This window comes from Cetorhinus maximus, chromosome 3 (genome assembly GCF_964194155.1).
Source record: "Cetorhinus maximus chromosome 3, sCetMax3.hap1.1, whole genome shotgun sequence".
In the NCBI taxonomy this organism is placed as follows: domain Eukaryota; kingdom Metazoa; phylum Chordata; class Chondrichthyes; order Lamniformes; family Cetorhinidae; genus Cetorhinus; species Cetorhinus maximus.
The window spans coordinates 34,539,805-34,828,162 of NC_135881.1; the positions used below are offsets into that span (position 1 = coordinate 34,539,805).

Consider the following 288,358-nt stretch of genomic DNA (forward strand, 5'->3'; position numbering starts at 1 on the left):
ATTGGGTGCGGTTCAAGACAGTTTCCACAGCCCATCCAAAGTGAGACAATTTGTAAGCACTATGGGTATGCAGAAGCAGACCAAAGGACTGGAACTCTCAAAGGCAACAGCTTTGGTAAGCGACAAAAAGCTTTAAAAATGGGGATATGTATCTGTTAACGGGCATGGCATGAAATCTACTATGTGATATGTTGTGGTCTTGGAATACCGTTCCAAGCTGACCTGCTGTTTCTGCAGGAGTGAAACCGCACCTCAGCTCCTACAGGCAATGATCACGATGGTGGCCCCATGGGCCATCAATCTGGTCGGGAGGAAATGACTCACATTCCTCCGACCTGGGTATTCTGCTGTGGGGAGGCAACTTCACCATCTTCGAGGTTAAGGAAGTGGTGGGCGGACACCTCCTTGTAGCAGACACATTATACAAGAATGCTCCACTCCGGATAATTAGCACGTATGCCCCGACTCAAAACAGCGAGCGGCTGGTGGTCCTTCAGCAGCTCCCACTGTTGCTGTTGACTTCCAGGATGGTCATTCTGGGCGGTGACTTCAACTGCATCATTGATGCAGTCTTCTTCCTTTCAGGCTGCTGATCACAGAGCTCTCTGTGTACCTTTTGGAAGAAGAAATGTGAGCACAACAGCAGACTGGACGCCACATCCAGACTCCTGATGGAAATAGTAAAGGATGTCAAGCTGCATGATGTCTTCAGCAGCCCTGTAGATGGAGCGCAGCGTAGAATCACCTGGTCATGGCCGGACGGGTCCAGCCATTCCAGGATAGACTTCCTGTTTGTGTCCTGTGCGTTCACAGATCCAAAGACGTCAAGCCAGTGTTCTTCTCTGACCGCTGCCTCCTACTGGCTGACTGTCACTTACAGGAAAATCAGAGGGTTGACAGGGGGACAAAGAAGCTGAATGCGCAACTGCTGACCCCAGAGAACACTGAGGAATTCAAAAGGGATTACAAAGATTGGAGAACCGTGTAACCCCTCTTTGAGTTCCTGACACACTGGTGGGATGCGATCACGGAGAACATCAAGAACTTTTTCATCCTCAAAGGTGTCTAGAAGGCTAGAAAGGAACAGAGGGAAATGTCCCAACTCCAGAAAAACATGCAGAGCCTGCTCCGGCTGCAGTCGATGGGGGTCGATGTTAAGGAGGAACTCCAAGAGATGAAGAGCCAGCAGGCCTCGTTCTTTGCCTCAGAGGCCTCCAAGATCGTCTCCCAGTTCAGAGTTCGCTCGGTGGAGCAGGATGAGACGTGCTCACATTTCTTCTTCCAAAAGGTACACAGAGAGCTCTGTGATCAGCAGCCTGAAGGAAGAAGACGGCTCAGTAAAGTTATCACAGTCCGACATTTTGAGGATCAGCAAATCCTTTTATACCAGACTGTATGGCGTGAAGCCCACAGACAGCATGGCCTCCCAGTCCTTCCTGTCCTCTATGGAGGTTTTAGACGACAGTTCACAGGAGGTCTGGGCAAACCGCTAACTCCTGATGAGCTGACTATTGCCTTTGAGTCCTTCAAGAAGAGTAAAACTCCCGGAAGCGACGGCTTACCAGCTGAGTTGCATTTGGCTCTGTATGACTGGATTGGCCCAGACCTGCTAGAAGTGTACGAGAGTATGCTCCTGGCCAGCAGCATGTCAGAATCCATGAGGAAAGGCATCATCACCCTCATCCACAAGCAGAAGGGGGAAAGGGAGGAAATTAGAAATTGGCGACCCATCTCACTGTTGAATGTGGACTATAAGACTCTGTCCGAGGTCATCACCAATCGGGTCAGGTCTGCTCTGGAGTTGGTGATCCACCCTGATCGGGCTTGCGCTGGTACCCAGCAGGAAGGTCTCGACAGCCTCACACTACTCAGGCATACTATTGCCTATGTACGGGGCAGGGGTGTGGACACCTGCCTCTTCAGGCTGGACCAGGAGAAGGCCTTTGAAAGAGTATCGCACACCTACATGGTGGATGTGCTCTACAAAATGGGGTTTGGGGAGGAAATCCACAACTGGATCCAACTGCTCTACACTAACATCAGTAGTGCAATTTCAATCAATGGGTGGGAATTAGATAGCTTTCCTATTAAATCTGGAGTCAGGCAGGGCTGCCCTCTCTCCCCTGTCCTGTTTGTGTGTTGCATAGAACCCTTTGCTGAGTCTATCAGGAAGGATCCGGGCATAAGAGAAGTGATGATCCCAGGCAGTGGAGGCACTCAGGTCAAAGCCTCCCTGTACATGGACGATGTCGCTGTCTTCCACTTGGATCTGCTGTCGGTGCGCAGGCTAATCAACATCTGCAACCAGTCTGAACTGGCCTCAGGAGCCAAGAAACCATAAATCATGGCAAGGGTGAGACCATGTTCTTTGGGAACTGGGCTGACTGATCCTTTGTCCCCCTCAAATCAGTTTGTCAAGTCAGATGGCCTGAAGGTGCTGGGGATATGGTTTGGAGGGACCAGGGCATGCATTCGAAGCTGAAAGGAGCAAGTGGCTATGGTGAAAAGAAAACTGGGCATGTGGGAGCGACGCTCCCTCTCCATTGCGGGTAAGGACCTGGTCATCAGGTGTGAGGCACTCTTGGTGTTGCTGTACATGGCACAGGTCTGGCCCATTCCTCGCTCCTGCGCACTGGTGATCACCCGAGCTATCTTTCGCTTTAGCTGGAGGTCGAAAATGGATCATGTTCGCAGGGACACGATGTACAAGCTTCTAGATAAAAGGGGAAAAAACGTGCCCAGCATCGCCCTCATCCTGATGGCCACTTTTGTGTGTGGCTGCAGCAAGCTGTGCGTAGACCCTCGGTACGCAAACACCACGTGTCACTACGTGCTGAGGTTCTACCTGTCCCCGGTGTTTTGGTGACTTCTGCACATTTTTGTAAAGTCTTACCATCGTGACAAAGTGACTGGAAAAACCAGTAACATGAGATTCTGAATCCCTTATCAGTCATCAGGGACATTTAAAAGTGAAATGTTTACTTTCACACATCTTCTTTGTATAGAACCCTCAACTCTATTACTCACGCTGGATGCATACTGTCAATATTACATGTATCACAATTGTATTGAAATACTTCAGAGTGCAACATGATCTATGTAGAAAATTTGAATATCATTGCACTTTCTATAATGAGGATTTTGAAATGTTTTGTAACGTTCTTTTAGGTACTTTATGAACAAAGTATATTTTGCAATTTCTCTCTAACAATGCGGGCAAGATATTGTCAGGAAGTATTGCAGTTTTTCTTTTGCATAGAATCATACATTTGTTACGGCATTGAAGGAGGCCACAGAGCCTGTAGTGTCCATGCTGGTCTCTGCAACAGCAAATCACCTAGTCCCACTTGCTTATCTTTTTCGTATAGCCCTGTATTTAGTTTTCTTCAGATAATTGTCCAATTCTCTTTTGAAAGCCACATTCAAACCTGCCTCCGCTGCACTCTCAGGCAGTGCATTCGAAGGGCAGAATCTTGTTGAGGCGTCGGGGGTTTTGTCTGCTGGCTGGGGAATAGGCAAGAGATCTGCACTGCCTCTTTTAAGACCATAAGATGTAGGAGCAGAAGTAGACCATTCGGCCCATCAAGTCTGCTCTGCCATTCAATGAGACCATGGCTGACCTGATAACCGTCAACTCCACTTTCTAGGTCTTTAATGCCCACTGAACAACAAGCCAATTGGGCACTGGCAAAGCCAGCGGCAGGTCTTCCCCCAGAATCAAGACCCGGGAGGGTGGAGGGACAGGGTGGCAGATGCGGAAGTCTCACCTACAGACAGATGCCAGCCAATCAGCAGCTTTGGAACTCACCAGCACCACAGGGGAGGCCAAAGCTGCTGCTAGAAAGGTAGTTACTCAAGTCCCAGGAGGTCGTAGATAAGTAGTGGGAGGTAGGGTTGGGATTCGCAGGGTGGGGGTCGCTGGGAGAGGGGTGGCTGGCTCTCCGCGGACCCTCCCCTTCTCGTCCAGTCCTTCCATCATGCATGCAGTGCCTTTGATCAAGGGACCCCCTCCTCCCAAGGAGGTGACAAGCATGATTTGAGCTGTCGTGCATGTCGCATGGCAACAGACCAACCTGCAGCTGGGTTAATACCAGCGGCAGCGAGATGAAGCCTTTAACTAGTCATTAATTGGCCATTTAAGGCCTCAATTAACAGCAGGCCGGTAAGGTTGACCATGGGCCTTCCTGCCCAGAACTTATTTTTTGCAGAGGTAGGAAGGCGGTGGGGTCCAGTACAGCACCACCCCACCTAATTAAATACCCTGCCTGCCTCCAAGCTCACCACCAGAAAGATCAGAAGATTCTGCCCCAAATCCTAACCACTCACTGTGTAGAAATGTTTTTCCTCATGTCGCCATTGCTTCTTTTGCCAATCATCTTAAATCAATGCCCTTTGCTTCTTGATCCTTCCACTAACGGGAACAGTTTCTCTGTCCAGACTCCACATTATTTTGAACACCCCAATCAAATCCCTTAAACTTCCTTTTCCCAAGGAGAACAGTCCCAGCTTTTCCAATCTATCCATGTAACTGAAGTTCCTCATCCAAAAGCAAAATAGTGCAGATGCTGGAAATCTGAGATAAAAAAGAAATGCTGAAAATGTTCATCAGCTCGGGCAACATCCGTGGAGAGAAACAGGGTTAACATTTCAGGTCGATAACCCTTCGTCAGAACTGAGGAAAGATAGAAATATAACAGATTTTGAGCACGTGAAGGTGGGGTGTGGGGACGTCGGGGAGAGGGAGGAAGAACAAAAGGGAAGGACTGTGATAGGGTGGGGGTCAGGAGAGATTAAATGACAAAAGGTTTCATGTTACAAGAGCCAAAGGGAGTAGTAATGGGAAAGGTAAAGAAACAAAGGATGTGTTCAGGTTTTTATTTTTGAAGTTCCTTATCCTTGGAACCATTCTTCTGGAAGTTTTCTCCACCTTCTCTGACGCCTTCACTTCCTCCCTAAAGTGTGGTACCCAGAATTGGTCTGGATTTTATGGGAGGGAGAGGGGGTGTGGGGCACACTGCTCGCCCCCACCATCCATCTCCTCCACCCCCTTCTCTAGGAGAAAAGTCGGTTCCAAACCATCCGACTTTAAATAAAGCTGCCCCGCAATGATAACATGCTCCAGGTGGTCTAAACAAGCTGAGGTCGGACTTCTGCACCCCAATGGGAGGAAGTCCCACCCTCGAGAGCTGGCAGCCAATCTCATTGGCCAGCAGGTCTAGCAGTTCCAGCAGCACCAGAACTGAGTCATGGACATTGCTGGAAATGCAAGGAGGCCCCAGGGTGAAGAGGGCCATGGCCACTGGAGAGAGCGAAGTCCGAGATTTTGGATGGGGAGGGATCAGGAAGCCTAGGGAGTAGTGGGGGCTGGTGAGGGGAGTGTGGGGGAGGGAGGTCACTCTTGCTCACTTGCCTGCCCAGTCTATTATGGCAATGAAGGCGGGTTGAGGGCCTTAAGTGGGCAATAATTGGCCACCTAAGGACCTGAATAGGCCTAAAGGTGGATGGGCTAGTGGGCACCTTACCCACCCACAGTATTGTGTGGACCAGATTGGGGAGGGGAGGGGCGGGGAGGCAGTAGGTTGGCCACCCATCATATTTTATGCACTCTCTACCAAAAGAATGGCCAGCTGGGGGAGGTGGGGGCAGACGTTAAAGTGTAGCTCAATACTCCAGTTGAGGCTACACTGGTGTTTTATATAGGTTTATCATAACTTCCATGCTTTTGTACTCTACGCCCCTACTTCTAAAGCCCAGGGTCCCAGTTACTTTATTAACTGTTTTCTCAACTGGCCCTGCCACCTTCAATGATTGGGCACATATATCCCCAGATTTCTCTGCTCCCGCACCTCATTTAGAATTGTAACCTTTATTTCATATTGTCTCTTTTGTTCTTCCTACCAAAATGAATCGCATAACACTTTGCTGCATTAAATTCCATTTGCCCATTATGCCAGCCTGTGTACGTCCACTTGAAGTTTATCACGACACTCCTCACAGTTCACAATATTCCCAAGCTTAGCGTGATCATTCGCCCACAACACCGCCATCAACTGCCCACCCTGCCTCAACCCAGGGGGAATCCCACTATAAACCTTCCTTCAGTCTGAGAAACAATTGCCCACCAGCTGTGACTCAGCCAATTTTGTATCCATGCTGCTGCTGTTCTTTTTATTCCATGGGCTCCAACTTTACTGACAAGTTTGTTATGTGGCATTTTATCAAATGCCTTTTCTCCCCACTTGTTCCAAAAGTATTGACTCTTGCTAGTCTACAATTTGTGGCATGGGTTGCTCTCTGAGACATTATTCAAATGATCATTATTCATGCATAAGTGAGGTCACGACTGTGGTGTAGAGGATCCTGTCATAAAATGTCCTCGTTCATGGTCCCCATGTGCACAGTTCAAGCAGGAATCATTGGATGATGTGTTTAAAAATGTGTGGTGCTGTTGTAATGCTTGCAGTGCAACTAAGCATTAAACATATGCATGGCTCTGTGGATAAATGCACCACCAGCTATATCACTGGGACATAGAGATCAGGAAAGTCACAAGCTTGATCTATTGGGGCGGAAGCAATCTTGCATGGTTCCCCTTTCCAATTATTATTCTGTGAACCTTGTTGGAAAATATGTAGTGGACAGCATTAAATCTAGTTCTCCCTAACCAAATACATTGTGGACACTCATGTCAGGTGCGACACTTAAAGAATGGGTGTTTGAGTGGGGGCTATAAGATTGCAACTCTGGCCGATTTTGGACTTGAAAGAAAAGTATCATAGAGTTATGTAAGATGCAGGGCCATAGGTTTTTTTTTACAGTTTAAGTGTCAGTTTGTTTCAATGGCCTTTGACAAAGTTGATCACACCTATTCTTCCAGGGCCCCTTCACCATCTTCCAGCTGGGAGGGACTGCACTCACCTAGTTCCATTCTTATCTATCCAATCATAGCCAGAGAATCACCTGCATTGGCTTTTCTTCCCTCTCCTGCACAGTTTCCTGTGGAATCCATCCCGAGGATCTATTCTTGTCCCCCTCCTATTTCTCATCTATGTGCTGTCCCCTGGCAACACCATTCGAAAACACAATGTCAGTTTCCACATGAATGCTGATGACACACAGCTCCACCTCACAATCAACTCTCTTGACCTGTCCAGTGTCTCTGAATTATCAGGCTGTTTGTTAGTACTGGGTAAGCAAAATTTTACTAAAACTAAGTGTTGGAAAGACCAAAGCAATTGTTTTTAGTCCCCACCAGAAGCTTTGCTTCCTAGCCCTTGACTCTATCTCTCTCTGAGGGTTAAACAGATGGTTCACAACCTTGGTGTCATGTTTGACACTGAGTTGTGATTCTGACTAGATATCACTGGCATCACCTAGACCGCCTATTTCTACCTCTTTAACATCAGACAACTCTGCCCCGGCCCAAAACAAAAACAGAATTACCTGGAAAAACTCAGCAGGTCTGGCAGCATCGGCGGAGAAGAACAAAGTTGACGTTTTGAGTCCTCATGACCCTTCAACAGAACTGAGTAAAATTAGGAAAGGGGTGAAATATAAGCTGGTTTAAGGTGGGTGGGGGGGGGGGGAGGAGGGGGGGGGGGGGGGTGGGGGGAGAGAAGTGGTGGGGTGGTTGTACGGACAAGCAAGCAGTGATAGGGGCAGATAATCAAAAGATGTCACAGACAAAAGGCCAAAGACGTGTTGAAGGTGGCGATATTATCTAAGAGAATGTGCTAATTAAGAATGGATGGCAGGACACACAAGGTACAGCTCTAGTGGGGGTGGGGTATTTCAGATAATATCACCACCTTCAACACCTCTTTGACCTTTTGTCTGTGACATCTTTTGATTATCTGTTCCTATCACTGCTTGCTTGTCCCTGTAACCACCCCCCTCTCTCTCCAACCCCCCCCCCCCCCCCCCACACACACACACACACCTTAAACCAGCTTATATTTCACCCCTCTCCTAATTTTACTCAGTTCTGTTGAAGGGTCATGAGGACTCGAAACGTCAACTTTGTTCTTCTCCGCCGATGCTGCCAGACCTGCTGAGTTTTTCCAGGTAACTCTGTTTTTGTTTTGGATTTCCAGCATCCGCAGTTGTTTTTAGCTCTGCCCCGGCCCAATTCATTTACTGCCGAAACCCTTATCCATGCCTCTGTTACCTTTAGACTTCAATATTCCAGCACACTCCTGGAAGACCTCCCACATTTTACCCTCTGTAACATTGAGCTCATCCAAAACTCTGCTGCCCGTGTCCTAGTTCACACAAAATTTAATTTATCCTTCACTCCTGTGCTACACTGGTTTCCAGTTAGACAATGCCTCCTTTTAAAAACTGTCATCCTTCTTTTCAAATCCCTCCAAAATATTGAGCCTCCCTACTTCATTTCCTTCAGCCCCACTGCATTTCTCTAATTCTGGCCTCTTACTGACCCCAGATTTTACTTACTCCGCCATCGGAGATGGTCATGCCTTCAGTTGCCTGGACCGTAAGCTCTGGAATTCCCTCCATAAACCTCTGTGCTTTTCTCTCTCAGTCCCCTCCTTTAAGACACCCCTTACTTCTTTGATCAAGCTTTTAGTCATCTCCCCTGAAGTTTCCTTATGCGGCTCATTGTCATTTTGTTTATAACTCTGTGAAGTGCCTCGGAACCCAGAATGTAAATATATTGTTACCACAGCAGTAAAACCCCTCTCCTGGGCTTTGAGAAATTCATTGACAAAAGAGAAAGCAGCTTGGGGTGGATATACCACCTACACCATCCCTATTGTATCAGTTCAGTTTGCATCTCAGCAGCACGATGCTCCCCTCTGTGCACTGAGCCGAAATCATAGTCCGCCTGGGCGAGAGCAACCAGAGAAAGACAAAGCTGCGCCCCGCTGGGTCTCATCCTAACCTGGAAAGCACTCTCAGCCCGCCCCCTTTTCTCCTGCGGCGCCTCTTGATTGGTGCACCTCGGGGAGCGGCTGCTCACCCATAGGCTTAACACGGCTGTCACGCTCCGCGCGGCCTGACGGCACAATGGGCGGGCTGACAAGGTTAGGTTGAGAGGTGTGGGCTGAAGCGGAGTGGAGCGTGAGAACCAGGGTCTTAGCAGCAGCGGCAGGAACAACAACATCTGGGCTCTGAACACACACAACCCCTGTCCTACAGGTATACCACCCTTCACCCTCGTCCCAGGCACTTTTAAAACAAAATCGAAACATTTCCCTTTTCAAATTTTATTTTGTCATTTCAAAATAAATGCAAGGATGGACCCCTCCTCTGAAGACGTGTCGCAGACCGACAAGAAATTCTTGGAGAATCTCTCGGGAAGCGGTAAAGCCATCGGCGTCCTAACCAGCGGAGGGGATGCACAAGGTAAAAAAAAATACATAGAGGCATTGTAGCTGAGGTGTGTGAGACAGCCGCCTGGCTTTTCACATCCCGGCAGGAAACATCATTGGGCTCGGAAATGTTTTATATATATATATATATATAATTTTAAAAAAATGTTTATAATCTTATGAAACCAGTGGGAAAGCCAGCCCACCCCATCCGGTGAATATAAAAGAGAGCTGAATTTCCGCATCTTGCCTACTCCGGACCGCATTGCGTTACTTTCGATTCTGTAGTCTTTTACATCGACTTTTTGTATGTTAAATCAGTCTGAAAACTCTCCCATTTTGCTGGATTTTTATTTTTAAAAATAAAATGCCTTTCGACATTTTGTTTTTTTTTTAAGAAAGAACATTGCAGCCAGGTATATGAATCCCTTCCGTTAGCCAGCATCTTTTTTTTTATAAAACAGAAGTTACTCGGCTGATTGGATTTTTTTTTCCAAAGAAACTTTGGTCGTAAGTGATGTTTTTTTTTTGGCTGTGTGTTTTGCGAGTTTGGATGATTCCCATGTTGGGTATTTTTTTTTAACAAGCCGTTGGTTTGAAGATGCTGTGACACGGAAGAGCAGTGTACGTGCTCCACACCGAGGCATTGCGGTTTGGAGTTAATGCGTCAATGTACAGGGGAGGGGTTGCCGCCGAGTATTGGCGTGAAGGACGGTCAGTCGTGATCGCCTTATCCCATTCAGATCTTAAATGTCAACTAAACTTATTCAGCCAACTTCCTAATGGACCTCGGCTAAGTGGTTTCAGTGGAAGAATCATCCCAGGCTCCTGCCTGCATGTTCCGGATGCGTTGTACCAGCATCCTTTTTTTTTGGCATATATGGGATTGTTCCCCCACCCCCGCATCATTGGCTTAGTCGCCCATGTCCAAACACTCATTCATCAGTCTCGCGCGCCTCGACTGCAGAGGAGATTTGTCGCTGTCATCGGTGGTGAGAATATTGTAACCATTATCTGAACGCCTTGCAAGGCTCCCATTTCTCCACAAACCGTCCGTGGATAATTTAATTAAAGGTTTCCTTCTCGAGTGTCTTGTGAAAATCAATTATTTAAAAGCAGCAAATATGTGTTTAGGCAATTAACAGTTGGTCTATGTTGACTTCTTAAAGGCCAATGCATTTATGAATATTTTCGAAGCAAAAAACACCCCTGTACCATTTTCGCTAAGATCAACTTTGGTGCCCTAGAATAAGGAAGGGAGAAAGTTTGCCAAGTTCCCCATTTCTGATTATATCCATGGAAAGATTGTATGTGCATGATTGCTGGGTAAGTCAGAATCTGGAATGGCTGCCAAATTGTCTGTTGACATGGAGGGCAGGGTTTTGCCCTTTGAGTCCGGGCCCCTGACATTGGGGTCAAATGGGTGTCACACTGTTGGAGGACACTTGCCCAATGGTGATTTTCCCCGAATTGGCCAATTTGTAGCTGGACAGTGGATGGGTTCGTGAAGCATGAGGGCAGCAGCTTACAGTTCAGGTAAAAGGTGGGGACGTCTCCAATTTTGAGGTGCCCTCTCTTCACCTTTTTTAAATTATTGAATTTGAAAGTGCCCAACTGCTGGGCCATCTTTATGGAGCCCCACTGAGGGTGACGTGCAGCTGTGGCCAGGCAGGTGCAGAGGGCTGGCTGCCTGCCAGGAGACTGCCATCAAGCAGCTGGCCTAGTCCTTTACACCTCAGCATCTCGGGGTGGGGGGGGGGGGGGGGGGGGGGAGATACTTGAAGGCTGATTGGAAAATGTCCAGTTGACCTCTGATCATATGTCTTAATAACTGGTGAAAGACTCTTAATTGGTCATTTTCCACTGGCAAGAGGGTAACCCCACTGGCCCCCATTCCACCTCCAAGAAAATGGCTCAGGATAGAATAGCAAGGTAAATTTTCACACCTGCCTGCCTTTGTGCTTGCCCCCATCAGGGCCTGAAAATCCTGGCTTGGCCTAATTGTCTGGACTTTATACATAGAGTGGTGAAAGGGGTCAAACTACAGTCAAATTATCTTCTTCAGGAGAGGAGATTCACAGGCGTATTGGAGTACTCTACTTTTCTGATTGTTGGGTTGAAGCAATATTGTGAATGTAATAGTTTAAGTTTGTACAACTAAATTTAGTGGGCGTAAGTCGGAGAGTTAACAAATTTTACTCTTGTCTCCGAGGTCATTTTTTTTGGAAAAAATACTTCATTCATAAAATATCTGGAAGAACATTTTAAAATATTTCTAAATCGCCATCACAGAAAGTGCAATCAGCTTCAACTTTTACACATGGATCACGAGGTGCTTCAATACAATCAATGAATATGACAATCATTTCAATATGGTCATTACAGGCAATCAGACAGTGCAATGGTATTGGAGTTATCAATCATACATCATTTTGCACTCTGAGGTGTTTCAGTACAACTATAATAGAATTAGTATCCAATGCATACATTCATTGTGAGCTGTACAGCCCGAGGGGCTCGAAACAATTGCCAGCCCTTCGGTGCACTATAGCAGAAAGGTCTTAGACAGCGACCGAGGTCAAATGTGATGGGTTCAAGCTGCAGCCCAGGGCTTGTCAGCCAAGATTTTGTGCTCTGTAATGCTTAACCGAGGGAATGGTGCACCATCTTTTAGATATGATATTAAACTGAAGCCCCCATCTGCTCTGTAAGCTAGGCATAAAAGATTAATTGATGATTTTCTCATGGGTGTTTGCGGAACTTTGCTGTGCACAAATTGACTACAGCTCCATTACAACAGAGACTGTACTTCCAATGTAAATTAATGATTATGAAGCACTTAGAGATGTGAAAGGTCCTTTCAACTCTGAGATTGGGGTATATATAACTACACATTAATGGGATGCAGGACTCATCCCTGCTAGTTCTAAGAGTCCTATGTGACGTTAGTTTTGACAGTGTTGATTACATGGACACTGGAACACAGGACTGCCTTTATTTGTTACCAAATCACTATTCTCTCATATATATGCTCCAAATTAGGCTGCTTTGAGAAATGGAAATGCAATGCTACTGTAGTAGGTTGTTTACTTTTGAAGTTGGAACTGAGTCATATTGTTTGGGAGAGGCTTTGCACTGTGTACTTTAACAGATTTAATCAAATAAATAAGGCATGTATGGCCAATGCAGTATTCAATTACAAGACTAGGACCCGAGGGTACAGCCTCAGAGTAAAGGGAAGACCTTTTAGAACAGAGATGAGGAGAAACTTCTTTAGCCAGAGAGTGGTGAATCTATGGAATTCATTGCCACAGAAGGCTGTGGAGGCCAGGTCATTGAGTGTATTTAAGACCGAGATAGATAGGTTCTTGATTGGTAAGGGGATCAAAGGTTATGGGGAGAAGACAGGAGAATGGGGTTGAGAAACTTATCAGCCATGATTGAATGGTGGAGCAGACTCGATGGGCCAAAAGGCCTAATTTCTGCTCCTATGTCTTATGGTCTTAAGTGAAATACTATAGTTACTGCAGTTGCAATCAGAACACTTTAAAACTCAAGAGTATTTCATTTACAGTAAAGCTCTGATCATTGATTCCTGTTGGCATGGTTCACTAAATACTTTTGAAGTTTTAAGTCAAGCATATTTATTCTTAAAGAAAGTAAAATGAGGTATTACTGTATTCCAACATAATGACATGATTAAACTTTAAAGCAGAAATCTTGATTCCTAAAAAATTGCTACCTTGGTAAAACTCTTAATGTGTGCACATTCTATTGGTCCATAATTATACTAGATTTCTTTTCTCTCAGCAGTGAAATATGGTCTTTTTGGATCATATTGTCATCACTACAGTGAACATATTGCTTTGATGTGCATATCTGAAATGCATTTGTTTCCAGGCCCCTCTGGAAGAGCCACTTCTGAATCAGTAATTAGGAGGTGCAGAGTACATGTCTAAATTTGGACACATTCTATACTGGTGAAAGTATGCTGAATGTGCCAACATTCATGTGCACTAAAAGGAAAATCAGTCTTTGGGTTATTCAGCTATTGATTGCACTTTAATATATATATATGGATATTTTTATTTCTTTTGAAGGGAGAGGGAAAGCTTACCTGCATCCAACAGCTTTCCTTAGATGAGGAAGATGGTCCTGGCATCTTGTTTCTGGGTCTCTGCCAGAGTAGCTATTGAATCAGTCTAAGAAGGGTATATGTGCAGCATGGGTTGACTCACAGTATTAAAGTATGTGACAAGGCCACTTGGCTGATCAAGCTCATCCCCTCTATAACTGAATATGATTTTCCCCATTCTCGGACTCTTTCCCATGCATCTCACTACTGACTCAGTCAGATAAGCTTTCCCTCTCCCTTCAAAAGAAATAAAAATATCCATATATATATTAAAGTGCAATCAATAGTGTTAGTCAACCAACCACAGGGAAAGTTAAAAATTCTGTATTCTCTCTGAATGCAGGGAGACTGAGGCAAGCTGTAGAATATTAAGCTCTGCAATTTATGCATAACTCTGACTAGTTGCATTCCACAGGGACTTATCCTTAGTTCCAAAATACATTAGAAACCTTGATACCAAGAGTGCTTAATATTTTATGTCTATCTTTATAACTTTCATTTCCATCCTTAAGCCAATATTTAACCATATTTTTCAACAATTGAATAATGAAAATAACCTTTCTGGAAATTTGTTCTATAAATCTATGGGAAGAAAATACTTTCTAGTCTTGCTCAAGATACTTTTGTATTTATGTCCTTTTATTATTGTGGTCCATGTTAGCTAATGTTCTTGTTTGTGCATCTTAGTTTGAACTGTACCTCCAATTTTCAATGAAAATGAGGTCAGTTCTTAAGAGCTCTACAATGAACAAAGAACAAAGAAAAGTACAGCACAGGAACAGGCCCTTCGGCCCTCCAAGCCTGCGCCGATCATATTGCCCGTCAACTAAAACATTTTGCACTTCCATGGTCCGTATCCCTCGATTCCCATCCTGTTCATGTATTTGTCAAGCTGCCTCTTAAACACCACTATCGTACCTGCTTCCACCACCTCATCTGGCAGCGAATTCCAGACACTCACTACCCTCTGCGTAAAAATCTTGCCCCGCACATCTCCTCTATAGTTTTCTCCAATCATCTTAAATCTATGTCCCCTAGTAATTGACTCTTCCACCCTGGGAAAAAGCTTCTGACTTTCTACTCTGTCCATGCCACTCATAATTTTGTAAACTTCTATCAAGTCGCCCCTCAATCTCCGTCACTCTAGTGAGAACAATCCGAGCTTCTCCAACCTCTCCTCATAGCTAGTAACCTCCAGACCAGGCAGCATCCAGGTAAACCTCCTCTGCACCCTCTCCAACGCCTCCATATCCTTCTGGTAATGCGGCGACCAGAATTGCACGCAATATTCCAAGTGTGGCCTAACCAAGGTTCTATACAGCTGCAGCATGACCTCCCAGCTTTTATACTCAATACCCCTGCCAATGAAGGCAAGCATGCCATATGCCTTCCTGACTACCTTATCCACCTGTGTTAGCACTTTCAGTGACCTGTGGACCTGTACACCCAGATGCCTCTGCCCGTTGATGCACTTAATGCCATTTACTGTATAATTCCTGCCTTTATTAGACCTTCCAAAATGCATTACCTCGCATTTGTCCGGATTAAACTCCATCTGCCATTTCTCCGCCCAAGTCTCCAACCGATCTATATCTCGTTGTATCCTTTGACAATCCTCTTCACTATCTGCAACTCCTCCAACCTTAGTGTCGTCTGCAAACTTACTAATAGCCCTGTTACATTTTCCTCCAAATCATTTATGTATACTACAAACAGCAAAGGTCCCAGCACTGATCTCTGCGGAACTCCACTAGTCACAGCTCTCCAGCCTGAATAACCTGGCTCTGACTTTAAGATTGTTTCCTTGTCCTAGACTCCTTCCGCAGCAGAAAGCCTTTCTTGCTATTGTTACGCTCCCCATAAAGAGCAATAACTTATACAAAGAGATATGAATTTCCCAGCGATCGACAGAAGGATTTTACATGAAAAGATCTCACATTTTACATCTTTTGCTGTAACAAACAAGCTAAAATAAACACCAACTAAACATTAAGATAAAAACAAAATACTGCAGATGCTGGAAATCTGAAAGAAAAACAAAAATTGCTGGAAAAACTCAACAGGTCTGACAGCATCTGTAGAGAGAAAGACAGAGTTAACATTTCGAGTCCATATAACTCTTCAGAATGAAGAAGAATCAAATGGACTCGAAATGTTAACTCTGTCTTTCTCTCCACAGATGCTGTCAGACCAACTAAACATTATTTAGGAGGCAACTAATACACTAAACTGCAGAAAAGGTATTTTCCTCATTAACTAATTAACACAATTGAAAGCCCCACACCACATTTATACATTATGCCAGAGTGTCAGCATATGTGTAGCCTGTAGATGAAGTCCAAATCTCCCCTGGCACTCCAACAGGCCACCTTTGCCTAGCCATTTTGGGATGAGTCTGCCAGTGTCCTTTTGAAAGTTGCTTCACTCAATCGTCCAAAAGCAAGGCATCTTCTGGTGATTCCTTGGTTCCTAAATTTCCATAGGTTCTGTCTTTTTGAACAAAGAACCATTTCCAGCCAGCATTCTGCTTGGGCTAACACAACAATTTATTTTCCCCTCTGCTTCTCCCAGTAGCATCTTTGTCTCTCTGTCTCTCCAACATCTCTGAGTGCTAGATTTTCACGGAGTCGGGCCAAAAATGGCAGGCGGCCCAAATGCAGAAATCCCACCTGTATATCTGACAAATCCATTTTTGCCAGCAGGGGGAAAGGAGTGGGGCGTGGATCACAAGGCGGGAAACCTGAACTCAGCAGGATCATTTGAAATTGGTGCTGAGTTCAAACAGATTGCATTTTCCATGTTCCAGTGCCTTGATCCACAGTGTGGGAGTCATGAATTTATTGAGTGATGTAAATGCTCTTGGAAGGTCAGATAATGTCTATTTAAGTGTCATGACCTGAAGTTATTTAAATTCCCAGCCCTTTAAAAAGCATTAAAAATCAGGCTGAAGTGTCATGAGAGTTTTTAAAAAAAAGCACTGGCTGCAGGACTACTTCAATTGACAGGCCATCTGGTGTAGGTTAGAAAAATCATTACCATCTGTTCCTGTAGTTTAGACTCAGAGTTTTAAACTCATAGTTTCAGTAGAGTTCATTGTTAAGATTTCCCAAGGCTGTATTACAGCTGATGTCATTATGAATGCTTGGCTGAGTTTAAAAAGCTACAAAATACTTATCTCAGTGGGAAGGGGGCTGAGTTCTCTCTTTGATTGACAGTTTAAAGAGGCTATTAAAGGATTGGTGTCTTTGTGGTTACCAAATAGAAGTTTATTTAATTTTATAACCAATCGAACAGTTGAAGGGATTTAAAATCTTTGGGTTTTATGAATGAGAGTTTATTTTTTCTGTATCAAATGTTGATAACTGAGAAATCTACTAGATTGTTTGAAGTTTACTTTTTGCACCTCCACATGGCTCCTGAGGTCTTCCAATAGTGGATACTGGGTGATTGGCTATGGAGGTGGCATGTGTGGGCATGAGTTGGCATGAGGGCAGCATGGAGACATGGAGATTTTGCATGGAAGGGACCCGGGGTGGGTGGGTTGGACGCGGATGGGTTGGGGCTATATGTTTGCATTGACGGGGCATGGGGAGTGGGTGGGTGTGAGGGGATGAAGGCTAGAGGCCCTAATGAGTTCTGACTTAGGCCTTTGTCCCCATGGCAACCAAATCATATGGGTCTGTCCCTGGGCAGAGTTCTGGCTGAATATCAGCCCCTCTTCAGGACACCCTGTTTTAACTTAAGTTAAAGGAGCCACTTTAAATCATAACCACCTTATAAAGCCTTGCATTCGTAGCACTATCTATTTCGCTAATTCTTTTCAAAATTTAAAAAAGCTCAATCAAATAACCCTTTAACTTTATACATTCCAGAGAATACAAGCCTAATTCATGTAATTACTCCTCATAATGTAACCCATACAGTTCTGGTAACATTCTGGAGAACTTGCACTGCTCTTCTTCCAAGACCAATAAAGTTTTTTTTAAAGTGCTCAGAAATGTACACAGTGCTGCAGGGTGTATAACTTGATACTAAAATTCCTCCCTTGTGCATTCTAGCCTCAAAGATATAAAGGCTAACATTCCTTTAGCCTTTGTGTTTATTTTTTTTTGTACCTGACTGCTACATTTGACGGATCTGATGTCTTTTTGAACTTCTGCTGGCCCCAGCTTCTCACTATTTAAAAAAAATAACTTGGATGTATCCTTTATGCCCAACTTGGATGAGTTCACACATACTTGTGTTAAACCCAGCTGAGTGTTAAATTTCTCTTCAATGTTGGCTTGGAATGAAACATGCTGCAGCTCCATCCTTGGACAACAGCTTCACATTGAATATTGTTTTCAGTGTGGTGAATAGCTACATCCAAATGTTTCTCTTTTTTTCCACTTATCTGCCCATATTCAATGTTTTCTTTTTCCCTATTCCTTGATTTCCCTACTGACCTATTAAAGAAACTGTGCTTGAGATCAGAATGTTAGTTGTCATCGCACTTAAATATTGCTGAGCTCTGCTACCTATGTTTCTTTTTCCCAAATTTGTTTTGTGATTTTGTTGTATTTAGCATATTTTGTTTCCCTTAAAGGAACCAGAAAATGGATTTGGACCAACTTACTTTTCACTGATGGATTGAGTACTGAGAGATTCATTTTTAAGAACTATTTCGTTAAATGCTTTATACTTTCCAGCAGAAAGAGCGCTACTTCCACCTCTTTAATATCACCTGTCTTTGCCCTGCCTCAGCTCACCTGCTGCTGAAAGTCTCCATCATGCCTTTGTTACCTCAAGACTCGACTATTCCAGTGTTCCTCAGTTGACCTCCACTTTCCAACCTCCGTAATCTTGAGCTCAGACAAAACTGCTCCCTTGATCTTGCTGACCTCTATTAGCCCCCGATTCATCAATGTCTTGATTTTAACATTTTTGTCCTTGTGTTCAAATCCCTCTAATGCTTGCCTTTCTCTATTTCCATAACCACCTCTGACCCTACAACCTTTTGGGATCTTGGCATTCTCCAGTTCTGGCACCGATTTCCATCCCTCCACTATCAATGGTCATATCTTCAGCAGCCTAGCCCATAAGATCTGGAATGCTACCTGACATGCTGAGTTTTTCCAACAATTTTTTGCTTTTTAATCCTTAAAACTAATTAATTTAATTAAGTTTTTGGCATTCCATCCACATAAATGATTAGCCCAGTGTCAAATTTTGACTGATAATGTTTCTGCGAAATGCCTTGGGGTGTTCTGCATCTATTCAAACCAGAACGTTGAAAGCCAAAGTGGAGCAAGGTCCCATGTTGACGTTAGTTGAATATGGGGTCAGTTTGCCCTTAGAGAATCATACATTGCAATTTGTCATGTTAATGAAATTTTCTGTTAATGTACTACAAACTATTTCCAAAAAAATCAGCCAGTCCGGATTACGTACAGAAGGAAAGTAATTTGTGTTTGAGAACCTCTTTAGGTCCCCTATCCCATGAGCCTTTTGAACTTGCCCTCCCTGTTCCCATGCTCATTAAAATAGATACATAATAATGGTTATTGCTGAACAGCTTCCATGAACACAGACCCTTCTTTGGGGTCCATATTCTTTTTAGGCTCTTGAAATATGTTAGGAGAGAAGCAAAGGAACTTGAATTCTCACTAAAACTATCGGGTTTTTTCATTCGTGGGATGTGGGCGTCGCTAGCTAGGCCAGCATTTATTCCTAATTGCCCTTGAGAAGATGGTGCTGAGTTGCCACCTTGAACCGCTACAGTTCCTGTGGTGTGGGTACATGCTGTTGGGAAGGGAGTTCCAGGATTTTGACCCAGCGACAGTGAAAGAACGGTGATATATTTCCAAGTCAGGATGGTGAGTGGCTTGGAGGGGAGTTTCTAGATGGTAGTGTTCCCATGTGCCTATTGCCATTTGTCCTTCTAGGTGGTAGCAGCCATTGGTTTGGAGGGTGCTGTATAAGGAGCCATCGTGAGTTCCTGCAGTGCATCTTGTAGATGGTACACACTGTTGCCACTGTGCATCGGTGGTGGAAGGAGTGAATGTTTGTTGATATGGTGCCAATCAAGCGGGCTGCATTGTCCTGGATGGTGTTGAGCTTCTTCAGTGTTGTTGGAGCTGCACTCATCCAGGCAAATGGAGAGCGTTCCATCACACTCCTGACTTGTGCCTTGTAGATGGTGGGCAGTCTGTGGGGAGTCAGGAGGTGGCTTACTTGCTGCAGGATTCCTAGCCTCTGAAACTAACCGCAACTTGAAGATGTCAGGTATGTGCAGATTAGCACAGAAATTCTGAAGTTGCACTCTGTCACTCAGGGCTCCGACACAGGCTGCACTGTGGACCCTATTCTGCCGCACACTAGGCAAGCATTGAGATCAGCAAGAATTTCAACTTCCCACCTCCACATAATGTTTGAAACCTTTTGGACAAGGCATGACTTTTTAATCAGGGTGCAACTGGGATTTTAACAGTGTTGTGATTAATGAAATTTGGTAAACAACTGAACTGGCCCTGAAAAGATAAATTTATAATCGTGGAGTGCTGTTAAATGATTAAATAAGTATTTTTAAGCAACATTTATAAAATAATTTTTAAAAATGTTTTTCACCCCAAGTCCATGTCCCAATCTTTAATTTGCCTATGCAAAATGTTTAAAGTGATTTCATTTTGGTGCTTTTTGTTTCCTGCTTGGGTACCTGTGGAAATCCTTTAATGTGCTTGGTTCGTTGGACAGCCTGGTGACATCACTCCAGCTCCACACTGAACCTCCACTGTGAACCTCCACTACAATCATTGGCAGTACCATCACCCAATGATAAAGGTTAAATTCTCGCCAGAGAGATCACTCGGATCTCTCAGCAAGACTTATTTCATGGTCAGCGATGAGTGCCCTCACTTCGCTGCTCAGTGTAAAGTTCAGACTATAAGTACAGTTTTATTCCATTGATCTATCTATATTGATGATCTCAGCCACTTGTGGAACTCGCAAGTCCTTTTGTTAAGGATAAATTGCAAACAGAAGAAGGCTTATCACATACCGGCCGACCCGTTAGCCTGAGTCATAGAGCCATTGAAACTCATTGTTCTATGCATGAAAGCTATTCAAAGGGTAATTTGAATTGAATGGATCACTCAATTGAGATGATTGTAGCTGTCATAAAAGCTCTCAACGTGTGAAAGGCTGAAACACAGGATGTGAAGAAAAACAACCCCCTACCCGTTTTTTGGAAGAAGGACTTTGAACTCATAAAAAAAAAAACAAAAATACCTGGAAAAACTCAGCATCTGCGGAGAGGATTACAGCTGACGTTTCGAGTCCATATGACTCTTCATCAGAACTAAGGAAATAGAGAAATGAGGTGAAATATAAGCTGGTAGAGGTGGGTGGGACAGGTAGAGCTGGATAGGGGGCCAGTGATAGGTGGAGGCAAAGAAGAATTTGCCAAAGATATCATAGACAAAAGGACAAAGGGGTGTTGACGGTGGTGATATTATCTAAGGAATGTGCTAATGGGGACATTAAGGGTAGCAAGCAGGACAAGCTACTGGCAGATGGCCCTAGTGGGGGTGGGGTGAGGGGAAAGGGATCGAAATGGGCTAAAAGGTGGAGATAAAACAATAGATCGAAATAAATTTAAAAATAGGTGGGAAAAGAAAAAAAAATATTTTTTTAAATTATAAATTATTGGAAAAAGGGGGATCGGAAAGGGGGTGGGGATGGAGGAGAGAGTTCATGATCTGAAATTATTGAACTCAATATTAAGTCCGGAAGACTGTAAAGTGCCTAGTCGGAAAATGAGGTGCTGTTCCTCCAGTTTGCGTTGAGCTTCACTGGAACATTGCAGCAGGCCAAGGATGGGCATGTGGGCATGAGAGCAGGGTGGTGTATTGAAATGGCAAGCGACAGGGAGGTCTGGGTCATGCTTGCGGACAGATCAAAGGTATTCCACAAAGCGGTCACCCAGTCTGCGTTTGGTCTCTCCAATGTAGAGGAAACTGCATTGGGAGCAGCGAATGCAGTAGACTAAATTGAGGGAACTGCAAGTGAAATGCTGCCTCACTTGAAAGGAGTGTTTGGGCCCTTGGATGGTGAGGAGAGGGGAAGTAAAGGGACAGGTGTTGCACCTTCTGCGGTTGCATGGGAAGGTGCCATGGGAGGGGGTTGAGGTGTAGGGGGTGATGGAGGAGTGGAGCAGGGTGTCCCGGAGGGAACGATTCCTACGGAATGCCGCCGGGGGGGTGAAGGGAAGGTGTGTTTGGTGGTGTCATCATGCTGGAGTTGGCAGAAATGGCGGAGGATGATCCTTTGAACGCGGAGGCTGGTGGGATGATAAGTGAGGGCAAGGGGGACCCTATCATGGTTCTGGGAGGTAGAGGAAGGTGTGAGGGCGGGTGCACGGGAGATGGGCCGGACACGGTTGAGGGCCCATGGGTGGAAAACCACGGTTAAAGAAGAAGGAAGACATGTCAGAGGAACTGTTTTTGAAAGTGGCATCATCAGAACAGATGCGATGGAGGCGAAGGAACTGAGAGAATGGGATGGAGTCCTTTCAGGGAGCGAGGTGTGAGGAACTGTAGTTGAGGTAACTGTGGGAGTCGGTAGGCTTGTAATGAATAACGGTGGACAGTCTATCACCAGAAATTGAGACTGAGAGGTCAAGGAACGGAAGGGAAGTGTCAGTGATGGACCGCGTGAAAATGCTGGAGGGGTGGAAATTGGAAGCAAAATTAATAAATTTTTCCAGGTCCAAACGAGAGCATGAAGCAGCACCAAAGCAGTCATCGATGTACCGGAGAAAGAGTTGTGGGAGGGGGCCTGAGTAGGGCTGGAACAAGGAATGTTCCACATACCCCATAAAGAGACAGGCGTAACTGGGGCCCATGCGGGTACCCACAGCCACACCTTTTATTTGAAGGAAGTGAGAGGAGTTTAAGGAGAAATTGTTCAGTGAGAGAACAAGTTCAGCGTTTGAACTCATAATTGGTCACATGATTTAATGCAGCCATGTTTATTACCTGTTCTTTTTAAAAATAAACAACAGAAGCTGTTCAGATCAGAAACATTAGAAATATCATCTGAAAAGCCATGGAACCAGCTGCAAGACAGCACAACCAAGGTAAAACAGCTTTATCTTGTAAGAGGGAGAAGGAATCCACCCCCCACCCCACCCATCCATAAACCTGTTGCGATTTCAAGTTCATCTGAGAACCAGCACCCAGGAAATTCAGTTACAAGATGCATCACAGCTTACTGAGATCCTCTGCTTTTCAAGACCTCCACTCCAACTGAAGTATCAACTCAACCATGAAACTATAGGCCTGATACAAAGAGACTGAAATCATTGCAACCTGTAATTCTTTTGTTTTCTTTATTTGTATCTCATATTTTTGTGTGTGTGATAGTGTGTGTGAGATGTTGTGTTTAAACCTCTGGGGCACGTGTGTGGCAATATATAATCTTTACTTTTAAAATTCACAGAGGCCTGAATTTTACTTTTGGCGGGTGGATGCGATCAGTGGGCCCGGGAGCGGCCGGGAAACGGACTACTGACCACGATCTGCCCCCGACTGCGATTTCATGATGGCTGGCCAATTAATAGCCAGCTAGCGTGAAACGTGCGCTGAAAAGCACAGCGCTACCTGGGTGGGGACAGGAAGAGGGCAGGTGATGGCATCGGCGTGGGTGAGCGCTGCAAGACTGCTCCCTGAAGGCAGACAGCTGCCTCAGGGAGCTGCAGACCTTCAAATGATCAAATGAAGGTTTAAATAAGCTGTAAAAAAAAAATGTCCATGCATCACAATCAAGCACCTGAAAATACACCTCACAAAAGTGCTGTCCGCAGATATTTACATTTATTTTATTTCATGATCAAGATTTCATCCCACCCTTGGATGAGGTTTGATGAAAAATGTAAAGATCTCCTGGCTGATTCATCCATCCGCCCACCGTAAGGTTGGATGGTCCGCAAAAAACCGGGGACAATTGCGCTGTTAATGGGCTTAATTACCCTCCTAATTGCTGGCGGGTACGTTTTTGACTTATGCACGCGCCCGATGAGCAGAATATCGCACGAGTGCGTGATAACATCGGGACACTCGCCTTCTCGGGGTGGGCAGGGGGGGTGGCGGTGGAAGAAATACATACCAACCTCCCACATTAAAACACTTTATTCACAGACAATAATAAATCACACACATTCTGTGTGCGTGACATGTTTACATCCTTAACATATAAGCATTGATGTGAAACAATTTATAACTCACTAGGAGGTGTCCATTCTCGAGGGTGTTTTGTCCGGGACCATATAATCTGCTGATAAAAGCAAAATACTGCGGATGCTGGAAATTCGAAACAAAAACAAAAATACCTGGAAAAACTCAGCAGGTCTGACAGCATCTGCGGAGAGAAACACAGTTAACGTTTCGAGTTCTGGTGAAGAGTCATACACACTCAAAACATTAACTGTATTCCTCTCCGCAGATATCATCTGCTGATTCTGTTATTCTAATGAATGGGGTGGGGAGGTAGAGAATAGATAAAATAAAGCTGTGGCATTATCTGAATTTCTGTCACTTCTTTATTTTTCATGCTTTTTTAATATAATGCACCTTTTTCATTTTCATTCCTTTTCTAATTCTTCAGGTTGGAAATTTTCCATAAACACAGACAAAAATAATGGGCTATTTTTAACTTGCCACACACAATCAATGAGCCTCAGACCATGCATTCCTTAGCCCTCTTGCCTTTTAGAGAACAGTTTTGTTGGCCTCAAACTAAATATAGTAGTGGCAGGAATTCATGCTAATGGAAAAAAATGTGACCCCAAGTTGTCATCTGCCTGTAGTCATTCATTTGTTAACAGCTGAAGCAGCTCTACTCTAATTAAACCCTAATGGATAAAGAAGGTTGCATGCAAGATAAGCTTTTCTGTGATTATAATTATTTTTACATGAGGGAAACCAAGAGTTAAATAGTCACTAACACTTAAACAAAAGCACTGGCAAGTGAACAGATTTGAAATTATTGCCATTGCATTACCTCACATGCATTTCTTCTTACCAGGTGCATGAAGTGTGCAGCATTGCCACTGTGAAGCAAGTTTGGGCAGACTACACTCACCAAACTGAGCATGGACAGTGTCTAGAGCTGAGAAAGTACTAAGCCAGTTTCTCCTCCATCTCCGCAATCGATCGCCTTGTTCCCATATATTTATTGCAAGAAAGAAAGATGACCAAAAGAGCATAGAAATTCTCCATCCTTCCCCCTACCTTATCAATGCTTTTAGCTGCAAAAGTTTGTTTCCATGTCAGTATAAATAAATATTTTCTTGGACTTAATTATTTCAAACCCTCTTGTTAACAGCTACAACTTTCAGGAATGAACCAGGTGCCTATATCGATGCAGCTTTTTAAATTCTTTAGTTGTTCATGTCAACATCTGTGATGCAATTTACAATATATTCAGCGTATGAACAGGTTGTAGTATCTAAGTCATCATTGTAGGTGCTCAACAACGAAAGTGAAAAATCAATTAAAAGAGCAAATCCAAAAGCATACCACTAACTGTTCATGAGTATTTCATTCATTATTAAATTAAGCATACTTTGAATGTCAAGTGCTACAGTGACAGGCTCACTAACATCAGAAAATAGTGGAACAGAAAATTCTAAATTCAGTATTTTGCGGTGAATTTAGCAGCAATCTTGCCATTTTCTTTTAACCAGTTAGTGCTAAGACCACTTTTCCTGTAAATCTCTGCAGTAATCTCACTCAACTTTCAGCTTGATTGGCCAGACATTACAACAATGACTAAAAGTACTTATTTGACTGTTAAGCACTTTGGGTTGTCTTGACGTCATGAAAGCACTATATATATGTTTTGTCAAACATCTTAGACTTAAGTGCTATTCTTTCTGTAGTGTTACCGATAAAACATCCCTTAATTACTTAGAACTGTGATACCTGGAGATCGTAATTCAAAGTTTCTAAAGCCTTGAAAGGTTCTAAAAATGGTAAATGCAAGCCCTTTCTTTCTCTTCTATAACTGTCCTGCATGCCTCACATTGATCTTTGCTCAAAAACAAAATTGCTGTCAGTTTGTAGATGTATACCTGCACATTTTTGCATGTGACCTATGAGTTAAACTTACAACATTTACTGTCAAGACTTGTGCATGAGGAATGGCCATTTGGATGTGGCACAGGGAGTCAGTTAGTGCCCTTGGAACAGAATTATGAGTCCGTGCCTTTTCTCTATTAAGAAGCATTCGGACGTGCACTTGCGATGCCATGGCATACAAGGCTATGGGCCTAGTATTGGAAAATGAGAGTGGAATAGTTAGGTACTTTTTTGACTGGCGCAGACTCGATAGGCCGAAGGGCCCTTTTCTGTGCTGTGGATGGAAATTAAACCAAGAGTTTTGGAGAACCCTCATGGAAATGCACTAAATCATCAAGGAGACAAACTCAGGTCTGCCTGCCCTCGAATGATTAGAGAACATAAAACAATATGATGACTCCTGGATGCTTCCCAGATAATTGTTGCTGGAATAATACATGGATTTGTTTGATTCTATGTTTTAAGTGTAAAGCAGATAAATACTTCTTCTTCCATTTAGATTTCTACAAAGAATATTAAAGGATTTAATAAAATAAGTTCTGTTTCATATGTGTGAGCAACATAACCAGAAGTTAAAGTTGTGTCTATCCTTTTGGTATTGTGTCGATCAAGGACTACATTAGGTTACAATGCTGGATAATTTCAGTGCGGCTGTCTTTGCAATTTCGTACATTGAAGAATTAGTTTTGGATGTTTGTAATTAGTATCTACCATAGAAAGGATTATTTAGTCCACCCACTATGTGTGTACTGTATGTATCCCGGAGTAAGAGGATTATTGCTTAACCTACTTGTATTTTTTTTAAAGTAGCAGACTGCCTATCTTTAATTTTGCAACAAGTAAGGCAGAGCAGATGAAGTAGAGTTGAAAAATGAGATGAGTTGTATTTTTATGTGGAGAATTCTAAACCTTCCTTAGAAATATGAAATTCTGATGGTCCTTAATGACAAGCTTGAAATTGAGCACTGGCCTGGCAGTGAATTCTCATGACAGATTAGCCAGTTGGATCTGAGGCTGTTCCCTGAGGAAAGATGAGGACTTTACTGGATTATGTCATGGGTTTATCACTTTAGAATTCATTTGCTGTGGCATACAATAATTTGAGCTGTAGCAATCAGAACCTACTTAGTAAAAGCATATAATAATTTAAACAAAGCACTGAGTTCCTAAATTATGTTGGGGTGGGGCAAAGGTGCAGGATAATGAAATCTGCTCCTAAAAGTGCTTTTACTAAAATTCAGAATACTGTAGGTAGTGTAGTACTGGACTAATAATCCAGAAAACGGGTCCAAATCTCCCAATGACAATATTTTTAAAAATCTAAATATAGGGAAGCTGGTGTTAGTAATCATGGCCATGCAGTTGTTGTAAAACCCTAAGCTGTTCACCAATGCCCTTTTAAGGAAAGAAGCCGGATTGGCTTATCCGTGGTCACTAGCAATTCTGCAGTTGTTGAATTGTGTGTCAGCTGCAGAACTTGTGTTTGTTCAGAGTCTGGTGTAAAATGTAATTATTTCTATACAAGAACAGCAGACCTGAGTTGTAAATTCAATTGTGAGAGACACGGAGGGAGAGGAGAAAGAAAAGACATTTCAGAAATTTCAAGGAGGAGGGCCCTTCATTGTACTCGTAAAATGAGTCATGCCAGAGGAATGAGGATGGGGGAAGCAGGTGATTAAGTAAAAAGCAAAATACTGCGGATGCTGGAAATCTGAAACAAAAACAAAAATACCTGGAAAAACTCAGCAGGTCTGACAGCATCTGCAGAGAGGAATACAGTTGACATTTCGAGTCCATATGACTCTTCATCTTATTCAGTATGTGTTTAATTTGAGGTTTGCTATTGAAGTTTCAATTCGAAACAACAGACCTGAATAGAATGGCATTTGATTATTAATTATATATATTTTATGAAGATACTGGAGAGGTGGATTCAAATATTAGTTTAATAAGGAGCCTTCCTGTTTTCCAATGCTAATATTCCCAGCTAATAATAGTGTTCATCCCGTAAAATTAATTAATTTGAAGTGTAGGAGCTACTGTCATTTAGGTACATATGATGGTGATTTTACACACAGCAATATCCTTCAAACAGCAATAAAATGAATATCCAGTTCTTGTTGGTGTTGGCTGAAGGAAGGAAGTTGACCAGGAGAGGGGAATAATGTTTACTTTTGCACTTTAGCTGTGAATCGTTGAAAAGAAAAAAAAAATGAGCAGGGTGTATAATGACAGCCAATCCACAATTGCCAATTCTGCCTGCAACCAAAGTAAAATTAAGCCCTATGCAGCACTCTGCACTCTTTCCTGTCCTTAATGTGGTGCTGTGGGATCCTTCACACTACCTGTGCCAGCATTTTACAGATGCATAAACCAGTGAAGAATTACCACTAGCTTGACACATAGGCTCCTTGCTTGGGACTGGCACACGTGCAAACAATTTTCTTCCAGTGAATTCTGAGCATTCATTTGATGCTTCTCACCCAACTCGTATCTCTCCCCGAGACACCAGAAACTGCACTCCAAACTCACCGTTGCTCCAGCTGCAGAGCAAACACACAAGTTTCCTAAACTCAGCCTCCTAGTAGCCTTGTAGTATTTTTTATTGCAGCTGACAAACACGGAACCTCCCTGCCTTTCTGTGTCTCTGTGTCACTCGACCACTGTTGCCAGGCAACAGCCGTTTTTTCTTTCATTTAAAAAAACACACACTTCTAATCTCTTTTTACCATATTTCTTTTAATACACAAATATAGATATTCAACTTAAAAATTATGCGTTGTTCCTAACAACTGGGAATTAAATCCACAGCCACTTGGCTTTAAGGCAGGAGTACTACAACTAAGTTAAGCTAACAGTCAATATTGTGGAAGAAAATGGAGACTTGTGTACTTTGAGATGGTTTGTTAGGAAATACAAGAGATATCATAAGGTTAGGAAACCTTTATCACATATAATTTAAATTTGCCTGCAGAATCCCAGGGAAGATGAGTGTGGCTGTGTGCGTACTTATGTGATCCGAGGTGGTTATTGACCACTATATGCACATAAAACTTGGTAATTTCAAGGAAATGAAGAATAAGTTTCTTATAGCTCTATGCACCACTGTTATGGAACAAAGTGAATAAATAATTTGATGTCTCGATCAGTTTTCTAAATGTTACTGTTAAAGTAAGTATTACAAATTTTCATTTTGTTACTGATTATATATTTTTACTAAGCTAAAATCTTGATTGGCAGGTTTCCAGTTTATAATCATGGGCAGAATATTTCCATCGGCGTGCCGGGATGGGCCCGACACGCCAACGCATAAAATGACGCGCGATGACATTGGGCGTGCGTCCCGATGTCATCACGCGTCATTTCGGTATTTCGTTCGGCAGGCGCACGCCAGAGGTGGCTGTGCGCAAACTGAAATGTGAACGGCCTATTGAAGCCATTAAAAAAGTAATTAAACCTGTTTAGAACGCTGCCCGGCCAATCTTAAGGTTGGCGGGCAGGCGAAGAGCCCAAGCGGCCTTCGCGTTTTTCAGCAAACCTCATCCACGGGCGGGATGAGGTTTCCCTGAAGTTTGTATAAAATAATTAAGTAAATTTTCCAAACAGCACAAATATGTCCCAGCTCATGAGACGCTGACACGTGAGGGGGCATGTTTAAATAAATTTTCACTTTATTTATCGAAAGTTTTATACTCCATTCAATCTCCCTGAGGCAGCTCCATGCCCCAGGGAGATTGCTGCGCTCTTTTGTGCGCCTACAGGCCCCGACTCTCTCTCCCTCCCCCCGCCTGCACAGCGCTGAGCGCTACTGGCTGTGCGTTACACTGGGTGGGCCTTAATTGGCCTGCCCGCGTAAAATGGCGGTGCGCAGCCAATCGCGGGTGGCATTTGGCTCCCGCCCAGCCCGCCCGCCATAGGAAAAATTTTCCCCCATGTTTGCTATTGAAGTGTTTGAGCATTTCATGGATGCGCATTTGTTCAATAAAGATGTAGATGCGTTTTTGAGTTAATATGCTAAATCTTAGAGATGAACACCACAGAATCTCTTCCAGTTTTTATTTTCTCAGATTTTGATGGAACCCTGCCAGAGTTATCTGCCTTTAAATAAGCATTTGCTCAACAAGCCCATACAATCAGTGAATACCTTAAATCTTAAACTTGAGCAAAAACTGCCACTGGCGTTTCAAAATTATTATTTCTGCGATGAGAATAATTACTTCCCGTGCTCCTTTTCAATTCGATCCAATTTATTCCAATAATCTTGCTGTCCTCTATAGACCAACCTGCAGTAATGTCTCCATGTATCATATACTTTTGACTTTGAAAAAGTGGGTACAATGTTAATGGTAACCCTGGGTAAGATATCTACATGTCAAGTTAAACAAGGGAACGATTTTAAACCAAGAGCTACTGCATTTCTATTTATTTAGGCTGTTTTTGTTGGGACTGAAAGCACGTTCATGGTGATGCTGATGTCTGATTTCACTTTTATCATAGGTATGAATGCTGCTGTCCGTGCTGTGGTGCGTATGGGGATTTATGTCGGGACCAAAGTCTATTTCATCCATGAGGTTTGTCTATACTTTTTAAATTGCTTTGTATCATTTATTTTGGATTATAACAAACACAAAACAAAGTAATACGTGATGACTTCACTTTTTAAAAATTCTATTTTTTTTAATGGGAAGTTGCTGTCACAAAATGGTTGACAGAAAGTGCCAGAAATTGTCAGCATTCGTGCAACACATTGATCCACGTCTTCTGAAAAGAATAATGGTGAGGCTATTGGAGCTGAAATGCTATTATGGAGTAAATTGGACAGCAGCTTTCAGAGTCTGTACATATGCAGTTAGACGAAGAAATCTGAAGTTGCTGCTCAATTTATCTTGGTCCACCTGAACTACACTGTTACATCACTGGTAGACTGGCATTAAAATCCATGTATTGGTGTGAAATTGCTATACAGTACTTGTCCACTAAACAAGGCAGAAAAGGTTAGGGTTGGTGCATTCAGGTGTGAGTGAATTTTTAATGACATGACAAATCTTGATTAATGCCAAAAACCTGTCTGCTATTGGGGGCCAGATTTTGCCATCTCATCGCTGGGCAAACCCACACTGGGTGGCCAAAATGGAAGTGGGAGGACTCTAAATTTAAATTTCTGAACTGATTCCCACTGGCAGGCATTTTGACTGGCATGGGAATCTTGGCTGGCCATGACTTGGCGTGCACTGAAAAGTGATGTCGGGTTCAGCCTTTAAAATGCCTGCCTCAATTTTGAATTTCCCTGAGATTGTTATCTTCAGCAAGGTGAGTGGGTTCCTGAAGGCCGTGAGAAACATGTCAGATCCGTCAGCATGTGAACCTTGGGGGGAACTTGTTGTGGAGGTGGGGACCATTTGTCAAGTAAGGTTAAACGGTCTTACCTACTTCAAATGTCATAATTAGATGCTGTGTAATAAGTTAGTTATGTTTTTAACGCAGGGACTGATCATAGGATGGTGTCCTTAAGAGGTAGATGATCATTAAATTGACCAGCATTGTGTAAATGTTCACATGAATTAGAGTACTTTCTCCAGTGGATAAAGTGCTCTTCTACATGCAACAGTATTGGTAGTCTGATATTAGTGTGTCACCTGGAACTCTGTGCTTTGATTTTTACATTTAGGCAAAGTTCAGATATCTTTTTGAGCCTTTGAAATAGCTGAACAGATTGAAAGTCTACCGGTTGATACCTTGAAAAAAGTGAATAGATAGCCATCTGCTCAGACAACTTCAAAGGCACCATTGAACTCTAGAGGGTTTGTAAATACATATATGCAGTGGAACCCCATTCTGAATGCTTGGCTGAGTTCTAAACCCCAATAATGGATTTTGCTCATCATGAGTTGTATACACAGCTGTGTAAATTATAGAATGTGAGCTTTTTTGACAGTTTTGTGAGCTTTGTTTGACAGTTTTGTGAGCTTTGTTTGACAGTTTTGTTAGCTGTTAAGTTTAAAGTGTTTTGAAGAGGTTTTTGAGATGACTGGTTATTTTGATAGAATAATGATCAATTAAAAGGAGTGTTTTTTTTTTCAAATTGAGTTTCAGTGGTTGTGTGCTTGACAATCTTGAGTTCCCAAGGGATTAAAATCTTTGGAGAGGTTTTTGAATGATTGTTTGCATTTTTTTTAAATTCATGATCATTTCAAAGACTTCCCAGTATCATTGTTGGGCTCATGAGTTCTGTCCATTGTGGATAGTGGGTGAGTGGGCAGCAAGAGGACGTGGGTGTATGGGTGTATGAAGGGGCCATGGGAGATATGATGGGGAATGGAATGGCATAGGGAGCTTGGAAGATATGAGGGGATATGGAGAGGGCATGGGAAATATAAGGGGGTAAGGGCTGCAAGACCTAACAGTCATCCACAGAACTGGGCCCATGGCCCTGTGAATGGAGGTGGGCCTTGTAACCTGTTGGCGTGAGCAGCTGCCTGCCTGTGTTCCCATCTTAGGCCTACTTCGGGAGGCGGCAGCCCTCACTCCTGCCCGCCCCTGACACCGTGGTAAAAGTTACATTTGCATGCAGGTTCATTCAGAACTCAGAATGTGATATCAGGAAATGGCCTGACTCATGATTCCTGAGCTAATGATGAAAATCTGACTCTAAAAATTTAACTTGCATGTGCGGAGCGTCATTCCTTCAGAATTTAATTATTGTTGGAGATGTTAAAAGAAGTTGAACTTATTTTTACTTTGTCGCTTTTATCTATGTCCTTATTTTCTCTTACTTCATTTCACTTTCTGAATATGATTTTGCATTGAATTAAATATTCTAACTTGCGCTCCATAGTTTAGACTCCATTTTCAGTGAGGACTGAAAAACTGAAAAATTTTGATTGACTCTCTTGTCAATCAAAAATGTCTAACTCAACCTTGAATACATTCAATGACCCAGCTTCCACTGCTTGCTGGGGAAAAGAATTCCAAACACTAATGACCTTTTGAGAGAAGAAATTCCTCCTCATCTCTGTTTTAAAAAGGAGACCCTGCTTGCTCTGACCTTATTCATTTGTCTATTTTGCATGGTATCCTATCAAATGCCTTTTAGAAAGATAGATGTAGTGTATCTACTACATTAGCTCAAGAGCCACACTGTTGCTTGCCCTATTCATACATACCATTGATTCCCAGTAGACGGAGCTGTGCTGGATCAGGTGCCTGATGGCATTAAGTTGCTGATTAAAAGCCTACTTGGATGACTTTATGTACTGAATGGTGAACACTGTTCATTTGCTGTTGACCACAAAATTTGGTCCATTTTATAATTATGGACATTTAAAAAACCTCCCTAAGAATTTATACTTTTTTTATTTTAAAATTGAGAAACTCCCATCTAACTCATGTAAGACTAACAGCATAACACTCTACTCCCTTCTTCCTCATGCTTATTTAGCTTTCCCTCCCTGCATCTATACTATTTACCCCAATTACTCCTTACCATAATAAGCTCCACAATCTCACCACCCCCTGGGCAAAGAAGTTCCTTCTGAATTCCCTATTTGATTTCTTGGTGCAAACCTTATCTTGATGGCCTTTAGTTTTGCTGTTCTCTCAAGTGGGAACACTTTTTCTGTGTTTGCTCCTTTTAAAACCATCCTTAATTTTAATGACCTCTATTAGGTCACCCCTCAGCTTTGAGAAAAAGAGATCAGCCTGTTCCATCCTTTCCTGATCAGTATAACATTGCAGCATTGGTATCATCCCTGTAAATCTATAAATCTGTTTCTCATCCTCGACTGAACCTCGATGTCCCTTTTTAAAGTACGGCAACTGGAACTTTACTCCAGATGGGTCTGACCAAGGTTTGATGCAAGGTTAGCTCTCTACTTCTCAATTCTATCCTTCCAGAAATAAACCCTAGAACATAATTTGCTTTTGTAATGGCCTGCACTGCAACTTTTGGTGATTTGTATATTGATACTGCTAGTTCCCTTTGCTCCTTTATACCACTTAGATCCATATTTTGCAAGTAATGTGTGATTTCAATTTTCTTACCAAAAAAACCCCTCACAGTTAGCAATTAAAAGTTCATTTGCCAATTATACATCTATTCTACAAGTTTATTAATGTCTTCTAATTTGTTGCAGTCCTCCTCGGGGGTTACAATTTTCTCCCAATTTGGTGTCGCCTGCAAACTCAGAAATGGTGTTTTTGATTCCAAAGTCTAAATGGTTAAATTGTGAACAGTGGTGCCCCTATAGTCTCCTTCCTGTCTTACAGCTAGCTAGTTACCTGTTACTTGTCTGCAGACATAAGAACAAGAAATAGGAGTAGGCCATTCAGCCCTTCAATCCTGCTCTGCCATTCAGTAAGGTCATGGCTGATCTGCCCCAGGCCTCAACTCCTCTCGTGCCAGTTCTTCATAACCCTCAACTCCCCGATATTTCAAAAATCTATCTACCTCTTTAAATACTTTCGGTGATCTAGCCTCCACAGCTCTCTGGGGTAGAGAATTCCAGGCGTTCACTACCCTCCGAGAGAAGACATTTCTTTGTATCTCAGTTTTAAATGAGTGTCCCCTTATTCTGTAACTATGTCCCCTAGTTCGAGATTCCCCCACTAGTAGAAACATCTTCTCAACATCTATCCTGCCAATCCCCCTCAGAATCTTGTACGTTACAATAAGGTCACCTCTCGTTATTCTAAACTCTAATGAATAAAGGCCTAACCTGTTTAGTCATTCTGAAAAGTCAATCCATTCATTCCAGGAATCAGCCTAGTGAATCTCTTTTGAACTGCCTGCAATGCTAGTATATCCTTTCTTAAATACGGGGACCAAAACCGTACACAGCACTCCAGGTGCAGCCTCACCAACAACCTGTACAGTTGTAACGAGACTTCTCTATTTTTAAACTCCAACCCCCTAGCAATACAGGCCAAAATTCCATTTTCCTTCTTAGTTACTTGCTGCATCTGCATGCTAACTTTTTGTGTTTCATGCACAAGAACACCCAGATCCCTCTGTGCTGCACTTTTTTTGCAGTGTCTCTCCATTTAATTAATATTCTTCCTACCAAAGTGCATGGCCTTACACTTTCCTACATTAAACTCCATCTGCCAAGTTTTTGCCCACTCACTCAACCTGTCTATATCCCTTTGCAGATTCCTTATGTCCTCATCACAACATGGCCCTCCCACCTATTTTTGTATCGTCAGCAAATTTGGATACATTACACTCTGCCCCCACCTCCAAGTCATTAATATAGATAATAAATAATTGAGGCCCTAGGACTGATACTTGTGGCACTCCACTAGTTACGTTTTTCCAACCTGAAAATGGCGCATTAATCCTGACTCTCTGTCTTCTGTGTGTTAAGGGATCCTCAATCCATGGTAATACATTATCTCCAAAACCGTGAGCTCCTATCTTGTGCAATAACCTTTTATGTGGCACCTTATCGAATGCCTTCTGGAAACCCAACATTACATCTACCGGTTCTCCTTGATCAACTCTGCTTGTTATATCCTCAAATAACTAGCAAATTTGTCAAACATGATTTCCCTTTCACAAAACCATGTTGACTTTGCTTGATTGCATTAAGCTTTTCTAAATGTCCTTCTATTTCTTCCTTAATAATGGACTCTGGCATTTTCCCAACGACAGATGTTAGGCTGACTTGGCCTATAGTTTCCTTTTTGTCTCCCTCCCTTCTTGAACAGGGGCGTTACATTAGCAGTTTTCTAATCCGCGGGGATCCTCCCAGAATCCAGTGAGTTCTGGAATATTTTGACCAATGCCTCCACTATTTCTGCAGCCGCTTCCTTTAAAACCCTTGGATGCAGGCCATCAGGTCCAGGCGACTTGTTTGCCTTTAGTCCCATTAGCTTGTCAAGTACTTTGTCCCTCGTGATAGAGACTGTTGCAAGATCTTTCCCCCCATTAGCTCCTTGCTTATTTGATATCTTTGGAATGTTTATAGTGTCCTCCACCGTGAAGACCGATGCAAAATATTGGTTTAAATTATTTGCCATTTCCCTGTTCCCCATTATCAATTCTCCAGTTGCATCTTCCAAGAGTTTCATGCTCACTTTAGCTACTCTCTTTCCTTTTATATACCTGTAGAAGCTCTTGCTGTTTGTTTTTATATTTCTTGCCAATTTATTGTCATAATCAATTTTCTCCCTCTTTATTAGCTTTTTAGTCATCCGCTGCTGGTTCCTAAAAAAAAATTCCCAATCCTCTGGCCTACCACTAGTTTTCACCACTTTGTATGCCTTAGTTTTTGATTGGATACTCTCCTTGACTGCTTTTGTTAACCATGGGTGGTTCATCCTTCTCATCAAGTCCTTCTTTTTGACTGGGATAAATTTTTGCTGAGTGTTATGAAATATCTGCTTAAATGCCTGCCACTGCTTATCCACTGACCTTCCCCTTAGCCTATTTTCCCAGCCCGCTTAGGCAACTCTTTCTTCATACCTCTGTAAGTGCCCTTATTTAAGTTGAGGACGCTGGTTTGAGTTCCGAGTTGCTTACCCTCAAACTGAATTTGAAATTCTACCATGTTGTGATTGCTAGCCCCTAGAGGATCCTGAACTACGAGATCCCTTATTAATCCTACCTCATTACACATTACATTTGGGGTAGGTGGTGCCGTAGTGGTATTGTTGCTGTACTAGTAATCTAGACACCCAGGGTAATACTCTGGGTACCTGGGTTCAAATCCCACCATGGCAGATGGTGGAATTTGAATTCAATAAAAATCTGGAATTAAAAGTCCAATGACATTGTGGATTGTTGTAAAAACCCATCTGGTTTGCTAATGTCCTTTAGGGAAGGAAATCTGCTGTCCTTACCTGGTCTGGCCTACATGTGACTCCAGGCCCACAGCAATGTGGTTGACTCTTAAAATGTCCCCTGAACAAGGGATGGGCAATAAATGCTGACCCAGCCAGTGACATCCACATCCCATGAATAAAGAAAAAAAATTACTAGATCTAAAGTAGCCTGTTCCCAGGTAGGTTTTGCAATGTATTGCTCTAAGAAACAATCTCTGATGCACTTTACAAACTTGTCTTCCATGTTAACCCTGCCATTCTGATTTTTCCAGCCAATATGCCGACTAAAATTACCCATGACTATTGTTGCGCCCTTCTTACATGCCTCCATTATTTCCCAATTTATACTTTGTCCTGCAATGAGGCAACTCTTCAGGGGCCTATACCCGTGACTTCTTCCCCTTGCTATTCTTTATTTCTACTCAAACTGAGTCCACATCACGATCTCTGCCACCTATATCACTACTCACCACCGCACTGATACCTTCCTTTATTAACAAAGCTACCTCACCGCCTTTTTCCTTTTTGCCTATTTTCCCAGAACGTCGAATACCTTTGAATATTGAGTTCTCAGTCTTAGTCATCTTGCAACCACGTCTTTGTAATATCCATTTATTTCTATTTGTCCCGTCAACTCATCTATCTTGTTACAAATGCTGTGTGCATTCAGTTAAAGAGCCTTAAGCTTTGACTCTTTACCACTATTACTTATTCTGGCTTTAATTTCTGCTGCACTTCTCTGTTTCAATTTCCTGCACCTCTGCTCTCTCGTTTCTTTTTGGTTTTTTAAACTTCCCTTCAATTGAGCCCTCGACACCCCTCCCAACTAATTAGCTTAAAGTCCTATCTACAACCCTAGTTATACGATTGGCCAGGGCACTGTTCCCAGCATGGCTCAAGTGAAGCCTGTTCCAATGGAGCAGCTCTCTTCTTCCCCAGTACAGTTCAACCTTCCTTCTTGTAATGAGTACAACATTAGCTATCTGACAGGTCTCTTGCATTGCGTATTTTCTAATGAATTATTAAATTTGTGTAATAATGCCTCTGCTATCTCTTTCCTAGATTCTTGTAGGATGTGGGGATGCAATCTGTCTGGGCTAGAGGTTTTATCGGCTTTGAGTTTGATTAGTTTATTTAATGCTTCTCCTCCATTATTTTAAATACTGTTACATCATTTCTAATCTTCAAATCTCTTCCAATATGTGTGTCTCTGTTGAATACTGGAGCAAACTAATTGTTTCATATTTCTGCCATTTCATTATTACTGTCTGTGATTTTATGTTTCCTTTAATCTGGAAGAAAACCATTCATCACTCCTCTATTTTGTGTTCCTTAGTCAGTTCTGTCTTCATGCTGATACTGCCCCTGCTATCCCACGGGACTTAGTTTTGCTAAGATGACCTTCACTGCACAGATTGCAGTGATGCAAGAAAGGCTACCAGCACATCCTCAGGGGGCTTCATTTTTGTCAATGACATGGGACTTTGATTAGATCTTGGCAGAAGAAGCATGTACAATTCTGGATATCCCCGTTATGCCCATTATGGGAAAGACCATTCAGTGTGAATCCTTCTTACATTTACCTTCTCCTTGGGCTATATGTTTTCAACGGCACAAGTTATTGAATCGGCATCTGCTACATGGATTGAAGGTCATGCAGATTCAAGCAGACTGCAGTGAATCTGTCAATGTATCAATTGATGTGAAAAACAGGTTGCTGTAGTGTGCTATATTGTCTTTCTGGCACAATATTTGTTCTAAGAGCGAGTAATGTCAAATTTTGTTCTTTGGGTTTTTGAGTTTTGAATCTTAGAAATATGAGTGCATTGCTTTATCAAAGCTATTTGAATTATTATGCAGAATAGAATGTATGCAAATGAGGTTGAAATAATAACATGTTTCTATAGCGTTGTATCCTATATTCTAATTTCTCCCTTCATCATTCCAATGACAACCGTGGAATGGTGGACGCACAGTCCTATTCAAGCAAGGTATTGTCAGTTGCAGTGTAGGCATTGTAGGTCGTCCTTCATTGATGCAGGGCTCCTGTCACATGCACCTTCCTGTGATGGTGCTTTTCTGTGGCAATCTGAAGATTCAAATTTCCACATTCCAGTATGGAGAATATGGCATGAAGTGCTTTAGTCACATGCAGTCTGTTTCCAGTTGAAGTCAATCTGACAAAAAAACGATGTCTTATTTAAATGAGTCTTTGTATCTTAGTTTTGGCTGCCCAACGGTCTACTGGCTCCATCAAACTTTCCATACAGTGCATCGTTTTGTAGGTGACTATCATCCATTCTAACAACATGCCCCAGCCACCATAGTTGTTTGAGTGTTGCTGTGATGCATTTGAGTTAGAAAACTGCATCATTGCTGTGCTGCAATGGATCTCAAGGATCTTTCTCAAGCAAAGTGTGGGAAATGAATACAACCTACGTTTCTGATATGTAGTTCAAGGACCAGGTTTCGTTTAGAGGTGGGAAAACGCGAGCCGGGCCCTTTTTGCTGGTTCTGAAACGCGAATCCTGTAAGATCTGGTGTTTGCCTTAATTTACTTGTAAGACTTAAGTTAATTACAGTTGCAGATTAAGTTGGGAGAGCAAATCAAAAAGGGACTTCCAGCTCAGACCAGCTACAAAACCACACCGTTACGAAGGTGTTTTCAAAAGCTTCACAGATTTTATTACGTTTTCTACAGTAAACACAAAGTTATGATACTTAGCAATTGGCAGTGGTCAGCAGTTACATTCATGATGGATCTCCGCTCCTCAACTTCTTCTGGTTGACTGGGCGCCTTGTCTCTTGATTGAAGTCTATCTTCTATCTTTTCTTCTTGATGATGATGCATGCTTAGTATCTTTCAAATCCTTATTTTATACACTGTTCCCAGTTTGGGTCTGTGCCATATCAGGTAAAACCCTGGCCACTGTCGGGATGAAGTTTCATGTCTGTTTTTAAAAGCTTTAATAAATTTTATGTGATATTTATTAACATGTCCCATCTCGTGTGATATTGTCACATGAGGGGGACATGTTAATAATTTTTTAATTTTTCTATTTTTAAAGTTTTTTAGACTGTCACTAATCTCCCTGAGACAGCACTTAGTCTCAGGGAGCAGTGCGCTCTTTCGCGAGCATGTGCGAAAGAGTGCACTTTGACAGATGGGGAATCCCTCCACCCCCTGCACAGGAAGTGCATAGTGCTTCCTGTCGGGAAGGCCACTGGGCGGGCCTTAATTGGCCCGTCCACTCAAAATGGCGGCGGGCCCTGTTTCGGTGGCGGAGTTTGGCTGCCCGCTCGCTGCCGAGCCGGTGGGGCCCGCCCGCCAACCGAGGGCAAAATTCTGCCCCCTGTATTCTGACACAGCAGATGGTAAATACTGAGCTGTTCAAATCCCAGAGGGAAATTTGAAACAACTGTCATAACCAATGTTTGTAATGTGTATGTTTTGAGATTTAGGTTATAATAAGACCACAGAGTCTCAAGAGATTTTTTATAAAACCAAATTAAGCATTTATTAATTAAAAGATACATATGTCTACTACTATCACAACTTCTAAAAATCCCCTAATTAACCTGACTCCCAGTTATACCTCCATTAAGGGAACAGTGAAACAAACAGATTTAAGCATTTTCTTTCAGCCCTGGGTCCTTGCAGACAGCGGCTTGAAGCTTACAGGCTGGAGGCTTTAGATCTTAGAATCCCTCTTTTGCCAACAACCATCTCTTCCTTTATACATATTTTCCTATTTGAATGCAAATTCTCATTGTATCACTAGGTTTTTTGAGCTTTACCTCTTCTAACAATAAAACCATTTCTTTGCACCAATTTTATTAGTAAGCTTTGGAAAAAGTAAACACATTGTTTGGCTTGTTCTGGCTAGGTGTAATATTTCACCCATTCTTTTGAATGGTTTATTTTAAAAATGCAAATTGCCCCCTTTACACTTCACTTTCTGACTTCCCTTTGTTTATCTAATTGGCATTTCAAATGTACTTCTCTTCCATACATCAAAACCCCTACACCAGCTGGCTTTAATCCAATCTACACATAGACACAGACACCACTTGAACTCTATTTTAAAATAACTTCCAATAACATTATAGACATTATTACATCTTCTTGACATCCCCCTCCTTATCAAAAAATGAACAGTCATAATTCTAACAGATGGCTTCATTTTTATTAATCATCTTGCACTATTTCCTATACCTATCCATATACTTACTCTGTTACATTACCAGATGCATGCATTAACTTAATATATATACTAATCCTTGGTATCAACAGAAATCATTCAAGTTCAGTGTCCAGGCTTTAAATGTCCAATTTTCCCTTTAAGCTTCAAACTCTTGATAATGCACTTGCAAACAGATTTTCTCGACCAGTACATGTATTATCTGTAGATTAGATCATTGCACTAATAGGCTCCATCTGAATAGCCTTGTACTTATGTCTTGAAATTTGTCCAGAAACTTTAAAGGATTGTGGTCTGTATAAACAATTCTTTCTGACGAATTATTTGCCACATAGATTTCAAAATGCTGCAGTGCTAACACCAAATGCAACGTCTCATTTTCAATAGTTGAAGATCCTTATCTGTTGTGCAGTCAATTTCAGTGACAAACATCCTGTCGGTTTTCAATTCCAGCATCGTTATCTTGTAACAGTACAGCCCCAATGCCTATATCATTTGTGGTCAATGGCCAACTTAGAACTATAGAACCATAGAAAAGTTACTGCACAGAAGGAGGCCATTCGGCCCATCTTGTCCATTTTTAGCCTGAGGATACCCAGGTGCCCTTTCTAATCCCACCTTCCTGCACCCGGCCCATAGCCCTGCAGCTTACAGCACTTTAGATGCAGATCCAGGTACTTTTTAAAAGAGTTTAAAGTTTCTGCCTCTACCACCAACTTGGGCAGCGAATTCCAGACACTCACTACCCTCTGCGTAAAAAAGTTCTTCCTCATGTCCCCCCTACACCTTCTGCCACTTATCTTGAATCTATGTCCCCTGGTTCTAGAATTCTCCATCAAGGGAAACAATTTTATCCTGTCCACTCTATCTATTCCCCTCATAATTTTGTACACCTCAATCAAGTCACCTCTCAGCCTTCTTTGTTCCAGGGAAAATAACCCCAACCTATCCAATCTCTCCTCGTAGCTACACTTTTCTAACCCTAGCAACATTCTTGTAAACCTCCTCTGCACTCTCTCCAGAGCTATTACGTCCTTCCTGTAATGTGGTGACCAGAACTGCGCACAATACTCCAGTTGTGACCTCGCCAGTGTTTTATACAATTCAAACATTATATCCTTACTTTTATATTCTATACCTCTACCCATGAAGGAGAGCATTCCATATGCCTTCTTTACAACTTTGTCTACTTGAACTGCTGTCTTCAGGGACCTGTGTACTTGTACAACAAGATCTCTCACTTCATCTACCCCTCTTAGTATATTCCCATTTATTTTGTAATTCCTGTAACTGTTTGACCTCCCTAACTGTATGACCTCACACTTCTCTATGTTAAAATCCGTCTGTCACTTTACCGCCCACTCCACCAACCCATCTATATTGTTTTGGAGATTATGGCTATCCTCTACACTATCCACTACTCAGCCAATCTTTGTGTCATCTGCACATTTCCCAATCATGCCCCCCATGTTCACATCCAAATCGTTAATATATAACACAAACAGCAAGGGTCCCAACACCGAGCCCTGTGGAACACCACTTGAGACAACTTTCCATTCGCAAGGGCGTCCATCGACCATTACCCTTTGTTTCCTGTTACAAAGCCAATTATTTATCCAGTTTGCCACATTACCCTGAATCCCATGGGCTTTTACTTTCCTGACCAATCTGCCATGTGGGACCTTGTCAAATGCCTTGTTAAAATCCATGTACACAACATCCACTGCACTACCTTCATCAACCCTTCTTGTCACTTCCTCAAAGAATTCAATCAAATTTGTGAGGCAAGACCTTCCTTTAACAAATCCATGCTGACCATCCCTGACTAGTCCATGCCTTTCCACGTGACAGTTAATCCTATCTCTCAGGATTGATTCTACTAATTTGCTCACCACCGATGTAAGACTAACTGGCCTATAATTGTTTGGCATTTCCTTTGATCACTTTTTAAACAATGGAACTACGTTTGCATTTCTCCAGTCCTACGGTACCTGCCCTGTATCTAGTGAAGATTGGAAAATCATCCTCAGAGCATCTGCTATCTCCTCCCTGACTTCCTTCAGCAGCCTCGGAAACAATCCATCTGGCCCTGGCGACTTATCAACTTTCAAGGATTTCAACCCTTAAAGTACTTCCTCTCTCTTTATGACTATCCCGTCCAATATCTCGCAGTGTTCCTCCTGGACTACTATATCTACATCCTCCCTTTCCTTTGTAAACACGGGGACAAAATATTCATTCAAAACCCTTCCCACAGCCTCTGCATCTACACACAAGTTTCCATCTTCATCTCTGATAGGTCCCACTTTTTCCTTAACTAACCTTTTAGCATTAATGTATTGGTAAAGCATCTTTGGGTTATCTTTAACTTTACTTGCTAATCTTTTTTCATGCCCTCTCTTTGATTTCCTTATTTCCTTTTTTAATTCGTCCCTGCACTTCCTATATTCGTCTAAGTTATCAGCAGTGCTTAGCTCTTTGTGCCTATCGTACGCTTTCTTTTTCTATTTGATCTTCCACTGTATTCCTCTAGACAACCAGGGAGGTCGAGATTTGGCAGTACCACTCTTATTTTTGTAGGGGGCATGTCTACTTTGTACAATTAGGATCTTGCTTTTTAGTGCTTCCCACTGGTTTTCCACTGTTTTATCCTCCAGCAGTGCTGTCCAGTCCACCTTAGCCAAGTCCCTTCTCATTTCTGCAAAATTTGCCTTCCCCCAGTTCAAGACTTTTACTTCAGCCTTATCTCTGTCCTTTTCCATGGTAATGCTAAATCTGACTGAATTGTGATCACTGTCTCCGATATGGTCGTCAACTGTCACTGCACCCACTTGCCCTTCTTCATTCCCCAAGACTAGGTCTAGAATTGCATCTCCTCTCGTTGGGTTTGTCACTAATTGGTTGAATTTTCCTGGACACACTACATGAATTTTTCTCCCCCTTATATTGTTTGAATCCCAGTTGATATTAGGTTGGCGTGATTGGGTACTGCCAAAACTGGTGTCGTAGTTAATACAGTTTTCAAACTGTCAAATGCCTTTTGACACTCCAGTGTCCATTGGAACTTCTTGCTCTTTTTTAATAGTTCAGTCAGTGGAGCAACCATACTGCTAAAATTTGGTACAAATTTCCAGTAAAAGTCACTCATGCCCAGAAATTTCTCAACTTCTCATTTTGTTGTATGCACTGGGAAATCCACAATAGCTTTGACTTTCACATCTCTCGGAGCCACCTTACCATGTCCAATGGTGTGTCCTAGATACGTAACTTGCGCTTTCGCAAATTCACTTTTAGCCAAGTTCATCACCAAATGGCTTCTTGTAGTCAAGTAAATAATTCCTCCAGATGTTGTAAATACTCATCCCATATCTGACTGAAAACAATTAGATCAGCACAATTGCTTAGACCTGCAATTACTTTGTCAGTTTTTGAAATGTCGCAGGTGCATTCTTCATATCAAATAGCATGACTTTAAACTGATATAGTCCATTTGGCATCACTAAAGCCGATATCTCCTTTGCCCTCTCTGATAACAGTACTTCTCAATATCCTTTTAGCAAGTCAATCTTTGTGATAAATTTAGATTGTCCCACTTTCTCAATACAATCCTCCAACTGTGGTAGAGGATATGAATCCGCTTTTGTCAGCGCATTCACCTTTCAATAGTCCACACACAGTCTTTGTGATCCATCCGTTTTCGGTGCCAGTACAATAGGCGAACTCCAGTTACTGCAACTAGGCTCATTGATATCATTTTTGAAGCATGAAACCAATTTCTTTCTGTACTTGTGATGACTTTGCCAGATTTAATCTATAAGGATACAGCCTTATCGAAGATGAAACTTCTACAGACACATCATGTATAGCTAAATCTGTCCTCCTCAGCTTATTTCCACAGTGTGACGGCAATAACTTTTCCAATCACTTTGACACTTGTCTGGAAGGTAACTCAATATTACATTTAAGTGTTCAAGTACCCCTTTATTATCCAATTTGATTAACGGAAATAAATTTCAGAATCCTGCATTCCTACCTCTTGTTATCTACCACCACTAATACCTCTTTTTGGTCCTCTTCCTTGTCAAAGTACTTTTTAAGCATATTTACATGATATACCTCTGCTTCTTTCTTCCATCTGGAGTATTTATTAAATAATTTACTTCATTCAATTTATTTTCAATCCTGTAAGGCCCACTAAACTTTGCCTTTAATGTGTCACCCAGTACTGGGGACAGAGCTAGCACTTTCTCGCCAGCAACAAAATTCCCAGCTATAGCCTTTCTGCCTGCTTTCACTTTCATCACTTGCCGTAATATATTTAAATGTTCCCTGGCCAACTCACATGCTCTCTCTGAAGTTTGATATGTAATCCAGGAGAGTGGTTTCTGAATTTTGACCCACCAATTTCTCATGAATCAATTTTAGTTGTTCCCTTACTTCATGACCATAAACTAGTTCGAAAGGACGAAAAGCAGTCACTGCATTTTGAGCGTCTCTAATAGCGAATAACAAGAATGGAATTCCCCTATCCCAATCCTATGAATAATTCTGACAGTACGCTGTTGTCATAGTTCTTAGCGTTTGATGCCATCTTTCCAAAGCCCCTTGTGTCTCAGGATTATAAGCTGTTGACTTAAATTGTTTTATCCCAAGATCCTCAGAATCTCATTTCTATACTCAACTGGGATAACAATCAAATGTACCGCCCTCCAGTTTTCATTTGCTGAGACATGGTCCGGCCTCTACTTTCTCATTAAAATATCATCCTTAAGGTAATAACATTCTGGAATACATTTTGCCTCTGTTTCTGAGTAAGCTGTCTGATATAATTGTTTTAATTGCAAATCCTTTTGCTGTAACTCAATTAACTGCTTTGAGCTAAACATCTCAACTGTCTTCTCCTCTGTTGTGTCCTTCTGAACAATGTTATCAAACACAGTGCCTGCTAATTGGATTTCAATACCTTCTTCCTGCCTTTGAACTATCTGTCCTTCCTGTTTTTCTTGTTTCAATCTATGACCCTGTGATCTCATTATCACACAATCTGGAAACAATCCAGGATGCTCTCTCAGTGATACTTCTGTTGAAAACACCTCTACAGGCTGCTCAACTACCATAGGCATCACCCACATCTGTGATCCAGCTATATCTTTACCCAGAATAAATTGAACCCCTGCAATGGGCAATTTTTCTACCAGCCCAATAGTCACTTCGCCTGTTTTCTGGTTACTCATTAAATTTACCTTCCATAATGGAATAGGTTTAGCATCTCCATGAACCCCACTTATTATCACCTGTTCCTGCAATACTCCCTCTGAACAACAGATATAACTATCCCACAACATTAAGGATTGACTAGCCCCTGTGTCTCTTGAAATTTTAACATCTTTACATACTCCACCCTGTACATATGGAAAAACTTTCCCTTCACATACAAAATTTCTAAACATTTCTGCAACCTGCTCTTCCAAATTCTCTTGGGTAAATTGTGAAAATATTTCCACCTCTTTACCTATCACTGCTTTACCTGCATTCAAACCACTGATTTTTTTCCTGTTCCTGAACCTCAGAGCCCACAGTACTCTTCATTTCCAGAACGTTTCTGCACTCCTATAATTCCAACAGATTTTCCATGCAATTTCCAGCATGCTGACTTTGTCTCCAATTTTATTACAATGAAAACACCTCAAGTTTCGAATGTCACTTCTACCCTCAGCACCTTCCTTTTATTCTGTGAAAAATCTTCCTGGGAATTTCCACACACCTCCTCTTCCCCGAATACTCACCTTCCTTTCACCTCCCACTTTCTATCCTTTTCTGATTTGAAAGGCTGATGAAAAAAAGGTTTAGCTCTATGAACTAACTCATGATCATCAGCTATCTCTGCTGCTTGTCTTACCATTTGAACCTTCTCTTCCTCCACATGAGCTCTCACTAACAAAGGAATTGATTCTTTAAATTCTTCCAAAAGAATTACTTCTCTAAGAGCTGCATGTGTTGGCTCTATTTTTAATGCCTGTATCCTCCAGTCAAAATTACTTTGTTTTACTCTTTCAAACTCAGTATAAGCTTGCCCAAGCTGTTTCTCGCATTCCTAAATTTCTGCCTGTATGCCTCAGGAACCAATTCATATACAGTCAAATTAGTCTTTTTTACCGCATCATAATTCACTGACATTTCTTCTGACAGCAAAACATGTACCTCATGCTCTACCCACCAACCTGGATTGTAACAACAATGTCTAGTTTTCCTGTGGCCATTTCATCTGTTTAGCTATCTTCTCAAATGAAATAAAGAATGCTTCAACATCTTTCTCCTCACGCTTTGGAAGAGCTTGCACAAATTTCCACTGGGTTTTAGGTTAAAGGTTTTTTCATCATCAGAACTTTCCTCTGAATCTGAGATCTATCTTTTAACCTCCAGCCTTTTAAGCTGGTATGCCCTTTCCCTTTCCTTCATTCTTCCCATTGCCGCTCTTTCTTTACCCTTCTCTCTTGCCTGGGATTCTAGTTCCAGCTTCCTTCCTTCTTCCTGCCTTTCCACTTGCTCTCTTTGAAATGCCCTTTCTTTTTCTTTTTTTTGCCCTTCCTTTTTGGCAGCCTCTAGCCGAAGTTTTTTTCATTTCCTTTGCTATTTCACGTTCAATCTTGTTAAGCTGTGCCTCACTAGTGTAGGTATCACCTCCAACTTCAAGTGCTGTGCTATCACTTCAATCATATCTGCTTTCCTAGCCCCCGCAGGTAACCCCAGCTGCCACTTATCCACCAACTTTGTTAACTTATTCTTGGATACGTTCTGTAACCTGACCAGAGTTATGTGTTCTACCGCCAATAAAGATTTAGCCATGGATGCAACCAATTTTGCAGTTGCGCCACACCAAAAATAACTCTCACCCACTCCTGAATTCAAAGTGCTTCTCGTACTCGTAACCTTAAGGTTCATCAATTCCAAACCAATCAAGGAATTATAAATGTATCCCGCAAAGATATCCTCCAATTATTTTGACACAGCAGATGATAAATGCTGAGCTGTTCAAATCCCAGAGGGAACCTTGCAAAAATTGGTTATGATAGTTGTTTCAATTTGTATGTTTCGAGATGCAGGCTTTGAATTCAGTTATAAGACCACGGAGTCTCAAGAGGTTTTTATAAAACTAAATTAAACATTTATTAATTAAAAGATGGTAAACCCATAAATATATCTACAAATTACTACTATAATAACCTCTAAAAGTCCTCTGATTAACCTGACTCCCAGTTACACCTCCGTAAGGCAACAGTAAAACACAAAGATTTAAACAGACCCCTGGCAAAGCACACACTGGCCAGTTGCATTCAAAATTAATTTCTTTCAGTTCTGGGTTCTTGCAGATAGCGGCTTGAGGCTTACAGGCTGGAGGCTTTAGATCTTAGAATCCCTCTTTTGCCAACAGCCTTCTCTTCCTTTATGCATATTTTCCTATTTGAATGCAAATTCTCATTGTATCACTAGGTTTTTTGAACTTTACCTCTTCTAACAATAAAACCCTTACGTAGCACCAATTTTATTAGCAAACTTTGGAAAAAATAAACACATTGTTTGGCTTGTTCTGGCTAGGTGTAATATTTCACCCATCCTTTTTGAATGGTTTATTTAAAAATGCAAATTGGCCCCTTTACACTTCACTTCTCAAGGTTTACCTAATTGATATTTCAAACACACACACACCACTCAAACTTTTTTAAAATAACTCCCAATAGCATTAATTGCATTATATCTTATTGACACCCTGTTTCTGTCCTTCTGATTGATCAGTCATCACATAACTGCCCTTGAATGATGGTACCTTGAGCCTGGTTTAGGTCATTGTCATTCAGGGAGGCTCCAGATTTGTACTTTCCTGCTGTTTATTTACCAACAGTAACCACAACGAGATTACTATGCACATGTCCCATTTCACAGCTATTTGGCATTATAGATATTATAGATTCTTAGTCCTGAGGCAGTTGAGAGTTTGGGGTTTTTCTAGGTTCTTCCAGAAGCTTTCCAAATGCCACATCGGCATTATTACTGTGCTGCTTTAGCCTTATTGATTCCAAAATGATTGCAGGACTTTTGCTTTCATTACTTAATTTGGACATGCATTCTAGATGTTGATTATTCTGTGTGAAGAACTTAATGATATGCATCCTAACTAGTTTAACTATTAACTAGTTTGAGCCTGTGGCAGCTTGTCTTTTTCTCCTGCACTTGAATTTAATTGTCCAAATTTTTGTTTTCTGTACAGTTTATAATTTGTATACCTCTCAGATTGCCTCTCAGTTGCTTTCTTATGAGGCTGAAAAGTCCAAGATTCTGCGGCCTTGCGTCATAGCTCAGACCGCCAAGTCTAGGGATTACAATCTTTTGGATCCTCCCTGTATTGTTTGCAACACTTGAATATCTCACTTACATCGCAAGCAGAATTGAACACAGAGTCCAGGGTTCATTTTGGTCACAGCTTCTTCTGAATTTTATTCCATTGTTGTATTGTTCAACATTCTAGCAGCTTTGCATTGATTTGCCAGGATTCCTAGACATCTCTTTCAACTGCTTCTCCAGGAATTTCAGTAGCATTTGTGGATTGTGCACCATAACCATTTTTCCTTCCTATGTGCAGTACTTTATACTTGTCTGCGTTGAATTTCATCTCCCAGTGAGCTGCGCACTTACCTATTTTGTCCAACCCCTGCATGTCTGAGCTCTGATTTTATTTCCTTTCCTAGCTTGGTATCATTTGATTTGCATTGGGTTTCTGAATCTATAGCTCTAATTTGTATGGGAAGATGCAGTAGAAAACGATGGCCGGGGAATGCATCAAGCCAGAGATCCTGCTGAACGAAAGAGCAGGACCCATAGTCTTTCTCCATTTCTTGCTGACAGCCAGCCAACTTGACCTAAATTAACTGGCTGGCGGGCAGGAAAGCCCCAATGGCAGGAGGCCACAGTGGAATTCTTTGGGGATGGTCTTTGGCCATTTTTCAGAGGGTAGGCCGGAGATCGGTGCTTCTTGGGGTGGGAGGAGTTCGTTCGTGGGATGGTGAGGGTGTGGGGGGTGGGGGTGGCGGGCAAGAGAGTTTGGCAGTGTTTGTGGAAGAGGGAGGTCATGAATGGTGGGGGAGAGGCTTAAGGTTTCTTGGAGGGATGGAGGAGCTTTCCTGCTGCTCCTGGCACAGAATGAGTGCTGTAAAAGGCACTGAACCAACAGCTCCTGTCCCCTTTGTAATGTCAGTTTCCCAAGCCCTGGGAAACTTGCATAGCAGTAGTTAAATTTATATCAGGCTCCCAATTGCACTGAGGCTGATTTAAGTATGTCAAATCTTCCACTGCTAACAAAATACCGTGAAATGCCTTTGAAGTTGGCAGCAGTTGTGTACTTGGTGGGTTGTGTTGTGCTGTTCATGCGTTTTTTTCATTTTTAATCAGTCCCATCTGTTGTAGGGGGCTAATATCAAGGCCCATGATTTTGGTGCAAATTAGAAACAGTAGTGGTCTCAACACAGTCGGCACGTAGCTTCCTGTAAATTCATTTTTCATCTGAATTGATTCATTGGCATGGGAAAACAACTGCACAGTTTTGGGGGTGTGGTAGTGCAGAGAGCAAGGAGGAATTAAAGACAAAGCAAGAAGTACCGTGATAAGCCTTGAAAATCAAACCTGAAATACTGGGGGGGTGGATTTAATGCCGTCCCCCCAGGTGCGTTTGCTGGAGGAGAGGGTGGGAGGGTGGCAGGTGGGTACTGCTTCCACCAAAATTAAGTCCAAGGTGGGAAGGCTTATGGATGGTCCTGCTGACCTTTCCCAACCTGCTGCTAATTGAGGCCCTTAAGTAGGCAATGTAATTTCCACTTAAGGGCCTCATCCCTCCACTGCTGGCACTAATCCAGCAGTGGGCGGGCTGTTGCACTCAGTGCCTTATTGAGGGACCTGGCATTGGGAAAGGATGGGGGTTGCCCACGGAGAGCCACACCCCTGCCCTTTTTGTTAGCCATCCCTTCGCCCGTGGCCCCCTTCCCACCATCACTCACTTGTTGCCTTGGGGTCCAGTGTTAATCCCAGCCCTCTCCAATGCAGCGCCACCAACAGTCACTACACCTCCTTGACACTGATGAGCACTGGGAACTGCCAGCCTCTGATTGGCTGGCAGCTCACGGAGGGCAGGACTTCTGCTCCCGGGGCTCTTGAGCCCAAGGTAGGCTGATGCTGGCGACTTAAGTGCCTGAGTGGCATGTATTTAGTAGGCCTTCATTAAAGGAGGTGACACAGAGCTCTTGCTGGCTCTGCAGCCAGCGGTTGAGAGCCTGTAGCTTCCATTTAATACCGCCTACTGTCTGCATACTGAATGTAGCTGTGGATACTAAACAGTATACTGCTACTATTGTATTGAACTGCCACCTGAAAGCAGTTTAACCAAATGAGTTCTTTCAGTGGAGAAAATATATTTAGTGAATAGTGGAAAGTGAATACTGTGTTGGCTGTCCATACTTCACAATAGAATAAACATCATATCTTGGTAGATCTGCCTTTAAGGGATAAATTGAATGTTGATTATTTATTTGGTTGCTGCGCGCAAGCTAAACGTAACTGGCTTTACTTCAGGCATGTTCCAAACCCTCAGGCTATCCCTTGTCCAATTCGAAAGTAATTTAAAAGTAAAGTTGACTTTGAAAGATTGTTTCCAAATGTAAACTCAAAATGCTTACTCGCAGTTCAAGAATACATTCAGATTTACATCACTTTTGATAAAGTAGATCTCTAGTTCACAGACCAGAAGTATATTTTTAGTTGTCAAGCTGCCAGGCTTGACGCTAATTAACCTCAACTGTTGAAGCTTCCGAAATTAATCCAGAGACTGCTGGTGTCCCGAAATGACTTGAATAATTGTGACCAATTTATTCATCATGGCATGATTGCAGTGGCTGATACTTTTGGTATAAAGCAAAATATTTTTTAAATAAATGTTTTCAGCCTCAATTTTGTTTTTCTTGACCTTTTAAGCAGGTGGCATTATGGTGAATCTTAATAAACTCCAGAGCAGGGGTCAGCAACCTTAATAGCAAGAAGAATCATTTTTATAAATTTAGTCAAAAAACAGAGTATCAGAAGGGCTGCATTGCTGTGACTCAAACGCTGATAATGAAAAACAAAATGGATATGGACGCTAATAAGAAGATGGATACAAAAATTAGGAAACAAAATAATAACTTCATTGCATTATCTGCTGGTCGATTTCCTTAGAGCATCGTTCCATATCTGAGAGTAAGATGCCATTTTCACTCTCAAGCAGGATTTATGATTAAATTGGCTTTTCAACTTGTTGTTCATGAAATTCATACTTGAAAAACACTTGCTCACATAAATAAGTAGATGTGAAGATGGGAAGATGGGGATGCATGCACACCTTCACTTCTAAAAGGGTTTAAAAATGCTTTCCATTTCATCAAGGTTGAGAGCCGCATTTTCTTAAACATCCTTTCACAGGATGTGAGCATTGCTGGCTAGGCTGGCATTCTTATTGCCCACCCCTAATTGCCCTTGATGATGAGCCCTCTTCTTGAACTATTACAGTCCATGCAGTGTAAATACATCCACAGCGCTGTTAAGAGGGAGTTCCAGGATTTTAACCCAGCGACTGTGAAGGAACGGCGATATATTTGAGTCAAGATGGTGAGTGGCTTGGAGGGGAACTTGCAGGTGGTGGTGTTCCCATGTCCTTCTAGATAGTAGAGGCCTCTGGTTTTTAAGGTGCAGCTGAAGGAGTCTTGATGAGTTGTGGCAGTTCACCTTGTAAGCGGGCCACACTGCTGCCACTATGTGTCGGTGGTAGAGGGAGTTGATGTTGAAAGTAGTGGATGGGGTGCCAGTCAAGCAGCTGCTTTTTCCTAGATGGTGTCAACCTGCTTGAGTGTTGTAGCTGTAGTAGAACATCTTGGTTAAGGCACAGCTAGTCCTGGAGCACAAATCTTCAGTACTATTACCGGAATGTTGTCAGGGCCCATAGCCTTTGCAATATCCAGTGCCTTCAGCTGTTTCTTGATATCGCATGGAGTGAATTGAATTGGTTGAAGACTGGCATCTGTGATGCTGGGGACCTCCGGAGGATGGATTATCCACTCGGCAATTCTGGCTGAAGATTGTTGTAAATGCTTTGGCCTTGTCTTTTGCACTGATGTGCTGGGTTCCCTCATCATTGAGGATGGGGATTTTTGTGCAGCTTCCTCCTCCAGTGAGTTGTTTAATTGCCCACCACCGTTCACATTAGGATGTGGCAGGACTGCAGAGCTTAGACCTGATCCTTTGCTTATTGGATCGCTTAGCTCTGCCTTTTGCATGCTGCTTTCACTGTTTGGCACACAAGTAGTCCTGTGTTGTAGCTTCACCAGGTTGACACTCATTTTTAGGAATGCCTGGTGCTGCTTCTGGCATGCCCACCTGCACTCTTCATTGAACCAGGGCTAATCCCCTGCATTGATGGTAATGGTAGAGTGGGGGATATGCCAGGCATGAGATTACTAACTGTGGTTGTGTACAATTCTGCTGTTGCTAATGCCCCACAACGATTCATGGGTGTCCAGTTTTCACTTGCTAGACCTGTTCGAAATCTGTCTTGTTACCATGGTGGTAGTGCCACTCAACACAATGGAGGGTATCCTCAATGTGAAAACATGACTTGGTCTCCAAAAGGACTGTGCATTGTTCACTCCTACCAATACTGTTATGGACAGATGCATCTGTGACAGGTAGATTGGTGAGGACGAGGTCTTACTGGTTTTCTCACTACCTGCCACAGACCCAGTCTAGCAGCTATCTCCTTTAGGACTTGGCCATCTAGGTTAGTAGTGGTGCTACCAAGCCACTCTTGGTGATGGACATTGAAGACCTCCCAACTGGTGTACATTCTGTGCCCTAGCCAACCTCAGTGCTTTCTTCAAGTGGTGTTCAACATGGAGGAGTACTGATTCATCAGCTGAGAGGGGGCCGTGGTAGGTCGTAACCAGCAGGAGGTTACCTTGTCCATCTTTGGCCTGATGCCATGAGACTTCAATGGGTTCAAAGTTGATGTTGAGAACTCCCAGGGCAACTCCCTCCCAACTGTATGCCACTGTGCTGCCACCTCTGCTGGGCCTGTCTTGTTGGTAGGGCAGGACATACCCAGGGATGGTGATGCCTGGGACATAGACATATCCGTGGAATCATATCTTACAGACTATGCCAGGCTGTTGCTTGATTAGTCTGTGGGACTGCTGTCCTAATTTTGCCATAGCAGTTAGCTAGGAGGTCTTTGCAAGGTCGACAGGGCTGGGATTAGCTCTTAATTCCAGATTTATTAGTTGAATTAAATTTCTGTCAGCTGTTATAATATGATTTGAACCCATGTCCCCAGAACGTTAGCCTGAGCCTCTGGATTGCTAGTCTGGTGAAACTACCACTGCACCACCACCTGCCCTCATGAACCCTTAGTGAGACACAGGTTGCTGAGATAAAAGCAAAAAACTGCGGATGCTGGAAATCCAAAACAAAAACAACAACAAAAACAAAAATACCTGGAAAAACTCAGCAGGTCTGGCAGAATCTACAGAGAGGAACACGGTTAATGTTTCGAATCCGAATGACCCTTCAACAGAACTAAGTAAAAATAGAAGAGAGGTGAAATATAAGCTGGTTTAAGGTTGGGGGGTGGGGTGGGGGGGCTATCTGTACCTCGCTCGTCCTGCTTTCTACCCTTAATTAGCACATTCCTTAGATAATATCACCACCTTCAACACCTCTTTGTCCTTTTGTCTGTGACATCTTTTGGTTATCTCCACCTATCACTGGCCCTCTATCCAGCTCTACTTGTCCCAGCCCCCCTTAAACCAGCTTATATTTCACCTCTCTTCTATTTTTACTTAGTTCTGTTGAAGGGTCATTCGGACTCGAAACGTTAACTGTGTTCCTCTCCGCAGATGCTGCCAGACCTGCTGAGTTTTTCCAGGTATTTTTGTTTTTGCAGGTTGCTGACCCCGGTGTAGAACATAAGCTCATTCTCAGTTTTGGTTGTGAAACTGCAATGGGTAGAGAAAGAGAACCTGGTGCTCCGATGCCAAAGGGTGAATTGTTGCCAGATTCTACCATGCTTCATACCCATGTGATTCTCTGCACCTATGGTGTAGGCCTGGGAGGAAGTGACCCACAGCCCTTCTAGACAACATATAAAAAAAAGGTGACAGCAGCGCATGAGAAATAAATTTTTATGATTCCTTTTCTGATTGATTTTTAAAGTGTTCATGTGTACAAGGCTCCCTCTTCCACAGTTTTGTAAACCCTGATTATTATTATCTGGCAAAGGGTATGTGACAGCAGTAGGCTGAAGGATAGATGATTGGGCTAAATAAAGACATCAAATGAAAGCAGGATTCAGATGTAGCAACTATGGTTCCTCTGATTACTACTTGCAAATAGCGTTCACGGCAAAAGGTTATGTCTGTTCTGGCATTATTAAAAGTATTCCAGAATGCTTTCAATATGACATTGGGAACTGCTTGGGTTAATTAAACTGATTTTGCTTATCATTCTCTTACAGGGTTACCAGGGGATGGTGGATGGTGGGAAACATATCGTAGAAGCAAACTGGCAAGATGTTTCCAGTATCTTGCAAGTGGTAAGCAAATATAGCGTAGTAATGTGAAGTGGAAGGCAAGACTCCTTTCATGGAAACACTGACTTACGGGGAGAGTTTCCAAAGCTTTAATCAAATAAAGTAAAAATGTATTCAGAATTGCACCAGAAAAATGTGTACTTGGATGGTACTCAAAAACTAAAGGCTAAGCTATTATTCATCACCATATATTGGCAATTTTATGATTCATTAATCTGACATGTACAGTTGATGCATGATGTTTTACAGCTTTTCAATGAGCAGCATTTCAGTGTCTCCTGGGGCCTAAGTTTACCATCAGTGTGACATTTATGCTACTTGAAGGGGCTAATCATTATTATTCACTTTTAATTATATGGATTCTTATTAAGAAAATTATCAGTGTATACTATATATCTGATAATAAAAGCAAATTAGAGATGGTTCAAATCATGCCATATTTAAGTATACCCCATATGATCAGTTTGAAAGAAATACTCTTTTTTTTGTTTATTTATATAAAGAAAATAGTAGAAAAGTTAATCAGCAACCAAAAGAGAAATATAACTTCAGGTTTTGGGTGTGACCCTTCATCAAACCCTTGTGATTCCCATCTGTGAAGGTGATGTGAGAGATTTCTTTCCATTTCAGTGTTCCCATGAAAATGGAGCTTGAGTGAACTTTAATGGTAGAATCAAACATTTGATGTGCAACTTCCTTATATCATAGAATTGTAGAATGATAGCACAGAAGGAGGCCATTCATCCTATTATGTCTGTGCTGGCTCCTTGGTAGAACTATCCAAAATTCTTTCATGGGATGTGAGCATTGCTGGCAATGTCAGAATTTTTGCCCATATCTAATTGCCCTTGAGAAGGCAGAGGTGAGCTGTCTTCTTGAACCGCTGCAGTCCGTGTGGTGTAGGTATACCTACAGTGATGTTACGGAGGGAGTTCCAGCATTTTAACACAGTGATGATGAAGGAGTGATTATTATAGTTCCAAGTCAGGACGGTGTGTGACTTAATACAACTCGCTTGCTTTTCTCCCCTAGCCCTGTAATTTTTTTTTACCCCTTCAAGTATTTATCCAATTCCCTTTTGAATATTACTATTGAATCTGCTCCCTCCAGGCAATTCATTCCAGATCACAAGAAGTTCTTTTGCCATTCACCTTAAATCTATGTCCTCTGGTTTACAATACTAATGCCAATTGAAATAGTTCCTAAGATGTAAGCAAAATACTGCAGATGCTGAAAATCTGAGACAAAAACAGAAAATGCTGGAAAAACTCAGCAGGTCTGACAGCATCTGTGGAGAGAGGAAAACAAAGTTAATGTTTCAGAGCTTCAGATTTCCTTCCCTAAAGGAAAAAAAAGCTGGATTTTTCCGACAATCAGCAATGGCGTCATGGTCATCGTCAGACTTCTAATTCCAGATTTTTATTGAATTCAAATTTCACCATCTGCCGTGGTGGGATTTGAACCCGGGCCCCCAGAGGTTTACACTTGGTTTCCAGGATACCAGTCCAGTGACAATACCACTATGAAATATTTCCTCCTTTTTTTACTGTATCAAAACTATTCATGAATTTGAATACCTCTATCAAACCTTCTCTGCTTTAAGGAGAACAACCACAGCTTCTCCAGCCTCTCCAGATAACTGAAGTTCATCATGCCTGCTACCATTCTAGTAAATCACTTCTACATCCTCTACAAATCCCAGGATTGATCACAATACTTCAGCTGAGGCCTAACCCCTCACCCCTCCCCAGGTCTCTGTGTTTCCTTTTAAAATGGCACCATTTAGTTCAAATTGTCTTTCCTCATTCTTTCTACCAAAATGTTTCACTCAACAAATCTCTACATTAAACTTAATCTGCCATGTGTTGCCCATTTTATCAGTCGTCGTGAATGTTACAATCCTCCTCAATCTTTGTTATAATGCAGAGTTTTGTATCATCTGCAAACCTATTACAAATTTTGCTCTGTATACCTGTGCCCAGGCCATTAACATGTATCAAAGGACCAGTAATTGTAGTGCTGACCCCTGGAGAACAGCTTATATACTTCCTCCAGCCTGAAAAAACGCTTCACTAATATTTCTGCTTTTTGTCTCTTAGCAAATTTTGTACCTATGCTGCCTTTAATCTCATGGGTTTTAATTTTGCCAACAAGTCTGCTCTTTGGTAATTTGTCAAACCCCATGTGGAAGTCATATACGCAACATTAACTGCACCACCCTCACCAACTCCCTCTGTATTTTATCAAAGAACTCAATAAAGTTAGTCAAATATGATTTGCCTTTAACAAATCTACGCTGACTTCAACTTATTAGCCAATACTTTCTCAAATGCCAATTAATGCTGTCATGGAATTGTGTCTCAAACTTTCCCTACCACTGACATTAGGCTGACTGGTCTATAGTTGCTGGGTTTATGCTTTCTTTTAAAGCAGGATGTAACACTTGCAAGCCTCCAGTCCTCTGGAACTGTCCCCCTTGTCCAAGGAACCTCTGCACTTCCCACTCATACGGCCTTCAGCAAACCAGGATGCCACCCATTTGGACCAGGTGACATTTCCGCTTTGGGGACGGACAGCCTTTGAAATACCTCTTTATTTTTATCCTGTCCAATATTTCTACTACCTCCCTCCTTTGCTGCTATATTGGCAGCATCCTCTTCATTAGTGAAGACAGATGCAAAGTAAAGATTTAGCCTCTCAGCAATGCCCACTGCCTCCACAAAAATATCTCCTCTTTGATACCTAATAAGCCCCACTCTTCCTTTGACACCCCTTGACTATTTTTGTATATAAGATTTTTGGGTTCCTTTTTATTTTAGCCTCTAATGGATTCTGATACTCTCTTGTTGCCTTTCTTATTCCTTTTTCTTTGATTTCTTCCGTAATATGTGACTCACAGTAGGAAAAGGCAATTAAATTCATGATGATTTGACGCGCTTTGTACATTTTCAACATAGTGGCTGCTCTGAACTCTCACTATAACACCTGACGAAGATTACCAGACAATTTGTGCTTTGTTTTCAGGGTGGGACAGTTATCGGAAGTGCACGCTGTCAAGAATTCCGCACCCGTGAGGGTCGTAAGCAGGCTGCCCATAATCTCACAAAGCATGGAATATCAAATCTGTGTGTGATTGGTGGAGATGGTAGCTTAACCGGTGCAAACCTCTTCCGTGAAGAGTGGAAAGGACTACTACAGGAACTTGTCGAAGAAGGTAGGCCTTGTATGGAGGTTCTGTGGATTTTCCCTTTGCTTGTCTGACATGTATGATGTACATTAGTATTCTGTTGAAATTGTCGTCTTTTGCCTTCAGTGCCAGTTTTACTTTTGTGTAAAGGTGACTGAGTATTGATGTGGACTAGAAGCAATATGAATAGTGTTTATAATGGTAAATTTAAAGAATAATCCTTAGAAAATACTAGGTAGTAACTATTGGTAGTAACTATTGGCTTGCTGCTGTAGAAGATAAATAAATTTGAGATTATTGCATATTCTGTGATATTTATGGTTTGCTGTATGTTGGTTCACAAATTAACAGAAGTGTTGATACCCATTTGACCCACAAGCTTTTAATAATGAGATTTCAGATTCATCGAGAGCCTTTAATTTCAATAAGCTTTAGAAAAAAAATGTCAACCAACAGTAGCCCCATCAATGAAGTAGCCAACTGTTGGAAGTGATTATTGAGTTCGGGGAAGTACTGACCTAATTTAGTATGGTAAAAATTTAATTGTGTTTCCATATCTATATTAACTTGGTACACTCATTTTGAACTCTGCCTGCAGCATCCCACACGACTTGATTTTTAAAAAATATTGGGCCAGTTTATAGTGAAATCAGTTTGTATCAGTCTCTGCTCTTAGTGATCATGTAGATGTATTGATCAATTTTTAGATGCCCAAACCACATGGCCATACTTTTGCATTCACTTATATTGATTAGTACAGTGGACTTCAGTATCAGTCCCAATTATTTTCCTAAGAAGATACTAAAGAAAGTATGATGAGATGATTTCTGAAGGTAACTGTGCAGTTGTCAAATCAAACCCTGGCAGCTTGAACAAATTGCTAATCACTATTTCATGTGCCACTGAACATTTAAGTTGTCTGTTTATGTCAGTTTATAGTGCACCCAGTTCTGAGTCAAGTTCTCAAATCGTGCTGTGGAATTTGACCATTAAGATTACAGTTCAGCACAGTAATATTGGATTAATTCAGGTGAGAAATTGGTCCTGACATGGAGAACAACAATAATAAAATATCCCAAGGAGCTTCCCAGGAGCATTACGAAACAAAATTCGGCACTAAGCCACATTAGATTTAAGAACAGGTAAACAAAAGTGTGGTCAAAAAGGTGGGTTTTAAGGAGCATCTTAAAGGAGGAAAGAAAGGCAGAGAGGTTTAGAGAGAGAGTTCCAGAACTTAGGGCCTAGGCAGCTGAAGGCATAACCACCAATGGTGAGGCAAGTATAATTGGGGACACTCGAGAGGCTAGCATTAGAGGAGCGCAGATATTTCGGAGGGTTGTGTGGCTGGAGGAGGTTAGAGAGAGGGGCCAGGCCATGGAGGAATTTGAAAACGTTGTTGAGAATTTAAAAATAAATGGAGAACTGCGTGAGTGATCAGAGGAACTTGGAAACTTGAGGAACATGGAGATCTGGCCAAAATCAATTGGAGGACCTCATTTCCCCTAGCGAATGAGCCTGGAATCTGTAATTTGATCATGTCTTTAGAGTGTAATTCAAGGTCTCTTGTGTAATTTGACCCAGTCAATGTCACTCACAACTTCAGGCAAGACACAGAGCTAACATTATTTTCATAGACAGCTCTGGCACTCTCGGGTTAGGAGCATGTGCACACTTGCATTGGCGAGTCGGGCAGCACTCGCACCGCCCACTTCAGATAGGGATGGATTGGACTATAGGGCGCCTTGAACATGCGGATGGGAATTTTAGAATCAAGGTGCTGTTGGCTCTTGGTCCATGTAGGCCTATGAGCACTGGCATTATGGGTGAATGGGCCTTGTTGGGAGAGTATACTAGGTAAAAAAAATTTTTTATTCGTTCTTTGGTCTAGTCATGGCCGGCATTTAATACCCACCTTTAGCTGTCCTTGAAAATGTGCTGCAGGCCATATGGTGCTCTCACAGTGCTATTAGATGGGCAGTTCCATGGTTCTGTTCAAGTGATGATGAATGCACAGCAATATATTTCCAAGGGGATATGCGCTAGAAGGTAGTGTTCGCATTCCCCTAGAGCCCTCATCCTTGTAGGTGGGAGAAGTTGCAAGTTTGGGTGGTGCTGATGAAGCCTTGGTGAGTTGCCAATAATGAACTACTTCATTATTTGAGGGGTTGTGAATGGAACTGAGCACTGTGTGATCATCAGACGTCCCCACTCCTGACTTTGATGGAGAGAATGTCATTGAAGAAGCAGCTGAAGATGATTGGGTTTCGGACACCAGCCTGAGGAACTCCTGTAGCAATGTTCTGAGGCTAAGAGGATTGGCCTCCACCAACCACAACAATGTTCCTTTGTGTTGAATATGGTTCCAGCCAGAATTTTCCATCCTGATACCCACTCACTTCAGTTTTACAAAGATTCCTTGGTGACAGTTGCTTAAAATGTAGCTCCTGATGTCTAGGGCAGTCACACTCACCCCTGGAATTCAGACCATTTGTCCATATTTGGGCCAAGACTGCAATGGGATCGAGAGCTGGCTGTACCTATCAGTGCATAAATTGAACATTTTTAAAGTTATTGATGAGTAAATACTGCTTGATACACTGTTGGTACGGAAGGGGAGAGGACTATGGGGGTTGGTGGTTCATTGAGTGGTTGGTTGGGCCTGCTCCTCCGGGCCCACAAGCAATGCTATAAGGGCAGTTACCTAATGGCTTCAGTCCTTCTCGCTGCCTTTAAGCTGTTGAGCTTTCTGAGGCCTGGGCAACCTGCTGGCTGTGCTTAAAAATAGCAGGACTATGAAAATGAAGTCCCATTACAGTATTTAAATGATCAGCCTGGTTTCCACAATTCCTGTTCAAATTTTTTTTGCATTTTAACCTTGGATATGACCCCAACCCAACTGGTTTAGGGATTTAAGATTTAGCCCAAAAATACCAGGCTTAAAAAAATATATATTTTTACAATGTGTGTAATCCATCTGTTGTTGTGTACGTGTGTTATTATGACTCACCGGATGAAAATTACTCTGAATTACTACTTGCATCTTGGATTTATTGTCCTGACTGTTGAGGTGTTCAAATGGTTTCTTGTAATGCATTTTTCCTTCTTGCCTACTCAGGTAAAATTGATGAGGCAACAGCTCATAAGTACAGCCACTTAAACATTGTAGGCATGGTTGGGTCTATCGACAATGATTTCTGCGGGACAGATATGACCATTGGTACAGACTCTGCTTTGCATCGCATTATTGAAGTGGTGGATGCCATCATGACCACTGCTCAGAGGTAAATCTAGGAGAGAAAAGGAACTGTCCAGTTAGAACTGGCTGTTTGTTCATCAGTTAATAATATAGAATTAAATTGAAAACACAGCATACAAACAGGCCATTTGGCTCAATCAGTCCATACCAGAGCTTATTCTCCACTTGAAACATCTCCCACTTTTCCTCATCTATCAACATAACCACCTATTTCCTTCTCCTGCATGTGCTTATCTAGCTTCCTCTTAAATGCATCAATATTATTCACTTCAACTACTTCCTGTGGTGAAGTTCCAGATTCTCACCACCCTGGGTAAAGAAATTTCTTCTGAATTCCTTATTTGATTTTTTTTTTTTGGTGACTATCATGTGTTAATGGTCTCTCTTTTTGCTCTTCCCCATAATGGAAACAACAGTCTAAACTGTCTAATGGTTTAGAACTGAAATTCATTATAGGTCCCCAACTTCCACAAGGGAGTCACCTGCTGTAACTCCAGTGGGTGACCTACAGAAGCCCCTCAAAAAAAGATGTGGATGCCCAGCATAACCATGTCATGCCAAATGTTTGCTTTTTTCTTTTTTGCAGAGTTCTGCTGGTCTTCCATTAGAGTTACAGTTGGAGACCTTGAGAACCACTATGCAATTTCATGGCCAATTTATTCATTGTAAAAAATGTGTTGATTGTTCTGTTGCAAAAAGCACCAACGATTTGTGTGGTAAGATTTCTTACTGTGATGCATAAGTTCCATCCAGTGGATTATACACAAGAATATTGTTTGATTGGACTCAATTGTATATACAGTATAAGATTCTTCCTCCAGTATGATGCTTTGAAATGCATAATGTCAATATGTATTGTTATTGGCTACTTAATGGTTCGGTGCCAAGTATTCTTACAAAGGGTTGTTCTGATCTCCTGCATAATTTTAAGTTTCATAGAATCCTCAGGCAAACAGCACTAATAATGCTCATTTACACCAGCTTTCCTGATGGTCTGAAGTTATGGTGGGAGATCAGAACAACCTCCATGGAAATTGAAGAACTTCATCTCAATTATACTAGGAGAGGAGTTACTATAATCAGTGCTCTCCTCCTGCCTTAAGGCCCATGAGCAAAGATAATTCACTGCCAGTTGACTCCATAAACCTCATTCCCCTCTACTATTCACCTTCGCCTCCAACAAGTGCAGGGAGCTTCTGTGCCATTATGATAGAGATCATTTGTTCAATTGCCTCTGCTGCTTTTTGCCCCCAAACTCCCTTCCCATACCATTCCTTCGTCCTCCAAGCCAAATCCCCCTCTTTTCTTTGAACAGTGCCGTGACATATTTTATATCCACTGAGAGGGCAGGCTAGGTTTCATGCCTCACCCAAAGGGCAGCAACTCCCTCAGTACCGCACAGGAGTTTCAGTCTAAATTCTGTACTGAAGTCTCCAGAGTGGGATTTGAACCCACAATCTTCTGACTTGTCAGAATGCCATCACTTAACTATGGCTGACTCTTTATGTAATAGAAAATGATGTAGAAATTATAGATTATAATAGCTTGAGGGAAAACATGATTAATTACACGTTCCATTTCAGAGGCTACATTAATTTAGTTTGGTTTCAAGGCAACATTGAATTGGCTGGCATCGAAGGTAGCTTCCTTAAAGCTCATATATTTGTTTGTAGATAATCCTCCCGTTATCTGGGGTGTCTCAGTCTTCCACAGGAGTCTAGCAGACTGTTGTTTTACGGCATCTTTCAGGCCTATTGAGCACATTTCTTTTAATCTCAGTCTAAGAGGACTTTATTCCTTTATGCAGCAACCATCTGAGAATTACCACTTATAAGTTGAAAAAGGGTAGAATGTTCTCCTTTTTCTAGGTATTGCCAAAGTGATCAATAATTCCACCTGCAAGGTTGTTCAGGTACTGTACTGAATTGTCCATTGATTCAAGGGTGTTAATAAGTGTAATAAAAATATTAAGTGTAACTAGAGGCACCTTGCTGTGGGTACAGGTGTTTTCATGTGATCATCAATAATATTTGTGATCACAAGTTTTACTGTTCAACTTAACCCCATTGTACATTGCTTGAAAAACACACCCAAATTGTTCCATAACAAGTAGTGATTATTGCCACAATATTACTGTGACCTTAAGACCTTTTGTAATCCTGAAGGCATTTATTAAGTTTCCTTTTAATCTTCTCAATGCTAGTGGAACTATTCCTTGCTTCATAAGATACACCCTTCATAATTGTGACCCCTCAGCCTTACTGATGTTCATGTGAATCTATGCTCAACCTTGTCCATTCCTTTTTTATTGCACCAAAATGAGTTACAATATTCCAGTTGTGGGCTCAGGCCTTGTACACTTACTGTGGATTTTACAATGACTGCACATTTTGCAATACCACTTTGAACGTGGTAATATCCTTCTCTTCTTGTTCAGTCCTGCTAGGTGGCACTGCACATTGTTGAAGTTCCTGCTGAAGTTTTCCAGTATAACTCATTCAAGTACAGAGAGAAGGATTATAAGTGTTCAAATTCTGATGCAAGGTCACAGACCTGAGAAATTAGACTGGATTTTCAATCGGGAGTCAGGAACTGGAAATGCGGGCTGGCTCTGGGTCCCAACCCTGCATGGCATGCTTTAGGCATGACCACTGGGATTTTGAAAGTTGTAGCAAATTAAAGTCCATGGATTGGGCTTGCTGTCCAATTAGGGATGGTGGGCGGGCTCCCAACACTGGAGCCACAGTGGGAAGCCTTCCAAAACTCTGACAGGCAGCCCCACTGGGCAAGGTGGGAGCTACCGAGATGAAGATGAAAATTGTGAGCAGCAAGGACAGTAAAGTTTTTTTCCTGTCTGGTTTAAAAAAAGAGCCACTGCTGTCTGGCCATGATCCTGAAGGGCCAATCCTTGCAGAAGACAGCCAATACCTGCAGCTGAGGCCCAGCAGCTGCTATGGGTTGGGGGCGGGGGAGGGCCCTCACATGATCCATTATGCCTCCCCATCTGCCCCATCTCACTTCCTGCTCTGAATCGACTATGTTGGCTGAGACTGGATCCTCTGCATTGCTGACTGAAAGCCCCAGTCCATTAAGCCCATTGATGAAAATAATTGCCCTCAATTGGCTGCCTGCCTCCAATACAGACCCTGTACTCATTTAAAAATCTATCCCATTGGCTCTATTTCCTTCTCCACCGATGTGGCCAGACCTGCTGAGTGTTTCCAGCATTTTCTGCTTTTATTATAATCTAGTGGCCACGATTTCCCGATCATTGAGCAGAAGCAGCTGCGAAATGGGCCGCTGCCGGCGATTAGGCCCCAACTGCGATTTCATGCTGGCTGGCCAATTAACGGCCAGCCAGCATGAAACATGCGCTCAGCGCTGGGGGCAGGAGGAGCGCAAGAGCTGAAGTTTGCGGGTGAGCGCATTAAAAGCTCCCTGAGGCACAGAGCTGCCTCGGGGAGCTGACGATTTTTATCAATAAAAATAAAGAATTTTTAAATAATGAAAACATGTCCCCTCACGTGACTATCACAAGAGCAGGGACATGCAAAATATGAGTGCAAAAAGTATTTATTTTTTTTGAATCACTGGATGAAACCTCATCCCTCCTGTGGATGAGGTTTCGCCCAAAATGGAAAGGCCGCCTGGCCTTTTCACCCGCCCGCTAACCGAACGGTTGGACCATCAATAAAAAATTCCTGTCAATTAGTTGATGAAGGGCCTTAATAGGCTGCTTAATTGTCAGCAGCGCGCTGCCAACTTCCACACTCGCCTGCCGACCGAAATATCACGCGAGTACGCGGTGATGTCGGGACAGTCACCCAACATTATCATGCGTCATTTTGCACTCGTCCGGGTCAGGCGCACAGCCGTCCGACGAGCCAAAAATTCTGCCCATTGTGTTGTTTGTCAATACCAATACAATCTAAAATGATCTATAGCTATCCAGTGCTCTTTCTGAAACTCAATAGTTATGAATAAGATTGTTTTCACATATTGCTAGTCTCTACCACCTCTCTCCCACTCCATCTCCTGATTTCACCCCCCTGCTCACCGCACCCCCCCCAATTGCTGGCCAGAATCTTCCTATGTATCAGCGAAAATGGCTCAAGAGCACTGCAAAACCAAGGAAAAGCAGTTTTTGCTCCTGCAACCCTTATCCAGCAATACATAATAATTGTACTTTAATGGTTAGAAGAGCAATTTTATATTAAAGAAAATATATCTATAAGCTTTGGGAATATATTAAATAATTGCTTACAGCAAAAGAACTCCTGTTCCTCGATCAAATGCACTTCACTTGATAGTGTCGCATTTCATGTGATGGTTGGAAACAAGTACATCACATATAATGTGTAAAAATGCTAGAGGCAGTAACATTTTAGGCACAACATTTGTAGGGCCTGTGCCCTATTTCTTTCCCCTCCCTCCATTTCTTTTGTAGACAAAATAAATGTTCCTGTATTGCAGCTGTTGGTTGGTGCAAAATATGATATTTCACATGTATGGTGTAGAAAACTCTACCACATGTGCCTTATCTTTTTTGCAAGTGTAATTTTTTTTAAGTGAAAGAATATCCAGTGCTGTCTTTACAAGGTATATTTGTGATGTATGTATAATTTGAAAGATCAGCCTAGTTGATTCCTACTGACAGCTCAGGAATAGGTCTGTCACTGTTTATGAATTCCAACTTGGAACAAAACTTTTCATATGCTGCCTAATAATGGCGAAAGAACCAAAACTGGAAAAGTGCTTAGAAATTGCAGACACTTGATTCTTTTACATCAGAGGCTACTCAGCCTACATCTGCTGAGCTTGAAGGTGTGTTCAGGGGCCAGCGTTCTGTAATTGTAGGCTGAGAAGAAAAGCGGTACCAATGTATCAGAAGTCAGCACCTTAAACACTCCATGGGCTGAAATTTCAATTGCCTGCAGGGGCGAGCAGGTTGAGGGCGGCCCAGAAAATCATGCATTTGGAAGGTGTCGCTAGTTTAGATTTTCAATTATATTTCTGTACCGATAGCATCAGTGTGCAAGACCCTAAATCAATCTCGCCCATTTTTCAAAGGGAAGCGGAACATCACATTTCTTTTGATTTGTGTGCTTTTTGCTGGTGGATGAGAGAACACAAACCCCCACCAGACGTGCTTGCCTGAAAAATAGAACATTATATTTATGACAATGGCCATACAATTTTTTTTAAATATAGAAAATGATTTTTAGGATTATTTTGAAATCTTGCAAAATATTTAATAATCTTCAAGCTTTTTCTCCAGTTTGTAAATTGTGGAAGTAGATATGAGAGAGAAGATATAAAGTAGTTCACTCTGTAACTCTTTCAACATTCTTTTGCAGCCATCAGAGGACATTTGTGCTGGAGGTGATGGGTAGACACTGTGGGTGAGCAAATGAACTTGTTTATGACATTTGACCGATAGTTTTAGGATCAACATGTTGCTGTTATTGGAAAACTTTAATGAAATTTAATCAAGCATGTCTTGCTTTTAGGTACCTAGCTCTAGTAAGTGCCTTGGCCTGTGGTGCAGACTGGGTATTCATCCCTGAAAGTCCTCCAGGAGATGGCTGGGAGGATCAGATGTGCCAGAAACTCTCGGAGGTAAAACACCATAGAGCAAGGCATGACCTTGCTGAAAATTTTCAGTAAAGCATTTCAGATGTTCTAGACCTTGTAGAAACACTGAATTTGAAATTGGTGTACATGCCAAACTATATAGGATAGCCACTACACAGGCAATATCTTACAGTGTATGATGCCAATGAGTAGCACGGGCAACATAGACCACCGGGTCAGAATGTGAGCATTTAGAATTCACTTTTGTTTTTATGATTGAAACTCTGCTTTTTCTGTTATTGACAAAAGATTTCGGTTGCAGATGAATGAGCATTGGGGTGTGAAATTCTTCTTGTAGAAAAGCCAGTCTAACTACGAAACAACGAAATAGTGTCATTTTGTTACACCAACCTTTTTGCTAAAATTACTGGAGGACTCTTCCCTTTTAGCAGAGATCTTAATTCTGCTACACAATGTAACTTATTGTCAGACTAAGAAGTACATTGACAATTATCTTTATTCAGTATTATATGGCACTACTTCATACAGCACTGCAAAGTTTCCATCAGGCATTGTGACGTTATGTTGATAAGAAAAGTAATTCCAAAATTCCTATGAATATCTATCCTAAAGCTACCAACATTTTACATAAATATTTTACAGCTGCAGATCAATATAAATTAGAAGCGCAATTTGTTTAGATTATATATGATAAAACCAGCAAGAGATAGACATCTAAAGCTATGGAGTTAATCTCAAAGCTGACTGCAGTGGTTGGATTTTGGCTATAGAGGTAAGTAGCTCGAGCCAGGAAACTTCCCGACTGCAGACCTGCCTCGGTAAAAAGTTCCCCAAATCATGAGATTTTCACTCCGGGGGAGGGAGAGAATAGGGTTAGATGTGCCAACCCCGGGAGCAAATGTTTTGAGGACACTGGGGAAGGCAGCTGCCCAAGCAGGTTAGTTAGAAGGCCCATTGTGGTTCTCTGGGACTTGTTTCCAGTTGTTTTAGAAGATTTGAAGCCCTCCAGTTCACACCCCTTACATCCTCTCTCTTTCCACCCCCCCTCAAACCCAAGATCCCTCATATCTCACATGTCAACTCGATGCCAACTAATGGCCCCTCATATGATGACTCAATGCCCAGTATCCACCATGGGCAGACCTCAGGAGCCATGTGGAGATGAGAAAAAATTCTTTTAAAAATTTAATACAACTCTCACTATATAGTCTTGATAGCGTAAAAAAAACCTCCCATTCATGAAAGCATCAAAGCTTTTAAATTTCCTTGAGTAGTTAGTCTCTTATAAAAACAAATACATTTCTGTTCATACCTTCAATCTTTTAATAGCCTCTTCAAATTTCCAATAAAATGTGAACTCAGAGCCCCCAACTGTGATAATTGTAGCTTTTGAAACCAGCCAAGCATTCATAATGGCCAGAATTTTGACCTTGATGGGCGGGCCCCACCGGCTCGGCAGCAGGCGGGTAGCCGAACTCTGCCGCCGAAACGGGGCCGGCTGCCATTTTACGTGCGCGGGCCAATTAAGGCCCACCCAGCGGCCTGCCCGACAGGAAGTGCTATGTGCTTCCTGTGCAGGGGGTGGAGGGATTCCCCATCTGTCAAAGGGCGCACTATCACACATGCGCGCGAAAGAGCACACTGCTCCCTGAGACTAAGTGCTGTCTCAGAGAGAGCGCTGAATGTTTAAAAACTTTTAAAAATAGAGAAAGAAAAACACTATTAACATGTCCCCCTCATGTGACACTGTCACACGAGATGGAACATATTTATAAATATGAGTGAAACTTTAATAAACTTTTTAAAAACTGAGATGAAACCTCATCCCGCCAGTGGATGAGGTTTTATCTTTTTTCAGAAGCCCGCTGGGGCTCCTGGCCTGCCCGCCAGCCTTAAAGTTGGACGGGCAGGTTTTTCAATGAGCTTAATGATCCTGTCAATGGCCTCAATTGGCCATTGACAGGTCGGCGGGCGAACAGCTGATTTTGCTGTCCGCCCGCCTTCCTAAAAATTTAAATGGACCGGGATGACGTCGGGCGTTCCTCCCAACGTCATCCCGCGTCATTTTCCCGTCTGTGAGCGGGTCCCGCCCCCAGATCGCAGACGGGAAAATTCTGGCCAATGAATAGCCCTTGGGAAAATGTCAACAAATATCTATTGAAACTTCTCAAACAGATTCTACGCCAGCTGGCCTGCCAGTCAAAACAGTCCAGCAGAGTTTTTTTTTTCTAACAATCATTGACAGTTGCAGCTAGTTCTTTTTAAAACCCCCCCTCTTTAGTTTGAAGAGTGGGGGATTTAAACTTGTGATCATGACAGTTAAACAGACCTCATTGGCCCTTCAAAAGCATTTGCGTATACTCCACAAATTCACGACTCCCACACTGCGTTTAGACCGTTGTAACGGACAAAATGGGGCCTGCTTGAACTCAACTCTAGGTTCAAATGGCCCTGCTGAGTTTGTATTTCCCTCTTGTATGATTCATGCTGTGCCCCCTTTCCGCTACTGGCAAAAATGGGATTTGTTGTAAATGGGGACAGGACTTTCACATCCTGGTCTTGGTCATTTTTAAAGGTACATGGAGCCGTCTTGACTTTGCGAAAATCCAGCCCTAGATGTTTTTTGTAATTGATTGAGTTACTCTCATGATCTGGGAGGCCATCTGGATCTCTGAAATGAACATGTCCTCAGAACATATTTTACCCACTATTGATTCATCTCAAACAGTTCATTTTTTTAATAGATATTCATTATTGTCCATCATCATTTTTTAATTCTGTTGATTGTTATGAAGTCACTTGTGCCATTCAATTGTTGCCCATCTCTCTTTGGAACTCTCCTCTCCCTTCTGGTGACATCACGACATCATAATAATTACAAATGAGGAAGCTTATATGGTCCATCATAGTCCATTAATCCAAAGAGATCATAATGTGCCCCTGCTTCTGTATCTGGAAGATTGTTCTACACATGTATGTGTATTGGAGGTGTGTGGGTGTGTCTGTGGTTTTTGTGTCTTTTTCAGTCCTAAAGTTGTATTAGCTTTGAACATGTGTCCCTGCTCGGGCATGGTGTTGACTCCCATGTCCAGCTGGATGACTTCCAGCTATACCTCTCCACAACTTCCTTTATCCTCACAACCACCTTTTTTGTGATTTTACACTCCAGCTGAACAATAGAAAGTCCACTGCTATCACTTTCAGACACTGCAATAAACTCTGCTCCCATGCCATTGATTCCTGCCCATTCTCCTTCACCAGTAGTTTGCATAGACTGGATAAGAAACCTTGCTTCTCCTTCCACGCATTCAAAAATCTTCTCAAAATATGTTTTCTTTCTGACCAAATTTTTCCATACCTTCTAACTCTCCCACTATGATAACTTAACCTTTTTAGCCTAACTTGTCAAAACATTTTTTGTTTAGGCTTTCTTATGCTTCCTTGTATTCTTCTGCAGTGCCTCATTGAATAAAAGTGTTAAGTTGCTACAAGGTCCTTTGCTAAGGTATTTTGCCAATATCCATTGGGTTCACAAGATATTTGAGGAACTTCCCGAGATACCGCTCTGTAGTTTAATTGTTTATCTTGCTGTTGTTTCCCTATCCTCCCATATAGCGAGAAAAGCCTATTTTTTTTCCGCACTTTGTCATTGCCCAGTCAAGATGGCAATTCCCATATTGAGCCCTTGAGGTGCCAACTTGAGCTGTACTGTTAAATATAGGGTTACTTCTGTTTTTGGTTATTTACTGATTATGAATTTTACAGAATCCCAAAAGCAGTCAACCTATTTCTCCACCTTGTTCCTTAACAAATTCTGATCTTAATAGAAGTTTCTAACTCTTTCCAACTGCTTGTAGAATGCAAGAAGATGTACTTACATTGTAAATTGATCAACATTTCTTCAAAACTGGTATCTTTACTGCAAGACCATCATATTTAGTATTCCTGTAAAAAAAAATATTTTAGTTGTTGATCAAGAAATGATAGTGAACGATGGTTATGGTGAAATTGATATATTTGTGTGAAATTCCTACCTTTGCTATCATTTAAAATAAATCAGTTAAACTCTCATTAAACTATCTGAACAAAGGAATAATGTTGCATGTGCAATTTCAAACCATATGGAGTCTAATTAAATGTTATGATGGATCAGCCTTTGGAAAAGAAAATGGTGGTTGTCCTCTTAAAATAAGTGTTCATTTTTCCAGTGTTCCTTTCTATGTTCTTTAGAACCGTTCTCGGGGCACCAGGTTGAACATTATCATAGTTGCAGAAGGTGCCATTGACAGACAAGGAAAAGCAATTTCTTCCAGTGTTGTTAAGGATGTGAGTACCTGGAGGAAAAAAAGTCAGGCAGAGGTGGAGCACATAAGCTGCCAATAGTTTCACTCCTGGTGCATTCTTCTGCTCTGCTGAGTGCAGTTACCACTTTCAGATGATGAGTTTTAAAAAGATTTCTTCTATTTATTTATAAGAAGGTCATTAAATGGAGAGAGTGCAGCAATTTCGATCCTACAAGAAGACTCCTGGGAAGGAAACTATAATGGCTGAATGTGCTCTGCTGCCTGAATTTTGATGTAGTGTCCTATATTCTTTATTTTTCCCCTCAGAATCGTGCCCGAAAGAAACGGCTGAATATCATAATTATATCGGAAGGGGCGATAGATTGTTACAACAAACCTATAACATCTGACATGATTAAGGATGTGAGTACTGACCTCCTAGTGGTACAACTCCTGCTCTGACCAATTGCTGCAATGCCACTTTTTTTTCCTCCTTGCATTTGGAAAGCATTTGTGTGTAATTGCAACATTACTGCCGCATGCGCTAATCCTTCCCTACGTTTTAATGAAGAGTTTGACCCGTAGCGTTCCCATTTGTATTTGTTGTGTTTTTTTTTTAGCTTTTCGTCGAGTGATGTGATATTTGTACATTGTTTTGTCATGGAGAAACTTATGGGCAAGGTTATGAGCAGTACAGATTGAATCAGCTAAATACTGCATGTGCATGTAAATAAAAGCAAAATACTGTGAATGCTGGAGATCTGAAATAAAAACAAAGAGCTGGAAAAACTCAGCAGGTCTGGCAGCATCTGTAGGGAGAGAAACAGAGTTCTGAAGAAGAGTCATATTGGACTCGAAATGTTAACCCTGTTTCACTTTCCACACATGCTGCCAGACCTGCTGAGTTTTTCCATCACTTTCTGTTTTTATTGCATGTGCATGTATCTTGAATCGAAATTGAGAAATTTAGCCTTTCAAAACAAAATACTGCATGTGATAAATAGGTAAAAAAAACTCATTAGGCTGTGCCAGGATGTAATTGTGTCTTCTGTTCCACTCTCTTCCTCCCTCCAGCACACATCCTGTGCATCATGAAGGAAGGGGCAGAGACTGCATGTATTACATTGGTAGATTTTTTTTTTGCCTGGAAGGTTGGGGAAGGAGCTTCTGCACCTGTTACAGCTACTGAATCCTGATATCCCATTCCTCTGGGACTATTGGTAGTGCACAACATCTAAAGCATAATTTTAAAAAAAACTTATTTTGAAAAATTGAAATTCTACAGGTGAAATTGCAGCAATAATTTATAATGCACAGTGGCAAGTATTTCACTCCCAATAATCTTTTTGGAATTTCTAGGTAATGGGATATTTTGTTCCTCGGTACTATAATCGAGGCATAATGTGGTCCTGCAGGAGTTGAACTCCAGAGATGTGTACTTCTGTGTGGTAGCTTTCCTGTTATTGGTGCTACAAGATATCTATTTTAGAGATTGAGATTATACTGAACTTTATTGCATATATGTTCATTTTAAATAATTTGAAATATAAAACATTTCTTGGGTATTTCACCCCTTAACCTGTCAGATCTCATGGCAGATGCAATTAAAAATGTCTTATTTCATCTGTCCCTGTGTCCATCAAAAGGCAACCATATAAACTGGAGGGTACTTAGGAAGGATAACTTTCCTTGGGTTACAGATCTTAAGAAGGTGGCTTTAGTTGAATAACAACAATATTATTACAACTTGCCTTAAAAAGGATTAAATGTTTGGGATTTCCCAAAAAATAAAAATTGGTTAATGAAACTGACAAGATTCCTATTCCTGCCAGTTAATTAGACCTTTAAACATATGTAATTAAACATGCCTATAATATATATGTTTCTGTCCTGTGATACTACTTTTGACTAAGCAATTGTAAGTTTTTTTAACCAGGCCGGTGATGGTGTTGCTTGTATCTTTACTACTATATTAACAAATGCACGAATCAGCTTGCCTGCTTTGTATTTTTCTCACTAGCTTATGAATGAGTCACGTAATGTTCACTTTCCCTTTTCTATTGTAATGTATTGATTTGATAATGTAAAATAAGAACATTATTAAATGCAAGTCAACTTTGAGATTCATCGCATTGCTCAAAAGAAGGTTATGAAAAGTAGGTAAGGAAGTAGTGAAGCTCTTTTTGTGGGTTAAGATTGAAACCAATTGGCATCTCACTCACTGCCAGCTCAAGGGACATCACCACCCACTCTCTCTCACATACACGCATCACCTCTGGAGACTACCGCCTCAGCCCTCACCTTCTTGAGGCTACTTGCACAAATCAACATGTGCCCTCACACACACCCTGGGATACCCTCCACCTTCCCCAGTAATGCCCTAACCCTGCAGCCTCTCCCCTTGCCTGAGTTCACTTCTTCCCCTTTCCCAAGCAAGCCCTAGCCCTGCATCCATTGAAAAACCACCTCAGCCTTACGGCTGCTCTGGTAGGTAGAGACCTGCCTGTGAAACCCCCTAAAACTGATGAGGTACTGCCTGGTGCTGATGATCATGAGTGCTGTCCGAAGCAAGGTAGACAAATAAGTCTCAAAGTCCCGAGCGAAGTGCAGCTCACCGGGTGCACATCGCTTATGTTCAGTTGTGAAACGTGTTGGTGTGCAATCATGCCGGCGTGCTCGGATGATTCAGCGTGGGGGGATGATTCTGGCAAACTGTGTTATAATGATATGCATATGTATTATAATGAGGTTCACAATGTCATGAGACCAATTTTTGGCCTTATTATCTGCTCATGCCACCAAACACGCCCGACGCCAGTGGGCACGGAAAATTCCACCCATAGTCTTCAATATTATTTGTGATTCCACATGATTCCTGATGAGTGCAAGATCAAGAGCTTTGACAGTATGTCTCTTTTGTTCAGCAGTACTCAAATTCTGTACTAGCAAACGACAACTATCTTCTTTTGTGCTAGGTACGACTTCAGCCAGTGGAAGGCCCTATTCACATTGACTTCAATTTAACTAGGGCTCCTTGATGACACAGAGTAAAATGCTGCCTTCATGTTGAGGGTAGTTATTTTTGCTGTTAGAATTCAGCTCTTTGTCCATGCTTGTACCATGGCTGTAATGAGTTCTGGAGTTGAGTGACCCTGACTGAGTATTGGTGGTAAATGCCATGTGATACCACTGTCAGCGACACCTTCCATCACTTTGAGAGTGGAAGTAATTGGCCAGATGGGATTTGTCATGCTTTTTGTCGACGGGACATACCTAGACAATTCTCCACATTGCCAGGTAGATGTCAATGTTGTAGCTGTACTGGACCTGCTTGGCTAGAGGCGTTCTCAAGCTCAAGTCTTCAGAACTGCAGCCGGGATGTTATCGGGGCCGATAGCCTTTGCTGTGTCCAGTGCGCTCAGCTGCTTCTTGATATCATGTGGATCATGTGGAGTGAATTGAATTAGCTGAACGCTGGCATCTGCAATATTGGGGACCTCAGGAGGAGACTGAGATGGATCATCCACTTGGCACTTATGTCTGAAGATGATTGCAAAAGGATTACCAAGTGGATGGATCTTATCTTAGGCTTTGTCAAACATTCCCAAGTGACAATGACAGATTGTCACTGGTTTGGCATTATAGCCCAAAAATGCAGCCGCATTGGCTCATAAATCTGTCTTTTTTAAGACCCCCACCAACAACCCCCCTCCCCCCCTCCCAAATCCTTGTAAGAGTGGATGTCACTGGATTTATGGAGATTAAAATAGGTAAGCTAACTTTGACAGCAAACTGAAGAAAAGATAACATTATTAATGTGATGACAGGAGCGTTTCATGTTTCATCCAATGTCACCTCCCTTGGCAATGTGATATCTCCACTTTCAAGTGAAGTTTGACTTTTAGGCTATGATCATTTAGTCCTATTTATATAAATCCAATAGATCGACCTTCAGACTTTTGTTCTGTAACTTCAAAAGTTTTAGATTATTTTGGTTATTAGGGGATTACCAAACTTAAGTCAAACAGAATATGGTTCTATAATGGGCAAACTGTAAACATATGGCCAACATGTACAAGTGTGAAATACAAGCATGCAAATTGATTCTGTTGGGCTTCCCTTCTCTTGTGCTAGCTCTCTTAACAGGTTTTGTCAGTTTCATCTTTTAAGTCTACTGCAGATAATTTTACATTTACAACAATTTCTGACAGCTCGTAGTCAAACGGCTAGGCTTTGACACACGTGTGACTATCTTGGGGCATGTACAACGAGGAGGTACGCCTTCTGCATTCGATCGAATCCTGGTAAGTAAACATATCCATCTTTCTTGTACCAACTTGGGTAGTTTGACAGAGAGAATACTGATCCTCCAAAAAGTACTTAGGAACAGCTCCTCAAACCTGTTCTTCCATTAAATTATTTTATGCTCAATTTGCATTTTAACTCCATCTATCATTCCATCCATGGTCCTGTAACCTTTGCGTCCTGTAATCTTGCGTAACAAAAATTAATCTTAATTTTGATGTGCTCATTTGACCTAGCCCCAACAACCTTTTTGGGGGGTGAGTTACAGATTTCCGCTATCCTTTGTGTGAAGATGCTTTTCCTGACACGGCTGCAATCTCTTATTTACTGACCAGAGGAAACAGTTTATCTCTATCCACCCTATTACTATATCTTGTTTTATTAATCTTGAAGCACTTCAATTGGATCAGCCTTTGATCTCCCTTTCATAAGGGGATGTGATCCCAGCCTAGTACTGCTGACCTAGATTGTTTTTTTTAGCACAATGCTTCTGACATTGTAAAAGAATGTGTCCTCCAAATCAACCACAGTGTTCCATTTAAAAGTTGAGGAGCTCAAACCACCAAATTGTTTCTTGACTGAATCATCTCTTTTCAGCCTTCCTGGTGTCCTGCACAAGTTGGTTTTTCAAAAATATCATTTATGTCTCCTCTAACAACATCAAAACAGGCTGCTAGACCTCTATCTCATCTATTTGTGCATCTTTGCTATTCACAAATTTCTGACTCACGATGATGCAACACAGAAGGAAGCCATTCAGCCCATGATGCTTATGGTGGCTCTTTGAAAGAACTATCCAACTAGCCCAATTACTCTGCCTTTTTCCCCACCAGACTCCTGCAGATTCCTCCCTTCAAAAGTAATCTATCAACTGTTACGTACTTCAGACTCCCTGAGGATGTAAAAAGTGTCTTTTTACTGCAAGTTCATTTTTGGAAAAAAAATTGCCTTAATGTTGCTTTTGTGTTTGTCCTGTGACATAGGCCAGTAGAATGGGAGTAGAGGCTGTGCTTGCCTTGCTAGAAGCTTCACCAGAGACTCCAGCCTGTGTTGTGTCGCTGTCTGGGAACCAGGCCATCCGAGTTCCCCTAATGGAGTGTGTACAGATGGTAAGTAGTGAACATGAACCAATAGCATTGTCTGCAAGCAGGATAAGGCCATGCAAGGTGATCTTGTTTGGCAATATTTCAAGAAAAGCTCAGGCTGTGAGGCAAAGTTTGTTTTTAAAGCTTGCGTTTCAAAAAAGTTTTTATGCTTAGATTATTTCATCAACAGGTGTTTGCTATCTTGACCTCAATGAAACATGAATACTTTTTGAGTATTTTATAGATGGTAGAATGAATTCCAGGAATCATTTGTAGGCAATTGCTCACACTTGCAGCAGTGATGCCTTAATCATTAATCATTTGTGTGAATATCATTGCATACACTAATCTCAAGTCTAAAATGAGAACATTGTTGAGACAAAAAATGACCAAACAGAATGCATACCTCCATGTTAAAATCTATCATCATGTACTTTTATAAAGAGGCAACTAATGGATTTGATATTCTGTGCCATCTAATTATGAGTACTTCCATCTAGCTGATCTACCATATCACAGCTGTTCAGAAGCCAGCATTTATTGCCCATCCCTAATTGCCCTTGGGAAGGTGGTGTGTGGCGCACTATCTTCTTGAATTGCTGCTGTCTGTGTGGTATAGGTACAGCAGTGCTGTTAGGAAGTGCCAGAGATTCGACCCAGTGACAGTGAAGGAACAGCAATATAGTTCTAAGTCAGGATGGCGTGACTTGGAGGGGAATTTGCAGGTGGTGGTTTTTCCATGAACCTGTGGTCCTTGTCATTCTAGAATTGAAAATTTGACTTCTGAGATAATTCATACATTCTCAGCAGAGGGAGGATGGGTTGGAGAGGACAATGATTGACTGAAATGAGTACTTATCTAATATTTAACTGATATTGACTGAAATGGGAATGAAGTAAGTTCTGTTGGTAGGTAGCATTAAGAAAATAATGAGCAGAACACTTAGCATTTATGATATTTTATTCTAAATTGACTATTCCGAATGGAAAATAGTTAAATTATTTAAAGAATTTATTCACATTTATTTCCCTCATTTCATTGTACAAATAGAAATGACATTAAATATTTACCACACAAATTAGACAGAAAAATGCAGAAATAAATCACTAAAATGGCCCATAAAATTGATTACTCAATGTTTGAAAAGCTTTGCTGGCTGAAGATATTGTTCCAGTCTCAGTCAGCCAGCCTGTTGAGACTATCATGCAGGGAATTGAAGCCTTAGCAGTGTGAAGAATATTGCTCGGAAGCAGTGGATAACCTGGTATTGTACTGTGGTACAGTGCTTATGGTACTCAACCAGCAATCCCAGGGTTACCATGGGAAATTGAGCTCATCTGGTGAGCTGGATTGGGTTGTTAAAGGCAGTCACTCTCAGCTCACCTCTGGAATTCAATTATTGTGTTCATGTTCTTCTTCCACTCCCCCTCTCCCCACCCCCTCACTCCCTCCCCACACACACACACACACACACACCCCACCCACCAACCTTTTTGGAAAAAATCTTGATGCCATGGGAAATTTGTGACTTTGTAACTTAATGTATTTTTTAAAAAGAAAACCTATCCTTTGATTCAGTACAGGAAAATATTTCAATTGTGTTTCCTGAGTGAGCAATTTAATTAATTAAATCAAAGTAATATTCCCTGAAATTTTTTAAAGCATGTTTCAACTTGAAAAGGAGAAATTATAGCTTATTGTGGATCATCTCATTGACTTTGTGGTCATGATGGTGACATGGCTGTGGTGTGATGACACCTTTCTCCTTCATGAAACTTTTCCGCCTGGCTATGCCTTCCACTGCTTGCTCTGCTTAAACCGCTGCGGGATTGGTGTAGTCTTTATCCCTAAATCACACATTGATCTCCTGACTCTTCTGACAACTTCTCCTTTAAGCATCTCATCCTCTCAATTAAAATTCTTATTCTGTACTGTTCACCAGTGTATCATACCAAGTTTCTCACTCAGATATCATCTGAACTCTTATTGCTCTCTCTCCCCTGAGTACTCTGCTCTCCTTGCCTCCCTAAATCTTTCCCTCCATATAACCTTTCCTACCAATATTCACGGTCACCCTCTCGATCTTGCGTGCTCTCACTACTCCCATTGTAATTAGCACTGATAAAGCAACCTCTGGTCATTTTTTTGTATTACTCCCTACCCATGTTTCACTTTCCCCCTTCCAACCAACCTCCTATGTTTAAAACAAAAATAAAAATACCTGGAAAAACTCAGCAGGTCTGGCAGCATCTGCGGAGAGGAACACAGTTAACGTTTTGAGTCCGTATGACTCTTCAACAGAACCTGTTTATTTTTGTTTTGGATTTCCAGCATCCGCAGTTTTTTGCTTTTACCCCTATGTTTAACCTTGGGGAATAAAGCTCTTTCTCAAGCTACTTCTCCATTTTCAACAACTCTCAACTATCTAGCATTGGGCCATAATTAATATTTCTACAGGTACTGATTTGACAAATTGCACCCTTTCCAACACTTTTGGTATCCTTATCCCCATTTAAACCATTACAGTCTCTCTCCCTTCTCAGTCCTCTTGGTATCTATTCCCTTAAGCCCAAGGAAAGCAGATTTGAAAATCATTGGCGGGCACTTGGTTTAACTGCCCATTTCCAGATCTGGCTGGACCACATAAAGTATTATGTGGATTATTATTGGGTCCTGCTCTCTATCACTAAAACTATTTACCATTGAAATGTCACCCAGTGACCCACAAATTGTTTTTTTAAACGATCCTCTCCTCTTCTACCTCCTCCACTCTTGGCTCCAACAGCAAGTATAAGAAGCTCATGGACTTTTCTGTCGCAAAGATCGAGACCATTCACTCATTCAACTGCATCTGCTACTTCCCGTCCTTCCCCTTGCTTGCCTGGTCAGACTTGCCCTAATGTTCACTGCTGCCCTAGCCCTGAATTCATCTATTTCCTATATTCTATCTCCAACCTTTCTCTCTCTGAGCTCATCTTGTCCATGAGCTCCACCTCTTCGCTGGTGCTGTTCCAATCAAAGGGTTGACCTCCAAACTTCCCTTTCTGTGTCTAATGTTAGCTCGTAATGATTGTTCCTTCTCCTCAGGTACTGCCCTCCTCTTTCCCTTTCAAATCTTCTGTCATCACCCTTATCCTCAAAAAATTCACTCTGACCCCTAAATCCTTGCAAACTACTGCTTCAACTTCAAATTCCCTTACCCCTCAAGGCCTTGAATTTGTTGTTACCTCCAAATCTCCAGTTCTCCTGCAATTTCATGTTTGAGTTCCTCTAATTCTTTGTGACTGTGACTATGACTATGATAAACTGTCCCTCCTCAATTTTCTCAGCCATTCTTCAGACTTCGACACAGTTGACCACACCAGTCTCCTGCAGTGTTCTTCCCCTGTCATCCAGCTGGGTGGGAATGCCTTTGCATGGTTTCATCCTTGTGTTTTGAATTGTAGCCAAGGAGTGCAATAGTTTCTCTTCCCACTTCTACGCTGTTAAGTTTTGGAGCCCTGAAAGATCTACTCTTGGTGCCTTTCCTATTTCTTCCATGCCCCTCAGCAACATCATTTGAAAACACCATCAAATTCCACATATATGCTGATTACTCAGTTCTACCTCACCACTATCTCTCTCGACCCCTTCATTGTCTCTAAATTGTAAGACTGCTTGTCTAATTTCCAGTACTGGAAGCTAGACAAGCAGTCCTACAATTTAGAGACAATGAAGGGGTCGAGAGAGGTAGTGGCGAGGTAGAACTGGGTAATGGAAGTTAGAAATGTTCTTCAACTAAAGACGAAAACCAATGTTTTTAGTCCCTGCCACAAACTCTGTTCCCTAGTCACTGACTCCATCCCTCCCTCAGCTCATCTGCAACTGAAACACACCATCCATGTCTTTGTTACATCTAGGTTATTGCAACAGACTCTTGGTTGGCCTCCCATGTTCTACCCTTTATAAACTCAAGGTCATCCAAAACACTGTGGCACATGTCCTAACTTGTACCAAGTCCGGATCACCTGTCACCCCTATATGCTCGTCGACCTACATTGGCTCCCAGTTGAGCAAAGTCTCAATTCTAAAATTTTTATTCTCCTCCATAGCCTTGCCCCTCTCTAACTCTTTAATCTCTTCTGCCCTACAACCCTCTTAGATATCAACCTGCATTCCTCTAATGCTGACCTCTTAAGCATCCCCAATTTTAATTCCTCCACCATTGGCGGCTGTGCCTTCAGCTGCCAAGGTACAAGGTCTGGAGTTTCTTTTCACCCAGAGGGTGGTTGGAATCTGGAACAAACTTCCTGAAAGGGTGGTGAAGGCAGGTCCGATCAAGGTATTCAAAAGGGAATTGTATTGCTACCTGAAAAGAGAGAATGTGCAAGGTTACAGGAATAAGGCAGGGGAGTGGGACTATGTGGGACGCTCTTTCAGAGAGCCAGTGCAGGCTTAATGGGCTGGATGGTCTCCTCCTTCACTGTAAAGATACTGTGATACCTCCCCAAACCCCTCTGCCCCTAACGGTTTCCTCTAAGACACTTCTTAAAACACAGGCTTTTGGTCATCTCAGATAAAAGCAAGATACTGCAGATGCTGGAAATCTGAAATAAAAACAGAAAATGCTGGGAAACCTCAGCAGGTCTGACAGCGTCTGTGGAGGGAGAAACAGAGTTAACGTTTCGAGTCCATGTGAAGAAGGGTCCACTCTGAAGAAGGGCCAAATGGACTCGAAACGTTAACTGCATTTCTCCCTCCACAGACGGTGTCAGACCTGCTGAGTGTTTCCTGCATTTTCTGTTTTCATTTCGGTCATCTAACACCACCTTATGCGGCTCTGTGTAAAATTTGTTTTATTATGCATATGTCAAATGCGTTGGAAAGTTTTGCTAGATTAAAGATGCTATATAAATGCAAATTCTAGTTGTAAATGGTGATTATAATATTAATAGCTTGGATTTAGTAATTTTTACATTTTATTTATTTAAAATGCTATTTTAGACTCAGGAGGTACAAAAAGCCATGGATGAAAGGAAGTTTGCTGAAGCAGTGAAACTGCGGGGCAGGTAAGAAGACTGCAGTGAGAAACTGGGATCTTAGCATCCATTTTTGGATACTGAAAAATGGCATCCATTGTGCCCCTGTACATCTCTGCGGAGAATTTTGCCGGATGCCATATAGGGAAGGATGTTGTTATACATGCAGTGAATACTTGCTGGAAGTATGCAGAGCAGGCAGACCATGACACCAATCACTGTGAAACTCATATGGCGCCGGCATTGCCATTTTGAAGTTCAACACTCTAGCTAACCTCTTCTCTTAATCTCACGCAGCTGAGCATGTGTTCAGCAGCAGGAAGAGCCCCTGCGCAAGTGCTGTTTTAAATGGATCATCAGCTATGTTCATCTTATTTGCTGGTTGATTTCTTTTGGTTGTTGCTATGATACTACAAGCGTTTGGCGCTTTCTATTGTTTCAAGTTGCAGAAGTCTACAGGGAGTGGTGTGGCAGGTGCTCAAGGAGTTTGCGTTGAGTTCATAGCTTCTGCGCAAACTGTTGCCCCCAGACACTGATATACTGTTAGGTGCTGTCCTTGGAACACAACGTGATTTGTAGAATGAACAGTCAGACTATGCAGAGGAGGGCAAGCTCTGGAAGAGGACGGGGAGAAGGGTGCTCTGAGAACACTTCTAATTAAACCTACATGAGGAACAATGTAGGCGATGTCAGTGCTTCAGATTTTGCATCCTCACTGCCACCCGCTCCAGCCACAGCTGAAACCTCAAAACTAGGCCAGGACCACATTGTCAGTGGCTGTGAGGGAGACCTTTACACATCTGTCTCTTTCTAGGCTGGAACTGGAGGTATTTGCAACATTTTCCACCCATTGTATCGTAAGGAGTTCATTGACGCTCTATTTAAATAGGGCTAACTACATTTCATTCTCTCTCGCCAGAGACTAGCAGGCGGAGAGCGCATGTAACGTTTTTACAGTTGCTATCCCATGGAGCAGGGTGCCATTGGCACATTGCTTTGCTGCTCTATATTGCCAAAACTGGAAGGAATTCCACTCCCTCAGTATACTGCTGGTGTGTGGTTGTAGGCAAAGAATATTGCAGATCAGTGCTGTGTACCCTATGGCAGTCCACTGTCAGTTGCATTTGGACCACCACGCCAAAGAATCCACTGACATGGTTCATGACTCTGATGTGCAGCCCTTGCATACATGCACAGCGTGCATACAATGAGAGCCATGCTACCACGTGAAATGTGATAGAGCAGACCATTGGCTTGCCAAAACAACATGTTAGCTGCCTGAGCTGCTCTGGAGGAGCCCTGCAGAGCAGATGTCAAGATTCATGGTGGTTTTCTACATGCCCCACAATCCTGCTATCCTGAGGGGACAGCACTCGTCACCAGCTATATGATGAGCAGTTGAGGAGGAGGAGGAGAGAAGGCAACCTAGTCAGCTCTTTTCCATCCAGTTTGTCCCTGAAGGACTCATTCCAGTGAGCTACCCGTAACTGTAACTTCAATTGCCTATTCACCAAGGATCCCGCACCTTAACATCCCTCTGTTAATTGTCTGCGTGTCCATAATATAAAAATAAAAGCCAATACAAAAACGATTCTGAACCAAATTTATAAGTAGAATCATTCCATTTTGCACACAAGAGCCAACTAATGGCCGCTGTGCATTCTTAGTGCCTGTGTTCTATGTTTCTTTGCCTGTCCTGGTCCTTGTACACAGTGCATCCGTATTGCTGCTGGAAGGCTGCTGTCTTTCAGCAAAAGAGACTGTCGATGGCCTTGGAGGACAACCTCATGCAGCTCTGGATCTAGGTGGCCTGGATGAAGACTGCACCATTTCACCATGGGTGGCAGCAGCCTGAGCTGGCTGGCTGACTGGCAACAGCAAGGGCACTGCTAGAGTGTCAGGAATGGGAGCACGAATGCTGCCTTCCTGAGAGATAACAGCAGGTTAATGCTCTCACTGCCACTCCCCTGGAGCAGTGCCTCAACAATCCTGGTAATCTGTTGGAGAACAGATTGCTGAATTGTCCTGACATCCTACAAGCCCCTTTGCACTCTGTAATCCACAGCTATGGTAGCAGCTGTCTGAGCTTGCATGACTGCAGTCTGAGCTTCCACTGCTGCACTCAGACTTTGGGAGGGTGCTGCTTGTGCTGCAGTGGAAGCTGATACATTGGCTATTAGATATATGGTTTGTTCCAAACTGTGCGAATGGAGTTGGCCACCACACTCACACTGGAAATGATGGGCTCCAAGCTCTGCACAAAGCCTTGTGTTGAGTTGACGCCAGACACTCGATGTTCTTTGACATTGACTTCAGGCTTACCAATACACCAAGCATTTCAATGTGTATTTGCATCAACCTTCTTCTGTAGCCTACCTCATTGGAGTCGTCATTGGAGTCCTCTGCAACAGAGGTCATCTGCAGTCTTGCCAAACAGCGAGTTGGTATCTATGCAGCCCTTGCAACCGCCCAGGTTGCAAGATGCTCAGGCACAGTCTCACCACATGCAGATCCCACCTCTGTACTGTCTTCTAAATTATGCGCAACGTTAGTATCTGAGCTACTGGTCGCAACTGTGATACCAATCCATCTTCTTATTCACTGTCTTCTTGCTGTTCCTTCATTGCTTGAAAGATTGAAGCTCTTGCATATCAGGAAGGAGCAAGACACAAGATAAGGACACGATATGGGAAAAGAAGTAAGAGGTGCATGTTTACACTATCTGCAGCTTGCAAATCAGAAGAGAGTGTGGAATGAGGAGGAGGATTAGATAGGAAGGTGCTATCATCTATGATTTTTTCAGCCATGGCTCCAGTAGTGGCCACCTCAACAATGACCAGCTCCATCTCCTGCCTGGAGGTAAAAACATGCTGGCATGCCTGTCCGCTCCGGTTAGCTTCAGCTACATCTGGTCGTGGGCCACCTTGTCCTGCAAGAGACAGAGAAGTGTGTTAGTGAATATTGTGCAGTCTGTTTTGGAGATGCGGCTGTCACAGTTGAATAGTGTGTGTAAGTTGAGATATTGGTATAGACGCATTGCCGAGCGTGTTGTGCATGTGCACGCATACGTGAAGCTGTGGTAGAGCATAAGAATGAGTACTGATTGATAGAGATTGTTGGTGGGTGAGTGGTAAATTGAAGAGTAGCTGAACTTAGTGGTGCAGTCAGTAGAATATGGAAATTAAAGATGCAATCACTGACCAGGATGTGGCACTGCATCCATATCCTCAGGATTTGATTCCTGCATGGCATTGATCTCCACAGCTCTGTACTGCCATTGTTTTTTGAGCATGTATCTGGAGGGCCTCCTGGTCCCTTGTGAATAGAACACATCTCTCCTCCCTTCCACATCTTCCACCAAGGCCTCCAGTGCAGCGCCCAAATATTTTAGAGTCCACTCTCCCATGTTGTGCCATTCTACACTGTATCCCAGGTCAGATTCACTTCCTGCATGACTGCTAGCACCTGCTCCAGCTGCAGTGCACCTCCCTTTTGAGGTGTAGGCCAGCTTTAGGCATTTCAGCTTAGCCACTCACAATATTGGTCCCTGCTGATGTGTCAGCCAATCAACAGTACTGTAGTGTTGGCTGGTGCTAAAATCACTGAAATGAGCAGGTAGTATTCAAAGATCGTGGGATAATTGTGTATTGTGATTTTTGCGACTGTCTCAGGGGATATTGAATTTACCCCTGCATCTTTTGATTTGTGCTTAGAGATATTATCTAGTGACCTTCAGTTCTGCAACCAATTGATGCAGGTTGTCAAAACTGCAGCACAACTGTAATAATTCTAAGTTTATTGGCACGCATGGTCTTGCAGTAGAAGTACTTGATCTGTGCAGAATAAATTTCATTAATATTTAGATTACATTTTCCTGGAAGATTTAGTTTGGCAGGCTTAATCATAAAACACTGTTTGCTATGTGTACCAAGAAAAATTAGATTTTCAGTGACTAATCTCAAGGTAAAAAATAAAAGCAGAACACTGTGGATGCTGGAAATGTGAAATAAAAGCAGGAAATGCTGGCAGTACACTGATCTTCTGAGTATTTCGTGCATTTTCTGTATTTATTAAAAAGCTGTACATTGGAACATATAAAATCAAATGTTATCATTGTTGGATGTCGAACAGGTTCTCTTTATTTCCTCTTTCAAACCCTTGTCTGTTTTTTCCTCTCTCTTTGGTTGTGTGGAGACACAAATTGCTGGGTTATATGCTGAGACACTGAGCGAGGTTTTCCGCTGGTTTTGCTCCATGGGAGGTTTCTGTCCTCCCTGAACTCACCTTAGCCATCTGTAAAACAGTGCCACAGATCACATAAATTGTTTCTTAATGAAGATTTTTGTGAGTTTACTATTTGATAACAGTTTTTATTTAACCCTGGTACTGAAGAGAATATTTCATATGCCAGTTCATTTTGTGTGTTATAATGTGTGTCAACATAGATGCAGTTAAAATGATAAAAGCAATATACTTTGGGGGGTACTGGAAATCTGAAATAAAAACAGAAAATGCAAGAAAAACTCAGCAGATCCCACAGCATCTGTGGAGCGAGAAACAGAGTTAATGGACAGAATTTTCCTGTTGGCGTGTGGGGGCGGGCCCCGCACGCCGACGCGTCAGATGACACGCAGTGACGTCTAGCATGTGTCCCGACGTCACAGCGCGCCATCGCGATAATTCGGAAGGCAGGCGCGCTATGAGTTCGGAGGCACGCGCACCATTAATTAATAGGACAGTTAAGACCCTTGAGGCAGCAATTGAATACAATTTTTCGTGGCCCGTGTGATCTTCAAGACGTCGCACGGGTGCAACGGGCAGGCGGATAGGAGACATTTGTATAAACCTCATCCACAGGTGGGATAAGAGGGGTGAGTGGGGTGGCGAATGTGATCTTTCAGTATTTAAGTGTGAAAGTTACTTATACTTGCCTGTGTGAGCAGGAATACTTCAAAACTCATACCAGCTGCTTGGACAGGAGTAAAAGCATTGGTCAGGACTCTACAATAAAGATCGTTTTTGGGGCCTGCAGCTTTCAGGAAGCCTTCCCTTAGCCTGGGAATGGGAGTTGTGCTCTCCACTGGAGGCACCTCCTCTGAGGAGGAAGGGAGGGCCAGAAGAGGTAGGAGACCAGGAGTCCACATTCAGCCTCCAGGGGAGCCACCTTTAGGAGGAGAGGCACAGGCACAAGGGGCGCAGGGCCAACAGGAAGTGCAAGGTGGAAGGGGCTGCAGAAGACGCCACTATCCTGCTGACAGGGTTTACAGGCACGAAGCAGCTACCTCAATATGTCTGAGGTCCAGTGCCGAAGGAGGCTCTGCCTCTCAAGGGAGACAGTCACCTCCATTTGTCAGGTGATAGGCCCTGAGATCTCCGCAAACTGTGTGGGTGGGCACCCCATGCCTCTAAAGGTCACAGCTGCCATCAACTTCTATGCCTCCGGCTCTTTCCAGGGGTGGGTGGGTGATCTTTGCGGAGTCTCCCAATCAGCTGTCCACACTTGTGTCAAGCAGGCGACAGACACTCTATTCAGGTGCGCATTGACTTTCATCCACTACCGCTGGGACGGGGCCAGCCAGATAGAGCGAACCAAAGGCTTTGCAGTGATTGCTGGCTTCCCCCACATCCAGTGTGGACTGCACACATGTGGCCATCAAGGTGCCAGCAGGTGAGCCGGGTGCCTTCGACAACAGGAAGGGATTCCACTCCATGAACGTGCAGATAGTGTGTGATCACAAGCTGCAGATTCTGCAAGTCTGTGCAAGGTACCAGGCAGCTCCCATGACGCTTACATACTCAGACACTACTAGGTGCCAAGGCTCTTCAGTGCTCCAGCTCGGCTTGATGGATGGCTGCTGGGTGACGAGGGCTATCCCCTCAGAAGGTGGTTCATGACGCCTCTCTGCCAACCAAGAACAGAGGCTGAGCAGCGGTACAATAGGAGTGGTGCCTCCACAAGGGCTGTGGTGGAGAGAACCATCAGTCTTTTCAAGATGCGCTTCCAGTGCCTGGACCACTCTGGGGGCGCACTCCAATACCCCCCAGATCGTGTGTCACTGATAGTGGTTGCATGCTGCGCTCTCCACAATCTGGTGCTGGAAAGGGGCAAAGCAGTGCCAAAGAAAGACATATACGTAGTTCCTCCAGCTGCACACGATGAGTCCAGCAGTGAGTCTGAGGATGAGCAAGCACAGGAGAACGCTGAGATGGTAGACGCTGACCCGGGCATACTCCAGGGAGGCAGGGTCACCCGGGAGGCTTTAATCCAAAGAACCTTCAGCTAGCACACCACAGATGGACCTTCAACACACGCCAGGGCTGCAGGCTCCATACTCAATACCTGAGTGCTAAATTAGCCTGGATACTAACACTAACTAAGGCCCTTGTCAATAAAGCTCAATGTCAGACAACTCACTCATAACATCATGGGCTCCCATCCACTTGCAGAAGTAAGGAATCACCCTGAGGCATGGCAACATGTCAAAATCTATTGAGGGAACAAATGTAATTTCATAAAGCAAACAAAAGGTGTTGCACATGACACCAAGTCTTCAATAAACTACTGTGGGCCAACATAAAAGCACCAGTAAGAAATACGCAGTGTGCCTAAGGTGCCTTAAATTTACGCTTACAGGTGCTACATCTAGGTGCTGTTCCCTCGCTGGCACTGGTGTCTGAGACAGCCTGTTCACTGTGCTGTCCTGTTGACTTCGATGATCTTGGTGGCCGTCCTCTGGCACGTGGAGCCTTTGATGGTCCCGCCTGGGAGGGAGCAGCCAGTTCCACAGTTGGCATCTCCCCAGCCACCGCAGCCTCATTGGATGCCACGGTCATTGGCAGAGGGACGGAGGAGCTGCTGCCCTCATCCGGAATGCCCTGAGAGGAGCTCGCAGAGGCGACAGGCAGCAGCAGCGCCAATGTGAGGTCGCTTCAGACCTCCCTGCTCAGCGTGGATGGATGGGCACCGAGCTGGGATACTTGGTGCCCAAACCATGTCCCACACTGGCACTGACCAGCTGAGGTCAGTGCCGCTGTGACGGCTTGCATGTCCGAGTGCAACCCTAGGAGGCCCTGATTGGTCTCCTGGAGGAGCATCTCCATGAGAGCCACCACTCTCTCCATAGAAGAAGCATGGCACTCAGCCATGAGGCTCATTGCATCGGTGATGCTCCACGTGGACTCCTCCAGCACGGCTACCATGCCACGCACAGCCTCATATATCTCCGCCAGATCCTCCTGCAAATCCTGTTGCACTTCCAGCATTTGCTGCCTCACGGATGACTCCAGAGGCACATCATCAGCCACCGACCGAGCACGTACCTGATCCCCAGCAGTCCTCCGACTGCTGGCACCCTAGGCATCCTCTGCCCACACCTCAAGCGAGTGTGAAGTGCCCTCACCGCTGTGCTCCGGGACACTAGCCAAAGATCTAATTCCTACCGAGGTGCTTGTATTGTATCTGTGCTGGTGCCTGCCTGGCTGAGATGGTGTGGTGCTGGTGAGTGGATTTCCTCTGGGGTCTCAGTGGTGAGAGGAGGGCCCTCTGCCGCCTCCTCCTGGCCCAGCTCCGGTGACGCTGAAAGAAAGAAAAAAGACATTTGATTGTCTGCACTGTAACTAATGTCAACTTGCATGCTGCTCCCCCGGATCATTACGTGCTCATCCTTCCATAATCAATGGTCAACCCACTTCAATCACTGAACATTCAGCAGTGCCATGGCTTCTGGGACACACAAGGTGTCCTGAGTGCTCGCCCTGTGGCACCCCAGCCTCACCACCATGGGTGAATCTGGGGGCATGGTGCCTCTCCAGATTCATGACCTACTACTTGTAAGGTGTTAGGATCGCCAACTGGGCCTGGCCTCCGCCAGTCCATATCCGCTCTGCAGAATTGTGCGCAGCCTTCCCCTGAAAAGGAGAGAAGAGCATTGATTAGTCCAGCTTGCACCTGAATTCCCATCGCATCCCTGCCAACCCAGCCAGAGTGGGACATTGCAGGACTCCAGTTCTTCATCACCCCACAGCTGCCGTACACTCACGCAAAGAAGCCAGAGCTGACCACCCCCCCTGCCCTTGCCCAGATGCTGCCTCCTTCACATTTGGTACCACAAGGTGTTACTTTGCGTTCCACGTGCTTGTGTCTCCTTGCTTAGCAAAGACCAGCAGATGGATTGGTGCCCCGCCAACCGGAAGCTCCCCTCCCAGCATGTTAGCACTCTGACTTCGACAGGCTTCCCAGTTCCTGCATTCTGCCTAGGTGTAGATCCTTGACTTTCAACCCCATTCTATACTCTGGGTTTCAGTGTCACACATGCTGCGGATGCAGAACACATCCTAGCTCAACCCTCTCAGGGTGAACTAGGCATGGGCAATATCTGCTGGCACACCCATCGAGGGATACAGGCTGTGAGGGATTCAATGCTGTTACTGTACTCAGAGTTACGGGGGTGGGGGGGGGTTTGCAGGGAAAGGGTGACGGCTGCATTAAATGACCTGAGGCAACATGGTACTCACCATTCCCGAGCGCAGGAGGTCGTTGAACCTTTTGCGGCACTGGAGCCATGTGCGCCGCACCACATCATGGGAGCTGACACTCTCGGCCACGTCCTCCCACGCACGTTTGGTCAGGTGGGGAGGCCTCCGCCTCCCGTCCCTCTGGAAAAGGACCTCCCGCCGCACTGCCACCTCCTCCAGGAGGGCAGCTAAGCACTCGTCAGAGAAACGAGGGGCACACTGCCCCTTTGCCCTACCCTCCGGCCTGGCCTTTCCCCAATGATTTACTCTCTGGCCTAGCCTGCCCTGATGGCCTACCCTCCGGACTTGCGTGATGCACATTGCCCCTCTGATGTGCCCTTACCCCGGCCATTGTGAGCAGCCTTGCAATGGCTGCCAGGCCTTTATTTAAACAGGCCGCCGGGTCGCCATAGGATCCGGCGGTCGGTGCATGCCCGCTGCCATTCGCCCACTCCCGCTATCCTCGGGAGTCATGAACTATGCTGGATGGGTCTTAATTGGACCCACGGTGTAAAATGGCGGTGTGGACCCAATTGCAGGTGGCGATCAGGCCCGCAACCACACGGCCCACCCAACATGGGGAAAATCTCCCCAATGTTTTGAGTCTATGACTTCTTCAGAGCAGAGGTTTGAGCTCTGAAGAAGTCATATGGACTTGTAACATTAACCCTGTTTCCCTCTCCACAGATGCTGTCAGACCTGCTGATTTTTTTCTAACATTTTCTGCAATTAAAATGGATTGATGATGACCTCCTACAATTATCACTGAACTAATTTGTGCTGCATTTGGCTCCATTGGATTTTAATTTTCTGCTAGGTTAACGTATGATATCCAGTGAGAAGCTTGTTGAAATTTTTCACATTTCTAGCATTTATCAAAGAAAATGAGCCTCTTTGACCTATGCCAGATTGCAACTTCTTGGAATCAGTTAGAGAAAAATGGGAACTGAGTCTAAATGCTCTCAGCTACACTTGCCTGGAATGGATCTCTCTTGTACCATGATGTGAAAAAAGATAAGGAGTGTGTTTTTAAGAAATCAAACCAGGCCATCGGTGTTGGCCACTAGATAGAGGACCGCTTGTACAAACCTGCAGAGAACTATTGCAAAAATAAAATGCAGAATTTGAGACTGAAATTTGCAAAAGAATGAGGGCAGAGAAAGGCGTGCTGATCCACCAAACAAATGAAAATAAATCTAACCAGGAAGAATGATGCGAATTTCTTATTGGAGCCTGCTGCTGAATTAGGTAAGGAGAACATGTTAGCTAGCTGTATTTTTGTAATTATACATTTTTAAAAGGTTTTAATACGCTTGCCAATCTTTAATTGTAAATTCGCCACAGCAAAAGTCCTTTTTGTGCTCTAAACAAATGAAGCAATGACTATCGTCTTTAATATTGTGGCTATCTTGCAATATCATATATATCCAAATATGAACATTGTAACAATTTTATACCCCTATAGGTGATCTGCTGAATTGTTGCATGAGGCAGAACCATTTCTACAAACAAGCAAGATATAGAAACAGTGACGAGTAACTCGGCTCCTGACTCACCAAAGCCTGCCCAATATCTACAAGGCACAAGTCAGGAGTGTAATGGAATACTCTCCACTTGCTTGGATGAATGTGGCTCCAACCACACCCACGAAGCTTGACACAGTCAGGACAAAGCAGCCAGCTTGATAGGCACCTCATTCACCAAGACAAGTACCAGCTGCGAGAATGTCTATCATAGAAGATCTAGGGACACATTAGCCACAGTTGACACATAAGCCCAATTTCTCTAGCACAATTTCTCTGCTGTGAGAGGCAGTGCAAAACTGCCTAGTTGCAGTTTACCTAGAGACTAATAATATGGTACACATCAATGTTGTGATTAAATATTGTCATATGCAGTTGGATTGGCATTCAGTTGACAGTTCAATAGCCTAGTGGATAAGGTACTGGACTAGCAAACCAGGGGACTGGAATTTATATCCCAATATCTCAAAAATTGATTTGCTGGATTGTCATAAAATCCCAATTGGCTCATGTTTATTAATGTGCTTCAGGGAATATAACCTGGCATCCGTACCTGGTCTGTCTCCATTATGTGATTGACAAGGTTGAGCAATAAATGCTGCCTTGATAGTGTTGCACAAGTCATACAACCAATTTAACCTAATTGCTTAATCAACTTCAGCATATTCTGATAGTCCATCATATTTCCCCCAGAGTTTAACTGCACTATCTTTCAGAGGTCTTTTGAACCCTTCGAAGGCCAACTAATGAGGTGTGGCTCTAGCAGCAATTTAATGAGTAGAATTTTTAGGTCGGTGGGTGGGCGCGTGCCTGACCCAATTGGACGCGAGATGACGTTGTGCAAGCGTCCCAACATCATCCCCCATTTGTGCGCTATTTCCATCAGTGGGAGCGCTTCCGACTTTTGCACTAGGCGGCCTTTGCATTTTTTTTCAAACCTCATCCACACGTGATGAAACAAAATATAAATAAATTTCTGTGCACAGCATTTTCAGTAGCTAAATTTTCAGGTGATTTATAACAATGCATGGACACTTTCTTTCAGCTTCTGAAACTTTCATGTTTGGTTTTCCAGGTCTTCAGCTCCCTGAGGCAGCTCTCTGCCTTCAGGGAGCTTTCATTCAGAGCTTGCCTGCACTGACATAAGCGCCCCTCCTCCTCCCACCCCCACACTGGTCTTCAGACTTTTGAGCTTGCCTATGTATTAAATTTATCTTAAAGCAATGTGACATCAAGCCAGCTATCATTTATATTTATGTTTGGAAATAAGAGAGGAATTTTATGCCCATCCTTGTGGCAGGGGACTTTAATCAGGTGAGAGGGTGGTGGGTGGGGAACCCGCTACCTTACCGCTTCTACCACAATTAAGTTTGTGCCGGGAAGGCTGATGGATGGCTTCCCTTCCCCACTGCCAATTAAGGCCCTTAAGTGAGCAATTAATACTCATTTAAGGGCCTAAGTCTTCGGGGTGAAGGACTTGCCATGTGGGGAGCCCAAAATAGCAAGCCCTTTTGGTCTTGGCTGTGGGTTTCTGGGGGTGTCAGGTGGATCCCTAGTTCTAAGGCACTCAATGCCGGATTGAGGGACCCAGCATTGGGAAGGATGGTGCCCAATGAGATAGCCTCTGCCCTTGCTGACAACACCCCCTCCCCAATGACCTCCATTCTGTGACCCTTCACCTTTCATCGCTCACCCCTGCCGGGGTCCACCCATGTTCCTAGGCTTGGATGAATGTAGTACTGGCAGCAACCACTGCCTTCTTGGTGACATTACCAATTTGTGAAGAGCCTCCAATTAGCTGACAGCTCTCAGTGGGTGGGACTTCTGCACCAAGGGAACTTGATCCCAGGATAGGCCTACCACTATCCAGTTAAGTGCTTGAGTGACACTTAATTCAACGGGCCTTCCCTGAAAGAGGTGATGCAAGGGTTCTCATCGGCTCTCCAGCTGTCAGGCAAGACCCCCGTCGCCTCTATTAAATACTGTCCAATATAAATGAACCTGCACCAGTTTGCCTGATTTAGTTAAATGTGTGTCATGTTGTTTATTTTCCCCTCTGACAGTCTTATTTCCTGATTACATGACATGGCAGCAATACTTCTTTCCACAGTTAAAGAATCTCTCACTCTTCATCCTGTAGGCTCGCTGCGTCTTGTCTTTCATCAATATATTCATGGAGAAAGATAGCTTGCATTTATCACGTCAATTTTAATATACACAATTATTATCAATAAAAATGTTCATTTGGGTCTGTTGAAAGCTTTGCAGGGGTGCAATGTTCATATAAGTTTACTCTAATGGGATTAATAAGTAACTTTTCTTTAGTGTTTATTGGTTAATTATACAATAAAATATATTAAGAAGGTGCACATACACAATGTTACACAGAATAGAAGTCATGACTTCAGGTTCCACATGTATGCTGACAATACTTCACCAAATCCTCACTCAGCTCCTCTGCTGCCTGTATGCTGTCAGATTGCTTGTTCAAAACCCAGTCCTGGATGCACCAGAGTTTCTTTCCGTTAAACATTGGGAAGATCTAGCCAGTTGTTTTCTCGCACCACAGCCACCCACTATTGCTTTGCCATGAATTCGCTCGCCACAAATTCCATCACTCTCCCCAGTCAGACACTTAGGTTGAACCAGACTGCTCGCAATCCTGGCATCCTGTTTGACACTGAGATTAGCTTCCTGACCTATATCCCCTCCATCATCCAGACCAGCAGCTTACACCCCTGGACCATTCACAGAATCTGACATAGTATACACATTCTTAAGACTGGACTGTAAAGTCTGGGCTGCAGTGAACAGTGCAAAGCTAAATAATAGCAAAATAGCAACATAACTAAATTCGACAGATCTGACAGCTCATAGTTGACCTAGCTTTTGGTTTTATCCTATTCATGGAGGTGCTTGTAGCCAAATTAAATCTATATTGGAAAATGTGGCTTCTATTTTTCAATTAGTTCAGGCATTATCAATTATCAGAAAAAGCATTTTTTTCTCATTCCTTTAGTATATTGCATTCTTTTAAATTTACAACGCAATGGATGTAGTTACCATTTGGCTGACACCAATAATGTTGACTTATCTTTCATTACCTAGTCTTGAAATGAGTCTAGTCTATGCTTATTTATTTTTGTTTGTCATTTCTGTCTGCAGGAGTTTTGAGAACAATTTAAACACTTATAAGTCGTTGGCGCACAAGAAACCAGAAGGAGAGCAGCTTCCTGTAAGTCCATTGTATTGAGAATCACAGTGACACAAGAATACTATTTCTAAAAGGCAGTAAGGTCATGACTTTATGCTATAGTGTAAAACAGGTAAAGCAGCGACCCATTTTATGTCTCTACCAATTTTCATTTCCAGTGAGCTCAGTGGAAATATGAGTCGGGACTGATGTGAAATTAACTGATTACTTGCTCATCCATTTTACACTTCGCACAATGTCAAAATCTACCCCCACCCCCCTGCTTTTTCCACCTGCAATGTTGTGATTTCCGGCGGGAACCAATTTGTCACATCTATTTTGTTAAAATCTGATAGGACCTCTGAGATGGAGTATGTAAATATAACATAGTTAGAGGTTTCTGTGCAATACAAACTAGGGCCAAGGCTCAGTTTGCACAGCTGACAGTACTTTGGTGATTCTCTTTCTAAAATGTTTTTGTGCCTTTACCATCTTGAGCTCCCATTATAAAATAAAAGCTGCTTTCAATGTTATGTAGTCTTCTATTGATCTTCCCTTCTGTTGCTCTGCTTTTATAGCAGATGCTTTGAGCCAATGTATAGTACATTCAGGGTGTTTATTTACAATAGGAGGCTTTGTTGGCTAGCTGACAGGCAACAAGTGTTTCGGTGGTGAAAGGTTAAATGCTGTCATTCTGAGAGAGGAGAGCAAGTTTGTGCTCCATGATGCCACTATCAGTCTCCCGGGTGAGGTGTCTCAGCAATCCTAGTAATCTGTTATAGATTGCTATGTTGCTATGACACCCTGCAAGCACTTCTTCAGCTAAGATTGCAAGAAGCTGAGCTTGCGTGAAAGTAATCTGAGTTACTATGGCAGATCTGACCTTGCACGGCTTCAGTCTGAGCTTCCGCTGCAGCACTCAGACAATGGGAGGCTGCAGTTTATGCTGGAATGGAAGCTGAGACATTGACCATCAAATGCGACATAATGGTTTGGTCCACGAGTGTGTGAATCGAGTTGTCCGTCACGTTCGTGCTGGAAAGGGTGGGCTCCAAGCTCTGCACAAAACCCTGTGCTGGACTCCTCCATGTTCTTTGATGTTGATTGCAGACTTCCTGGCAAGCCTGCCAATGCACCAAACATTTCAGTGTGCATACCCATCAGCTTACTCCTGTATGCTGTCTAATCAAAGTCCTCCTCTGAGTCCACTGCCGCACATCTCCTCTGTGACCTCACCCTGGCAACCTGGCACCTGCATTGCCCTTCTCCTTTCCCTTGCTAGAGATAACTCATTCCCGGTGTTTCCCAGCATGTAGATCCACCTCCAAGTGACTCTCTAAAGTATATGCAATGCCCGTTTCTGAGCTGGTGGTTGAGTTTGAGAGCGAGTGATGGTGCTTTTTCTTCTTCAATGTTTTCCTGCTCCTCCTCCACTGCCTGGCCAAGGGCTGCAGTTCTTGGGTATCTGAAAAAAGAAAGCTAGAAGGATAGAGTTGTGATGAGGGGAGGGCAAGAAAGCAAGTGATGCATTCTTATACCTTCTCCAGTTTGGAAATAAGAGATTAAGAGATGAGGCAGAATTGGGATGTGAGAAGGAGGATTAGGTGGGATGGTTTAATGCTTTGATGATTTTGCACGTGGTTTCTACAGCCAGGCTTGCTCGAGGTTATCCTGCAAGACTACCTGCAGTCTTTCCCACTGAAGGTGAGCAGTGTTCCATTAACCATACTGCAGCCACTGGCATTACACTGATTAGGAACACTAGGACAGACAGTGACACACCAACAATAGGCATGCGCCATCCACAGTCATAACTGCTCCAGTGATGGCAACCACCATTTCCTCCAGTGGGGTAGACATGCACCCATGCCTGTCCTCTGCTGTTTAGGTGCTGATACCTGTGGTTATGCACCACCTTGAGTGTCAGGGAGTGTGGTGCAATCTTTTTGGATGATGTGATTGTTATGGTTGAATAACTGGCCATGTGTTCAAGCCATGAGACGTGTGTGTGAGACTGTGCATGAGGCAGATGTAAGGATCAAGAAGTTACAAGTGGAGGAGCCTCAGCTTTTACAGTTGTCCAACAGATTTGAGGTTCTTGCAGCTTGTTTGGATGAGAGCAGGGACTGCAGGGTGGATGAGCAAACCAACTATGGCACCGTGGTACAGGAAGCCATTTAAACGGGAGGAGTAAATAGGAATGTAGTGGTAGTAGAAGTCAGTATAATGAAGGCGGTAGACACTGTTCTCTGTAGCCAAGAGCGTAAGTTCAGCAGGCTGCATTGCCTGCCTGTGGCTGTGGGTTTGGGGCATCTGCTCTGGTCTGGAGAGGAATTTACATTGAGAAGGAGAGGATCCAGTGATTATGGTCCACGTAGGTACCAACAACATAGGTAGGACTAGGAAAATGTTTCTGCATAGGGAGTATGAGCAGCTAGGAGCTAATTTTTTTTTTAAAAAGCTGAGCCTCAAAGGTGGTAATCTCTGGATTATTACCTGAGCCATGAGCAAATTAGTGAAGGGTAAATAAGGTTAGGGAGTTAAATGCATGGCTGAAAGATTAGCGTGGGAGAAATGGGACATAGTGTTTATAGAGTGATTTAGTTGGGCTAAGTCAGTGAGCAAAAAATTTGCTCAATGAGCATAATGTGGGAAAATGTGAAGTTGTCCACTTTGGCAGGAAGAATAGAAAAACAGTATATTATTTGAATGGAGAGAGACTACAGAACTCTACAGTCAGAGGGATCTGGATGTCCTGGTACATGAATCACAAAAAGTTAGTATGCCGATGCAGCAAGTGATTAGGAAGGCAAATGAAATGTCATTTTTTGCAAGGGGAATGGAATATAAAAGTAGGGATGTTTTGCTCCACATGATGTATGTGAGACCTTATCTAGAGTACTGTATACAGTTTTGGTCTCCTTATTTAAGAAAGGATAAAATTGCATTAGAAGTAGTTCAGAGAAGGTTCACTCAACTGATTCCTACGATGAAGAGGTTATCTTATGAGGAAAGGTTGAGCAGGTTAGGCCTCTACCCATTGGAGCTTAGAAGAATGAGAGGCCATCTTATTGAAACATGTAAGATTCTGAGGGGACTTGACAGGGTGGATGCTGGAAGACATTTCCTCTTGTGGGAGCGACTAGAGCCAGGGGTCACAGCTTAAAAATTAGGGTCTCCCATTTATGGTTGAGATAAGGAGAATTTTTTTCTGAGGGTCATTAGTCTGTGAAAACCTCATCCCCAGACAGCAGCGGAGGCTGATCATTAAATATATTCAAGGCTGAGTTAGATTTTTGATGAACAAGGGAGTTGAGAGTTATGAGGTAGACAAGGAAGTTATGTTGAAGCTACAATCAGATCAGCAAATGATGGAGCAGGCTCAAGGGGCTGAATGGCTGATTTCTAATTCTTGTGTTTTTGTGAGGTTGTTGTACTGAGTGTGTGAGGGAGTGGTGAAAGTATGAATATTGGGTATGAGCTCTGATTGATGGAAATTGTTGCTAGGTGAGTGATGGGGATGTGGTGCATTGAGCACTGGCTGAGGATGGTGTTGCAGTTGATGGGTATGGCACTTGAAGATGCATTTGCTGATCTTGACCACTTGTGATGTCATTGAAATTTGTGGCACTGCCTCAGGCCCTGGGGATTTGACTCCTGGTATTAACTGTGATGACAATCTGATGCTCCCTGCCTTTGCAATATTTGTCTGGATAACCTCCAGGCCCCCTGTGGATAATTGACATTTCACCTCCTGCACCAAGGCCTCCAGTGCAGTTGGGAAATTTTGAAGCCTGCTGTCTGCTATGTTGTGCCATTAGCTAGCAATCCCCACATCAAAACCACTTTTACAGTGACTTCCAGCACCACCTCCAGCTACAATGCACCTCCCCTTTTAATAGAGACAGGCTAGTTTTAAGTAATGCCAGCCTTTCACAATTTTAGGGTTTATTTCTAGAAGGATAGAATTAAGAATTAAAGATGTCATGCTAAACGTGTACTGAACCTTGGTCAGACCATCACTCGAGTACTGTGTGTTATTCTGGCCGCCATGTTATATAAAAGATGTAGAGGCACTGGAGAGGGCACAAAAAGGACAAAAGGACACATCTTCCCTTCACCGCCCCTGGCGGCCGTAGGGATCGTTTCCTCCGTGACACCCTGGTCCACTCCTCCATCACCCCCTACTCCTTAACCCCCCTCCCATGGCATCTTCCCATGCAACTGCAGAAGATGCAACACCTGCCCCTTCACTTCTTCTCTCCTCACCGTCCAAGGGCCCAAACACTCCTTTCAAGTGAAGCAGCATTTCACCTGCACTTCCCTCAACTTAGTCTACTGCATTCGTTGCTCCCAATGCGGTTTCCTCTACATTGGAGAGATCAAACGCAGACTGGGTAACCACTTTGCAGAACACCTTCGGTCTGTCTGCAAGCATTACCCAGACCTCCCTGTCGCTTGCCATTTCAACACTCCGCCCTGCTCTCATGCCCACATGTCTGTCCTTGGCTTGCTGCATTGTTCCAGTAAAGCTCAACGCAAACTGGAGGAACAGCACCTCATCTTCCGACTAGGCACTTTACAGCCTTCTGGACTGAATATTGAGTTCAACAATTTTAGATCATGAACTCCCTCCTCCATCCCCACCCCCTTTCCGTTTCTTCCCCCTCCTTTTTGTTTTTTCCACTAATTTATATAGATTTTTCTTTTCCCACCTATTTCCATTATTTTTAAATGTATTTCCACCCATTGTTTTATCTCTACCTTTTAGCCTTTTTAGTATTCCTTCACCCCACCCCACCCCACCCCCACTAGAGCTATCTGTACCTTGTTTGTCCTGCTTTCTACCCTTAATTAGCACATTCCTTTAGATAATATCACCACCTTCAACACCTCTTTGTCCTTTTGTCTGTGACATCTTTTGGTTATCTCCACCTATCACTGGCTTCTTGTCCCAACAACACCCCCCCCCCTCCTTAAACCAGCTTATATTTCACCCTTTTCCTATTTTTACTTAGTTCTGTTGAAGGGTCATGAGGACTCGAAACGTCAACTGCGCTCTTCTCCGCCGATGCTGCCAGACCGACGCTAAGTTTTTCTAGGATGTTCCCACTTGTGGGGAAGGACAAATCTAGAGGCCATCAATATTCTCTAAGAAATCAAATGGAAATTTCGGAAGAAACTTTCTTACCCAAAAAGTGGTTAGGATGTGACACTTGCCACCACAAAAATAGTTGAGGCAAATAGCAAAGATGCATTTAAGGGGAAATTTGATAAGCAACTGATGAAGAAAGGAATAGATACTCCGTTGAAGAAGGGTGGGAGTAGGCTCCTCTGGAGTATAAACTCTGGCATGGATCTGTTTCTTTGCTGTAAATATGGTACGATGGGTTGCTGAAACTGTAAAGTGCTCAAATACACCAAATCATGATGTGTGCTGTCCTGTGCATGGATTTCTAAAAGTCCAACCTGACCCCCATTCTTTCCCTTTTTTTTTAACCCTCAGAGCAATTTCACTGTGGCCATCCTTAACGTGGGCGCTCCGGCCGCTGGTATGAATGCAGCTGTTCGCTCTGCAGTGAGAACTGGCATTTCCCAAGGTCACAAGATGTTGGCAGTGACTGATGGGTTTGATGGTTTTACAAAAGGGCAGGTGAGTTACCTAATTCTCTAAACTTGTTTATGTAGCATGGTTATTTCATCTATTTGAAATGGGTATTGCCAATATTTTAAAGAAAGGACATGAAACAAAGAATCATCTTGCATGCACTCCAAAGGAAAATGAATGAATTACACTGGTTTTTGGAATCTTTCATTTTTGCACAAGTTTGTAAACTTGTGACTATGTACAAGGAGGCTTGGAACTATCGTGGGGACACAACAGTCAAACACCTATTCAGCTCCAGATATTTTCATCATATCTCGTGATAATAGCTATACCAGAAGAAGCTGCTTCTTTTATCGTAATAAAATGATTGTAGTATCATGTTTAAGGTAATGAGACAATTTTCATACATTTGTAAGGTTGTACTGAGTGTCCCCCTCCAAGAAAATATTTTGAGGGCATCTGTATAAGCGTCACTTTCGTAGAAACCAAACGTCAACATTGCTTGATACCATGTCACTCCTAATACAGTGCTACATTGAAACATGGTAAGCTAATTGCGTGACCACTTCACTTTGTTAATTCTCTCCTTACCTTCAAAAGCCACATTACAACCCATGTTCCTTTAAGATATTGAGATCTGTTTTTCCACCTTCAAACCATTTGTGCTTCTACTTGAGCACTGTATAAAATCAATTATAATATGGAGTGTGCATAATGGCGATTAAATTAAAATGAACTACTGATGCAATTATCATTGGGTATAGACAGGGAGCACACGGGGGGAAAATTCTGCCCCTGAATTTTCATGGAGTCAGACCGAGCTGGTTTCCACCAGCTGGTGCAGAATAAGGCTGAGGGTGGCGAGCCTGCAGGTAGCGTTCTTCCCTTTGCTGGCTCCATTGTGGGATGGGGATTTCAAACCCCTCCCCCCCTGCCCCATGATTTTGGTGGATTTGGATCCCTTTTATTAGGAAACATGGCTCATGGCATCTCCGAGGAGGTGTTAACCTCTAGTTTTGAGTTGGGAATCAACAAAAATAATTATGTATTCACCTTTGAAAAACATTGACAGCTTTATAAGAAGGAGCAATCAAACACAGGGAGGGAAAGTGCCATTGAGAAAAGCTTTGCACCTCTTAATCTTATCCAAATAAATACACAGGCACTGAAAATCCTCTTCAAGGAAAAATATTGACGTAATAAAGATGTCAGTCAGACAAAGCTCTTCCTTGCAACCAATTGAACAGATTTGTTGAGCTGATTCCATTTGTCATTCTTCGAGCTCAGCCAAGTGTTCATGATGAGGCCACCTGGGAAAAACAAATGTCTGGCCATTTATTCAAACTGTTCTTGTTGATGCAGTTACTGGGACTGGAGGGTTAAGGTGGGGGGGGGGGTGGGATGTAGCTAGGTGGGGTAGGGTGGTATTGAGAAGGGGTGGTAGTGAGGGCTATAAGACCTAACAACCATTATTATATCTGGGCTGATGTACCTGTAAACAGAAGTGGACTTTCTAACCTGCCACAACAAAAACAGAATTACCTGGAAAAACTCAGCAGGTCTGGCAGCATCGGTGGAGAAGAAATCAGTCAACGTTTCGAGTCTTCATGACCCTTCGGCAGAACTGAAGCATAGTTAGGAGAAAGATGAAATATAAGCTGGTTTAAGGTAGGGGGGGCGGGGGGAGAGAGAGAAATTCAGGGTGTGGTGATTGTGGAGATAAGCAAGCAGTGATAGGAGCAGATAATCAAAAGATGTTACAGACAAAAGGATCAAAGAGGTGTTGAAGGTGGTGACATTGTCTAAGAAAGGTGCTAATTAAGAATGGAAGACAGGATACTCAAGGTACAGCTTTAGTGGGGGTGGGGTGGACAGACTAACAAAGTTTTAGTTTTAGATTTAAAAATAATGGAAATGGGTGGGAAAAGAAGAATCTATATAAATTATTGGAAAAAAAAGGGAGGGGGAGAAACGGGGTGGGGATGGGGGGAGAGGAGGGGGGGGTGGGGGGGTGGGGGGGGGAGTTTAAGATCTAAAGTTGTTGAATTCAATATTCAGCCCGGAAGGCTGTAAAGTGCCTAGTCGGAAGATGAGGTGCTGTTCCTCCAGTTTGCGTTGGGCTTCACTGGAACAATGCAGCAAGCCAAGGACAGACATGTGGGCAAGAGAACAGGGTGGAGTGTTAAAATGGCAAGCGACAGGGAGGTTTGGGTCATTCTTGCGGACAGACCGCAGGTGTTCTGCAAAGCGGTCGCCCAGTTTGCGTTTGGTCTCTCCAATGTAGAGGAGACCGCATTGGGAGCAACGAACGCAGTAGACTAAGTTAGGGGAAATGCAAGTGAAGTGCTGCTTCACTTGAAAGGAGTGTTTGGGCCCTTGGACGGTGAGGAGAGAGGAAGTGAAGGGGCAGGTGTTGCATCTTCTGCGTGGGCATGGGGAGGTGCCATAGGTGGGGGTTGAGGAGTAGGGGTTGATGGAGGAGTGGAGCAGGGTGTCCCGGAGGGAACGATTCCTACGGATGCCGCCGGGGGGGTGAAGGGAAGGTTTGTTTGGTGGTGGCATCATGCTGGAGTTGGCAGAAATGGTGGAGGATGATCCTTTGAATGCGGAGGCTGGTGGGGTGATAAGTGAGGACAAGGGGGACCCTATCATGTTTCTGGGAAGGAGGAGAAGGCGTGAGGGAGGATGCGCGGGATATGGGCCGGACACGGTTGAGGGCCCTGTCAACGACCGTGGGTGGAAAACCTCGGTTAAGGAAGAAGGAGGACATGTCAGAGGAGCTGTTTTTGAAGGTAGCGTCATCAGAACAGATGCGACGGAGGTGAAGGAACTGAGAGAATGGGATGGAGTCCTTACAGGAAGCGGGGTGTGAGGAGCTGTAGTCGAGTTAGCTGTTCGGAGTCGGTAGGCTTGTAATGGATATTGGTGGACAGTCTATCATTAGAAATTGAGACAGAGAGGTCAAGGAAGGGAAGAGAAGTGTCAGAGATGGACCATGTGAAAATGATGGAGGGGTGGAGATTGGAAGCAAAATTAATAAATTTTTCCCGGTCCCGACGAGAGCATGAAGCAGCACCGAAGTAATCATCGATGTACCGGAGAAAGAGTTGTGGGAGGGGGCCGGAGTAGGACTGGAACAAGGAATGTTCCACATACCCCATAAAGAGACAGGCATAGCTGGGGCCCATGCGGGTACCCATAGCCACACCTTTTATTTGGAGGAAGTGAGAGGAGTTAAAGGAGAAATTGTTCAGTGTGAGAACAAGTTCAGCCAGACGGAGGAGAGTAGTGGTGGATGGGGATTGTTGGGGCCTCTGTTCAAGGAAGAAGCTAAGGGCCCTCAGACCATCCTGGTGGAGGATGGAGGTGTAGAGGGATTGGACATCCATGGTGAAGAGGAAGCGGTTGGGGCCAGGGAACTGGAAATTGTTGATGTGACGTAAGGTGTCAGAGGAATCACGGATGTAGGTGGGAAGGGACTGGACAAGGGGAGAGAGAAGAGAGTCAAGATAACGAGAAATGAGTTCTGTGGGGCAGGAACAGGCTGACACGATCGGTCTGCCAGGACAGTTCTGTTTGTGGATTTTGGGTAGGAGGTAGAAGCGGGCCGTCCGAGGTTGGGTGACTATCAAGTTGGAAGCTGTGGGAGGAAGATCTCCAGAGGAGATGAGGTCAGTGACAGTACTGGAAACAATGGCTTGATGTTCTGTGGTGGGGTCATGGTCCAGGGAGAGGTAGGAGGAAGTGTCTGTGAGTTGACGCTCAGCCTCCGCGAGGTAGAGGTCAATGCGCCAGACAACAACAGTACCAACCTTGTCAGCGGGTTTGATGACAATGTTGGGGTTGGACCTGAGAGAACGGAGTGCAGTGAGTTCAGAGAGAGACAGATTGGAATGGGTGAGAGGAGCAGAGAAATTGAGACGGCTAATGTCACGCCAACAGTTCTCAGTGAAAAGATCAAGAGAAGGTAAGAATCCAGAGGGAGGGGTCCAGGTGGAGGGAGAATATTGGAGGTGGGTAAAAGGATCCGTTGAATGGGGAGAGGACTCCTGCCCAAAGAAGTGAGCACGGAGACGAAGACGGCGGAAGAAGAGTTCAGCATCATGCCGAGCCCGAAATTCATTGAGATGAGGGCGTAAGGGTATGAAACTAAGTCCTTTGCTGAGCACTGAATGTTCAGCATCGGAGAGGGGAAGGTCAGGGGGTATAGAGAATACGCGGCTGGGGCTGGGATTGGAAGATGGGGTGGGGACGGAGGGACAAACAGGGGTGGAGGGTCCCAGATGGGTGTTGGTGTCGATGAGTTGTTGGAGCTTGCGTTCCTTAGCACTTGAGAGAAAGAGAAAAAGTTTCTTGTTGAGGCGACAGATGAGGTGAAGAATAAAATGAAACTGGGGGCACGCGCAGCCCGTCTCCAGCCCAGGCCCGTCTCCCTGGCACAAAAATACGCCGGGCGGTCTCCCCCAGGACAGAGATGGGATAGCAGAGTTGGGAAATACCCAGCTCCTTGACAAAAATCCAGCCCTGAGTTTGCTTTCCCTCAGTTAGAACACTTAAAATTGGACATTTTAGGGTGGAATATTGGTGCTGCACTTAAGAAAAATGAGGTGCTATGCCTTGGAGTGGTGGAGATTGAGTTTGCACACCCACTGCTTAAATGAACTATTTGTGGGAGGATCAATCGTCTGATACTGCTACTTCCGTGCAGCCCCTGGAAACTGTTTTCAAAATAGCTTCGGTGTTATGTAGGAACTGGTTGCTCCATGATCTCTAATCGAAATTGTGGAAGTTAGAAGAAATCTTACATGAATATTTTATTTATTCTTTCATGGGATGTGGGCATTGCTGGCAATGCCACCGTTTGTTGCCCATTCCTAATTGCCTTTGAACTGAGTGACTTGCCAGGTCATTGCAGAGGGCAATTAAAAGTCAAGTACATTGCTGTGGGCCTGGAGTCGCATGTAGGCCAAGCCAGACCAGGTAAAGACGGCAGACTTCCTCCCCTAAAGGGTATTAGTAAGGCAGATGGGTTGTTACAACAATCTATGATAGTTTCATGGTCACTGTTACTGAGACTAGCTTTCAATTCCAGATTTTATTGTCATGGTGGGATATGAACCCATGTCACCAGAGCATTAGCCTGGGCCTCTAGATTCCTAGCCCAGTGACATTACAGCTACACTGCCCACACTACCACCACCATCCCGGCCCAAATAATGCTTTAAATCGAAAACAGTTTGATGTCCATTCTCTTAGATTAGCTGAAAATGATGATAAACTTTTGGTCTTACTGTGTGAATTAATCCACATGCAGGTGCCTATATTGGTTGGGAGTTAGGACCCAGAGAGTAGGGATAAAGCGATTCTATTCTGAATGCCAGGATGTGACAAATAGTGTTGCCAGGAATCTGCACTGGGGCCTCAATTTTAACCATCTATATCAATGATGTTGATGAAGAAATAGAGTTGTTATATCCAAATATGCAGGTGACATGAAATTAGGAGAGAAATTTTCAGTTTGGATTGGAGGTTGGGATGGGGGCGGTTAGAGGTAACATAGTGTTATGAGCGGCAGTATTGGGGAGGAGTGTAGTGTGAATGCGTTGAAGCCTGGGCAGCACTCCTCCTCCTGCCTCTGCAACAATGACTTCCTTGTAATAAAAGCTTACCTTTAGTTGGCTATCACCCAGCAAACAATAAAGAATTCTGCTCTGCAATATCAGATTTTGGCGAGGATGCCAATAACAGGGTATTTTAACCCTTTATTTAGATATCTATGCGGCCACCAGGCATGCCAGAAAAATCACCTGACCCAGTATCTGGTCAGACATCTTTTGGATACCCTTTGGGCATTGGAACATTGGCTCCCAAATTCGCCTTTCTGCCCGTTTTTCACTCATACAATGAATGCAGTGAGTTCCAATTTGTTTTCCTGCCATGAGTTCAAATTTTCACTTTAAGCTGTGAAATGGAGTTGAATAACTGTGATAATTTGAAGGCTGACACTAAAATGAACATGGCTGGGTTATCCTAAAATCCCACTTGGTTTACTGATGACATTATGGAAGGAATCAGCCTGGAATCCCTGTGACTTCACTCCATACTGTTTATTGACTTTTAAATCTCCTTAGAGGAACTAGGGATGGGAAATACATAACACCTGTGCCAATGTCACCCACATTCCAACAGCAAAGTGAGAAGAAACATGCCGCTGAGCAGAAATAAATACTAAATTGGCAGTCTCACTTAAAAAGCTATAGGATTACCTGGCACAAGATTGCAAATTCACATTGGTGTAGAATAGGTGTTGGTGCGAGGTTGGAGTTAGGATATATTCATGGAATAACACAAGAGGGAGCTTTACTGTGTGTATTATCACGCTATACTAAAGTGTTCCAACCTCTATTACTGATGCCGCATATTTTATATAAGGAAAAACATGTTACAGCATTGAGAATTTGAATTATGTACCAGTTTGAACAGGCAGACTGTAGGATGTAGGTTGCTTTCGGCAAAACCCTATAGTAAACCAAGAAAAGACCTTCCTGTCCTTTTGACTGATCAGGGAGGCTTAAATAGTTTGAGCATTTACTTTAACCTAATCAACATGCGTGTTGTATAGCAGCTTTACTTTTAAGCCAGCACTGCACTCTGCCATTTAGATTTGATCTGCTTGACATTGCCACTTAGCTTAATTGAAATATTATTATTACTGGTGTACTCCGGATTACTTAAAGCCATAAGTGGATCAGTTTACAGAAGGAAGCACCAATAGTGGGAGAGATGTTTCAGCCGCTGTATTTCTTATTCCTATGTAATGTGAGTGGAAGATTTGCCATACAGCTCCGCATTCTATTTAAATGTGATCCTGGATCTTTACCTTGAACCTGTCCTCAACTATGTCAAGGACCAATAACCATTTTCTAAAGAACAGCTGATTATTTTAAGTCAACTTCTTATCACTGAGTGCCTTTGAGTCAGAGTTGAGTTATTCCATTAATACAAAGAGAGGTATATCCCACATGTTTAAGGCTCCCACTGCTGTAACAGCTTTGGGTGGGGGAGTTGGCAGGGAGTGGTCTGATGGTTGCTGACGTCAATGTTTTTGAAAGACCCATGACTGATTAAACATGAAATATAACACTATGTAAATATACTTTCAGGTGGATGTAGAATTGGTTAATTTTATAAATTGATTTTCAAGTGGATTAATTCATTACTTTTCAGACTTAAAATGAAGCTTCAACTGGGATGGTGCTTGGAGGGTCTAATGGTTCATTTTCATATGCAGTGTTGTCACAAACATGTGACTCCATAACTTGTAAGATAGCACTGCCTTAACTGAAGTAGTCTATAATGGAGAGCACTTCAGATGAAGACTCACACATGGGCCAGAGATTTCCACCCCCCCCACCCCCCCCGTTTGGTGATGGGGGGGTTGTGCGTGGGCGGGCATGGACCCAATCGGCGCCCCCAATCGGGGCCGCGCTGCCATTTTACGTGGGCGGGCCAATTAAGGCCCACCCATTGTGACGTGCGCCCGGAAGCCCTGTGCACTCCCTGTGCGGGCAGGAGGTGCCTCAGGGAGATTTGTTTCCGTCTTAAACTTTTAAATAAAGAATTTTTAACTTTTAAAGCATGTCCCCACATGTGACACTATCACATGAGCTGGGATATGTCAAAGAATAAATGTATAAATTTTTATTAGATTTTAAAACAGCTCATGAAACCTCGTGTGAATGAGGTTTCATGAAAAATGCGAAGGCAGCCTGGGCTCTTCACCTGCCCACCAACCTTCGGTTTGGATGGGCAGCTCATTAAATTGAGTTAATTAGCTTTTAACAGGCCTTAATAGGCCTTTGACAATTTGGCAAGTCGGTTGCGCGCTTGCCGAACTGAGAACCTAAATCATGCGCAGTGACACCGGGACACCCGTCCGACGTCACCGCACATCATTTTACACGTCGGCGAGCAGGCCCCACCCCCCCGCTCGCTGACGGGAAAATGCTGCCCATGAGTTGTTTAATAACCTAATGTACCACAGAACATACATTGATGCCTGAGATTTCCCATGAGACGAACAAAGCAAGTTTTCAAACTCCGGTCAAGTAAATACTGAGCATAGTGACTTCCTCATTGGGCTGTTCAGTGTTGGACCAATTTCATGCTGCTGTTAACTGGTTTCTAACGGAGATTGAAGAATGGCAGCAGGTTCCGTGCTCTGCCTCAAAACTGGGGAACGTTGCTTAGCATGGGAGAGTTTGAAGACAAGAAAACAATATAAAAAATAGGAAAAGTTGAGAGATACAGAATATTTAAAATTACTTATTTTCTCCTCTCCCTTCAGATCAAAGAAATTAAATGGGGCGATGTTGGAGGCTGGATAGGCCAAGGCGGTTCCCTTTTGGGTACTAAACGGTAAATACAACAGTGTGCATGTATTTAATCCAGAGTGAATACAAATGTAAATTGGTATTCTTAAATGCCATCATTTGAGAAATAGAGGAAGCCTGATTGCAATGCAGTTTCAAATGGACTTTACTATCACTGCAAAGGATCTGTTCAATCCAGTAGATAGTGATCGAAGTTTGAGTCTATAGATTTTTCTTTTCACAATTGAAATGGTTTGTTTACCTGAGAAATAGGAGCAGTAGGCCATTCAGCATCTCAAACCACTCCGCCATTCGGTAAGATCTTGGCTGACCTTTCTGGAGCCTTATCTCCACTTTCCTGCCTTTCCTCCATAAACATTGACTCCCTTGTCAATCAAAAATCTGTCTAACTCGGCCTTTCAGTACGTTCAGTGACCTGGCCTCCACTGCTCACTTGGGGAGAGAACTCCAAGCACTAACAATCCTCTGAGAGAAGAAATTCTTCCTCATCGCCATCTTAAATGGAGAGACCCTTTATTTTGAAACTATTCCCCCTAGTTCTAGATTCTCCCATGAGGGGAAACATCCTCTCAGCATCTACCCTGTCAAGCCCTTCAGAATCTTTTATGTTTCAATAAGATCACCTCTCATTCTTCTAAACTCCATTGAGTATAGGCCCAACCTGCCCAACCTTTTCTCGCAAGACAACAAATAATTTTACAAATATGTTTTTGCAATATAAGAAAATAATTCCTGACCATTTCTGTTAATTGAAATAAGTTTTGTTATTTCAGTTCACATTAGGCATTTATAATTAATGACAGAAAACATAAAATATTTTTGTACATTATGACGGTGACTGTAGAGCTTTGGAGTTATTGTGAAGCCCTGTGTGTTTAAATTAATGTAGAAGGAATGCTCATTCATAATTGATGTTGAAAGACAATGGAGAAGAGTTTCCACTGCCCTGCCTGTTTTTAATCTTAAGAATAGTCTACAGAGGAAAACTGTTGTGCCGGGGGGAACCTTGGGTAATCTTGGATGCCCAAGGCCCACTACATGCAATTTTGAGCATGTAAACTGGTGCACAACATCCATATTTCAGGCAGGACGCTGTTTCTATATTCAGAACAGGGTTGACGTCATTACAGAACTCTGATTGCAATTTGAAGTACGGAGGATGGGGTACACCAAGCAATGAGCGACCTATATAGCTTTAAGGTGACTATGAAAGAAAAGGAACCCAGGTCTCTCTTTTCTTTTTTTAAATTTTGACTTTTATAGTTCAAGAAAGACAGGAATTCTCTTCTGAGCTCCAAAATAAAATACTGTCTAACCGTGCTTGAACTTGGCATGGGATGAGGCCCAACCTATTAACTGGCTGTGTGTAGGGGGGTCAGCTGAATTCCTAGTTCTCTCACAACTGATGAACTGCAGCGGAGTTCCTCTTTGCTACTTGCCTGTTGCATTCGAATGACTCCAGAACCTAAAAATGGTTCAGTGATTTAAGGCTTTTTTTTGGTGGAGGGCTAGGGGAGAGGGGAGGGTGTGGTGTGGAAAGAGTGTGGTCACTCTACCAACCTTACACTTGCTCTGGATGTCTGTTTCAACTCCTCCAAAATTAATATATATAATTGGAGCCATATTTGAATTGTTGCTTATTTTGCCACAGTTCTGTGAATGTTTTCATGTTATACATTGCAAACTGGATATGAATCAGTTGCCCCTGTTTCTGATGCATTTTATTTATTCATACGCCACAGTACCCTTCCTGCAAAGAATGCAAATGCCATTGCTGAACAAATACGTTCGCATAATATCAGTGCTATTCTGCTGATTGGCGGCTTTGAGGTAGGTGCTGCATTTTTTAATATTCTGAAGCATGGTAAAATGCTGTGTCTATGTTTGAAATTACACGTAATTCTCAAACATAAGCTTTGCTAAATGTATGAAAAAAATCTGCCAAATATACAAAAAAATACTCATTTGTCAAAGGTCAAATATTCCTCAATAAATCCCATCCTGAAAACAGCTACACTGATAGTACAGCTGAGTAAATCATGCTCTTCATGTCTCTTCCTGATCATCATACAGTCCATAGCAGGCACTCTGGCTGGGATAACTGACCCTGCTGAGTACTGTGTAGCAGAAAACTGGCTGTGATGTCACATAAACAGTCATGTGCTGTACCCTAATTGACCAATTCAGGCGATGAGCCCCTCCATTAATTTTCCTACATCTTGTTGCAAAATTGTAATTCGCACGGCAGCTAAAATACAGTTAGGTTTGTAAACAAAAAAAAAAACCTTTGTCAAATATTTTAAGGGCTGAATTTTATGTTGATTGGGTGGGTGGGTGGGCTTGCGCCCGACCCAATCGGGCATGAATTCGCGTGCGATGACATCAGGTGAGAGTCCTGACGTCATCGTGCACCCGCGCGATATTTCAGCCAGCGGGCTCACACAAAAGTCGGAAGCAGCCCATGAAACCTCATCCAAGGGCGGGGTGAGGTTTCTGTTATGAAACCACGTAAAAATGCTGCCCACAAATTTTTATCATCTAGATTTTCAGGTGCCTGATTGTGATGCTAAGACATTTTTTGTTGCTTTTTAAAATTTTATTGGATAATCTTTTTGGGTCTGCAGCTCCCTGCCTTCAGGGAGCTTTCTCCCAGAGCTGCCCGCGCCCACGCTGATGTCATTGCCCACCCTCCTCCTGCCCCCAGCGTGCGCTTCGCTCTGGCTGGCTGTTAATTGGCCAGCCAGCGTGAAATCGCAGTCAGGGACCAACCGCCATCGGTGGTCGGTTTCCCGGCCAATCCCGGGCCCGCTGATCGTGCCCGCCCGCCGAGCTAAAAATTCAGGCCTAAGTGTTTTAGAAAACCTGAAATTTTTCAAATCAATAGTAACTATCAAAACACCAGTAATTGCTACTGAAACCATGTTAAGCTGAATTCATGCATTTTGTTTTCCTTCAAGATGTCAAGTTTTGCACATCTACGGATACATATAAAAATTGTACCTTTTTAAAATTTAATATAGAATTAGCAGCTCCACATGTTGACCATGTTAATCCTATATTTGATACAGTATTAAATTAGTGATGAAAAATGTAAAGGCCACCTGGCCGATTTGCCCGTCCGCCAACTGTAAGGTTGGATGGGCGATGAAAAATAGCAGGCAATTGCACTGTTAATGGGCTTAACTGGCCCATTCACTGTCACATATATTGCAACGCCTTTGCCTAGGACATTTTCTGTTCTTTAGATGCAATGGAAATTTTGATTATAGAATGTATGTATAGAATAAGATAATGAGTATCAAGGCAGAAATTTAATCAAGGGAATCTGGTGATTGCATAAACAGCAAGACAGCTGCTCCAGCAGTTTGCATGCCATGCAAACCCCAAATTTACATTATTGATGGAACTTAAATGCATGCATAATTTATTATAATGTATATGGCATAAGGCTCTTGCTTCAAATTCTCAGTACCTTGTTACAGTATTTGTGGTCAGTGAAATATTGGAGGCAAGTCAAGAGGTCTCAAAGCTAGACTAAGTCATTTTAAAAGATGGTTTCATTATAGTCTCTGATGGGTTAATAGGTGACTGCAAAGCAGCACCATTGCATGTTTTACAATAAAAATGAATGCATAGTAAATGTCATCGTTGCTAGACCCCTTTGCAGTCGAGTGGGAAAGTGTTGGCGGGATTAACAGGCTGGTTTTCAACCTGTTAAACTGTGTCACGAATGCTCCTTCCATGGCCAGCAAGTTCTGGAGTGGGACCTGGATGTGGATTGAGACAAAAGGGTGCTACTGCCTGAGCCACAACACCACCTACTACTTTTTTTTTCCTCCATAGAATCATATCTTCTATTGGCTACTCAAGTTTGGTTATTGGTGAATCATATGGAGATGTCCCTGTTGCTCTCCTAACCTGCTTTCCTAGTTGAAGGAGGAACAGTAGTGCTGGGTGGTTGCATTGGGAACTTGAAATGATGAAAATAGATGCAGAATGTTACTGTTTAAAATATGTGTTATGTATTTTTCACCTAATGTGAGAGTGTGAGTGACAGGTGGCTCCCCCTTTGGCCTTTGCCATGTTTCTAATTTAACTATTGTACATGCAAGCTAATCTGGATGTGCCCTCCAGGCATACCTGGGACTTTTGGAACTTTCAGCTGCACGTGCCAAGTATGATGAGTTCTGTATCCCCATGGTTATGGTTCCTGCCACTGTCTCCAACAATGTGCCTGGTTCAGACTTCAGCATTGGTGCAGATACTGCCCTGAACGCCATAACTGATGTAAGTCTGTCTAGGAATGTGCAATTGCAAAACTAACACAATGGTCTAAGCAATCATTTCAACTGCATCTGTTATCTGCTAGCATCAGCAGGGTTCAAACCATTGTTCAAAACCACTCACTTCCCTTACAAATGTAAAGTTACATTCATTTTAATCTTGTTGATTGGTGCTTCACAGTGGACTGCTGAGTTCTATTTTTGGATAAACAAATTCATTTCTTCCAATATAGAGCTTTCTGCCAGGGAAGCTAATTTTTAAGCCTCTGCGATCTTGACTTGACTTCCTGTTCTTGGCAATTCTGAAGTGATATCGATGAGTCTTTACTTCGTTGAAAACCACTATATCTTCAAATCCTCATTTAATGCTTTTGAATAGTAGGAGCTCATTAAAAGGAGCTCCAGCCACTTTTAAACCAAAATTAACATGATCACGTGTCTCATTGCTCCGAAATAGAAAGAAAGACTTAAATTTACATAGCTCTTTTCAAAAATACCAGACATCTCAAAGCACTTTACAGCCAACAAAGTACTTTTGAAGTGCAGTCCCTGTTGTAATATAGGAAACACAGAAGCCAATTTGTGCATAGCAACTTTCACAAACAGTGGTGAGATAATTAATGATCAGATTATCTGTTTTTGTGGTATTGGTTGAGGGATAAATATTGGTCAGGACACTTTCCCTGCTCTTCTTTGAAATAATGCCATGGAATCTTTTACATCCACCTGAGAGGGTAGGCCAGGCTTGATTTGCCACCTCATCCAAAAGATGGAACCTCCAATGCTGCAGCACTCCCCTCAGTACTGCACTGGAGTGTCAGCCTTGATTTGTGTGCTCAAGTCCTGGAGTGAGACTTGAGTCTGGAACCTTGTGACTCAGAGATGAGTGCACTACCAACTGAGGCACGTTTGACACATTCAGCTAGAATAGGTAACAGTCCATTTCATCCAAAAAATTTGTTCTCTCCATAGTACTTTTTCTATCAGTCTTTTCAGTGGAATCCAAGTGATTAGGTAACCTTTTCTTTGTTTTCCCCAAAACAACCTGGTGATTTTTGTGGTGTAAACAACAGTATGACCATTGTTAATGCTAGCGGATGAAGTTGCAGTTGGATATTGTTCAAGGTAGGTAAACTGAGGCATTCAGCAGAGCTGAAAAAAACTTTCAATACCTGTCTGTGTATCAACTCTGTTACAACTTTCATTAATGGTTTTAGTTTTATTGCATGTTAATCGCCGCATATACATTTTCTGCTAATGAGGCAACATTTTCTCATTTTCCTGAAACTGCACTAGCATTAAGCTCAAATCCTTAGAAGTATTAAAGTTGATCTTTAATTTTTTTAAATTCATTCACGGGATGGCATTTATTTCAAAATTGTATTTATTGCCCATCGCTAGTTGCCCTTGAGAAGGTGGTGGTGAGCTGCCTTTAAGCTCCTGCAGCCCATGTGGTATAAATATGCCCAGCATTAGCATTAATATATCTTAGAACAATAGGAAATACACAGGCCAACAAGATCCTAAAATAATAAATGTGTTTTTAGATCAAACAATGAAACAGTAAATCTTTATTTGTCCAAAGTTTTCAACACCAATGCAAAATTAAACATCACTAAAATCACCACCCAATTCAGTCAAATTTGCCATCCAGTGATGATGGTACTTTATGGTCCTGAAAGCAGAATCACACAGTGCAGAAGAGGCCCTTCGGTCCATCGAGTCTGCACCGACTCGTGATAAACACCTGACCTACCTACCTAATCTCATTTACCAGCACTTGGCCCATAGCCTTGAGTGGTATGATGGGCCAAGTGCTCATCCAGGTACTTTTTAAAGGATGTGAGGCAACCTTCCTCCACCACCCTCCCAGGCAGTGCATTCCAGACCGTCACCACCCTCTGGGTAAAAAAGTTTTTCCTCACATCCCCCCCTAAACCTCCTGCCCCTCACCTTGAGCTTGTGTCCCCTCGTGACTGACCCTTCAACTAAGGGGTACAGCTGCTCTCTATCTACCCTGTCCAAGCCCCTCATAATCTTCCCTTATCCCTCACAGTGGTGTAATCCTTCACTTAGTGACCTGGCTTAGAAAGCAAGACAGGATACCTACAATGGTATCCTAACCCTTGTGGTGTCCTGCTCAATCAAGTGCTCCACGATCTACATTGGTGACTGGTCCATCAGTGCTTCAAATTTAAAGTTCTCTCTGGCATCCACCCTCCATGGTCTTGCCCCTTCCTATCTCTGTATCACCTCCAGCCATACAGACCTCCAAGAGCACCGCATTCCTCCAACTCTGGCCTTTTATGGATCCCTCACTTCTTTCACTCCTGCATTTGGTGGTTGTCCCGTCAGCAGTGTGGGCTCAAAGTGGTGGAATTTCCTTCCTAAGTCTCTTCCCCTCTCGTTGTTTTTCTGTACAAGATCCTAGTTAAAAAACTACCCCTTTAGCTGATTTTTTTGGTTGCTCCCCCTAATATCTCTTTGCCTTGGTGTAAATCTGCCTGATTACACTTCCAAGTGCCTTGAGATGTTTTCCTGTGTTAAAGGCGCTACATAAATGCAAGTGGTCATTGTTGTTAATTTAGTTATCAAAAAATTGATTCATGCGAGTTCCACCTGCCGAAGTTTCAAACACGCTATTTTAAATTCGAAGTGAGGCAAATCCTATTAATTGCTCACTCCATTTTAATATTACACTTCAACTTTTATTTCAGTTTCAAGATTGTGATGGTGTTGCCTGAGCCTGTATCTAATCATTTGTGAGCTGTTATATGTCTCTCCCAACTCCTCCTGTGCAGACTTCACTGATGCTCAAAATTTATTTTGTTGTGACATTACCTCTGTAATGTGCCAGTGTGAGCTTTCTTGTGCAGATTTGTGTTGATTGCAGGCGCTTTGCATGCACTTGTGCTTGAAGTTTCTGTTTGCGGATGGGAAGCCAAACCCCTCCTGACATTTATAGTCATGTGATAGTAAGCTACGCTCTACAGTGTGATAATCAAAAAATGTGCTAAATCATGTTTGTTCTGGAAACCCAGGCTTTTGAATCTTTGCTGCAATTATATCATGCACGTGAATGTCTTGAGGAGTTTTGCATCCCAATGTGTCTTGTGCCTGCTACCATAAGTAATAATGTGCCAGGTAGTGATTTTACTATTGGTGCTGATACTTCTGTCAATGTCATTGTGGAGGTAAGTCCCATCTTTCTCAGTTTTAGTTCTGATGAGGCTAGCTGCATTATAATTATTGTGGTCCTTCACATAATGTACTGTGTGCTTGGCATTGCAAAATTTTTATATGGCAGAGTTTGTGTCGCATGCTGCTTCCACTATTGCTTTCATTTTTTTCTGCTTTTTTTCTGCTGAAAATTGCTATATTTATGGGAATTTCTAATGACATATGCCATGAAAAGGTGCAATTTTACAGGAGTATGATTGTTTTAAGTGTTCTCTGTTTTGAAGTAAGCTGTGAGAATAACTAATTTGAACCTTGTCCTGAATTATTGTCACTAAACATACTTGTTTAAACATGTTATGAAATATAAACGCATGGTCCTAATTTTGTAGTGAAACAAATATTACTCATATAAAATGATTTGCCTTTGTTTGATGTTCGAAATTAGAAGAAATTAGTGTAAATATTCCATTGTTCAGAGTAAAAATTGGACATTCTATAGTAAACAATCAAACGCGGGAATTCATTTCAGGCAAAATATTCATCCCATGAAAACAGCATTCTGGATAACTAACTTATAGAACCAGTGGATAATCTTCCCCACCTATAAATACCGAATTGCATGTTTTTTTTAACAACAAGCTATACTGATGTATTTGAGAAATGTTGAATGCTGCTAACATTTTATATCTTAAAATATCTTCTGTAATTGCACTAGCACTAGCCGATGAATAACTAAGGATGATGAACCAAATTTAATTAATTTTGAATTGTTCTGCTCAATTTAATTTGCGTTTGCTATATTGACTTGATGTTTTCCTGTTAGACAAGTGATCGTATCAAGCAATCGGCAAGTGGAACAAAACGCCGTGTGTTCATTATTGAGACAATGGGAGGTTACTGTGGCTACCTAGCAAGCATGAGTGGCCTATCTGCTGGTGCTGATGTTGCCTACATCTATGAGGAGAAATTTGACATACGCGAGTTGCAGGTCGGTGTTTTTTTTACCTTTTAGAAATAAACATTTATTTTTGCTGCAATTTGCTAGCTGTAACTTTTTAAAAACTTTGTTTTACAAGTTTGGATATACGTATTTATCTACATGTCTTTTTATTCATTCATGTCACTAACAAGGTCAGCATTTATTTTCCATAAGAAAGTGGTGTTGAGCTGCCACCTTGATTTATTGCAGCCCGCATGGTGTAGGCACAAACACACTGTTGTAGGGAGGGAGTTCCAGGATTTTGATCAAATGACAATGAAGGATTGACATTATATTTCCATGTAAGAGTGATGTAGGCTTGAAAGGGAACTCACTGGTGATGGTGTTCCCATGCACTTGTTGACCTCGTCCAAGGGGGTAGAGGCTATATGTAATGAATCCAAGAAAAAAAATAAACAAACTTAACTTAAAATTGGAGATCAGGACCTCGGGGGTGGTGAACTACAGTTTCCAGTGAGTCTCAGGACTTCTGCATATGTGCAGATCTTTTTATTTTCCTTTTTCTCAGGGTTTCTGCACATGCGTCGGCTGGAGAAGCACATGTGCAGTCTGTCCATTTTTACGTCTTCAGGCTGGGAACCGGCCCTGCGCACATGTGCAGTCCACTTTTGAATTTTTTTTCATATCGGAAACCAGCTCTGCGCAGAAAGGGAAAAAGATCAAAAGTGAAACAGTGTGAAAAGGAAGTCAGGTGACCTGGAAGATGAGTGCTATTCCAAAGAAGGTGCCCCAAGGAGCGGGACATGGGAGGGGAACAGGGAGAAGTTCCCAAACAAAGAAGAATATCCCAAACCAGAGAGTGGGACAGGAACGTGTCCTAGAAGACAGACCAAGTTAAGGGACAAGGACAAGAATCTGAAACAGGTCAAGTTGAGTAGGGTCAAAAGTAAGGAACAGAGAAATTGGCCCCAAGTTCGAGAGGCTGCAGGCAGCAGACTTGAAGCAAAGTTAGCTTGAGAGAAGCTAGAAGGTCTAAGGAGGCAGCCGAAGTTTGGTGATATCTCACTATGGGCCTTTGGAGCATTGGTGTTCTGCTTGGCATGGCTGAATATCCAAGACTGTGCGTTGAAGGTGAAGCTTGAGTAGTCTCGGAGATCCAGGGGAAAGGAACATCGGAAGGAGAGATTGAAACTCTGGAGAGGTAGATTCTCGTTGTGAAAGCATTGTTTGGGAGAGAATTCCAAGGCGAGTTCTTTGAGCATCAGGATTGGAAGCCCTCATGAGAAGGATAGAGTTTCAGGGAGACCGGTTGTGGGTGTGGGGGTTTAATGAGAAATCCATAGAATCTACTTTGGCGGCATCTGTCTTTTGGTTTTAGTGTGGTGTGTCCAACCACCGTTTGCCTACTAGTTCACATGCTGCACACTTGGCTTGAATAGTAGAGTATAAGATAGATTTTGTAAATTGTGTTATCTTTATGAATTTGTATGTATCTGTAAAGGTATAGTTGGGGTGAAGGAAGAGTGTGATTTGACTCATTTACTGGTGTTTGTATTGAAATCTTTCCAACCTCTTTTGTCTAGTATATTATAGTTCATTTTTCTTGTTTAGTAAACGTTTTGTTCTTTGTGTTAAAAGTACACTTCCGGACTCCCGTGAATGTGTTCCACAACTGCCCTCCACAGTTTAAAAAAATAGTTAGTATCCATCAAGCCAGTTTTACTCTGGGATCTGACTTGTCCAGTTATAACATCAGCTTGCATTATAACATGTAGGTTTGGGAGATGTTGAGTTGTTGGAAAAGCCTTGGCAAGTTGCTGCAGTGCATCTTGTAGAAGGTACACACTGCTTGCCACTTTGTGCTGATTAGAAAGAGTGAATGTTTAAGATGGTGAATGGGATGCCAATAAAGATGTCTTCAGTGGTGTGGTGCTTTTTGTGTATTGTTGGAGCTATGCTCATCCAGACAGGTAGGGAATATGCCATCACGCTCTCTATATGTTATGTAGAATTATAGCATTATATAAATATATGGAGACTAGAAGAGCTGGCCTTAACATGTTGAACCATTACTTTCTCCCTCATCCATCCCGTTTCTCTTTTTTCATTGTTCTCATCAGTTAACTTTGTGAGGTATGCCGCCTTCTACATTTATGTTCTTTGATGCACTTAGTCTATCTTTAACCTTTGTTTCAGTAGCGCCTGTCAAATCAGTATTTTCTTTGAAATACATAGAGAACGTCGTGGAAAGAATCTGTTCCATTTTGAACCTGAATGGTCTTTCTAAATACAGAATTTCGTTAATTGCCTTCCATCGTCACGCTTCCAGACTAAACCAGGACCAACCAGGGAAAGATTGTGATGCTCCTTCAGAAATGTTGAAAATATTCTACAAAGTCTTTATTTTTGACAATATCCAAACAAATTTTGGCTGTGTATTCATGAAGGGTAGTTCTTTCTGGTTTCCTTTGGTAAAACTAACATGAATCTTTTTCTTGACTATACTACTGTTTATCTTTCAGTCCTGTTCTTAAGATAAAAACAGAATTACCTGGAAAAACTCAGCAGGTCTGGCAGCATCGGTGGAGAAGAAAAGAGTCTACGTTTCGAGTCCACATGACCCTTCAACAGAACTGAGTATAGTTAGGAGAGGGGTGAAATATAAGCTGGTTTAAGGTGGGGGGCGGGGGGAGAGAAGTTGAGGGTGGGGTGGTTGTAGGGACAAGCAAGCAGTGATAGGAGCAGATAATCAAAAGATGTCACAGACAAAAGGATCAAAGAGGTGTTGAAGGTGGTGATATTATCTAAGAAAAGTGCTAATTAAGAATGGATGGCAGGACACTCAAGGTACAGCTCTAGTGGGGGTGGGGTGGAAAGACTGGCAAGGTATTAGTTGTAGATTTAAAAATAATGGAAATAGGTGGGAAAAGAAAAATCTATATAAATTATTGAAAAAAACAAAAGGGAGGGGGAAGAAATGGGGTGGGGATGGGCGGAGGGAGTTTAAGATCTAAAGTTGTTGAATTCAATATTCAGCCCGGAAGGCTGTAAAGTGCCTAGTCGGAAGATGAGGTGCTGTTCCTCCAGTTTGCGTTGGGCTTCACTGGAACAATGCAGCAAGCCAAGAACAGACATGTGGGCAAGAGAGCATAGTGGAGTGTTAAAATGGCAAGCGACAGGGAGGTTTGGGTCTTTCTTGCGGACAGACCTGTGTTCTGCAAAGCGGTCGCCCAGTTTGCGTTTGGTCTCTCCAATGTAGAGGAGACCGCATTGGGAGCAACGAATGCAATAGACTAAGTTAGGGGAAATGCAAGTGAAATGCTGCTTCACTTGAAAGGAGTGTTTGGGCCCTTGGACAGTGAGGAGTATCCCTGTTCTTAAGATGTTGGTCCAGCTCCTTTAAGAGTTGATCAACAGAGCATTAAGTGCTTTATGACTCAATTCTGCATATCTACTTCATCTATCTGAGGGTGATTTCTGTGTATTCTTATTTGAAGCTGAGTTATTCTGTACCCTCCAGTTCTGTGATTCTTGTTTAAAATCTGCTTCCATTGTTCCTATTTCATAGCATTTGAAAGAACTTTATCCTTTCCTTTTTATTACTGCTGCGTTTGTTCAGTCGAGGTTTGCTCTTGAAGTTTTTCCTCCTCTCTTGTAGCAGTAATTTTGTTTTTTTTTTCCATTTTCTTTTCACAGTACAGCAATATTTGCAATTTTCTGTGCCATGATTCGTAAAATACAATGTCCAGAATTTTCCCGTTGGCGATTTGGGGGCGGGGCCCGCTCGCCGACGAGAAAATGACGTCGGGAGAAACCCCCGACGTCATCCCGGTCCATTTAAATTTTTAGGAAGGCGGGCGGACAGAAAATTTACTGTACTCCCGCTGACCTGTCAATGGCCAATTAAGGCCATTGACAGGATCATTAAGCTCAACCTTAAGGCTGGCGGGCAGGCCAGGAACCCCAGCGGGCTTCTGAAAAAAGATAAAACCTCATCCGCTGGCGGGATGAGGTTTCATCTCCGTTTTTAAAAAGTTTATTAAAGTTTCACTCATATTTATTAACATGTTCCATCTCGTGTGACAGTGTCACATGAGGGGGGCATGTTAATAATGTTTTTATTTCTTTATTTTTAAAGTTTTTTTAAACATTCAGCGCTCTCCCTGAGACAGCACTTAGTCTAAGGGAGCAGTGTGCTCTTTCGTGTGCATGCGCAAAAGAGCGCACTTTGACAGATGGGGAATCCCTCCACCCCCGCTCAGGAAGCGCATAGCGCTTCCTGTCGGGCAGACCGCTCGGCGGGCCTTAATTGGCCCGCGCACGTAAAATGGCAGCCGGCCCCATTTCGGTGGCAGAGTTGGGCTGCCTGCCCGCCACCGAGCCAGTGGGGCCCGCCCGCCCATCAAGGTCAAAATTCTGGCCTATGTTTCTCAGAAATTGAGAAATATTACGACTAAATTTTGCTCCACTCAGAAAAGCTGGGAATTCATCATCCCGTGCAAATTAGTCCCACCTAGTGGTGGATAGAAAGATGAGCAGCAATAAAAAGTGAAAATGTAATACTCTTTTTTATTAATTATTGGAAGAGAAAGCTTTAAATATTTACTATAAATTCATTTAGAAGATAATAACATTACTTCTAAGTTAATTGTACAAGTTTCATTTTATAAACAGCCCTTAGACTGCCAGCAGATCCAGGGATATAATTTCTTGGGCTGGATGATATTGCAAGCTCTCTTTGACACTGAAACGAGCACTGATGTTAGTAGAAGATACTGACATTAGGTGTGGCCTTTATTATGGCATTAATCCTAGAAAACAAAATATAATTTAAAAAATAAAGGCATTTTTTGACATTTAGCCCTGAAACGCAGTAGGATTCTCCTTATCTCCCATCATAATTTTTGGACTTAGTATTTTCCATTTAAACAAAGAGCAGTAAAGCCTTTGTAACAGTATACCTTTTTAAAAAATTGTTGCAGGATGTGGGTGTCTCTGGCTAGACCAGCATTTATTGCCCATCCCTATTTGCGCTTGAGAAGGCGGTGGTGAGCTGCCTTTTTGAACCGCTGCAGTCCATGTGGTGTAGGTACACCCACAGTGCTGTTAGGGAGGGAGTTCCAAGATTTCGACCCAGTGACAGTGAAGGGACAGCAGTATAGGTCCAAGCCAGGATGGTGTGTGACATGGAGGGGAACTTGTGGTTGGTGATATTTCCATCATCTGCTGCCCTTGTCCTTCTAGGTGGTAGAGGTCGTGGGTTGGGAAGGTGCGTCAGTAAGCTGTTGCAGTGCATCTTGTAGATGACACATATTGCTGCCACCGGGGAAGTAAATGTTTAAGATGGTGGATGGAGTGCAAATCAAGCGGGTTACTTTGTTCTGAATGATGTTGAGCTTCTTAAGTGTTGTTGGAGCTGTGCTCATCCAGGCAAGCCACACTCCTGACTTTGCCAAATGGATGGTGGCTGGGCTTTGGGGAGTCAGGAGGTGAGTAGTTGCTGCAGAATTGCCAACCTCTGACTTGCTCTTGTAGCCACAGTATTTATATGGCTGGTCCAGTTCAGCTTCTGGTCAATCGTAACCCCCAGGATGTTGATAGTGGGGGATTCAGCAGTGGTAATGCTATTGAATGTTAGGGGGAGATAATTAGAATCTCTCTTGTTGGAGATGCATATTGCTTGGCACTTGTGTGGCATGAATGTTACTTGTCACTTATCAGTCCAAGCTTGGATGTTGTCCATATCTTCCTGCATATGGACATGGACTGCTTCAGTATCTGAGGAGCTGAGAATGGCGTTGGACATTGTGCAATCATCAGCGAACATCCCCACTTCTGACCTTATGATGGAGGGAAGGTCATTGATGAAGCAGCTGAAGATAGTTGGGCTGAGGTCATGATTCTGATACCTTGTAATGTCTTAAACTCCTTCAAGCCATAGATCTATGAGGTGAAAATGGAATTATGTAACCTGAGGTTGAGGGGTTTTGACATGGTGGATAGAAAGAAACTGTACTCACTGGCAGAAGGTTCAGTGACCAAAGGACACAGATTTAAGATAATTGGTGAAAAAAACAGAGGGATGATGAGAAGTATTTTATATGCAGTGAGCTGTTTTGACTTGGATTGTGCTGCCTGAATGGGTGGCAGCAGATTCAATAGTAATTTTAAAAAGAGAATTACAATATACACTTAAAAGGAGGAAATTTATAGGGTTATTGGTAAAGAACAGGTGAGTGAGGCAAATTTGATAACTCTTCAAAGATCTGGTACAGACACAATGGACTGAATGGCTGCCTCCTTTGCTGTATGATTTAATGTAATTGTATTTTAAATTCTTTTCTGAGGATTAATGAAGGATAATATTATTTCAGAACATGTACATAATTACTTAAACAAAGATCGTTCTCTGCTGGGTGGCGATAGAGGAACTATCAGGGGCTTCACCTTCACGTCAGCTGGTGGAACTTAAATTCAATTAATAAATCTGGAATGCAAAGCAGTTTCAATGATGGTGACCCTGAAACCATCATTGATTGTCACAATGACCCATCCGGTTCACTAATGTCCTTTAGGGAAATCAATCTGTAATCCTTACCCAGTCTGGCCCACATGTGACTCCAGACCCACAGCAATGTGATTGACTCTTAACCTTCCTCTGAAATGTTCAGTTCAAGGGCAATTAGGGATTGGCAACAAATGCTGGCTTTGCCAACAACACCCACATTCCATGAAAGAATGAAGGAAAAAATATGAAGTAGGCCATATATGGTGGAATAAAATGGTTAGGCAAGATTGAGCAGAGCAAAATGATCTTGCTGTCTGCATGATGTTCTTCTGATGGCATATTTGTAAATTTTTATGTATCTTTGACATACTGTGATTTAGTGGTAGTATGCATGGAATGTAGGGATCCGAGGTAGAATTAGCGTAGGAGTTGAGTATCCTCCTGGATTGTGAAGTTTGACTTCTTGAGAAAACATATTGGAGTGTGTAAAGAAGTTTTGCTGAACCTTTATAAAGCTCTGGTTAGACCGCAACTATGGTGTCCAATTCTGATCACATTTTAGGAAAGACGTGAGGGTCCTTAAGAGGGTGCAGAAGAGATTTGCCCGTTTGGTTCCAGGGATGGGGGATTTCGGTGACAAGGTTAGGCTGGAAAAGCTCGGGTTATTCTCCTTGGAGCAGAAGAGATTGAGAGGAGATTTGATGGAAGTATAAAAGATTATGGCAACATGCAATAAGGTAGACAATGAAAATGTTTTCCTATTAGTTGATAGTATAAGGCCTAAGGGGCACAGATTTAAGGTTTTGAGCCTTTTGAGGAATATGAGGAGAAACTTTTTTTTACACAGCAAGTGGTAATGACCTGGAACTCGCAGCCCATGAGGGTGGTGAATGGGGAAACAATCAATCATTTAAAAAGGAAATTGGGTGGGCACTTGATGGAAATAAACTTGCTGGCTTACAGGATTGAAGAGGGATGGGCATGGGCAGTGGGACAGGCTAGATTGCTCCACAGAGAGCCAGCATGGACTCGATCGGCCAAATGGTCGTCTCCTGTGCCGTAAATGAATTTGTGACTTGTGTGATGTCTCATTTAAGATATGATTCTGCATTGTTACAGTTGTTGGATGTGTACTCCAGTGTTCAAAGTGACAAGATGAATTAGAACAAGAAAGTGGTCAAACATTTCTGTTTATGCCCAGAAGCGAAGATCTTCCATACTACTGAGTATTCAGGGCCCAAAATGATGGGTGTGAGAAATTTATGAACTACCAAGGCAGTCTTGACTAATCATTCTGAAATCTGATGAAGCATCACTGACCTGGAACGTTATCTCTGTTTTGCTCTCCGCAGTTGCTTCTAGACATGCTGAGCATTTCCAGCATTTTTTTTTGTTTTTATTAGTAATTGTTTAATGTTTACAGTCTTTGGGAAATACTTTTGATGCTTTATTTTGCCCATCCACACTGCTTTAGAGTCCAATGTGAAGTGATTTCTGAAATAAAAACAGAAAATACTGGAAAAACTCAGCAGGTCTGGCAGCATCTGTGAAGAGAAAAACAGAGTTAATGTTTCGCGTCTGTATGACTTTTCTTCAGAGCTGACGTGATTTCTGATTTGTTTCTGTGAAAAAGATATCCAATTAGCCTAAAATGTGACATTTGCCTTACGCATATTAACTTTTTGTCTTTCAGTCAAATGTGGAACACTTAACAGGAAAGATGAAGACGAGTGTCCAACGGGGTTTGGTGCTCAGGTGAGAATTGCATCAATGGGCTAACATTCGCATGCAAAATAGCACAGCATTTAACGTGCAAGACATTATTAATGTATCAATCTTCCAGCAATTCATGTCAAGGAAGGCAAACTGCTTGAATGTGAACCACTGCAAATCACTGGCCAATTTATGCTGCTCTGTCATTAGCTTCACAAAAACAACAGCTCCCTGTGAGTTTCAAGAAATTGTTGCAATTGTGTATTAATTATCATTTAACCTAACCGCTTTGGGCTGGTTAGGGCTGGTTCTTGACAGTGTAAGTACACTTCTAATGGAATCTGTGCTCTTGCAATGCCATTCAACCTCTCTGGCCCAGAAAGGGAACAGCTGAAACTGCGGGGACTCATTCCTGCAGATTTTGAACTGTTCATTGAATTTTTTTTTTAAATGACCTTTCTTCTCTGGTTCTTCTGTAACCGCCCTATTTCCCTCTCTGCCATTCCTGTTTCTTTCTCAGTCTTTAAATCTGTTTGTGTGAAAGATGGACTGTTGGACCCATCATTCACCATAGTCTCACATGTCCCATTGGCCTCACCACGCTGCTATTAACTTGCACTTCCAGCAACCTGCAGCGCATAAAAGATTGAGCTGAAGAGTGCGGGAAAATGTCAAACTGAGCATGCAGCAAATTCTGGACCAGTGTCTCAATTCAGTGTTTTTTTTTTTAATTATTTTTGCCAAACCTATTTCGTAAGAATATTGCTGTAAATAGATGCATGTTACGGAATGTTTTCATCTTGCACTCATCAGGACAAACGCAAGAATGCCAAGTTTTAAACAATCACAACAATTTATACAAGAGGAGAAAAGGGGTGCCGATTGATGGCTAGGGGGGTGCGGGAAAGTCATGCGCCTCCCTGAGGCACCACTAAATTGCGATGGGATCCAGGATAATGGATGTCAATTGGCTCCTGCTGCCAGTGGCTGGGAATCCCCTGTCAGCCCCTTTTTGCCCTCCCACTTAATCGGGGGGAGGTTTTGCTGCCGGCAGGAGACTGTCATGGGGCCTCCCAAGATTAAGTGGGCCCAGCTGCCAAAGTCCCCACTCCAATGGGCTGCAATAACTCCAGCCCAATCTTTCACCTTTTTGCATATGTTACAGAAATGAAAACTGCAGTGAAAATTACACAACGGACTTCATCTATCAGTTATACAGTGAAGAAGGGAAGGGTGTGTTTGACTGCCGGAAAAATGTCCTGGGTCATATGCAACAGGTAAAATGATTAGGCTGTTATACTCAATCATGTTCTTGTTTTCAGTGAGGTCCTTCCATTTTAACTGTGAATTGCAGTTCTGATGAATGTTGGTGATAGTGCAGTGGATCTTCAGTTACACTATTTACCACTGTGTGACTTTTTGCTTGTTAAATTGTAATTTCATTTAGCATTAAGCACCAGTTTCTAAGAAAGCAAGCATGACTTCCCAGTGAAGGCAGGAGAGGAAGTCTGAGTGTCACTTATGTGCTGGAAATAATTCTTTGTGATCTTCCCTTAGGCCTGGATTTTTCCTATGGCAGGCGGGCTGGGCAGGGGCGGGCGTGGAGCCAATCGCCGCCCGCGATCAGTTGTGTGCCACCATTTTACGTGGGCGGGCCAATTAAGGCTGGTCCAGCGTAATGCACGGCCAATAGCGCTCAGCGCTACCTGTGTGCGCGGGGGGGGAGGAGGGAGTGTCTCTGGGTGATTGAATGTATAATAAAATCATGACAAATGATTTAAAATTTATTTAAACATGTCCCCTCATGTAACTGTGTCACATGAGTGGGGACATGTTTGTAAATTGATGACAATTTATTTATTCATTTAATAAAAGTTTCAGGAAACCTCATCCCGCCCGTGGATGAAGTTTCCTGAAAAATGGGAAGGCCGCTTGGGTTTTTCATCTGCTCGCCAACCTTAAGATTGGATGGGAAGCGTTCGTAACTGCTTTAATTAGTTTCTTAATGGCCTTAATAGGCCGTTGACATTTTGGCCGGTGCACGCCTGCCAAACAAAATATCGTGATGGCGCGCGATGACATCGGGTCGCAAGCCCGATGACATCGGGTCGCAAGCCCGATGCCATCGCGCGTCATTTTACACGTCGGCATTTCGGGCCCGCCCTCGCACGCCGACCGGAAGATTCTGCCCTTATTAAACCTGTTAAATGCAAGTGACAGGAATCTGACCGAATCTTTATGCGTGACGTTTAGAATGGAAAAATACACCAGTCCTAACAAAGCAAATAAAATGCCGTAAAAGGAGGGAAAAAATGTAGCTTCAGTGGAAAGGTGGGAGACTGACCCCAGCAGTAAACTTCTGAATATGCTGTCGTACAACTCAATGGATCAAGGATCTTTATTTCCTAGCATGGAAATTTTAATTCAGAGCTTGAAAGTTTGCATCCTTCTGTTGAGCTTGTGAACAAAGTCACCTTTGCAGATGAAGCTGAACAGGAAGAATTGAGAAATTAGGTGGAGCACTTTGGAAAGATCAGACAACAAAGCCAAGAACAAAACCAGAATGTCAGCAAAGTGGACCCATGTTGGAAATGCTCAAAGAAAAGCAATAATGCAGATCTTGATGGTTCAAGCTGCTTAATAAAAAAACATGTGAAAGATTGAAGGGTTTTTCTGTTGAAGGCCTTAAAACTATTGGGCGAAGAATTAAATTTTGGATAAGGATCTGGAAGTTAAATCAATAAAATTGGTGTTACTGCGCTTCCTGATTCAGTTTATAGATAAAAAGGGGGTGAGGGGGGACCCCGAACAGAACCAACAAAAAAACTGTTTTGCTTTGGGTAGAATTAGATGTGTGAGGATTTTTTATGGGGACATTAATAGAGAAAGCAAATCACCACAGAATGGTAACATTGTTCAGCAATTAAGAAAATCAATGCTAGGATTTAGACTTAACCTTAAAAATTGATGCGATGGGCTCTGGGAGACAGAAGCTCAAAGAAAATCTTTAAAATCTATTTCAAGATCTTGAGGGAAATAGAAAGGAAATGTGTTGTGAAGCTCAAATGCTGAACCTTGCCGCTCTCGAAAAAGGCTCCACCTCAAAATCAAACTGCAGTTTATAAAAATGCATTTGAAGAAGACTGCACTTATGTGGGTTATCTAATCCTGGTCCTTCCTATCAAGTGTTGTGCTTTTATGAAATAAGGAACCTTATGCAGAAAAATGAAGCATACAAAATAATTGTGGAATACAGTTTTTTTTAAAAAACACATCTTAAAATCCCTCAGAGCTTGTGAGGAAATACTGCAAAGAATCAGGAGAGCTAAAATCTCAAAGGTTGGTTGCTCTGTATTTGTTCAGACAAGAGATTTTGAATTCACAAAGGAGAAGGAATCACAATGTGAAGAGAGAGCCAATTAATCAGTGTGATGCTCAGGAGCCTGTGAAGTCATTACAAAACTTAACCAGGGACTGTGATTCCTACTGCAAATTTCACAAGAGCCTCATAGAATCCAATGGTCAGGGTGGAATAGTTTGCTGATACATGAGGCACCTGATACCTACTTCATTCGGTAATCAGCTAGACCCATTAGCTCAGTAGAAACTGGATATTATAAGAGAACTAGAACAAAATTTTCAGAACCACCGTCTGAAATGGACAGGCACAGGAGCCATTTATCTTACTTAGCAAATCTATAGGGAGGATGCAGTATGCATACCTCTTACCTACTGATATAGTCAAGAGTTAGAAATGTTGGATTGGTGGAGAGAGTTAAAATATTGTATATAGTTAGTAATTCTTCTTAAAGGTTTTAGTGCTTAATAAATTTAAAGTAAAAGGAATCCAACTGAGTCTTCAAACTGTACCTACTTTCTCTCCGGGAATATACTAATTGGTGTTGTGATTTTATAATTGTCAGGGTGGATCACCATCTCCATTTGATAGAAACTTTGGAACTAAGATTTCTGCCAAAGCCATGCAATGGATCACAAAGAAACTCTCAGAAACCTACAGACAAGGTAATGGAGAGCATGGTTTTAAGACTATTGATTTGTAACTAGTCGGTAAAGTTTGTAATAAATGCAAGATTTCATTGTTTAGTTTATTAAATGGCCAATTTATTAATTCATATTTTAAAATCTAGTGTTAAATGAAACAATAATAAATGCAAAATTAGATTTCTGTTTATTTCACAAATGGATTTTTAAGCACTATGTTAAATGTTTTAAGTTGTGTTGGTAATCGTTAAGTACTGAAGATGCTTCCTTCAAAATGATTTGAGGAAGTCTTTATTGTGACGTTATGGAGAAAATGATACCTTTCTCAGCTCTGGTCTCCACCATCTTCATTCTCTCTCTTGTGCTGTTTCATTCCCAGTATCATAACTTTTCTTGTCTTTTATTACTACTGTTATGTTCTTCTGAACATTTTCCTCCTAACACCCACTGTTGAAACTGGGACTCTACATTTTCTAATTCACCTAAAAATGTGTAACTCTACACCGCTTCCTTTATCTCTCTCTGACTGCATTCTTTAATCTTTTGAAGCATGGGGTTAGCCAATCAGTACTCCCCTATACTTTGTCAGCCAGGGATATCTAATGTTTAATAGCCTAGCAGCATGCTTCATCGGCAAACAATGCAACTTGAGAACTGTGCCAAAGTCGAGTTTCTGTTACCCAATATAGAGGGACACATTCTAAGTCCTGAGGGCTTGGGCACAATTTGGCAAAGGCTTATGTATGTAAGCTCCAGTGGTATTGCTGCACACAGTGGTATAGCAGCACATGGCACCCATAGGCTTCCTGCTACTTAGTCAGCTAGGACCACCCTAATGAGCAAGAAGTATTTAAACGATTGGACTACTGTTCCAGATTCCATTTGTGAATCAGAATAAGTGGTCGATAGTACTTGGGATTTACCAAGTTCAGATCCATGATTTCCAACAGTATGTCATTCTAGAATTATTTGGTTGACACTTGGCTGAATTAAAGTCCTGTATGTATGAGGCCTTCAGATGATGCAGTTCAGCTATCACCCCAACTCTCTGACTTACCTTGTCTTTCTTTTTGTTTCTTTCAACCTCCTGTGGTGTCCCATTCTATAGTCCTTGGCCCTTAATCTTGGTTCCAAATCTTGAACAAAACTCTAGCTGTTTTCTATTCAGTTATTCTAAAATTGAACTGCAGAAGTACACTGCTCTTTACAATATCCAGAACATCTGCAATGCATGCAGGCATGTCTGTACAGTAGTAACCTCCTTTGGGTTATACCGAACTATAGGAGGAGATGGTGGCACAGTCACTGCAGTAGTAATCCAGAGGCCCAGGCTAATGCTCTGGGGATATGAGCTCAAATCCCACCATGGCAGCTGGTGGAATTTAAATGCAATTAATAAATCTAGAACATAAAGCAAGTCTCAGTCATGATGACAATGAAACCATCATCGATTGTCGTAAAGACCCACCTGGTTCACTGATGTCCTTTAGGAAAGGAAATCTACCACCCCTACCTGGTCTGGCCTATGTGTGACTCCAGGTGCAATGTGATTGACATTTAACTATCCTTTGAAATGTTCAGTTCAAGGGCAGTTAAATACAGGTTTCGCCAGTCCAGTGATGCCCACATCCCATGAAAGAATAATAAAAATGTGTTGGCAGAGGCATTTCTGGTCAGAGCCACAGTGGTAAATCTGTTGGTGAATAAAGGAAAAAATAAGTTTATATATATCAGCTGGTCAGACTTGGAAGGAATGTGGATCTTGTTGACTTGGAATATCAAAAGATAGTTCTCTGAATCTGTGATATGTTGATATTGGTCATGTTAGCATATCAGGTATGCAGTTCTGTAAAGAAAACATTGTGTAGAACAAAACAACAAAAATCAGCAGATGTCACAGCCTTTCCATCCTTTCTGACAGATCATAATGATCTCAAATCTCTCAGCTCAGATACGTTTGTCCTTCCTTAATTAGTGATTTTTCATTTAAGTGTGATTCTATATAACTGAATTCAAAGCACAGCATTCGTTAAAATTAAATCTAGTAATTTTCATTTTAAATGCACAAGTGCAGTTGTGAGAGTTGGCTGTACCATAGTACATAACACCGCCTTACAGCTTCACAAAAATAACAATAACAATGTGAAAATAATAGTCCAAGGCAAAGAGAGGGTTATATTCAATAATTGAGTTCCAAAGACCTAGTGTATTAAAGATAGCACTGAAATTTAGTAATGTGCATAATTTAGTGGAGCTGAGACCTGGGAGATGTTAGTGAAGCCAGATCAGTATTAACATGTTGATTCTGGCACCTGAGTGTAATTGGACCGGATGTGTCGTGCACCTGGCTCTCAAGGCTTTGCAAGGCAATGCATGACTATACTGAGTGGATAACTGTGTTAAGGGAGTTAGCAGTGGCACTAGGCAGCAGGTTAATGTGCAGGAGTCAAGTCCGAGAACGAAGTTCAACGGCTGAGAATTAGGTTAGTGTACCTCAATCAGGAGGCATCAAAATATACTGCCGAATTGTGGATTGGAGTTAGATCCAAGGTGAAGTGAAAAATGCTTTCGCATCTCCACCATGTAATGATGAAAATTCCATCCTCGGGCCCTTATTTCAGATCTTTCAAATGGATGTTTGGTCTTGGAAGCTGATGTTTGCCATCGTAATGCAGAACTGCTTCCTGTGGATTTTGAGCAGTGATGGTAATACCAAAATATTGATTTAGCTCAGAAGTAACAGTTGCGAATGTCTCTGGCACAGACTTCCCTGACGTCAAGAAGATCGTAACAACAGTAGATCTCAGTACCACATTGCTGTATGACTGGGCTGAGAATTTAACCAGGTTGCAACATGAGCAAAATGATAGCAGTTGCCATGTATGTCTCCTGGAAACGGAGAACAAAACAACTTTTATAAGGTGGTTTGTGGCAGAGAGCCATCACCTTTACACTATGGAAGTCCATTTGCCATCAGCTGAGGATGCCAATGTGCTAAGTCACTACACTAGTGTGCTTTTTGCTGTATATTTAAGATTTGAAAATTGTGAGAACCCTGAACTTGATTGGGGCTACCTGAGTCACCAATACAATCCAGCATTTACTTTTTGTGGTAGGGTCTAAATATTAGTGGGTAGATGATACATTGTCAGTGTGTCAGTGTTGATGAAGAGAGCAGCATCATCGTTATATACTCTGGAAAGATGTTCAGAGATTTGTGCTGTACTTTGTTGTGTCACTACAGGCTGCTAATATGTTATTTAGGAAAACTGAACAAGTTCTATTTCTAAATTCTTTTGAGGAAAACTTTAAAAGATTTTGATGAGTAATAAGAGGAGGAAAGGGAGGGAATGACTGGTCATTTTTGTGAAAATTTGGAAATTAATGTTTAGACAAATTGCATCTTTCTGAGAGTGAATTTGTGCACCATGGCATAATATCTTACAACTTAGAAGGCAAAATGGTCTGAGCTGTGAGCTTCCATGACTTCAACTGATGCCACTTTATTTGGCAGGAAGCACGATTTGAAATAGGGTCAGGGAATGCATATATTTCCCTTGCCCTTGAGATGGAAGCGCTAATCCTTCAGTAAGTCCTGCTCGATTCAACAACATGGCCAGAAACATATCCAAATGGGAGTAGCAGTTACAACTTGCAGCCTTCCATCTGGCTGTTGAATTTTAACTGCCAGGTTATTGTAAGTTATAGCTTTAGTTGGGCCTCCCTTACACATTAGCACAAATAGTTGCTGTGTAAACCTTATATTATTCTCTGGAACGTTTGTGTGACACAAGATGTTAATCTATCCCTTGCTTTGTCCTGTCTTGCTTCCCTCGCTGACGTCGTGGAATGCATAGATGAAGGTAATGGATTTTGCTTATTAATAAGATAGTGACAGATTTATTAATTCCCTGTCCAAGCTATTCAAAACTGTCAGCCCAAACATGGCAGATGTTTTCTTTTCGATCACTCTACATTTGAGGTTAATGGTTCAATATTAGTGGTACCCTAATTAGAGTGACTGTCAAAGGATGTAAATGTAGGCATCTTGCCACTTCAAAAATTCTAACTCGTTCTAAATTCTAAATCTAGAAGTATTTGATGACTTGGTTTTCAAAAAAAAAACCTGACAAATATTTGTGTCTCTAAATCAACTTAGTGAATATCCTAGTTTGGAACATATGTACAGATATAAAAACAGAAAACGTTGGAAAAGCTCAAGAGGTCTGGCAGCATCGGTGGGGAGAGAAACAGAGTTAACGTTTCGCGTCTATATGATTCTTCAGAGCTCTGAAGAAGAGTCATAAGGACTCGAAACGTTAACTCTGTTTCTCTCTCTCTCCACAAATGCTGCCAGACCTGAGTTTCTCCAGCATTTTCTGTTTTTATTTCAGATTTCCAGCATCTGCAGTGTTTTGCTTTTGTCTTGTGTACAGTTATTTGCCATTAAATAACTGTGTGTATTACATTTGAAAACATTTATGTTCCATGAATACTAGGCTGCTCATTAACAGTATTCAGAGATAATTCAGGTGCAGGTCTGGAATGTTTGAACTTCAGTGCATTTTTGGCACAGCTCTTTCCTTTTCAGAGAATCAGTGGCTGTGGCTTGCTTTGCTTTCAGTTAAGTTAACAACAAAAAAAAAAGTTTGTACTGCTTTGAAAAAAAAAAAATTCTCTGTCAGGAATGGAAAAGTCACGTTAATTCATTCCTCCTTGGTGGATAGTTTCTTAATTTGACCTTTACTTATTTTTAAAACTGCAACTATGTTACCATCCATTGGATGCTGTAAAACAAGAGATAATAGCAGCAGCAGCTTTAAGCAGAGATTAAAAGCAAAATATTGCAGATGCTGGAAATCTGGAACAAAAACAGAAAATGCTGGAAAAACGCAGCAGGTCTAACAGCATCCGTGGAGAGAAAAACAGAGTTAATGTTTTGAGTCCGCATGACTCTTCAGGATTCTTCATTCATAGCAATTGTATGATTTTGCCCCAACTTCATCAAATGACTTGTCACTGGGATCTTATCGGCTTTACAGCAACAAGACTTAAATTCCCAGTTAGGAAAGACTGCCCAAGTCTCAAATTTTTTAAAATCTTTTTTAAAACAGTGTGGCATTGCAGTGTTATGACATTTAACCACATGGGTGAATAATCAACACACAATTCCTGAGAGAAGTCTACAAGGATCTACAGTTTGATTTATCTTCATGCACACCACATCACTGAAGGCCCTCCTGTAAATTACAGTACTTAGATTTTGATTGTGTGTTATTGAAGGCAAGTTTGCTATATGTGCTTTATTCCTGGCTCAGCAGTCTACAGTGTGTATCTGTAATTTTCTGTAGCGAGAGAGACAGCTGCTACTGATTTCAGCAGATCCAATATAATCACACTCTTAGATGGTTGTACCTTGGTTGGGGAGCTGTGTACACATGGTTCTCCCTCCGATAATGGCACCTGAATTAAAATTGACCTGACTTCAACAGAACCAATCGCAACGCAGACCCGAGGTTTTGTGACTTGCTGTCAGATGAAGGGATTATATCCCACTGAGTGCACTGAGCTATTATAGTCCATCTGTATACATACTGCAATACATCATTTTACTTTTTTTTCCCAAGGAGGTTTCCTACTCTCCAGACAAAAGTACTTTGAAGACTCCGTCGTTGACCCATTTCTGTCAGTAGTCAGAAGCACATCATAATATAGTCATTTTCTGTGCCTATGCTCCCTTCTTTCATATCAACCCTTAGTAGGATTCTGCTTTAGTTGTGTCAGCATCACAGACTAATATCTGTATTTTACCAACATTTATATGGGTAGCACTACCTGAACCAGCCTGCTGAGATGGTAGGCTTACAAAAGAGCAGTGCCCAATGACAGTGGAAAAGCAAGAAGCTAGCCCTCAGCGGTGTTACTCTCCTAGTGGTTTACCAGAGTTCATCTACACCAACTATAAAATGTCAGTAAATGTATAAAAGCAGACAATTGTATGGTACATACAAAACTGAAAATATGTTTGGACTAAATGTGGAGTAATCCCCCCCCCACCAAACACCGTACATTTCACCTAATGGTTAGAATTTAATTTCTAATACTTCTCTCTCCATCATTGTGTAATGTAGAACCTCCTGTGTTCATATGCACTGCCTCCCTGATGCAGTTTATACAGAGATATTGAGGAGAGAGGAAGGAGAATGGCCTACATTCTCTGGACTTAAGAAGAATGAGAGGTGATCTCACTGAAAGATGTAAAATTCTTGACAAAGTAGATGCAGAGAAGCTCTTTCTGATGGCTGGAGAGTCCAGTACTTGGGATCTCGGCCACTTAGGACTGAGATGAAGAGAAATTTCTTCATTCAAATAAAAGCAAAAAACTGCGAATGCTGGAAATTCAAAACAAAAACAAAAATACCTGGAAAAACTCAGCAGGTCTGACAGCATCGGCGGAGAGGAATACAGTTAACGTTTCGAGTCCGTATGACTCTTAAGTCATTCGGACTCGAAACATTAACTGTATTCCTCTCCGCAGATGCTGTCAGACCTGCTGAGTTTTTCCAGGTATTTTTGTTTTTGTTTCTTCATTCAAAGTTGTGAATCTTTGGAATTTTCCAGCCCAGGTGGCTTTGGACCCTCAGTTGTTGAATATATTCAAAACTGAGGTTGATTAGATTTTTGGGCACTAGAGGAGTTGAGGGATTTGGGGAAAAGGCAGGTGAGTGGGGTGAAGGTAGATCAGCCATTATCATATTGAATGGTGGAGCAGGCTTAAGAGCCTGTATGACCTACTGTTGCTCCTATTTTTTTTGTTCTTTTAACAGGTGTTATCTATACTTCAGATAACTTGACTGATTAGGGGGTAACAAGGTGTAAAATTCTAAGATTTGTCTTTGAAGTAATCTCCATGAGTGAATGTGATTACTGTTTTGGTTCCAGCAATTCAACTTTTGATAGTAGCATATCTATTATAGTATGGGGGAGATGGTGGCATAGTGGTAATATTACCGGACTAGTAATCCAGAAGCCCAGACTAATGCTCCGGGGGCAAGGGTTCAAATCCCACCATGGCAGCTTGTGGAATTTAAATTCAATTAATAAATCTGGAATAAAAAAGCTAGCCTCAATGATGGTGAACATGAAACTATCATTGATTGTCATTAAAACCCATCTGGTTCACTAATGCCCTTTAGGGAAGGAAATCTGCCATCCTTACCTGGTCTGGCCTGTGACTGCAGACCCACAGCAATGTGGTTGACTCTTAATATCGTCTGAAATGGCCTAGCTAGCCATGCAGTTCAAGGACAATTAGGGATGAGCAACAAATGCTGACCTGCCAGCGACGCCCACATCCCATGAAAGAATACATTTTTTAAAAATTGCAGGCTTCAGCTACTGTTGATCTGCTCCAGTATAGAACTTGCTTTTTAAAAAAAAAATTCTCCAAATCTTCTTCCATTTAGAAGCATAAACTATGAATTTCAAACAAAACCTATGTGTTGTTCGTTTGACCTATTCTGTATTTTTTTTTGATACGCAGGGAGAGTATTTGCAAATAGTCTAGACACTGCCTGTTTACTGGGCATGTGCAGACGTACCCTGGTGTTCCAGCCTGTAGCAGAGCTAAAGAACGAGACTGATTTTCAGTAAGTATGACTCTCACTTCTGTGAGGCACCAGCTTTGTTGGTGAATCTTAAATATGAAATCTCCTTTTCCACCTCTGTGACATCACCTGATCCCAGTGCTGCTTCGTCTGCCGCTGAAACCGTCATTCATGCCTTTGAATCTTCTAGACTTGACTATTCCAAAGCTCTCCTGGCTGGCCGCTAGCCTCCAATTTTCCACCCTATATAAACTTAAGCTCATCCAAACCACTGCTTGCACCAAATCCCATTCACCCCACCTCCCCTCTGCTTGCTGAACTGACATTGGCTCCCAGTGCGGCAATGCTCAATTTTAAAATGTTCTTCCTTTTTTCAAATCTCTCCATGGCCTTACCCTCCCCTGTTTCTGTAGTCCACTCCAAGATCCCTGTGCTCTTGCAATTCATCTATAGGGAGATGTTGGTGCAGTGGTAATGTCCCTGGGCTAGTAATCCTGAGGTGCAGGGATATGGGTTCAAACCCAGCATGGCAGCTGGCTGAATTTAAATTCAATTGAAAAGCTAGCTGCAAAAACCCACCTGCTTCACTAATGTCCTTTAGGGAAGGAAATCTGCCGTCCTTACCTGGTCTGGCCTACACGTGACTCCAGACCTACAACAATGTGATTGACCCTTAGCTACCCTCTGAAATAGCTTAGTAAGCCACTCAGTTAAAGGGCAATTCAGGATGGGCAACCAAATGTTGGTCTTGCCAGTGACACCAGCATGAAAAAAATAAAAAGAAGTTCTAACCTCGTGAGTGCCCCCAATTTTAATCGCTCCACCATTGCTGGCCAGCCTTCCGCTGTCTGGCCTTTCCCACTGGAATTCTCTCCCTAAGCTGCTCCATCTCGCTTTGCTCCTTTAAGACGCTCCTTAAAACCTACCTCTTTGAATAATCTCCTCATTTCTCCTAATACCTCCTTATGTGGTTTGGTGTCAAATTTTGGTGGATCAAATCCCAAAGCATGGGATTCATTGTTTTATTAATAGACAGCTTATTTATAATTACCATTTATCATTTATAATTACAGTTGTTTGGTGCTGCAGGCTTTATCTATTGAACATGTTGACTTTTCTGGAACTGTATGACTTGCACTTGTGCTCCAGTGCAAAAATCAAGGCTGATTGTCCAGTGCAGTACAGAGAGAGCATTGCACTGTCAGAGGTGCTGGTTTTCAGATAATCTGTTAAACTGAAGTCCCATCTGCCTGCTCTGGTGGATGTAGAAGATCCCATGGCAGGATTTTAAAGAATAACTGGGTGAGTTATTCCTGATGGTCTGGCCAATATTTATCCCTCGATCAACATCACAGCCAAGATTTTTCAGATGGCAAATTTCCCTTCCCGGCATCTGAGACATCGGTGTCGATCACGTCCCCGCCATTACTGGCTGCCCCGCAGCCGTTTCGTTGCTTCGAGTGTTAATTGGCTGGAGGCGGGGCTTCCACCCCTCACTTGGGAGGCCTTGATCTGATTGGCCGGCAGCTTTCTAGCTCCAGCAGCGGCAGAAACTACAGTGGCCAGGACTATGACTGCAAGCAATCCCCAAAGTCTTAAGTCCTGGGAGTCCAGGGCCAGGTAAGTTTTGGGGGGTTTTGGCGGGGGAGGGGCGGGCAGAGCGGTGTTGGGGTTTTGGTGCAAAGGCCGGGGCGAGGAAGCACCCTCAATGGCCAGACCTTTAGAGGGGGCACCCAATATTAAAAGCCATAGATGGAGGTGTCCCCACCCCACCCCCTTCCTGTCCGAGGCCTGAGCATTTATTTTTTGGGTTCTCCCGCCCCTGAAAATTGAGGCTCAGTGGCAAATGGCCCTTAAGTAGTCATTAATTGGCCACTTAAGGGCCTCAGTTGGGACAAGGGTTGGGGGAGGGGTCCACTGAGGCCTCACCAATCTCATTGTAAAATTGGGGAGAAGTGGGGCAGGGGAGAGCCTGGTGGAACAGCCATCCAAAGAATTTTATGACCTCCCCCTGCCTACAACCCACTGGAATATAAAATTCTGCATAAAATTCATAAAATTATCTGGTCATTATCATATTGCTCTATTTGAGAATTTGCTGTGCACAAATTAGTTGCCATGTTTAATTAATTTATCCTTTCATGGGATGTTGGGCATTGCTGGCAAAGCCAGCATTTGTTCCCCATCCGTAATTGCCCATGTCAAGGTGGTGATGAGCCACTGCCTTGAACCGCTGCAATTCGTGTGGTGTAGGTACACCCACAGTGCTGTTAGGAAGTTCCAGGATTTTTATCCACCAACAATGATGGAACAAAGATATAGTTCCAAGTCACGATGATGTATGGCTTGGAGGGGAACTTGCAGATTGGACTGGAATGATCAGTTTTCAACAACTGCAACCCTCTTCCTTTGTGTTAGGTATGACTCCAACCAGCAGAGAGTTTTCCCCTGATTCCCATTGACACGAGTTTTGCTCGGGCTTCTTGATGCCACACTCGGTCAAATGCTGCCTTGATGTAAAGGGCAGTCACTCTCACCTCACCTCGGGAGTTCAGTTCTTTTGATGCCAGTGTTGTAGCTGTACTGGAACAGGTGCAGCTAGTTCTGGAGCACAAGTCTTTCGTACTTTTGCTGGTATATTGTCAGCATGGACCTTTGGGCTGAATAGTCTGCTTCTTTGCTGCAAATACTTTGTAATTACTTTCTAATGAGGTGGGTTATGGTCGGGGGGAGCTTAGATGTGCAATGCTAAATTGCTGAGCCCCGTTTGTGAACAGTAAAAGTTGAAGTTTAAGATCCTGGTTTGTATTTTCAGGCATCGAATTCCAAAGGAGCAGTGGTGGCTGAAGCTCCGTCCACTGATGAAGATCCTAGCTAAATATAAGATCAGCTATGACGTGTCAGATGCTGGCCAAATGGAGCACGTGGACCGACGCCTAACACAAGATACTCAGAACAGCGTTGCTATTTAAAAGTGGGCCAGATAAAAGCCATCACGTATGCATCTGGCTCAGGTTGCGTGAGAGCCACAGTGTGTATATTGTTCAGCAGAGAATTGTGACTTCCAATTTGTTCTGTGATGGTTAAGTGTGTTGTACCATCATTTTATGTTGAAATAAAGAAAGCAGCCAACCAGTGAACTCTCCTATATATGTGTTCTAGCCATTCCCAGCTACTAGTACCAAGTGAAACAATTGGTTTGTCAATATTCTGTAGTTCATGTGAAATAAATCATGCTTGCATGGAGAAAAAAAACGTGTAAAACATAAATTGCTTTTCATTGCACAGCATTTCCATAATATATTGTGTAGATCATCTGTAAAAGGGACACAATATAATTTTTTGAAAAAGCTGAAGACATATTTATGTGACCAATGCAATAAATGTATTGTAGTGAAGTGAATATATTGTTTATTTTTCCTCCAGCTTTAAATAAAATTGCTATGGCTGGTCCTACACAGACTTGTATTCGCTGACTTTTTCTCAGTCTGTACGTATATGAATGAGACAACACACTGCCAACGTATGACTCCGCAGAATGGCCTAGAGGATGATAATACCAAGGGCAGGCTGTAAACATTTGGCTTGTATTACCTCGAGTGTAGAAGATGAAGGGGTTAACTAATTGTGGCATTTAAAATGTTGAAAACGATTTGATAGTTTCTCTTTATCTACCCTATTTCAAGAACATGGGTGGGATTTTCCAGCCCTGCCACAGTGGGGTCCCCTGCGGCGGATGCGGCGAGCTAGCCAAAAGACAGGACCGGAAGATCCCGTTGGTGGGCGGGGCCAGAAAATTCCAGCCAAAGAGTCAATCAGGGTGGAATCGACTGAACCAGTTGGATCAGGCCCTGTCCCAAAACTGGCCATGTCCACTGGTCAGGTTGAAATTGCAACATTGTTGGCTAGGCAAGGTCCTTGAAATTGTCCATTACCTTAGGCACATAAATACTACTACGCAGGTTTTATAAGATTTTCATATCAAAGAACATTTAACCTACTAAGAAATTGACTAGTGTACACCAATGAAATTTAGTGACTTTTCTACAATTGAGCTACTCAGGTGGAGGACTGGACACATCTAAAAATATTTTTTTTGCGAAACCTATTTTTTGTTTGTATTAATAACACTTGGCACCAGGTTACCACTCTTAATACTTAAGGGATTTTTTTTTTTAGTAGTGTGAAAGAGAAAAACAAAGCAATTACATTCTATTACACTGATTGCACTGAAAATGTTGTTTCTGATAAAAATATCTTTGCGTAATCACTAACTTTAACTGTAACCTAACCAGTATAATTTTGGGATCATTATGGTTGTGCCCAAAGTGGAAAATATAACCCTTTTAATGCCCACATCTTATAGTATTGTTCAATATAGTCTCAGATGGTGTGGTTGGAACCAATGGTATCATTGTATTATAAGTATCGGACCGCTTATCTGGCCTCCCAAAAACCAGGAGGACCCGAAAACCGGCAATGCTCGGCTATAACGCCGTGTAGCAATTTGAAATTGGCGTACAGATTACTTCGTCAAGCTCCTGCTTTATTTGGTGGAGCTATTAATTCCCCTTGTCGATTACCTATACACACAGTTCGAACAAGTGTCTCTCCGTAATTCTAGCCTTTATTATCCCTGGTTTCACTTGAGTAAGTAGAAAGTGAAGTTACTAATGTGTCGAGATGAGGGCATCTCAGTGAAAAGATTAAGTGAGGAGTAAGGTGTTGGTACGACGACCATTTATGATTTGAAGAAGCAAAAGGAGGAGTTACTTAAATTTTATGCTGAATGTGATGTGCCCAAATTAATAGATGATAGGAAAACACTCCCATCAGTCAAAGATTGCCCATGTAGACAAAGTGTTACGAGAGTGGATCAGGCAGTATCGGAGCGAGAAGTATCCATTGGATTGCTTCATTATCATGGTCCAAGCGAAAGTGTTCCATGAAGAGCTAAGTTTAAGAACATCATGTGAATGCTCCTCAGGATGGTGCAACAAATTTTTACAATCGCCATGGAGTACGTCTGCTGAAAGAATGTGGTGAAAAAGCTTCAGCTGACCAGGAGGCTGCACAGGCGTACTTGGATGAATTTTCCATAATAATATCAGGAGAAGATCTAACAGCAGATCAAGTATACAATGTTGATGAGACCTCACTATACTGAAGGTATGTTCCCAGGAAAACCTATTTAACTGCAGGCGAGACAGCACCAATGGGATTCTAAGGTATGGCTTACTGAACTCAGATGTTCAAATGCAGCAGGTACCCACACTTGTTATTGGTAAAAGTCAGAATCCTAGGTCTTTCAAGGGGATCAGGGCTTTTCCTGTTATTTATAAGGCTAATAAGCTCACGTGGATGACAAGACCAATTTTCCTTGATTGGTACAAGAACCATTTTTTCCCTGAAGCCAGGGCTCATTGTCGGTCTGTGGGTATTCCTGGGGGTTGCAAAAATTATGTTATTCCTTAATAATTGTGCTGCACACCCTGATGCAGAACTCCTTATCAGACACAATATTTTTGGAGTTTATTTGCCCACCTCCCCTACCACCAACTGTACATCCCTCATCCAGCCTATGGACCAAGGCATTCTGTGGACATTCAAGACCAGGTACAAGGCTGAATTCATGCACAAAATGCTCACAAAGGCTTGGGATTTAAGAAGTTCCAAAAAGAATTCAATGTAAGAGATGCACTGTGGAGTGCTGCACCAGGCAATCCAAGAGAAGTAGGTAGGTAATGCAGGAGTCCCCTGGGGTCCCGCTCACAAATCGGTTTCCCGTTTTGGAAGCTGATGAGGGCGCTGGTTCCTCAGAGGAGTGCAGTCAGAGCCAAGTTTGTGGGACCACAAGCGGCTCAGCTGTACAGGAGGGGAGGAAGAAGAAAGGAAGAGCTATAGTGATAAGGGATTCATTGGTTAGGGAAACAGACAGGTATTTCTGTGGCCGTAGATGTTGCCTCCCTGGTGCCAGGGTCAAGGATGTCACAGAGTGGCTGCAGGACAGTCTACTGGGGGAGGGTGATCAGCCAGAGGTCTTAGTCCACAATGGGACCAATTACTTAGGTAGGAAGGGGGATATGGTCCTGCAGTCAGAATTTAGGAAGCTAGGTAGAAAATTAGCAAGCAGGACCTCTAATGTGGTAATCTCTGGATTGCTCCCAGTGCCACATGCCAGTGAGTACAAAAATAGGAGGATAAGGTAGATGAATGCGTGGCTGGAGGAGGGGCTTTAGATTCCTGGGACACTGGGACTGGCTCTGGAGGAGATGACACCTGTACAAGCTGGGCGGGTTGCACCTGAACAGAGCTGGGACTGAGTTCCTTGCAGGATATTTTGCTAGTGCTGTTGGGAGGGCTTTAAACTAACTTGGCAGGGGTGTGGGAACCAAGAAAAAATATTAGGGAGGAATACCAGGGTGCGCAAAATACTGGGAGGGCCAGATAGCACTAGTATAGAGAATAGTAAGTTAATAGGTAAGGGAAAAAGTAACAAAATCTAAATCACGGTTACTATGTATGTATGTGAATGCATGGAGTATAGTAAATAAGATTAGGGAGTTGCCGGTGCACATTGCCATGTGGAAATTTGATGTTGTGGCGATAACAGAGACCTGGCTTGAGGAAGGGCAGAACTGGGTGTTAAATACTCCTGGGTACAAGGTATTCAGAAGAGATAGGAAAGGAAGGAAAGGAGGAGGGGTGGTGGTGTTGGTTAAGGAGAGCATTGCCGCGCTGGAGAAAGAGGATGTCCCAGAGGGTTCAAGGACAGAATCAATTTGGCTCAAGCTAAGGAACAAAAAGGGTGCAATTACATTGCTCGGTGTAGTCTATAGATAGCCAAATAGTGAAGGAGAAGAACAAACCTGCAGGTAAATTACAGAGAGATGTAGGCATTATAGAGTAGTTATAATGGGGGCTTTAATTACCCAAATGTAGACTGGGACAGTGGTAGTGTAAAGAGCGGAGAGGGGCAAAAGTTGTTAGATTGTGTTCAGGAGAATTTTCTACAGCAGTATGTGTCCAATCCAACAAGAAAAGGTTTCTGGAAATGAGGCGGACCAAGTAGATCAAGTGTCAGTGGGGAGACATTTAGGAGACAGTGATCATTGTATTGTGCATTTTAGGATGATAGAAAAGGACGATAGGCAATCCAGAGTAAAAATAATGAACTGGACAAGAACCGACCTCGATGGGGCAAAAACGGAGCTGGGCCATATAGACTGGAATGAAAGATTGCCAGGAAAAACTAGCTGAACAATGGGCCACCTCCAAAAAATAATTGGTTTGGGCACAGTCAAGGTATATTCCATTGAAAGGGAAAGGTAGGGCAGACAAGTCCAAAGCTCCTTGAATAAAAAAGGAGATTGAAGTTAAGATAAAGAAGAAAAAGTGCACTTATGATAGGTGTCAGGTAGAAAATACAATTGAGAACCAAGAGGAATACGGAAGGTTCAGAGGGGAGCTGAAAAAGCAAATTAGAGAAGCAAAGAGGGATTATTAGAAAAAACTGGAAGCCAACATAAAGGAGAATCCTAAAGTCTTCCATAGGCATAAAAATAGTAAAAGGGTAGTAAAAGGAGGAGTGGGACCTAAAAGTGAATTTTGCGCATGGATGAACGGTCCATGGCTTAGGTACTAAATGAATGCTTTGCACCCATCTTTACCAAGGAGGTCGATGCTACCCAAGCCATGGTGACAGACGAGGAAACTCTATCACTAGAAGGGTTCAAAATTGATAAGGAGGAAGTGTTGAATAGGCTGTCGTTACTTAAAGTTGACAAGGCACCAGGACTGGATGAGATGCATCCAAGGAAGGAAGTGAGAGTAGAAATTGCAGGGGCACTGGCCACAATCTTTCAGTCTTCCCTAGATTCAGGGGTGGTGCCAAAGGACTGGAGAATTGCAAACATTACGCCCTTGTTCAAAAAAGCTTGTAAGGATAAGACCAACAATTACAGACCAATCAGTTTAACTTCAGTGGCGGGCAAGATTCTAGAAACAATTATTCGGGATAGAATTATTAGTCACATGGAAAAATGTGGGCTGATAAAGAAGGACCAGCATGGATTTCTAAAGGGAAAATCGTGTTTAAATAACTTGCTGGAGTTTTTTGAAGAGGTAACAGAAAAGGTTGATGAGGGTGTTGATGTGGTTTACATAGACTTTGAAAAGAAATTTGACACAGTGCCGCACAACAGATTTGTGAGAAAAGCTATTGCTCATGGAATAAAAGGGACAGTAGCAACGTGGATACAAAATTGGCTGAAAAATAGGAAGCAGAGAGTAATGGTCAATGGATGTTTTTTGGGCTGGAGGAAGGTTTGTCGTCAAGTTCCCCAGGGATCAGTATTGGGATCCTTATGTTTATATTGTATTATATTATTTTATATATATTAACAATCTAGATTTTGGTGTGCAGGAGACAATTTCAAAGTTTGCGGATGATATAAAGCTTGGGAGTGTTGTGAACTGCGAGGAGGATGGTGTGGAACTCCAAGAGGACATAGACAAGTTGGTGGAGTGGGTCAATAGGTGGCAGATGAAGTTCAATGCGGAAAAGTGTGAGGTGATGCATTTTGGTAGGAAGGATATGGACAGACAATATAAAATAAGGGGTGGAATTTTGAAGGGAGTGCAGGAGCAGAAAGACTTGGGTGTATATGTGCATAGATCATTAAAGGTGGCAGGACAGGTGGAGAGAGCAGTTAATAAAGCATTTAGTATCCTGGGCTTCATTAATAGGGGCATAGAGTACAAGAGCAGGGAGGTTATGCTGAATTTATATAAGACCTTCGTCAGACCTCAGCTGGAATATTGTGTACAGTTCTGGGCATCATATTATAGGAAGAATGTGAACACATTGGAGAGAGTGCAGAAGAGGTTTACAAGAATGGCCCCGGGTATAAGAAGCTTCAGCTATGAGGATAGAATGGAGAAATTGTGACTGTTTTCCTTGGAGAGGAGAAGGCTGAGAGGAGACTTGATAGAAGTTTGCAAAATTATGTGAGCTGGGTAGAGTAGATAGGGAGAAGCTGTTCCCACTCGTAAAAGGATGAAGAACGAGCGGGCACAGATTTAAAGTGATTTGGAAAAGAAGCAAATGTGACGTGAGAAAAAACTTTTCCACACAACGAGTGGTTCAGGTCTGGAATGCACTGCCTGGATGTGTGGTGGAGGCAGATTCAATCGAGGCATCCAAGAGGGCATTAGATGATTACTTGAATAGAAACAAAAATGCTGGGGTGCGGGGAAAAGGCAGGACAATAGCACTAGGTCATAATGCTCATTTGGAGATCCGGTACAGACATGATGGGCCAAATGGCCTCCTTCTGTGCCGTTAAGATTCTGTGATTACCCCAAGATATTTTGATAAACAGATGGCATAACTTGTGGCCATTTACCATGTTCCCAAATAGCAACGATGAAACTGAACTTGATTTTAGTGGTTTCCGTGAGTCTGAGGGGAAATAAGTTGTTGAAGATTTATTGGCATGTGAGAAAGGTTTGTCATGTGCTGAAGCCAAGCTGTTAAACAAAAGCTGTTAAGGATTGTCTGAATATTGACAATGATGCTCCGGTTCACCTCCAACTCACAGTGAAATAAGTGACATGTGAATAAGAATGAAGAAAATGGGAGTGATAATGATGACGATGAAAATGGAGTGTTGGATGACCAGGAGCAAGTGTATTTTGACAGGTGCAAAAGCATTACAGATGAACTGATTTGTGGGATGGATCGGAACAGCTTCATTACAGGGCAGCATGCTATGTGGGTCTACAAAATACAAGTGTTCCTTAAGGAAAGGCCCACATATTTGAAGCAACTTAAGCTACAGGACCTGTTTAAAAATAGTATGATGGAGCCTGAACCTTCAACTTCCGCAGCCTGTGTCTGTATAGCAGTTACCACCCCAGACATTCCTTCTGATGCTGACTCTTCTTCAGTTGAGCTGCAATTTATGAAAATAAAAAAGTAAAATAATAAAACAATAAAAATAAAAGCCTTTTAGTCTTTCTTTCTCATACTTCTTTCATGTTATAAAAGCACACAGAGTATAAAGAATGGCAGAGAATGGCGAAAAGGTTAATCAGGAGAAAGAAATTAGAGTATGAGAAGAAGCTAGCTAGAAATGTAAAAACAGATAGCAAGAGTTTCTACCCAGGTATTTAAAAAGGAAAAGAGTGTGTAAAATGAGTGTTGGTCCTCTAGTGACATTGGGGAGTTACTAGTAGATGATAAGGAAATGGCGGAAGAAATGAACAAATATTTTGCTTCTGTGTTCACTATAGAGGATACAAAAAACATGCCAGTAATAGCTGTAAATCAGGAGGTGAAAGGGAGAGAGGAACTTGGTGAAATTGAAATCACTAGGGAAATGGCAAGTTGATGGAGCTGCGGGCTGGCAAGTCTCCGGGTCCCGATGGACTATATCCTAAGGTCTTAAAAGAGGTGGCTAATGAGGTAGTCGATGTGCTGGTGTTAATTTTCCAAAATTTGCTAGATTCTGGGAAGATTCCATCTGATTGGAAAGTAGCAAACATAATCCCTCTGTTCAAGAAAGGAGGGAGGCAGAGGACAGGAAACTATAGACCAGTTAGCTTGACATCTGTCGTGGGGGAGTTATTAGAATCGATCATTAAGGAGGTTATAGCTGGGCACTTAGAAGAACTCAAGGCAACTGGGAAGGGTCAGCATGGTTTTGTGAAAGGAAAATCATGTTTAACCAATTTATTGGAGTTTTTTGAAGGAATAACATGGATAAAGGAGAGCCTATAGACGTAATGTATTTGGATTTCCAGAAGGCATTTGATAAGGTGCTACACCAAAGAATGTAATGGAAAATTAAAGCACATGGTGTAGTAAATAACATATTAGCACAGGTAGAAGATTGGCTGGCTGCCAGAAAGCTGAGAGTGTGCATAAATGGGTCTTTTTCTGATTGGCAGGATGTGACGAGTGGCATCTCACAGGGGTCTGTACTGGGGCCTCAACTTTATACGATTTACATCAATGACTTAGATGGGGGAGTGAAGACATGGTAGCTAAACTTGCAGATGTCACAAAGATAGGCAGGAAAGTATGTTGTGAAGAGGACATGAGGAGGTTTCAGATGGATATAGATAGTTTGAGTGAGTGGGCAAAGATTTGGCAAATGGAGTTTAATGTGGGAAAATGTGAAATTGTTCACTTTGGCAGGAAGGACAAAAATGCAGAGTGTTACTTAAATGGAGAGCGGCTGCATAATTCTGAGGTGCATAGGGAGCTAGGTGTTCTAGTACATGAGGCACAAAAAGTTAGTATGCAGGTGCAGCAAGTAATCAAGAAGGCTAATGGAATGCTATCCTTTATTACGAGAAGGATTGAACATAAAAGGATGTTATATTTCAGTTATATAAGGCATTGGTGAGACCACACCCCGAATACTGTGTGCAGTTTGGCCTTCTTATATAAGGGAGGATATAAATGCATTGGAGGCGGTTCAAAGGAGGTCTATTAGATTGATGCCTGGAATGAGTAGGTTGTCTTATGAGGAAAGGTTGGACAGTTTAGAAGAGTGAGCGGTGATTTGATTGAAGTATACAAGATCCTGAATGGCTTTGACAAGGTGGACGTCGAAAGGATGTTTCCTCTTGTGGGTGAGTCCAGAACTAGGGGGTGTTTTAAAATTAGGGGTCACCCTTTTAGGACAGGGATGAAAATATTTTTTCTCTCAAGAGGGTTGTGTGACTTTGGATCTCTCTGGGCCTAATTTTCGGTTTGGTTGGTGGGGGAGGAGCGGGCGAGGGCAAGGGCAGGCGTGGACCCAATCGCCGCCTGCGCCGCCATTTTACGTGGGCGGGCCAATTAAGGCCCGCCCAACGTAATGCGGGACTCCAAAGGATAGCGGGAGTGAGCGGACGGCGGCAGGAGTGCATTGTCCGCCTGGTCCAATTGTGACCCGGCGGCCTGTTTATATGAAGCACAGGCAGCCTTTGCAAAGTTGCTCACAATGGCAAGTGGAAGGGCTCACCAGAGGGCTTCTGGTGAGCAGGCCAGTCCGGAGGGGAGGCCAGCGGGACAGGCTAGGCTGGAGGGTAGGGCAGCGGGACAGGCCAGGCTGGAGGGTAGGCCAGTGGAGCAGGCCAGGCTGGAGGGTAGGCCAGTGGAGCAGGCCAGGCTGGAGGGTAGGCCAGTGGAGCAGGCCAGGCTGGAGGGTAGGGCAGCGGGACAGGCCAGGCTGGAGGGTAGGGTAAGGAAGGAGGCCAATGTGCCCCTTGTTTCTCGGATGACTTCCTTGCTGCCCTCCTCGAGGAGGTGGCAGCACGACGGGAGGTGGAGTCCCCCCCAAATGATGAAACATGCCTGGGCGGAGGTGGTGAGCTCCTGGGATGCGGTGTGGTGCACCTGGATCCAATGTCACAAGCGCTTCAACAATGACTTGTGCTCTGGCAGGGTGAGTACCATGTTGGCATTGGTCATGCAACCCAGCAGGTCAGCTTACTCCCTTGCTGCCCCCACCCCTCCAAGCCTGAGTGTAGCGACTGCACTGAATCATTGATGGCATTTGTCTTTTGCTGGGTGGGCCAGCAGACATTGCCCATGCTGAGGTCAGCCTGAGAAGGTGGTGAAGAGATGGGTTTTGTCCCCGCAGCATGTGTGTTACACTGAGTCCCACATGACTGGTTTGGGGGCAACCTGGAGAAGCTGCACCTAGGCGCAGTGCTTGAACTCCAGGACATGTCCTAGCCAGGGTGATGACATGCTGGGAGGGGAGCTTCAAGATGGCATGGCAACAAACCATCTGCTGCGCTCTGAGCCCCATGTGCTTGCACATACTTGCTATGGAAGGATATACCGTGTGATGCCTAATGTGATGTAGGCAGCATGTGTCCAAGGGGGGTGGTGGAGGGGTGTGGAACAGGCCTAGCATCTTTGTGTGAGTGTTTGGCAGCAGTGGGGTGAGGAGGCTCTGGAGACCTGATATGTCCCACTCTGGTTGGGGTGGGCTGTGCGTGAAGAGAGTCCATGTGCAATTTTCACTAATCAATGCTCGTCTCTGATTTTCAGGAGAAGAATGCTCATAACGCGGCAGAGCATGCGAAGACTGACAGCGACCAGGCGCAGATCACCATTCTTAGCCGCTTCGAGCAGGAGGCCCTGGTTCTGAATAGGCGCTATGCACCCAGGTCCACTGGTGTCGGTGAGGCTGGGGTGCCACGGCCAGGTATTTATGCCCAACAGTGAGGTCAGCATTGTTCTCCCAAAAGCGATAGCAATGCTGAATGTTAATTGATTTAATTTTGCAACATGGCTTGACCATTACTTATAGAAGGATGAGCGCATAATGATCCGGGGGACAGGGATGCACTTTGACATTGTCTCCATGTTAACTGATCTACTGTCTTTGTTCTTCCTTTCAGCGTCAGCGGAGCAGGGCTGGGAGGAGGAGCAGCAGATGCTCCCTCTCACAGCTGAGGGGCCTGAAGTCTCACCAGCATCACACCATTTCTGCGAGGCAGACACCAGCGAGGATACTAGCACCTCGGTGGGAATTCGAACATCGGCTAGTGTCCCGGGGCACAGTGGTGAGGGCACTTAACAGCTGTTGGAGGAGCTGGCAGAGACAGAGAGTGCCCATTGCGCCAGCAGTCGGAGGACTGCAGGGGGCCAGGCACATGCTCAGTCAGTGCCTGATGATGTGCCTCTGGAGTCGTCCGCGATGCAGCAGGTGCAGGAAATGCGGCCAGGTGTGCGGGAGCATCTGGGGGAGATACATGAGGCTATGCTTGGCTTGGTCTCCGTGGTGGAGGAGTCTATTCGGACGATCGCCGAAGCAATGAGTTACATGTCCGAACGCCATGCTTCCTCCATGGAGAGTGGCAACTCTCGTGGAGAGGCTCCTCCAGGAGACCCACCAGGGCTTCCTGGGGATGCGCTCTGACCTGCAAGCCCTCACATCGGCATTGACCTCAGCTGGTCAGTGCCAGAGTGGGAGATGATTTGGGCATCAATTTTCCCAGCTCGGTGCCCATCCATCCACGGTGAGCAGGGAGGTGCGAAGCAGCACAGCAGCTGCCTGGCATATCTGCGGGCACCTCTCAGGGTGCTCCAGATGAGGGCTGCAGCTCCTCTGCTCCTCTCCCAGTGACCGTAGCATCTGGTGAGTCTGCGAGGACTGGGAGATGCCAGCTGTGGAACTGGCAGCTCCCTCCCAGGTGGGGCCAGCACAGGCTCCACGGGCCAGAGGACGACCACCAAGCTCATCGAGGTCAACAAGACAGCAGAGTCAGCAGGCTGTCTCAGAAGCCACTCTGAGCGATGGGGCAGCACTAAGACGTAGCACCCGGAAACGAAAACATGAGGCACCTTAGGCACGCCACGGGTTTATCATTGGTGCTTTTGTGTTGGCCCGAGATTAGGTCTTTATGATTTGCTTTGAATTGGAACACCTTTGTGATTTTTTTGGCTTAAGTTTCTTTGCTTGTGATATTAAATTCAGATGTGTGACCATGGCTGAGGGTGGCCCTTTTCTTCTGCAGGTGGATGGTTTCCAAAAATGTTATGAGTGCTTTGTGGGACATTCAGCTTTATTAACAAGGCCCTTAGTTGCTGTTCCTAACCTGGCACATTTGGCACTTAGATATTGAGAATGGGGTCTGCAGCCCAGGCTTGTCCCGGAGGTCCATCTGTGGTGCGCTATCTGAAGGTTCGTTGGATTAAAGCCTCTCGGGTGTCCCTTCCTCCCTGCAGTATGCCCGGGTCAGCATCTACCCCCTCAGCATTTCCCTGTGCGTGCTCATCCTCAGACTCACTGCTGGACTCATCGTGTGCAGCCGCAGACACTGCGTCGACATCTTCATCATCCATTACATCCCCCCTTTCCAGCGGAAGATTGTGGAGAGCGCAGCATGCAACCACTATCACCTACACACGATCTGGGGGATGCTGGAGTGCGCCCCCTGAGCAGTCCAGGCATTGGAAGCGCATCTTGAGAAGGCCGATGGTTCTCTCCACCACAGCCCTTGTGGTGCCGTGGCTCCTATTGTGCCGCTGCTCAGCTTCTGTTCTTGGATGGCGGAGAGGCTCATGGGCCACCTTCTGAGGGGATAGCCCTTGTCACCCAGCAGCCATCCATCCAGCCGAGCCGGAGCACTGAAGACCCCCAGCACCTGGGAGTGTCTGAGAATGCAGGCGTTGTGGGAACTGCCTGGGTACCTTACACAGTCTTGTAAAATCTGAATCCTGTGATCACACACTATCTGCACGTTCATGGAGTGGAAGCCCTTCCTGTTGACGAAGGCACTGGACTCACCCGCTGGCGCCTTGATGGCTACATGTGTACAGTCTATTGCACCCTGGACCTATGGCTAGTCCAGTTCAGTTTCTGGTCATTGGTAACCCCGAGGATGTTGATAGTGGGAGATTCAATGAGGGTAATGCCACTGAATGTCAAGGGGTGATGGTTAAATTCTTTCTTGTTGGAGATGGTCATTGCCTGGCACCTATGTGGCATGAATGTTGCTTGCCACTTGTCAGCCCAAGCCTGGATATTATCCAGGTCTTGCTGCATTTAGACATGGACTGCATCAACATCTGAGGAGTTGTGAATGGTGCTGATCATTGTTCAGTCATCAGCGAACATTCCCACTTCTGACCTTATGATGGAAGGGAGGTTATTGATGAAGCAACTGAAGATAATTGGGTCAAGGACACTTCCCTGAGGAACTCCTGCAGCATCCCAGAGCTGAGATAACTGACCCCCAACAACCACAACCATCTTCCTTTGTGCTAGGTATGACTCCAATCAGTGGAGAGTTTTCCCCCTGATTCCCATTGACTCCAGTTTTGCTGGGGTTCCTTGCTGCCACACTTGGTCAAATATGGCCTTGATGTCAAGGGCAGTCACTTTCACCTCACCTCAACTCAGGAGTTCAGCTCTTTTGTCCATGTTTGAACCAAGGCTGTAATGAGGTCAGGAGCTGAGTGGCCTTGGCAGAACCCAAACTGGGTGTCAGTGAGCAGGTTATTGCAAAGCAAGTGCCACTTGATAGCACTGTTGATGACCCTTTTCATTGCTTAACTGATGATCGAGGCTAGACTGATGGGGTGGTAATTCGTCGAGTTGGATTTGTCCTCCTCTTTGTGTACAGGAGACACCTGGGCAATTTACCACATAGCTGGATAGATGCCAGTGTTGTGGCTGTACTGGAACAGCTTGGCTAGGGGCGCAGCAAGTTCTGGAGCACAAGTCTTCAGTACCTATTGCCGGAATATTATCAGGGGTCATAGCCTTTGCACTATCCAGTGCCTTCAGCCGTTTCTAGATATCACGTGGAATGAATCAAATTGGCTGGAGGCTGTGTCTGTGATGTTGGGGACCTCTGGAGAAGGCCGAGATGGATTGTCCACTCGGCCCTTCTGGCTGAAGATTGTACCAAATGCCTTATCTTTTGCACTGACAGGCTGGGTTCCCCGATCATTGAGGATGGGGATATTTGTGGAGCCTCCTCCTCCATTGAGTTATTTAATTGTCCACCACCATTCACGACTGTGTGTGGCAGGACTGCAGAGCTTAGATCTGATCTGTTGGCTGTGGGATTACCTAACTGTCTATCACTTGATGCTTATGCTGTTTGGAATGCAAGTAGGCCTGTGTTATAGCTTCACCAGGTTGACACCTAATTTTTCAGTATGCTTAGTGCTGTTCCTGGCATGCCCCCCTGCACTCTTCATTGAACCAGGGTTGATCCCCTGGCTTAATGGTAATGGTAGAGTAATGGGGTATATGAGTCATGGGTAATAGGGGATATGCTGGGCCATGAGATTGTGTTCGAGTACAATTCTGCTGCTGCTGATGGCCTGTAGCGCCTCACGGATGCCCAGTTTGAGTTGCTAGATCTGTTTGAAATTTATCCTATTTAGCACGGGTGGTAGTGCTACACAACACGATGGAGGGTATCCTCAATGTGAAGGCAGGACTTCGTCTCCACAACAACTGTGCGGTAGTCACTCCTACCAATACTGTCATGGATAGATGCATCTGCAGCAGGCAGGTTGGTGAGGATGAGGTCATGTTTTTCCCTCTTGTTGGTTCCCTCACCACCTGCCGCAGAACCATTCTAGCAACTATATCCTTTAGGACTCGGCCAGCTTGATCAGTAGTGGTGCTACCGAGACCCCATTCTGCACCCTTGCCAACCAGAGGGAAGGTGGTACGTGGCAATCAGCAGGAGGTTTCCTTGCCTATGTTTGACCTTATGCCATGAGACTTCATGGGTCTGGAGTCATGTTGAGGACTCCCAGGGCACCTCCCTCCCGACTGTATACCTGTCCCACCGGCAGGGATGGTGATGATCTAAGACATGATCTGTAAGGTATGATTCCATGAGGATGACTATGTCAGACTGTTGCTTGACTAGTCTGTGAGACGGCTCTCCTAATTTTTGCACTAGCCTCAAGATATTAGTAAGGAGGACAACAGGGCTGAGTTTGCCGTTGTCGTTTCCAGTTCCTAGGTTTCATTCCTTTTTTGAGGCTTTGTAGCGGCTTGATACAACCAAGTGGCTTGCTAGGCCATTTCAGAGGGCATGTAAGTGTCAACCACATTGCATTTAGGCCAAGCCAGGTAAGGACAGCAGGTTTCCTTCCATAAAGGGCATTAGTGAACCAGATGGGTTTTTACAACAATCGACCATCATTAGACTTTTAATTCCAGATTTTTATTGAATTCAAATTCCACGAAATTCGAACTCGGGTCCCCAGAGCATTACCCTGGGTCTCTGGATGACTGTCTAGCAACAATATCACTAGGCCATCACCTCCCCCTAATGTACTAGTTCATGAATTGCTGTTTGCTGATGATGCCACACTGGCATCCCTACTGAAGTTCACTTGCAGCAGTTTGAAGATAAATTCTCCTGGGCCTGCAAGGAGTTTGGTCTTTCGGGTGTTGGTCGTCAGTCCAAAGTTATGGGCCAGGACATAGAGCCTCCACCTTCTATCACCAATCATCACTCTGGAGGTCATCGACAACTTCACATATCTTGCATCAACAATTACCAGCAACCTGTCCCTTGATGCTGAAATCAGCAAGAGAGCCAAAGTGGCAAATATGATGTCAAAGTTGAGGGGTCTAGTGTGGACCAACAGCAAACTAACCAAAAATACAAAGCTCCGTGTGCACCAGGTTTGTGTTCTCAGCACCCTTCTCTACAGCAGCAAAGCATGGACAAGAAAAGCGGCTGAACAGCTTCCACCTCAGACCTATTTTGGGCATCTCCTGGCAGGACAGTGTGTTGAATATGGAAGTACACCAGCATGCAGGGATCCCCAGCAAGTTGCTGCAGTGCATCTGCTATATGGTATGCACTGCTGCCACAGTGTGCCGGTGGTGTAGCGATTGGATGTTTAAGGTGGTCAATGGGGTGCCAATCAAGTAGGTTGCTTTCTCCTGGATAAAGTTGAGATTCTTCAGTGTTGCTGCACTCAGCTAGGGAAGTGGAGAGTATTCCATCACATTCCTGACTTGTGCCTTGTAGGTGGTGGACAGGCTCTGGAAGGCTTTGTAAACTGCATGTCCATCTTTCAGACTACATTTTCTCACAACCATCAAAAAAAAAATCAATAGGATCACAGAATTTTATAGGTGGTAGCTATTTAGTTCAATCAACACTATCTTAGGGCTATCCATGTTAAACCTTTTTTAAATTGTTCCCTTCTAAAAAGGAAGTGGGGTATTTGAAAAAGTTACTATAAATTGTTTCATTTTCTGGCAGGGCAATCCAGGTCCTAATGCTGCTTTCCACATATGAAAAAAAATTCTCAACCCTTCCCTTCACATTTCCCACGTTGTATACGCATACAAAAAAGCACTTTCAATTCACTTTCACAAACAGCAAACTTTCCACCCTTTGGAAATCTTTTGTCAGTAAAGGTTGAGACCACCCTGAGCTGGCCCTGCTGCATTGTCCTTCCCTTTGCCCAGCAAGCCAAATGTTCTTTGTTCCACGCTGCCCTAGCCCTGAAACACTTTGTTTTCTAATTTCGCATCTGTACGCCCTCAAGAGTTTATCTTGTCCGTGAGACCCATCGCCTGCTCTCTCAACTTCATTACACTATTTTTAACCTTCTGTGGTCTAGTGAAAAAGAACCCCTACTGATAACTAAAGCCTTTCATTGCTTGAATTAGTAAATACCTTTTCTGTCCTTTCTAATCTTACTAAAGGAGCTTGAAACAAAAGATTATTCTAACTACAGATTAATCAAGGGCCAGCATTAGCCGTTCATTTTTGAGCCCAACCTATTTAGAAAAATTGAGATCCCCTATATATATAAAAAAATCACATCTAAATCTCTCAATGGTACACCAACAAAGGCTTAGATTAAGCAAATTTGTCACTATCAGTGACATGACCCAGAATGGAGCTGCCACCCAGTGGATTTCCTCAGGAGCTGCAGTTTTAAATATCTCATTTTGGAATATTGTTACATTGAATAAGTCAGAGGTTGAAACTGAGTGTTCCTTACCCTGAACTATACAGGGATTGATAACCAATCCAGGATTAATTTCCCCTTTAGTTGCTGACTGATATGATCAGTGACAATACCAGTGTGCCACTACCTCTTCCCTTGCTTCACACCTATCACGCCAGAATTGGAAAAGTTGAGAGATATAAGGTCATTGACCTGAAACATTAACTGTTGCTCTCACCATGGATGCTGCCAGACCTACTGAATATTTCTAGCATTTTCTGTTTTTATTTCAAATTTCCAGCATCTGTAATATGTTGCCTATGCATTGGGATACACAAATTTGGCTTAAGTGGTCACCAGGTGATAGTGTAAGTTTAATGGGCACATTGGGACCAATTTACTTTTGATCTAGTGAGAATACAGGCGACAGTTAAGCTTCCACAGTTGTATTAAAAAACTATTGCAACACTACCTGACAACTTAGACTACTGAATACAAGAGCAAAACATTGTGTAGTAGCTTTTATTTTCACAGCCCCTCATGTAAAAGTTTCAATTTGGATCAGTAAAAATACAGACATCAAAGGTTTTGAAACACAAGTTTTAGCAATTGCCAATTCAAATGGTTCATGCAGACCTAATAAGTTAATTTTGTACCATGTCCTTTGCAAGAAAAGAAATGTAGAGCACCTCCCACCCCCTGCCAAAAAAGGCAGACATCTATTTAAATAGAACTTAAGACCTGAGAAGCCACTGGACCATTTTGTACAAAGCATTCTGTTTCCATTGAGATCGAGACCACATCATAATTGTGGAAGGAAAACATCAGCATGATTTGTTTCTGCAAGACCACTTGTAAAATAATGTGTTCCTTATATTGCTTCAAGCGTTATACACATTGATTGGAGGCCAATGTTTCGTCAAGCACTGGACACATATGGAATCCATATTTACTCTGGTACAGTACAAATGAGGTAACAAGGATTTCCTACTCATCGTCTCATTCACTGAAGCACTGAGCAGTTTTCAGATCATGGACACTGCTATTACCAACTTCACCTCATGCAGCATCATGACATGGAGACACTAACATTTCAGCTGAATCCATCCTGATTCTGTCCTCAGTGTTATTTCAGGAGAATATGAGGTTAACATCCTTCGCATTAGTTCTCTCTTTAGAGTATTATCTCGGTACCCAAGTTGGATCTCGGGCAATAGATTCATTTTCAGGCCCTAAAATTGCAGCTCCCCATGTGCTGTGTCCAGTTGTCAAATACCTGATATATTGGAAAAATAACATTAGAAGTAGAAACACTAATTAAAGTTATTTCTATTAACTGGATTACGAAAAAAGCTTTCTTAGGTTAAAAATCAGAGCACATCAATGTTACCACAATTCTAGACACATACCTCACGCTCAGCACTTTTCAACTTCCAGATAAAAACAGAAAAACTGCTTCAACCCTGGTCCGCCCCTTTAAGAATTTACTTTTAAACAAGTGGGACTTCCCTCTCTTTTACTTAGCTGACCTCATTGTGGACTGCATGCTCAATTCTTCTGAATAAGAGATAACAAAAAAGCCCGGGTGAGAACAAAGAAGGAATTTTAAAAAAAAATTCATTCATGGGATGCGGGCTTCGCTGGCTGGGTCAGCATTTATTGCCCATCCCTAGTTGCCCTTGCGAAGGTGGTGGTGAGCTGCCTTCTTGAACCGCTGCAGTCCATGTGGTATTGGTACACCCACAGTGCTGTTAGGGAGGGAGTTCCAGGATTTTGACCCAGCGACAGTGAAGGAACAGTGATATATTTCCAAGTCAGGATAGTGAGTGACTTGGAGGGGAACTTCCAGGTGGTGGTGTTCTCATCTATCTGCTGCCCTTGTCCTTCTAGATGGTAGTGGTTGTGGGTTTGGAAGGTGCTGTCAAAGGAGCCTTGGTGAATTCCTGCAGTGGATATTGTAGATGGTACACACTGCTGCTACTGTGCGTCAGTGGTGGAGGGAGTGAATGTTTGTGGATGTGGTGCCAGTCAAGCGGGCTGCTTTATCCTGGATGGGGACAAGCTTTTTGAGTGTTGTGGGAGCTGCACTCATGCAGGTAAGTGGGGAGTATTCCATCACACTCCTGACTTGTGCCTTGTAGATGGTGGACAGGCTTTGGGGAGTCAGGTGGTGAGTCACTTGTCGCAGGATTCCTAGCCTCTGACCTGCTCTTGTATTTCTATGAACATCAAGCGGCGCTGGTTGGATTCTCTCTTGTGGGAGATGGTAGACCGTAAGACATAGGAGCAGAAATTAGGCCATTCGGCCCACTGAGTCTGCTCCACCATTCAATCATGGCTAATAAGTTTCTCAACCCCATTCTCCCGCCTTCTCCCCGTAACCTATAAGACCATAAGACACATTGAAATGGTCATTGCCTGACACTTGTGTGGCGCGAATGCTACTTGCCACTTGGCAGCCCAAGCCTGGATATTGTCCAGTCTTGCTGCATTTGGACATGGCCTGCTTCAGTATCTGAAGAGTCGCGAAAGGTGAACATAGTGTAATCATCAGTGAACATCCCCACTTCTGACCTTATGATGGAAGGAAGATCATTGATGAAGCAACTGAAGATGGTTGGGCCAAGGACACTACCCTGAGGAACTCCTGCAGTGATGTCCTGGAGCTGAGATGATTGACTTCCAGCAACCAAACCATCTTCCTTTGTGCTAGGTATGACTCCAACCCAGTGGAGAGTTTTCCCCCTGATTCCCATTGACTCCAGTTTTGCTAGGGCTCCTTGATACCAGACTTGGTCAAATGCAGCCTTGATGTTAAGGGCAGTCACTCTCACCTCACCTTGGGAGTTCAGCTCTTTTCTCCCCACCCCTATATCCTGGCTCCTCCTGTCTTTTTCCCCCGCAGCACCTCTACCCTACCAGCACCCCATCCGGTAACCCTGGTTCCTCTCTCCCAACCCCTTCCCCAATCCTCGCCCCTGCCCCTCCCCCTCACCCCCCACCTCCTCTGCCAGCTCATTTTTATCTCTTCTTTTTTTCATCCTATCACAGACCCTCGTTCTTTTTTCCCTTCCCTGCACAACCTGCCTCTGTACTTACTTAAAATTTTTTACATCTTAACCTTTTTCAGTTCTGATGAAAGGTTACCGACTTGAAACACTAACTTTGTTTTCCTCTCCATTGATGCACCTGAACTCTCCCTGACTATATGAAGCATTTTGTTTTTATTTCAGATTTCTAACATCTACAGTATTTTTGCTTTTGTATAAGGGTTTTAAAAATTTGCACTGAATTGAAAGCTTAACTCAAAAGAATCCATCAAAATAAATCTGTACAAAATTTGTTTGAATTTACTTTTGAAACAGTTTACAGGCTGCTCAACTTTTCTGTTCTAGAAAAGTAATGAGACTTAAATAGGGTTTTGCACCTTTTCTGTATTTTGGGATAGCTTTTATTTTAAAGCTACTCACTTGTTGGCTACTCCTATTAAACCATCATGATCAATAGCAAAAAGCTGCTCTCGCCATTTCTGCTTCATTTCATCTGAGATACCATAGAGAAAACGGTCCAATCCTGTTGGTCAAAGCAGAATTAGTGTCAAAAATAAACAACATATTTTCAGTTGCCAAATGCCCTTTTCACAGGTCTATCAATGTGTTTGCTTCTCATATTTGCTACCAATGATTTTGGTAATTTTAAAATATACCTTTTAAAAACCAGCCAAATTTTGCAACTATTTTCTGTCATTCCTATTCAACAACTGTGAAAAGAAGTTTGGAACTGTACTCATATTTAATTCTACAATATACATATTGTGCAAGCAAAAGCTTTCTCAGAGGCTGAGCTACATAGTATTTGAGGACAAATTAGTTTTCTGTTAACAATCGATTTTTGAAATCAAAGATTTGTCAGAAGCACAGACAAGCAAATGTATCAGAATCCATTTTTAATCGACTTTCACTAATATATTCCTGTCCATCAATAGCTTTTAAAAATTCTCCAAATGCAAAACGTCACAAATCTTTTTGGCTTAAGAAAAGCACCACAAAACAGCCAATCTGATTGATGTTTCTCCAACTTAACACAATTCAAGGTAACACTTCATCTTTACCTTTGTCTGATGGGGCTACAGGAGCATCCACAGTTGAAAATACAGAGAGTTTAGCCTCATCAATATCTTCTTGTGTAAATTTTCCAGCTTTCGCCCAATCCACACTCTTTCGGAATGCAGATATTGTGTCGAGAGAATTTGGATCTCTATAAGATTTCATTCAGGAGAAATAATCCGATATATTCATCATGTATTTTAACAAGAGTGTCTATTTCTCATTACACTTTATATCCTTTAACTGAACATCAACATTAGTTCAATGATAAAAAACTGAACACATCATCAGCAGGCAATTTGTAGTTCCACATACACCAAAGTAAGATAGTCAGGGACTTGTGGCATTTGAAGGCTAAAATATAGGTTTAGAAGGCAGTAAACAATCTAACCTCCCACTGCAAATTGCATTTCATAGCTAGACTACTGTACTCAATTAGCTTATTTAGTAGTACGAAAACATATGAACATGCGAATTAGGAGCAGTAGCAGGTCACTCAGCCCCTTGAGCCTGCTCTGGTATTCAATAAGATCATGGCTGATCCGATTGTAACCTCAACTCCACATTCCCCGGATAACCTCTCACCCCTTTGCTCATCAAAAATCTATCTACCTCTCCTTCAAAAATATTCAAAGACTCTGTTTCCTTTGAGGGGAGTTCCAAAGACTCTCGACCCTCAGAGTAAAAAAAAAATTCCCATCTCTGGCTTAAATAGGCGACCCCTTATTTTAAACAGTGACCCTAGTTCTAGATTCTCCCACAAGAGGAAACATCCTTTCTACATCCAACCTGTCAAGACCCCTCAGGGTCTTATATGTTTCAAACAAGTCGCTTGTTATTCTTCTAAACTCCAGCAGATACAAGCCTAGCCTGTCCAACCTTTCCTCATAAGACAACCTGCCCATTCTGGGTATTTGTCTAGTAAACCTTCTCTGAACTGCTCCCAATACATTTATATCCTTCCTTAAATAAGGAAACCAATACTTTTCACAGTATTCCAGATGTGGTCTCACCAATGCCCTGTATAACTGAAGCATAAACTTCCTATTCTTGTATTCAATTCCCCTCGTAATAAATGATCACATTCTATTCGCTTTCCTAATTACTTGCTGTTACCTGCATGCTAACCTTTTGCGATTCATGCACTAAGACACCCAAATTCCTCTACATCTCAGAGCTCTGCAATATCTCACCAGTTAGATAATATGCTTCATTTTTATTCTTCCTGCCAAAATGGACAATTTCACATTTTCCCACATTATACTCCATTTGCTAGATCTTTGCCCACTCACTTAACCTATCAAAATCCCTTTGTAGCTTCCTTATGTCCTCTTCAAAGCTTATTTTCCTACTTATCTTTGTGTCATCAGCAAATTTAGCAACCATACCTTCGGTCCCTTCAGCCAAATCATTTATATAAATTATAAAAAGTTGAGGCCCCAGCACTGATCCCTGTGGCACACCACTTGTCACATCCTGACGAGGAAGTCCCTCAGTGCAAGTTGCATGTTATCAAATGCCTTCTGGGAATCTAAGAACAGTACATCCACCGGTTCCCCTTTATCCACAGCGCATGTTACTTCTTCAAAGAACTCCAATAAACTGGTTAAACATGATTTCCCTTTTACAAACCACACTGACTTGCCTGATCCTGGAATTTCTGTAGGTACCCTACTATAACTAATAACAGCTTCTAACATTTTCCCTATGACAGATGTTAAGTTAACTGGGCTGTAATTTCCTGCTTTCTGTCTCCCTCCCTTTTTGAATAAAGTAGTACATTCACTATTTTCCAATTTAAACGGCGAATCTAGGGAATTTTTGAAAATTAAAACCAACGCTTCAACAATCTCACTCACCGCTACTTTTAAGACCCTAGGATGAAGTCCAAAAAGATTATCTTTTCAGATTCAAGACAGTTTTGATCCCATAAAATTAAATTATATGCTGCTGAAAAATTTCCACTTCCCCAGGCCAGCCACATTTTGTTTTGGCAGTTTCAGCTTACGCTGTGACACTGAGACAAACAATGGTAAAGCTACTTGTATATTGTGACCTAGTTTCCTTACTGTATAATCCTAAAACACTAACAGGAAATAAATCAATTTGAATTTTATCACGTGGCACCACTGCTTTAACTTATGTTTCCATTGCTCTCTAACTTGTGTTCAACTAGGTTAAAATGAAAAGAAAATAATCTAGTATACAAGGGTAATTTTCCCAACGTACCTTTGTGGCTGGGAGTCTTGAACACTGAGGGGAGAATTTTCCCCATGTCAGGTGGGTCGTGCGGGAGCGGGCGCGGACCCGATCACCGCCCGCGATCGGGTCCACGCCGCCACTTTATGCGTGCAGACCAATTAAGGCCCGACCAGCATAGTTCACGTCTCCCGTGGATAGCAGGGATGGGTGGCCGGCGGCAGCCGTGCACAGACGGCCAGGTCCAATGGCAACCCGGCACCCTGTTTAAATGAAGGACTGGCTGCTCACAATGGTTGGGAGAAGAGCACATCAGAGGGGCAATGTGCATGACGCAAGTCCAGAAGGTAGGCCATCAGGGCAGGCCAGGCCGGAGGGTAGGCCATCGGGGCGGGGCAGGCCAGGCTGAAGGGTAGGCCCGCGGGGCAGTGTGCCCCTCGTTTTTCTGATGAGTGCTTAGCTGCCCTCCTGGAGGAGGTGGCAGTGCGGCGGGAGGTTCTTCTTCCGAGGGACGGGAGGCGGAAGCCTCCCCACCTGACCAAACGTGCGTGGGAGGAGGTGGCCGAGAGTGTCAGCTCCCATGATGTGGTGCGGCGCACATGGCTCCAGTGCCGCAAAAGAGTCAACAATCTCCTGCGCTCGGGAAGGGCGAGTACCATGTTGCCTCAAGTCACTTAATGCAGCCGAAACCCTTCCCCCACTACCAACCTGGCAACTCTGAGTACACTAACAGCATTGACTCCCTCACGGCCTGTATCACTCGCTGGGTGTGTCAGCAGAGATTGCCCATGCCTATTTCACCCTGAGAGGGTTGAGCTAGGATGTGTTCTGCATCCGCAGCAAGTGTGACACTGACACCCAGCGTATAGAATGGGGTTGAAAGTCAAGGATCTACACCTAGGCAGAATGCTGGAACTGCAAAGCATGTCAACGTCAGGGTGCTAAAATGCTGGGAGGGGAGCTTCCAGTTGGCGGGGCACCAATCCATCTGCTGGTCTTTGCGCTCCATGTGCCTGTGCCTCCTTGCTTAGCAAAGTGACACTTTGTCGTGCCAAATGTGAAGGAGGGAGCATTTGGGCAATGGGGGAGTGGGGGATGGGTCAGCCCTGGCTTGTTTGGGTGAGTGTGCAGCCGCTGCGGGGTGATGAAGAACTGGAGTCCTGCAATGTCCCACTCTGGCTGGGTTTGCAGGGATGCGATGGGAATTCAGGTACAGGCTGGACTAATCAATGCTCTTCTCTCCTTTTCAGGAGAAGACTGGCGCAATTCCGCTGAACGGATGCGGACTGGCAGAGGATAGGCCCAGTTGGCTATCCTAACGGCTTTTGAGCAGCAGGCATTGGTTTTGGAGAGGCACCATGCCCCCAGGTGGCGGTGAGGCTGGGGTGCCATGGGGAGGTAGTCTGGCGAGCACTCAGGTCACCATGTGTGTCCCAGAAGCCATGGCATTGCTGAATGCTCAGCGATTGAAGTTAGCAATATGGGTTTACCATTGGTTATGGAAGGATCAGTGCATAATGATCTGGGGGAGCGGCATGCAAGTTGATATTGCCTGCACTGTAACTAAACAAATGTCCTTTCTCTTCCTTTCAGCATCACTGGAGCAGGGCCGGGAGGGGGAGGAGGTAGAGGGCCCACCTCTCACCCCTGAAACCCCAGAGCAAATTCATTCACCAGCGTCTCACCATCTCAGCCAGGCAGACACCAGCGCAGATACTAGCGCCTCGGTGGGAATTAGATGTTTGGTTAGTGTCCCGGGGCACGGCAGCGAGGGCGCTTCACACTCACTTGAGGTGCGGGTAGAGACAGAGAATGCCCGGGGTGCCGCCAGTCGGAAGACTGCTGGGGACCAGGTACATGCTTGGTCGGTGGCTGATGATGTGCCTCTGGAGTCGTCCAAGAGGCAGCAAACGCTGGGGGTGCAGCAGGGTATGTGGGACGATCTGGCGGAGATACATGAGGCTATGCGTGGCATGGTGTCCCGTGCTTGAGGAGTCCACGCGGAGCATCACCAATGCAATGAGCCTCATGGCTGAGCGCCATGCTTCCGCCATGGAGAGAGTGGCGACTCTCGTGGAGAGGTCCCTCCAGGAGACCAATCAGGGCCTCCTGGGGTTGCACTCGGACCTACAAGCCCTCACATCGGCATTGGCATCAGCTGGTCAGTGCCAGTGTGGGAGATGGTTTGGGCACCAAGTAGCCCAGTTCTGTGCCCATCCATCTATGGTGAGCAGGGAGGTCCGAAACGACCTCACGTCGGCGCAGCGGCTGCCTGTCGTCTCTGTGGACTCCTCCCAGGGCGCTCCGGATGAGGGCCCGACCCAATCTCCGGCAGGCGGGGAGCCGATCCCCGCCGGAGAAGCGGGCCCCGCCGCAATTTTACATGGGCGGGCCAATTAAGCCCACGTAAAATAGCCGGGAAGCGCTATGCCCTTCCTGTGCGGGTCGGGGAGGGAGGAGTGGGGATTCCCCAAAAGCGAGAGTGCGCTCTTTCACGTATGCGCACATCTCCCTGAGGCTAAGTGCTGCCTCAGGGAGATCGCTGACAGTTCTAAAAACATTAAAAATATAAAAAAACAATCCTTAACATGTCCCCCTCATGTGACAATGTCACATGAGATGGGACATGTTCATAATTTTCACTAAAACTTTATTCAACATTTTACATCCCCACGTGATACCTCATCCCGCCGGTGGATGAGGTTTCATGTTTTTTCTAGTTGCCGCCAGGGCTCCTGGCCTGCCCGACAACATTAAGGTTGGATGGGCAGGTCCTTTAATTGTTTTAATGATCCTGTCAATGGCCTCAATTGGCCACTGACAAGTCGGCGGGCCCGCCTTCCTGAGAATTTAAATGGGGCGGGATGACGTCGGGGGTTCCCCCTGACGCCATCCCATGTCATTTTACGCATCGGCGAGCGGGCCCCGCCCCCTGCTCGCCGACGGCAAAATTCAGCCCTTTGTATGTTTCATTCTGTTTTCTACTCATCAGCCTGTCTGCTATTCTGAATTGTCAATTGTAACCGATGTACGTACCTGTAAGAATAAAAAGTAAACAGGCCACTGCGGCTTAGGTTGACACCTCCTCCATACGCACCACCTTTCTCTCGAATTTCCCGGTGCAGGAATTTAGTTGTCAATAGCCGTGCAAGAACATGAAGTCTATAAATAAAAATTGGTTAATAGCACATGGATTCAAATGCAAATATAAAATATTAGCCAACAGTACACGATAGAGAATAGAGTACTCACAGGAATGCTACATACAAACACTGAAAATAATGGTTACTCTGGTCATGCAGCTTATTTGTATATCAATCAGCATCCTATAGCAAAAAGCAATAAGACACTGATTTGCAATTTTTTTTCCTTTCTTGCCCTTAACCTCTCAAATGCTGGAATAAATTAGATTACCAGAGGAGCCCACTGAAAAGTGTAACTACGAGGAGAGATTGGATAGGTTGGGGTTATTTTCCTTGGAACAAAGAAGGCCGAGAGGTGACTTGATTGAGGTGTACAAAATTATGAGGGGAATAGATAGAGTGGACAGGATAAAATTGTTTCCCTTGGTGGAGAATTCTAGAACCAGCGGACTTAGATTCAAGATAAGTGGCAGAAGGTGTAGGGGGGACATAAGGAAGAACTTTTTTTACGCAGAGGGTAGTGGGTGTTTGGAATTCACTGCCCAAGTTGGTGCTGGAGGCAGAAACCCTAAACTCTTTTAAAAAGTACCTGGATCTGCACCTAAAGTGCTGTAAGCTGCAGCGCTATGGGCCGGGTGCAGGCAGGTGGGATTAGAAAGGGCACCTGGGTGTCCTCGGGCTGGCACGGACAAGATGTGCTGAATGGCCTCCTTCTGTGCTGTAACTTTTCTATGGTTCTATAAACCAGACAGGACACAGTGGAGAGATTCAAGAATATATTCTGATGCATTTCTGGATAAAGAACAGATTATGTATATGGTGAGAAGACAGGTTCAGTGAGGCTGATCTTTGCATAAATCTTTCCTGCTCCTGTTCTTAGGCCCTAAGACACAAGCAAGTGATGGTAGCAATCAGTTCCATTTGGATTTGGAAATACACATTAGGCTTTAGAGGGGACGAGAGAAATTCCATTAGTCAGTGCAGTATAGTACAACTCAAAAAAACACTGCCATATAATTCTATTTATTTGTTTTTAATTTTTCTCCTAAAGGTGCTGACTGATATTGGGATACAGTTGTTTAGGGATATCAACCTGTAAAACCTTGCGTGATGTCCATGTTCCATGTCGATAGCAATCTGGTTGGTTTTATCTTCCTTCCAAGTCTAATCTAATTTTACATCCCTATCATCTGGCTGATATTGGTCAACTCAGCACTGAGCAAGAGTTGAACCAGAGGCTTCCATTTCATCAGATGGTGAATTTATCTCCGAAGCCATCAGGAGGTGGTGGTGTTCATTTTACTCTCTTCCCAGAATGTATTCATTCGCTTAAAACCAATGGGAAGCTGATGTTAATTTCACTCCCTGCCCTGAAATAACTAATTTACTTACAAAACCATAGGTGAGCTGATGTTGTTAATTTAAATCCCTTCCCAGAACATGCTAATTTACTTACTGAACCAGCGGCAACTGATGTTAATTTCATTTCCTTCCTTGAATGCACCTGAGACGGGTGGCTTACCTTCACTGGAAAGTTTTAGGAGTTTTTCCAAAGATTTTGTATACACACAACACTAAACATTTACTTTTCACCTCCTTCATTATGTTTTAGTCTTTAATTTGATCCATATTCAAAAGCCAATTATGAAACTTTGAATATGGATCAAATTAATGTATACAAACAAATGTATACAAAATCTTTGGAAAAACTCCTAAAACTTTCCAGTGAAGGTAAGCCACCAGTCTCAGGTGCACTCAGGGGAGGGAATGAAATTAACATCAGTTGCCGCTGGTTCAGTAAGTAAATTAGCATGTTCTGGGAAGGGATTTAAATTAACATCAGCTCACCTATGGTTTTGTAAGTAAATTATGAGACTGTTGTTTGAAAGTTAAGGTGAATGTGTGCTATTTGATTTCAATGCAACATACCTGGTAAAGTCCGGATTCATGTAGGGAACGGTGCGAACGCATTCACTCACATAATTCACAGGGAAGGGAAGATGGAAATGGGTCTTCATTTGACAAGCTTTGAAAGTGGGTTCCTAAGACAAAAGAAAGTCAATAATGCTTTAATTAAACTTTCTCGAACGGTTGCAAAAGTGTGTAAAACTGAGTTATCTGTATCTAATGGGGGCTCAAGCAGCTAACTGACAATAAACAACTACATCATGTTACATCTCTATCTTACAGAAAAAGCGTCACAAGAAAGCACCTAAAATAAAAATATTGTAGAATGGTATAAATTTAAGATACCATTTTTATATCTAGTTTTGTACTGGGCTAGGTTTTTAAAATATCAAGTTAACAAAACCCAAAATTTGGCACTGCAACAGAGATCTGTATCAGAAGCCAGCAAATGGGCAGTGAAGCATACCACCATGGAATAGGTAATCTAGAATACATATCAACGTGGCAGGGCATTTTCATTGGCCTTCACTGAAGCTTGATCAATGCTACCACCTCAAATGGAGATCTATTACTATTATGTATACCATAATTATACAAGGTCTTTCATAATTCTTTTGTTGTGTTTTTATTATATATGCAAAATTATAGATGTAGTTTTAAAAAAAATTTCTGAAGTAAATTATGTGGTTAAGATACACCAGGAGATAGAAAAGGTGTGTAAGAAAGGCAAGGTTACAGTGATCATGGGGGATTTCAATATGCAGGTAGACTGGGAAAATCAGGTTGGTAGTGGATCCCAAGAAAAAGAATTTGTGGAATGTCTAGGAGATGGCTTTTTGGAGCTGCTTGTGGTGGAGCCCACTAGGGAACAGGCAATTCTAGATTTAGTGATGTGTAATGAGGCAGATTTGATAAGGGAGCTTAAGGTGAAGGAACCCTTAGGAGGAAGCGACCATAATATGATAGAATTTACCCTGCAATTTGAGAAGAAAAAGCTGGAATCAGATGTAACTGTATTATAGTTGAATAAAGGCAACTACAGAGGCATGAGGGAGGAGCTGGCCAGAATTGACTGGGAGATGAGCCTAGCAGGAAAGACAATGGAACAGCAATGGCAGGAGTTTCTGGGAGTAATTTGGGAGACACAGCAAAAATTAATCCCTAGGAAGAAGAAGCATACTAAAGGGAGGACGAGGCAACTATGGCTGACAAGGGAAGTCAGAGACAGCATAAAAGCTAAAGAGAAAGCATACAATGCAGCAAAGAGCAGTGGGAAACCAGGGGATTGGGAAGCCTACAAAGACCAACAGAGGACAACTAAAAAAGAAATAAGGAGGGAGAAGATTAAGTATGAGGGTAAACTAGCCAGTAATATAAAAGAAGATTGCAAGAGTTTTTTTAGATATATAAAGGGTAAGAGAGAGGCAAAAGTGGTCATTGGGCGCTGGAAAATGACGCTGGAGAAGTAGTAGTGGGGAACAAAGAAATGGTGGAGGAACTGAATAGGTACCTTGCGTCAGTCTTCACAGTGGAAGACACGAATGACATCCCCAAAGTTCAAGAGAGTCGGGGGGCAGAGGGGAGTATGGTGGCCATTACCAAGGAGAAGGTGCTAGGAAAACTGAAAGGTTTGAAGGTGGATAAATCACCTGGACCAGATGGATTACACCCCAGAGTTCTGAAGGAGATAGCTGAAGAGATAGTGGAGGCGTTAGTGGTGATCTTTCAGGAATCACTGGAGTCAGGGAGGGTCCAAGAGGACTGGAAAATCGCTAATGTGACCCCCCTTGTTTAAAAAGGGAGTGAGGCAAAAGACGGGAAATTACAGGCCGATTAGCTGTAATCTAATTGTCGTTGGTAAGATTTTAGAGTCCATTATTAAGGATGAGATTTCAGAATACTTGGAAGTGCATGGTAAAATCGCGCAAAGTCAGCATGGTTTCATCAAGGGGATGTCATGCCTGACAAATCTGTTAGAATTCTTTGAGGAGGTAACGAGTAGGTTAGACAAAGGAGAGCCAATGGATGTTATGTACTTGGACTTCCAGAAGGCCTTTGACAAGGTGCTGCACAGGAGGCTGCTCAGTAAGATAAGAGCCCATGGTTGTTAGAGGCAAGGTACTAGCATGGATAGAAGATTGGCTGTCTGGCAGGAGGCAGAGAGTGGGGATAAGGGGGTCCTTCTCAGGATGGCAGCCGGTGACTAGTGGAGTTCCGCAGGGGTCAGTGTTGCGACCACAACTTTTCACTTTATACATTAATGATCTAGATGAAGGAACTGAGGGCATCCTGGCTAAGTTTGCAGATGATACAAAGATAGGTGGAGGGACAGGTAGTATTGAGGAGGCGGGTAGGCTGCACAAGGATTTGGACAGGTTAGGAGAATGGGCAAAGAAGTGGCAGATGGAATACAACGTGGGGAAGTATGAGGTCATGCACTTTGGTAGGAAGAACAGAGGCATAGACTATTTTCTAAATGGGGAGAGAATTCAGAAATCTGGAGTGCAAAGGGACTTGGGAGTCCTAGTCTAGGATTCTCTTAAGATTAACTTGCAGGTTGAGTTGGTAGTTAGGAAGGCAAATGCAATGTTGGCATTTATTTCGAGAGGACTAGAATATAAAAGCAGGGATGTGCTGCTGAGGCTTTATAAAGCTCTGGTCAGACCAAATTTAGAATATTGTGAGCAATTTTGGGCCCCGTATCTCAGGAAGGATGTGCTGGCCCTGGAGAGGGTCCAGAGGAGGTTCACAAGAATGATCCCAGGAATAAAAGGCTTAACATATGAGGAACGTTTGAGGACTCTGGGTCTATACTCGATGGAGTTTAGAAGGATGAAGGGGGATCTGATTGAAACTTACAGAATACTGAAAGGCCTGGATAGAGTGGACGTGGGGAAGATGTTTCCATTAGTAGGAGAGTCTAGGACCCGAGGGCACAGCCTCAGAGTAAAGGGAAGACCTTTTAGAACAAAGATGAGGAGAAACTTCTTTAGCCAGAGAGTGGTGAATCTATGGAATTCATTGCCACAGAAGGCTGTCGAGGCCAGGTCATTGAGTGTATTTAAGACTGAGATAGATAGGTTCTTGATTGGTAAGGGGATCAAAGGTTACGGGGAGAAGGCGGGAGAATGGGGTTGAGAAACTTATCAGCCATGATTGAATGGCGGAGCAGACTCGCTGGGCCGAATGGCCTAATTTCTGCTCCTATGTCTTATGGTCTTAATTTTGGATTAGTTGAAATACCAATATCAAAAATGTACCACTCTTGCCTTCCACTGATCACTTTTGTACAGCATGCTAATATAGGTCAGTTTCATTAAAAATAATGTAATTAAGTAAGTTAACCCAGCCTCAAGTGCTATAGGTGGAGAAGAAAACAGTTGACGTTTCGAGTCCTCATGACCCTTCGGCAGAACTGAAGTATAGTTAGGAGATTTAAAAATAATGGAAATAATGGAAAATTTATTTTTAAATCTACAACTAATACTTTGTTAGTCTTTCCACCCCATCCCCACTAGAGCTGTACCTTGAGTATCCTGCCATCCATTCTTAATTAGCACTTTTCTTAGATAATATCACCACCTTCAACACCTCTTTGATCCTTTTGTCTGTGACATCTTTTGATTATCTGCTCCTATCACTGCTTGCTTATCCCTACAACCACCCCACCCTCAACTTCTCTCTCCCCCTGCCCCCCACCTTAGACCAGCTTATATTTCACCTCTCTCCTAACTATACTTCAGTTCTGCCGAAGGGTCATGAGGACTCGAAACATCAACTGTTTTCTTCTCCACTGATGCTGCCAGACCTGCTGAGTTTTTCCAGGTAATTCTGTTTTCGTTTTGGATTTCCAGCATCCGCAGTAGCTTTTAGCTTTTTGTTTTTATCTCAAGTGCTATATCCAACTCAAGATGGAGGGGAGTAATTTATTTAGGGAGCTTTCCTAATAAGAGGTTAGCAAAAAATTTTTGTCATTTCTACTCGAAGCTAGGTAGATAAATGGTTGATAACTCAAATGGATCCATGCCATTGTGCATCGTACTGAGGGATTTTTGGTATCTATCTGAGCAAAGGTCAACATTCTCAGAAATTTCATCAGCTAATGTGACTATCGACACTATTATCACTCTTACAAACACTAGCTTTTTGGTAGCTTGTGAGCCTCCAGATGCTTCATCCCCAGCTTCTTCAGGGTTAAGTGGTTTCTGTAATGAAATAAATAAAGTTTAATCACTATTTAATCTTTCAAATTGAAATAAACATACACTCACTGCAGATTGGAGAATATTTATGCTTTACAAGTCTAGTGATAAATGAATATGTGGGAAAGAATGGCCTGATTTCAAATGTTACAGCCAATTACCTAATTTCCTCAAAATGGCAACCATTAAATTACAATTTCTTATTGGAAACATTTTACAAAGCTCTGCTTTAGATAGAAGGTGCCTAAGAACGTGACTGGTGCTTTTGCAAGAATAAAGGCAGTGTACCAGGCAAAACATGGATCTTTTGTACGTGGATCTTTTGAATAATACTTCAGCTGGGTGGTCAGTACAAAATTTTACACTCAACTTCAATCCATTAACTTGATTAGAACTGTAAATAGTAGACATGGAATTAAAATCTTTCTGTTGGATTCAAGAATGAAACTTGGATTACAGCATAAATGATGTTTCCAAGGATACTGTGAGGATCCTCATTATGGAGCCATACTGGTATATGCAGCAGACACTGGCGGCCCCCTGACCTACTGCCGACAGGCTGCTTCTGAAGTATTGCCAGGCTCCCGACACAAAAGGGGGCATGTGCGACGCCGGCAAACTTGCACTCTTAGAAAATGGTCCTTAATTAATGCCCTAATCCCCCACCGTCCCCTTGCCTTCTGCACATTGCACAGTAAGTTCCTGGAGGCGAGAGCTGCCCCGAGAGAGTTTTATGCTACTTTCCTGGCCCTCCCACCTCCAAATCCACGTTCAAAGGGCTAGGAAAATTACCCCCAATGTCACCACATTCTCAGCCTCCATGGGTGGTTGGACATAAAGATTGCACATCAAATTAAATAACTAAATAGGTTTCTAAAAATTGAGAAACCTGATACGTTAGAAGATCCATTGTCTGTTAAAATGAAAGAGACCCATTTGGTAAACAATGGGAATTGTCTTCTAGTCTTCTTTATACAGTAAAGCAGTGTAAAAAGCAAAAAATATGAATTTAAATGCTCTGGTTAGCGGACTATGCAAGGAGTCAATATTTCAAATAGGGCTTTTTCTCTGCAAAAACTGATGGGTAACTGAGATGTTAGCTAATCAAGTATGAGTAATCACTTTCTACTGTCGTCACAAATAAAAGGGAAAGGAATATATAAGGAACATATTCCAAAATGAAGCAAATAATAACTCAAATATTCAAGTATTTGAACTTGAATATCAAAATGTAGAACTAGAAAACACAAGTAACAATCCAAGTCATAAGCAAACTTAAAAATTCCTCTCCTGCATACAAGCCAGTACATTATTCTAACATAGAACCCCGAGCTGCTGGACTTTTAATATTCTTAACAAAGTACCTCAGTTATATTTGTACGGATAAGTTTCTTGTCTTTTTTTTTCTTTCCAAATCCAGGAATATTTCTTATGAACTTTTCAACTTCCTTTGACACTTCTGGAATTGCTTGAGGAGTAGCATTCGCCACACATCTGTCACAAGACAGTATAAACCAATGAAATACTTACAATACTCTAATCCTCTCTTACCCATATAAAAATAGACTCGATGCGAACAAGTACAATTACATTGACTAGAGAATCCTGTCTTCTATGATGTGTTTAAAAGTAGCATTTACTGTCTCATTCCAGAAACAAAATAAGACTCCTTCACAAGGTAGAAATTTAATTTTTACGTAAGCTGAGAAAGAATGCATCATTCACATAATTTTTTTTTAAAATATCAGAACTTATAGAGCATTTTTCTCCCCAATTGTCAGCAGTTGTGAAAAAGTACAAAACTTTTTAGGACAACCTATATCCTCACTGCAACATTACCATTGTGAAGTAATTGTGTGCTTGAAACCTTTGCACTTTTTGGCACATGAATCATTGTGGCACTGAAAGAGGCCATTCAGCCCATTGATTTTATGTTGGCTCTCCATACAGGAATTCAGTCAGTCCCATTTCAGTCCCACCATCCCACTTTATCCCCATAGCCCTGTAAGTTTATTTTCCTCAGGTACCCGTCCAATTTCCTTTTGGAATTATGGATCATCCCCGCTTCCATTACCCTCATAGGAACAAGTTTCAGGTTATTACCACTCAATGCATCTAAAAGTTCTTCCTCACATCCCGCCCCCACCGTGTCTTTGACCAAACACAAAATCTGTGACCCCAGTCCTGTATTGGGAGCAGCTTTTCTTTATCTCCCTCTCTTTTTCTCCATGTGGCACCCTCATTGTCCAATGGTTACAAACCATAGGTCATGCCATGATATTACTATGGGGTAAGGCCAGGAGGCAGGCCCCAAGAACTATCTTAGCCAGTAGGGGGTTTGAACCCATGCTGTTATTCAACACTACACTCCAGGAATCTAGCAAATGGAGCTAACTGACTCCTGACTTGCTCTGTCTATCTTAGCTAAACATCAGATGTCTCTGCAACCTCCTTGTTCCCCATGGAGAACAAACCACACATCTTCAACTGAATCCAAGAAAGAACATATATTGTGAAGATTAAGATTGGACAGATTTTAGAAATCAGCAAAGAATGATGGAAATAATAATGAGGGAGAAATTAAGGGTATGAAAGCTAGCTAGAAATATAAAAATAAAGATAGTAAGAATTTCTACAAGCATTTAAAGAGGGAAAGAGTAACTAAAGTGAGCACTGGTCCCTTAGAGGGTGAGACTGGGAAATTAATAATGGGAAACAAGGAAATAGCAGAAGAGTTGAACAGGTATTTTGTGTTGGTTTTCATTGTGGAAGACACAAAAATATTCCAAGAATATTTGAAAATGAAGAGGTAAAAGGGAGGGAAGAACTTAAAACAATCACAACCACTAGGGAAAAAGTACTGGGCAAACTGTCAGAACTAAATGCTGCCAAGTCCCTTGGACCTGATGACCTGCAATCTCAGGTCCTAAAATAAGTGGCTGCTGAAATAGTAGTGGCATTGGTTGTGATCTCCCAAAATTTCCTACATTCTGGAAAGGTCTCAACAGATTGGAAAATCACAAATGTGACATCTCTATTCAGGAGAGGAGGGGGACATAAAATAGGAACTATTGGCCACTTAAGTCTAACATCTGTCATAGGGAAAGTGCTAGAATCCATCAGTAAGGAGGTAACAGCAGGACAAATAATCATAATTCAATCAGGAAAGGTCAACATGGTTAAGGAAAGTCATGTCTGACTAATTTATTAGAGCTCTTTGAAGAAGTAACAGGCCAGATGGATAAAGGGGAACCTGTAGGTGTGATGCACTTGTATTTCCAAAATACATTTGGTAAAGTGCCACATCAAATATTACTTCACAAAATAAGAGCTCATGGTGTAGGAGGTAAAATATTAGCATGGATAAAGGATTGGTTGGTTAAGAGAAAGCAGAGAGTAGGAATAAATGGGTCATTTTCAGGTTGGCAAGATGTAACCAGTGGAGTACCACAGGGGTCAGTGCTGGGGCCTCAACTATTTACAATCTATATCAATGATTTGGATAACAGGGCCAAATGTATGGTAGCTAAATTTACTGATAACACAAGATATGTAGGAAAGTAAGTTGTCAAGAGGAGGTAAAGAATCTGCAAAGGGGTTTAGATAGGTTAAATGAGCAGTCAAAAATCTGGCATTTGGAATATAACATGGTAAATTTAAAGTTAACTGTGCTTTATTTAAATTGGTTAATGTGTTTTTAAATGTTAAAAACTCACCTCATGTTCTCATTGCTCAATAAATGCATCTTAATTCGAGGCAGCTTGCGGAGAACTGTCAAGAGTTCGGGCTTTTCTGCAATTCTTTTCATGTGTTGCACCTTTGGAAGAAGAATATTTTGCACATGGTCAAGTTTTTGGAAATCTCTCGTTACTCTACAAAAGTTTCTGGAAATACCCTATGTACAAAAAGAAAATTGGGAACAAAAAGGGAAGGCATGAAAAAATATTGGCAAGTAAAAGCAAGGAAAATCCAAAGCTATTTTATAAAATATACAATGAAGAAGAGGGAAGGAAAGAGTAGAGCCAGAGACCAGTGTGTGTGGAGGTGCAAGACATATGCACGGTTCTTAGTGAATACTTTATTCTTGTTTTCACAAAAGAGAAGGACAAATCAAATATTGCAGCTAAGGGTCTGAAATACTGGATGGGAGAAACAAAGGGCAGGATTTTGAGTTCGGCATGCGGACACGGTCAGCGAGCCCAGGAGCAGCCGGGAAACGGACCACTACCTGCGATTGCACCCCCCAACCACGATTTCACACTGGCTGGCCAATTACCGGCCAGCCAGCGTGAAAGGCGCGCTGAAATGTTCAGCGCTGCTGAAGTCAGCGCGGGCACAGGGGAGCGCTCACAGAAAGCTCCCTGAAGGTAGAGAGCTGCCTCAGGGAGCTGAAAAATTCAAAAGCCATAAATAAAGATTTTCACAATGCCGAAAAAAATGTCCACGTATCAGGATCAGTCACCTGAACATATGGCTGATGTAAATTATGTCCAAACATTTTTATATCTTTTTTCAATTAATATCAAAAACCTCACCCAGCCCTCGGATGAGGTTTCCTCATAAAGGCAAAGGCCGCCTGGCCGATTCGCCCGCCCACCAACTGTTACATTGGATGGGCAATGAAAAATCACTGATCACTGTTGATTACTATGTTAATAGCCTTATTAGGCCTCTTAATTATCGGCGGGCGTATGGGGACCGAAATATGATGCGAGTGCGTGATGATGTCAGGACGCTCACCCGACGTCATCATGTGCTATTTCATGCTCAAGCGGGTTGGGCGCACGCCAAGTGAAAAATTCTGCCCGTAATGGAGAAGAATGTGTTAAGGTGTTTAGCATCCTCAAAATAGGATAAATTACCAGGCCTGGATGAAATGTATCTCAGGCTGTTAAGGAAAGCAAGGGGAAGAACAGTGAAAGCTCTGACCGTCATATTCCAATCCTCTCTGCTACAGTGCTGGAGGACTGCTAATGTTGTACCATTGTTTAAAAAGGGAAAATAAGCATATCTTAAGTAAGAAACGAAAAGAAAAATAGCTGGAAAAACTCAGCAGGTCTGACAGCATCTGCAGAGAGAAACACAGTTAACGTTTCGAGTCCGTATGACTCTTCATCAGAACTAAAGAATTATAGAAATGTGGTGAAATATAAGCTGGTGGGGGTGGGGATGGCCCTAGTGGGGGTGGGATGGGGGGGAAGGGATCGAAATGGGCTAAAAGGTGGAGATAAAACGATAGATTTAAAAACAGGTGGGAAAAGAAAAATATATTTTCAAAATATAAATTATTGGAAAAAGGGGAATCGGAAAGGGGGTGGGAATGGAGGAGAGAGTTCATGATCTGAAGTTGTTGAACTCTGTTAAGTCCAGAAGGCTGTAGAGTGCCTAGTCGGAAGATTAGGTGCTGTTCCTCCAGTTTGCGTTGAGCTTCATTGGAACATTGCAGCAGGCCAAGGATGGACATGTGTGCTTGAGAGCAGGGTGGTGTGTTGAAATGGCAAGTGACAGGGAGGTCTGGGTCATGCTTACGGACAGACCGAAAGTGTTTTATAAAGCAGTCACCCAGTCTGTGTTTGGTCTCTCCAATGTAGAGGAAACCGCATTGGGAGCAGGGAGTAAAGGGGCAAGTGTTGCACCTTCTGTGGTTGCATGGGAAGGTGCTGTGGGAGGGGATTGAGGTGTAGGGGGTGATGGAGGAGTGGACCAGGGTGTCCGGGAGGGAACGATCCCTGCGGAATGCCGCCGGGGGGGGTGAAGGGAAGATGTATTTGGTGGTGGCATCATGCTGGAGTTGGCGGAAATGGCAGAGGGTGATCCTTTGAATGCAGAGGCTGGTGGGGTGATCACTGGCCCTCTATCCAGCTCTACCTGTCCCACCCTCCTCTACCAGCTTATATTTCACCACATTTCTATAATTCTTTAGTTCTGATGAAGTGTCATACAGACTCGAAACGTTAACTGTGTTCCTTACCGCAGATGCTGTCAAACCTGCTGAGTTTTTCCAGCTATTTTTGTTTTAGATTTCCAGCATCCGCAGTATTTTGCTTTTATCTTATAGCTTAAGTAAGTACAAGTCAGTCAGCCTAACTTTACTAATGGACTAATTATTGGAACAAGTTCTGAGAGAAAGCATGAATTGTCATTTAATGAGGCACAGCTTAACCAAAGAGGGTCAGCATGGACTTGCTACTGGAGGGTCATGTCTGACTAACTCGACTGAAGTTTTTTTGAGGTGGTCACAAGGAGAGTCAATGAGGGTATCATGGTTGATGCAGTCTACATGGATTTTAGCAAGTTTATTGACAAGGCCCAACAAGGCAGAATGGTCAGAAAATTGAAAGCTCATGGGGTCCAAGGGCCAGTGCTAGTGGCAGGAAACAAAGGGAGTTTGTGTGACTGGAAGGCTGTTTGTTGTAGTCTACAGGTTCCCTTGCTGCTCATGGTTTTAACCAATGGTGTAGACGTAAAAGCAGGAGCATAGAATGGTTACAGCATAGGAGGTAGCCTTTTGGCCTCTGCGCCAGCTCTCTGCAAAAGCCATTTAGCTAGTTCCTCTTTCCCCAGAGCGCTGAATTTTTCTCTCGCAGTGTTTAGCCTCCTCTTGAAAATTTCCTTTTGAAAATCACGTTTGAATCTGCTTCCACCACCCTGAATGCACCACCCTGTGCATTCCTGATCTTAACCATTCACTGAGTAAAATTCTTTTCCTCATGGCAGCTTTAGTTCTTTTGCCAAATAACTTAAATCTTTACCCTCTCGTTCTCGATCTCTCCACCAAAGGGAACAGTTTCTCCCTATCGGCGTTGTCTAGGCCCTTCATGATTTGAACATCTGTATCGAATTTCCTCTCAAAGGAGAACAAACTCAGCTTTTCCAATCTATCCACGTAACTTAAAGTCCCTATCCTTGTTACCATTCTTATATGTCTTTTCTGCACCCTCTCTAAAGCCTTCAGATCTTTCTTAAAGTGCAGTGCCTGGAGTTAGACACTGTTATCCTGTTGAGGCCAAACCAGTGTTATATAAAGGTTAAATGCTATGTCTTGGCCAATAAAGAAAATATCCCATATACCTTCTTTACCACCTTATTTACCTGTCCTCCTGCCATCAGGAATCTGTGGATGTACACTCAAAACACCTCTGCTCTTCTACACTTAGAATCCTCCTGCTTATTTTGTTTTCCCTTGCATTGTTTGTCCTCTTCAAATGCTTTACCACACACTTCTCTGGATTGAACTCTGTTTACCACTGTTCTGCCTGCCTGACCATCCATAGAATCATAAAATAGTTACAGCACTGAAGGAGGTGTATTGGCCCGTCATGTCCATGCTGGGTCTCTGTAAGAGCAACTCCTAAGTCCTGCCTTTTCCCCATAGCCCTGCAATTCTTTTGCGTCCACCACACTATGAGGCAGCATATTCCAGATAATAACCACTACTGCATGGGAAACACTGCCATTGCTTCTTTTGCAATCACAGTAAATTGGTGTACTCTGGTTCTCGATCCTTCTGCCAATAGGAACAGTTTCTCCCTATCTACTCTGTCCAGATCCTTCATGATTTTGAACACCTCTTTTAAAGCTGCTCATAATCTTCTCTTCTCTAAGGAGAACAGCCCCAGCTTCTCCAATCTATCCACATAACTGAAGCTCCTCATCCCTGTAACCATCCTCAAGAATCTTTTCTGCATCCTCTCTTCTGCCATCACATCCTCCCTAAAGCATGATGCCCTGAACTGGACACAATACGTTGTCATGTGGAGCCTTATCAAAAGCCTTGCTAAAATCTATATAGACTACATCAAATGCACTACTCTCATCAACCCTCATTGTCACCTCAAAAAAATTCACGCAAATTAGTCAGACAAGACCTTTCCTTAGCAATTCCTTGTTGACTCGTTTTGATTAATTGGTGTCTTTCTAAATTAAGATTTATCCTGCCCCTTAGAAATTTTTCCAATAATATTTCATGCCATCTGCTGGCATGGTGGCAAACTTGATGAAACTTGGATGGAGATGGAGGTGTTTCTAGCTTGTGGAGTTTGGAATTGGGAGTGCTAATGCTTATGAAGTTTGCCCAAGTCTGAAGATATAGCAGATGCTATAGAAGGTGGCAAGAACTGCACAATAACAGATGAGCTAATAAGATCGCCTCAGCTAACCAATCTTTCTAATCAGGAGGCCACAAAAATGGCAGACCTCACAGTCTCTTTATTCTCAAATTCAGTCTTCTGGGTCTACATCCTAAAAACCAAGACTCTCTACATAACAGATTAGCACAACCCCCACTATAAGCAACAAAAAACTGTATCCACATATAGTTGTAGCATAAATGTGACACTGGGGGTTGTTGTTAGCTTCACACTAGGCTCCACAATCAGCAGCAATATGTGAACACATTGCAAAAGCTGCAGCTGCTATGTCCAAGCTGAGCAAGAGTGTGTGGAATAGCAATCTGACTGAGAACATCAAATTGCGAGTCTACTAAGCCTGTGTCTTCAGTGAGCTTTTCGACAGTGGTGAGATCTGGACAACATATGCTAGGCAGGAAAAAAGGCTGAACAGTTTCCACCTTCACTGTCTCAGGCCTATCTTTGACATCACTTAGCAGGACAAGGTCACCAACCGAGGTCCTGGAGTACACTAATAACATCAGCACACACTTATTGCTAAGCTAACGATGTCTGTGCTACCTCAGCCACATTCATCAGATGGATGATGGTTGTATACCAAAAGACCTACTGTGCAGTGAGTTTGCCACTGGGTCATAACCTCCTGGGCATTCATACCTCCACTACAAGGCCACCTTCAAGCGAGATATGAAGATGGCAGACATTGATGCTGACAACTTGGAGAAAGTTGCTGACAGCCATGACCTCTGGAGGCTGAATGTTTGGGAGGCACTGGAAAAGGCGAACAAAAAAAACTCAGCTGGCTGAGAAGAGGGCCCAGAGAGAACAGAGGCCAGCGAATTGTGCACCTTCTCAGCCCGCTGTCTTCCTCTGCAACAAACGCGACAGAGACTGCCATGTCAGATGTGGGCTCCTGAGCCACATCAGATAATGCTTACCACAGAGTTGACTACCATGGTGCAAACCATCATCATATGGAAGGCTACCAACAGAAGCATAAAGCTACCATAGGTTTCGGCTGAGCAACAAACCTACAGGTTATCAATCAGTTGAAATAAATGAAGCACAGTTTCTGCTTATTAAATTAAATTCACACCAAATTTTTCACTATCATTAAGTATATATCTTAATGCTGAAAGCCAGTTAATAAGACCATAAGACATAGGAGCAGAAATTAGGCCAATCGGCCCAGCGAGTATGCTCCGCCATTCAATCATGGCTGATAAGTTTCTCAACCCCATTCTCCCTTTTCCCCGTAACCTTTGATCCCCTTACCAATCAAGAACCTATCTATCTCGGTCTTAAATACACTCAGTGACCTGTCCTCCACAGCCTTCTGTGGCAATGAATTCCATAGATTCACCACTCTCTGGCTAAAGAAGTTTCTTCTCATCTCTGTTCTAAAAGGTCTTCCCTTTACTCTGAGGCTGTGCCCTCGGGTCCTAGTCTCTCCTACTAATGGAAACATCTTCCCCACGTCCACTCTATCCAGGCCTTTCAGTATTCTGTAAGTTTCAATCAGATCCCCCCTCATCCTTCTAAACTCCATCGAGTATAAACCCAGAGTCCTCAAACGTTCCTCATATGTTAAGCCTTTCATTCCTGGGATCATTTCCATGAACCTCCTCTGGACCCTCTCCAGGGCCAGCACATCCTTCCTGAGATACGGGGCCCAAAATTGCTCACAATATTCTAAATGTGGTCTGACCAGAGCCTTATAAAGCCTCAGCAGCACATCCTTGCTTTTATATTCTAGTCCTCTCGAAATAAATGCCAACATTGCATTTGCCTTCCTAACTGCCGACTCAACCTGCAAGTTAATCTTAAGAGAATCCTGAATTAGGACTCCCAAGTCCCTTTGCACTCCAGATAATTCCGATATGCCACTCAAAACCAAAAAGGATTAATTACTCTATTCAGGCCAAATGTTTACCTTTTTTGTGCTTGTGTAAAGAAAACCTATCATAGGGTGGGAGTGGGGAAGAGGGGATGGAGAAAGGAAGAATCACTCATTTGAATGGTTTTCATTCTACCTGGCTTAGTCCATTAAGCATTTCTTGCAGTCTTCCTGCTGGTGTTAGGGTCTTGCCGGCTCGAACTGCTGCATATTGGTGCCCAGAGTCTGGAATTCCATTGGAGAGTTCCTGGGCTGCCATCATAACTAATACTCTTAAATGTTCCTCATCATCAAAACGTGGACTGCAAAATAGGGGTGTATTATTTACTTAGAAGTCAAACACAGAAAAGCTCAATGCTTAATGTTTAGAGTTTAGAATTTATAGATCCAGTTTTTAATAGGAATCTTTCAAATATGAGTGTTAGTTAATAATTGCACATTATCTAAAAGGAGTGTTTAAGATGTTTGTTCGCACAGCATAAGCATAATCCTAATTCTTTGAAAACTGCTTCAGTTATTCTTCTCCACCCAAGCTTTTTGTGCTTTTAGCACAAGGATAAATTCGATATCCAGTCTGTTCACTGTGTAAATTTGCCCACTATCAGTATCTGTCAGAACTACAAAAAAAAAATGCCATTAATACAATATTCCCATTTCCGTCCATTTTAAACCACGTTCTTTCATTTTAAAGATCCACGTTGAACATAGTTTCATAAAAGAAAAAGATGTGCAACCCACTCTTAGGCCTCCGCCAATGCTTTCTTTAACACATCAGCCAGAATATTTACAGTTGTGGTGCAGATCAATTCATTTAACAATTTTTCCGCTTTGGTAACAGACAATGACCACCTCTATTCTCCAAATACTAAGTGCACGCCCCAGAGAATTGACAATATGGTTAAAGGGTGAAAACATGCTTAGTTACAAAACAAATTGCATTTATATGAGACGAGTGAAGAGCTGGGTCCCAGCACTGGCAACACTGCTACAGCAGTTAACCATACTGAATCAAGGGTCTTAAAAATGTGAACTATTTAGATTTCCAACATTTATGCTGAACAATGCTAGCAAGTACAGCATTCATTAGATGTATCGGTATTTAGTGTGAGCTGCTTTTTAGTAGACTAGTCATTCTAGAGGAAGAGTAAATGTTATTACTGGCAGATCTTAGGCTAGCAAGGCCAATAATTATTCATAATGTAAAAAAAGCTGCTCCCACACACGTTTGGAACACAGGCCAGAATTTTTCGCTCGTCGGGAGCAGTCGGGAAGCCGCCTGCCGCCTGCGATCGGCTCCACTCCGCAATTTCACGCAGGCGGGCCAATTAAGGCACGGAGCTGCCTCAGGGAGATTGAAGTGCTTTTTAAAAAAATTATTAAAGACAGTGAAAATTAAAAAAAAGTTCCCTCATGTGACTCTGTCACATCATGTTTTTAATTCAAAAATAAAGTTTTCAGTTAATGTTTATTTGCTTTAAGAAACCTAATCACACTTGTGGATGGGATTTCCTAAAAAATGTAAAGGTTAGACGGGCAGCATTAATTGGATTTTAATTAGCTCATTAATGGCCCCCATAGGCATTTCGATTATTGGCGGACGCGCAGCTGGCTCAGGCACGTGCCTGCTGAATGAAATATCGCACGAGTGCACAATGACGTCGGGATGCATGTCCGATGTCAGCGCGTCATATAACACTCGGGCGTGTCGGGCGCGTGCCCACACGCCAAACATAAAATTCTGCCCACAGTGTTGATCAGGCCTCACCTGTTAAAAATGTCCATCCAGAGCTGCATCATGTCAGGCAGGTTTTTGTCCAAACACAGAGAAGTAAATAACACTCCCTAATGTAATGAAAAAAAAAAACAAGTTAGTAGAAATTTTAAGAACATGACAGTAAATGTTTTCTATCTGTAAGAAAATAGGCATAAAATTAAAAAGCAATAAAATATTAAAAATAGTGCAAGGAAGCCAAGATGACGCTGTAAAAAGATTAATGAAAAATACAATAGAATAGCAGCAGGGCATTTTTTAGTTATGCTCAGAGGCAAACAAACCCTTGAAGGATGCATCAGGACATGTTATTAAAGAGGTTATGAAAGTGGAAAAAATTAAAATCTTTTTTTTCCTGCCTATCTAAAAAACATAGTTTTGTGTGAGTTCAAAGAAAATTGCTCAAAATCATTGATCATTTGCAGTATCACTAAAACTCAAGTAATCAAATAAGGTTTTACAAACAGTTTTAATGTTTGCAATTAAAATTCAGCCAACCCAATTGACAACTGATTATACACCACTTTCACAAGTCTTGGTGCACTTCCAAATATTTTACTCAATTGAGGTGAGATGCAATGAACATGTGCTAGACAGAAAAAAGATATAATATCAATATGATTAGGGCTTTCTTTCTTAAGTTCATTCACCAAGGGGAGAATTTTCTCCCCGTCGGGCGGGCACGCAGCTGATCGCCGCCCACGATCGGCTGCGCACCATCATTTTACCTGGGCGGGCCAATTAAGGCTCGCTCAGCATGACGCCCACCCGGAAGCTGTGCGGGCGGGGGGAGGAGGGAGAGTCGGGGCCTGAATGCGCGCGAAAGAGTACAGATATCTCCCTGTGGCACAGAGCTGCCTCAGGGAGATTAGTTTGCTTATGAAAAATTGAAATAAAGAAAAAAAAATTATTCAGACATGTCACATGAGCTGGGACATGTCAATGAGTTTTAATAAAAATTTTTATTACATTTATAAACCATTCATGAAACCTCATCCCGCCTGTGGATGAGATTTCATGAAAAATGCGAAGGCCACCTGGGCTCTTCGCCTGCCCGTCAACTTTAAGGTTGGACGGGTAGCCCTGTTAATAATTTCAATTGCTATTTAAATTGCATTAATAGGCCTTTGACAGTTCAACGGGCGCGCAGCCGATTCCAGCGCAAGCCCGCTGAACTGAAGATTGGAATGACATGCGGTGACATCGGACGCACGCCCAACATCACTGGGCATCATTTTATGCTTTGGCAAGTGGGGCCCGCCCCCGCATGCCAACCAGAAGATTCAGGCCCAAGGTTCTGTACGATATACTCTGAAGGACTCATAATTAAATCCCATGGGCAGAATTTTCTGCCTACTGGGCGGGCCTGACCTAATCTCCGTCGGGCGGGGAGCTGATCCCCACCGGAGAAGCAGGCCCTGCCGCCATTTTACGTGGGCGGGCCAATTAAGGCCCTCCCAGCATGATGCCCGGTGGAAAGCGTTATGCACTTCCAGTGCGGGCGGGGGGGTTCCCCCAGATGCGAGTGTGCTCTTTGGTGCATGCGCACGAAAGAGCGCACATCTCCCTGAGGCTAAGTGCTGCCTCAGGGAGATCGCTGACAGCTGTATAAACATTAAAAATAGAAAAAGAATCCTTAACATGTCACACGAGATGGGACATGTTAATAAATTTCACTAAAACTTTATTAAACTTTTAAAATCCCTACCTGAATCCTCATCCCGCCAGTGGATGAGCTTTCATGTTTTTTCTATTGCCCGCCAGGGCTCCTGGCCTACCTATCAACCTTAAGGTTGGACGGCAGGTCCTTTAATTGTTTTAATGATCCTGTCAATAGCCTCAATTGGCTATTGACATGTCGGCGGGCGCACAGCTGATTTCGCCGTGCCCCCGCCTTCCTGAAGATTTAAATGGGGTGGGATGACGTCGGGTGTGCCCCCTGACATCATCCCACATCATTTTGCGCTTCGGCGAGCGGGCCCTGCCCCCTGCTCGCCAACGGCAAAATTCAGCCCCATGAATGCAGAAAAATCTGACTTAGCTTATGAAAACTTCTGACAATTTGAACCAGTGTTTGTTTCCCCAAATTCCATTTTGTTCCGCTTTTCCAGAATACCTCTTCGTTCCATATGCACTCCATTCAACTCTAACCAATTGTTTTTCAGGTGTCATTTCACTGGACCTATTGGGTTCATCAGCTTGGATTGTACTTATTTATATAATATTAAAACTCTTTCCACACCAGGCATTTACCCTGCTGCTGCTGCTGCTATCAGGCCTGAAAAAAAAGACATTGCCATCTGCTTTTCATAGGAATCTATTCCACATCAGAGATGGGGAAAAGCAAACATTTCTCCCATCTCCTCCTGTTCTCCAGATGAGTTAATTTTGTCCTTGCATCTTCTAAGGCCATGTGGCTATGCTTGCTATGCAAGTTAAATCACGTATACTTTATTTATACCTCTCAACATTTTTAAATACTTAGATGATTTAGGATTGCTGAATTATTTTCTTCCCCAATGAAAAGAAGTGGAGGCTGTACGGCTCACAATGAATGTATGCGTTGAATAACAGCTGTATTATAATTGTATTGAAGCACCTCAGAGTGCAACATGATCTATGTTGATAACTCCAATACCATTGCACTGTCTGACTGTCGTAATGACCATATTGAAATGATTGTAATATTCATTGATTGTATTGAAGCACCTTGTGATCCATGCGTAAAAGATGAATTTGATTGCACTTTTTGTAAATACGATTTAAAAATGTTTTGTAATGTTCTTCCAGATATTTTATGAATAAAGTATATTTTTCAAAAAAAAATCTATGAACATGGATATGCGGGGACTAACACCATAGGCAGGTTTTTCCGGTTGGCGAGTGGGCCACGTAAAATGACGCGGGATACATCACCCTGCGTCATTTAGATTTTCAGTTCGGCGGGCGCACAGCTGATTTATTAAGGCCATTAAAAAATGAATTAACCTGATTGATGGGCCTGCCCATCCAAACTTAAGGTTGGCCGGCAGGCCGGGAACTCAGGCGGGTCTCGGTAAAGCATGAAACCTCATCCACGGGCGGGATGAGGTTTCATGAGCGCATTTAAAATTTTAACAAACGTTTCAATAAAAAAGTTATGGACATGTCCCAACACATTGACAGTGTCATGAGAGGACATGGCAGGGAAATGTTTTTATTACCTGAAATTCAACTTTAACATTGGAGCCGAGTTCCCTGAGGCAGCACTTTGCCTCAGGGAGATCTGTGCGCTCTTTCGTGCGCATGCGCAAAAGAGCGCACTCCCACCTGAGGGAATATCACCCCCCACCCCCCGCCCGTCCAGGGAGTGTACAGCGCTTTCTGGCGGACGTCATGCTGGGCGGGCCTTAATTGGCCTGCCCACATAAAATGGTGGCAGGCCCCCGACTGGGGGCGCCGTTTGGAGGCCCGCCCACCTGCTTACGCGCTTCCTCCCTGACAGGGAGAACATGTTGGCCCATACCTTTCATCATTATTTTCCCACTTTATCATCTTCCTCTTGCAATTGGCCACAAATTTCATGAGCCATGTGGTGGGATTTTCCGCACCCGCCCGCCGCCACGATCTTCTGGTTCTGCCGCAAGTCAATGGACTCCTGGCTGGGGCACCGCCTCGCCCACGGCGGGGCCGGAAAACCCCGGCCGTGGTCTTCTATAAAAGATTTACACTTTGTTCACTAGATAGCCCTCATTCATTAATCCTACAGGTTTGGGAGGTGTTACTGCAGATGTATATATGAAGCTTTGCCTGGTTATTTTAAAGGCGAGGAGAAATTATTCCTTTCAAGCACAAGCTTGAAATATTAGCTAGCTCCAAGTTTTACATTTGGCCATCATTTATTCACTAAAATACATTAAGTGCTGTACCTGTTCGTACATATCTAGATTATCATTATCTTGGAGAATCTGAGGTGAAGCAGCCATTCCTCCAGTCTTCAACTCAATCTGGTGACTCTGCTGTCTGTAATCAAGGTCCCCACAGCCCATTCTAAATTTAAAAAATAGATTTTTAAAAATTTATAAAATCATGCAACAAATCACATCATCAACATTTCACAAATACAACTATGTCACCACGCCGCTGTGCTTCATTGACCTACCTTGTGACCACATTGCAGAACAGCGGCACATATGGCTTCAGCTCCTCAGGTAATGTGTTAAGGCTAGTGAAAGCCTTAAAATAAACAATTCCATTGGTTGGTTGACTACAATACTGAACAGGCACCTTGCCTTCTAAAATGGAAATACAGCAGAATGAAGATTTAATTTATGGCCAAAGGACTGCAAGTTTCAAAGATACATTTAATATATTCCTACAATAGCATACTAAGGAAATCAACTTGACTTCTCAGATTTTACTTCAAGTTTAAAAACACAAGTGCACCTCCCAATATTTAAACTCTTCTCTATTCCTGCATCTCTGCCACTGCTGGACTATCTTGCTATGTCTGATTTCCAATGTCAACTACTTTCTCACGTTGTCTATCCACCACTCAAACTCTCTAACCCTTTCTCTTGTTGCCTCTGTATCCACTTTGTCATTGATAAGAATCCTATCCATTCAGTAATAACTTATTAATTTTTCTATTTATAATCAAACAGTCATTTATTTTTATTATAAGGCTTTTTAAGTGACCTTTTAAACCTTGCCATAGCCTTATTTCTGGTGTTCTTTTTCATTCAACATTTTTAAATGAATAGATTAAAATTACAAGATTGTGATCAACTATTCTCCATACAAATTATACAAAAACATGTACATGCTGATGACTGCAGCCTTAGATACATTTTAAGAGAAGCTTCAGATGATAGCTAAATCTGTAGCTTTCTCTTACTACTGGTTTTAAGAATGAAGTAACATATTAGCCAGCTCCTGGGAAGTCACATGTTAGACTCTTGATCACCATTGTGGATGACACAAAGGTTGGCTGGGTGGTTAACAGTGAGGTTGAGTGTCTTGGGCTACAGGAAGATATAGACGGGATTGTCAAATGGGCAGATAAGTGGCAGATGGAATTTAACCCTGAAAAGTGTGAGGTGGTACACTTTGGAAGGAGTAATTTGACAAGGAAGCATTCAATGAACAGCATGACACTAGGAAGTTCTGAGGAACAAGGGGACCTTGGCGTGTGTGTCCATAGACCCCTGAAGGCGGAGGGGCATGTTAGTGGGGTGGTGAAAAAGGCATATGGGACACTTGCCTTTATCAATCGATGCACAGATTACAAAAGTAGGGAGGTCATGTTGGAGTTGTATAGAACCTTGGTGAGGCCACAGCTGGAGGACTGTGTGCAGTTCTGGTCACCACATTATAGGAAGGGTGTGATTGCACTGGAGGGGATGCAGAGGAGATTCACCAGGATGTTGTCTGGGATGAAACATTTAAGTTATGAAGAGAGGTTGGATAGACTTGGGTTGTTTTCATTGGAGCAGAGAAGACTGAGGGGCAACCTGATCGCGGTGTACAAGATTATGAGGGGCATGGACAGGGTGGATAGGGAGCAGCTGTTTCCCTTAGTTGAAGGGTCAGTCACAAGGGGACATAAGTTCAAGGTGAGGGCAGGAGGTTTAGGGGGGGATGTGAGGAAAAACGTTTTTACCCAGGCAGTGGTGACGGTCTGGAATGCACTGCCTGGCAGGGTGGTGGAGGCGGGTTGCCTCACACCCTTTAAAAAGTACCTGGATGAGCAGTTGGCACGTCATAACATTCAAGGCTATGGGCCAAGTGCTGGTAAATGGGGTTAGGTAGGTAGGTCAGGTGATTCTCATGTGTCAGTGCAGACTCAATGGGCTGAAGGGCCTCTTCTGCACTGTGTGATTCTGTGACCACTGGCAAAACGGAATTGGATGTAGTTAAGGGGTTCATCTACACTGAATGTTTACTACGCAAGGATTGATAAAGAATTAAAGGCTCACATACAGAATGCAAGGAATGCCTTTTGGAAGACTGCCCACACACGCTTTGAATTAGCAGATTATCAAAGGTTTTCACTAAACTGCAGGTTTAAAATGCAGGCATTCTTACATATAATCCTCATCCGGTTATTAACAGACGTACCTACATATGCCATCTCTACAGGTGTCAATGGAAATGTCTGCTGAATATCAGAAACCTTAAGTGCTGGGAGGCTGGATGCATCCTGAGGTGTGCTCTGTGCGGCAATTAGTTCCAGCCCTGAGGAAATAGAATGACTTGTGTAATAATCCAACATGCACATAGAGAATGAACAGTAATATATTTACAAACATCAGCTCTGCGAAATAGGAAAACAAAGTGGCATTTAACTATAATAATAATCACAAACTATACTGCTGGAACATTTAAAGCGCGGTTTTATAATAACACTGTCTTTAAGACTACTGCTACATCCTTTATTCCTTACACTGTGGAACATATATTTTTTAAAACCCTGCCGATATATTACTTGCCAATCTGTCAGTAGTTCTTAATGGGAAACAAGTTTTCTTTTTAAGAAGTATTTTCTATATAAGTAACATAGCAGGTCCCAACCTAGAAAATAACAGTTGAGGTTGCACTGCAACTGTATAAAACACTTATCAGGCCATAGCTAAAGTATTGCATATAGTTCGGGTCATGGCACTACAGGAAGGATGTGATTATACCAGAGAGTGTACACAGGAGATTTAGAGGAGTTTTGCAAGGGATGGAGAATTTCAGCTATCAGGAAAGATTGGACAGGCTGGGGTTGCTTTCTTTGGAACAGGGGAGGCTGAGATGAGAGTTAATCGAGATGTTCAAGATTACAAGGGGCCTGCATAGAGTGAATAGGAAAGACCTATTTTTCTTAGAAGAGAAGCCAATAATTGGTGGAAGGATTAGAGGGAAATTGAAGAGGATTTTTTTCTTAAACATGTAGGGTGGAGGAGTCTGGAACTCGGCCTGAAAAAGTAGTAGAGGCAGAAATCGTCAATCACATTTAAAAAATACTTGGATATGTAATTGAAATAACCTACAAAGCTGCTGAAAAGAGCTGGGAAGTGGTACTAGGGTGGATAGATCTTTTTGGCCGACACAGATAAGGTGGGTCAAGCAGCCTCCTTCTTCGCCATAAATTTACTATGTTTCTGTATTTTCTATGTGTCACTTCAATCTCCAGCAGCACTACAATTAAACACAGATTTTGATCATTTTCCTCAAAGCAGTACATTAACTGGGAATTGTTGATGGATTAAAACAATGCTATGGTTAGCAGTAGAAAACACTTTGAGCACCTGATGCGCTTCTGTAGCAGCCCATGGCAACGCCCTAAGAGCAATCCAAAAAAATGAATTCAACCCTAAAATCCGGAATGCATTCTAAATTTGTCATGAATAATCTGCTGTGCACACAATTATTTAAAGTTTTTTTTCAGAGTCTTCCCCCTAACAGCCTGGTGGATATAGGGACAACTGGTAAAACTGCTTAACCCTACAGACTGGTAGATACCATGTTTGACTGCTGGTATGCTCCCAGTGCTGATCATCAGTGACTCCTGCTGAAAAGTGCATATGCGGGTATATTAGCTGATAACACAACTACAGTGCCCTCCCTTCAAGATGAAACATGGTTGACACACAGGCTAGAGCAGCACAAAGACTGGACACTTGAATGAGATACAATGGGGTTCTTGGTGCCATAGAACACTATTCCATTACAAGTAAACACTTGCAGGACCAGAAGGAAGAAAGTGATTAAAACAAAAAGTAAAGTTTCATTCAATGAAATTAAAATATGATCTTTAAAAGCAAAGTAAGGATTTGGCAACATTATCCTAGCCAAAAAAAAAAAAATTGCACCTTTTTTATAAATCTCTTTCTTTTCTTCCATTGAAAGAGAATTGATCTTCTCTTGTAGCTTTCCTTTCTCAATTTTAGCTTGATTTTCCAAATAACCTTCATCTGGACTCATCGACAAAGCCAGCTGGTGTGGGTTGTCCTGTAATGCAATAAAAATCACAAATTATGATTACAATAACTTTGGCATTAAGTCAAAAAAAAGTCTCGAGATGGCTTTTGTTTCAAAATGCAGTTTCACAATGAGATGGTGACCTGCTTTAAAAATAATACAAACTGATGGCTTACATCCAAGGATGCTAATGGATTCCAGGGGGAAAAAAAAGTTGGGGCTTAAGCACTAATTTTTTTTTCAAACACTTTTTGGGGGAGGAAAACTGTACCAGGGAACTCGAGGGTGTCAAATTCCCTCTTCTAAAATAGGAGGTAGGGGAAGAACCAGGAAATTCTGAATCAGGGTGAAATTCCTAAGCAATTTCAGAAATATTAATCAGTATAGATATCAAAATCAGATGGTAGATTGAGCTTGGCCAACTTGACAGCAGTCTTTGAAGATAAAGGTAATGCTTGCATGTGGTTTAAATCTTACCACACAAGAAACCGTTTGGTAGTGCAGTATCTATGGCACTGGATTCAGCAACCTGGAGATCACAAGTTCAAATCCTACTAGGTTAAGTTGTGAAAATTAATTCAATACATCTAGCCATTTGTGGATTGGCCACAAATAAAAGTTACCATTGAAGCTGCTAGCTTTGTTATAAAACAAAACGACTAGTTTACTAACAACCTTCAGCAAAGAGAACTTGCTACTCCTATCTTGACTGGTCTATATGTGACTCCAGCATCATGCCGTATGTTTGACTGTGAAGTGGCTAAGCAACCATAAGTTGTAAAAACAATCACCTCAAAAGGAGGCCACCATTGCCTCTTCAAGGCAATAAATGCAGCCTTTGCTAGTGTCATCCACTTCCTTGAATAAAAATATCGATATCCTGTTTAATGTGACAATTCATTAAAAGGCAACATTTAGCTCTTCCTTCCACATAAAGGTCTAGGCAACAGTACTGTGCAAAAATAAATTTAATAAGCATTTATGCTTCAGGTCACAATAATAATTATTCATACAGCCATGACATCCAGCCACTTAATAATGCTTTAAAAGGATAGCTTCTGCATATTTCAGATTTATTTCCAAATTTCAACATGGATTCAAAATATATTAACTTATTGAATAAACCGAATACAGAGTAGAGGATGCAACAACAACGTTCTCGCCCTCACAAAGGAAATCCATATAAATAATCTGAAACAAAAATTGCTTAACACACCAAAACAATTGTTAAAACATAGGCTGGGATTTTAAATTCCGTGATCGATCACGCAGCCGACCCAAACTAGCGTGAAATCGCACAAACAAACCTCGGGTGGGTGTCCCAACGTTACAGCGATGCCGCGTCGTATCACGGTCGGCGGGCGCACGCGGGAGATGGGAGCACGCCTGCCAACAATCAAAGTTCCAATTAAGGCAATTAAAGCCCCAATCGACCGGCTTTTTTAGGGCCTGTGTGCTTTTACGCATGGGACATAGGCCAATCGGCCAGGCTACCTTCACGATTGTGCACCATTCTCATTCCAGGGCAGGACAAAATGCCCAGATGTTTGAAGGTGGAGGAGTTATGAGTACTACTATCAGTTGTTTGTAGTTGCATTAGGGACAGTGTGCGGCATTTTTTGTGTGCAAATATTCTTCCAGCAATACTGTAGCTCCCTGAGGCAGCTCCACAGCAGTTGTCAGCCTTCAGGGAAATCGTTGTAAACCGTCTGCCTGTGCCCTCATTTGTCTCTGTGCCCACGCCTCTTCCCGCCCTTTCCACCCAGCAGCGCTGAGCCTCTCAGCGCGCGTTTCACACTGGCTGCCAGTTAAACTGGCCAGCCAGCATGAAATCGACTGTCAGTTGTGATCGCAGCAAGAAGCGCATATCGTGTCTGCTCCGCCGATTGCGTGCACACGACGAGCGCAAAATTCAGGCTATGATGTTTAGCGTGCAAATGAAAACATGTACTCAACTTGTAAGCAACAATTTCTCTAGTTTATATAGGTGGTCTTCACTATTGAAAAACTGGCTGAGCACAACACTTGAGGTGAACCGAATACACAGCTGAAATTGAAATAGGTTAACAGCTGTAGCCAAAGATCCCAAATCAGCTCACAGCAATGCCTATGCATTTACCTTGAAATACTGCTTGACTTTATCTTGTAAGAAGTGTGGGTCATCTTTCAATGCTTGTCTAAACCTAGCCACTTTTTCACTGATCTGCAGCATCTCTACAGGATCGCCATCATGATTCCAGTTTGCAGCAACATGCTAGATACCAGAAACAAAGCAGAAAAATCAAGATCAACTGTTAAGGGTAAACTTTTAATTATTGGCAACTTAAATTAGAATGAAGTCAGATCTATAAAAACCCTGTTTCAATCAAAAAAACTCAAGCAATTATATAACTCTAAATGAGATATTTTGTTATCCAGTAAGACAATTTAACTTTCAAAACTGAAGATTAGTTATTGAGGTTTGTGCTTCCGCCCTATGTTTATACACAATCTACACAAGTGCTGCAGGAGTTTGGGATTTACTTATGCAGCATAATCCAGATCAGTTTATCTTGCATGCCTTACCTGCTATAATTCATATTACTGCTTTGTAATTATTGCATAAGGAAATGTATTTTAGATGTATAAATAGAATGGGTAAGCAATGGACCCCGACCCCACCGCCCATTTAATAAAAATACGCCCTCTTGCTTTTTTAGTACAAAAACATTCCATTTTCCTGGGTATCAAATATTCTAGTAGATTTAGGAACAGTACCTCACTGGCTCGAGGAAGTGTCTAAAATGGCGGATGAAAATAATCTGATAATGTATGTCATCACTTCCAACAACACTTGATAAAGAACCATAAGGATGGCTATTAGCAAAGGAGTTGGATCTCAGGAGTTATATCATAGTTCTTGTGTTGGATAAGCAGCTGATTGAAATTATGACTCTGCAGTAAGATATTTGGGAAAAAGTGTTCCAGCCAGGCCCCAATGCCTATATATTTACTCATGGAGAAGTTTGCCAAGGTGGGAGTTCCTCTTCCTCTTGGGCAGTGAGTGAGTGCAAGACAAGTTAAACAAACATGGCAAAAGGTGGCATATGCGTTCTGTCAGTGGTAGGGTTTTTCTCCATCTCCTCATCAAAACCCCTAAGCTTTGAACACCTCCACTGAATCTTCCCTTAATCTTCTTTTCTCCAAGAACAATCCTAAATTCTTCAGTTTCTCCACATAACTGGATTCCCTCATCCCTCATACCAACCTGGTAAATCTCCACTCCACTCACTCTAATGCCTTGACATCCTTTCTTAAGTGTGCAGCCCAGAATTGGACATGATTAAGTTCTAACTAGTGAACAGATAACTTCCTTGCTTTTGCATTTTGTGGCCATTTGTGAGGAACAAATTTAATGGCAGGGCTCATTTTAAATTGTACAATGGGTTTCCCAGCCACAGTCAGCAGGACTGACAGTCTAACTGGCTGTTGAATGGGAAAGCAACCAGGTGGCAAAGCAAAGGCAAATCTGAATTTGGGGCATCGAGACAGTGGAGAGGGGGGTATCAATTGTATGTAGGTAAGTTTGTCAATTTGAAATTATGTCCAAGTTCAGAACATTAATATTGTGCCTCACAAGCAGCGTTGTACATCCAGAGGAATCATAGAATTACATCCCTTCAGCTGCCAGGTTTCCTGAAAAGCCTGAAAGAGCTAAAGCCAAAGTCTAAGTTCAATTAGAGGCATCCTCACCCGTCAAATTATTTTAGTGAACAACCCACCTTCCAAAAGTGTTCCCCAACCTGTCTCTGTTAAAACCAAGAGTGGTCAGTTTGGTCATGTTTCTTTTAGCCTTTCACATGGCATGGGGGTTAGAATGACACCTATACCTCTATTTATTAAGTCAAGGATTCCATACACTTAAAAATAAAACAGCTTTATCAACTTGTCTTGCCATCTTGTGCGTATGTGTTCCTGCACTACCTTTAAAATTGTACAATTTATTTTATACTATCTTTTTTCATCTCCCCTTCCAAAATACATAATTTCACACTTTCCTGCACCTACCATATGTCTGCCCATTTCATTTATGTCCTTCTGAAGTTTGTTATTATCTTTCTCATTGTTTATTACCTTTCCAAGCTTGTCATTTGTGAATGTTGAAATTATGCCCTGTATACAAATCTTGGTCAATAATATATACTAGAGAGCAGTAGTCCCAGTACCAATCCTTGGGGGACATCACTTTATACTTATCCCCAGTCTGAAAAATGTTTACTGACAATTTGCTTTTGTTTCAGTCAATTTTTATCTCTCAGCCAATTTTTGCAGACACATTGCTGCTGAACATCATGTGTAGCTGAAAAATTAATTCCAGCCGCTCTAAAATGTTGTCTTGAACACTTCACAATTAACAGATTTGGGTCGCACTGAGCACCACTGAACAGCATATTATGGATTAGTTCGATTATAGCACCATCTTGTGGTAATATTCTCAATACATTGTAAGCAATAGTGTGGCAATGTCTGGTTAGAACGCCATCCTGTGGCTGAAGTAAACAAGAAAACTTACTGATGCCAATGCAAGCCCAAAATGAGTGGTCTGGTGTTTCAACTGAATTTCAATCTTGTGAAGGAGTGCTTCTATCCTCTCTTCTTCAAAACCATTCCTTTCATTTAACAAAAAAGAGAAATTTCTCTGAAGAAAGAATGGATTTTAATCATGTGCAAATCAAACAAATCTTTATAATAATAATTTATGTTTCTGACAAGTATGTCAAATCTATATCATGACCAACTATCAAGACTATCCAGTGATTGTCAAACAGACTACTGCTTTTTCCTCAATCATTTATGCCAAGAAATTCAGTCGTGCTGGTCTACCATTGTATTCGAGCTGCAGGAAAGTCACTGAGAGTCGAGTGCATCTAATATTGGCCTCGAGCCTGGTTAGCATATGGAAAGATGTAATAAATACATATTTCATAATACATTGTCAAGTATGATTTTCGCACCCCAATTTTCAGGCTTTCTTTGGCAGCACACCTGATGGCAAATTTCCATCTAAAACGTTTGATCCAGACAGGAGGAAGTGCAGAAGACCGATTAACTATTCTTCCAAGTGTCTTTCCTCCAGTGAAAAAGCCAATGCCCTCTCCTCAGCAATATCCCACAGCAGGGAAATTGAGATCTCAGAGACTGGAAAGGAACCCAAATGTGTGGTATCTCTGCACAATTACATGCTCTAACTCCATCATGCTGTGTTACTGTAATGAAACCATTAACTCTAAGTTTATATAATAGGTTACATACTCAATTACTTCATCTACTATTTTGGTGATGATCTGTTTCACAGCTTTAACGTCTTGTTCTGCGATGCCCTGCAGCCCCACACTGAAGCAAGCCTCTCTTGTGCTGCCATCATATCTGGAAAACAAAACACATTTACTATACGTGACCACTGAAGCCAAAAAACCCAGGTGATATTTTATTTGGCAATTTCTTTTGAAATTAAACTTTACCTCTATTCCACAAGCAGTTTCATATTGAATTATCTTATTTATTAATTATAATCTTATATGCCATAGATCACGGTGTATAAGTTGACCCCTGAAGCCTCGAAGAAGCCTTCCAAAAACTTACACAGAGTATAAAATGTGAACTGCTGAGTGTGCTATAGGCGGCTGCCATTTTGAAACGTGGCAAAATAACAATGGTAATTCAACTTAAAGCAATGTGACATATTTTATTGAATAAATTAATTCTACAAGGATCCCTTTAACCACAATCAAAATGTTATAAAAACTATCAAATTCATTGTCTTCCACATCTGAAGCAAAGAGTTCATTAAGTTCATTTCGAGTCACTTTGGGGAGACAGTAGTGTAGCGGTAATGGCACTGGGCTAATAATCCAGAGGCCCAGGCTAATGCTCTGGGACATGGGTTCATCCCACCATTGTAGCTGGTGGAATATGAATTCAATTAATAAATCTGCAATATAAAGCTAGTCTCCGTTACTGTGGCATAAAACTATCAATTGTCGTAAAAATTCATCTGGCTCACTAATGTCCTTTTTTGTTTCCTTTAGGGAAGGAAATCTGCTGTCCTTATCTGGTCTGGCCTACATGTGACCCCAGACCCACATCAAGGTGGTTGACTTAACTTCCCTCTGAAACGGCCTAGTAAGCCATTCAGTTCAAGGGCAATTAGGAACAGGCAACAAATGCTGGCCTTGTCAGCAACGCCCACAACCTATGAGAGCATAAACAAAAGAAAACTTTGGATATGGCATCATCATAAGGATCCTACTCTGGGTCAGGGACACCACTTTCAGTTTCGGAATCATCATTCTACAGCAAATCATCTTCCTCTCCATCCAATGAATTGGATATTATGTATTTTTTGAATGATCTGATAGTTTGTGCATTAATAGCATTCCACGATTTGCTGACAAAACATGAAGCAGGGCAGAGTTCAGAGCTAGAGACAGTTTTAAGTAATTTATATTTCTATTTCTGCGTGTTAGGAGTAAGCTATAGCTTTAAATTTAATATATTTTTTTGATTGTGTGTGTTAAAAAGGTGAAACCTGGGTCTAGTTTCATTTTGTTTTTCTCTGTGAGATGAAGCCGGCAAGTCTGAGGCCCTGTTTGTATAATGTGCATTTTTAATGAGGTTTTACGACTCTTGAAGTGAAGAGTTGTGTTACTAAGGGGGTTATTAGTTTAGGGAAGTTAAAATAAACACAAGGTAGAAAAAAAAACTGTTGCCTAGCAACAGGGGTCCAGAGAGAGAGAGAGACCCAGAGAGCCAGGGAGAAACAAAAAGCAGTTTTAGTTCAGTTGGTATTTGGATTCACAGGGTGAAGTCAGAACGGTGTCAGAACAAAGGAGAAAGGTCCCAAAACCAGGCTGTGGGACAGAAAGGTGGTCCCAAGAAGGCCTTCTAGTCAAAGGAAATGAACAAGAATCTGGAAAAGTTCCTGTTAAGTGAATTTAACAGTGAGCAGCAGAGGAAAAGGCTCAAAGTTAAAAGCAGAGCTGCTGGGAACAGGCTTGGAATAAAAGTGGGCTTGCAAGAAGCCAGAAGACCCAAGGAGACAGCCAAAGGTTCGGACTCCTTACGATGGGCCTGTGAAGCAGTGGTTCTGTTGGCATGGCTGAGTATGTGAGAGAGCGCATGGAAGGTGAAGCTTGAATACATATGACGATCCAAGAGAGAAGAACATCGGAAAGAGAGGTCGAAATCCTGGAGGTAGATCCTTGCTGAAGACATCCACAAGAAAGTGTCGTTTGGGAGGAGATTCCAAGGTGAGTTCTTCAACAGTGGAGATTGAGAACCCTTGTGTGAAAGACAGAGTTAAAGTGAGACCGGTTGGTTCACAGTATGACGAGCATCTGGGGGGGCTGGTGAGAGATCCATGGCATCTGTCACTTGATCTTGGAGTGTGGTGTGTCTCCAACCACAAGTCACCTATTGGTTTACATGAGCTGTATACTTATTGTGAACATTAGAGTGCAAGATAGATTTTATAACTTGTGTTACCTTTAAAAATCTGTACACATCTGTAAAGGTATGGTCGTGGATGAAGCAGTAATGTCATATAGTTCACTTTTTTCTTTTTTAATAAATGTTTTATTCATTTGTAAAACAATGAATAAAAATGAAAATAAATAAAAATGAAAGTGGATAAAAAATAAAAATGAGTATTGAGAAAAGGGGATAATCCTCCAACCTCACCCCTTTTTATCCCTTTTTCAATATTAATTTTTATTTTTTATCCACTTATTTTTATTTTCATTTTTATTCATTGTTTTATCCCCAACTTTTATCCTATTTTCGATCTTTTTCCCCCAACCACTGTCCCCTCCCCCACTCCACCCCCACAAGGGCCATCTGTCACTCGTTCACGTTTGTTTTTTCCAAGAGTCCTGCTTTTATCACATTCTGCTTTCTTACCTGAACGCCACCATCAGCACCTCGTTTAGCCAGTACCATTACCATTAACACCACTTTGTCCCTTTGTTCATGACATCTTTGTCAATCTCTCCTTTGCCCCCACCTATCGCTGGCCTTCTTATCCAGCTTCACCTGCTCCACCCCACCTTAAACAGTATAAATTTCATCACATTTTTACTTCTCTTTAGCTCTGAAGAAGAGTGATACGGACTCAAAACGTTAGCTGTGTTTTTCTTTCCACAAATGCTGCTGGACCTGCTGAGCTTTTCCAGCATTTTCTGTTTTTGTTACACCGACTAGCTGTTGCTCTGAAAGCTTTGCTGGACTCAAAGTTTGATTTGGTCTGCTTAAGTGCATATATACTCATTGCATTTCTGATGACAATGTAGCCATTCTGACAGTTTGAGGACCCATTCCAATACACGCTTCTCAAGATCAGGCCAGTGAAGGGTCCTGGTTCTCATGCCGCATTTGATCTTGGATGTCTTCTACAAGGCGGATTCCTTCTTCCATTCTCGCACCAGCTTTTCACTAACACTGAAATGCTTCACTATAGCACACTTATTGAAGAGTTAGCAAATATTACAGCTTTTAGGTTGAAACCAGTTTCGTACTTCATTCCTTTTGCTGGAGGGCCCCTTTCTGTTTAACGTTTGCCACGTGCCCCCTGCTCTGTGTGGGCATGTTTTAAATACCCAGTTCAACCACTATCATCAGCTTGATCCCATATACTGACATACTAGGTGGGTAAAATATGCATTTCTGAGGTGAAAAATTGAGGCCAACTCCCAATGTAAGTATACCATTTCTTAGCAGAAAAGGAAGGGTCGATTTATATGCCAAATATAGGCCCAAACATGAAAGTTGGCGCTGAAAAAAAACCGACTGACTTATTTAGCAGGACCTACAGCAATCTTACATAAGATTATAATTAATCTTAATTCTATTTATTAAAATAATGATTTAGTTTAAAATCAAAAACAACAAAAAATACGTCAAAACTAATCACTTACCCAACAACAGGAGCAAAGTCAGTGCCAATCCGGGCATCAATCAAAGCTTTGTAAAAGGGAGAATTGGGTCCCGATACCAGCAGAGATGACAAAAGATTCAGTGTGAATGCTTCAAAGCTATCGGTGATGCTATAGGAAGACATTGCAGTAAAACATACATTTGGAATAATCTTCAAACATTCTTCAGCCACATGAAAATGATGTTCTTAATATATTACTTTTCAGTGCCATAGAACTACTTAATTTAATAGGCTTCACTGACTGCTAACACCCTCAGATGAATCAGGTCATGGATTCTAGCCCCACTCCAGAGACTTCAGCACATAATCCAGACAGACACTTCAATTAGTATTGATGGTGCACTGCAGTGATATTTTAATCTCACATTCAAAAGAAAGCACCCAAGGCTCTGTCTAATCTCCCAGATGGGTATAAAACATCTCGTGGCACTATTCAAAGATGAGCAGGTGAGGTCTCCTAGCAATATTTCTTCATTAGCCATCACAAATACATCTTTTTTTCTAATCTCATTGCTGTTTGTTTGATCATATTGCATGTAAATTGGCTACCATTTTTGGCTACATTACAGAAAAGTATCCATGGTGTTGGTTAGAAGTAACACAGTACACAACAGGTGTGAAAGATTAAAGTGCACAAACTTCAATATGTCTTAAAGAAAATACACTCAAAATACATCTGCAAATGCATGAAGTGCAGAAAAAGCAAAGGAAATTGACTAAGTTAGGTTTTAAATGGGGTAAAAAACAGTAACATGAATTATGGAAATTGCTCACACCATATGAATGTAGGAATGGAAAAAGGCTATGCAGTCCCCTCCATAGCAAGTAAAAAAGGAATTCGGAACATCTTAGGCTATTGTGATGAAAATTAATATATAAATTACAGCCAGGATGTTTGGAAGAACTCTAAAGCCATTTTCCAGATCAGACAAGAGCTAAGGGATGCATACAAGCATATTCCAATTATTTTAAAATAGGACATAAACAATTCTTTGTAATAGTTTCTCGTGAATTACTGCAAGTTTAGCAAATAATTTTGTTACTTCCAGTAAGTTCGCTGATCATATTCGACAGGAAATTAAATGAATTTGAACTCTGAATTGCAAAACTTCTTTAGAGAAAGGAGATTGATTAAAATCAGTGAAATTGTACATTAATCATAAAAATAGCTGCAGAATACAAGTCTCCTTTCAATACTTTGAGTAATGCTACTGAAAATGCAGAATGAATTTATGGAATGCTCTAAATGCTCTGCACAATTTAATGTAATTAGAGGAGAGACTTAAGTCCCAGTATCATGTGGCAAAGGAAAAAGAGTTAACACATTAGGGTCAATGTCATAAATGGATTAGGATAATAGGATGTTTAATATAATGTATAGTTTTGTACTGACCAAGAAAGAAATAGGAATTGAATTATAAATATGCTTACTCGCCCAATAAGAAGCTCACACTGTAGGTGGTTTGTTTGGTGGGATCAGGAGCCATTGAGTCAGGCCCACAAGTAACATGACACTCCCTCTAGAAAAAAATACCACAAAAATCAAAATATTATATTGCATATTTATTAAAAAAAGGAGATATTTATCACTTTGGTAAGGCTGATAATCTATTTCCATCATTGGTATAAGTAGTACCCAATGAAAATTTACAGCTTCCTTCATTATTTTACACACCGCACACCATCCTTGGAAAGTTAAAGAGGATGGGCAAGGCAATGCCACAGAGTAGTGATACAGATAATGATAACCAGAGGGTGAACAGGAAGAGACAGAGCGTGCAAACATAAGAGAGCAGCTGCAAATAATGTCAGAGTAGGGAAAATTGGTAAAAGACATAATTAAAATTTCTTCATCTGAATGCATGCAGCATTCATAACAAGGTGGATGAACTGATAGCACAGAAAAATAAATGAATGTATGATATGAACCATTACAGAGAGTGATTGGAAGATGACCAAGACTGGGACCTGAATATTCAAAGGTATTTGACATTTCGGATGGACAGGAAGAAAGGAAAAGGAGGTGCTCTATTAATAAAAGGGTGAGATGAGCATAGTAGTGAAAAAAATGATCTTGGTTCAGAAGATCAAGATGTCGAATTAGTTTGGATGGGGGTAAGAAATAGCAACGGAAAAAAGTCACTGGTGACAACAATTTATAGGCTCTCTAACAGCAGTTACAAAGTAGGACAGAGTATAAATCAAGAAATAAGTATGGCTTGTAAGAAAGTTACTGCAATAATTGTGGGTGATTTTAATCTTTATATAGATAGGACAAATCCAATTTGCAAAGATAGCCTGAAGGATGAGTGTATTTATGACAGTTTCTTAGAACAGTGCCATTCTGGAACCAACCAGGGAGCAGGCTATTACAGACCCAATAATGTGTAATGAGACAATGTTAATTAGTGACCTCATAATCAAGGATCCTCTAAGCAAGAGTGATCATAACTTGGCAGAATTTCACATTCAATTTGAGGGTAAGAAATGCAGGTCTAAAACTAGTATCTTAAACTTAAATAAAGGCAATTACAAGGATATGAAGACAGAGTTAGCTAAATTGGACAGGAAAAATAGGTTAAAAGGTGAGAGAGTAGAGAAGCAGTGGCAGACATTTAAGAAAATATTTCACACCTCTCAACAAAGATATATTCCACTGAGAAAAATAGACACCATGAGAAGGATGCAACATCACTGGCCAACTAATGATGTTAAATATGGTATCAAATTGAAAGATAAGGCATAAAGTGCTGCAAAGATTAGTGGTAGGCCAGAAGATTGGGAAAGCATTAGAAACCAGTAAAGAATTACTAGAAAAATAAGAAGGGAGAAACCAGAACATGGGAGAAAACTAGCAAGAAATATAAAAACAAACAGTCAAAGCTTCCACAAGTATATAAAAAGGAAAACAATAGCTAAAGTGAGCATTGGTCCATTAGAGGGTGAGACTGGGGGATTAATAATTAGAAACAAGGAAATGTCACAGACTTTGAACAAGTATTTTGCAACTGCCTTCACAGTAGAAGACTCAAAAAGTATCCCAATAACAGTAGAAAATCAAGAGGCAAAAGAGAGGGAGGAACTTAAAACAATCACAATCACTACAGAAAAAGTACTGGGAAAACTAATGTAAGTAGAGGCTGATACTTGCATCCTAGGGCCCTTAAAAAAGTGGCTGCAAATTGGTTGTAATCTTTCAAAACTCCCCAGATTCTGGAAAGGTCCCAGCGGTTTGAAAAACTGCAAATGTAACACCTTTATTCAAGGAGGGAGACAGAAAGCGGAAAACAATAGGCCAGTTAGCTTAACATCTGTCATTGGGAAAATGCTAGAATCTATTATTAAAGGGCGTAGTAGCAGGATATTTAGAAAATCATAATACAATCATGAAAAGTCAACATGGTTTTGTGTAAGGGAAATCTTATTTGACAAATATATTAGAGTTCTTTGAGAATGACAATCAGGGCGGATAAAAGGGGAACCAGTAGATGTAGTGTATTTGGATTTCTAAAAGGCTTTGATAAGGTGCCACATAAAATGTTACAATACAATAGTCCATGGTATTGGAGGTGATATATTCACAGAAATAGAGGATTGGTTAACCATTAGTCAACAGAGGGTCAGGGTAATAGGCTGATTTTCAGGTTGGCAAGTTGTAACTAGTGGATCAGTGCTGGGACCTGAACTATTTACAATCTATATTAATTCTGCAAAAGGATATAGATAGGTTAAGTAAGTGGGCAAAAAATTAGCAGATGGATTATAATGTAAGAGAAAATGTAAGATGACCACTTTGGCAGGAAGAACAGAAAAGCAGATTATTGTTTAAATGGGAAGATTTGAAATGGATCCTGAGACAGATATTACAGTATGAAACTATATGCAAATCCTTTGCTTGATGGTTGGTTTATTTACTATCTAGAATATTACTTATGCCTGCCTCCTACCTACTAACATGCAGTGTCCCAAGTCTTCATTTCTATTCTCTTCAAAATAAGGCATTAATCAATCAATGCCCTCACCTGTGCATCCTGAATATTGATAATACAATTAACAAACCATTAACAAGAGAAACTTCAGAATGCTGTGGTACAAAGAGATTAGGGTGTCCTTGTACATGAATCACAAACTTAAGCATGCAGATAAGATACAGCAAGTAATTAGGAAGACAAATAGAATCTTGGCCATTATTACAAGGACAATCAAGTATAAAGATGCACTGCAGGAACTCACCAAGGCTCCTTATATAGCACTTTCCAAACCAAAGAATGCTAGCACCGAGAAGGACGAGGGTGGCAGACATATAGGGCAGAATTTTCCCGTTGGCGTGTGGGGGCGGGCCCTGCACATCTGCGGGTAAAATGATGCGCGGTGACATCGGGCAAGTGTCCCAATGTCACCGCGCGCCATTGTGATATTTTGTTGGGCGGGCGCACAATGATATCCACTGCGTGCCCACCATTAATTAACGGGCTACTTAAGGCCATTGACTCACCAACTGATGCCAATTCTTCGGCGTCCATGCAATCGTTGCGTTGGCGCATGGGCGCAATGGGCAGGCGGGTGGGACACATTTGTATAAACCTCATCCACGGGCAGGATATGAGGGCGCATTGGGGTCGCAAGTGTGCTCTCTCAAGTACTGATTTTTCAAAGTTATTGAAACTTACCTGTGTGATCCGCAATACTTCAAAACACATGCCAACTGCTTTGTCTGGACTCTTAACCTTCAGGTCAACACTCTGCAGTGAGGAAATTTTTTTTGGGCCTGCAGGTTTCAGGAAGCCTTCCGTTAGCCTGAGAATGGGAGCCGAACTGTCCCCTGGAGGCACCTCCTCTGAGGAGGAAGGGAGGGCTAGAAGGGGGAGGAGATCAGGAGTGCACATTCAGCCTCCAGGGGAGACACATTTTGGAGGACAGGTGCAGGCACAAGAGGCGCAGGGCCAAGAGGTGGACTAAGGCGGAAGGGGCCGCAGAAGATGCCACTATCCTGCTGCCAGGGTATACAGACGGAGAAGCGGCTACCTCAATATCTCTGAGGTGCAGTGCTGAAGGAGGCTCCGTCTCTCAAGGGAGACAGTCAACTATACCTGTCAGATGATAGGGCCTGAGGTCTCCGCTGCTTGTGTGGGTGGACACCCCATGCCAGTGGCTCTAAAGTTCACAGCTGCCCTCAACTTCTATGCCTCTGGTTCCTTCCAGGGGTCAGCGGGTGATCTTTATGGTGTCTCCCAATCAGATGTCCACACTTGTGTCAAGCAGGTTACAGATGCTCTGTTTAGGCGTGCATTGACCTTCATCCACTTCCATTGGGACGAGGCAAGCTAGACACAGCGAGCCAGAGGCTTCGCGGCCATTGCTGGCTTCCCCCGCGTCCAGGGTGCAATAGGCTGCACATATGTAGCCATCAAAGCGCCAGCAAGTGAGCCTGGTGCCTTCAGCAACAGGAAGGGCTTCCATTCCATGAACGTGCAGATAGTGTGTGATCACGGGATGCTGATTTTACAAGTCTGTGCAAGGTACCCCAGGCAGCTCCCACATCGGCTACATCCTCAGACACTCCCAGGTGCCAGGGCTCTTCGGTGCTCCAGCCTGGCTTGGTGGCTGGCTGCTGGGTGACAAGGGCTATCCCCTCAGAAGGTGGCTCATGACGCCTCTCCGCCACCCAAGAACAGAAGCTGAGCAGCGGTACAATAGGAGCCACGGCTCCATAAGGGCTGTGGTGGAGAGAACAATCGGTCTTCTCAAGATGCAGTTCCAATGCCTGGACCGCTCAGGGGGTGCACTCCAGTACCCCCCAGATGTCTCAGTGATGGTAGTTGCATGCTGCACGCTCCACAATCTTGCGCTGGATAGGGGGGACGCAGTGGATGGCGAAGACATCGACGCAGTGTCTGCGGTTGCACATGGTGAGTCCAGCAGTGAGTCCGAGGATGAGCATGCACAGGGAAATGCTGAGGGGGTAGACGCTGACCCAGGCATACTGCAGGGAGGCAGGGACACCCGGGAGGCTTTAATCCAATGAACCTTCAGCTAGCACACCACAGGTGGACCTCCAGGATAAGCCTGAGCTGTAGGCTCCATACTCGACACCTAAGTGCCAAATGTGCCAGATTAGGAACAGTAACAAAGGGCCTTGTTACTAAAGCTGAATGTCCCACAAAGCACTACCACCTGGAAGTTCCCCTCCAAGCCACTCACCATCATCACTTGGAAACATGTCGCTGCTCCTTCACTGTCGCTGGGTCAAAATCCTGGAACTCCCTAACAGCACTATGGGTGTACCTACATCACATGGGCTGCAGCAGTTCAAGAAGGCAGCTCACCACCGGCTTCTCAAGGGCAATTAGGGATGTACAATAAACGCTCGCCTAGACAGCAATACCCACATCCCATGAATGAATAAGAAAAAAAAGGGACATCTTGTATAAGTGCACTGGGGATTGGTGAGACTGTACTTTGAATTCTGTGCACAGTTTTAGTAATCTTACTAACCTACTGGATTAGAAGACATTCAGGTAAGGTTCATTGGACTGATTCCTAGGATGATGGGGTTGTCAAATGAGCAAGTTGAACCTATTATTCATTGGACTTTAGAAGAATGAGAGGTGATCTTATTGAAACATTTTAAGATTCTGAGTGGGCGCGACAGGATAGAAGCTGGGAGGGTGTTTTCGCTCATTAGGGAATCTAGGCCTACTGGGCGCAGTTTAAATAGAAAGGGTCTCCCAGTCAAGATGGAAATGAAGGGGAATTCCTTCTCTCAGAAGGTCGCTAGTCTTTAGAATTCTCTTCCACAGGGAGCATGGAGACTGGGACATTGATTTTATTAAAGGCTGAGTTAGACAGACTTCTGATCTATAAAAGGAGTCTGGGGGGCAGGCAAGAAAAGTGAAATTAAGGTCACAATCAGATCAGCCATGATCTTATTGAATGGTGGAGCAGGCTTAATGGGCTAAATAGCCCTCTCCTACTCCCAGTTCTTTTGATTTGACTTGGAACTAAATCACCATTCCTTCATTACCACTGGGTCAAAGATCAGGAACTCCCTTCCCAAGAGCACTGAGGTTGCATCAGATGGACTGCAGTGGTTCAAGAAGGCAGTTCACCAATACCCTTTCAAAGGGAATTAGGGAAGCCTTGCCAGCATCGTTCACAGCTCATGAAATAATAAAACCTCCTCTACTTTTAATTTATTTACTAAAATGGGTGGAGAAGCCTGTTAGCTCAATCGGATAGATGGCTAGCATACGTTTCAGAAGAATGCCAACAGCATGTGTTCGATTCCTATACCTCCCCCTGCCCCATAGTAATTGGGAGGCAATGGAAAGCCACCACTGAAAAAATAGCAGCCAAGAAAATGGTTCAGGATACAGCATCAGATGACAATGAGCCAAGGATCTGCCTTTGGGCAGAGCACACATATCACTCACTTATCATCAAAATGGGTAGCAAAGCCACCAAAATCAGAACTATAAACGCGATGAATAAATTTGAACATTAATTAAAAAGTGTTTTTTGTGACACGAAATAGAAAAGACAACTTACGTTAATTTTTCTTGTGCATTTCTGGATGGCCTCTCCAAGTTTCTCTGTTCTTCAATTGTCAGAGCATCACTTACATAGTGCTTTTCATGGCTTTAGGACATGCTTTACAAATAATTATGTACTTTCAATGTCTAACGTTCCCTCTAATTTCACTTTGCTGTGCATGACCTGTTTCTTGCACTACACTGTTCCCCTGAAGATCACCGCATGGCCACATATGCACACATCTTAAAAGGAACTGTTACTTGCGTGCAATGTGTTGTTCCCTGCATGACACATTCCCGATTGCTGTGCAGCCATGCACCCACGCAGCTTAGAGGAAACGTTGAAGTGTAGTTACTGCTAGAAGTGTGGCAACCAATATGCGCACAGCATGAACAGCAGTGAGAAACATGGAACAGCAGGGAGATAAATCACAGTTTTTGAGTGAACCCCCTGTTCTTTTTTGAACAATGTGATAAAATGTTTTAGCTCCACTTGAGAATTTGCTTGAGATTTGGTTTAATGTCTCATCTGAAATTTGACACTTGCAGCAGTGTAGCACTCCCTCAGTGCTACACTGAATTATCAGCCTATATTGCACTCAATGTCTCTGGAGTGGACGTTGAATACACAATCTTCTGGTTCAGAGTCAAGAATGCTAAAACTGAGCCAAGGCTGGTACTAATCTCTATGATTCTATTTTGTTCCAAAGCAACAATTACAAATGCCCAGAGCCACTGAGGGCTTTTGTATAATTTTTAACACGAAGCAAAATCTAAAAAGAAGTGACAGCTGCGTAAAATGTTTATGAATTAGTTAATTTATCACCTTTTGGGTTTAATCTTCATAATACTGTGCTCAAATGCTGGTTTAATTATTTAAGGCCTCTTTGCCACTCCTCTAGAGCTATTAATGGTCACATCGGACATAAATAATTAGCGTGCTTAAGGCAGAGTTTTAAAGTTAATATTAGATCAAAATCAAGAGAGGATTAAGATGATTTGATGTTCCCATTTGCATTGGAAAGTAGGCTATTGTGCCCCACAAGACAACTTTCATTTTGCACACAAGTCAACAATATAAACTGTCATTGCTAAAGGCCTGTAAGCACTTTGACTGCCAATGTTCTCAGATAGGATCGACGTGTAGAAGATTCTACATTATGCATCAATTTAACAACCGTCACCTGCCATTTGCTGCTTTGCATATTTGCTTACAACACAAACGCAATTATTTCCTCTTTCTTACTCTACCAGCAAGATTCAGAAGCACAGAAATTTGGACCTGGTAGCTATGGCCATTCTTCTTGGACCGCTGCAGGCCTTGTGGTGATCCCACAATAACGTTAGGTAGGAAATTTCAGATTATTGACCCAGCAATCTTAAACAGAGTGACTGATCAATATTGCATTTTTAAAAAAACTTAGGGTAGAATATTGAGCTTGGCAGGCGGGCGCGTGCCCGACCCGGCCAAGCGTAAAATGACGCTCGATGGCATCAGGCAAGCGACCTGACATCATTGTGTAGTCCCGCGAAATTTCAGTTGGCGGACGCACGCCGGAGACGGCAGTGCACCCGCCAACAATTAAGAGGCCCATTAAGGCCATTAAAAAGTCAAGTGGACTTTGCACTTTTTAAGGAGACCTCATCCGCGGGCGGGATGAGGTTTCCTAAAGCAAATAAAAATAAAATAAATATTTTACACTTGAATTAAAAACATGTCCCTGCTCATGTGACAGAGTCACATGAGGGGGCATGTTTTATGACATTTTTATTTTCTTCATTAGTTTTTTCAAACAGCGTTTCAACTCCCTGAGGCACAGAGCTGCGCTAGGCCCGCTTGCCCTCCTCCCCCCACCCGCACAGGCAGCGCTAAGCACTGCCGCTCGCGTTCCACGCTGGGCGACCCTTAATCGGCCCGCTCACATAAAATTGCGGTGTGGTGCCAATCGCAGGCGACAGTCAGCTTCCTGACCGCCCCCGAGGGCTAAATTAATCTTTTTTAGACACAAAACTAACATTTATATGAAAAACTCAATAATTTAATTCTTGTATGTTACTTGCAATTATATAATGCCTTTCACATCCTCAGCAAAACACTTCACAGCCAATGAATTATTTGGAAATTTAGCCACTGCTGCTAAATAGGCAAATGTAGGCATTAATCCAGAAACAGCAAGACGATGACTTTACTTACCGGTTCACTCCAGCGTGGCTGTATGGGAACTGAAGTACCAGGTTCAATTTTGTGGAATTTGCAAAGTGCCTCTTCCTGGATTTGTTTAAGGTGTTGCTCCAGTGGCAGATCACCATAGGTAAAGAACCTGAAAGGATAGATGTGTATAAATAAAACTTGCAGACTACTAAACAAATCGGTGTATTTGCAAGGCCTAGCTTTTATTGAATGAAACTTTTGATAATAGCTCCCACAATGGCTCATCAAGTACAGATAAACAGGCCAGGAAGATTACAAATACAATCTGAAACTCATGCTGTGTTAGCTGACCTCAGCCAGAGAGCTAAAAACAAAAAGCTAAAAGCTACTGCGGATGCTGGAAATCCAAAACAAAAACAGAATTACCTGGAAAAACTCAGCAGGTCTGGCAGCATCGGCGGAGAAGAAATCAGTTAACGTTTCGAGCCTTCATGGCCCTTCGGCAGAACTGAAGCATAGTTAGAAGAAGGGAGAAATATAAATTGGTTTAAGGTGGGTGGCGGGGCGGGGGGGGGGGGGGGGGGGTGGAGGGGAAGAGAGAGACATTGAGGGTGTGGTGATTGTGGAGATGAGCAGGGATTGTGGAGGGAACGATCCCTACGGAATGCCGTTTAGGGGGGGGGGGGACCGTTCGTTCCCTCCGGGACACCCTGGTCCACTCCTCCATCACCCCCTACTCCTCAACCCCCACTTATGGCACCTCCCCATGCCCACGCAGAAGATGCAACACCTGCCCCTTCACTTCCTCTCTCCTCACCGTCCAAGGGCCCAAACACTCCTTTCAAGTGAAGCAGCATTTCACTTGCATTTCCCCTAACTTAGTCTACTGCATTCGTTGCTCCCAATGCGGTCTCCTCTACATTGGAGAGACCAAACGCAAACTGGGCGACCGTTTTGCGGAACACCTGCGGTCTGTCCGCAAGAAAGACCCAAACCTCCCTGTCGCTTGCCATTTTAACACTCCACCCTGTTCTCTTGCCCACATGTCTGTCCTTGGCCTGCTGCATTGTTCCAGTGAAGCCCAACGCAAACTGGAGGAACAGCACCTCATCTTCCGACTAGGCACTTTACAGCCTTCCGGGCTGAACATTGAATTCAACAACTGTAGATCTTAAACTCCCCCTCCCCCCATCCCCATCCCGTTTCTTCCCTTCCCCTCCCCCCCCCCTTTTTTTCAATAATTTATATAGATTCTTCTTTCCCCACCTATTTCCATTATTTTTAAATCTAAACTAAAACCTTGTTAGTCTTTCCACCCCACCCCCACTAGAGCTGTACTTTGAATATCCTGTCTTCCATTCTTAATTAGCACTTTTCTCAGACAAATGTCACCACCTTCAACACCTCTTTGACCCTTTTGTCTGTGACATCTTTTGATTATCTGCTCATCTCCACAATCACTACACCCTCAATGTCTCTCTCTCCGCCCCCCCCCGACCCACCTTAAACCAATTTATATTTCTCCCTTCTTCTAACTATGCTTCAGTTCTGCCGAAGGGCCATGAAGGCTCGAAATGTTAACTGATTTCTTCTCCGCCGATGCTGCCAGACCTGCTGAGTTTTTCCAGCCAGAGAGCTGGTAGGAGTAATACATACAATTGCCACCAGTACCTCAGTTTGGGAGTGGGGTGAGGGAGAAATCTGAATGTCTATGAATACCAGTGATTCAGGATTTGGTTCAGCTATGATGCCCCAGTCAAGTAGCCTTGATAGTTTATTTGAACTGTGACAGAAAGTAATTCCACTAAAGAGCAAGGTACAAGATTGTAATCAGTATTAATGCAGCCACGAGACAATGCCTTTGGGAGGGGGAAAAAAGTAAAAAAATTAGGTTAAGCCATTTAAAGATGCTAGCTACTTTCCTATATATTGCAGGAAAAGTGGAATGCATGATGCAGTGAAAAAACTTGCCAGGAATGTCAGCATATATTCTTTAGATATTATAGAACACTAGTTATTGGAATATGAGCAATAATCTCATCAAAGCATCCACAAGGACATCAACCAAAAGAGGACTGTTCTATGCCTTCAATATATTTTCAAAGAGTCTTGCATGCCGATTTACAATATGCATTTAAAAACATGAAAATTTAATTACAGTCAAGAGTGATAGTCAGCAATTTTTTCAATTGTAAAATTTGATACTCAAATATAGTCCTAAATAGTTCATATCTTTGTACTTTATTTCTTTGTATTTTATTCTTATGGCATTTTTCAGTTGCATTTGTAACCAGCAATAATTTTGATACATACAATAGACATTCCTCATACTGGATCTGCAGCTAGTAAAATTCTGTATTTTAAAAACATTATTTACAAAGCAGTTAAGAAGTTTTATTCATGCAGGTGAAGTGTTGTCAATTGTTTAATAGCAAGAAAGAGAGAATATGGTACACTTGTGTGAACTATTGTTTATTTGAATTGAAATCATGCAAATAAAATCAGGCAAAGAGCCATTGTATTAAATTTGCCTAAATTGAACTATTGAATAATTCAAACTTTTTTCCAACCAAGAAACAACCGTGAATTAACAGGAATAGGTTAGGTGTTCACATAGCATACTTCCTATCTGCTGCTCGTACAATTCACAACTGCTGCGTACATGTCAACTTAATTAGATACAAATTAAAAGCTTCAGTTCAGGATCTAAAAACCATAGAAGTACCCTTTAATTAGGCTAGAGGCACTGAAAGTGAATTTAGAATGGATGGTGTAAGCTGAAATCTTTTTTGCTGACCTAAAATGTCAAATTCTCACAAAAATACAAGGTTCAAATTTAAACAAGATAAAGCCGGCTAAGTAAAAGTCTGTAAATAATTTTATGCTCAAGTGATGGAGATGTGGAGATAGTCAGATTTAAAAGTTTCCCTGCTGCATTAATTTCACCCTCTGAAAAGCGGAAAATCCACTGCTGTTTACAAGTAGTTTTTGAACTCGCCTTAAGTGAAGGGTTCACGTCACTCAACATAGTGGCATTACTGTACCTGGCATTGCTAGGGTGATAGTGTGTAGCATGAAAGCGTTTCAATTCTTCCCAAGTAAGCTTGGGTATATGTAGTGGATCACCGCCAGATATTACTGAGTAGGTATGATCTGGTAGAAGCTTGTTCTGTAGATGCTGAGCATAGAGGTTCTCATTGTTTGCCTGAAATAACAATGAGATACAGTTACTTATGTTTAAATACAAAACGAAAACTGATTCTTTTGCAAATCTGCACAGATGTGAAAGAGATATCTATTATTTTGTACCAAAGAACACACTCAACCAAAATATGTTTCATAACAGTCAACATAAAAAGTGTTTTATTGTTCTGTTGTCACTGGTGTAACTACGTTCAATATTAGAAAGCTGTTCAAACATTCAACAAATCCCAAGCACAAGCAAGAACGTGGCATAAAGGATACAAACCTACATGCCACTGCATTCATTTCTTAGAAAGAGGAATATTTTTGAAGTGCACTGAAGGAACTATTGCATAAATTCTCACTTAAAAGGCTTCTGCTTATCTAAAAAAAAAACGTATCAGCTTAAGAAACGTTTTCCTATCCGACATTCTCTACATGGTTAGCTAACTTGTTAAAAGGTGGTCTATCTAGGGCTAAAATGCTTGGTTTCCATAATTTATAACAATGAATAGAACAGCATCAAGTTGCTCAAATGAACTCCAAATGAACTCCATAAGATACCCGTGCAAACATTTTGAGACTATATTTCAAAGCTTTAATTTTACAAAGCTTGCAAGTGTCACGCCTCTATGAAATTGTACCCTGCATTACAATACACATTAAAGTGTTCAAGCCAAGTCTTTTGCAAAAACACTTACGAATACACCCTTCATTTCATTGAACACGACTCCTTTAAAGACAAGTGGTGAGCCTGGGTCATCAGGGGTTTCGTGTTCCAGCCTCCATCCTTCTTGCCTGTTAGAGAAGATAAGGTGAAATTCAATGCTACATTACAAAATATTGTCTTATGCATATGGTTGATATACATAAAAAAGAAAATCAGCTTACCAGAAGTCCAATTCCCTTAGGCATGGAAAAAAGACAGCATCCAGGTAAACAGAGAGAAGATTCTGAAAATCCTTAGAATTTTGGGTGGAAAATGGATACATTGTGTAGTCACTAGCTATAAAAGATCAAAAGAAAAACCCAAAACAACTGTTAGTTTGCCTTGATGCTGTTAAGTTATCCACATGGCACCATTCTCACTTCGTATTCACAATTAACCTCAACAAACTGCCCTGCTTTTAGGTAACATTAGTAACATGATATACTGTTAATCAGAGTACGGTCTATATACCATTTGATATTATTTTACAGAAATTCAGGAGCACTCAATGATCATGGGAATTTGATTACTCAGAACACCAATTGGTAAATCGAGTTGTCAATGTCAATAAATGTAAGGTGGTACATTTTGGTTAAAACAATAATTTTGAGTGGAAGAGATGAGCTTGAAGTAATATGTCAATTGGATAAGGCAATAATAAAGAGCCAAAAGGAATACTAGGTTTTATTATAGGTATAGAAAATAAACATCCAAGAAGTAATGGTATATCTGTACAAAATCTTCACATGTCCATAGTTGGACTACTTTACGTGGTTTTGGGATCCACACTATATAAAGCATATTAGGTAAGTCAGGATCTAATCAAATGAAGGAATAAGCTTGAGGGGCTGAATGGCCTACACTTGTTCCCATGAAGGACAGTGAATTAATAAAGAAGCCCAATGGAGAGTCACTATGGTGCTTCCTGATATAAGGAGTTGCAAATATGAAGATAGACTTGAAAAATTATGACCGTTTTCATTAGAGGGGAGAAGATTACAGGGCGGCTTCAGGAGGTGTTTAAAATTATGAAAGACAGTAGACAGGAACAGATTGTATCCAGTTGTTGAAGAAGCTTTATTTTTTAAAAAAATAAGAGGGCTGAGGTTGTGGAATGCACTCCCCAGTAAATAATTAAAACAGATCCTTTAACATTTAACAATAGGTTAGATAGATAGTTGAAGGAAAAGTAAACAAAGGATATGAGAAAAGGGCAAGCATAAAAGGTTAGGAACAGTACTTCTGTAGAGGATAAACACTAACATGAACAGGTTAGGCTGAGCAGTATAATTACATGTTATACTTTCTTTGTATTTTCTATGAAAATGTAAAATTTTAATGTTTCCTTTATAAAATATATACATAGAAAGAGACCACAGTCCAACTGAACACAAAATCACAGAAGTTATTCAGTCAAATCTGTTCAATGGATTAATTACAAAGCAAGCTACCAAACTCACCCACCCTGCACTATCATCTATCTATATGTCTGCACAATTCAGCAGTCCTGACCTGTGAAGGCATTCATGAAGGTAGCAAGTGATCGGGTCAACATTTTGAAGAAGGGGTCTCTGCATTGGTACTTCTCAGAGCCGCAAAGTACCACATGTTCCAGAATATGAGGAACACCAGTACTGTTGAGCGGTGTAGTACGAAACTGCACACTGAAATAAGAATACACACAGATACCTCAATGTCAGTTAATTATGTGACAATACCACACCAACAAAAAACAGGATGTCACATAAATTCATGAAAAGTTTCATTTTAATCTTTCTTACTCATTTGCAAATGAAGCAATGGAGACATGAAAAGAAAAATTTTCACGCAGCAAATGGTTAAGAGCTGAAATGCACAGCCTGAAAGTTTGATGGAGGCAGGTTCAAATGAGGCATTCAAGAGCGAATTGGATTATTATCTGAAAAGGAAGAACATGCAGCATTGCAGGGAGAAGGCAAGCGAGTGGCACTAGGGCAACTGCTCATCTGGAGAACCAGTGTAGACAAGATGGGCCAAATGGCCTTATTCTGTGCTGTATCAATTCTGTGATTTACCATCGCACTCCTCAGTATGAATTACATCAACCTAAATCTTCACAGGTTAACAAAAATTAAACAGCCAATCTTCTACAGAATCATAGGTTACAGCACAGGAGACCAAATCAGCCCACTGTGTCCATACTTGCTCCTTGCAAGAGCCACTCACCTAATCTTATTCTGCAGCCTTTTCCCAATAACAAATTCTTTTCTCTTCAGGTGGTTATTCAATTCTCTTTTCAAAGCCTCATTTGACCCTACCTCCACCATACTCTCATGCAATACACTCCAGATCATAGCCACTTGCTGCATAAAAAAAGATTTTCTTCAAGTTGCCATTACTTCTTTTGTCCATCACCTCAAATTGATATCCCCTGGTTCTTGATCCTTCTGCCAAGGGGAACAGTCTCTCCCTCTCTAGGCCCCTCATAATTTTGAGCACCTCTAACAAATCTCCTCTTCGACATCTCTGCTCTAGGACAACAGACCAAGCTTCTCCAACCTATCCACAGAAATGAAGTTCCTCATCCCTTGAAGCATTCTCGTGAATCTTCTCTGCACTCTAATGACTTCACACCCTTCCTCAAATGTGGTACCCAGAAATGGACACAATACTACAGTTGAGGCTGAACCAGTGTTTTATACACAGATTTATCATAACTTTCTTGGTTTTGTACCTCCTGCACTTACCTGTAAATCCCTGGACCCCATCTGCTTTTTTAACTGCTTTCTCAACCTGCTTTGACACCTTCAATGATTTGCACACATATATCCTCCGGTCCCTTTGCTCCTGCACCCACTTTAGGAATGTACCTTATGCTTTACATTGCCTCTCCTCATTCTTCCCGCTATAATTAATCACTTCACACTTCTCTGCATTAAGGCTCGTCTGCCACTTGTCCATCCATTCAACGAGCCTGTCCATGTCTTCTTTATCACTATTCTCCTTACAGTTGACAATACTTTCAAGTTTTGTCTCACCCACAGATGGTACCCTGTACACCAAGTCAAGATCTTTAATATATATCAGGAAAAACAGTGGTCCTAACACTGTCCCCTGAGGAACCCAATGCATACATTCTTCCAGCCCCAGGAACAATCGATCACCACTTCTTTCTGTTACTTGTCACTCAACCAATTTCCTATCCATGCTGCTACTGTCTCTTTTATTCCATTGGCATACATACCCTTTTAAATACTACTTCACCCTGTCGGGTTCTGCAAGGAATATCAACCATTTTTTTGACATTTCTATGTTCAAATTCTGAACTGTCTAAAAAGAGAAAACGCTGAAAATACTCAGTGAGTCAAGCAGCATCTGTGGCGAGAGAAACAGAGTAAACATTTCATGTCTGGGACCTTTCACCAACTCCAAGGGCAGAATCTAGCCCTTATTGGGTGGGCTCGCAGGGGCATTTGGGAAGCCGGCTGCCACCCGCCCGCAATCAAGGCCGGAAGGCAATTTCATGCTGGCGGGCCAGTTAAGGCTCGCCCAGCATGAAAGGCGAGTGGGACGAGCGCAAACTTCGCACATGTGTGCGCCTCAGGGAGGTGAAGAGTTTTTTTTAAAAAATAAAGAAATTAAAAATGTTACAAAACGTGTCCCTTCATGTGACACTATCACATGAGCAGGGGCACGTTATTATAAATTTTAAATTATAAATTTTAAAGCTTTTATTTTATTTTTTTATTTGCCATAGGAAACCTCATCCCACCTGTGGATGAAGTTTCCTAAAAAGCGCAAAGGCCGCTTGGCCGTAAGGTTGGATGGGCAGGCAGCAAAAAATTTCCTTTAATAGCCTTGTTAATGGCCTTAACAGGCCTTTTAACAGTCGGCGGGCACACTGCTGATTCCGGCGTGCGCCCGCCGACCAAAATATTGCGCGACTGCGTGTTGACGTCGGGATGCTCACCCAGCGCGCACCCGTCGAGCTAAAAATTTTGCCCCAAGTCTTGTTTCGCTACTCACAGATGCTGCCAAGCCGGCATATGTCCAGCATTTTCTGATTTTATTTTATATTTCCAACATCGGGAGTATTTTACATTTGTACTGAACTGTCTAGAATTGATTTTTAAAAAAACAAGTGCATGAGGGAAGAGTTATTAATAAATAAGGGTACACAAACAATCAAACATATTAAATGAGCCATTATTATAAATGATAAATAATGAAATACCTGAAGAGATTGTTTGGATCATCCCTTGCTATATGCAAGTACTGAGCCCCTGTATTATCGTGGTTAAGTTTAACAGCTGTCAGGAAGAGATCAGGAACGGCAGTCACCTGTGGGAAGGAAAGGTTGTTACAAGATAAATGCAGCAATTTTGAACTTGACTATATTTTCAGTCCTTTTAAGATAAGTTCCCAAGACAGCACCCAAATATGACCTTAGTATGTTAGAAAGTTAGAGAAGTAGGATAATCTAATAAATCTTGCTCTCCAACCAACAAGACTGTCCATTGGCAAGAATTTAATCCAATAATGCATCCTGGAGTTTATTGACTTTGAGCATAAGAGGTAGAAGCAGAAGACCATACGGCCTGTCGAGCCTGCTCCTCCATTCAATACGATCATGGCTGATCTTTGTCTTCAACTCCACTTTCCCTTGTGCTCCCCAAATCCCTTGATCCCCTGAGAAACCAAAAATCTGTCTACCCCAGCCTTAAAGATATTTAATGATGGAACATCCATAACACTACAGGGTAGAGAATTTCAAAGATTCACAACCCTTTGAGTGAAGAAATTTCTCATCTCAGTCCTAATTGATCAGCCTCTCATCATGAGACTGCATGCCCTTTCTAGGTTCACAGCCTGCCCAGCCCCTTCAGAATCTTGTATGTTTCAATGAGACCACCTCTCATTCTTCTAAACTCCAGAGAATATGGACACAATTTATTCAGCCTCTCCTCATAGGACTACCCTCCCATCCCAGAGACAAATTTAGTGAACTTTCGCTGTACTGTCTCCAATGCAAGTATATCCTTCCTTAATTATGGAGACCAAAGTTACAGACAGTATTCCAGACGTGGTCTCACCAAAGCCCCCATACAATTATAGCAAGACTTCTTTATACTGGTACCCCAATCCCCTTACAATAAAAAGTAATATGCCATTTACTTTCTTAATTGCTTGCTATACCTGCTTGCTAATTTTTTCTGTTTCTTGTATGAGTACACTCAAGTCCCTATGAACATCATTTACAAGTTTCATGTCTTTTTAAAAAAATTCTGCTTTTCTATTTTTAACACCAAAGTGAATAATCTCACACTTGTCCACCATCTACTCCATCTTCCCCTTTGTAGTCCAGTTGCTTAACCTGTCTATATCTCTTTGCAGCCTCTTTGTATCCTCCTCACAGCTTGCATTCCCACCTAATTTTGCATGGCCAGAAGACTCAAGAAACATTACTCTGTTTCTTCATCTAAATCATTAACATAGATTATAAATAGCTGTCACTTCAACACTGATCCTCACACAAATCCACTAGTCACAGCCTGCCAACTTGAAAATTCTCCATTTATCACTACTCTCTGTCCATTAACTAAGCCTCTATCCATGCTAATATACCACCCTGAACTCCATGAGTCCTTATCTTGTACATGAACCTTTTATGTCGCACCTAGTGAATACCTTTTGGAAATCCAAGTATACCACATCTATTGGGTCCCCTTCATCTACCCTATTAGTTACATCCTCACAAACCTCCAATAAATTTGTTAAACAGGATTTCCTTTCCGTAAAACCACGTTGACTTGTTCTAATCATACTGTGCTTTTTTAAGTGTATTGTTAAAATTTCCTTAATAGGTTCCAGCACTTTCCCGATGACTTATGTCAGGCCAACTGGCCTCTAGTTCCCCATTTTCTCTCTCCCTCCTTTCTTTAATAACAGTGTTACATTTACTAACTTCCAATCTGCTGGGACCATTCCAGATTCTCGGGAATTTTGGAAAATTATAGCTTAGTGGATTTGCTGGCTATCCCTTTTAGAACTTTAGGTTGTGGCCATCCTGGGATTTTTCAGATTTTAGTCCCTCGAGTTTCTCCAGTACTTTTTCTCTGCCGATATTAATTACCTTAATTTCCTCATTCTTATTACAGGTTACCTTCTATTTCTGGTATGTAACTTGAGCCTTCCACTGTGAAGACAGACATAAACTACTTGTTCAATGTCTCTGCCTCGGTTTTTTTTCCCATTTAATGGGCATCGCTGGCTAAGCCCATCCCTTGTTCAGAGGTTAACCACATTGCCTTGAGTCTGGAGTCACATGTAGTGATGGCAGATTTCATTCCCTAAAGGACATTACAACAATCAACAATGGTTTCATAGTCATTATTGGACTTTTAATTCCAGATTTTTATTGAATTCAAATTCCACCATCTGCCATGGTGGGAATCGAACCCGGGTTCTCAGAGACATTACCCTGGGTCTCTGGATTACTAGTCCAGTGACAATACCACTATGCCATCGCCTCCCCCATGAGATATTTTCAACGAACAATTGATAAATCACACATTTGTTTTGCTGATGTATGTTCAGCTGCCATCTAACCCACAAATTTTATTTGCAAAGATCCTTCTGAACACTTTCTACATTACTCACCTAGCTACATGCTTTGTGTTAGTCAATTTAGCATTATTACAGAAATAAGGAGACTTGAATATTGCTGAAAAGAAAAACGTGTTGTCAAAGCTTCTTGTCCTGCATTCACCCCGGCAGGAGTGCTAAATTTCAAAAGCTCACAACAATTTATACTACAAGAGAAAAGGGTGCTGCTGGCAAATCAGCTCTGATTGGCTGAGGTGTTGCCATGGAGAAAGCAGCAGGGAACCATAGGCTCCCCAAGCCCCCAGGAAATTCAAAAAAAGACACAACGTTTGAATACATTATTTTGAAATTTGGCGTTCTTGCATTTGCCCTGATGAGTCCAAGATGAAAAGCTTCAGAAATAGGCCTCTCTTTTCAACAATAATAAGGAAAGACTTGCGTTTATGTAGTGCTTGTCATGACCTCAGGAAATCCCAGAGTGCTTTGTCTATCTAAGTAGAGGTAACAGATTGCATGACATTTTTTCAAAGAAAAGTAGGGGGCTAACCTAGTCTCCGGCCCACGATAAGATAGGGTAGATAGGAAGAAACTTTTCCCCTTAGCAGAGGTGTCAATAGCCAGGGGGCATCAATTTAAGGTAAGGGGCAGGAGGTTTAGAAGGGATTTGAGGAAAACTTTTTCACCCAGAGGGTGGTTAGAATCTGGAACACACTGCCTAAGGAGGTGGTAGAGGCAGGGGTGCTCACAACATTTAAGAAGTATTTAGATGAGCACTTGAAACGCCATAGCATATAAGGCTACGGACCAAGTACTGGAAAATGGGATTAGAATAGATGAATTGATGGCCGGCATGGACACGTTGGGCCAATGGGCCTGTTTCTGTGCTGTATAACTCTTTTTCTATCTATCCCTCGAACAGCACCACAAAAACTGATTTAACTAGTTATTAATTGCTGGACCCTGTTGTGCACAAATTGACTGCTTTGTTTGAGTCTACAAAGGTAATAGTGATTACAATTTAAATTAATTTATTGGCTACTAAGTACTTTGAGTTATCCCAAGGACACAAAAATCTTTATATAAATCCAAGTCTGTTTCTTTCAAGTAAAGGGCATAACATTCTAAATAATCTTTGTTTTCAGGCTACATGTAACAAAGTGCAGAAATACTAACTGAAGAAGTCTTTCGAGATGATGCCATACATTAGAATATATCTCCATTATTGAGTGAATAATAGTTAACAAGTTAGCAAACTACCTGATTTACAGTGAAACCATGAATTTTCTTCCCAACTGTGTACTGTCTGGCTCTCTCTCTCGCAGAACTGCTGTTCGATCGCCATGAACAGTGGCTCACAGATCTGTTGAGAAAAAGGATGTTGGAATGAAAGCAACTGTAGATTAAGTGCAAATTAGAAATATTTTAGGAGTTGATCAAAAAGAACGTTTAGAAAAGAATAAAATGATGTTAGGCATGTTTCTAAATTAAAGCCTGAGGTCAGCACAATTCTTTTGAACAGTGAAGTTAGGATGACATGTAGAAAATTGAACAGATCCCATAATGCAATAACAATATGCAGAACAAAAACAAAAATGCCTGGAAAAACTCAGCAAGTCTGACAGCATCTGCAGAGAGGAATACAGTTAACGTTTCAAGTCCGAATGACTCTTCATCAGAACTAAGGAAAAATAGAAAAGAGGTGAAATATAAGCTGGTTTAAGGGTGGGGTGGGACAGGTAGAGCTGGATAGAGAGCTAGTGATAGGTGGAGATTGCCAAAAGATGTCATGGACAAAAGGACAAAGAGGCGTTTACGGTGGTGATATTATCTAAGGAATGTGCTAATGGTGGCATTAAGAGTTGAAAGCAGGACGAGCAAGGTACAGATAGCCCTAGTGGGAGTGGGGTGGGGTGAAGGGAAGGGATCGAAATAGGCTAAAAGGTAGAGATAAAACAATGTATGGAAATACAATCAAAAATAATGGAAATAGGTGGGAAAAGAAAAATATATGTAAATTATTAGAAAAGGGAGATTGGAAAAGGGGTGGGGATGGAGGAGGGAGTTCATGATCTAAACTTGTTGAACTCAATATTTAGTCCGGAAGGCCGTAAAGTGCCTAGTCGGAAGATGAGGTGCTGTTCCTCCAGTTTGCGTTGAGCTTCACTGGAACATTGCAGCAGGCCAAGGACAGACATGTAGGCATGAGAGTAGGGTGGTGTGTTGAAATGGCAAGTGACAGGGAGACCTGGGTCATGCTTGTGGACAGACCGAAGGTGTTCCGCAAAGCGGTCCCCAGCCTGCATTTGATCTCTTCAATGTAGAGGAAACCGCATTCGGAGCAGCGAATGCAGTAGACTAAATTGAGGAACATGCAAATGAAATGCTGCTTCACTTGAAAGGAGTGTTTAGGCCCTTGGACGGTGAGGAGAGGGGAAGTAAAGGGCCAGGTGTTGCACCTTCTGCGGTTGCATGGGAAGGTGCCGTGGGAGGGGGTTGAGGAGTAGGGGGTGATGGAGGAGTGGACCAGGGTGTCCTGGAGGGAACGATCCCTGTGTAGTGCCGCCGGGGGGGGGGGGGGGGGTGAAGGGAAGATGCATTTGGTGGTGGCATCTTGCTGGAGTTGGCGGAAATGGCACACTGACCTCTAACTCGCAGAGGCTGAGCGTCAACTCGCAGACACTTCCTCCTACCTCCCCCTGGACCATGACCTCACCACTGAACATCAAGCCATTGTTTCTAGGACTGTCACTGACCTCATCTCCTCTGGAGATCTTCCTTCCACAGCTTCCACCCTCATAGACTCCCAACCTCGGACGGCCCGCTTCTACCTCCTACCCAAAATCTACAAACAGGACTGTCCCGGCAGACCGATCGTGTCAGCCTTTTCCTGCCCCACGGAACTCATTTCTTGCTATCTTGCCTCCATTCTCTCTCCCCTTGTCCAGTCTCTTCCCACCTACATACGCGATTCCTCTGACACCCTACATCATATCAACAATTTCGAGTTCCCTGGCCCCAACCGCCTCCTCTTCACCATGGACGTCCAATCCCTCGACACCTCCATCCCCCACTAGGATGGTCTGAGAGCCCTTAGCTTTTTCCTCGAACAGAGGCCCGAACAATCCCCATCCACCACTACTCTCCTCCGCCTAGCTGAACTTGTTCTCTCACTGAACAATTTCTCCTTAAACTCCTCTCACTTCCTCCAAATAAAAGGTGTGGCTATGGGTACCCGCATGGGCCCCAGTTATGCCTGTCTTTTTATGGGGTATGTGGAACATTCCTTGTTCCAGTCCTACTCCGGCCCCCTCCCACAACTCTTTCACCGGTACATCGATGACTGCTTCGGTGCTGCTTCACGCTCTCCTCTGGACCTGGAAAAATGTATTAATTTTGCTTCCAATTTCCACCCCTCCATCATTTTCACATGGTTCATCTCTGACACTTCCCTTCCCTTCTTTGACTTCTCTGTCTCAATTTCTGGTGATAGACTGTCCACCAATATTCATTACAAGCCTACCGACTCCCACAGCTACCTTGACTACAGCTCCTCACACCCCACTTCCTGCAAGGACTCCATCCCATTCTCTCAGTTCCTTCGCCTCCGTCGCATCTGGTCCGATGATGCCGCTTTCAAAAACAGTTCCTCTGACATGTCTTCCTTCTTCCTTAACCGAGCTTTTCCACCCACGGTGGTTGACAGGGCCCTCAACCATGTCTGGCCCATCTCCCGCGCATCCGCCCTCACACCTTCCTCTCCCTCCCAGAACCATGATAGGGTCCCCCTTGTCCTCACTTATCACTCCACCAGCCTCCACACTCAAAGGATCATCCTCCGCCATTTCCACCAACTCCAGCATGATGCCACCACCAAACACATCTTCCCTTCATCCCCACCGGCAGCATTCCGCAGGGATCGTTCCCTCCAGGACACCCTGGTCCACTCCTCCATCACCCCCTACACCTCAACCCCCCCTCCCACAGCACCTTCCCATGCAACCACAGAAGGTGCAACACCTGCCCCTTTACTTCCCCCATCCTCACCGTCCAGGGGCCTAAACACTCCTTTCAAGTGAAGCAGCATTTCACTTGCACTTCTCTCAATTTAGTCTACTGCATTTGCTGCTCCCAATGCGGTTTCCTCTACATTGGAGTGACCAAATGCAGACTGGGTGACCGCTTTGCGTAATACCTTCGGTTTGTCCGCAAGCATGACCCAGGCCTCCCTGTCACTTGCCATTTCAACACACCACCCTACTCTCATGCCCACATGTCTGTCCTTGGCCTGCTGCAATGTTCCAGTGAAGCTCAACGCAAACCGGAGGAACAGCACCTCATCTTCCGACTAGGCACTTTACAGCCTTCCGGACTGAATATTGAGTTCAACAACTTTAGATCATGAACTCTCTCCTCCATCCCCACCTCCTTTTCGACCCTCCTTTTTCCAATAATTTATATATATTTTTGGTTTCCCACCTATTTCCATTATTTTTAAATGTATTTCCATCCATTGTTTTATCTCTACCTTTTAGCCTATTTCGATCCCTTCCGCCCACCCCACCCCCACTAGGGCTATCTGTACCTTGCTTGTCCTGCTTTCTACCCTTAATGTCACCATTAGCACATTCCTTAGATAATATCACCACCATCAACACCTCTTTGTTCTTTTGTCTATGACATCTTTTGGCAATCTCCACCTATCACTGGCCCTCTATCCAGCTCTACCTGTACCAGCCCCCTTAAACCAGCTTATATTTCACCTCTTTTCTATTTTTCCTTAGTTCTGATGAAATCATTCGGACTTGAAATGTTAACTGTGTTCCTCTCCGCAGATGCTGTTAGACCTGCTGAGTTTTTCCAGGTATTTTTGTTTGTGTTTTGGATTTCCAGCATCAGCAGTTTTTTGCTTTTAACCATATGCAGAAGTTTGTCAAGCACCACTGATCTAACAAGGACACTAACTCTCTCTCACATCTGAAGTGAAATACACTTAGGGGTGGACAGCATCTAAGGACAGGCAATAACTCATTCTGGAGAAGAAGGACCAGCATACCCAGTGCAAAACCTTCTACAGGTGGAGAGGAGGTGGCTCCAGTCAGACAGTAATGACTCACAGAGCAGTGACATCTCTGCCCCAACAAGTCCACAGCTCCAGGGGGCCAAGTTGTAAAACTTTGGCATATTTGCCCAGGTCAATCTGTCCTCCTGGGATCAGGATGTACTCAGGCACCGAGAGAGCCCAAGCCAAGCTGTAGCTCTGACCTGGCACAAGGTCAGACTGATCTGTTGAGCATTAGAGCCAGGGCCAGGCTGTACCCACCGGCTGAGCCCAGGCGGTACCTGGACCCTCCGAGCTCTCCGGGTACAGCTCCACAGTTCCCAACAGGGGATCAGTCCCAGTGACTGTCAGCGGGGGTAACCTGCCCTCACCTCAGTCTCTGCAGCACGCCCCGCACACGATCAGCACTCTGCATCCTCCCCGGCGCCGGGCTCACACTACCTGCCCGCTGCACCTACCAACACCCCGAGCCCTAATTGATGAAGGCCTCTCTTAGAACCGCGGCGTGGATTGGCTGCCGTCGGGAGAGAACGTGGGGACGTCATCAACCGAGTGGGCGTGGCCTACTGCGAGCGAACGGGGCTGGTGTGCGCGTGCGCAGAGTGCTGAGCGACGAGCTGAGTCATTGCATGTTACGTAGTGTTAGACTGTCTGAGCTGCTGAATGCTACCAAATCTGCAGGGTTTATTTTTCTGCAATTTTATTAAGGCTTTGTGCACATCTTTCTGGACGCTCCTTATAACCTATAATCTTTTTGACCAAGTTTTTGGTCACCCGTCCTAATATCTCCCTCTGGCCCAGTATTAAATTTCGGTTATCAAGAGTTGGAACACACCATATCGCAATGTTAATTGTGTGACATTAATGCTTCGTTCATTAATGACCCAGCCTCGAAAGCTGACAGCACAACAGGCAATGAAGGAACATTACACTTTGGGTTATGCAAAGGCACTATATAAATGTAAATTGTTATTAAAGAATGCAAAGTGTAGATATAACTGCTGTTAAGAGTATCAACGTTTTATGAAATATATAAAAGTGAACTTACAACAATAACTTATATAGCTATTTTAACATGATGAAACATCCCAATTAGGGAGTTCTGTTGAAGAGTCATGCGGACTCGAAGCGTTAACTGTGCTCCCTTCCACGGATGCTGCCAGACCTGATGAGTTTTTCCAGGTATTTTTGTTTTTGATCCCAATTAAGGTGCTTCACTTAATTAGACTTAGTTCTCCTGGTCCCATTCTGGAAAATGGGCAGCAAATCTCTGCCACCTGCTTGATCCATCGCAGTTTCTTTCACTCTGGCAGGGCGGATGTCAGGAAAGCAAAATATGTGGCCAGCCTCAGCCGTTTCTCTGTCAGGATGCCCCACAGGCGCTTCTTATCAGTTCTCTGTAGCATTTCTTCGTTGGTGATGTTTTCCCTCCATGTGATACCCAGGATCTTATATAGGCAACACTGGTAAAAGACGTCCAACTTACCTGACACCTTTGATATTCACTTCCATGTCTTGCTGGCATAGATTGCAGTTGGTATTACTATGGACATGTTGAGTCGCAGCTTCATGGCCATGTTGATGGCGTATGTGGAGCCTTTGGAAGACCAATGCTGTTTTGCTGATTCTTGTGTAAACATCAATCTCTATATCAGCCTCTCTGGAGATTTTGCTTCCTATGTAGACGATGTGGGCGATGTCCTCAATGTTCTGTTGTCTGATGGGACCAGACATGTTGCTGTCCAGCTGTCACTCCCTTGGTTTTCTTGCAGTTGATGCATTGACCAAACTTGGCACCACTACTCTCAAGACTGGTGGTCATGGCTTGGAGCGCGCCCGATTCTTCAGGCTACAAGGTGATGTCGTCTGTGAATTCCAGGTCCATCAACTGGTGGTGTTACTTCGGGATGCCAAAGTCTGTACCCACCACCGCCTTCATCACGATGAAATCAATAATCAGGAGGGAAAGGAATGGGAAGAGTATGCAGCCTTGCTATCATTCTGTGATGTTGAAGGACATGTGGTACCCGTGCTGGTCATGATACTGCAGGTGGACTCACAATATAAAGCTTTCAAGATGTTAATATACCGCACTGCAATGCCGTACTGTCTTGTGATGTACCAGAGTGACTGCTGATGTATGTTATCGAAAGTTTTCTTCAAATCAATGAAATTGATAACAAGTGGTTTCTGATACTCTAGGCTCTGCTCTATGTTTCTGAGTGTAAAGACCTGTTTGCAGCATGACCTGCAACCCCAGAAACCCTGTCTGTTCTTTGCAAAGGGTACTGTCTATTTATGCTTTCAATCTGTTGAGGAGCACCGTGCTGAAGGCCTTGCCAGGTATTGACAGAAGTGTTATGCCCTTCCAGTTGTTGTAGTGGCTTGGGTCCCTTGTTTTTTTGAAGCTTGACAATTACTCCTCGCCTCCTGTTGTCCAGGTTGTCCCCCGTAGTCCAGATCTTGTGAAACAGATCCGTGAGCTCTGTTGTAACGGTGTTCTTTCCATATTTCAGTAGCTCTGCTGGTATCTATCTCATTGATCCAAGGTGCCTTGTTGTTCTTCAGGCTCTTGATGGCTCTTTGGACCTCTGATGTGGCAATTTCTCCCAGGTTGACGTTCAGTTGTTGATGTGAACAGCTGAACATCAAGGCGCTTCACAGGAACATTATAAAACACGATATGATACAGAGCCGCATAAGGAGATATTGGGTCAGATGACCAAAAGTATAATCAGAGGTAGGTTTTAAGGTATGCCTTAAAGGAAGATAGTAAGGTAGTGAGGCTGACAATGTGGGGACGGAATTATAGAGCTTAGGGTGAGGCAATTGAAGGCATGGCCACCAATCATAAAATCAGGATGTTCCAGGAGCCAAAATTAGAGAAGCACAGATATCTCAGAGGGTTGTGGATCTGGAGAAGTTTATGGAGATAAGAGGGGCATGATCATGGAGGTTTTTGAAAACAAGGATGAGAATTTTAAAATCAAGACGTTGCTCACCCAGGAACGAGCACAGGAGTGATAGGTGAATTGAGACACAAGCAGCAGAGATTTGGATAATCTCACATTTACAGAAGGTAGAATGTGGGAGACCAGCCAGGAAGTAACATGATGAGAGTTTCGGTAACCGATGACCTGAGATGGGGCAAAGTTGGGCAACGTTATGGAAGTGGAAATAGGTGATGTTACTGAAGGCAGTGAAAACGTAGCCCTCTCAGGGTTAAATGTGACACCAAGGTTATGACCAAACTATTTTCAGACTGTTGTCTGGTAGAGGGATGGAGTTGGTAGCTAGGGAAGGGAGTTTGGAGTGGGGACCGAAAACAATGGCTTCAGTCTTCCCAATATCTTATTAGAGAAAATTTCTGCTCATCCAGTTCTGAATGCCAGATAAGCACTGTGACATTTTAGCAGCAATGGAGGAGTCAAGAAAAGTGATGGTGAGGTAGAGCTGGGTGTCATCAGTGTACATTTGAAAACTAATATGCAAAATATGCAACACCTGCCCCTTCACTTCCTCTCTCCTCACCGTCCAAGGGCCCAAACATTCCTTTCAAGTGAAGCAGCATTTCACTTGCATTTCCCCCAACTTAATCTACTGCATTCGTTGCTCCTAATGTGGTTTCCTCTATATTGGAGAGACCAAACGCAGACTGGGCGACCGCTTTGCAGAACACCTTTGGTCTATCCACAAGAATGACCCAGACCTCCCTGTTGCTTGCCATTTTAACACTCCACCCTGCTCTCTTGCCCACATGTCTGTCCTTGGCTTGCTGCATTGTTCCAGTGAAGCTCAACGCAAACTGGAGAAACAGCACCTCATCTTCCGACTAGGCACTTTACAGCCTTCCGGACTGAATATTGAATTCAACAACTTTAGATCTTGAACTCCCTCCCCCATCCCCACCCTCTTTCCGTTTCTTCCCCCTCCCTTTTGTTTTTTCCAATAATTTATATAGATTTTTCTTTTCCCACCTATTTCCATTATTTTTAAATCTATAACTGTAATGCCCTGTCAGTCTTTCCACCCCCCACTCCCACTAGAGCTGTACCTTGAGTGTCCTGCCATCCATTCTTAATTAGCACATTCTCTTAGACAATATCACCACCTTTTACACGTCTTTGTTCCTTTGTCTGTGACATCTTTTGATTATCTGCTCCTATTACTGCTTGCTTGTCCCTACAACCATCCCCCCCCTCCCCCACCTTAAACCAGCTTATATTTCACCCCTCTCCTATTTTTACTTAGTTCTGTTGAAGGGTCATGAGGACTCGAAACGTCAACTTTGTTCTTCTCCGCCGATGCCGCCAGACCTGCTGAGTTTTTCCAGGTATTTCTGTTTTTGTTTTGGATTTCCAGCATCCGCAGTTTTTTTGTTTTTATTATTATTACAGGGAGGAGATTGGTGTGGTATGAGAGCTGGTCCAGTCAGAGGTAGGAATGTGCCAGGGACCAACCATGGGCATATGTGAATTGCCAAGGTTTTCACTCTTTAAACGTGCAGCTGATCTGTGACCACAGGTGAGGTATCATGCAGGTCCGTTCTCGATTCCCAGGGAGTTCTCTTGACTCATATATCTTGTAGATCCTTGTTAGGTAAGGGAATCAAAAGTTATTGGGGTAGATGGGAATCTAGAACTCGAAACACAAACAGATCAGCTGTGATCTTATTGAATAATGGAGCAGGCTCAAGGGGCTGAATGGCCTATTTCTGCTCCTATTTTGTATGTTCGTAACTCTCAGCTTCCTGAGCTTTTTGAGGCTGCTGCCCAGACTGATGGCTGGATCCTGTAGTATAAAGAAGTTTGGGTTAGTAAGGGTTAACATGAGACTGGAGAACAGTACCACCCACAGTATGATGTAGAGCGTCAAATGATAGTGGACCGAGCACAGAAAGTGTAGCAGAAGCCAGCATGGAGACAGAACCCATGCAGGGCTGTACCTTGGAGATGTATATAGTTATGGGTTACCAATAAACACCGAATGTTCAATCAGACAGGCCTCCAGACCTCTTAGTGATACACCAAACAACAGATCCTGGGTGACAAGGACCTTCCCCTCCTGTCCTGATTGATGACAGTGAAAGAGGACTACAATGAAGCCCACAACTCCACCAGAGCCATCATCAAGCAAACTATTGGCTTGATGGCAATGTGCTTCCACTGCCTTGACCAGCCTGGAGAGGCTCTGCAGTACATACCACAGGGGGTAACACAAATAGTCGTCGTCTACTGTGCACTGCACAATGTTGCCATGTAATGCAGAGAACCATTGGAACAGGACGAGAGGGAGGAGCAGCACTTCCCTTCAATTGAGGATGAATTGGATGAGCTTAAGGAGGACGCCACGAATGTGTAAGAAATTGGGGTCTTTAGTAAAAGGGTATTTTCTGCAATTTATGAGATTAGCTAAACACACTGATTCTCTCTCTGGAAAGAGGATGTTGACATTCCTAAACTGATAGAATGGTGTCTTCTGAACCCTCTTATCTGTGTAAAGGTTTAGAAAAGACCAAGATATGACCCTGAGCGTGATGTAAACAAAAAACTGACCTCAAGCAGGTTGACAAACAAGTGGTTGGTAACCACCCTGATGTTTGGAGAACCTGTCCTGTACCCATTGGTCAGAATAATTAGACAGATGATTGACACTGGGAAAGCTACCAGCCCCTCAAAAAGGGTATATAAATTAGTGTCATACCAGTGGTATAGTGGGCGGAGGTGCTGCGCGACTGAGGTACTGGGTGGCTGAGGTGCTGGAGAGGTCCTGCTGAGAGATTGTATACTGCTGAGGCTTTGGGGAGGTTGCAGTACTTGTCGGTAGCTATCTTAAGATTGGCGTGGAGGAGAAGGATGGTGAGATCAACGCATTCCGTGCCAACTACTTGTCTGCCGTCTGGAACCAGTAAACCACAACTGTCACGGGTCATATGCTTCTTTTGTCTAATTAGTTAATGTATCATATCTAAATTGCTGTTTCTTCATAAACTCAAGAAACCATCTTAAAATTACTTGTGACTAGTTGACTGCCTATTTAGGCATCTGTGGTCCCCAATCCTCAAAATCTGATAAATGCACATGAGCCTTTGCTAGACTCCAGGGCCATGGAGAGACTTGCAAGTTTACCAGTCCTCCGAGTGTCAGGGGCCTCAGTTGTCGCAGTTTCCCTCCGCTGCTGGGACATGTGTGCTATATTCACCAGACTGTGCTCCCAAATCTAAACGCAAACCCTCCGTGACCCGTGTGGGTGTAACTGCACTGGTGGAGGTTGTGGAAAAGGCAGGTGATAGTGCATCCTCTGGGTCAGCGGTGCCATCATCCCCTGAGGTGGAATCTTCAAGCTCCTGCCATACCTGTGGCCTGGGTTTGGGATTTAAGGACCTGTAGTGAAGAGCAAAAAGAACCACGTTAAGGGTCAGCACAGTCTTTGAGAGCTCCACATATCCTCGTGTGCCTCCTATGTGCCCATGTGCCAGCACCAATTTGGATGCATTCTTACTTGTATTGCCTGACCAACCCAGCCTCGCTCTCTGTGATTGCTTGGCTGCTCTCCCTTCCTGCAGTCTGCAGTGCCTCTACATGGGTGAGCACTTTCAGGTCAGGCACTCAACCTCTAGTCCTTGACCTCTCTCGCATTGTGGGTCAGCTTCTCCACACCTTGTCTGCACGTATCCCCTTCACATGTACTGGCTCATCAATGGTACGATAGACCCAATCACTCACAAAATTCAAACAGTTGCATGCTTTGGCCTCAGTTGCCATGCAGTACTGGGGCTGATCACTCATTCACCCACCTGGCCAAACTGTGCTCTCACAAAGATACATTATTTGATGACCCCACCAGAGATCCTTTGGTAATATGCGACCATGCCACTTACCCTGGTGCATCGGAGCAGATCATTAAGCCTTTTCCTGCACTGGACAATGATCTATGGTGGACCCCACAGTTTCTCACGTCCTCTGTGATCTTCATCCAGGCCACTTTGATCAGGTGGGAGGGTGTTCTGTTACCATTTGTGGATAAGAGCACTCCTGCCGTTCCCTGGCAGCCTGGAGGAGAATCTGCAGAGAGGTGTCACTAAACCAGTCTCTGTCTTGGCTCAGTTGAAGGGGCTTGGATGTGATGGGGGAAGAGGTCCAGGACCCAAAAGAATAATAAAGGAGGAAGTGATGGGAGGAGTAGTTTGAGGGGATGAGTGTGATGAAGGGCTGCAACGAGAAATTGAACAAAGTACTGATAAACTGGAGGTGGGCAGGAAAGTTGTGACCTTGATGCAGAGCCTCCCTGTATGCCCAGGAGGATCTTTAATAGCTCACCCTTAACTCTCTGCATTGTCACCTGATGGTGGGATCCACCAATATGATGGGTCATCGCAATGAATGCGGCTCCCTCCGTGTAATCGCATGTGTCTCCCATGCCCTTCACCAGCCCTTTAAATTTCAATGTAATTATGTGTGTGCTGGCTCACAACCTGCAAGCGGAAGTCACGGCCACATCTGGTTGCTGGGATCCATATTCCTCTTATTAAATCCTGGCCATGGTGTGGGATTTCGAAATGTAGTAATCCATATTGAGACAGGCTCTTTTCTGTGTAAAAGGGTGGGCTAAAAAATTCTTTTTGAAAGTTGGCTTTGATATTTGTAACCAACTGAAGCTGTTGTGACATTTTGACAGTAACATGAAAAGTTCACAATTATGCACTGTGATTAATACCTAATAGTATGGTCTCATTGGTCTGCTCCATTCATAGAGTGCTAATTATCATTGACATTCGCTTTATGTGCCTACACACACAGGTAGTAGACCCTTTGCATTTGAAGTAAGGAGACTAAAACCAATTTGAAGCCCCAGCTGTAAGATTGTTTTTCCCTGAGGCAGCCAAAGCAGTGTGGTGCCCTCAGCTTATTGGATAGCGTCGCTTCACAGCATTCTGGCACAAGCAAGGGATATCCTCGTGCGCATCCTTTTACTAATGGAATGTCACAACCCATGACTTCTTGTGGTTTTTTGGGTCATGTAATTAAGAAGCTGCAAATGTAAGTGATATATGGAGATCTCAGCTGCGTGAATAAAAGCAAGTTCCCCTTTGAGTCAGGGAGCACAGTTCACTCATAACCGTGTCCATGCAAGGCATGCTGCCTGCTGGCCCTTAAATACATCTGGGATGTTCGGAATTTTAATCTGATCACTTACCAATCACAAAAAAATGAAGGTTAGTGAAAGGAAGAGTTGGAAGTGTAATTTTTATTTTCACATCTGAGTTGATCAGACAACTTGGGACTGGTGACGTTGTGATCAGCATCTGGACTGAATAATAATCATTGACAAGATATTTTCTGGTCTCTGCTTCCAACAGATTCATACATACGCTTTTGGTGAGCACATTTGTTAGAAATATCCAATACAGATAACTTTCCTAATGTGTTTGCAATGTCCAAGGGAATTCTGAACATTTTCCAGGCCTCCACAACTGTTTTGAATTCTATTCACTTCCTCCAGACCAAAGCTGTTGCATTATAAGAATGCACATTGCTTCATAGCTGTCCCTATTGTTTTGTACAATATGAGTCACACTGTTTGAATCCTAATACTGATTGCCTTTTCCACTACACTAATAACTCTGCTGATGTCTTTTACCCTTCCTTCATATTTCCACCCATCTGTCATTTTCTGGTGGTCCATATCTGACCCTTAACTTTCCTGAACTTCACTCTAATTTCTGGAAAGATTCTTTACATACAAATCTATTGTGTAACCACAGACCCCACACCCCCGCCACCCCTGCAAATCTCTGGATTACACTTGTTCGCACTATGCTTCCTATAAAGACTGCATCTCCTTTGTACTTGGTCTTATGACCCCACTTTCCATGCGACAGCTTTTGAAATGGACTCATTTTACTTCGGATGAGAGCTGACAGGTCTCTCATCTTAGTGACATTATTTTCTGTGCCTCTGCCTCTATCCCTCCTATTACAACAACAATAGGATCCCCCTTATCCTCACCCTACAGCTCAACAGCATTACTGTCACCGACAACATGATTCCACAAGCCAGCACAACTTCCCTTCCCTTTGTAGCTTTCCTACAGGTATCTTTTCTCATGCATGCACTTCTTCACTCTATCATTACCTCAGTTTCTGTTAATCCTTCCCCTAGTACTTTTCTATGTAGCTGATGCACTTCTGGTCCAGTTACTTTGGTCACAGCATTGTCTGACTGAAGGCTTGCATTTATATGGGACCCTTCATGACCTGAGAACATCCCAAAGCACTTCAGAATGAAGTAGTTGGAAGAATGGCAGCCGTTTACGCACAAAAACAAACAACACCGAGATAAATAAACAGATAATCTCTATTAGCAATTTTGATTGAGGGGTACATACCATGCGATAGTTTACATCCACCTGAGGAGTGCGGGCATAAAATTGGCTGGTATAGTGGGGGTTGGTTGCAGTTCCCGCCGCCACTGCCATTTTACCAGTGGCAGGGTTGGTAGCAGGAGGCCCATCTGCCTTTAAGCTAATTGACAACTTATCAGCTGCAGCTGGGCACCTCACCATGTGGGGAGACTGCTAGGTGTGCCCTGGCAACCTCCCTGTGGTCCCAAGGGTGGGGAGGGAGTCCCCCTGATCAATCAGGCACGTTGTAGCACATAGGGGGCCCTCTCTCCACAGTGGTAAGTCCTGCGTCTACTGGAAGCCAACCACCCCCCCAACCATACGAACAAGGAGCCTCTCGAGCCTGCGTCGCCACTTAATAAGATCGTGGCTTATCTGATAGTAACCTGAAATCTGCATCCCACCTACCCCTGGTAACCTATCACTCCCTTGTTTACCAATAATCTATCCACCTCTGCCTTAAAAATATTCAAAGACTCTGCTTCCACCACCTTTTCAGGAAGAGAGTTCCAAACACTCACGACCCCCTGCGTGAAAAAATTTCGCCTAATCTCTGTTTTAAATGGGCGACCCCTTATTTTCAAACTGTGACCATGTCCATATCTTCCCCCTCGCCGGGGCCAACCATTCAGGCCCCGGCGAGCCCTGACCCCACTTACTTGCACTGAGGTACCTCGCTGGCTGCTGCACCAGGACTTGCTGCAGTCCCGGGCGTGGCCACCGCTCATGGTGGCGCTATTGTGACTGAAGAGCTACCAGCCATTTGATTGGCCAGCAGTTCTTGGGAGCGGGACATCCTCCCTTAGAGGGGCGAAAACCATGACTGCTGGCAACTGCTCAATGTAAAATCCAGTCATGGCTTCCATTACCAGCAGGGGCAGGTGATAGAGCCACCATTGTGCCGTAAGATCCAGCCAATGTGATTGGGTAGAATCAACATGGATTTATGGAAGATAAATCGGGTTTAAAAAATCTGTTAATGTTTTTTGGAGTTGTAACTAGCAAAGTAGATAAGGGAAAACCAGCTAATTAATGTATTTAGCTTTTCAGGTGACATACAAAAGGTTATTACACAAAGTTAGGTCTCATGGGATTGGTGATAATATATTAGTACAGATTGAGGATTGATTAATGGACATAAAATGGAGAGTAGGAATAAATGGATCATTTTGGTTTGGCAGACTATAACTAGTGGAGTGCCACAAGGATCAGTACTTGGGCTTTAGCTTTTTACAATATATATTAGGTGAGATAACCGAGTGTAATGTCTCCAAAGATACAAGGTTCCGAAGGAGAGTCATATTGGACTTGAAATATTAACTCTGTTTCTCTCTCCACAGGTGATGCCAGACCTGCTGAGTTTTTCCAGCATTTTCTGTTTTTATTATACATGTAATGTATCCAAGTTTGCTGATAATACACATTAGGTGGAAGAGTAAGCTGTCAGGCAGAGGCAAAGAGGCTGCAAAAGAATACAGGAAAATTAAGTGAGCGGACAGATGGAATGTAATGCAGAGAAATGTAAAGTTATCCACTTTGGAAGGAAAAATGGAAAAGCGAAATATATTTTTAAATAATGAGAAACAAGGAAATGTTGATTTACAGAGGGTATCCTTGTACACAAATCACGGAAGCTTAAGGAGCAGGTGCAGTAAGCGATTAGGCAAACAAATGGAATGTTAGCCGTTATTGCTAAAGAATTGGAGTATAAAAGTAAAGAGGTCCACACATGGAGCACTGTGTACAGTTTTGGTCTCCTTTACTGAGGGATAATACGCTTGACCAGTTGGAGTGCAATCAAGATTCACTAGACTGGTTACTGAGGTGATGAGACTATTCTATGAGGAGAGATTGAGTTGACTAGGCCATTATTACCTAGAGTTTCGAAGAATGCGAGGTGATCTCATTGAAATATAAAATTCTTAAGGAGCTTTAGAGGTTTGATGTAGGGGGGCTGTTTCCCATGGCAGAACTTGGGGACCACCATCTCAAGATAATGGTCAGCCATTTAGAACTGTGATAAGGAGAAATGTCTTCACTCAAAGGGTTGTGGATCTTTGGAATTCTCTTCCCCAGACAACTGTGGCTGCTCAATTGTTGAGTATATTCAAGACAGAGATCATCAGATTTTTGGGTACTAAGGGAATCAATGGATATGAGGATAGTGAAGGAAGACGGAGCTAGGGTGGAAGATCAGCTGTAACTTACTGAATGACAGAGCAAGTTCAAAGTGCCAAGTGGCTCCTATTTCTTATGTTCATATGCCATGTTGGAATTTGAACTCATACTCTCCCGATTGCTAGTCTTGTAACATAGGACGGAATTCAATGCCCTCCTCCAGGGCGACTAAGGTGACGGGAGGAGGCATTTAGTTGGGCAGGAGAGTGGGAGTTGGGGGACCAGGCCGGTTTCCCTCCTCTGCCCCAATTAAGTCCAGGATGGGAAGGCTTGTGGACAGCCTTCCTGCCCCACTGCCAATTGAGGCCCTTAAGTTGATGATTAACGCCCACTTAAGGGCCTCATCCTGCTTCCACTGGTATTCACCATGTGACCGGGGAGGGGGGGATTCAGCATGCAGGAAACCCGGAATGCAAACCCTGTCAGGGTTGCTTGCAGGCTTTCAGGGGTGGCGGGATGAATGGGGTGGTCCCTCATTCAAAGGTACTCAGTACCTGATCGAGGGATCCGGCATGTAGAAGGCGGGGGCTCGCTAAGAATCAACCCCCGGACCTTGCTGCTGACAACCCACAACCCCCACCCCACTATCACTCATCTGCGGCCTGGGCCCCTCAGTGATCCTGGGCCTCAGGAGAGTGCATTGCCAACAGCAGCCACCACTCCCACTGGTGCTGCTGAGCAATGGGCGCAGCTGCTGACCTCTGATTGGACAGCAGCTCTTCAGGGTGGGCTTTCTGCCCCCAGGGTCCTTGATCCCAGGGAAGGCCTGCCGCTGCCTGGTTAAGTGCCTGATAGGCACTTCATTCGGTGGGCCTTCCCAAAAAGTGGCAACCCCCGTTGCCTTCATTAAATGCCGCCCATAATCACTACACTGCCATACCTCATTATTGAGTAACAGCATTTCCAGTTGGGGTGAACAGTCTCTACTTGCAAAGTTAACTTACATTTGTTATTGCTGGATGTTGAATAACCCGCTGTTAATTTCCAACATTTTCTATTTCTTTTAATCATATAGAATGTCGTATAATTTTGCAGTACAGAAACTGGCCATCTGGCCCAATAGGTTTAAGCTGGTGTTAATGCACTATACAAGCCTCGTCCCACCTCACTTTACCTCACCCTATCAACATATCCTTTCTTTATCCCTCATGTACTTATCTGGCTTCACCTTAAACGCCTCAGTGGCTTATTTTTAGAAGACTTTCCCAGTTTCCTGTTTGTAGCAAGCTCATTGAATTAATTGTAAGTACACATATAAATGCGAGAAGAAGAAAACCCATTTCTGATTTTGCTGGCACAGAAGAAACCTTTCTCTTTTTTGATACTATGGAATGGATTGAAGGGATAATTAACCCAGTAACATTTGGCTTTTCAATATTTCTGATCCCCAAATATTTATTGAGTGTTTCTGTTTCCTGGAATTTTTTTTTGCTGCAATTTCTCGGTAACCTTTAGTTTTTGGGTGGAACAGCTGCCAGAGCCCTACTTTGCTGGAGTGCCAGGGCAATTTTGGCATTGATTTTTACAGCTTGGCCCTATGCCCAGAATTAGTAAAGGCAGCTTCTAAATCTTACTACCTTTTGAAACTTGCCAATTAGTCCTTGCCTTTTTCTCTTCTAGGTATTTGTTCAAGTTTGATGGAGGTTCCAACAGAATAAGTGCCCAACATTAAAGGGACAGCGCTAAGGTTCTGACAGTCATGGGATGGAGTGGGAGAAGCTCAGAGGAAATTCAACCAACAAAGTATTTTGGGAAATAGAAAAGGTCAAGAGGCCCAAACAGTCTATTCTCTGTTTTGTCAGACTAGCTGCACCTTCTCACTGCATCCCTGAATTCTCGTTCTCTCCAGAAATATCAATAGTTGCCTCCTCACACTATTTATACCCTGCTTCAATGGCCTTCGCTCATGATTTACTCCATATATTTATTTAACTTTATGATTTGCGGGCAAATGAAGATATTAGGAACCTACAAACTAAGCTGTGATAACAGATCCGAAACCTGAAATTAGTTTACAGTCCTCAAATCATTCCCTCAAATGAGTTGTTACACCATAGATAACTTATCGAATATTTACTGCTTACTCATGGCATTGCTCATGAGCAACAGTCTTCTAAATGCATAAAAATGTTTCCATTGTTCCTTAAGATAAAAGCAAAAAACTGCGGATGCTGGAAATCCAAAACAAAAACAAAAATACCTGGAAAAACTCAGCAGGTCTGGCAGCATCTGCGGAGAGGAGCACAGTTAACGTTTTGAGTCCGAATGACCCTTCAACAGAACATCCCAGTTCTGTTGAAGGGTCATTCAGACTCGAAACGTTAACTGTATCCCTCTCCGCAGATGCTGCCAGACCTGCTGAGTTTTTCCAGGTATTTTTGTTTTTGTTTTCCATTGTTCCTTAACTGTGAGCAATAGTTCCAGTCAATTAATTATGCTAATCAAAAAAACTCCAGCCTGTGGAGAAAAATGAATTTTCCAGCACCAAACTTAAGATTCTGGTACTATGTGGTGCATCCCTCAAAGAATAAATCAGTTTTTGGTTTAACAATGTAACAACCATTGTACCACACAGACGAGCGAAGGGACACAGAGGTGATAATGGACAAATAAGTAGACATCTAACACAATGTTTAATAAAAAGCGGAGTGGTGCTGTGGAAAGCAAGAGAGATTTGTTCATTGCTTTAAACAGGCTATTTGCAGAGTAAGTGAAAGCTGCAATTTTCAAAGCGCCACATGATTCACTGAAAAAATTGTTTCAATGACCTGTTTCCTGCCTGTTCCAATTATTGGTTTAACCGAAAGAGCCTTCTTTGAATTTTATTACAGGGATAGAGAGTGTGGCCCAACAGTGGAGTAAATAACTGAGACAGGGTGATCGAGGGAGGAAAATAGAACAAGTAATCTAGAAATGGGAGCGGGGCCCAGAAATGGGGCAAACAGCCAGGAGCAGAAAGGCAAGAAAATGGCAGCAGGACCAAGGGCAGTCTACGAGATGGAACACAATTGGCATGGCAGAAGCAGGATCAAGGCAACTGGCAGCAAATGGAAGAGTGTCCTTGTTAGGCTGACAGAGGTTCGAAAGTGGCCCAAAGTGACATGGAACATGGTGCGGAGCAGCAGTGAGGCTAGGATTGTTAGTATGGTGATGGATGGGACAGATTGGCACATAGAGACCAGTGTGCAGCCAAAGGAGATAGATGAATTTTTTTTTAAAATTGGTAACACTCAGCATGTCAGTCAGCATCTGTGGAGAGAAACAGCGGGCAGTATTTTCCTCTCAGTGCACCGAGATTGGCGGGGGCAAGGCGTGAAAACCGGCGTTTTACCTGCCGGCCGCAACGACGGGTTTTCATGCCATATCGTCCACCTCCCGCCTCATTAATTATCCACACAGGGGAAACACGCCAGACTATGGGCGGGCAGCCTCTGCTTTGCCCGGCTCGCTGTGAGCTCACCAGTTCCTCATTCTAGGCGCCATATTTAAATGGCACACATGCACAGCTTTTTTATTGCCTGCAACCCAGGACTGCTAAGGATGAGAGAGATGGCCCCATGAGAGAGATGGCCCCAAAGAGAAGAAGACAGCCTCCCTAGAACGCCTGCTGGATGCAGGCGTGGCTTGCCGCAATGTCTTCTACCCCTGTGATGGCCACCAACCTCAACACTTTGGCTTGGGAGGCAGTGGCAGCATTGCCAAAGCAGCACAGAAGAGGTCAGCCACCCAGTGCAAACAGAGGAATTATGATCTCATCCGTCCAGCCAGGGTAAGTCAAACATTTCATCACTCTGAGCTCACACACTCACTCAACCCAACAGGCATTCACTGGGATCGTACACACTGCCAGTCAAGGGACATCCCCACTCACTCCCTCATGCACACACACCTTCACATCTCCATCCGGGCTTACATGTTTTTCTTATTCAATCATGGGATGTGGGCATCGCTGGCTAGGCCAGTATTTATTGCCCATCTCTAATTGCCCTTGAGAAGGTGGTAGTGAGTTGCCTTCTTGAACCACTGTAGTCCATATGGTGTAGGTACACCCACAGTGCTGTTAGGAAGGGAATTCCAGGATTTTGATCCAGCGACAGCGAAGGAATGGCAATATATTTCCAAATCAGGATGGTGAGTGACTTGGAGGGGAACTTCCAGATGGTGATGTTCCCATATGTCTGCTGCCCTTCTTCTTCTAGAAGGTAGTGGGTTTTGGAAGGTGCTGTCTAAGGAGGTTTGGTGAGTTTGTGAAGTGCATCTTGTAGATGGTACACACTGTTGCCCCTGTGCATCAGTGGTGGAGGTAGTGAATATTTGTGGATGGGGTGCCAATAAAGTGTGCTGCTTTGTCCTGGATGGTGTCATGTTTCTTGGGTGTTGTTGGAGCTGCACTAATCCAGGCAAATAGAGAATATTCCATCGCTTTCCTGACTTAATCCTTATAGATGGTGGACAGACTTTGGAGAGGTGAGTTACTTGTTGCAAGATTCCCAGTCTCTGACATGTTCTTGTAGCCACAGTATTTATATGGCTAATCCAGTTCAGTTTCCAGTCAATGGTAACCTCCCACAGAATGTTGATAGTGGAGGATTCAGTGATGGTAATACCATTGAACATCAATGGGCGATGGTTAGAATGTCTCTTGTTGGAGATTGTCATTGCCTGGCAATTGTGTGGCGCGAATGTTACTTGCCATTTATAAGCTCAAACTTGGTCCAGGTCTTGCTGCATTTGGACATGAACTGCTTCAGTGTCTGAGGAGTTGCAAATGGTGCTGAACATTGTGCAATCATCAGCGAACATCCACACTTCTGATCTTATGATGGAAGGGAGGTCATTGCTGAAGCAGCTGAAGACAGTCGGACCTAGGACACTCCCCTGAGGAACTCCTGAAGTGATGTCCTGGAACTGGCATGATTGACCTCCAACAGCCACAACCATCTTTCTTTGTGCTAGGTGTGACTCCAACCAGTGGAGAGTTTTCCCCTGATTGCCACTGACCCCTGTTTTGCCAGAGCTGCTTGGTGTCACACTGAGTCAAATGCTGCCTTGATGTTAAGGGCAATCACTCTCACCTCACCTCTGGAATTCAGCTCTTTTGTCCATGTTTGAATCAAGGCTGTAATGAAGTCAGGAGCTGAGTGGCCCTGGCGGAACCCAAACTGAATATCAGTGAGCAGGTTATTGATAAGCAAATGGAGCGGTAATTAGTCAGGTTGGATTTGTCCTGCTTTATGTGAACAGGATATACCTGGGCAATTTTCCACATTGTTGAATAGATGCTAGTGTTGTAGCTGTACTGGAGCAGCTTGGCTAGGGGCACAGTTTGTTCTGGAGCACAAGTCTTCTGTACTATTGCCAGAATATTGTCAGGGCCTATAGCCTTTCAGTATCCAGTGCCTTTAGCCATTTTTGATGTCACGTGGAGTGACTCAAACTGGTTGAAGACTGTGATGCTGGGGAGCTCAAAAGGAGGCTGAGGTGGATCATCCACGCATCTTCTGGATGAAGATTGTTGCCAATACTTCAGCCTTATCTTTTGCATATCCTCTGAAGTTTGCATCCTCATCCTGTCCATGGCTCCACTCACCACCCACTCATGGCAGGAATCCGTATCATCTGCCCTGGCGTGCGTCCTGCTCACACTTTCCATCCGTCTTTACGCAAGACAAGCTTGCATACAATTGAAGGGAGAGGCCTCAGACTGGGTTTGCAGTGGCCGAAGAAAATGTGGACCATGCCTGCGGTGACAGCAGGGATCCTGCAGCAACTCATGCCTCAGCCAACGATACTGTGACTGCATTGTCCAGTTTTAGAGTCGCCTGCCGTGCACTAATTATCTCTATTTTCTTTCATAGGCAACTCTGGAAAGAGCCCAAGGGCCTCCACAAGCCAGGCCCTCAGCTCGAGCCCAATGACACCTCAGATGAGGAACGAGAAGAGAGCGCCACAGAAGACCTGTCACAGCGCTCGCGCACATCCTCCACCAGTGCAGAGACACACGCCTTGGTAGGAACTAGATCTAGATCAGGATCACAATCTGGTGAGCACAGCACACAGTCTGGTCCACAGCAGGCGGAGGCATGGGGATCCGAGGTTGCCAGCACTCGGAGGACTGCTGGAGGCCAGGAATCTGCGGAATCCGAATCAGATAATAAACCTCCTGACTCGGCCCTAGCTCAGTTGGTGGAGCTGCAGCAACAATCATGGGAACATCCAGGAAGGGATGTCTGCTGCATTCCTCAGATGTCAACTATAATGGCAGAGTCTGTCTACGTTCAGTCTGACGTGATAGTGCCAGCATGCCAATGCATCGAGATCAACACTGGTAAGATGGCGTCTGCCGTGGAGACCTTGGTCCAAGCCATTGGTCCTGCACTGCACCAGGAGCTGCAGTCCAACACTGTAGGCATTGGTGGCATCCATCGGTAGCTACATAAGAAGGGGCCAGGTCATCTCGATCTCAGTCCAGGTGCCCCTTCTACTCAAGAAGTTAGCCAAGGGCCCTTGGGCTCCCATAGGGAGGAGGACCAGCAGCTGAACATCCCGGAGCCATTCACCCAGGCCACTCCAGGAGTGTCTAGCCAATCCCAATCCCTTCTTCTTGTGATCCTATCACCTCCATCTCCACAGGGTGAGGAGGGTGCACCTGCCCCACAGCAGGACAATTAAAGCAGTCTGGAGCCCTATAGGTCCGGCCCTCCAAAGGACGCCTGCCAAAGTCATCACAGACAACAGAGCGTAGCTGTCAGCAGATTGCCTCCACCTCCAATGTGGATGTCAGGGAAGCACCCAGATGTAGCAGTAGTGTTAAGAAAGTAAAAAAAAATATTAGGAGCACAATGGTGGCACGGGTGTTCGTAACATGTATATAATGTTCACAAATGTAAATAGAATCGCACCCATTTCACATTTCCTGTTGTGTATGCCTCCTTTTTATATGAGCTGTGTTGCTGTCAATCAGGTGTGATACCACGGGCCCTCCCTACACCTATCGCAGATGTCGCTATCATGGGCCTTTCGTCTATGTAGTGTACTTCCATATCACAACAGTGTATGCTCTTTCTTCAGATCATTCTCAATATCAGTGATGCCTTGTCCTTAATGTTAAATGTGCTTGTGGAAGGAACCTTGTTCACATGCTTTGCAGGGTCATGTCAATGTTAATTTTAGGCTGTGTAAGACTGAGGCAGAGGTGTTCTCCAATCTCGTCTGCATTCTTGAAAGGTGAAGGTGTAGTGTACAAGGAGAGATGTGTTCATGCATACAGAAGGGTCATATATTGTGCAACTCCATGTGCTGTCTGTCATCTGACAGGGTTTTCATGCTATGAGTCCATACTCAGAGCTCGTGTGCGCTTCTGTCTGCCAATCACGTTTCTGACTTTCCGAGTGTACATCCGCTAATCTCACCAATAAGTGGGAGCACCTTGGCATCTCAAGGTGTTGAGGCTTTGCCCATCTCAGCCACATTATTGTCCTGGCACTTGTGCCTACAATCTTGTGTGCTTCGCACCCTGTATTTGTCTGTATTGTGCCTGCAAGGCTCTTGTCACAATGTTGGGTTGCAGCGCTGTGCGTTCCATCGCCTTAACACTTCCTGAGGTCAGTGATGCTAATTCCAAATGGTGATTTTTGATGGTCAATAGAGTCTTTGAGCATGCTCTGGAAGCACACATTGTAGCTTTAGACAATGTTGAGGGGAGCAATGGGATAGGAGTGAAGATATACTGAAGCTAAGGCTGCTCTTTATTAGCAACTACTCATCACCTTGATGGCCTCATGGTGTCAGAGCATTTTGGAGTATTCAAGGGCTAGGGCTGGCCATGATGGCTGTGTTAAAGATGAGGCATTTTAATATCTGGCAGGCAAGTGTTTGAACCTCATCATCCTCAAGTGGTCTGCACCCATAGAAAGGTGTATGACGCATCCCTAACTGAGAGTGCCAGATGTCAATGTGATTGAGAAGATGGTAACACAGAGGACTGAGTCATCTCTAAATGGATTGACACCTGCAGAACATCCTCAGCTGTCTTGCCCCAAGTGTCACCTACCAGTTTCACCATCGAGGTTACACAGAATATGTTGTAATGTGGGCGGAGATGGATCTCCTTGAGGAGCTTTGTCGGACTGAAGCATACAGCTATGAGTCCATTGAGGATAGTGGAACAGCTCCTGGCTCTTGTAGGCTGTCATTGCAACAGGGTTGCTGGAGAGACGCTTGAAGAGGCAGCACCTCCTGACATCCCATACTGGGATGCCCTCCTCCAGTTAGCACGTCATCTCAGCAAGGATACATTTTTCTTATTCATTCATGGGATGTGCCTGGCGCTGGCTAGGCCAGCATTTATTGCCCATCCCTAATTGACCTTGAGAAGATATTGGTGAGCTGCTTTTTGAACCACTTTAGTTCCTGTGGTGTAGGTACACCTACAGTGCTGTTAGGGAGGGAGTTCCAGGATTGTGACTCAGCGACAGTGAAGGAACCGTGATATATTTCCATGAGGATGGTGAGTGGTTTGGAGGGGACCTTGCACATGGTGGTGTTCCCATCTATCTGCTGCTGTTGTCCTTATAGATGGTGGTAACAGTCGTGGGTTTGGAAGATGCTGTCTAAGGAGCCTTGGTGACTTCCTGCAGTGCATTTTGAAGATGGTACACAATGCTGTCACTGTGCTTCATTGGTGAAGGCAGTTAATGTTTGTGGATGGGGTGCCAATCAAGCAGGCTGCTTTGTCCTGGATGGTGTCAAGATTCTTGAGTGTTGTGGGAGCTGCACTCATCCAGGCAAGTGGAGAGTATTCCATCACACTTCTGACTTGTGCCTTGTAGATGATGGACAGGCTTTGGAGAGTCAGGAGCTAAGTTACTTGCTACAGGATTCCTAGCCTCTGACCTGCTCTTGTAGCCACAGTATTTATATGGCTAGTCCAGTTCAGTTTCTGGTCAATGGTAACATCCAGGGTGTTAATAGTAGAGAATTCAGCGATGATAATGCCATTGAATGTCAAGGGGAGATGGTTAGATGCTCTCTTGTTGGAGATGCTCATTGCCTGGTGCTTGTGTGGCACGAATGTTACTTGCCACTTGTGAGCCCAAGCCTAGATATTATCCAAGTCTTGCTGCATTTGGACATGGATTGCTTCAGTATCAGAGGAGTCACGAATGGTGCTGAACATTGTACAATCATCAGCAAACGTCCCCACTTCTGACCTTATGATAGAAAGAAGGTCATTGATGAAGCAGCTGAAGATGGTTGGGTCTAGGACACTACCCTGAGGAACTCCTGCAGTGACGTCCTGGAGCTGAGGTCATTGACCTCCAACAACCACAACCATCTTCCAACTAGCAGAGAACTTTCCCCCTGATTCCCATTGACTCCAGTTTTGCATGTGCTCCTTGATGCTATACTCAATCAAATGCTGCCTTGATGTTGAGGGCAGTCACTCTCACCTCACATGCTCCTGAAGCTTCATCATCCTGCAAACGATTAGGACAACGTGAGCCTGATGTGCATAGTTGAAATGAGAGAAATAGCAATGCTGATGTTCACACTGGCCCATGATGGAGGGCACTTTTCCAAGAGGAAACTCACTGCAACTCCTTATCGTCCTCGTGGAATCTGGTGGCTATGAGGGCCTCTTGTGCATGCCTGCCTTGGCTGGTGCATGCCTGCCTTGGCTGGTCCATGCTATGGCCTCTTCCCCTGTAGCCTTGGTTTCCTCAAATTCATCACCCTCATCCCCAACGATGTCCTCATTGGAGGAGATGTGCAACCCCTCCATGTTGGTATCAGGCAAGTCCTCCCCCATTGCAGTGCCAGTTGTGTAGTGCAGAGTGTACTTGAATGCTCCGCCAAATCTGCCCAGGCATCAGAATCACATCTTTCAGATGTTTATGGTGTGCTCCACCAATGTTCAAGTAGTGGCATGAACTTCATTGTACCTTCTCTCTACAGAATTCTGTGGCCGCCACTCAGGCATCATCAGCTATGTCCTTTGCGGGTACTCTGTCATTAAGGAGCCGATCCTGGATCCCGTGTGGCCCCTTGAAGATGGTATCTTCCTGGGTGACAGCTTTCTGGGTATCTGGCGCAAACCTGCAGGATTTGTTTGTTATGGTTGCAGACCAGCTGGACATTTAGAGGGTGAATTATTTTTGAAATATCGAGGAGTTGAGGATCATGAAGAGCTGGCACAAAAGAGGAGTTGAGGCCTGGGGCAGATCAGCCATGATCTTATTGAATGGCGGGGCAGGCTTGAGGGGCTGAATGGCTTACTCCTGCTCCTACTTCTTATGTTCTTATGTATTGGGGTGCCTGTTGCCAGAGAGCTTTTATAGCGACATGAGTGCAGTCAATGACAACCTGCACCTGTGGGAATCGGGAAATCTCAGCAAAGCTCAGTGCTCTGGTGTCCTGGCTTGCTTGATCTCTGTCGAAGTTCATGTAATTGTGGGCCTTGAAAAAAACAGTTTTTGTCACCTCATGTATGCGCTTATGCAAGGAAGCTTGCAAGATCCCGCAGAGGTCCCTAGTGGAGCCCTGGAAAGTGCCGCTCGCATAGAAGTTAAGAGCGGTGGTGACTTTCAGAGCCATGGCAGTGGATGTCCTCTCTGTCCCCTTGGCATTAGCTCTTGCAGAATGTGGAAGATGTGTGCTAGCAGATCCCTGGACATGTGAAGGCATCGGCGACACTGCCTCTCGCTCATCTGTAGAAAACAAATGCGTATCCTATACACCTTCGGTCTTGTTAGTCGCCTACGCATGATGTTTCTGTGAGTCACATCCTTTGCATCTGGAGGGTGCCCTGCTGCCCCTTGCTCATCAAGGTGAAGCTCCTCCCTTTGGCAAGCCTGGCACCTCCGTCACAATCGCCACCTTCTCTCCTGCCTGTATGCGATTATGTAGGACAGCAATAAATTCAGGCTCCATATTCCTGATAGTCTCCCCTCTGTAGCATCAATGAGAAACAGACATGAATCATCATTAGCCTCCAAAGGTCTTATTTCTGCTGATGACTTGTCAGTTAGTGTGGGTTCAATGGCTTGGTTCCAGCGTCAGCCACTATTAGCCTCTGAAATCCTGGCCAATGCAGGGTACATTTCAAGGGACTCTTTTCCTGCCGCTTCCTCCATCCCCTTTACATGACTTACTGCATATGAGATTGCTTTGGCCAGGCGCTTGGATGTGCTGCTTTCAGCCCAGATGCTTGAATCTTCATTCACTGCAGTTTAATGCTACACTCTTTGGAATGCACATGAGGGAAAATGTTTAGTCAGGAACTGACATTATTTGAGGGGGACCTGAGGTTCTTGTTCTGTGAACTGCCAGTGCCACCATTATAACACGCATCTGAAGCTTGTCCAGTGGCCCAACTGCTTGGGACTTCATTATCACTCTGGGGAATTTTCATATTGTGAACAAGGGGTTAATACAAGGATACCAATTTGTGCCACTTTTCCGGATTCATCTCGCATGAATGCATTTCATAGCTTCACACTCCTGATTCCCTGCATTGTCATTGAAAGGCTCCTAACATGTCTCAGCTGTACATCTTGCCTCATTTGGGAATACACAGTTCAGTTGTGTGGCCCTTTAATTGGTGCCCCCCACCCACCTAGTGCAGTGCACCTGCCCTCTAATCGGCCCATAAAGCCCTCACCAGCAGAGATTTTCCTCATTTTAACTCTGTACTGCGCCATTGCTGCAGGTTGGAAGATGGTGGTGCTGAGGTCTTCCTGCCAGATCAGCTTGGACCCTTCATGTGTGAGTATAGAAATCCCTCCCATCACCCTGGAGGAGCTTAGTGTTCAGGTTTCCCTCCCTCTAAGACCTCTCTCAAGTTGTACTCCTCGATCCCATCATGATTTTTGTTGATATCCCTTTGTTACCCCCTGAATATTTTGAGGTGGATGTGCCTATGCCTCATATGGACCTCACCCCTCCCCACCTTGAGGCCACGTGCACAGTGAAATATATACACCACCTCAGACACTTTTGAATGCCCCCACAATATCCTTTCCCCCATCTATAGGTTGCAGATGCTTCCCCTGACTGAGTGTACCACCTGCAGCCCAGTATGATGCCAGAAACCCCCTAGACCAACATGCGTGATGTTGCGCCCTGTGCACAACATATTGGACACAACTGCCATACTCTCCCCCTCCCTGGACTGGGACAAGGACAGTATTTGCAAGCTGAACAATGTAAACTGATGCGCTTCTTCACTCAGCTCTCCTCCCACACTGGCCCCAACTTGCTTAAGTCATTCTGTAACATACTCTTTTCCTATCCTGGCACAGAGGAAGCTTCCTCCCTGCAACCCCCTCAGTCATGAATGCTATCTTCCCCACTCTTCCCCCACCAGCGCAGCCTCTTCCCTAGCCTCTATCCAGTTTCCCACTCTTACACAGTTAAAACCTTGCCTTGCAACTCCTTCCCTTGCTTCCGGCTAGTTCCCCCACCAACTTTCCCAGTGACGCCCTAGCCCTGCAGCCCCTTCCCTTCCTTAAGGCCTGTTTCTTCCCACTCCACCCTTCCCCAGTGGATGCCTTGCCCTTGCATCACATTAAAGTCCACACACCCCTACCCCCCTTACTGCTAGGCAAGCCTGTGACACACCTCTGAAAGTAATGTGGTGCTGCCTGCAAAACCTGATGCTGAATCTGGCACTGTGCGATGCAAGGTAAGTGAATGAACCTCAAAGTCATGAGCTAAGTGCAGGTCAGCAGGAACAAATCACTTATATACCGTTGTGAAACATGTCGGTCTAATTGGACTCCGACATGCCCTGTTGATCCAGCGTGGGAGTGGGTGAGGGGTGGATGGTGATTCCAGTGAGCAGCCCTTATAATGAGATGCAAATGTATTAAAATGATATTCCCTACGTGCCATGGTAGGAATCGTGGCCTGCCATTGAAGGCACGATTACAAACTGGCTTTATGACGACGTAAAACGGGTTTTTGGCTTCTTGCGATATTTTACGTTCCTGCCTTTTAGAAGGTGGTTGTGAACTACTTTCAAAAAGCAGGGCAGTCTTTGTGATGTAGGTATACTCATAATGCTGTTAAGCAGCATGTTTCAGAATTTTGATCCCATTGAAGTAGTGGCTATATATTTCCAAGTCCGGATGGTGTGTGGCTTGGAGGGGAACTTGCAGGTGGTGGTGTTCCCATGCACTTGCTGCCCTTGTTCTCCTAGGTGGTACAGGTCATGTGTTTGGAAGGTGCTGTTGAAGGGACATGGCATGTTGCTGCAGGGCATCTTGTAGATGGTATTCGCTGCTGGCACTGGGTGCCAATGTTGGAGGGAGTGAATGTTTAAGTCGTAGATGGGGTGCTGATCAATTGGACAGCTTTGTTCTGGATGGTGTCGAGTTCCTTGAGTGTTGTTGGAGATGTACTCATCCAGGCAAGTGGTGAGTCTTCCATCACACTGCTCATTTGTGTCTTTTAGGTGGTGGACAGGCTTTGGGGAATCAGGAGATGAGTTAATTGCTGCAGAATTTCCAGTCTTTAATCTCCTCTTGTCGCCACAGTATTTATGCGGCTGGTCCAGTTCAGTTTCTGGTCAATGGTAACTCACATAATGTTGATGATGGAGGATTCAGCGACAATAATGCTATTGAATTACCACACCAGGCTTTTGCTTGAAATGCCTGTGGGACAGCTCTCCCAATTTTGGCACAAATCATTTTCCAGCTTCAGTTTGAAAAAATGAACATTGCCTCCACCTATATTTTTCTCCGTTGCTATCGCTAGGCTAGTTTGTCCTCTGTAAGTCCAAGAAGTCAGATGGGCAACCTGTTCCTGGATCTCTAGCAATACGTTACTGACCCAACCACTGTTGCAAGAGTGGCTTGAGTGTACATCCCTAATCAATTGTTCACCATTCCCCCTCTATTGGAAGGTGCCTGCATTGGTGTCTCTCGACAGTAACATGCCTGAAAATGCAAACCCAGCAGAGCTGGGAATTAGATTATCCTTTGGTGCTCTTGAGCGGTACATTATATTTTATGTGAGGGTTTATCCTATTTTTGGACTGTTGATTTATTGGCTGTTGATTGTCATACCCAGGAAAGGCATGTCATATTTGTACTTTTAAAACCTCAACTGTAATCAGTTTGAAATCTTCTGAACTGACATTACTTTTAAACATGGAATTTAAATTGTACAAAAGATGGCTACTGAGAGTCATCTGACCTGATCTGTTGGTTCAAATTACCACGCTGCCTTGAAGGATAAAAGGACACATTCCAAGCTAAGGAGGTGTCATTACCTATCTCCTGAGACCATCCTGTAGAGATTTCTTGACCTAAATGGGTCTTTTCAGAACAAAGGCATAAGTTGTCTCAAAGCCCCAAAGGTGAATGTCTGCAAACAACAACCCAGGTTGTGACTAATCAAATAAGCCTAACACCATATTTGGATAGGGGAACTGAGAAACCACATGCTAAGGCAGCTATGATAAAAGCAAAAAACTGCGGATGCTGGAAATCCAAAACAAAAATAAAAATACCTGGAAAAACTCAGCAGGTCTAACAGCATCTGCGGAGAGGAACACAGTTAATGTTTCGAGTCCGTATGACTCTTCAACAGAACTAAGGAAAAATAGAAAAGAGGTGAAATATAAGCTGGTTTAAGGGGGTGGGACAAGTAGAGCTGGATAGAGGGCCAGTGATAGGTGGAGATAGCCAAAATATGTCATAGACAACAGGACAAAGAGGTGTTGAAGGTGGTGGTTTTATCTAAGGAATGTGCTAATAGGTGACATTAAGGGTAGAAAGCAGGACGAGCATCTGTACCTTGCTCGTCCTGCTTTCTACCCTTAATGTCACCTATTAGCACATTCCTTAGATAATATCACCACCTTCAACATCTCTTTGTCCTGTTGTCTATGACATATTTTGGCTATCTCCACCTATCACTGGCCCTCTATCCAGCTCTACTTGTCCCAGCCCCCCTTAAACCAGCTTATATTTCACCTCTTTTCTATTTTTCCTTAGTTCTGTTGAAGAGTCATACCGACTCAAAATGTCAACTGTGTTCCTCTCTGCAGATGCTGTCAGGCCTGCTGAGATTTTCCAGGTATTTTTATTTTTGCTAAGGTAGCTATGTCGGTCTCACCTTTTAATCTTCGAGTGCTGTCTGCAGAAATGGCAGCAACGTCCATGCCTCAGGTCCTGGAGGCTGCTTATCATAAAGTCTCCAAACCTCTTTCTTTTCAAGTCCATAAGTACAGTAAACTAACCTCCTGGTAACAAGACTACAAGTAACTAACTTCATGACCTTTAGAAAGTCAACCTCTTCGAGATAAATCCTGCAATGACTCTGTTATGACTTTGGTCATTGAATTCACATAACCACACTTCAGGGGCAGAATTTTCTGCCTGTCGGGTGGGCAGGCCCGACCCGATCTCCGGCGGGCGGGGAGCCGATCCCCGCCGGAGAAGCGGGGCCCGCTGCCATTTTACGTGGGCAGGCCAATTAAGGCCCACCCAGCGTGACGTCCGGCGGGAAGTGCTATGCACTTCCTGTGCAGGCGGGGGGAATTCCCCAAAAGCAAGAGTGCACTCTTTTGTGCATGCGCACGAAAGACCGCACATCTCCCTGAGGCTAAGTGCTGCCTCAGGGAGATCACTTACACTTTTAAAAATATGAAAAATAGAAGAAAAAAAAATTCTCTAACATGTCCCCCTCATGTGACAATGTCACATGAGATGGGACATGTTCATAATTAACATAATAACTTTATTAAAAATTTAAAAACCCTGCATGAAACCTCATCCCGCCGGTATCTGTTTGCCGCCGGGGCTCCTGGCCTGCCCGCCAATCTGAAGGTTGGACGGGCAGGTCCTTTAATTGTTTAAATGGTCCTGTAAATGGCCTGTAAATTGGCCATTGACAGGTCGGCGGGCGCACAGCTGATTTTGCTGTGCCCCCGCCTTCCTGAAAATTTAAATGGGGCGGGATGACGTCAGGGGTTCCGCCCGACGTCATCCCGCATCATTTTACATGTCGGCAAGCGGGCCCCGCCCCCTGCTTACTGATGGCAAAATTCTGCCCCAGAATTCTTTCACTAGGCCTGCACCATGTGTTTTGTTTTCCAAGATGAGGCAATCACATGAATTACAAGTTATCCTTTTGTTTTTAACTTGTAAAAGTGCACTATTCTCTTTAACTGTATTTTCCTTGAGAGTGTGCATGTTGTGTGTATGTGCATGTGGGTGAGTGAGTGATGTAGCGTTAGATTTTCAGGGTGCACACGTGAATAAATAATCCTCTTTATTTAAGCCCACTTGCTGTTGGTTAACCAAATGGTCCACACACTCAGGAATTAAGAAACGCCCACTGCTTCCGTTTCAAAACCACACTGGTTACGGCCAGTTCTCTTTTATCCCTGTGCATAACATGATGCAGATCCCCAAATGCCAATATGCCCTATATGCTAGAAATGAGGGTGCTAACTATTATCTGGAGAGTACCTATGTCATCCAACTCTCTGATATTGCAAGATTCAGTGATGGACGTTCCTGTAATTTAATTAGAAGGTGATTATTGGAGGAAAAGAAAATCACATAAATTATCCAATTTCTTGTTTAAACCAGAGTTTCACTCCCGTATAGTCATTTCCATGAAACCAGTGAGTAAATTTCCATTGAATGGGATGGAGTGGGGTCAGGGAATGGACAAAGTAATTCTCAGATGACAAATCTGGAATTAAAAGTTTGGAAGCAATGAAGCACATCCTAGCAATTGTGTAATTTGATACCTGAACCAGATAGGTCTGCAGTACTCCAGGGCACTGTCATTGATTGACCAGCCAGCCTGTTTCATTAATGTAACCCATCATGAGGGGACTGGGAATTTTCACTGTTTGACTTGCCAATGTTTTTTGCTCCTGGCCAGTGCAGTTTTATTGATTAAACTCCAGCAATATCATGTAGTTTGGGATCCCTGAAGCCAATCTGGGACCATAAGAAGAAAGGATATGACAGAAATGACAAACTAAGACTACACACGAGTAAAACACTGCAGATTTTAATTCTTTCATGGGATGTGGGTGCCCCCGGCAAGCCCAGCATTTGTTGCCCATTCCCTAATTGCCCTTGAACTGCATGGTTTACTAGTTAAGAGTCAAGCACATTACTATGGATCTGGAGCCACATGCAGGCCAGACCAGGTAATAATGGCAAATTTCCTTCCCTAAAGGACATTAGTAAACCAGATGGGTTTTTAAACAACAATTGATGATAGTTTCCTGGTCACCATAACTGAGAGTCGCTTTCAATTCCAGATTTATTCATTAAATTCAATTTCCACTGGCTGTCATGTGGGACTTGAACCCACGTCCCCCAAACAGCCTGGGCCTTTGAATTACCATCCAGTGACATTACCATGACACCACCATCTCCCCTATGATGCTAAAATCTGAAATAAAAACAGAAAATGCTGGAAATACTCCATAGATCTGAAAACACCTGTCAAAAGATAAACAAAAGGCTAGGATGGCCACAGAGACAAAAACCAGGAGCTGGATGTGTTTTTGTGTCAGAAAGCCGCCTCCAGTGGGAAACTGGTTGATGTTCAGATTCCATGTGGTCAGCTCTGAATTGATATGGGGGCGGCTCTCCTGTCAATTAAAGTTGGTGGGGCGGGAATGGAGGTGGATCAGATGAAGTGGGAAACTCATTCAGACACACACGGCAATGGCTGCTGATTGTCTTGAGGAACAGAGCTTGTGTCTTAGCCTTACATCGAACCACAAAGAAGCAGAATATCACAGTGGAACCAGAGGCCTGCCACCGATGAGGGAGAGAAGGTGGCTCCTCTTCCACCTTCTCATCTCATCATGCAGCAGGGCTACCCCTCTATTCAGCACCATTCCCTTGCTGCCTCCAATTCCTCTCCCTCTGTTACCTCCTGATCCCCCCCTGATCTGTCCCCTTCCAGGGCCTCACCATTCTCAAGTTCCTCTTGGGAGGGCCATGTTTTGGAGAGCGCAGCAGACCACCACAGTGACTGAGACCCTTGCAATATGATATTGCTGGGCATCACCCAACTTGTCCAGCCACGGGACCCAGTGTCCTCTGAGCCTTCAATGCCCCATGTCTTAGCCTTTCATCGAACCACAAAGAAGCAGAATATCACAGTGGAACCAGAGGCCTGCCACCGATGAGGGAGAGAAGGTGGCTCCTCTTCCACCTTCTCATCTCATCATGCAGCAGGGCTACCCCTCTATTCAGCACCATTCCCCTGCTGCCTCCAATTCCTCAGCCATGATCTTATTGAATGGCGGAGCAGGCTTGAGGTGCCGAGTGGTCTACTCCTGCTTTTAATTTGTATGTTCGTGTAAGGTAGATAGAACTTTCTTCTGGTGGGGGAATCCAGATCAAGAGGACATAACCTTAAAATTAGAGAAAGCCCAGCTTCTTTTCACACAAAGAGTATTGAAATCTGGAACTCCATCCCTTTGAAGGCTTTGGGTGCTAGGTCAATTGAAATTTGCAAGACTGTAAGATTGAGAGATTTTTTTTGGTATTATTGTCTATGGAGCAAAGGTGAGTAAATGGAGATGAGATACAGATTAGCCTACTCCTTTTCCCCTGTTCCTATAACCATGGTGAGAGCTAACACTATGAGAATTGGCACTAATTATTAAGGCAACTTGTGCTGGAGAAACACAGGATTAGAAAAATATATGATTATTCAAATGATCATGGAATTGGATTCTGTCTGTTAGATAGGTTATTGAAAATGGATGGGGATCATAGGGCTAGAGATTATATGTAAAACCTGGTAAAGAGTTAGGGTAGATGACAGAAGTATCTCGTTGCAGGGAAAATGTTTGCTTTATGAAACAGCTAAAATATGCAGTGGGATAGGAATTGGTACAATTCCTTTAAAAAGAAAATTGAAGATCTCCTGAGTGAAGTGGTCATTTCCAGTCAAATAAGATATTTAGCTGTGATTATGAGGAGTTATAGTATACCACAGCCTCCCGTAGCTTACTTGATTGCCTTGGGGAGTTGTGGGGAATTTGTCAAGAGTTTGTCCCGAATCAGGCATGGGTTTTTTCCTTCGTGTTTTCCTTCTCCCCATCTCTCCTAGAAGGTAGGATGGCAGGTAGATGGGTATCTGGTATAAGGGATTGCACTGCTGTCTGAATGGGATAAGGCTAATGGTGTTTTCTTGCCCTCCTTGCATCTTTGCACTTGAGTTTGTGACTAATTCCTGTGCAGCTGGATTGGTTTTGCAGTAAATTTGAACATATTTTATTCATGGTTAATTTCTAATTCCACATAAAAATTAATCTCGCCACGCAAATTCCCATTCAGTGAACGTTTAACTGCAGCAAAGCTGACTAGTAGATCTGGCCATCCTGATTGTAGAACAAATGAAACATCTGTTTGGCAGGCCAGCATGTAATTGGTTTCATAGAGGAATTGTTTTGTGACATGACATTGATAGTTCTTGCAGTGGATTGATAGCTGTCTTGAGAATTAGTGAAGTGCAGCAACAGGATACAATTACTGAGCAATAAAGCAAAGAGTTACTGATAAAATATCCCATTTTAATGGCAAGTGTATTTAAAAAGAAGCACAGATTCTGTTGTTGACCTGATAATGCCATTGTAGACTAAAATAACTGATAAATAACAGTTGCTTATATATCATGCCTAATCATATATAAACATTTCACAGCGCACAATAAGTTTCTATTTTGTAGAACAGAAGTATGTGGGTAACCATCCTCCACCAGCAACACACCAAAAAACAGAGAATGAGAGGGCAGACCAATGAATCTGTTTTTTGGTGGTGTTAGTTAAGGGAGTTACCTGGGCAGGGAGCCAGCTTTTCTTTGAAAAGGAAAGAAAAGGTTGCAATTATATAGCGCCTTTCATAACCTCAGGGGGTCGCAAGGTACTTCACAGCAACTGAAGTACTTTTGAAATATGGTCACTGTTGTAATGGAAGCAAGTGTGGCAGCCAATTTGTGCACAGCAAGGTCGCACATACAGCAATGAGATAAACAATGAGATAATCTGTTTACAGCGATAATAGATGATCAAAGTTGGCCAGAAGACCAGAAAAACTCCCCTGCTCTTCTTTGCAAAGTGCCATGGTTGGTGGGAAAGGGGCGGGGTAGGCAGAGTGAGATGAAATCATGCTAGCAGTGTGAAACTGGCTCATATCCCCAGCCAATATTTCACCACGCCGGTTTTTATTTTCCAATGACTTGGAAAATATTGGCAATATTTTTAAGTTGAAGCCAAGTAAAAGTGACAGTGAGACTAGAAAACAATTCTTCAAAATGTTTGACCTAGCGGCTGGAATTTTCCATCATTTCCCCTCCCCACCCCCAACACCCCTGGCTATGGTAGGTTCCCCCCACGGCGGGGTTGGCGAGCCATTGAAATCTCCATTCACAAGGGTGGGACCGGAAGATCCCACCGAGGCGAGGGGGGGCTGGGAAATTCCGGCCATCGCTTTTAAATTTCAGTGGAAAGAAGTGGTGAAAAATTGACTGCCAGTTCACTAGGAGATTGTTTCCACGCTCGTGTAAACTAATTTCAGCTGTGGGATCTTTCACTTTGGTTTAACGTTTCAACCAAAAGACAACAGTACAGCAGTACCTCTGCACTGAAGTGTCAGCCTAGATTAGGTACTCAAGTCTTTGGAGTGGAAATTTGAACCCACTCCAACCTTCTGATTGAGAGGTGAGAGCTATCACTAAGCCAAGGCTAACACCTCAATTGTAAAGTGAGTTCATTAAAAACCACCCGACCTATCAGGACCGGTGTTTAAAATTTCAATTGAAGAATGGTACTTGCAAGGCCATAGCAACGCCCCAGTATTGCACTGTATTATTCGCTGAGGTAACATGTTCAATTACTGGCGTGGGAGTCAAGCCTATAACCTTCTGCTAAAAGATGAGACTGCTAGCAACTGAACCAAGTTTCCATTATGTTTCTGCTGGCAGGCTAGCACCATCATAAAAGCTGCTCTGGCTCTTGGAGTTGATTGTTAGGCAGTGTGCCAGCTTAAGCAGATTTTAGAAATTATTTAATTTTAATGCTTTGCCTCATCAGCATTCTCTGAATGCAATAAAATTTGTATCAATCTAGAGTCTAGTAAATTTCTCTTTAGGAAAAAAATCAGTTTGAATCAGTACTCTTATTTCCTAGTCTTTACTGGCGTTCCATTTTAAGGCATACAAAACCAATTTGGACCAGTACCCTTTTTGCACAGTTTTTACTGTTTCTTCGTTCTGGGTTGCAGATGGTACTCAGGCTGTACTTTTAGTCATTTGACTAGTCTTTCACCAGGAACAACACCAGGCATACTTAAAAATGATGTGGCAACTTGGTGAAATTACAGCACAGGACTACTTGCATGCCAAACAGCAAAAGCCAAATGCCAGGGACAGAGATAAGGGATCCCACAACTGGTGAACCAGATCAAAGTTCTGCAGTCCTGCCACATCCAGTTGTTAATAGTGGTGGACAAAACAAAAACAGCTAACAGGAGGAGGAATCTCCATGAACATCCCCATCCCCATTGAATGCAAAAAGCAAAACTGAAGCATTTGTTACCATCTTCAGCCAGAAGTGCCGAGTGGATGATCTATCTTGGCCTGCCCCTATGGTTCCCACCATCATAGAGGCTTAATAATGAGCGTATGCTGATGGAATTAGCTCTCTCTAGGACCCCTGCATTGGTGACCTTGTCCTGCCAAAAGATGCTGAGGATATAGCCTAGCCAATGTTGTCCAGGTCTCACCACGGTCGAGGAGCACTCTGAGGATGCAGACTTGGAAGAATCACAGTTTGATGTTCTCATTCAGATTGCTGTTGTTCCACATTCTCTTATTCAGCTTGGACATGACAGCTGCAGCTTTTGCGATGTGAGTTTTGATTTCAGCTTCAAGTGACAGATTGCTGCTGATTGTGGAGCCTAGATATGTGAAGCTATTAATAACCTCTAATGTTAATGGTAATAGATGGCGGTCCAGGATCATCCTGGACCATACCATTTTCCTTCCAGATGCTGATGGTCAAAACAAACTCGTTACAGGCATGGGAGAGTCTGCCCATCTAACATTGCAGGTGTCCCTCAGTGTGGAATGTTGGAGTAACATCCTCAGTGTAGAGCAACTCTCTGATGAGGATTGGACACGCCTTTGTCTTGGATTGCAGGTTGGAAGGGCTGAACAGCTTTCCATCAGTTCTGATTTGTAAATCAACACCCTCTGTAGATGACCTAAAGGCAATATGACAGCAGCAAAGAGAAGAATATGTCAATCAATGTCGGTGCCAGAGCACAATCCTGTTTGACCTCACTGTGGATCTCAAAAGGTTCTGATTTTGCCCCGTCATACATCACATAACCCCTCATGTGGTCATGGAAAGAGGAGATCACATTGAGCCATTTCAGTGAACAGCCAATTTTCTCCAGCAGCTTAAATAGATCGCCTCTGCTCACATGGTTGAATGCCTTGATGAGATTGATGAAGGCAATTTATCATAGTCTCCTTTGTCATAGCATTTCTCTTGTAGCTGCCAGACTGAGATGATCATGTCAATTGTAGATCTTCCAGTTCTGAAACCACACTGGAGTTCGGGGTAGATGTGTTCGGCCAGAATCTGCAGTCTAACAAGGGCAACATGGTTAAATATTTTTCCCTGAATTCTCAGGAGGGCAATGCCGTGATACTTGTTTACTTGTTGCAATTGCCGCGGTTGCCTTTGTTCTTCTATACGGTCACAATCTTTGCATCACGCATAATCTGGGGGACTGCCCCCTCCTTCCAACAGAGACAGAGAAGTTTGTGCAGGTGTTGCAGGAGTGCTGGTTTCCCCTGCTTGATGATTTCAGGCGGTATAGCATGCAGTACCTGGAGCTTTGCCCATGGCAAGCTAGTCAATAGCTTTGCTTCCTCCACTGTGGATTTGATATCCATGACAGGCGGGCTTTCTAGGGTGCCCAGAGCTTCCTCGATGTTGGTCTTCCTAGAGTACAACTTAAGGTAGCGTTTCACCCACCTTTTCAACCATTTATTGCAGTCAGTGGTGAAATTCCCTGCTTTTGTTTTCAATGGAACTGTTTTCTTCGTTGACAGACGTGTTGCCTTTTTAATCCCTTCATATATTTCATACATGCCCCTGATACTCCCTGTGTCAAAGGACATCTGGATATTCTGGCAGGGATGTAACCAGTAGTCACTTGCACACAACCAGTCTGTCGGACTTTACTTTGAGTGCCTCTTGGTGCATTCGGAGTTTTGTTTTTTCTTCCATGGGATGTTGGTGTCGCTGGCAAGGCCAGCATTTATTGCCCATCTCTAATTGCCCTTGAAATGACCTTGCTAGGCCATTTTAGTAGGCAGTGAAGAGTCAACCACTCTGCAAGAGGCGACCGCAGCAATGGCAACAAGGATCGCGGCAAAGAGTTAACCTCAAATCAGTCTGCATTTTTCCGCTCTTGCTTCCCCTATATTGAGAGTGTGGTATTGTAGATGATGTCTCGAAGGATATTCCATTTTGCTTCTGCATTCTGTATTGGAATGCAGGAGAGCACCGGTTCAATCGGATCATCAAACTGTTGTTTTTTATCTAGGTGGGCAGTATGGCTGACATTGATACGAGGACAGCCTTTCTGTTTTGAACGTAAAAACTTCAAGGATTGCATCTTCACCCTAGTGCACTCCAGGGTGTGATCTATATCACAGTCAGAGCTGTGGTAGCTGTGTTTGTTGAGAATGCTGTCAGAGTGTCACTTCTGGTGATGATCAGTAGGTAAAGATGTTCTGACTTAGGGACTCTGCTGATAGAAGTGTCAAGCTCCTCATAGAACTGGTCTTTCGCCTCTGTGGTGTAGCACAGCGTTGAAGCATAGATACTCATGAGGTTAACTGGCCCTATTTGAGTTCAGAGGAAAATGGAGGGACCATGTTCTGAACCATTTGAGGGGATCTATCATCGAGATTGAGTTCCTGACAGCTAAGTGTACACTTTGGGATATAATGTGGGCAAATGTGAAATTGTTCATTTTGGCAAGAAGAATAAAAAAGAAGCTTATTATCTAAGTGGTGAGAGATTGCAGAGCTCTGAGATTCAGAGGGATCTGGGTGTCTTAGTGCATGAATCACAAAAGGCTAGTATGCAGATACAGCAGGTAATTAGAAAAGCTAATAGAATGTTATCATTTATTGTGAGGGGAATTGATTACAAAATTAGGGAGGTTATGCTTCAGTTGTACAGGGCATTGGTGAGACCACACCTGGAGTATTGTGTACAGTACCGGTCTCCTTATTTAAGGAAAGATGTAAATGCTTTAGAAGCAGTTCAGAGATGGTTAACTAGACTCATACCAGGAATGGGCAGGTTGTCCTATGAGGAAAGGCTGGACAGGTTAGGCTTGTATCTGCTGGAGTTTAGAAGAGTAAGAGGCAACTTGATTGAAACCTTTAAGATCCTGAGGGATCTTGACAGGGTGGATGTGGAGTCGATGTTTCCTCTTGTGGGAGAATCTAGAACCAGGATCACTGTTTAAAAATAAGGGGTCACTATTTAAGACAGAGATGAGGAGAAATTTTTTCTCTCAGAGGGTCGTGACTCTTTGGAACTCTCTTCCTCAAAAGGCAGTGGAAGCAGAGTCTTTGAATGTTTTTAAGGCAGTGGTGGATTAGTTCTTGGTTAACAAGGGGGTGAAAGGTTATTGGGGGGTAGGCAGGAATGTGGAGTTGAGGTTACAATCAGATCTGCCATGATCTTATTGAATGGTGGAGCAGGCTCGAGGGGCCGAGTGGCCTACCCCTGCTCCTAATTCGTATGTTCATGTGTTTGTATGTTCGTATGTATTTCCCCTGAGCTCGTTCCCTGCCAGATGAACATGTAATTATTTTTCAGCGACCCAAAGTCTCTTGTAGGGATGCTTTGTCAATGTTCAGCCTAACAAGTTCCATGTCGGTCACAGGTATCTTGCGCATGTTATTGACCAGCTACAAGCCACCTGTCAGTCGAGTGCACGTGGTTTCAGCTTCCCAGTTAAAGAGTTAGCAATTTCTTTCTCTTTGTTTGTTTTGTTTGTTTGCCTGGTACGGTGGATTCTGTCCAGTCGTTGAACAGAGACTCTAAGCTCCAAACACCCATTGAATCTGAGGAACTGTGGTGGGTTAGCAGCTTACTGTCAGGGGCTGCCTGACTTGAGGAGGGTGGTGGCTGGCCAGTGGGATACAATGGACCCTCCCACCGTCAGAGACAGCCCATAGCCTCTCGAGTTGAGCTTGTCACTCGTAACTGCTCCTAACTGTTGTACTCATGCTTTGCAGTGAAACTGGAGGGTCCTTTCCAGGACACAAGCCTGGGAAAAATTTATGGAGATCCTGGGCTGCCCAAACTTCAGAGTCCCCCTCTCAACCTCCCTTTTTGAGTCCAAAGGAATGCAATGCACTACATTTGGCACGGCCTTGGTTCCAGCATTGGCAGAAAGATGACATATTTAGATATCAGTCGACCTTTGAGCTCCACTTTGGATTTTTTGTCAAGGTTTATCCCTTTAGCCTTCAATTCTCCCAAGGTATCCATAAAGCAGTGGAGCTATAGCAATAGCTGGGAGTATCATTCATGAGTGCCAGGGCTTGTCCACATGCCAGTGGGCCTTCACACTGGATGTCTGGGTCTAAACCTCCTCCCAGTTCCTCTAAAGCTTTAGTCTGGAGATGCGTTGGACCCAGTGGAGGCACAGTTGAGGACTTGGCGGTGGAGAGGCTGTTTACTGACAGGAAGAGACTTACACATTTGGCTTTCTTTTTCACATTGCTGCTAGCCAGCTGTGTGGGCTGAAAATGAGCAGCAAAATCATACACAAAAACAGAAAGCATGCTAACTCTATTCACCCACACACTAGACCATCACATCGAGCTGTTGGACACACAGCCACAAAAATACTGTGGCTACAAGAACAGAGTCCGGGTGTCCTGTGACCAGTGAATCACCCCCTGACTCCCCAAACCATCTACAAGTCATAAGTCACTTGTAAGTCACTTAAGTGTAGCTCCTTCAATACTCACGGAGCTCAACATCACCGAAGACAAAGCAGCCTGTTCCATTGGCACCCCATCCACCACCTTAAACATTCACTCACTCCACCACTGTTACACAATGGCAACAGAATGCATCATCTACAAGATGCACCCGTGGATGAGGTTTCGTAAAAAATGCAAAGGCAGCCTGGCCTATTCGCTTGCCTGTAAGGTTGGACGGGCAGCAGATAATACAACTTAATAGGCCTCTTAATTGTCGGCAGGCGTGCTGCTGACTCTCGTGAGAGAGTACGTGATGATGTCGGGTCGCTTGCCCAATGTCATTGCGCGTGATTTTATGCCCGGTCAGGTCAGGCATGCGCCCGCCCGCCTAACTCACCGAGTTACTTCAACAGCACGTGCCAATCACATGACCTCTCAGATGTAGAAAGACAAGGGCAGCAGGCATATGGGAAGACCACCACCTCAAGTCCTCTTCCAAATCATACACCATCTTGGTTTGGAAATATATCGCTATTCCTTCATCGTCACTGTGTCAAAATCCTGGAACTCTCTACCTGACAGTACTGTGGAAGATCCTTCACCACATCGATAGCAACAGTTCAAGAAAGCAGCTCATCACCATCTTCCCAAAGGCAATTAGGGATGGACAATAAATGTTGGCCATATCAGCTATGTCTACATTGTAGGAACATAGGACTCAGTACATCAACAATGTAATAACAATGCTTTAATAAAAACTTAAACTTTTTTAAAAACTCAGCATCAGGTTCCTTGTTGGCAACCATAAGAAACAGTAATGTAATGGCTTATGTAGTTACTCCAATTTAGTGTCATACAAATAATACAATGGGCAGCATTTTCCCTTCGTTGGGTGGGCCCAGGAAAGGCTGCGAAATGGACTGCCACCCGCGATTGGGTCCCGACCACGATTTCACCCTGGCCAATTAAGGGCCAGCCAGCATGAAAGGCGTGCTGAAAGGCTCAGCACTGCCGGGGTGGGTGCAGGAGGAGAGCGAGCACAGCAGTCTGCGCATGCGCGGGGGAGCGCGCACTGACCACCCCCTGAAGGCACAGAGCTGCCTCAGGGAGCTGAAGATCTGGACAAAGGAAAATAAAGATTTAATAAATGATATAAACATGTCCCCACATGCGACTCAGTCACATGAGGAGGGATATGTTTAAAATGAAGTGGAAAAATGTTTTAGCGTTTTTTACTTACCTTTGGAAACCTCATCCTACCCGTGGATGAGGTTTCGTAAAAAATGCAAAGGCAGCCTGGCCTATTCGCCTGCCAACTGTAAGGTTGGACGGGCAGTGAATAGTACAACTTAACTAATTGCCTAAGGGACTTAATAGGCTTCTTAATTGTCGGCAGGCGTGCTTCTGACTCTCGTGAGAGAGTACGTGATGATGTCGGGACGCTTGCCCAATGTCATTGCGCGCGATTTTATGCCCGATCAGGTCAGGCATGCGCCCGCCTGATGAATGTAAAATCCTGCCCAATGTGTTTTTCCCTCCCACACTTATAAAGATACATGTATGCATATATTAGTGCAGAGCTATGAAGATCACGTTAATGTTAGAAGTGAGGGTTATGAAATAAAAGATTCAAGATTCACCATAAATCCATTTAAACATATGTGATTGCTGGATCAAAGGTTAGATTTATTGAATATTTATTCAATACTTGTTGAATTTATAAACCAGGATATGACTGAATTTATGCCAAACAAAATCCTATTCATCAGCCTTAGCAGGAGAGTGCCCTGGTGCATCAGAAGGTTATGGTATTCTTCTCTAAGATCATTCAAGTTTCCCTGTACCTATAGGTAATTTTTAGGAATTTGGTATGATTACTGTTCACACCTGCTGCTCTACAATTAGGTAGGCAACGTATTGCTCCTTCCATTGAATTGGTCCCTTAAGACATTTGACCTGTGTAACCTATTTCACTGGATTTTCTGATATCTGTGCAGAAAGGTCCTTATTATGGCCTGCTGAATTAGATGTCAGTTCAAAATAACGCTCTCTCCAGACTGCAATATCCTCATAGGTATGCTGGCAAGATCCGAGCTTGCCAGTCTTTGGCACAAGACCGGAGGGGATCTTTTGGTCACGACTGATGAGAAACTGTAATAAATGGAAAAGCAAGTTAGGACCACTTTAGTTTTATAGTGAACTCTTACACCTGGATACAACTGATCAATTCCTGCTTCATCTTGTCTTGCTGCCTTTAACACATTGCATCATAATTTACTTGCATCATAATCTGCTAGTCGCTAGCAATTAGTAGGCTCCACTTTTAACTAAATGATCATGGTGAGGCCCCCACTGAAACTCCCTTTCTTGGAGAATAAAAAGCAGAGTCAATCACTCTTGTGCTACTAACTGGTTTGGAGCAGCAGCAATGGTGGAGATATGGTAATAACAAAGGTAGACTTCACTGATGTACTCCAAGGCATGGTTGAGGACTCATTAGCCAGACTGGCTCAGTAATGGAGTCTGGAGGATTACACTTGTCAGTGAGAACTGGAGTTCTTCTCATTTGGCTCTAGATAACCCTGCGGGCCAAGATTTAATGGCTAAAGTCAATCTAGAGGACTGCTCAATCGCAGATGCAGCTGCCGAAAAGCACCCCTGTCCCGACATGGGTGCCTGATGACCATCACACATCCGCTGCCTGTGTGAAATCTTGGCCGGGGACCTCCAGGTATCACAGCCCTGCTCCTGTCACCGATCCTCCATTACCACAGGGCTTTTCATCTGACGGATGCCTGCGTGTGGTTTAGTTTAGTGTGGGGGCTCCGGTGCGCAGGCAGGTTCCACACGGTCTTGTTGGTTGATGGCTGGATTCAGTGGCACGGCGGACCATGACGATAGCGGCCCCTTCCCCCGTTGCAGCCTTCATCCGCCTTCACAGCCGTGGTGGCTGCAGCCCTCCTCCACCTGCGGAGGACTTGAGGACTTTTTGGATTGTTCTTTGTCTGAAATCTCCCCTTTGACCTTATTGCCATGGGAGACCCTACCAGGAGCATGAGCTCCGGAAGGCAACACTCACGGGTTCATTGGGACACGCAAGCCTCTCCACCATGGCAAGGTGACGATCCTCGGAAAGGACCTAATGACTTGTCAATCTAGCTGGACCAATAATGCCAAGTTTACTATTCTGCTGGTATTAGAAGCTCCAGTAGCCTTGTACCTAATTGGTGACCTAGGTCACACTTTTACCAACCATATGTTCTCTGTACTCAGAAAATTAGATTGCATCCTCACAGGACAATATACACACCATATTGGGCAAACAGGAACTCTACAGCTGTGGCAGATTTGTCAGTAGTGTGAAATAGAAGGATCTAAATTTAAAACTTATGCTCATTTATTGAGTCTGAAGTTGGCAGAGCAATAACAAATTTATCTGTGCAGAGGCACACACCCAATCTACATCGATGTTCTGGCCTTTGTTAAATTGGTCAAGGCTCTTTTTTTTTTAGGCGATCACCAGTTCAAGGGCTTATTTCATTGAATATTATTGAATATTTAGGGGGAGGTAGTGGCATAGTGATATTATCACTGGACTAGTCATTCAGAGACCCAGGGTAATGTTCTAGGGACCTGGGTTTGAATCCCACCATGGCAGATGGTGAGGTTTGAATCCAATAAAAATCTGGAATTAAAAGTATAATAATGACCACAAAACCATTGCCGATTGTTATAAAAACCCATTTGGTTCACTAATGTCCTTTAGGGAAGGAAGTCTGCTGTCTTTACCTGGCCTGGCCTACATGTGACTCCAGACCCACAGCAATGTGCTTGACTCTTAAATATTGTCTGAACAAGGGCAATTAGGGATGGGAAATAAATGCTGGCCTAGCCTAGTGACTTCCACATCCCATTAACAAATAATAACAAATAATGTTCCTGTACCCACCCGATTGTTAAAATCTTTTGTCATATTCAGAGTTAAAATCTTTTGTCCCATTTCCTGGGAACCCAAACCAATGGTTCATAAAGGAATTACTCGAGGTTACACAACAACAGGCTGCAAAACTTCCAGGAATGTGATATTGTGGAGTGGGAAATCTCAGAAGTTCTCCCAAGTCCATAAAACAGCTGCACTCCTCCTTTGTTTCCACACATTTGTTTCTCTTCTCCCTTTGTCAATTGGAAAATGGGTTGGGGAAACTGAATGGTGGCTGCATGAAAAGTTATGATGAGCTCTGAGGATGAATTTAGTTTGACCTGTCAGCCTCAACCACTCAAAGACTGGGGCCAGAGTCAAGCCATTTTGGGGCCCAAAGAAATAAAGGGCCTAACGAATATAGAAGAGAGTCACCAGAGGGAGAGTTTCTAGTGAAAGGTCACGATCTGAAATGTTAACTTTGTTTCTCTCTCTCCACAGATGCTGCCAGACCTGCTGAGTATTTCCAGCATTTTTTTCTTTTATTATCTAAAAAGTGCATGTATGGTTTGTAGCACCTTAGGGTATGAAATAGAATACATTTTATTTACTTTAGGTAATGAAAACTGTTTCCAGAAATGACATGGATAGCATGAAACTCAGATTGGTCATTGTTTGGGTAGTGTGGTTGGTGTTTAGAACCCAAAATGGAATCTGTGGCATGTGCATAATCATCTAGAATGCAATATTGTGGAGGACGTTGGCATGGTGCAGTGGATGGCCGCAGATGTAGACAGTTCATGATGCCAGTCAGTGTGCAATGCTGATTTGATGCCAGTGGTATCATTTTGGAGGTCAACATTTCAGCTAACGTTGTTCTGATCCTTGGCCAGACCCCCAAGTTGTTGGAGAGGTCTGGTTAGGGACCAACAATGTCTTGCTTAAAGTAGACAAAGTTTGAGATTTAAGACGCTTGCTCAGTGAAGAAAGCCACAAGATTCCATGGGTTTTGAACAAACAAAAGCATACAAGACTATACAAGGTCAAGAAGATGTAACAATTTACAAAATCTACCTTATACTCTAATATTCAGGTTAAGTATGAGGTACATGTGAATTAAAGGATAAACTGTGGTCGGACGTACCACATTACACATAAATAGCAGATGTGACCTAAACAGATTCCATAGATTTCTCAACAACCCAGTCAAACGTTAGTCACACTGTGAGTCAACCAATCTCACAGAAACTCCATCTCTCTCACGAGGGTTTCCAATCTTCATCTTCGAGGATCTCACCTTGGAATTCTCTCCACAAGTCACTCCAAGTTGGATGGCTTCAATGATGACCAACCTCGCAGGACTTTTGATCTCCTTCTGAGATTCTGTTCTCTTGGATTCCTGAGTACACTCAAGCATCAACTTACAAGTACAATTTCAGCTTTTTGGCCATACCAAGCAGAACACCACTGCTCCAATGTAGTATCTTTGCCCCAGTGGCCTGCAGCATGGAAACAGCAACTTTTGGCTGCCTTCTTGGATCTTCAGGGCTTCACTTAAGCCCTCTTCAATTACCAGACATCAACAATGGCCCACCTCGCAAGATTTCAATTTCACCTTCCAAGATTCTGTTCCCCTGGATTCCTCCCAGCCCAACTCAGCTCCCGCTGCTACTTCAACAGCTCAAACAGCAACTCTAAGATACCTTTTCCCCCTTTCATCTCAGGTTGATTGTTTCTGGTTGTGCTTCACATCTGTAAATGTTTGGGGTTTTCTACACTTATTTCAAATTGCCAAAGTCTGTAGGCAGTGGTGTGCTCGTAGGTGTTGACGTACTTTGTCCTCACTAAGGCTTCTGCACAACCAATTGCTCCCAGACATGGGTTCACTGGTAGGCATTCCCCTTGCAACACAGCATGACTTGGAGAAAGAAGAGAGGCCACACAGAAGGAGACTGAGGAAGAGAGGGAATAAGGGCTCTCAAGAGACTATACCAGCGTATTTAGGAAGCAATTATCTTACCTCAACCTTAGCGCGGGACACTGTGTGTGATGTCTGCTCTTCAGTAAGGATGTCGCACTGAAACCTACTGCAGCCACAATGGCAACCTCAGAGCAGGGCAGGTATTGTCCAGTGGCTGGGAAGGTGACCGTGACAATGAACTTTTGTGTGTCTGGCTCCTTCCAGGCTGGAACTGGAGATATTTCAAAACATTCACTGTTGCATGAGGGAGGTCAATGATGCTCTCCATTTTTTGAGAGCTGACTATATTTCATTCTCTCTTGCCAGAGAGAAGCAGACAGAGTGAGCATGTGGCTTTGCGAGGAATAGATATCTGTTCATGGCACAGGATGTTATTGGCTACACACACATTGTTTTGTAGATAACACGCCAACTTTGTCCTATACTGGAATTGAAATGGACTCTCCTCACTCAGCGTCCAGCTGGTGTGTGACCATATGCTGAGAATCATGCAGGTCAGTGCCCGGTATCCTGGTGGCGTGATGATGCCATCATCTGCAGCAGTCTGCTGTGCTGACAAAATTGAGCGCCCGTGGCAAAACAAAGGGACCATACAAGATGACAAGGTCTGTCTGTTAACCACATGGCTGATTACTCTGGTGTGCCATCCAAGCAGATATGCACAACATGCCTACAATGAAAGCCTTGCTGCCAGATGAAATGCGATGGAGCAGATGTGCTGATACAATGCTACAACTGTGTGGAGCGTGCTGGTGAACCCTGCATTACTCAGCAGAGTGCGTGCTAAGAATCGCGGTTGCCAGTTCATGCTAGACAACCTCGCTGTTATCAGGGCACTGCCTTTACTCCCAGACATACAGTGAACAGTGGGGAGCAGGAGCATGAGGAACAACAGCATGAGGAGGAAGAGGAAGAAGAAGGGAGGAGGCAACTCATTTGAGTGAGATACCAATAACCACAACCCCAATTTCCCCATTCACCAACAGGCTGACACCTTACCTTCTGTCACTGACCATCACAGCATCTGCTTGGTCACAATGCAAAAACAAAAAATAAATATCCCAAACGAAAATTATAAATGTAATTATTCCATATTGTATACAAAAGTTAACTAATGATCCTTGTGCATTCCCATAGTGCTTGTCTTCTATGTGCCTTTGCCTGTCCCAGTGCTCCTACAAGGCGTTACCCCAGTGGCTGCAGCATGGCTGGTGGAAGGCCGCTGGTGGCAGAAAGCCTTCGAGGATGACCTTGTGCAGCTTTGGCCATTCCCATGCTAGAAAGGAAGGGCTCCAAGCTCTGCACAAAGCCCTGTGCCAGAATGCAGGTTTCCTGGCAAGCTTCCCAATGCATCATTGTGCTGACTCATCAGCCTCTTCTATACGCTGCCCTATCAAATTGCACATCTGAGTCCTCTGCAGCAGAGCTGGTGATGTAGCATGGGAATTATACTTGCCCCTTCCCCTGGCTGCAGGCCAATTGTGCCCAGTAACTCACATGTGCAGAATCTGCCACTACACAATCCTTTAAATTAAGCACAGTGGCAGTACCTGAGTTGATGACTGAGTGTGAGAGCAAGTGATAGTATTTCTTCTTTTTGCTGTTCCTCTACTGTCTGGGCAGTTTGCACTTCATGGGTATTTGGAAGGAGAAAGGCACAAAAAAGGATAAAGTTGTGGTGAGAGGATATAGGGAAAGTAAAAGAGCATGGTCACACCATTTACAGCATTACAATAATAATAATAATCATGAAACTAAAAAACACATCTTCTTCACTACTGTCCTTCAGGGAAGGAAATCTGCTGTCCTTACCTGGTCTGGCCTACATGTGACTCCAGGCACACGCCAATGTTTTTGGATCTTAACTGCCCTCAAATTACTTAGCAAACTGCTCAGTTGTAGATTGTTCACCACTACCTGCTCAAGGGCAATCAGGAATAGGCAATGAATGCTGGCCTTGCTAGTGATGCCCACATCCCAAGAACAAATAAAGAAAAACTTGTAAATCAAAAGGGAGTGGGGGATGTGTGGCAAATGGGATGTGAGGAGCAGGATTAGGTGTGAGGATACCATCATCTATGATAACTACAGCCTAGGTAATTGTCTTCCTATTAATGCCAATATTGTCTCTTCTGTGTACGTCACAATATGCAGATATGCCTGCTCCCCTCTAGTTAGCCTCCTGCTGTGTGCCACCTTGTCCTGCATGAGAGGGGAAGTATGGCAGTGAGCATTATGCAATCTGTTTGGCTGATGTGGCTATAATGGTAGAATAGCAGACAGTAACCTTTGAGATGTGGGTGTGCAGCAGTGCTATGTGTGTGAGGGTGAAGTGAAGCATACGAAAGTTAAATCTGTGTCCTGGTTGATAGAGTTGGTTGGTAGTTGCTTAATGGATGTGTGATGCAGTGACTGAGGCTAGTGGTGCAATTGGTGGGATCTGGCATTTGAAGACGCATTCGCTGACCTTGACTGCTCATGTGAGATCATTAAACCTCAAGTGGCACAGCATCCACATCCTTGAGAGTTAACTCCTAACATTGATTTCCATTGCTATCTGGCCACACAGCCTTCTGAACATGTATCTGGAGGGCTCTCCTCTGGATGTAGGACTTTTCCAGCGTCTCCACCAAGACTCGCAATGCAGAGTCCAAACACCTTGGAGCCTGTTGTGTCATTCTTCTGGCTTTTCCAGGTCAGATTCAGCTCTCAGAGGATGGCCAGCACCAGCTCCAGTCACAATGCACCCTCAGTTTAAGAGGTGCAGACTGATTCTAAGCAGTGCAGGCTTGCTTTAACTGGTGCTAGCCACTCACAATGTTGGCCCGTTGTTCAGGCATCTAGCTAATTAGCAGCACCATTCACTCTGGTTGGATGCTGAAATCATTGAAAACAGCAGGTAGTGTTGTAGTCAACTGGTGTGGGTTAATCACACATCACAATCTCCGCACCCATTTTCAGGGGCTATTAAATTTAGTCCTCAAAGAACATTGACAGCATCATTCATCAGTTGATTTGGGGATACCAATATTAAGATTAACAAACAACAGCATATCTGTTAACAGTAGGTGGCAGCACATAATCAGTAAAAACACAACTTGAGGCAAAATTTACTATGTATGTGAATCTAATGATCATGAGTTAAATTTCTCCTTGTACAGTCAGATTTTTGAGCTTTTGGTGTGGTATATCAAAGAAAGTGCGAACCCATAATTACGTAACAAGGGAAGCAGAGTCCTAAGTGAACTGGACACTTAGTGTCATTCTTCTAACTTTTCCAGGTCAGATTCAACTCTCAGAGGATGGCCAGCACCAGCTCCAGTCACAACGCACCTTCAGCTTAAGAGGTGCAGACTAACTCTAAGCAGTGCAGGCTTGCTTTAACTGGTGCTAGCCACTCACAATGTTTGCTCGTTGTGTTGTGTATCTCCTTAGCCAATCAGATTGAAAGACTGTGAAAATTATCAGTGCAAGGACTGAGAAAGAAATGTAAATTAGAGTGGATGAATTTGATGTCAAAACACGTATAGTAAGAAAAATGAACGGATGAAAAAATTATTGGATTAAGAGAAAGGAAAAAGAAAGGAAAGCGTTTTAATTTTAAATTTGACATTTTAAATCCCCAACAATTAGGAATGAGACTCCACACTTGCAATAGTTAATTTTCAGTGTCAGAGAGGTTCATTGGCAGCAATTAACATTTATCAAATGTGAGACAGACAGCAAAATGACATTTTTGTGAGGTTAATGGCAGAAACGTACAACTGGGTTAGAAACTTTGGGATTTTTGAGTTTAATTGTGCATCTGTCCCTTGCTTGAATTTGCTGTACTATTGCATATAAATAATGGAACATACCATTAGCTTCACCACAGTTTTGACAGGAAAATCTAGGCCGTTACCTCATGTGGCTTGGTGTCAGATTGTGTTTGATAACACTATTAAAAAGTGCCTAGGGACAATTAAAGGCACAATATGAATGCAAGATTTTGGTGGAGTGATAGGATAACTGAGTGAAAATTGCTATACTAAGACTACATAAGACTTTCTTACCTACACAATTTGAGGTCTTGTGGAGCAGTGGGTACTGTCCTTGCCTCTGAGCCTGAACCTCTGGGTTCAAGTCCCACTCCAGGACTTGATTGCCAATGGAGGTACATTCATAATGGGTCCAACAGGATAAGTGTCAACCTGCAAATACTTCCAACCTATGCCAATGGCAGGCAGGGAGACAAAGAGAGATTCCTACTCAGCCACGTCATGAAACAAATGTTGGAGCCTCTACCTTCACTATCAATAGCTCCAGATCACAGGGTGCATGTAAAAGTGCATGTTGCCACAGCAACTCCAACCCCCTGATTGAACTGTAACACAAACATCCACAATTGCTGCAGTATTACAATCAGTCTTGGACCTTGCACTTGAAGAGTATTAAGTTGTTGGTGAGGATACAGGGGGAGTAACAGGGTGATACCATATCTTGTGCTCCAAGCTATGAGGAGAGGCTGTGAGCATTTGGATTATTTACTTTGTTGAAGTTCAAATTGTGGGGGGAAATATGATTGATGTTTTAGAATGATGAGTGGATTGGATACAATGTGGAATAGATGTTCAGACTGGATGGTCTGAATGTGATGGCCTTTGGCCCATTTGTGAGTTTGCGTGACACACAATAAACAATGATCTGATCAGGATAGCTGCGATGTGCTTTATTTCTATGCCATCTTTGGACCTGAGAAGAGCCTGGCTTACCTCAGATCTTCTCCGCCGATGCTGCTGGACCTGCTGAGTTTTTCCAGGTATTTCTGTTTCTGTTTTTGACCTGGAAGAGTGCCCTGTAGGGGAATCTAAAACTAGGGGACTTAGTTTAAAAATTAAGGCTGAGCCATTTAAGGCTGAGATTAGGAGAATTTTTTTTTCTCCCAGAGGGTTGTTAGTTTGTGGAATTTTCTTCCCCAGAAAACAGTGGAGGCTGGGCCATCGAATATATGCAAAACTTAATTAGATAGACTTATGATCAACAACGGAGTCAAGGGTTATGGTGGGGTTGGAGGGGAATGCAGACAGAAAAGAGTTGAGGCCACAATTGGATCAGCCATGATCTTATTGGATGACAGAGAAGGCTTGAGAGACCAAATGGTCTAATCCTGTTCATAATTCTTATGTTCTTGTGTACATAGGCCGTATATCACAGCGATTGGCTAATCAAATCAAACAGCTTGTTCCTTTGGTGTTCGTAATAGGCAGAGTACAGACTGTACTCAACCAACCCCTGCTCGCAAAACCCAAAAGAAAACATTTACTGTTGAATGTAATTCCGCAATTCAGCAACACTTGTTGAATAATCCTGAATGTGTTAATAGCTACACTAACAACTAATGTAAGATAATCAGTTGAGCTTGTAACTTGGCTCATTTACGCTTAGGAGTGACATACATTCATACCCAGGGACCCGTTCTCTTCAAACAGAAGGAATATGTTCAAGTCTTGCACCTTTTTTGAATTACCTGGGAGCTTGGGAAGCCTATTGTTCCCCAATGCTTTCTCCATGACAATGGCTCAGCCAATCAGAGTTGATTAACCAACCAATCAGCACCATTTTCTCCTGCAGAATAAAGTGTTGTGATTGTTTGAAATTTGGCATTCTTTCATTTGACCTGATGAGTGCAAGACAAAAAGTTTGGGCAACATGTCTCTCTTTTCAGCAGTATTCAAGTCCTGTACTACCAAGTGACTGTTTAAATTCAGTTAATTAAATAAATCCAAAATGAAAAACTAGTAAGGGAGACCACAAAACTACCAGATTGTCATAAAAATCTATCTGGTTCATTAATGTCCTTAAGGGAAGGAAATCCACTGTTGTTATCCAGCCTGGCCTAAATTTGATTTTAAAATCACAGCAATGTGGCTATTCAGTGTAAAAAATAAGGCTGAAGTATTTGCAACCATCTTCAGTCAGAAGTACTAAGTGGATTATCTAATTTGGCCATCTCCTGAGGGCCACACCATCATAGACACTAGGCTTCAGCTAATTCAATTCACTCCACATGATACTAAGAAATATCAGAGCACACTGGATACAGTGAATCTCTAGGTCCCAACAACATCCCATTGTAGTGCTGAACACTTGTGCTCCAGAACTTACTGCACTTCTAGCCAAGCTGTTCCAATACAGTTACAAAATTGGCACCTACCTGACAAAGTGGAAAATTGCCCAGATATATCCTGTCCACAAAAAGCAGAACAAACCCAATCTAGCCAATTATCGCCCCATCAGTGTACTCTCAATCTCATCAGTGAAGTGATGGAAGATGTTGTTGACAGTGTTATCAAGTGGCATTTATTCATGAATAACCTGTTAACCAGTGCTCATTTTGGGTTCCACCAGGTGCACTCAACTTCAGACCTCGTTTCAGCCTTGGTCCAAACATGGACACAAGAGTTGAATTCAAGAGGTGAGGTGAGAGTGGCTGCCCTTGACATCAAGGCAGCATGTGACCGAATGTGGCATCAAGGAGCACTGGCAAATTGAAGTCAATGGGAATCTGGGCAAGAATGAAGAGTTCCTTACAAGGGAGAAGTTTACAAGGGATCAGCTTACAAGAGAGTTCATCTTCATTCAGATATTTTGCACATAGTGCTGGGGACTAACCAAGTTGTACTGAGGACAATGAGAATGAAGGTACTTGCATGGAGACTGAGACTTTAATGTCGAGGACAGGCATAATGGGCATTACCAATGAATGGGAGTCTGAGCAATGATGCCTGGTGGAGATATGAGGGTGACTTCATGTTGCAAGAGTATTTGGGACACATGGTCAGTATGACACTGCTTCTATATCTAATCTGATAGGCATGAGAGCAAAGCTAGGCCATCAATGAGATGCTGGCAAGATCCAGATCCAGGGCAGCTTACTGTTCAGCTTACTGTTTTGGATCTAGCACCCATGAATAACACTAATTTTGATTTGTTTGTCTGGGAGATCAGACAAGCCTGGACAATAGAACATCCAGTCCCCACCCTGCCTGCCTGAGACCCTCAAGCAGATTAGTGGCTGTCCAATGATGCGGGTAAGTTGATCGTTTTAGTTATCTCCCAAGTCCTGACAATATTCTGAAACACCTCACTGTGGAGCACCTGTCAAGGTGGACTACAGATCTGCTAAGTGTGCTGACAGCTGTGCTGTCCACTTTGGCCTAATGTGATACCCCATAGTTCAAGCACCAATAGGAAGCATTGGGCTGAATTTTGCTGGGTTGGTTGGAAACCCAGGTGTGTCGTAGTGGGACTTTGGATGCGATCTTTCCAGAGATGGCCAATTAAGAAGCTGCCTTCGGGAGCCCGATCCAATTAGGGACAATAACCATGTTCCAGCGCTTGGGAGGGCTGCTAGCCTCCCTCACAATGTGGGGCTGTTGAGGGGCCAGCAGCAGGAATGACAGCAAGACCATGGAGGTTACTTTAGTAGGAGGGGGCTGCTGCCATTGCAGCAAGACCTACATTTTTATCCTTCTTACGTACAGGGGCCCCCTAGTGCCAAAGGATAAAATTAATTCCATTTCCTCAATAGGGGCTAATTGCCCTATTAAGTTCTGTACTTGGCTAAATGCTACTGCTGGGTGGGTAGCAACCACTGCTGGGAGACCACCTCTGGGAAAAGAAAAGGCAAGCAGGAGTACGTCTTGGAGTTAGCCCAATTCCAGTCGATCCAATTTTCTTTACCTAGCCCCCATTCCACCCTCCCAGCCTCCAAATCTGCCTCAAGGTGTTGGGAAATTTCAACCCAAGTGTCATCTTGATGGAGGTACCTAGGAGTGGGTCCCACTCTGTTTCTGTAAACTCTGTAATATTGTGTATCTGGAGACACACTGACTAATTCAGTTCCTTACTTTGACACCTATTTACATGTGCCAGAAGAGGCAGAGTGGGTTTAACAATTCTCTATCCCTTTGTTGCACGCTTAGATAGATCTGTGGGGTGGGGGGTGGGGTGGGGTGGGGGAGGGGTGGTGGTTGGTGGCGGGGTGGATGGGGCACAGGAGGGGGGGAGTTATAGGTCATGTTGGTGTTAATTTGAAATTGAAAATGGGAGTCTCCTTTGAGCAACTGAAGAAGAATGTGTTATGATCTGAGGCCAAACCCCCAAGCTGTTGGTGAGATCCAATTAGGGACCAATAATGTATTGTTCTAGTGGACAAAGTTTGAGATATAAGACACTTGTTCAGTGAAGAAAGCCACAAGATTCCACGGGTTTTGAACAAACAAAAATAAACTTTATTATACAAGGTCAGAAAGATAAAACAATTTACAATATCTATCTTACATTTTAATATTCAGGGTAAGTATGAGGTACATGTGAATTTGCAAGCTTACTGTGTTCGAACATACCATACTACACATAAATAGCAGATGTGACCAAGGCAGAGTCCATGGATTTCTCATCAACCCACCCAGACATCAATCTACACTGTGAGTCAACCAACCTCACAGAAATTTAATCTTTCTCACGAGGGTTTCCAATCTTCACCTTTGAAGATCTTACCTTGGAATTATTTCCAAACATCACTCCAACTCGAATGGCTTCAACAACAACCTACCTCACAGGGTTTCAGTCTCATCTTCCGAGATTCTGTTCCCCTGGGTTACCAAGTGCACTCAAGTAACAATTCACAGGTACAATTTCGGCTCTTTAGCCGTGCCAAGCAGAACACTGCTGCCCCAAATGGGTACCTGTGCCCCAATGGCACTTCAGTTGTCTTTCTCCAATCTTCAGAGCTTTTCCTGAGCCCACTTCACTTAACGTATGCTCCCTGCAGCCCTTTCTCGAATTAGAGCTTGTTTCTCCTTTTCTTAACTTAGCTGGGACCTGTTTCTGTCCTGCCTCTTGTCCCTGCCTCTGGGACACTTCTTGGGACCTCTCCCTGTCCCCCTCCCTTGTTCCTTTCTATGGGACACTTGCTGAATCTGGCGTTCTGCACCCAGTCACCTGACCTGGGTTTTCGTGCTCTTCTTCCTTTTCCCCTAGGTGCAGGTGTGCAGGGCCTGTCCTGGGCCTGAAGAATGTGAAGATGCCAAACCGTACACGTGCAGCCTGCACCCAGCCTACGCATGTGTGTGAAGTCCGATGTTCATCGGGACTTGGAGTTGCTGACCTCCAAAGTAAGTTTGGGTTTCCTAACAAATGTGTAAGATCATAAGGCATGAAGAAAAAATATATATATAAAAGTGTATCTATTAACCCATTTAACCTAGAAATACTTAGGTAATGCACATTTGGGCGCAAAACTTATCGGCTTGGTTCTTTACTTGTTATGCTTCTACTCACAGATTCTACTGTCACCTTAGCATTGAAGGCAGAAAGTTTCATCAGTTCTAGAGTTGAATATTTGACACCATCTTCAGAATGGGAGACTATCCAGAATAGCGGCAGTGCCATCAAGTGAATTAGGATCTCTTTCAGAAGAGGAGCTGTCTGACATTACTGAAGTTCTGCTTCGAACACTTCATCAGATTTTCCAATGTGGATGATCAGGTGAGGATGGCCAGATTAGGATTCCGTAGCCGTGAAATTGTGATTTTCGTTCACACTGCTGCTTTCATGCACAAATTACAAAGAACCTAAGTCCCTGCCTTGATTATTTAAGAATTATTTATTATTCATTTGCAGGTTATGGGGCATTGCTGGCAAAGCTAGCATTCATTGTTGACCCCTAATTGGTCCCAATGCTGCTGAGATCCCGACTTGTGCTTCTCCACCTCAAACATTCTCAGCACGTCACATATTTAAATGAGCTCATCAAGGAAATCCCACCTAGCATCATAGACCCAAAGAGCTCATTTTGTCTATTATGTTTGTGCTGTCTCTTTATAAGTGCTATCCAATTAGTCCTACTCCCCTACTCTTGCCCGCTTTGTTCTTCAAGCTTTATTCCTATGCTATCCATGCTGGCAAACACTTTGAGTAACTGATTATTCAGTTCCCTCTCTCTCTCTCTCTCTCTATCTCTTGCTCTCTCCCCATTCATTCCATCCCAACTTCTGTGAGAAATATTGATCAACACCAATCAGCAGTTTAACTTCTGTGAATGTTTAAATTGTTTCAAGCTGAGCTGTCGCAAAGGCTATCCTAAGGTCTAGGACAAGCTGACTAGAACAGCCATCGTGTGGAAACTGGCCCATGTTTCTATTTCCAGGATTTGAGCCTTTATATCTGCCGATGGATTTGATAGTTACTCACTCTGACTTCCACCAAGAATGATACAAACTGGAACTGCAAGCAACAACAAACCTGCTATAGCAATGTCAGTTGTTCAGTGATATTTCCAATGCCTATGTCCTCTTCACAAAGCAAAGCTGCTCAGATCTTCACATTCACATTCACTGCTGGGTATTTCAGCAAGTTCGGGTGGTAGTGGTGGTGCAGTGTGGGGAATCAGTGGCATAGTGATAATGTCACTGGACCAATCACCCAGCGGCTCAGGTTAATGCCCTGGTGACATGGGTTCAAATCCCACCGTGGTAGTTGGTAATGGTAACCATGAGACGATTATCCTAAAAGCCCATCTGGTTCATTCTTTTCGTTTTGGGAAGGAAACCTGCTGTCCTTATCTATTCCTACATGTGACTCCAGACCCACAGCAAAATGGTTGACTCTTAATATCCTCTCAAATGGCCTACAAGCCACTCAGTTATATCAAACAGCTATGAAGCCTAAAAGGAATGAAACCAGACAGGCCAACTGGCATTGACCTAGATGCTAGGAATGACAATGGCTAACTCTGCAAAGTCCTCCTTACTAACATCTGGTAGCTTGTGCTTGGAATAGCTGTCCCAAAGACTAGTCAAGCAACAGCCTGACATAGTCATACCCATGGAAATCATACCTTATAAGTATGGTAATGAATCAGTACTCCTCTATGTTGAACACTGATTGGAAGAAGCACTGAGGGTGGCAAGGGCACAGAATGTACTCTGGGTGGGGGACTTAGTATTGAATTAGGAGATGGTCACTCGGTCCTCAAACCTGCTCTGCTGTTCAATAAGATCATGGCTGACCTGATTGTGGCCTGAACTCATCTTTCCTTCCTACCTTCTATACCCTTTAACTCCCTTGTCAATCAAGAATCCATCTAACTTGGCCTTGAAAATATTCAATGAGCCAGCCCCCACCACGACCTGGGGGAGTTCCACAGCCTTACACCCTTCTGAGAGAAAAAAAATTCTCCTCATCTCCATCTTAAATAGGAGACCCCTTACCTTTAAACTATGTCCCCTAGTTCTAGTCTCTCCACAAGGGGAAACATACTTTCAGCATCCACCCTGTCAAGTCCCCTCGGGATCTTATATGTTTCAATAAGATTACCTTTCATTCTTCTAAACTCCAATAGATACAGGAACGATCTGTCCAACCCTCCCACATAGAATAACTCCCTCACCACAGGAATCAATTGCGTGAACCTTCTGTGAAGTGCTTCTAATGCAATTATGTCCTTTCTTAAATAAGGAGACCAAAACTATACACAGTACTCTAGATGTGGTCTCACCAGTACCCTATACAACTGTAGCAAAACATCCCTGCTTTTATGTTCCATTCCCCTTCCATAACTAACGACATTCCATTTGCCTTCCTAATCACTTGCTATACAGGCATACTAACTTATTGTGATTTAGGTACCAGGACACTCAGATGCCTCTGGATCTCAGAGCTCTGCAATCTCCCCCGATTTAAATAATATGCTGCTTTTTTATTCCTCCTGCCAAAGTGGACAAGTTTGTATTTTCCCACATTATAATCCATCTATCTGCCAATTTTTTGCCTTCTCACTTAACCTATCTACATCCCTTTGCAAACCCAATATGTCCTCTTCATACCTTACTTTCCTACCTATTTTTGTGTCATTAGCAAATTTAACAACCCTACATTCGGTGCCATCATCCAAGTCATTAATATAGATTATAAATGGGTGAGGCTCCAGCACTGATCCCCATGACACTCTATTCATTACATCTTGCCAACCCAAAAATAATCCATTTATGCTACTCTCTGGTTCCTGGTAGCTACCCAATCCTCTATCCATGCCAATATGTTACCCCCTGCACCATGAGTTCTTATTTTGTGCTGTAACCTTTAATGTGGCACCTTGTCAAATGCTTTCTGGAAATCAAAGCACACTTCATCCACAGGTTCCCCTTTATCCACATTGCTTGTTACTTCCTCAAAGTGCGCTAATAAATTTGTGAAACATGATTTCCCTTTCACAAAACCATGTTGACTCTGCCTTATTGTATTATGAGTTTCTAAGTGCTCCGCTATAACCTCCTTAAAAAATAGATTCCTCACCAAGAGTGGCCCAGTAGCACCTATACTGACCGAGTTGGCAGTGCCCTAACTGACATAGCTGCTAGACTGAGTCTGCTGGAGATGGTGAGGGAACTAACAAGAGGGAACAGCCTACTTGACCTCGTCTTCACAAATCTACCTGTAGCAGATGCTTCTGTCCATGACAGTATTGGCAAGTGCGACCATCACACAGTCCTTGTGGAGACGAAGTCCTGCCTTCACATTGAAGATACCCTTCATCATGTTGTGTAGCGCTACCCCGTGCTAAATGGGATAGATTTTGACCAGATCTACCAACTCAATACTGGGTATCTATGAGGCACTGTAGGTCATCAGCAGTAACAGCATTGCATACAACTACAATCTTTAACCTAATGGTCAGGCAAATTCCCCATTCTACTATTACCATCAAAGTGGGGGATCCACCGTCTTCATCCAGAAGTGCTAAGTGGATTATCATCTTCCAATCTTCAGCCAATTTGATTCACTCCATGTGATATCAAGGAATGTCTGAAGCCATTGGATACTGTAAAGGCTATGGATCCTGACACCATTCCAGCAATAGTACTGAAGACTTGTGCTGCAGAACTAGCTGCACCCCTAGCCAAGCTGTTCAAGTACAGCTACAACATTGGCAACAACCTGACAAAGTGGAAGAGTGCCCAAGTATGTCCTGTCCACAAAAAGCAGGGCAAATCCAATCAGGCTAATTACCACCCCATCAGTCTACTCTCAATCATCAGCAAAATGATGGATAGGATCATCAACGGTGCTATCATGTCATGAAGTAATGTATATAATATTTTGGAAAATATTTTTCTCTTAAGATAGTGGTTTAGTCTGTGGGTATGTCTTAATTGGATTAAAGCCAGCTAGTCTGGGTGCTTTGATATGTATTAGTTTTGATATGTAAGAGAAAGAGCGTGTACTTGCATTTTTTGAATAGAGCATTCAAGAAGTGGGGTGAAATTTGACTTCTTTCTAGCAGCTACCAAGCAATGTGTTTATATGACTAATAAAATTGGTATTATGAAAGGGGTTTCATTGTTAAAAGTTAAAATTCAAAGAGGTTGTTGATAGAACGAGAATTAACATTCAATGGGGCTGGTAGTTTTCGGGTGTTCAGGCAGAGGCAATGTAAGATCAAAAGGCAGCTGCAAACCTCCAACTGGCCCCACAGCAAAAAAAACCTCACTTGAATTCGTAAGGTGAAAGTGCTTTGCCCGGTGTTTGGTTAAGTCTATGGGTTGCTATTGCCTTAACGGAGATTAGTTTGGGAATTTGTTAAAAGTTATGATAGTAGTAATTTGTAGCCATGTGTACATATATTTTAACCTGTGTAAATTAATAAAATGTTTCATTTAGTTAATGTAAAACCTCGAGAACTAGTGGTCTGATTCCTGAATTTAGAGTCGCATCTGAAACATAACACTTAAAGTTATAGGTTGTGACAATTGTTTAAAGTTTCCCTCTGGGATTTTTAAAATAACTCCACTTTACCAACTGCATCCGTCGTAACATATCAATAGACAATAAATAATAGACAGTAGACAATATGGGCACCATATTATAGGAAGGATGTGAACACATTGGAGAGAGTGCAGAAGAGGTTTACAAAAACAGTCCCAGGGATGAGAAACTTCAGCTATGAGGATATTTTGGAAAAGTTGGGACTGTTTTCCTTAGAGGGGAGAAGGCTGAGAGGAGACTTTATAGAAGTTTTCAAAATCATGAGGAGGTTGGACAGAGTAGACAGGGAGAAGCTGTTCCCATTTGTAAAAGAATCAAGAATGAGAGGGCACAGATTTAAAGTGATTTGCAAAAGAAACAAATGTATGTGAGGAAAAACTCTTTCACACGAGTGGTTCGGGTCTGGAATACACTGCCTCAAAGTGAGGTGGAGGCAGGTTCAATTGAGACATCCAAGAGAGCATTAGATGATTATTTGAATAGAAACAAGGTGCAGGGGCACAGGGAAAAGGCAAGGCAGTGGCACTAGGTCATAATGCTCATTTGGAGAGCCAGTGCAGACACAATGGGCCGAATGGCCTCCTTCTGTCCCATTAAGATTCTGTGATTCTGTTACGCACATCATTCGCTCCTTTATACATATTTCCCCACTTTGAATGCAAATTCCCATTGTTTCACTATGTTTTTGGACTTTATCTTCCTGATAATAAAAACCTCTCATAGCACTCAGTTTTACCAGTAATCTTTGGGAAAAATAAACACACTGGGTGGAATTTTCTGTGCCCGCTGGGGCAGGCGTGAAAGGTGGCATGAGTGGACAATATGGCGCGATCGGTTTCACGTTGGCGGGAAGGCAGGTTGCGATTGTCCACTCAGCCTGCTGCCTGCAGGCTTTGTTTCCTGCCATCAGTCATTGGGAACCTCATTGTAATACGTTAACATATCATTATCAGGCCATCCTACCAGCATCTTGCACCCCAGCTGGATCGTCCGTCCACGTCAGCGGGAAACACAACGTGTTTCACAACAGCACAGAGACGATGTGCAGTTGGCAGCCTGCACTTTGGGTGAACTGGAGGTGAGCGCACAGCAACATTCTGCAGAGTTCTCCAGGGTCGCCTGTTGCTTTGCAAGCTTCAGGGGGTCAGGGTTAAGTGCAGTCCAGCTCGAGTGGTGGTGAGGGGGGGATCAGGTGAAAAGTGGAGCCCCGCCTCTGAGGGGACTTTTGAGAGTGAGTGGGAGGGTGGGGTAAGTGCAGACTTGCTGTTGAATATAGCGCACAAGCATTCGTGGTGGGGGGCTAGGGTGGGCAAGGGAAGTGGTCACTCAATCGGGAAACCTGTAGAAAACAACCATTCCTCTGCAACTGAGACAGTTCAGGCGCAGCCACATTGATATGATTGGGGTTGGGCTCCTAGTGTATCTGCCCACTCAAGCAATGCAGAGGAATCAAAGTGCCACCGTGTTCTGCAGAGCTCCCGGGAAGCGTTAAGGGGCTGTCACACTTAACCAGGACAGGTTCTTAGTTTACCCAGGCTAACCACATGTCTCTCTCTTTCATCCTGTAGGAGGAGTACATCAGGATCATGGAGCCTGCTGAACTAGCTGTATGCCTGATGGCCTAACAGAGCGCGAAGAACACGGGGGAGAGAGCGACTGAGGCTCCTGGCTGTGCAGAGGCAGGAGTAGCAATCTCAGGAGGGCGGCTGGGGCTCCTGACCACGTCACCCAAGAGCCACAGTGAGTCATCGCTGGTCGGTGCCTAATGACGCCTAGGGCCTATAGATGCCGCCTGCCATTCCTGCACATGACCAAGAACTAGTGTCGCCGAAGACTGCGCATGTCTAGGGAACTGGTTGTTCACATCTGCCAGTTACTGCAGAATTTGGCACCATGGGAACATGTAGGGCATCCACTGCCAGTGGCTGTGAATGTGGCTGCGGCGCTAAATTTCGATGCCAGTGGATCCTTTCAGGGCTCCACAGGTGACATCTCTGGGTTCTCTCAAGCCTCCACCCACAAATGCATCCATGATGTCATGGATGCCATCTTCATCCTGAGGGCACAAAACTTCCTGCATTTTGCCAGGGGTCAGAACAGCCAGGATACAAGAGCGATTGGATTCACCCAGATCTCGGGTTTCTCACAGATGCAGGGTGAGATTGACTGCACTCATGTGGCGCTCAGATCTCCACCGCAACACACGGTGAACTATGTCAGCTGCAAGGTGTTCCATTTGCTGAATGTGCAGCCGGTGTGCAACCACCAGAAACGCATCCTGCAGGTGTGTGCACGGCTTCCAAGGGGGTGCAAGGCACCTATATCCTCAGTTTGTCACAGATCCCTGAAGTCTTCCAGGGTGTACAGAGGCTGCAGGAATGGCTCTTTGGGGACAAGGGCTATCTGCAGAGGCCGTGGCTGATGACACCCGTGTGGCGGCCTCAGACTGCAGCAGAGCGACAGTATAATGAGACTCATGCTGCAGCTCGCAGCTTGGTGGAGCAACCATCGGGATGCTGAAGATAAGGTTCCGGTGCCTGGACCGGTCTGGTGGAGCCCTGCAATACAGTCCGCAGAGGGTGTCACACATCGTCATCGTCTGCTGCACCCTTTAAAACCTGGCATTCCAATAGGGAGATGAACTAGATGAGGAGGAGACGGAGGAGCTGCGTGTCTCCTCTGATGAGGAGGACGCCGATGAGGCTGAAGAGGTCCTTGAATGCGACGATGACGGGGATGAGGCCCTTTTTACTGGCTAGACGAGGCAGGCGTACTCGGGAGTCCCTCATAGCTGCTAGATTTGTGGAGGATGATGACGACATGCAGTGAGGTGACCCCATAGATCCTCACGTCGCATCTGTGAACATTTGACTGCAGTCTGGCTTATGGCAGCGTGAATATCCTCTGTGAGAATTCTCCTGTCACGAAGACGCAGTGGAGGCCCAAATAGTTGCTTGATTGCAGGAGGATGATGATGACATGCATTGTGGACACTCCATAAATCTTCACACAGCATCTGAGAATATCTGACTCTTGTCTGGCCGAGGGCTGCTTGCTTGCGCTCCGTGATCAGGGCCATCTCAGAGACACAGCCAGGAAACTTTAGACGCATCTGATGCTGTGTCCACCTTCAGCACCTCAGCCCTTCAGAAGCTGGAGCAGAGGATCACTGCTCACAGATGTTGAAGAGATGGGGACAGCCCCTCCATAAAGGTGCTGAGAGCACACAGAGAGAATGAAAGTGCTCTGTGGTGCCTGCCCACTACATTCTGGCAGCAATGAAAAGCACTGCCGAGGTGCAGGTATCAGCAATGTCCATCACTTTGGTCTGAATGCTGCACAGAGCATGGGGAAGAGGCCCTGGACTGAGACATCATGTGCAGAAAGGTTTCACATTTGAGTGACAAGAACACTGCTCATCAGAACAAGGAGCCATAGGCAGGAACACATTCTTGGTAGTTTATTGACAATAGTGAACAGTATGTACAAGATATTAATACCCATGCCCAGGCTGTGCAACTAATTCTCCTTAACTGTCCTAGCCCTGCCGCTACGTCTTGGTGCTCCCCGGACATCCACAGCAGAGGTGGAGGCAGCCTGCTGACTGTGACGCCCTGTCTGTGATGACTTAGGCTGGCTTCCTCTGGAGGACCGAGATTTGGAGGGCCCCGGCCTGCTTTTGGGGTCATGCTGTGTGGCAGTGGCACCCTCCTTGGTCTGTGGAGCTGGATCTGCTGAGGTCACAGAAAGAGGGGAGTCTGATGGGCCGGTCACTCCCAGAGTCACCTGGATGGATGAGCCTGGTGTGTGCACCTGCGGATCCCCCCTCCCTTTTGGTGCCCGGGGCCCCAGGCTGACTCCTTGAGAAGCAGGGGTATCTGGACTGATATCAGGCCTCCCAGCACCCCTCTCACGTACACACTGTTGGAGGCCAACTATGGCATCAGCGATGGAGTTGAGCCCAAGCAGCAATACAGGAGCCGGCACTCCATGCCGGCCGCCATCCTACCAATGTTGATCTCGGTGCAATGGATTGCCAGTGCTGTCACCTGAGACTGAAGGCAGACGGACTTCTCCATCATGCTTTGTAATCTGAGGAGGGCAGTGGACATCCCTTCCTGATGTTCCCGAGCTTGCCTTTGCAGCTCCAGCAGCTGTGACATGACCGAGTCCAGAGGCTCACCATCTGACTTGGACTCAGCAACGTTCTGGCCTCCAGCAGTCCTCCGGACACTACCGGACACCTAGGAAGTCCCTGCTGCAGCCTACAGTTGATCAGACTGTGCACATCGCATTGTGATCCTGGGGCTACTCTAAAGTTAGGTCACACCGAGGTGTGTGTCTCTGTTCTGGTGGAGGGTGTGGATGAGTACTGTGACCGGACTTTAGGGAGGGTGCCTCCAGTTTCCTCTTCAGAGATTTCTTCGGGGCTTGATTATGGGCCCTGGGTCATGGACTCTGTCGGCTGTTTGGCAGATGTGCCTGCGAAAGCAAGGGGAGATAATTAGTGCATGGCAGTGGCCTGTGAAACAGGACACATCACTCACAGCATGGCTGTCTGATGGATGTTGCACTGCTGGATCCTCACTTGTTAGAGCACCACCGACCTCACCATCAGCACAGGACCGGTTCA

General features: G+C 43.4%; 2 protein-coding genes across 3 annotated transcripts; one reads left to right on the plus strand and one right to left on the minus strand.

Annotated features, from left to right (window-relative positions):
• The first annotated feature begins 9,024 nt into the window (after positions 1 to 9,024).
• On the plus strand, positions 9,025 to 140,914 carry pfkpa (phosphofructokinase, platelet a). Of its 2 annotated transcripts, XM_078537418.1 has the most exons (23): positions 9,025 to 9,366; positions 30,081 to 30,154; positions 55,188 to 55,265; positions 58,287 to 58,476; positions 61,565 to 61,730; positions 67,063 to 67,107; positions 67,216 to 67,324; positions 71,531 to 71,626; positions 71,911 to 72,006; positions 75,795 to 75,887; positions 76,872 to 76,997; positions 81,958 to 82,022; positions 95,195 to 95,264; positions 100,729 to 100,875; positions 109,178 to 109,248; positions 110,966 to 111,053; positions 113,358 to 113,510; positions 117,510 to 117,674; positions 125,828 to 125,889; positions 127,013 to 127,124; positions 129,771 to 129,870; positions 137,393 to 137,498; positions 140,272 to 140,914. In XM_078537418.1, the coding sequence occupies exons 1-23, from the start codon at positions 9,258 to 9,260 to the stop codon at positions 140,426 to 140,428; spliced, it is 2,478 nt and encodes an 825-aa protein (XP_078393544.1). In that variant the 5' UTR covers positions 9,025 to 9,257; the 3' UTR covers positions 140,429 to 140,914. The 2 variants fall into 2 exon arrangements, with proteins under 2 accessions (XP_078393544.1, XP_078393535.1); XM_078537409.1 differs by lacking the exon at positions 71,531 to 71,626.
• A 16,509-nt stretch (positions 140,915 to 157,423) lies between these two features.
• pitrm1 (pitrilysin metallopeptidase 1) lies at positions 157,424 to 226,910 on the minus strand. Its single transcript, XM_078537429.1, has 27 exons — positions 226,780 to 226,910; positions 222,607 to 222,709; positions 218,978 to 219,084; positions 216,277 to 216,428; positions 214,947 to 215,061; positions 214,757 to 214,853; positions 213,917 to 214,077; positions 210,915 to 211,041; positions 202,620 to 202,708; positions 201,169 to 201,297; positions 197,510 to 197,623; positions 196,770 to 196,866; positions 194,337 to 194,471; positions 192,109 to 192,247; positions 190,370 to 190,486; positions 188,412 to 188,544; positions 188,179 to 188,299; positions 184,265 to 184,341; positions 182,636 to 182,801; positions 176,190 to 176,290; positions 173,838 to 173,967; positions 172,405 to 172,476; positions 168,293 to 168,405; positions 166,257 to 166,382; positions 161,027 to 161,172; positions 160,386 to 160,488; positions 157,424 to 158,191 (listed from the first exon to the last, which is right to left on the minus strand). The coding sequence occupies exons 1-27, from the start codon at positions 226,821 to 226,823 to the stop codon at positions 158,098 to 158,100; spliced, it is 3,108 nt and encodes a 1,035-aa protein (XP_078393555.1). The 5' UTR covers positions 226,824 to 226,910; the 3' UTR covers positions 157,424 to 158,097.
• Positions 226,911 to 288,358: the final 61,448 nt, after the last annotated feature.

What these genes read in the sequence shown, in the direction of transcription:
- pfkpa (XM_078537418.1), top strand. Translation starts at nt 9,258, where the DNA reads ATGGACCCCTCCTCTGAAGACGTGTCGCAGACCGACAAGAAATTCTTG. An exon ending in GTGATGGGTAGACACTGTGG is followed by an intron (nt 67,108 to 67,215) that starts GTGAGCAAATGA and finishes TCTTGCTTTTAG; the next exon opens with GTACCTAGCTCTAGTAAGTG. An exon ending in CTTCCAGTGTTGTTAAGGAT is followed by an intron (nt 71,627 to 71,910) that starts GTGAGTACCTGG and finishes TTTTCCCCTCAG; the next exon opens with AATCGTGCCCGAAAGAAACG.
- pitrm1 (XM_078537429.1), bottom strand. Translation starts at nt 226,823, where the DNA reads ATGCAGAGTGCTGATCGTGTGCGGGGCGTGCTGCAGAGACTGAG. An exon ending in ATGAATCCGGACTTTACCAG is followed by an intron (nt 166,383 to 168,292) that starts GTATGTTGCATT and finishes TTTTATTTATAG; the next exon opens with ACTTCATGTTCTTGCACGGC. An exon ending in TTTACTTTTTATTCTTACAG is followed by an intron (nt 161,173 to 166,256) that starts GTACGTACATCG and finishes GAAATCTTATAG; the next exon opens with AGATCCAAATTCTCTCGACA.